Source organism: Trachinotus anak, unplaced genomic scaffold, assembly GCF_046630095.1.
Source record: "Trachinotus anak isolate AG129_WGS33_773 ecotype Australia unplaced genomic scaffold, CSIRO_AGI_Tana_v1 ptg000021l, whole genome shotgun sequence".
Lineage (NCBI taxonomy): Eukaryota > Metazoa > Chordata > Actinopteri > Carangiformes > Carangidae > Trachinotus > Trachinotus anak.
Genome location: NW_027273872.1, coordinates 19,376,985 through 19,665,342, shown reverse-complemented (window position 1 = coordinate 19,665,342; position 288,358 = coordinate 19,376,985). Strand labels below are relative to the sequence as shown.

At 40.7% G+C, this 288,358-nt stretch overlaps 15 protein-coding genes and 1 long non-coding RNA gene across 40 annotated transcripts in view; 8 read left to right on the top strand and 8 right to left on the bottom strand.

The window, feature by feature from the left end:
- The window catches only part of bnip1a (BCL2 interacting protein 1a), a 5,569-nt gene extending 217 nt beyond the window's left edge, over window positions 1-5,352 (top strand). Inside the window, exons 2-6 of the mRNA XM_071457676.1 lie at window positions 868-960; window positions 1,525-1,616; window positions 1,844-1,948; window positions 2,051-2,169; window positions 2,443-5,352. Of these exons, the coding sequence (XP_071313777.1) occupies window positions 868-960; window positions 1,525-1,616; window positions 1,844-1,948; window positions 2,051-2,169; window positions 2,443-2,639 (606 nt within the window). The 3' untranslated portion in view covers window positions 2,640-5,352. The remainder of the gene's footprint in view (window positions 1-867; window positions 961-1,524; window positions 1,617-1,843; window positions 1,949-2,050; window positions 2,170-2,442) is intronic.
- A 509-nt stretch (window positions 5,353-5,861) lies between these two features.
- On the bottom strand, window positions 5,862-8,905 carry nkx2.5 (NK2 homeobox 5). The gene is made up of 2 exons (XM_071457675.1): window positions 8,392-8,905; window positions 5,862-7,721 (listed from the first exon to the last, which is right to left on the bottom strand). The coding sequence occupies exons 1-2, from the start codon at window positions 8,744-8,746 to the stop codon at window positions 7,108-7,110; spliced, it is 969 nt and encodes a 322-aa protein (XP_071313776.1). The 5' UTR covers window positions 8,747-8,905; the 3' UTR covers window positions 5,862-7,107.
- Window positions 8,906-48,051: 39,146 nt separating this feature from the next.
- On the top strand, window positions 48,052-53,497 carry stc2a (stanniocalcin 2a). Of its 2 annotated transcripts, XM_071458241.1 has the most exons (5): window positions 48,052-48,150; window positions 48,268-48,437; window positions 50,600-50,742; window positions 51,415-51,626; window positions 51,865-53,497. In XM_071458241.1, exons 2-5 carry the CDS (start codon window positions 48,299-48,301, stop codon window positions 52,226-52,228), a joined length of 858 nt encoding a protein of 285 aa, XP_071314342.1. In that variant the 5' UTR covers window positions 48,052-48,150; window positions 48,268-48,298; the 3' UTR covers window positions 52,229-53,497. The 2 variants fall into 2 exon arrangements, with proteins under 2 accessions (XP_071314342.1, XP_071314343.1); XM_071458242.1 differs by lacking the exon at window positions 48,052-48,150 and having other exon boundaries at window positions 48,161-48,437.
- Window positions 53,498-58,775: 5,278 nt separating this feature from the next.
- On the top strand, window positions 58,776-69,557 carry LOC139605646 (cytoplasmic polyadenylation element-binding protein 4-like). 7 transcript variants are annotated; one of them, XM_071457300.1, is made up of 13 exons: window positions 58,776-58,925; window positions 59,864-60,983; window positions 61,107-61,205; window positions 62,073-62,166; window positions 63,664-63,714; window positions 64,389-64,412; window positions 64,826-65,002; window positions 65,244-65,333; window positions 65,439-65,557; window positions 66,061-66,175; window positions 66,266-66,447; window positions 66,597-66,858; window positions 67,240-69,557. In XM_071457300.1, the coding sequence occupies exons 2-12, from the start codon at window positions 59,919-59,921 to the stop codon at window positions 66,822-66,824; spliced, it is 2,244 nt and encodes a 747-aa protein (XP_071313401.1). In that variant the 5' UTR covers window positions 58,776-58,925; window positions 59,864-59,918; the 3' UTR covers window positions 66,825-66,858; window positions 67,240-69,557. The 7 variants fall into 7 exon arrangements, with proteins under 7 accessions (XP_071313401.1, XP_071313402.1, XP_071313400.1 ...); XM_071457301.1 differs by having other exon boundaries at window positions 62,076-62,166; window positions 66,597-69,557; XM_071457299.1 differs by having other exon boundaries at window positions 66,597-69,557.
- Window positions 69,558-70,361: 804 nt separating this feature from the next.
- LOC139605648 (uncharacterized) lies at window positions 70,362-72,971 on the top strand. The gene is made up of 3 exons (XM_071457309.1): window positions 70,362-70,881; window positions 71,610-71,683; window positions 72,606-72,971. Exons 1-3 carry the CDS (start codon window positions 70,593-70,595, stop codon window positions 72,696-72,698), a joined length of 456 nt encoding a protein of 151 aa, XP_071313410.1. The 5' UTR covers window positions 70,362-70,592; the 3' UTR covers window positions 72,699-72,971.
- Window positions 72,972-81,710: 8,739 nt separating this feature from the next.
- On the top strand, window positions 81,711-83,880 carry LOC139605647 (homeobox protein MSX-2-like). Its single transcript, XM_071457308.1, has 2 exons — window positions 81,711-82,189; window positions 82,807-83,880. Exons 1-2 carry the CDS (start codon window positions 81,889-81,891, stop codon window positions 83,253-83,255), a joined length of 750 nt encoding a protein of 249 aa, XP_071313409.1. The 5' UTR covers window positions 81,711-81,888; the 3' UTR covers window positions 83,256-83,880.
- A 12,853-nt stretch (window positions 83,881-96,733) lies between these two features.
- On the bottom strand, window positions 96,734-101,090 carry drd1a (dopamine receptor D1a). Its single transcript, XM_071458278.1, has 3 exons — window positions 100,865-101,090; window positions 100,087-100,726; window positions 96,734-99,761 (listed from the first exon to the last, which is right to left on the bottom strand). Exon 3 carries the CDS (start codon window positions 99,393-99,395, stop codon window positions 98,277-98,279), a length of 1,119 nt encoding a protein of 372 aa, XP_071314379.1. The 5' UTR covers window positions 99,396-99,761; window positions 100,087-100,726; window positions 100,865-101,090; the 3' UTR covers window positions 96,734-98,276.
- A 2,117-nt stretch (window positions 101,091-103,207) lies between these two features.
- On the bottom strand, window positions 103,208-110,647 carry LOC139606268 (uncharacterized). The gene is made up of 4 exons (XR_011684589.1): window positions 104,156-110,647; window positions 103,998-104,042; window positions 103,728-103,856; window positions 103,208-103,587 (listed from the first exon to the last, which is right to left on the bottom strand). It is a non-coding gene; the product is annotated as an uncharacterized lncRNA (long non-coding RNA).
- A 324-nt stretch (window positions 110,648-110,971) lies between these two features.
- On the bottom strand, window positions 110,972-115,143 carry nek12 (NIMA-related kinase 12). The gene is made up of 2 exons (XM_071506677.1): window positions 113,854-115,143; window positions 110,972-112,078 (listed from the first exon to the last, which is right to left on the bottom strand). Exons 1-2 carry the CDS (start codon window positions 114,989-114,991, stop codon window positions 111,864-111,866), a joined length of 1,353 nt encoding a protein of 450 aa, XP_071362778.1. The 5' UTR covers window positions 114,992-115,143; the 3' UTR covers window positions 110,972-111,863.
- A 2,458-nt stretch (window positions 115,144-117,601) lies between these two features.
- On the top strand, window positions 117,602-120,665 carry pin4 (protein (peptidylprolyl cis/trans isomerase) NIMA-interacting, 4 (parvulin)). Its single transcript, XM_071506684.1, has 4 exons — window positions 117,602-117,753; window positions 117,970-118,037; window positions 119,399-119,518; window positions 120,198-120,665. Exons 1-4 carry the CDS (start codon window positions 117,717-117,719, stop codon window positions 120,354-120,356), a joined length of 384 nt encoding a protein of 127 aa, XP_071362785.1. The 5' UTR covers window positions 117,602-117,716; the 3' UTR covers window positions 120,357-120,665.
- Window positions 120,666-121,703: 1,038 nt separating this feature from the next.
- Window positions 121,704-127,238, top strand: faf2 (Fas associated factor family member 2). The gene is made up of 11 exons (XM_071506678.1): window positions 121,704-121,849; window positions 122,777-122,845; window positions 122,993-123,127; window positions 123,507-123,583; window positions 123,665-123,803; window positions 123,929-124,014; window positions 124,295-124,386; window positions 124,669-124,846; window positions 125,086-125,257; window positions 125,394-125,537; window positions 125,957-127,238. Exons 1-11 carry the CDS (start codon window positions 121,787-121,789, stop codon window positions 126,137-126,139), a joined length of 1,338 nt encoding a protein of 445 aa, XP_071362779.1. The 5' UTR covers window positions 121,704-121,786; the 3' UTR covers window positions 126,140-127,238.
- Window positions 127,239-127,496: 258 nt separating this feature from the next.
- On the bottom strand, window positions 127,497-140,241 carry rnf44 (ring finger protein 44). Of its 17 annotated transcripts, none has more exons than XR_011694688.1 (13): window positions 137,882-138,690; window positions 135,975-136,167; window positions 134,983-135,205; window positions 134,589-134,756; window positions 133,953-134,126; window positions 133,662-133,823; window positions 132,647-132,762; window positions 132,247-132,334; window positions 131,782-131,903; window positions 131,584-131,683; window positions 131,309-131,461; window positions 131,001-131,068; window positions 127,497-130,728 (listed from the first exon to the last, which is right to left on the bottom strand). XR_011694688.1 is itself a non-coding variant. In XM_071506680.1 (11 exons), the coding sequence occupies exons 2-11, from the start codon at window positions 136,079-136,081 to the stop codon at window positions 131,399-131,401; spliced, it is 1,323 nt and encodes a 440-aa protein (XP_071362781.1). In that variant the 5' UTR covers window positions 136,082-136,167; window positions 139,929-140,241; the 3' UTR covers window positions 127,497-131,398. The 17 variants fall into 17 exon arrangements, 4 of the variants coding, with proteins under 4 accessions (XP_071362781.1, XP_071362784.1, XP_071362780.1 ...); XR_011694689.1 differs by having other exon boundaries at window positions 127,497-130,672; XR_011694692.1 differs by having other exon boundaries at window positions 127,497-127,918; window positions 130,199-130,324; window positions 130,542-131,461; window positions 137,882-138,689.
- A 2,392-nt stretch (window positions 140,242-142,633) lies between these two features.
- cdhr2 (cadherin related family member 2) lies at window positions 142,634-158,338 on the top strand. The gene is made up of 32 exons (XM_071457688.1): window positions 142,634-142,678; window positions 142,855-142,921; window positions 145,671-145,727; window positions 145,809-145,868; window positions 145,959-146,098; window positions 146,184-146,234; window positions 146,323-146,412; window positions 146,655-146,744; window positions 146,848-146,970; window positions 147,879-148,025; window positions 148,302-148,377; window positions 148,478-148,587; window positions 149,957-150,178; window positions 150,292-150,441; window positions 150,571-150,732; window positions 150,823-150,884; window positions 150,984-151,227; window positions 151,717-151,956; window positions 152,039-152,108; window positions 152,192-152,776; window positions 152,914-152,985; window positions 153,632-153,681; window positions 153,775-153,926; window positions 154,336-154,432; window positions 154,522-154,610; window positions 154,741-154,812; window positions 155,108-155,243; window positions 155,984-156,105; window positions 156,264-156,377; window positions 156,486-156,569; window positions 156,915-156,978; window positions 157,068-158,338. The coding sequence occupies exons 2-32, from the start codon at window positions 142,912-142,914 to the stop codon at window positions 157,218-157,220; spliced, it is 3,894 nt and encodes a 1,297-aa protein (XP_071313789.1). The 5' UTR covers window positions 142,634-142,678; window positions 142,855-142,911; the 3' UTR covers window positions 157,221-158,338.
- LOC139605845 (G protein-regulated inducer of neurite outgrowth 1) lies at window positions 157,923-162,197 on the bottom strand. Its single transcript, XM_071457689.1, has 2 exons — window positions 162,023-162,197; window positions 157,923-161,557 (listed from the first exon to the last, which is right to left on the bottom strand). The coding sequence occupies exon 2, from the start codon at window positions 161,525-161,527 to the stop codon at window positions 159,311-159,313; it is 2,217 nt and encodes a 738-aa protein (XP_071313790.1). The 5' UTR covers window positions 161,528-161,557; window positions 162,023-162,197; the 3' UTR covers window positions 157,923-159,310.
- Window positions 162,198-163,451: 1,254 nt separating this feature from the next.
- On the bottom strand, window positions 163,452-164,576 carry adirf (adipogenesis regulatory factor). Its single transcript, XM_071457693.1, has 3 exons — window positions 164,352-164,576; window positions 164,070-164,132; window positions 163,452-163,694 (listed from the first exon to the last, which is right to left on the bottom strand). Exons 1-3 carry the CDS (start codon window positions 164,428-164,430, stop codon window positions 163,591-163,593), a joined length of 246 nt encoding a protein of 81 aa, XP_071313794.1. The 5' UTR covers window positions 164,431-164,576; the 3' UTR covers window positions 163,452-163,590.
- A 257-nt stretch (window positions 164,577-164,833) lies between these two features.
- On the bottom strand, window positions 164,834-177,733 carry sncb (synuclein, beta). 2 transcript variants are annotated; one of them, XM_071457690.1, is made up of 6 exons: window positions 177,591-177,733; window positions 176,369-176,502; window positions 172,319-172,348; window positions 171,940-172,025; window positions 167,176-167,262; window positions 164,834-165,628 (listed from the first exon to the last, which is right to left on the bottom strand). In XM_071457690.1, exons 2-6 carry the CDS (start codon window positions 176,487-176,489, stop codon window positions 165,599-165,601), a joined length of 354 nt encoding a protein of 117 aa, XP_071313791.1. In that variant the 5' UTR covers window positions 176,490-176,502; window positions 177,591-177,733; the 3' UTR covers window positions 164,834-165,598. The 2 variants fall into 2 exon arrangements, with proteins under 2 accessions (XP_071313791.1, XP_071313793.1); XM_071457692.1 differs by having other exon boundaries at window positions 176,369-176,499; window positions 177,591-177,728.
- Window positions 177,734-288,358: the final 110,625 nt, after the last annotated feature.

The window sequence follows — 288,358 nt, the reverse complement described above, 5'->3', positions numbered from 1 at the left end:
TGTGAGCGTTTGGTCTTGTCAACACGGAGAACCGTGTTTCAGTCCGACAGCATCCAGTGTTTGCAGCCGCTGCGCCGGTCTGAGCCGCTGCGCCACCACGGTCGCTTTAATGTGTCTCTTCAAGTCGAAATAGCTTGTTAAATCTGTTTGGTAAATGTGCTTACATGTACCTAACTAAGGCAAATGTATGAAGTGGGAAATAAATGACCAGTATAACAAATTGGCTTTAAAGCTCATTCTGTTAGGGAGAGGGAAAGCGAAACTAATTTCCAGTTTTAAATGTCTAAATGTGGTTTAGCTAAAACTACCGAGATCTATTAGCTCACTAATTATACAGTTTCTATCTGTGTGGACCTTGTTCTGTCATATTATATTTCAGTTTTGAGAGTTTCTCTTCTATAGACAGAACAAGCTACTTGGCACTGAAGTAAATCAGTGATCAGAAAATGAATTAACAACAACAAACAAGAAGTCTTGTTTCAAGCAGAAGTTCAAAACACTGCTTTCAGTTTCTCAGACCAGACAACTGGACATTTTTCTTTATTGTCTAAAAATGTAAAACTAAACAATTATACAAAAAAATAGCATACAAATGCATCAGTAAGGAAAATTAACATTAGTAGCTTTTTTTTTTTTTTTTTTTTGGCTTAATAATCTATTACTATATTTTGAAGCGCTGAAAAAAAAAACCAGTGACATGGGTGGTAATTCAGAAGTCTAAAACCAGAACAGGCTCATTTTAAAGCACTTGAATTCCACTCATTCACTCAGTTCTCCTGCAACATGTTGATACCAGTAACTTCACCGAACACTGATGCAGGAGACATGTGCTTTATATCTCTCATTCTTGTGTCACTGTGTCACCAGGATATTAACGAGTGCACAGGTCCTCAAAGCAAGCTGACAGAACTGAACGCAGATGTGAAAACGAGTTTCCACAACCTCAGGCTGAGGATTCAGGTAAGAAACACTGCAAACGTGACATGTGCGTGATAATGACACGGTGTGCAGCATAAACAAGTACACCCCTCTGAAACCGAATAAGTTCAGCTATCTCTCCATACACCGCTTTTATATGGTGTAATGTTCCAGCAACACTGATGTATCCATCACCAATGAAACGTGTCAATGCAAAACATGATCTTCTTATCAAAGTGGTACATGTTCCTGAGAGTTACAAGATAAGACGTAATAAAAATGTTTTCTGGTGTTAGTTAAGGGCAGTGGATCAGCAAATGAGTTTGTTGAACGTGACAAATGTAACTGGTCGATAATTAAAAATGTCACAAAACCTATTGAATTAGTCTCAGACTTAATGCTGACAACAGTGGCTGGGTACAAGAGTATTACTGACTGATGGCAAAGCCGTCAATGTTGTTATGAAATATAAGTGTGATAAATTTCAATTTTGTCATCTTTTCATGAATTGTAATGGTGATCATTTAGAAATAGACATATATCTTAATAATAATAATAATAATAATAATAATAATAAACGTCTGTGCTATTTTGTTCCTTTGACAGGATTTAGAGCAGATGGCGATGGAGCAAGACAAAGAGTCAGACAAGCAAACGTTGATCAGTCAGGTAGAAGGACACAGGAAACAGATGCTGAGGTAAAGTCTTTTAGTTTGAAATATCCTCTCATTTCCTGAGTTGTCTCCGTCAGTGAAATGTAAACTGTTTTGTATATTGTCACATTTCTGTGGTGATAATCCTAACAAACTGGTGGGGGACGAGCATGTAACATTCCCTGCTTAAACTTTATGAATGCTTACTTTTTAAAAATGTGTTTTGTTTTTTTTTTTTGTTTTGTATTTGACCATTTCTGTATAATTTGCAGTAACCAGACAGGCTGGAGGAAAGCCAACCTTGCCAGCAAACTGTCCATAGACAATATGGAAAAGCAGGCACTTCTTAATGGAGAAGATAGTACTGTGAGACAGAGGTGAGCTGCTCATGTGTCTAATGGTTGTCATTGTTTGTCACATCTGGGATTCTTTTAATTAGCTGGAGGACAATAATATCTATTTTTTAAAATCTTTATCAGGAAGATGACCAAAGAGGGCCTGGCCCAGACAACCAGTGACATCACAGAAAATCTTATGAGCATCAGTCGGATGATGGCCCAACAGGTTCAGCAGAGCGAGGAGACCATGACATCACTAGGTTAGTAGTGAAGGAAACACCTAAAGTGGGGAGCGCGTTAACAAAAGTCATGATTATCCTGTTTCTACCATATACCAAATATTTCAAAATTGATTGTTCTCTTGATTTTATTTAACTTAAACTTCAACCAGTTTACAGTATTTGAGGTTAACCTGGTTTGATTCACACCATTTGACATGAATGAATATCCACTGATATTGATTATGTGTGCAACACCAGCCTCATTTCAATAAAATGCTTTGTGCTCAAACCAGTTCTCTCTTCTGTTTGAAGCAACCTCCTCAAGAACAATCCAAGAGACCAATGAGGAGTTTAAAACTATGACGGGGACCATCCAGCTCGGGAGAAAACTCATCACCAAGTACAACCGCAGGGAGCTGACTGATAAACTGCTCATCTTCCTGGCGTTGGCTCTCTTCCTCGCCACGGTTCTCTACATCCTTAAGAAGAGACTATTCCCCTTCCTGTAGACCAGGTATCTCTGAGGAGCTCTCCCGTAACCACATACATTACTTTCCATAGTCAACACAAACAATATAACAGTTCTGAATGCTGTGTGCCATATTACACACACTCGCTATATATTAGTGTCTGCTCAGTGGAATGTGGTCTGCTCAGTCGGCTGAACTGCGACATTTCTGAGGGTGAAATATTGTCCACAAAGAGGAAGATAAGCCTCCGCACCTATAGCTCCATGCAGTGTTTTATTTATTGAAAAGATTTTGGTCGTCAAACAAAGGGAATCAGTGATTCAAGAAGATGTACTTGTTGAGGCACACATTGTGTCAGGAGTCCGTTTTTAGTTAGTGAGACAGTAATGCTGTGCATTGCTTTCAATCAAGTCAGACATGGAAGGACCCACAGAAATCTTTTTACACATTCCTGTGAAGCATCCAGCACAGTTTTTCTTTTCATATTTACCAATGATGCGAATGGTCTCCAAAAACTGTACTTTGTGGATCTGTTTACTTCAGATTTAGTTAAGAATGCTGATAATGTGCCGAGAGTTGTAAAACTCATGTCTAAGTATGAAACACAGTGAGTTCTCATGTTGAAGGAGTCAGTTTAAGATAAAATAAAAACTCTCCAGGGAGAAAATTTCAGTAAAAATCTTATCTGATTATCACAAAACAAGTTCCACTGTAGACATCAGTTCAACATGCTTTTACTGGCATGAATGTTTTGGAAATAATATTGTTGAGTAAAAAAAAAAAAAAAAGGTGTGTTAGGATTGGGAGACTGTGCAACATGAAATGAACTTTTTTCCTATGTTCATCAGTAACTTGTGTTTTTAAAGGTACTATATGTAACATTCAGGAAATCCTTGTTGTTGATGACACCATTAAGTGAACCGTAGTCGTCATGTTGCTCACGCTTGCATGCATGCTGCACCGCGTAGGTGGGCGTGAGCGAACATCCTGGGTATCTGCCAAAACAATGCCGTGACATTGTGACAGCATCGTGTTGCTAGACGAGGTAACTAAAGTTATACTGTTATTATAGTTTGACTATAAACTGTATTTATAGCACTGAAAGTGTGAAGATAGGTCTGGCTATGCAAGACAATAGTTTGATTAACATTATGTTGTTTTTTTTTTAAATAGGATTTATAAAGCATTATATTGTTATCAGCTTGCTAGCTAGCACAATAGTTAGCTAGTGATGTTGAACTGGTCCATTCTTGTTGCACGATACATTGACTGTATTGTGTTATACGGTGGCGTTAGCTAGCTAGCCAGCTTTGTCAGTCTGTTTGTCTAGTTCTCACCAAGTGGCTCACAAATGTCAGCATAGCTGAATTTGTTGGATGATAATCGTTAGTGAACTAGACAGAATATTATAGATAAAGTGTTGTCATGCTTCCTTAGCAACGTGATAGTTGCCATCACACCTCTCATTTCGCTAAATCGATGCGCTCATGTTTCAGTATGATAGAATAGACCTTTTACATTGTCAAGTAATGTTACTGTACTGCATGGGTCAGGCAGTGGGTTGAGACAGCAGTAATCTTTCACTAACATCAGTCAGAAACAGATGATGGGAGTGGAAGAAGTAACGTTAGACTGGAGATAATGTAAATAAAATCTACAAAGTAAATTGTATTTGTTTTGTGCTGGGGGAACTGGTTGTTGTTGAGATTAAAAGACTCCGTTTTTAAGCTAACATTAGCTAGTGTTTCACATTGTTGGCACTGTTGGGCAGTGGAAAAGAGGCATTGAGGGAAGGTACTCAGGAGCCAGCATAAACATCACATCCTTTGGATTTTCCCTGAAAGTTTGGCCTGAATCCGTGACACGGATTCAATTCACAGGCTGTTACTGGCAACCGAGAAAGTCAGGGAAGGTCTCTATTTAAGTTGCATTACAATCCATTCACACATTAGCAATAAAAAAGTCATTAATGCGTTTAAATTGCTTCACATTATTACATATAGTACCTTTAATCATTATGACCATTCGGACAGGTTTTTTCATCTGATGTCTGAAAGTTGCTGCACAAGTCATGTACAAGTCTTTTGGGTAATTGTTATTTATAATGAAATACTGATATACTATATAATTACTCTCAGTATAATAATTATTATTACATTATAATGAGCCAATGCTATTCTTTAGAATAGAAAAAATGTTTTTTTTAAACTTAATTATGATTCAAGCCTATCTGCACTCACTCACTGTTTGTGTTTCACTGGCTCAGAAATCAGAATGGGTCTGTATGTTCACTTCAAACTGTGCCTATGTTGTATTCAGTTAGCATACAAACCAAAAAAACTTTATTCAGTGTAAGAGGGGAAACACTCCTCCATCTCTGCCATGTCAGCCTGTCTCGCTCTGCAGCGCAGCAGGAAAGCTCAGAAAAGCAGTGAGCAGTCATCACACTGGCAGAGATAGAGCAGCATGCATCCCTGCCTTTCTTCAGATAAGACCCGGAAAAGCAGATTATTCCGACCCGTTTCCCTCTCCCATTCCAGTGTGGGTGGAGGTTGAGGGGGGTATTTTTAGGTTTGTGTGGCGCTGTTATCTGACATTGCCTTTTCAGCACCTCAGAGGAGAGGGTGACCAGAGGAGCTACATGACCTTGCTACCCTTAATGCAATTGCCTGGCATCGCCTTTATGTTAAATATATGTAAATGCTGTCAGTATTGATGATCAATAAACACACAGTCTTCTGGCTTGATGTTCGATGTGTGTCACGTGTGTGTTTGTGTGTGTATATCGCTTGAAATGAGATATAAGAACACAGCGTATGTGTGGAGAGTCCTGAGAGACGCCTAAGCATCTCTCACTGGGGTAAAGTGGTTGCAGTTGGGCAGAGCCAGTTCTGAGCCTGTTCATATAACTGCACACTTAGCTGAGGCCTCAGGCCCTCTGTCAAGCAAATTGGGCTATTCTTGCATTTAGCACCGCGATAGTGTCAATCAAGTGTTTGGGTTCATATCTGGACAAGTGTGTTGGGATCTCAGGGGAGCGTACACGGCACCAAACAGATGGTGCAAACGCAGGGAGCAAACACCTAGCAGGAATCTCAGCGACGCCATATTTATGTGGTAAATTTTACAGTTGGGCACAGCTTTGTTCAGTTAGTATTTGACGTTTACTTGACATTATCTGTGCAGCTTCACCGTTGAGTCTGAGAAGAAACCGAGTCAACTTAAATTTCTCAAATGAAACACAGTATTGACTCACCAAGGTGTCAAAAAGGTAACATTTAATAATCAACTGTACTGTCCAAAAATAGATAAATATCTTTGATCAGGTAACGTCTTGAGTGTCCTGATATTTACAAGTACAGAGTCAAAGGCGGTGACTTTCAGGATGGCTTTTGAAAGATTATATCTGTGTTGAAAATTACATACACACATTTCAATTCGTGTAAATGAGAATTGTTTAAAAAAAAACCCATAGAATTAGTGACAGTATTTCCTTATTAGCTACAATATTTCCTTACTTATCGTTATTTACCTGATTTTAAAGATTTAATACAAGTCAAGGTCATGGCTCACAGCCATCTCTGTCCCTGAAACTTCCCTGAAAAGTGTGTACATGTGCTTGACAGCGGGTTGTAAAAAGTCTAAACTTTAAACAACCTTTTAACCCTGTTCGAGCATATTGAAGGAAGCTTCCTAACAGCCACTTGAACATTTAAACCAGACACAAACCATATCAAGGTCGTTCAGATGTGAGGCTCTTTTATGTGGATCCACCAACTCACCTATTAGGAGACCCTGAAGCATGCATTATATAGGGTCATAGTTATAGGTCACATTTACATCCTATTCATGTACTGTAGGCTTAATGTTTTTCTAATATCATAGTTTTTCTGAAGGTATTCTTTAATGATTAAGCAATTAACAGCCGGAGCCAATTTCAACTTCAAGTAATAAGAATTAAATATTTGCAAGGCAGAAATAATAATAATAATAATAATGATAATAATAATAATAATAATTGAATTAACAATTTCCCATAGCCTAAATTGCGACAATTGCTATTGCATATGGTCCACCGCCGAAAACACGGTCAGATTTTTTAAAGAAATAAAACTTATAAGACAAAAAAAAACCAAAAAAAAGGTGTGACAAATTTAAACTTAACCAAACATATTTCAAGAGCTGTTGTTTTGTTTTGTTTTGTTTTTTTTATTTTGTTTGTTTGTTTGTTTTTTGCTTTGTTTTGTTTGTTTTTGTTTGTAATTTTCGCTCAAATCACAAAAAATGTCTGTGCGCTAATGTCACAAAAACAAATGAAAACGTAGCTCTTCAGACAAAAGCTGGTGCTGAAAACAAAAACGGAAAACTACCAAAAAAAATAAGTCATTAAATATAAGAGATAAAATCCGCAATATCACGTTTACAAATGCATGCAGTCGAAAATAATCCCGTTAAATGGAGCAGGCAACACGAGTATGTGACAGGCCTACGGGCTGTTGTCCGCTCTTCACCATGTCCTGATGCCATGTAAGGAGGAGACCCCGTTACTGGAGGAAAATGTGTTCTGCACATTATTCAGGTCTCCGACCCCAAAGTTCATGTAATTCCCGTTGTTGGAGGATCCTTGCATAGTTTGCATTGTGGCTGCAGGATAATTACACGCATAGTTTGTGTTGCAGCCGGGGCTGGTGTAGTTACTGAAAGCTGGATAGTTGTTGTAACTGAAATGGTTGATGTGACCCATACTGTAGGAGGGGTTGTAGTTGGCAGCGTCCGCCGCCAGGCAGGGCTTCCCATCCCGCACCAGCACCGGCACCGACACCCTCCTGGGCGGCGGCAGAGACACCATCTCCAGGCTCTGGTCCTGCCTCTGCCGCTTGCACTTGTACCTCCTGTTCTGGAACCAGATCTTCACCTGGGTCGGGGTGAGTTTGAGCACCCCGGCCAGGTGGTCTCTCTCCGGGGCGGACAGGTACCTCTGCTGCTTGAAGCGGCGCTCCAGCTCGTACACCTGCGCCTGAGAGAAGAGGACCCGCGGCTTCCTGCGTCTCCGGGGCTTAGGTCGGTCCGGATCCTCGGTTTTTATATCCCCCACAGGCTCGACAGGAGGACTGAACTCCTCTGACGAAACCAGACAGAGAGAAAACCATGAGAAAAAAAACTACAACTGTGACTTGTTAACAGAAGGCCACATGGATATTTTATTTTTAGAGCTGCTTTTTAGAGCCATTTTTTGCTGCCACTACTTTTACGCTGCAAAAAAAAAAAAAAACCACCAATAATAATAATGGTAACGACAACCACAACAACACTAAAAGTATTACCAGCATTATATACTATCTATTATATTTTCTCATATTAAGTAGCATGGCTAGGCTTCTTAATATGAGAGTGCCAATTCTGCCAAGTTTGGTGGTTCAAGTCCCTTGACCACCGATGGTGCATTCAGAAAAAATAATTTACACACATGAAACACATGTGACATGTAATTATGAGGCTAACTTAATGCAAATCAAATATGCCAATGCAAATTTAGTGGCACTGTTATTGATTTCTCACTGATAAATCGTAAATAGTAGCAGGCCTGCAAGAAAATGCTGAATATCACCTCAACTTTTACTCTTGATATTTTTGTTTACGATACAGTCTAAAAGCCTGTACCCAGGAAAAGAAACAGTGTTCAAGGGGTATTAGTTGCGTTTTGCACACGTCAAATAACACGAGTGTGTATAGGCCTAATCACAGGCCTGCAAAATCATTAAAAAAAAAAGTTGTCCTCTCGTCAGCTCACCTTTTCTGCGTTTCCCCTCAAACGCGTCTGCTTTCCCATCTTTAATTAGATCCATCTCTAAGAAGGATTTCCCATAAAAGGTGGTCGCAAAGCTGAGCGTGTTGCCTCTGCCCGCCCTGGACTCCTCTCCGAACAGCGAGGCGGCGGCGGATGACATGTCCCGGAGAGGCTCCTGCTTCAGGCGGGCCAACATGCAGGAGGAAGAGGAGGAGGCGGAGGAAGAGGTCGGTACGGTGCCGCAGCAGTCCATACGTGAAGAAACGTCCAAAGGAGACACCATAACGTCATGACTCTGCTCCAGGTTTAATATATCCTTTACAGAGAAGGGAGTGGACGTGCTGGGGCTGGGAAACATTGCCAAGGACTCAAAAAGAAAACCTATTAACCTGTCATATGGAAGCACCAAAAAGACGTCAACAAACCTCCTCTCCTTCCTGGTAATATTTACTGGGTTTAAGTATTAGTTTGGTATACCAGAGTGATCTTGAGTGAAGTGTGCATTTTGAATGTCAACCCTGTCTCCAGACTTTTTTCTGGGCCTCCCTCTCTTGCCGGTGACGCAGGGAGGGAGGGGGGGGGGAGCCAGTGAGTCCCTCTGTTTGGAGCCATTGGTGCTCCCATTTCATGACGTGAGGTGATGTCTGGTACATGTTAGGCCTGATGTTACTTAAAGGCCCGTATGTGTATCTGCAAAAACACCCAACCAGTCCACCTCTTTTTATTCGTCTTGCAAAGGAAAATAAATTCTTCTGAATATTTTTCATAAATCAGTAATTTTCTTTAGTCTAACGGAGAGATCTGCATTGCTTTTGAATGGCCACGATTAATAAAATTCTTAAACTAAATTTTAATTATAAATATAGATATTTTTCAGCTTTACGCGCAATGCAAACGCGTTTCCTGCTAACTTGACTGGGGTCCGCACACCCAGTGGATTATCTGGGCGAATGTTTACACACATCTCCAAGTGCCAAGAGAAATAATTTATCCAACTTAGTGAGCATCAAACTGCTATGATAACAAACTAAGGAGCTAAACTTGCATCATTTAGGTTACTGGAAGAAATGAACAGGGGTGTTAATGTGTCTCCTGAGCCTGGTCGTGCGTGTGCGTGTGTGTTTTGGGTGTCGATCTGCGCCTCATCCGACGGGAAACTGAGCAGACGAGCGTCAAAAAAAAAAAAAAAAAAAAAAAAAAGAGCCGAGCAGACAACAGGTTGGGTCCCTGGACACAGAATGTGAAACCAGGAGCGACACACTCTGCTGTCTGCCTCCAAGAGATTCTGGAGCCACTGTCTGCCTTATCAGGACGTGATAACAGATGACAACAAACCTGCTTCTCTCTCTCTCTCTCTCTCACACACACACACACACACACACACACACACACACACATACCTTCCCACCCACGCTGCAGGCCAGGTTATCCTGAAGAAGTGTCATATATGACACCTAAGTTTTAACCAATGAAACAGCCCCATTTTATTGCCTTTAAGCTTTTTAATTTCACCATTTTGATGCTTTTTTTTTTTTTTTTTTTTTTTGTTCATTTCCCAGACAAGCAGTCAACTTATAGTTCCAGGGAGCAAGACACGTCACTTCCAGGTGTGCTTTCATCAGCGTGTAGTCCAATGAGAGGATGTCAGTTAAGCATCCAAACAGCATACACTTAATAGATCACAATAACAATGTACAAATCATTTCACCGTGCAGCATTAAAATGGAGACAACTGTGCGTAATGACGCATAGCCTCCATGTGTTTCCCCGGCACGGTTGGCACTAAACCTGCTATTAATGCCTGTGGAGACGGTCACAGGAGACAGACAGTATTATCGTTTGTTTTATCTACAGCGTTTAGCACAGCCACGGGGTAAATGGGTCCCCCTGTCTCCGACCCAGCGATGGTGTTTATAGTTTTAAAGACTATTTGTGCGCGTCGCCAGCTGATGAATGGCCGTAAAATCTTTCTCAGGCGCACTGAGAGTCAACACTGGCCCAGCTCTTGCTGTAATAATTGGTGAAATAAAGTAAACGCACAGGGGGGGGAAACACAAGACATGGGAAAATGTTTTCATCATGATTGATTTCCACTCGCCCTGCGCAGTTTGAGTGCAGTGTTTCGGTGAAATAGCCGTTTCTCCCAGTTTCTGTCAATTTGAGACAGAAACTGGGAGAAACGGCTATTTCACCGAAACACTGCACTCAAACTGCGCAGGGCGAGTGGAAATCAATCATCAAAAAAAAAAAAAATAGAAAACTGGAGCGATTTATCCGGCGGGCGACCTCATAAATTATCCAGCAAATTAAATACATCCTCACTTCTACTGGATAGGAAACTATTCTGTCAACTGTAAATTGAACATGACAGGTCTGGCATGTGTTTCATATCCCTAATGCTTCGTCCCGCAGCAGCCCGCGGTCCCCTTTGACCCGTCTTTCTGCAGCACATCTCCAACTCAGATAAAGCTTCAGATAAGGTTGCTTAAAAACTTCCGCTGCACGAACGAGTGGGTATTTTGAGGGTTGCGTGTCCGAGTGGGGAGCCTCTCCGCGTGTGTGTGTGTGCGTGTGTGTGTGGAAGAGAGACAGAGAGAGAGAGAGAGAAAGAGAGAGAGAGCAAAATTAACATTTTTGTGTCTTGCCTAAACGTTCCTAGACACTTTAGGATGGGTCGGTTTTCTCTGCCCTGGATGCCTTTGGGCGATTTGCACCATTAACTGTTTGGTAATTAGACTAATTAGGATTCAACAGGTTCATTAAGATATAATCCGGTTAAGAATGACATAGCAAGCGCTTTACACTTTCTCCACAAAAACTGGTTAGCCTTAATACCTGGTCAAAAATGTCAGTGCGTTGCAGCCGTGGACAAAGCAGACCGATCTGAAACTCTGTGACAGTGTCACAACTCCAGCAGTCAAGACTTTATATGTAAAATATAAATTGTAAAAGGTAAAAAAAAAAAAAAAAGTTAAAAATACTCATTCTGAGGAATTGCAACTTGTTGAATTATCGATGCATTATTACCATGGCATAACCATTATAAAAGGATAATTACTTGACAGTATTTGGTAACGTTTTCAGCTGGCCCTAGTTTTAATTTTTGGCTTATTTGAACTGTTTCACCTCACATTCTATACATTACATATACATGTAATCCTAAATTGCAAAGTAACTCATTTCAGATGTGAGATTAATTTAGTGAGTAAATGTAGAGGAGTAAATGTAGAAAGAATAACCCTCAAAATGTTACTTAAGTGTAATACATGAATAAATGTGCAGGAGCCTACTTACTTTCAAACCCTGGAAACTAAAAACTAAATGGAATTATAAATATTAGCACATGAATCCCACAATAAAATAAAAACAAAAATGTTAAAGACACTGCAAAATGTTCAAATATATATATATAAAGAAAAAAGGAAATAGTGTGTAAAGTAACAACATAAAATATTAGTAGAGAATTAGTATTCACACAGCGTATTTGTCTGACCACACAAAAGTCTCACGCCTCGAAAATAAAAAGCACATTCCTAATGCCAGAGGGGCCTATTCGACTTACAACACACCCTGGTTCATGGCCCACGGAGTTACAAGGACTGTTATGTTGAAATCTGCAAAAACTCTGAACATCATTGGCAACACCCAAAAGCAGCGATGTGCTCTGTTTGGACATACCAAGATCCTTCTGATGAGAGGTTTTCTTGCAGGGAAAAGTAAATGGAGTTACAATAATCTAGACAAGAGAAAAAAAACAGTTTTTAGGCCACCGAAGTCTACGCCACTCTGGTAGCAGTTGTACTTTATTCTATTCTGAAATTGACACTGTATTTTCTAGACATTAAAAGTTTTAGTCAAATAAAAACTTTTTTAATAGTATAATGAGCCAAAATGAAGAATATCAATAACAATGTAACACAACACTGTTACACTGTCATACAGAACCACAGACAAACAATCCAGCATTTCAAACTGTCCAGAGGGAACACTTTCTATGTCTCAGAGTCAAAGTGAGAACTACGGTGAAATGCAGCATTCATATGAAAGAAAATATCCTAGTTAAACTTTGAAATTAGATTTATTCAAAACTGAAAATTATCTGAATATATTATAATAATATTTTGATACTGGACATTTCTATGAAGAATCTGGTGAATCATGGAAAACCCGACACCACTCTCTCACCTCATCATTTTATCATTAATGTCAAAGTTAAAACTTCTAACAAAATAAAACTTTTCCCACTTTCAGCAGGTGAACTTACCATAATAATGACTGGACTTGAAATTTAATCATGAGAGTTTAATCTCATTAAAATTCAAATGGAGATACAGATAAACCTTGAACTGATTCCCATCAAAACATCAGACCTCACAGCTCTCGTGTGACCCAGCAGATCTGTAGCCTGATACGGTGGAAATTCATATCACCACCTGTTTTTCCGTCTTTCTTTTCAAGAGGCCTTTATATAATTCATTTCCCAGTGTACTTCCTTATCCCCACGTGTATCAGTTAATGGGCGATACGGTCAAATTTGCTTCTAGTCCAAGGTCAGGTCTTGGCAACTGGACTCTCACGCTGCGTCTCCATCTCTGCTGCACCCTGGATGTTTCGCATAATATCACTGGATTGCGACTGATGTGGTTTACTGGCTGATGAGTTAAATCTTTGGCCCCTTGCCTCCGCATCCTCTCCACCACGCTGCTCTGAGTTACACCACCACCATGTGGCTGCTGCGGGAACACATCGTAACTTTGGTTTTCTCTGTTCACTCTGTTCCTGAATCTTTAATGACAAAGTGTTGTTTGTTTATGAAAACAATGATAGTGGCGGTTCTGTTGTTGCAGGGATCACTGTATCTGTGACTGTGTGACATGCAGTCACAAGCATCCACTGATCCGGAGTCAGGTTTATTGCAACTGGAAACTAACTGAGTATGGCAGCAATGTCAAGTGCCATCTGTCTGTGCATCATTTGTCTTGTCTGTGATGGCGGGAGCAGCATCCCCTTCATCTACCCTCTCTCCTCTCCCTCCTCCCACAACCCTCACACACACCCCCCAGGTCATGTTCATAGGCTTGGCAAGGCTTCACACAGTCCTCTGCTGAGTTCAAGGTGATGTTAGGGCCCCCAGGGGACATAAGAGGATGGATCTTACTCTGTCTTGATTTCGTTTTGTCTACGGCCCCTTTACAGCTGATGTATGAGGTCAGTAGTAGGATGTTGTTGTGTTGTAGCTCATGAGCTGATGAATGGATTTTATGGGGCAGGTTGTGCTATATTGACACGTGGGACTTACAAAAGATATATTACAATTTTAATGGTCAAAATTGAAGCAGCAGAGGCCCTAGCATTAATCAAGCTCCAAAAGCACTGGATCCTGCAATTCCCATAATGCAACTCAGCAGCATCTTTTATTAGACTTCAGCTGCCTGGCAAATGCCTCATCTTTAAAAAGCTGCTGCCCTGTTTGTAACACAGGGTTGTAACATAGGAATACTGGCTTTGCGATTTAAAGGCGACTGCCATTAACTGCAAGATCCCACATTCGAGTCCAGTCGGTTGTTGCACGTTGCTTCTCTTATCTCTCTCATGTCCTGTGCGGACAGTAGCAAACTGCAGTGCCCACTCTGCAGGACTTATGCTTCAGAAGGTGCAGAACCAGAGCTGGCTTATGAAGGTTTCTCACCACTCCAGCAAAAGACTGTTACCCTTCATACTATTAGACTATTAGTCTCTGACAAATGCATCTGTAGCCTAGTCCAACACATCCATCCATCCATCCATCCATTATCCTTACTGCTTATCCTTATAGGGTTGCGACGGCTGGAGCCAGTCCCAGCTGAAAGTAGGCGAGGGCAGGGTACCACCTGGATAGGTCGCCAGTCTATCAAAGGGCTATGTCCAACACAGAGACACTAAATACAAGCTTCTTTCTTCAGGACATCAGGGTGGTGAACTCTGTCCTATCTCCTATCTATATCCTCAGCCTTGTCTAGCATGTTGTCTTCAGTTAATCCTTTGGATCCCCCTGAACATCACATATTTGCACTTGTGGAATATGTGAATGTACTCCTCATTTTTTTTTTTTTTTTTGTATCCTTTAAACATCTTTTTTCTATTCCTCACATCAGTCTTTTAGCACAACCTTAGCAGCCAGGGCAGCAGGTTACCCATGATGTGCTAGCCATGATGAGTAGCTGATCCTTATGTGAAGAATTTATGGAATACCCCTTTAAATTACAGGAACCAGTTGTGAAACCTTTTGATTGGATTAAAAAGTAGTTTTAACTACATTTTGTTTGCACAACACACACAAGGCTCCTCTCAACAGGTTGCTGTTACATCTGACTGATGTACATTTTGGGCTGTTGTACAATAGGGGTGCAGATAGAAACCTTCGTCCCCCTTGAGAGAATATTTCTTTAGACCTACTGGATTTGTTGTGGGCCTTCTCCGGCTGTGAACTCCAAGGTGGCCTTGTATAGTTACACTTCTCACCCATCTAGCAACACATGAATCAGTCTGCATATCGCTTTTGCTGTGTTGGCGTGCAAATCAGCCACAGGAGGGCAGCATCACACAGTACTTTTCTAACTCTCCCACAGTAATGGCTCAAAGTCATCATGTCTTATTGGATAAAAGAAACACCACTGAATATTTTGTTACATCATTAATCATAATCAGATTGTAGATTTTTTTTTCTTTTTTTCTATTTCTTCTCCTCCATACCATGATGTGTTGAATGCTGTGTACAGGTGAGACCAACTTACACATATACAAATGATTGTGTCTCAAAAGTGTGTTTATTTCATCTGTTCAACTCTAAATTATACTTGACTGTTGTACCAGGAGCTAGGTAATTTCCCTAATGCTTGGCCTATTTGTAAATATACAGTCTAACTGTGTGTCCTGCTTTGTCCCCTCTTTGAATATTAGTTTTCATGATCATGAGCTCATCATACCAGAGTCCTCCAGTGACCCAGCACCGACTATGTGCCCTGAGGTTTACAGCGTCTCTCCGCGAGCCTGCTTGTGCTGTATCAGCTGCCGTCGCTTTATGGCCCTTAATTCACCCGGCCTTCCCAGAGCCCATTTAACATGCTGACTGCTCTGTTTTCCATGCAATTGGAGTTGACCAAGAAATTAGGTAAGAGCATTGCTAATAGGCTAAATGACCAACATTGTTATAAGGGTTGCCGGAGCAGCTTGATTACCACACTTGGCCCAGTGGATAATTTATGTGGAGACAAAGAGCGCTGGTCTCTGGGCATGTCTTTGGTCAAGGATGAGCCCTCTGCCACCCATCAGGTTCTGACACACACACATAAAGAGACACACGCAGTCAGCTGTGACGTCCATATATTGCCAGGGAGGCCACCGCGTCCTTGGCATCATCATGACTGCTTCTTGTGCAAAAACCCTGGCGGTACACACACATAAACACATCATTCAGTTACTCTGACTCAATGTTCAGCACCGCAAATTGTGTGGCAGCTTCTGCAGCATTTAAAGCATCGATCACTGTGTCGTCATCTTGGCACAGCGATCCTGGTTTGACTTGACAGATTGGACACTGTTGCATCCAACTCCAGCCCATTATTCACAGTTTTTGACAGTGGACTTGAAGGACACCAACATGGCCGCTTGACACATGTCTTGGGCCCTCACTAAGAAGTCTGTTGAGCAGGTTAGAGCACAGCTGAGGAATAAAAAAGAAATAGGCTAATTATAACGCTCTGAGCTGTGAGTGCTTCTCTGTGCACTGAGCTGAGCCACCAAGTCACCTCAGCAAGCGCAAGGCTGCGTAAGGTTACTGTACGGCCAAGGTGTGTGTGTGTCTGTGTGTCAGAGAGAGAGAGAGAGAGAGAGAGAGAGAGAGAGTGTTAATGTGTGTCCTCTTCCTGTCTCTCCTCACTGCCTGTCTCTCCCCCTCTAATGGGGACAGTATGAGAAGAGAGCTTGTGCTCCGTCTGGACCTTTCTAATTGCCCCTGCCACAGAGGCCTGATACAGCAAGACCCTGTGTTCCCAGCAGGTCAGGCGTGTGTGTGTGTGTGTGTGTGTGTATGTGTGTCTGTGTGTGTGTGTCTGTGAGAGAGAGAGAGAGAGAGAGAGACTTGGGCAGACAGAATCATCACTCAGGTGGTGCTCCCTTGGCTCCACCACACAAATTCAGGCCCCACATAGAGAACACCATTCATTATAAATATCAGAGCTACAGGAGCAGAGCGCAGGAGTTGTGGGAAGAGATATGAGAGGGGGAGGAGAAGACGAAGTAGGAGAGGGCAGGACAGAGAGATGAGCAGAGAGAAAGAGTGGAGGAGTGCAGCACAGGTAGATTTGTTAGATGATGTTTCAATAAATTCGACAGACGCGAACATTTTAGCGTCTTGATCAACCCACTTTGTTTTGAGAAAACTTTATAGGATGCACACACATGTACACCTCACAGCTATGCAGCTCTGTGTTATCCTAGCACATAATCTTCCTACAGCCCTAAGGCCCTCTGCTATACTGCCAGGCCAGGTTATGAAATCCACCCAGGGCCAGGTTACAAAAATCCTCTCTGTGACATCTGCCAGAGAAGGCAGCTTCGTGTTGACAGATGGGCACAGCATTCCTGGGCCCCGGGCCTCGCCAGTGCACTGCCAGGAGCTGGACTGAAGGAGCCATGGAGAGGCTGACTGGCATTTCTTTACACCTATGTGCTTAATTTCTGTGGCAACCTCGAGGCACGTACAACATGAGTTACATTCCCTGAATGCTGCTCCTTCAAACTGACACGTAGGGGCAGTGATGGGTGTTACTGGGGAATGAATAGGGTAGTGATGGGTGTGGATTAAGGCATGTGTCTGACTTAATTAAAATGGGATGGGAGCTATGAGGGTCATCTTGGTTTGGTCATTTCTCCTTCTTAATTTCCTGTTAAAGTCATTTCTCCCTCTGTTGTTTTCATCGCTCGCAGCATCAAGCATACACCGATCTGAATGTTTAAGAGAAGCTTTTTCTAGCGGTTTACCTTCACAGCTGAGGCAGGCTCAGTCCCTTGCTGGCCCGGTTATGTGATCTATGTCCAGGCAGGGAAGAAAAGTTCGACCCCTTCCCCCAGCCTCATGCTGCTTCCACAGGATAGTGTTTTACATGCTCAAGGTGAGTGGAATACCAGTGCAGCTCCTGTTAGCCCCACGCTTTACTCGCTTGGGGTCCCCGTGTCTCTGCCCTATCTACCACTGACCACCTGCTCCAACACTGTCCCCCTAACCAGGTCACACTAATGAAACCTGCATGTGGCCACTTAGCAGCCACTCAGACTGTGCAAAGAAATAAAACCCAGATGATTATGAGGCCAAGATATAGGTTGTCTGAATTCTTTTCTTGCATTTTCACATTTGAAAAAAAATGTACAGTACATTTTACTTTGCAATTCAGCAGAACATTTGGAACACAAATATAGCTTTGGCATGGCTGAACTTAATAGGCTGGCATTCTGCAAAACCATGCCACATTCTCCGCAATCACCACTCTTTAACATCTAGCACTGCATGGACACAGTGTTCCAAGACGCGGTGCATGGAGGGTGCCCTGCCAACTCCTCCGACAGTGAGAGATTACAGTGATTACTCCTAAAGCAATCTCACTATGGACTGATGTATGCACTGGGGTCAGAGAAGGGGGTGGTGGGGGTGGGGGTGGGCAGGAACATTGGCAAGTTTCACAGCCGAAAACAAAAAAGACCAACAAACGTGAGCGAGTCGTTGACCTCAAAATCACTGTTAAAACACGGTGTCCCCATTTGGTAATTATCCTCCTCCAGAGATGAGGTCAGGCTGAAAATCAGCTGAAAACAAAGTGGGATGATAATGGCAGTGGTGGCGACGGGAGCAAGAGAATGAAAAGGAGAGGAGAAGAAGACATGACAGGGTGAAAATGAGAGAGAGAGAGAGAGAGAGAGAGAGGAGCGAGAGAGTGTGGTGGAACTCGCTGCTTGGTGTGAGTGAGCATGGGAAATGCGTGGGACTTCTGGACCATCACTGGCTCCAAGGGGATCTGTTTGGTGACTGACGCACATGGACGGACGTACATATGTGCATGGATACACACACACTTATTCACACACACACAACCAACTAAGTGTAGAGCCATTCATTCACTTTGGCTCGGTCCTCTCTACAGCACACTTATGAGTGTGGATAAACTGCAACACTACATTTTATGTTTGGCTGCAGCAGACGTTCATCTGAGCAACTTACCTGCACTTTTTTGCAAAATGCATCTGTGAAATCTGCAGATTTAAGCTGTAAAAATGTGCGCAAAAGTTTTCAATTGTTGCACATTTCTTCATTCAAACTGTAAAAACTCATCATTCATCTGTGGTCTGCAGCTGTTGGTGATGCTTTTCACTTGTCCAGGGGGTGATGCAAAACGAGTGCTGCCTAAATTGCACCAGCAGAGGGCAAAATCTGGTCAGAAACTATAATGGAGAGTCTCTCAAGCTCACGTGCATGTACACACAGACACACACACACACACACACACACACACACACACACACACACACACACACACAAATACACACACATATTCATGTGCCTACATGCACAGATGCACGCCCCACTGTTCAACACACACACACAGGCCTTACTATGTCAGCATCTGCATTCTTCCACTTGTGGTAACATCTAGTATATACAGTTCACAGCGTGAAAGGTTTATATTACACGTTCTGTTGAGTGTATAGATCTAGATGTATAGCAGGCTTACTGAGCACAGAATTACCTTCTTCATCCGAAAGGCAATGATTGGCCCTTAAGAGCCCAATCAGATTTTAAATAAAGTATCACATTAACGGAGGAAAATGTGATGAACATGTGAGTTCATTTTAGTGCACAAGGATTAAACTTCCACACAGGTAGCTGTCCTCTGTGAGCTGTGAGGTCTTCATGCTGACTCCCCTATGAGCTCACCTCATGGTAGATTATGAGCCACTGGAGTGTGTCATGGTTCAGGCCAAACTCTGGCAGGATTCAGCATGATGCGGTCTTTTCTCATGTCTTGGTTATTTTTATGGCTGGGGTGGTGGTAGAGCCTCTGGGAGGTCTGATTACCCTTTGAGAATAAATCGGTACAATCACGGCTCCCTGCAGTGGCTGATACAGAGCGCTACTCTGTGAATCCAGCTTTGATGAAGCAAGACTGCAAAGGGCGGTTGTGAGCAGCAGCATGTTATTAGGCAGCATTTACTGTATGCGGCACATTCAGCTCCATCGAAGCGAGCCATGTGGCCCACGGCTGTGCAATTTTTTTTTATGCTACGTTTTTTATGTTGCATATATGTCTGTACAGAGAAGTTAGCCATAGGTGGTTTGGGTCAGCTGTTGTCAAGCCCATGCTGAGGGCTGAGGGAAACAAGGCCGCTCAGGGCCATGACGTGTGCTGTTACTGCATGCGTGTGCACTTTTATACAGCTTTAATTACAGACTGTGAACACAGACAGACTTGTTTATTCTGCTGCATAGTATACACTGAGGCCTGGTTGGCACCACAAACACGTGTGCCACACACACACACACACACACACACTGCTTTGTAGTAGTAAAAGTATCTATCCTGGACAGCACAGCAGGTTGTACCTGCCAGTTGAGTGAGTCACTTGTATTTTATGTCCATTAGTTCAGTCATTTATGGATATCTGAGAGGAGGGCATCACCACAAACAGGCAAGGTCGTCTGACATTAAAAAGTTCTTCTTTTCATCATTTTGTGATAAATAGCTCACATCTTTTTCTACTTTGCAGGCATTAAGCAATTCAGAGTTTTCCAGGATTATTGTAAGCTATCACCACCATAAAATTGTATTCTAATTCCCTCAGCTTAAACAAACTATCTAAAGCTATTTAAAGAGCATCAGCCTAACATAGGCTGCTTTATTTTGAGTAGACGAAGAAGGTATAAATAGACTTTGAGGAGCGCAACAAGCGAATGCTTCATGTGAAATGGCTGGCGTTACATCATTGCCTGTGAGAGTGAAGTTCTGGAGAGGCGCTGAGCTCTCTGGGCCAGCCATTATGGTTTGTACTAATGTTCTGGTTTCACAATCCAAACATTCTAAGAGCTGTCATTTGCTCTCTTTTTCCCTTTTACTCAGTAATTCTGCTTCTTTTTTTCAGCCGAGCAAAGCTGTCAACAGAGAGGAGAAGCAGCTTTAAGTGGGAGACAGAAAAGAGATGGAGGAGGAGGAGGAGGAGGAGGGAGATGAGAAGAAGAGGAGTTGGATGGAGAGAAAAAAGTAAAACAACACAAACAGCGAATTTCAGGTTTGTAAACTGCATCACCTGTGAGGAAAAATTATCACGTGCCGCATGTCCGTATATATCTCTGCTTATATGCATGTTGTGTGTATTTAATGTGCAGAAAGTAAGTCAGTCTGATTAAGGGATGAAAATGATTGGGTGCTTCCCCCCATCTTCTTCTCCCAACCACTCACACAGCAAGGTGTATATCTATACAGATAGTCTGAGGAGTGCTGCTAGTGAGGCAGCATCCACCAACGGTGGCTGGCATACTGCAACTCATCATTACTGTTGGCCTCGGCTGGCGCTACTGAAATGACTTGTATAAGTGAATCAGTGCTGCTGTGTGAAGTTCCAACTGGTAGCTAAATCATAAAACAATCCAGCATCCCCCATCATGCACCTCTCCTGCATTTATCCCCTGTCAGTAACAGAGCCTGCTCCTTTTCAAAGACAGTATAATGAAGTATCGCTGAGTCAGCATATTCTTACACCAGACTTGTGTCTCAAAGTTGGCTCATAGGTATATCATTCTGTTCGAGGTCTGGTTCTTGAAAAGAGAAAAAAAAAACTTTTAAATTTGAAGAGCTGAGATAATGAGACGAGACCATAATTTGTGGTGGGAACTTTCAGGATGGCTGCGACACGACTGGGATGTATTCCAGTGTCAGTCTATATTCTGTTTTTCTGTATGACTGTGTGGTGCATTCACACTGGAGAGATTACAAAATAAATGCACTACACTTGTGAGTGTAGATAGCCCACAATGCAATGCACAACTGAAATTAAAAAAAAAAGGCAACTCAGAAAAACCATTAAATAAAGGAATAAATTACTGCAGACATATTTTTAATGTTATTTATTTTCATTTTGAAATTTGAAAATGGCCTTCAAAGGTCATCATACATATACATATACCATGTTCCTGTTAAATGTATTACACTAATAATAAAGCACATTCATTTCTTGCATACTGTCCACCCAAACAGTGCACAGTTACCCCGACTGCATTAAGTGCTTGAAAATCTAATCAGTAAGTATGAAACTGGTACACAGTTGACACAGTTAGCACAATATTTTGGCAAGGACACTTCCTTGCCAAGAGTCAGATGAGAAGATCAATATGACTCTCATCTCTACGCTAAGTATGAATCTACAATCTACATCTATGCTAAGCAAAGCTTCCATTTGTTTAATCTGTGTAAAAACAACAAGAAAATAAATAATTTTAATCATTAAATTTAATAATGAAATCAGCCTGCTCCAGCTACATATTAAACATGAATGAAAACGGCATGGATCTTTTCATCTAAAGCTGGAGATATATTTGCTTCTCAACCACGCGTTCAACCGCACAATCTGCTGCGCTGTGAATGTAATCGTTCACATACTTGCCCAAATACAACACGTGTTACTGGAGACTACCTCTAGAGGGCACACTGGAGCGCCAGGCTGTATAGAAATACAACATGTAAACAATCAACTCAAAGAGGTTACTATTTTGTTAAATTCTGAGATCACGGCAGAAAGAATGACACAGAGCCACTGTAGATGGTGCGTGGCAATGGAGAGTTTGTTTCTCTTGTTTTGCCAATATGACGAAATTGACAACAAGAAACATCACCAATATCTTCAAATATCCACCAGGCATTTGATGATTCACTCCATTGCATCAGCCCGCTCATCACTCAGACACGCACACACACACACATACACACTGAGCCTTTCATTTCCGCAGAGCTGCCCCTAGCATTCATCTTCATATTGCATCTTACGTTTGCCTGGTGTTAATTCTGAGGACGTACGATGCTCCAAATGGACGCAGGATATGCGAGGCAGCCATCATTCACACGCAAACCTGTAGTGAATACATATCCACCTTAACTATCAGCAAAAAAGAAAAATGACTCCCAGAAAGTCAAATTATTGCTCCGAGACTTTGTGCTGGTGACGGTCCATCCCACCTGTGCAGTAACCACAGAGTTTTACTACTGTTGTGTTTGTGCCCGTTTTCACAGTGCGTATGAGCAGAAATCAAAAACCACAGGTGATGGCCTCTTATTAAGTTGTGGCCATCAGTCAAGTCAACAAATCTGCTGAACACTCAGGGACTGTGCCTACAGTCCTTACAAAAGAAACAGAAATGTGATATTTTGAGTAATGGTGTGTGAGTTGAAGGAAAGTCAAATCACCTCTGGGTCAATGAAAAAGTTATTGGAACACAATGTGTTTAAGTTTTGTACAAATGGCAGGTCCCCATCCCAAAGAGAAATTTTGGTTCATTACAAAGACAAATGTTGGAAAATAGGAACCTGGTGTGCCCACTGTGTTCTTTTCAAGCTGGCATGCTGTTAGACCTAACAATTGGGCTTTCACCAGGTGTTGGGCTGCTAAAGGCGTATTTGTCAATGGGCTGCCATTATTTCATTGACACAAGTCTTGTTTTCTTAATCTATAATTACTCTGCAATTGCAAACCAGCTGTAAAATCACAAGGATGGCTGTTCTTTACATGCTATTGGTCTGAGCTGCTAAACTGTCTCAGCATTTTCTTTTTTTATACATAATTGAAGTGAAACTGCTGGAGGTCACTGAGAGCATTCTCCATGCAGATCCAATGGACAAGTCCTGCTATAATGAATAAAAAGCCTTGCACCCAACCTTATATAACATTTCGAATGGAATCCACGCCTAACCGAAGAACCCGCTTGAAAACAATGAACACATAAAATGTCTCAATAGAAAATAGTAAAGCTTTGGCTAAAAGCTTGATTATGGATGGCTGAGTCTTCCAGATGCCTGACTGGACTGCCAGTGAAAGCAGTAATTGTCCTGCCATCTTAATACCTCCCCAATGATCCATTTCATGAGAGAGATGCAGACGGGATAGCGAAGAGCGTTGCCCGGAAAAAAATCGGGTGCGTTGGACCGTCTTCATCCATGAACTTCAAATTCATGAATGAAACAGATACTGATAGAAAATAAGAGTGGAGGGCTTATTGTTTCACTGTTATCATTCCTCAGGCAAGGCACTATGGTCTAGCACATCCAACACAGGGCGCATGCTGCAAGAGGCACCAAGGGAGTGCCTGGCATGGTTGGCATGGAGCCGCGGCCTGTGCTGCCTAGTGCATGCCACTCATTTCTGTGTGAAGTTGAAGCTGTCGCCACATGGACAGCTGGTTGCGAGCTGCGGAGCCCTGCGAGAGCGCAAACCACCACATCCTTTTACGCTGTCAATAAGTTGCTGCATAATGTCCGCAGATCCGCATCAGTTTACCCTTTTTAAATCACTACCAAAGAAATTTGTCTGGAGACCGTGACACTGACCTTAGGCCAGTGCCTGGAAACAAAATGACACCCTCCGGCATTCCACAGCAGTGCAACAGGACCCTGTCCTGAGTTAGATGAACCTGCTTTCAATCAGCACACATCAGACTGCATATCAGGTCTAATTAGTGTACATGGGCCTGCAGCACAGAGCTTGGTGTGAGACATGAGCTTTCCGTGCACTGAGAGCTGTCCCCCGCACGGCACAGCCAGACCTCGTGCCTATACGGCTTGCATTGCGTGGGATGTGACGCACAACTTTTATGGGCTCGCTCTTTCTCATCTTAACTGCACATGTGTCACAATCTGAATAAGATTCCACAACAACTGGATCAAAAACACGCAACACAGACATCCATATCCGTGCCGCCTTCGCACACACGGCGTGGTGCTCACCAAGGCCAAATGTCTCATGAGTGTTACAAGAGTGGATGGATTTAGGCCTTTCAAAGATAACAGAGGGAAGGGGAGTTGTGGGTAAATGTTCAAATGATGCAGTATGATAAGAAGCTTATAATATTTAGGTGCATGAAGAGTGACAAAACAATGAGCTCATAGAAATAAAGGAAAATTACAAAAGGTGGGATGAAGATCTGCAAGGTGCACTGTAAACTTTTGTTTTTACTGTTTTTGTTTACACCAAAACACATCGTTAAAGCTACACAAATCAATATTTTTACTTCTACAATGGCTGAAACGACTGTGTGTGTGTGTGATGTGAAATGGGCTGCTCATACTGAGAATCACAGAAAACTACTGCCCGACTCTGCACTTCCCCTCAGCTCTAGGGAGCTGTTTAGCATCTTGCAGCTCAATGTTTTGGTTTTATGGTCCAAGACTTCACTGTTTTGGTTCACTCTCACACCGCTGTCATGATCTTGTTAGCAGCTGTGGCAGGCAGATGTTTTCAGCACAAAAGCTCTGATAAACCATACTGTACACTACCTGCCCAGCACCAAACCAAAGACAGATGCAGTTAGGAACTAGCTGGAGAACACAGTGAAGTATTTAGCAGCTAAAGAGCCAGAAAGGTTTTGGTTTTTTTTCCGGGGTTGATAAAGACCAAAACAGAGTTGAGGGGAGAGTAATTCCTAAACTTAAATTCATCAGGTGGACACAAACACAACTCCATAACAGCATCTGCTGGATGTGTAAACAAGCAACTTTTTGCTCACATAGTTACCATGAAAACCTAATAACATTATAATGACATTATATAATAGTTAACAGGTTACTCTGCTGCCCCCAAATGGCCAAAAAATCAAATAAAGTTGTTTTGTGATGAATGCATTTTATACCTTATTAAACATTTGCAAAGCAAATAGGAAAGCAAATTTTTAAAACTATCTTAATCTTTCTTAAGATATAAGATAAAAGATAAGATACCTTTCTATAGAAGCACTGACTTGACATCAGCTAATGCCATCTCCTTCTCTTCTATTCTATTACTGCTACCAATATGTCAGTGTGTAGAACAGGTATAAGCATGAAACCTGGGAATTAATTGGTTAATAAGTGAGCCCCAGCTCCTTTCATCTGTTTACACCCAAAAATGTCCTAAAAGATCAGAAAGTACTTTTTTTTGTCAGCCTCTTGCTTGTGGTGTGCATGTGAACATGTCATACTGGAGCATGAGACAGAAACAATACTGGGACAAAAAAAATAAAAAATTGCTCTCCAGTGCCTATAGTGGTCAGTGTGACAGAGGTGTCATTTGTGGGACACTATTCATGACGAGCCAACCTCAGGATGAGGCGCTGTGACAGCACAATGGGGGAGTGTGTATCATGGTCTGTTTTTGAACCAAGCCCCTGCCCCTCAGAGTGTTTGTGTATACATCGGCGGCTAGATGCTGGCCTGAGGGCAGATATTGGCTGAGCTGTGGCTGTATTGGGAAAATTAGGGTAAGTGTTGTGGTGGGGAGCATGTGGGCGGAGGAGGGGGTGGAGGGCTGTTCGTAACCGGGGTGGGTTACTGACAGGGGAATTTACTTACTGGCCCTCAGGAGACGTTCCTTAGTTACGTTGTGGCTGTTGAAAAACTAATCCTTGCCGTAAATCATGACATTATACATCCACGCAGCTAAAATTATCCTGTGAAGGTCAGGCAGAAATTGTGACCAGGGTTTGGCTGCATTCTGACAAAGTGCTAGCAATCCAGAAGCAGACAAACATCCAGACAAACATAGTTCTATCACTCTGGCAGCTTCACACAGCTCCCTGACAATGTCCAAACATTGCAATTTCAATTTGCACGCCCTGAATCATTACACAAAATGCAGGTATTTTAGGTAGGCCGAAATTGTTTTATTATTTTTAACACAGTAATTGCAAGGCAAATGGTCTTAATTGTAACCCCAGCCTCTGAAATAAACAAGGCTGAAAAATGAAAGTGGTGATTATGGTTTCCTTGGGCCTGATGTGGGATTTGTGAAGCTGCTGCCAACTGCGTTTTCATGTCACTGTTTCGAGTTCCTGCCCAATATAGACGCACTGAATCACTCATCAGAACACATGCCTTAATGGAGGACAGTTCGAAGGCTCTGTCCAGCACAGGAGAGATGCTGAATCTATCCACCCCCGTCATTCCTCCCTCAATGGAATGTTCCATATGCTGTACCCTCCACAATTACCCCTACCCCTGTGATGAATGGTGGAAAAACTGGATTTGACCAATAATATCTACCAGTGCTTCTTTTTCCCAGAAAACAATTAAATAGTTCTGGTGCAGCCAGAAGACATGTATAAATGTCACTATAGCATACAGGAAGGATTTCAGTGCTTCTATTTGAATAATGTTAAATGCCTGCAGTCTGGGACTGCTGCTTCTCCTCCTCCTCAAAGATTAGACTATATTGGATAATATGAGCATTAACCCGGTGTCACTGAATACACCAGTTGCTACAGAGGTGTGTAAATGGCGACTACGCTGAGATGCTAATATGTCAATCAGGCCTGTGTAGTGGCAGCGTGGATTGTAGGGCAGAGGTGATGGTGTGACCTTTTTCTGCATAGACTTGATTCTTGCTGCTTCAGCTTGGCATTTCTCTTGTTGGATGCCCCTGCCAGGCGCCCGCTATGGCCATTTTGCTACCATGCCAGTGTTGTGCTTGGCCAGACGCAAGAAGAACTGAGGTGTTGGCAGCATGCAAACCTTCAAATTCACACACACAAACACACACTCGCACACACAATACCCTGAGAAGCCCAGACCTGTCACACACAGGTGCAATGATTTAAGACCAAAATTAGGTTTTAATTTGGCTTCTGTCTGTTTTAGCTTGTTTATGGATGATTTGCTGAATGACGTGGTGGCCCATGTTGAGATCCAGGCTGGTACAAACACACACACATACACACACAGCCATGTACAGACATACAAAAAAAATGTGCACTCATAAAGCCTCATGGTTTCTAAAAAGGCATACTTTTGATCGGTTACATGGCTTTAGTAACTGTTAAATCATAGATTAAAGAAGTAGTATGACAATTTGGAAAATATCATTACTTTTTTGCCCAGAGTTAGTCAGAGATTAAAACTACTCTCATATCTATACACTCACTGTGCAACTGGAGCCAGGAGGCAGTTATCTTAGTTGTAAAGCCCAACTAGGGAGAAGAGTTGAAAATTAGCAATAGCTATAAACTCTCTGTGCAACACATCAGTATCATGCTCTGAACTGGAACTATGTTAAATTGCATTGTCCCTATTAAATACACTAAACTAAACTATCTTAGCATAGAGATTAGAAAGAGAGGGAAACAGCTAACATGTTTCTGTCAAAAAATTTAAGCAATCTATCTACCAGTGCCTCTAAAGCTCACTAATTAACCAAATAATAGCTTTCATAACCACACCAATGACTGTTTATTAACCTTTATTAATGACTTACTCCCTAAAATCTGCAGGTAATAAGTCCCTAACAAAGGGTTATTCTACCACAAAGTGGAAGTGTAAATGTTGACGATTTGTTATTGAATGGATTTTGGTCTGATTTCTTTACAGCTGCTCTGAAGCTCTTCTCCAGGTGGCAAGATGAGCTGGAGGTGAAATTGTCCACTTGATGAATTAATTGATGTAGTTTCATTTAGTTTAGTCATTACCATGTTGGAGGAGGATAAACACCAGCCAAGGGGGATTTGTCACAACCATGGCTTATTACTCAGCTATATAACCTCACGAAGATATTACTTTTAAAGCAATTATTTAGAACTTATAAGACTTTATAGTGATTGAACATTCACAAAATGATCAATGAGACCAAGATCAGAAAGTGTCAGTCTGCATTTCACCTGCACCAACCTTCCTAATCCAATATTTGTCTCCCTAGGAGTAATTAACTGTAACTCTGATAATGAAAAATGGCATCTTGGCAAATCCCTGAATAGCCAGTGGCGGCTTATCTGCCACAACAGGAGCTACCTTGAGTAACCCTCTCTCAGCTTGTGTCTCTCTTACACGGGCACATTTTCACACATGTATCCCTGCAGCTGCAAAAACACACACTCACGCATGCATGCACACACATTATTAAGCTAATTTGAAGCTGATATCAAGCCTTTAAAGAGATTGCTGTTGCTCCCCAAGCTGAGGACGAGGTTCATCCTGTGGAGATATTTTAATGAGGGAACACTGATCTGCATAAGCCAGTAAGCAGGAGGGCATTAGAGGTTACCTCAGTTCATGCCTCACACTTTCTCAAACCATGTATCTCTCATTGCTCATTGTCTGTGCTGTGAAAACTGGGCAGTATTTTAGCTTTACTTCACAATCAATTCCTCTTACTTTTCATCTCTATCTTCAACCTTTACTCCATCTTTAAAGTAAAGGGGCATCAATGCTGAAGACAAAATGAAGGATGAACAGTGTCTTGGCTTACCCATGTAAGAAAATAAATAAATACCCTCTGTAGTTACTTCTCAGACCATATAAAAGTAGCCTAATGACAGTTCTGGAGTCAGCTCAAGTATCAACATCAGTCTTAAAGTTAATGGGTTGTGAGCGGTAACCTTATTTTCACCACCAACGTACAGCGGGAGTCTCTTTAAAGCAATTCACTTCCCTCTTCTGGTGCTGACGTTTGTAGTGATGTATGATATATGTTATCATAGTGAAATGTGTGTGTGTGTCTGTGTGTGAATATGCATTTCTATCTGTGTGTGCAGAAGAGCGAGAGAGCTTGCAACATGAAGACTACACTTGGCACCGCATCCATATATGCCATTCAAACAAAAATGTTTTGACAGCAGACATGAAGATTCGGCAAGACTTTGGTTTCTCTGACTGTCTGTTGTCACTTGAGGTTTTTAAACACGGTTTCAGCGCCCAGGATGGTTGGAATCCATTCCAAGCTCGAACACAGAAGGCTTTTGACCGGGTCTTACGTTTTACAGACCGCTCCTGTATTAGTGCTGTAAAATAGTTTGGAGTTAGAAGAAATTAGGATAGAGTTTTACACTTCAGATTTGCTCTGCAGAACATAGGCCGGGCTTTGCTTTTGTAATCCTATTGTAATCTCTATACAGTCACTACATGATGGGGCAATATTGCATAAATTTAAACTGGGGAAATGTTATTTTAAACGTAGGCATTTGTTACTTTGTGCTACTTTACCAAGAGTTAGACGAAAGGGTTTCTATTAATTTTGTGTCCATTTGTTCATCAAAAAGACTGGTCCAGTGCATGTTTCTCCAAAAGAAGAGAGCTGCTACTCTAAGTAATACTCAAGTTACCTCAGCATAATGTTCCTTTTTAGCTGCTAGCCATTAGTGGCTTTGCCTGTAATTCAGAAATCAGTGGAGTTTTGTTGTTTTGAATTGCAGTAGACTGCTGGAGTGTGGTGTGCAGTCACTGAGGCTGTCATCTTTTTATTCATGAAACAAAATAGTTTGAACCATTTGGGAAATTATTTGCTTTCTTTTCAAGAATTTGGTGGGAAGATTGATACCAGTCTCACACCTGCACATTGGGAAGGAAGCTTAGCATACAGGCTGGAAACAGGGAAGCAGCTGGTCTAGCTCTGTCTGAAGGCAACAAAATCCACCCACTGGCATCTCTAAAGCTCATTCCTATATTATATCTTGTTTGTCTGATTAAAACGTAGCACAAAAAACGTAGTCTAAATGTAAAAAAGGCTAGTTGCAATTTTATGGAAGCTTATATGCGAGGTATGCTAGGAAAGCTAACCCTCTGCTGGCTTTAGCTTTGTATTTTCTTATCTACAGACATGACATTCATCTTATGATCTAACTCTAGGCATGACAGGCAAATAAGTGTAGGCCTATTTCTCAAAAATATCACACTGTTTCTTAAATATCTGTGGAAATGTTTCATCTGCATTCATTCATTCATTCAGAACTGGCGCTAACAGTCTGGTCTCTGTGCCCATATTGAGCCTAGCTGAACAAAGAAAAGGCAACAGAAAGAGACAAAGGGAGCTGTCACTACTATCAATGTGACTGGAGAGCTCAGATTCAGGTATGAAGCGGCGAATGGAGTGAGGTAATCTTGGACCTCAGTGAGTAACTGAAAGGGGGTGAGTGCATTCAAGGACTGTCCCCGAACTGAACTTTAGTTGATCAATTAACTCCATTATGTTAATCTGGGATGCACTCCATGTTCCCTGTGGCTCTCAGTCTACCCAGGAACCCGGGGATGAGCCAAGACACAGAGGACGGGGAGACGAGGTCATTTCCCGCCGAACGGTGAATGAGGTCATCAAATGAGGAGCCCGGGGGCCATCCGTCCTCCTGTGAGGTCACCTCCATGTCTGCCGCAGCCTGGAAACACAACACATGTCCTATGAGTGACCACTTTGATGTCTTTCAAGACAAGACACGCTCAAGTGAAGATTTATCAGACGGTCCGGTCTATTTTTATTTGTGTTTTCATTTGCCAAAGATTTAATGGGGCCCAGATTCTTTTGTGCAAGATACTTAAACCTGATGCACTGAGGGCCAGAGTCAAACACGCACATACTCTTACATGTAAACGTACACCCAAACAGTCACATGAAAGAGTGAAAAAAACACAGATCCATTCCTGGTCCCTCCCCATCCAGGTGACTGGTAACATCTGCAGCTTTTAAGAGGAACAAAGCAACACAAAGCATTTTTTGTGTTGTTCTGAGAGGTTGTGACTGCGATGAAACATGCATCCCAAAGGTGATTCATGACAGTTTAGGACCCAGGGCCCTTTCGTTTGAGCTGACACACCACATCAAAACCACTTCAATGACCTAGAGAAGCAGCCGTGACTAAAAATAAAGAGGCAGAAAAGCCAAGAATAGCCTCAGCATGAGAGGAAGGAGTGAATTACTGCCGCGATAAGCCATGATTCCTACACATGCAGTTGGATCACGATGTGGCAGGGGCACGCAAATTGGTACCAGCTGTGTGGCCTTGGAGTATGCCGCTGCGGACAGGAGGCAGGGTCCAACTATGTGGATTAATCATTTACTCATATAACACAGCCATGTTGGAAACCTCAGGCACTCACTGCATTTATCTCCATTCATGTGTGGTGGCACTCATGCTTGGCTTTGTGCTGTAGTATGTGCATGCATGTGACTCAGAAAACAATGCTGGCCTCAGTGCCCACCATCTAGTAAATTAAGGTTGCAATGGAAGATTGCTTGCTTTGGGGATCAATGCTCTCAGTGCTATAAACCATGAGCAACATGATCATTATAAGACACCCCCTCCCCCTCCTCCTCCTCCTCCTCCTCCTCCCCTTGGGCAACTCCCCATCCCATCTCCCACTTTAATGCTGTCTATTGATAGTCCAAAAAGTCATGGTGTCACTGTGTTTCCAAGTTTGGCTTTCGTAGAAACCATTTGGCCCACATTTTGGTTTCAGATGCATTCCTGAGATTTAGCACCCAGTTTTCTAGGAACAACATATTCTGGGAAGGCTCCGCCATACAGTATTTCAGAGAACTATATTTCACTGGAATTTTTGATTTAGGAAAGTGTGATTTTGCAAGTGAAGCCAGTGGGAGATGCAGCCAACAAATAAAGTTTATTGCCATGAGAAACACAGACCTTCAAGGAAAAGCTGAGATGTCAGTAAAGTAGTGGCTGACACAGTGCTAAGGAGACTACATCCACACTGAACACCATGGATGTGCAACACCTACTGCCAGGTCTTATAAACTGCTGAGTTCACATACGTAGAATCACACACCTAATTTTACAGATGCAGGTTAAACACTCAGCGTCATAACGGCTGCACACACATGCACACAAATCATTGCCTCTTTGAGTTGCAGGTTTACAGGACAAGACCCCCATGTGTTTCTCAGTGAAGCCTCTGTTTATGGTGCTGTTTTTATAGGTCTATAAAATATTAGTCTGAACCACTCTGCTCTTGTGTGTGTGGAAAAGCCACATCTGAGGCGTGCTGGTTTGTCATGAGTGGCTGTGGGGAATAAGACCTAATGCCGTGGCTTGGGACCCTTCCTATAACAACACAGACTCCTTCGAGGGTCCCACCATGACAGCCAAGACCACTGCTCGGGCCCTGCCTGCTGTATATACTTCAAACATCAAACACGCTGCAGGGGACCTGTGCTGTGTTTACTGACCGACCTGTCTGGCTGTTTGCCAAGAGCAGCTCTCAGACATAAGTTGTTCCTCTGACATCACTGCACGTCCCTGTGTGTGAGGAGACGGTAGGTAGACCTATGTGGAGCTGTAAGAAACCATCATCAGACCAAAGCAGCTGTGCATGCATGTGCATTTCTAGTATCTAGAGAGACAGAACTAGAGAGAGGTTTGGTGAAAGTTGTCTCATGTCTGCCTGTCTTACACGACCTTCAGCCTGCCCCTGTCTGTCTTTCCATCTGTCCCATATGTCTCTCTTGTGCATAATTTCCGTTTGCATCGTAACCGTTTTACAGGCTTCCTCAGCTCTCGGTAAAAGAATATCTTTGTTAGCTGACTGGATTATAATAATCCCCCAAATCAGCTCTGGCTCCACAGGCGATGCCACTAAAGCTACTCCCCTCTGAGACCAGGACCACTGTTCATTTATCAGACAGAGTGATAGAGCCAGAAAGTGACAGAGAAGGAGGCAAGCACAAGACTATATTTCTCTGTATTCATTTATTCATCACTCCATGCAAAGTCAAATCAGTTCAAACTCAAACTTTTAATCGATTTCTACCCACTATTGAGAACAAACTGAAAACTCAAATGCCCATGTATAAGCTCTTGATAGATTTCCATTTGCAAAGCCAAGAGTTCTGCTCAGATTGTATCAGTGGAGGTGAAGCCAGCTCATACCATGACAGGTACACTTAAAATAAACAGTGAAGACAAACCCAACCGAGCAGATTTTCTTATTTGTTTTTCTTGGACAGACTGCACGTACTATACAAACCAAAAACGCAAAAAGGATTTTGTTTTTCTAATGAAAAGCGTTCACCCCCTCTGTCCACAGACAGGCACAACTAATGCACCTAATGCCTTGCACATCATTACAAGGAGAATATTTGGAATCTAACATACACACAACACATAAACAGACTGAGTTATATTTGTATATTCAATGGATAACTGCGTCTCTGAAAAATGTAAATAACTCCAAAAGACAAACTGAATTTGTAGAGGGGATATAAACCATGAGAAAATAAGACAGCAAGACAGAGAGAGACCAAGAATTGGACAATGAGGTATTATGATGGAAGATGGCCCGGGGCATTGAATCTGGTGTACACACCATATGCACTATTTTGTGTACTGCATGTGTGCATTTAACACACATACACACACACTGAACAAAGTGCATCCCATCCACTAACCCAGGAGGAATGCGGGTTCAGTAAATATCTAGAAGGGGAGAGTTGACAGATGGCAGTCCTGAACACAATAATTACCACATACTTCCCACCACTGTGCATGTCTGCTACATCCTCAGCTCCTCAGGCCAACTCCCTCTAACCCAAACCAACGGCGCACATTAAACCAGCAAAGAGCCCACACAGCAACTTCATCCCGCTGAGGTCTCACAAAGAAGCCTGGCTTTGGGTTAGCAGCTATATCCCACCCACAACACATATAGGCTGGCTAGCTGTTAACCAGAAGCATTAGCCCACAGACATATACGTTTAAGCTAACTCAAATCATGTGACACCGCAGTCGGGATCAGCTCCAACCACAGAAGCTTATAACCACAGAGGCACCGGAGGAGCCATTGTCTGCCTCGCTCACCAAACCTACCGTGACAGACTCCACTAAGACCAACATCTAGACCCCAGAGCTGCTTCTCACACCATAAACACTCAACTTCAATTCACTAGCTGTCTGCAGCTCCCATCCAACCCACAGGTATGACTACGCACGCTGGAATGGCTAAGACAGCGTAATCATCAGATTGGGGGTTGGAATCCGCAACCATGAAGATGAGTGGCGCCCACCATCGCAATGTCATTAAAAAACTAAGCTGCACCTCGCTGCGCTGAGGCTCCCTGGACCTTAAAAATGTCTCGCTCTGCCATGCGGTCTCCCCTGATAGAGAGTTCAGTGCCAAACAAGAGGTTCACACTGGAGGAAGACATCAACATTGCAACAAGTACTTACAGGTCCAATTTATTTCAACTTGTTGCACAAGAGGAGCAGAGCTTCCAATGTTTACAGCAGAGTTCTCAACCTTGGGGTCGAGATGCTATTTGTGGTTGCTTAATATGCAAACAAGGTCACAGAAGATTTGTCAAACTGATACATGAATGTCTGATATATTTAGATGGAAAACCATCTTGCACTTGGATCACACCAGGCGCGATGCACGTCGCACGCTCAGACCCACGAGGACTCAGTGTTCATGGGTCTGACCACATTCATATTTGAACTCAGCCTTCATTTTGATCTCAACTACACCTGTTTCATGACAGTGTATTTTATAGTTATGATGTTATCAGGCTGACATGATCTGTCCACAGACATATACCATAAACACCTGCCGAAGTACTCAAAACCCCCTCTGTAGCAGTTTCCACTACAGTAGGTGTCTCCAGGACACACACACAGACTCACAAGGTGAAAACAATACCCTTATAATAACTATAATAACAATGCAATACCCTTGAATATGCCAAAATGTCCATGGGATTTATTTGGACCTTCCTCTATGCTCAGACTTGTGTAACATACCGAATTTGAGGACCTAAAAACGAGGTCAGAGAGGTTGAGAAACCCTGGTTCAGACATAAGAAAAAATAACTTGTCTTCAAATCCAACCAACCACATAAAGAACAGATTTATTATATGACTCAATAAAAGCTGCTCAGAGGCAATGGATAAGTAAGGGTTTAAGGGATAGATAAGGGATTGTGAGCTGGATAAAAGTGTGTTCTGTGTGCACACAAACAACTGAAGGCAGTCTGCGGCCTCTTCCCTACAGTGATCTTTCAGCACAAGGTAATGATGAAGGATGAACCGGCCTTCCAGAGTTCACTGAGTTGATCTAGAAGCTCTCCACTGACCCCCCTCTGTGCACTCAGCTCTGATGCTTGGTCATGCAAGGAATGTTCACACATACAGTTACAAACACAAACACTAAGGCATGGCCTGAAAAGTGGTAGCAGGTTATCTAACATTCCTGACCTGGAAGACATTGGCTAAATTTGGAGTCTGTTCCTTACCTGAAAAATCACAGCGCTGGTTGTTTGTTCAAATGCCTTAAATGACCCATGTTTATGATTTTCTGACAAGGACCTCGTGTGGCCATGTGAATTATGACTGTTGTTTGTCAGAAGCGAAGGTGGAAGCAGAGTGATGTTAAAGTACCGTAAAATGTCCAAGAGAAGAGGTCTGGGTGGATGTTTGGGTAACTTTGACAGCAGTGACTGCTGTTTGCATCCCGTTTACTACCAGCTGTGAACTTTGTTTTATTTAACCATGACCATAATCTTCCCCTAAACTTAACCACGTGGGTTTTTTTTAACTCAAACCACAATCTTTTTCTAACCTAAACCAACATGTTTTTAGCCGTGCTAGTGGCAGGGCTCTAGACATGGCAATGTCAGTCCATTGGTCAGTTGGTCCATCACTTTAGTCCAGAATGAATTATCTCCACAGATACTGGATGGGTTGGCAAGCAACAGTCTGTAGGTTAGGGTTAAGGAATGATTAAAGGTGCAGGTTCACTATGTTACTTCTCTGTATCTTTTACTGTATTAGTCAATAGTTTCGTATCTTATGTAATGTATCTTGTATTATTGAGGTTGTTTGTTGATGCACACTTGCAATCCTTCTGGAATTTCTTTTTAAAATTTGTCACAAAAAAAAAAAAATGGTACAAACATTTGTGGTTCCCATAGAACGGATCCTAATGACTTAGAGATCTCCAGTTGCTTCAATTAGTTTCACACTTTTGGTTTCATGTGAAATACCTTCACTACTAAAGGATGGATGCCTATTAAAGTTAGACCTTCATGTCCCCCTCAGGATGAATTGTAATAAATATTTCTATCCCCTGACTTTTCATCTAGCACCGTCATTTTTGATTTGTACATTACTTTGATTATTGACCGACTCACACCAGCCTCAGCTGTACTTTGTATTTTGTGCTAATTGACATGGTACACATTATATGTGCTAAACATCAGCATATTACATTTTTCATTGTGAGCATTTTACCACTTTGAGGTTAGCACTTAGCTCAAAGCACCACTGTGACAAAGTACAGCCAAGAGCTGCTTGCATGTCTTTAGACGTTTAGCCATATTTAAAGTTTGTTGATGCCTAAACCTAATCCAATCTTAACCAAAGAGATGTCAGGTCAGAAAAAAGGGACATGAATCATTTTTGCAATGGTCATATGCACTGACAAAGATGCCATGCTATCAAAAAGAGCAGAGGACCAGAAAACTCCCATGTGAGCCATTTTAGAGTTGCTTTATGTAACAACGGATAAAGTCAGCCAACACCTCTAATGCAGACTAATATAATATTGGCTAACAATGATTATTTTTTGGCCAAAACTGCCTCAGAGCTTTCATCTAAAGTTCATGGTGTTTATGCAACTGCTTCTGTGTGTTTTTGGTCCAGCATCACAAGGTTTTGCCTTCCCCTTTCTCTTTCTTCTGGTTCTATGTTTATCCCGTCTGTTTCTTTCTCCCTTTTTCTTTCTCTTGGTTGAAGGGCAGTGGAGATGGGAGAGAAAGTGAGTAAGAGTGTGCCTTCCAACCCCAAAGGACTGGACTCCATCAGCCACGCAGGGTCAGTAGTGGAACCACAAGCATTGGTAACCACACTCACAAATGCTTATGTCAGATGTTATAAAGTGCCCATGTGGGCCTTATGAAGGACCCCTGTGTGCCATCTTTAATAAAGGGCCCTTTTATCCCCATGGCGACTCAGAGTGGTCTGGCAAGGGGCACAATCCTAAAAATAAAGAACCATGCATATACATTTTAGGTATTGGTATATTTGTGTCACAGACAATCACTGATACTACACGATGGATTTATTTAAAAGATAAAAAAGAAAAACAAGGGGGCACTTCATGGGTTTTAATTAAAATGATTCATTACAGTTTTACAGTCTGTGACAGCAGCACTAAAATAGGCAGTCTTTTGACCCCCCTTTTTTTCAGACGGCATTGGGATGAGGTTGGGAACATGTTGGTCAGCAATGCTGTTTACAGAACTGCCAAGTACATAAATTCATCTTCACTCCCTGTGAGTTGACATATTGTCAAAATAGTAGCACTTAATCAGTGAGATTTCCCCAAGGAACAAAATGTACAGAGCAAACAGAAACACCCGTCCTCAGTTCGTACCTCCCACAACTCACGCCACAGAATTTGTGTCCCAAAGCATTTATGGTACATGAAATGAAGAGGCTGTATATTAAGCCAGGCTGACAACACAGTTGACCAGCACTAAACTGCTGGATGTGAATCGGAAATGTGGGTGCAAGAGGATTGATAATTAGAAAATAAATCTTATGAGGAGTTTGAATATTTTTCCTAGCACTGGTGTGTGAAAGGAGTTGCTCTAAATAAAACTTCTGGCCTAACATATGCCTGGGTCTGCTTTAGCCCAGGTTTGGCCCAAACACTCTCACATCTGGGCAGATTCTGGCTGTTATCCTCCAGTGTTTGCTGACAGCTGGAAGTTTTTCTGTGTGCGCCTGAATTGGTCCAGATGTGGAAGTAACATCTGACAATCGTGCTGTATATGAGTCAGAAGTGGGATGTGGAACCAGGCGTATTCTGGGCCAGAAGAAACACAAGCATGTGGCCTGAGTATGGGCTGGATTTAATCTGCTACCTAGGTAGCCTCTTTCAGCTCTTTTTTTTTGGTTTTCTGGCCACAACTTAACTTTTTTGGCTTCCGAAGGCAGCAGTTTTTAGCAGTGAAGCTCTGAAAATTGACTGTCCAGCACCAAACAGCAGACTTAACTTAGCAGGTAGCAGGTGAACGCAGTGACAATACAGCAGCAGCCAGATATTTCATGCAAGATTTGGTGGAGACCAAAAACAGAAGTCAAAAGAGAGTGAATATTAAAGTTAATCGTTAAGGTGACCAGTAACATGATTCCAAATGAATTCTAATGTTGGTCCGTATCAGCTAGGTGTGCAATTAGGCAACTCTTTGTTCACCATGTCAATTAAAAGTAGGCTATGTCTCTGTGTTGTGGCTAGATCTTATTTCAGCTCCACCAGTGACCAAAAAGAAAAGTTATTATCGGTTTAACCGAAGAAAAAGAATCATGGATGTCTTTTTAACTATTCTGTGTGCAGCATGCTTTGTATTGACCTCTAACATTAGCCCAGCTTAGCTCAATTTAGATCAACTAGCAGCTCCACTCAGGTAGAGCGACTCAGTTACATTCACCTAATTCCAGGGTGGATGAATGCAATTATATATATTTAGGGGGAAAAAAGCTCCCAGCGCTCATACATTATAATTTTGTGAAGTACAAACTTTATAAAGAAAAGCCGCTAAGCTAACGTGCAAAATTAAACCCTTAAATGTGGAGATCGTTTTTTGCCTTACCTCTAAGATCTGTACCTTGATTCCAAAGATCTCCAGGAACAGGGTCAAGCTCGCCAAACCTTCAAAATGCCTGCAGAGACAGAAAGGCAAATAGCAATGATTGAACAACCAACTTTAAGTCATTCTCTGGCATACATACTACTCCCTCTTCCTCCATCTCTTCCTCTTTGTGCTCTGAGGCTCTCCATCCTCTCCCTCCATTTCTCCGTCACTTTGGGTCTCTCGTCTGGGATGATGCTAGTAGTGGGTTAATTGCAATGTGTGCATGTGTTTGTGTGCATGCATGTGTTTGTGCGCGTGCATATGTTCACGCAAGTGTGTGTGTGTTTGTAATGGGTGTTGGGGGTGGTGGAGGGGAGCTGTTGGGCCTCTGCTCCGCGGATGTCATAATTAGGAACTGGAATTCTGGAAATTCCTGGGAAGGTTGGACGGTCCTAGAGGGCTTTTCATCTGCTGCTGCGGCCCAGCCCCCTCTCAGCCGCTGGCCTTACGGAAAAATACAACATGTTCCAACACACACCATCACAGCAATCAATTACCGCTAACTGTAGAACACACATCGTTAACAACAAATATCCCAAAACATCCTACAATTGTAACCTCATGGCACTGAGGTTCACAAGCATCTGTGACATGTTGGTTTGATCTGGACCCAACCACTAATTCATGAGCTGGCTAATTAACCTCAACAATTCTAAATATATCATGTGCTTTATTTATACCACAATCAGAAAATAGTTCCTTTTTCTTCCAAACAAAAAAAAAAACAAAAAAAAAAAAGGCGAAATGCATATGGTTTTTCTCAACAGCGCAGTAAAATGCTTTGTTCTTTACAGACAGGTAGTCTTATATAAGGCTGGTATAATATCACCATAACAGTCCAATGTTGTTTTCTGTAAACACAGGCGCCAGTATAGAAACAATGCTCCCCAATCAAGTCATGTCAAACAACACTTTTCTAATGAGCTACCTCACAGGGTTATTATTGCTCACCAGCAAAGTCATGCAGGGTCCAAGATGCATCTGAGGAGCGCTGGCTAATCACAGATGCAAAAAAAGAGTTTGGATTCTTCTCCTTCAGAGTATGACTGCTTATATATCCCCAAAACTGCTAAAAACCACATGAAACCAAGTTGACAAGTTGATGAAATGGAAATTAAATATTGTTATTTTGAGGTTTTGGCGCTAAAACCCAGCAATGAGTGAACTTTGTTTTTGCCATTTGTAGCAGCTGATTTATAATTTAAAAGGGGTTTTGGTTAAAAGTCTGAAATTATGTGTGTCACACAAGTTTAAATCCATTTCTTCCTTTATTGTGAAGGGAAATAGTCTATCAAGTTTTGTGCAACTAAATGAAAATGGGTTTGTTTTAGAATCATTATATTATTCTTACCTCAATGTATGTATGCACCATAAATGGTGTTTTTTTCAGTGAAAATCATAATTTTTGAAAATTGGATGTAGCCTAATATAGCATCAATGCAAAGTTGACTAAGCTCTATGCTGGCAGTAACTTAAACAAAACCAAATCAAAATCAATCAAAATTTGGAGTCTTTGGCAAAAGTGCAGGCCTGCAACAAAAAACAAGACTTACATTTGGATACGATCACCCAAACTTAGCTGACCATCCTATGACAGGCCCTCACCTGCAATTGGTCACATTCAGTCCTTTGAGCCTTGTGTTTTGGGCTCCATCAAGTTTTTTTTTCTTGTTTTGAGGAGTTGTGTTTATTCCTAACTCACAAGGTCTACCTTCCTGTGCGGACGCCTTTAAACAAACAGACCTGGATTAACACCCAGTAGCCTAGACTTCACAGGGCTATGTGCGACAGAAATTTGAGAGCACTGCCAAACTCAATTTTGTTTGCCAGCCTTAGTGATGCTGGAGGCATGCAACCTATTAGTTTTTCACAGGTTGGCCTAACATTAGTTTTTATTGGCTGCGTTTAGGCCAGTGTTGCTTTGTGGAGATAATCACATAATAAACACACTGAACAGAATAAACAGATTTTCAGCATTAATGCAAAACCATAGTCATAAACTCATTAAAGTGAAGCTACCACCAAAGAAGTGGGGGGGGCTAACTTCTGGGATAATGACAGAAATCATAACTGGACTACTGTAATGTATGGCAAAGGATTCAAGATGGGCCAGAGGTTGTGTGTGTGTGTGTGTGTGTGTGTTTGTGTGTGTGTGTGTGTGTGTGTGTGTGTTTGTGTCTGTTTTCTGTCATGGTAGGAGTGCTGCCAGGAGAAGTGGTGTACTCACTTGGACAGGTGAAACGGGTGGAGTTGAAGAGCCAGGCCGTCCAAAAATGCTTCTGAAGCTATATTCGGTCAAAATGAGCTCACCTCAAACACATATACATTACACAGTCAGTTTATTCATTTATTTTCCATATTACCAGTGAGTGAATAAATGAAAGCAAAAATGAATAAATGAGGCTGCCATATGCCCTCTCAAATAAATTTACACACCAGAGCCCACAGTTTAGTCTTACAGTGGAAAGAGGTATTGTTCCACTGCAGGAATACTGTGAGCCAGCTTGTCTTCTAACACAGTCTAATGAGGCAGGAACAAATGACTATCCACTCTTAACACTCTTTCTCTACGTGCACTTCTCTGAATATTGTCAATTATCCCCCATGTCTTGGCTGACCTGACTCTGAATGTGGGTCACAGGCTACACAATCACCTGGTAATTACCAGAGAGTAAACAAGCCAAGCCAGGGGAGAAGTTTTAATGATTGTCAGGCTGCCACAAAGGGCCCTTCATCTCTAATGAGGGGTAAGTGTGTCATATTATGTTGCACAATTGTTGGACCTGACCATCATGATAAATATAGCATCCCTGGATCCAATATTATGGGATCAAGGCAAATTTAGGGGATCAGTGTGATCAAATAGAAGTGTAACCCAGAAAGTCTCCCTTTGTCTCAATGATGTTGTCTAAACTGACCTTACATAATAAGCCCTTTGCCCAGTTCTTGAATCGGATGATTAATTGCTCACCGGTCTTTTCAGCAGCTATGACACTATGTGCCACCCACGGAGTCTGCTCTGGCCTCATGTCTCGCTCTCATTAAATGGGGCCTTTGTGTCCCAGCTGCTCTCTTTTGTCCCAGCATGCCCACCTATCAGAGGGGTCGACCCCTGTGTCTCTAGCCATGATGACATCACCTCTGCCCTCATCTAGGCTGGAGCAGCCAAGGTGAGGGCTCTCATGGGCAGCTACGGCCCATCTCTTTCCCCATATCACTCAATCACTCCTTTGTGCTGGCGAGGCCTGTGGGCTTATATGGACAGTAATGAGACGGAGCACTTTGTAATCTGCCAGCACTGTAGCAATATAACCCATACAGAGCGAACTCTATAATAGCACATTGTTTGAGGCAAGTTAAGTGAGGGTCTGAGATGTGGCGCTTTCACACTGGTTGGAATCAGAGCCCAGAGCTGGCCTGCTGAGCCGGGCTAGTAAAACCTCTCTTTTCACGAGTCAGGTGAGTTAACACACCAAAGAGTGCATTAATGGGGAAGAGAGAGAAATGGTTTGCAGCTCAGTGTCACAAAATCACACGTTTTTCTGTTTCAGCACGCACACACTCGCAGTGAAGTTTACATCCTCCTTAATGAGATGAGACCATTTTTCAACTCCTAGACACATAAAACTCTCTCGGATGAAGCCAGAAATGCTCTGTCATCCTGCTAAGACAGGAATGTTTTTCCTAAACACGGTTCCCAAGAGGTCAGCATTCAGGAGATACATGATTTTCACCTGACACCACTGAGGTGCACACAAATACACACACATGAACTGAGCCAAATTTAGAAAGTAAGGTATCATCTTCAGGTTCCTCGAAGACTTTGGTATTTGGTATTTCATGGCTTCATCTCCTCACAGTCCAACACTGCTACCCTCTCCTACACTTTCTCCTCACAGGGCTTTTATGAGTTATGTTTACACTGCGAGACTTAATGCTCAGGTTTGATTTACTGCTCAGGTTTTTTTTTTTTTTTTTTCCAAAGACAGTTCACATTACAATACCCAAAACCAGTCTGATCCTCTAAAGCCAAATAACAGTATTACCGTAAAGAATAAGCTCCTGCCATGTGTGAGTAGAAATAGACCCAGGTTGTGGCTAGGCTTATTGCATAAAACAGAGTTTAGTATAGTGTAAAACTGACACATATATTTTATTTACAGATATTTTAGTTTTAAAGAAAGAGTTTGACAGTTTTGAAAATGTACTTATTCTCTCTCATTTCAGCTCAATGAATATGAAGCTAGAGCTAACAGCCAGTTTTCCCAAAATGTCAAACTATTCCTTTCAGGCTCTTTACTTTTCTTTTTAGTCGATTCGGTGGAAATTTGAGCAAACTATCTTGCTCACAGTTTCCCTAAATATCCCTCCTGGAGAACAATATAGGGTTTTCTTGCTACTTATCTCTTTTTATGTGCTTTTCTGACAAGCTCTGCTTAAATCGCTGGCAGATTTATCTCCTGTGCTGGAGTGACATAAAGGTCACAGGAATTCTCACTTGACTGTTCAGACTCTGGTCACATTTCCACATTTGAAATATATTAAGATTAAGGATTACAAAGTGACCCAGGCCATATTTGAAAATGTCATATTTTTCCAGTCACATATGAAGGAAGAATATCACACTGGAGCTGCTTTCGCCTGCAGAGCCATGTCGTCATTCATTTGACAACAAGATGTCAGTGTGCGTGTGAGTGCAGAGGATACTTTTCAGGGTCTTGATTAAGGCTTCTGTGGGGTCACTCGAGAGTTACTGTCCAGCAGCTTTCCACTATGCAATCTGAACTTGAAGTCGAACTGCACACACATGCTTCCCGTAAAGTACTATAAGAAGTCTGTAAACTGGTAGCATTAATTGCTGTTACAGGAGCCTCTCTGCCAGTGAAGCACCCCTCCACACACACAAACACACACACACACACACCCATTCACACACAATACACACACACTCACACACACACCCCAGCCTGGCCTCTCTGTTGTGGTTTCATTGGTTGATCACTTGCCAGGGCCCCAGGGGTCCCAACTCAGAACACATGTCTGCTTTCTGTATGTTTATAGTATAGCAGTCAAAGTGAATGAATGTTACTGCTGTCAAAGCGTACTTGTCTGTTTTCTGGACAGTGTCACCAAAAGGAGACAATGTCGTTACGCAATGTAAACATGAAATGGATTCTTAATACCACTGAAACAATATAAATTGAATATATACATTAAAGAAAATATCACTGTGGCTGTCACGCAACAAACTGTAGCAACCAGACTGCGTGACAACTGTGTGGAGGCTGAACGAGGATGAGGAGTTCTTCAGTTGCTCCGACGATGAGAAAATGAAATGTGAACAGCCACAAATCTATTGCAACTAATCAAACTCCAGCTGCTAGTGACAATCATGAGATGTTATCCAAAGCTCAGGAATAGCCACTAAATGGAGGTTTGAGGTGAGACTGCTGGGTCAAATTTAGTTTATAGATACTATATGTCACACAATATGCAGTAATTGGCCACTGCCTGTTCTGTCATCACAAGCTGCTCTGGAAAACCTGAATGCAAAGATTATTTTAAACCTCATGAATTAAGTTTTAAATCATGATGTTCATTCATTTGGTCAGTGGAACCGCTGAATGTTCTTGTTGTCAGTGCCAATGCCTGGTGTTTTGTGTGGCATTCAAGTGAAGTAGTAAATACGCACAGCACTTTAGAGTACCACTTTTCTCCACCTTTCAGCTACTGATCACTTCAGTTTTACTGTGGTAAATGATTTTAAAAGTATTTCACCTGCTTGTTAAACTCACCAGGCAGTTTGGAGTTTGGATTCGTACCCATATTTCCCAACCTCAACTGCATTTGAAAAGTTGTAAACAAAGTGAAATACACCAACTGTAAAGCATGGCTGTTCATTCTTCTTCCTGGAAACAGTCATTATAAAAGAAATTAACTCAAGGTCTATTTACTTAGCTAGGTCCTCCTCGGTGGATGGAGATTGCTTCGTCGTCATGGAGGCAGCTAATATAAATTATACAAAGATATGTCACTGAGTCAAGTGTGACTTGAATGTTTGTTTTCACTGAATAACCGTAGTTTGTACAGAATAAGGATCCATTTCTTAGTTTTGAATCCTATTAATTGATTTACTGTAAATTGACTAATGTCTGTTAAGCGTGTTCAAATGCTAATAAAAGCAATAATAATAATTATTATTTTATGATAATTGATCATTTTAACAATAAAACACCAGGGATGTATAAGTCTCTAAGTTGCTACAATCATTGGTCTTGGTTTGATGAGCCCCCTGCAGTTTTTCCCATATGACTTGAATGCAGCACCAGTAGGCAGCCGTGACACACATACTATTACAAGCCTGTGGTCCACTGCAGCACATTGATTGGGCCAAATCGAGGGTGTGTTCACAGCATGGGTAGTGTTTAACAGACGTGAATTGAGCAGGAGATTCCACTTTGTGGTATAGGTACAACTGGAAACACACCAAGCCCATCTCCAGACGCGTGCGCTACACCCTCCTGTGTGAGCCGGCTGTAAATCCAGTGGACTTTGAGAATACTGCTGCATTGCAATTTCCGCTCCGTGCTCCTCAAACATAAGCCAGTTTGTGGCATACAGACTGGAACAACTTTTTTTTATCATTATTATTGAGGAGAACAAGGTCTGAGTGATGGCATATTAAATTTAGATTACACCAGACTAATATCAAATCAAAACTTTGTATTAGAGTAATATCATAGGCACAAAAGTAGGACAAGATCATAAATTCATGGAAGAAAAAGTCGACCACATCCACCATGAGAATATAATGGGAATATTGAAATGTTGAGGTTTTCTACGCTGCACCATCTCCTGGCCAAAATACCATTTCTCAGCTGTGGTAACTTCTCCAAAATTCATTCCACTGAGTGAAAACCTCAATTAAAACGATAGATACAGGCAGTCTCAAGATAATAATTATCTATATTTAGAGCTATAAGTGATCGTCATTTTGGTTAGGTTAGAGTGGGAGTCCAATTCCTGCTCTGGGCTAATTTCATTGATGGTCTAAATATAGCCTGGGTTTGAAAAGTTTTTCCAGCAGACAGTGCCAGAGCTTCCCATGAAAAGGATTTTATGAAAATAAATGAAATGTTATGATAAACAGATTTCAAAGTCACAGACCTATGAAATTTGGCTGGCCACAATGAGATGCCTGTTTGTCTGTCTCTTCCTCTGTCTGTCTTTCACACACACACGCAGACACACACACAGACACACAGACACACACGCACACACACACAAACACACACACACACACACACGACCACCAATCGTTTCCCCATGTTCGTTTATGGGGTGCCTGAGCAGTGGCGTAATGTATTTGTCTCAGGGTCTTGGTTTCAGTTGGGCCCTCACCCCTCACACACAGACACTAAACCACCTCCTTGTTCCTCATTATGCTGCCACCCAACCTGAGAATTTTAACAGTAAACCACCAGTGATAAGAAAGCTGCTGGTTGTGGTTGTGGGAGTTTGCATGTCATCTCTATGTCACCCTGGGCTTCCTCCAGGTGCTCCCACAATCCTCAGACATGCAGGTTAGGTGAAGAGGGGAAAAAATGCCTGTAGTCTAGAATGTGAATGTATTTGTCTGTATGTGTTGGGCCTACAGAGGTTTACACAGTTGATCTTGGGTTCATTATGATGAGGTTGCTCTATTGCTATGTTGTAATTAAGAAAATGCAGACACAATTAGTATCAGTGGGCCCCCTAGAGGCTTGGCACCCAAGTGCAGTTGCCTACCCTGCACCCTGACAGTCATTTCCTGCCATCAGTACCATCCCCTGTCCACCAGCAGCCCTCTGGTGTGAAGATGGACACGGCGACGCGCCGGCTTGCCTCGCAGCACAAGCTCCTATAGACACCTTTATCTGAACGTAGTAACACCATTAGGTCACTGGAAACATTTCGAAGACAGAGACTTTATGTTCCTTCTGCAGACTCAGTCTGCTTGCAGTTATTCCACATGGCATCCTCAAGTGTTGCTCTTGAAAAAGATTCCTCTAACGTCTCCAAATGTGCAGCCCTGCCAATGTTGGTCCTCTATTCTTAGATCACTCCCTGTAGTAGTGGTTAGCAGACCTCATTGTCACAGACTAAACTGGGCAATGCGTAACAGACCTCTTCATATTCACTTCCCCATAAAAAACGTTAAATGCATTCTATTTATAGGAACCTTCAGTTGTAAGGACATGGTTATTATGGCATAATTTCAAGATCAATATCATATCATTAGACTATTATATAAAGTTCTGTATGTATCATTATTTTTAGAACAATTTCAACATTATACTGTTCATTTTCATTGACTCTTTCTGTTATAACTTTTCACCCACTTTCTGTGAAAGCAAAGACTTCAGACATCTTGGAAGCTGTAGTTAATTTAATTACTACCTTGCATTAATGACTTAGTAGGTAGAAGATCCACAGGCTAAGCCTATTTTATGTAGAGTACTTGGACATCATATGCCTCAATTTTCTCCAGTCTGTTGGCAAGCTTGGTATTTCTTGTTCCTCCCACTGCTCTCATACATAGACTTGTAGCCTAAATGAGTGCTCCAGTTTTATGGCAAAAACAGACTTTCTGTTGACTTTTCCCTACTGCAAGTGCAACAACAAGCAGCTTATCCTGCAATATACGTAAATCTGACATGTTGAAATATTATTATAATGCCTGTGTGGGTTAGTGGACGTCTGTGGGTTACACGGGATATTATAGCTGATTGTCTTTCACAGATTTGATTTGTGAAACTCTTGCTTGATCATCCAAGAGCTGTCACGGTCAACTCACTCATGAATATTGCTTTCTAGCGCCAGTTTTATGGCAAAAAGGGGACTTTCACAGGACACTCCCCTAAAACCTTGGACGTGGATGTCTGCGTCTCTGATTGGTTGTGAAGCCCCGACCGACAACACCTGCTTAACTCCTTCATCCAAATTGACACCCGGGGCTCTGAGAAATATAGGCAGCATCCCTTCCAGCTCATGCATTCAGTCCCACAGCTGCCCCATAAGACACCAAGCTGCAGCTGCGCCGATCACTGATCCAAGGTGAACCCTCATACACACACACACACACACTCATACACACACACACACACACACATACACACACACACACACACACACACACACACGCACTCACACACGCTGCCGGATCTTTGCTAGGGGGAATCGAGGCGCGCTGTTCGGAGACGCAATGTTGGTCAAACTGGCCGTGGCTCTGCTGGTGTTGTCAGTGCTGGAGCGAGTAGTGGGATCGGATAATACTGAGATTCATGACAGCCCCCCGGAGAAGCCTGCGAGCCAGAAAGGACGTCTCTCCCTGCAGAATACAGGTAAGGAATAAGTGTCAGCGGAGGTGAGATTGTGGAGATTGTTGGTTGGCGCAACTGCTCACACATCTACGTGGGGTCTGTCCGGGCACGTGTTTCCGTGGCTGCGAATTAAACCACGCAGGAGACACGTCCGGGTGGTTTGAGCAAGCCGCTGTTTTTTCACTTAAACCCCGGCGCTGCGCTGAAAGACGATATCCTGTAAATACTCCCAGACGGAAATTCAATATGTTAGTAAACTATTAATAGAATGGCACAAGGTAATAGGTAATGTATACGGCAGCGCATCTAGGTGTGCGTGCGTGCGTGTGTGTGTGTGTGTGTGTGTGTGTGTGTGTGCGCGCTGGTGTGGACTGCGTGTGTGCGCACGGCAGAGGTAACAATTTCAGCGGTTTGTTCCTGGGAGAGAAAGATCGGGCTTTTTGCGAGTGTTGTGCAGGCAGATGAATGCTGGGTGATGTGGTCAAGCAGGTTAGTGGAGCAGTAATGACTGTAGTAGTGTGGTGGTTGGTCGAGCGCTGGAGGGGAGCTGGAGTTCATTTATTGAACCGATCCTTTGGGGGGGGGGGGGATCAGCATTTCTCCACCAGAATTATATCCTCGAAAAGACCGGAGTGTGATTTTGAGTGGACAGAAAGCACTAACGCCACACTGGGCTGCTGCATCTTCCCTGAAACTTGCCGTTTATATTGGCCGATCCCCCCCCCCCCCCCCCCCCCCCCCCCCCCCCCCCCGTACGCAGCATGACTTGCGACCCGCCATGTGAATTTGTGTCACAATATCAGAGCATAATTGTTATCTTGCCTCCACGCTGAAAAACAGGGACAAACTCCGATGCAGGCTTTCACAGCAGAGACCCTGGTAACACCACTGTGTAATTCAATGCACGTTGCGGCCGAGCTCGTACGATCCAAGCACATTCCCGTGATGCCAAAACAAGCACTGCTGACAGCGGCTCACTTTTCCTGCGCACTAAAGTTCAACTCAGTGCCTACAAACCCCCGCAGCAGCTCTGCCCCTTCCCCCTTCTGCTGCTGCCCCCCACCCTCCCCCTCAAAACAGAGGCTCTTTGTTGACAAGCGTGATTTCTAATAAGTCTCATTTAATCCTTTATTTGCTGTGGTCAAGACAAAGTCTTTTTTTTTTTTTTCTTTTTTACGCAGCTGGTGCGCACCTCCAACTGAAGTACGAAACCTTCTCACGCCCATCAGTTATCAGCTCCAAGACAAATCACGCGTGTAATTATGTTTTACTTAGGTCAACAGTTGGGGTTTTCATAGCCAAACTGAAACTGCGGATCGGCCTGTTGGCTCCAAAGCTAACCTGCAAGTTGCCATATTAACTTAGAAATGAAACACTCCCGACAATGTCACATGGGGGCAAGCAGCAGTTTATGTGACCTGCCCTGCCGGTGGTGAGATGTCCCATAATGCATTCTGTCAGACAGTAATTTGGGCTTAAAAGAGAAACCTTCACTTTCTCTTGGTAATTTCTCTCCTGTTTGATTCCTGTCCGTAAAGAGAAATGGCACTTGAGAGCCTGCCAGTAGTGTGCAGGAGCTGATTTGATATATAACATATAACATTTTCACATAACAAGTGTTGCCTGCATTGTAGCTGTTGTGTCCCCTCTTGTTGCTAATGATGCACCCTTAATATTATTTCGGTCTGTCTACTAATGCATTAATGAGAGACTTGTTGATGCACATTTCATTAACAGACAATAGAAATGACTGCGTTTGTGTTTCCTCCCCAAGTAGTCAAGGCTGTATCTGCAATGCACCATCCCATCTCAATGCTAGGCAGTGCAGATGGACTGTGGTGCAGAATGACACAGTAATATCTCTGTCACCAAGTGTTCCTCTGCAGGAACCCCTCAGCTTGGGAAATTAGACTTCTTCCCCCCTGCCCCGCATCCCTTTTCTCTCTCATGCGAAGGGTATCTGAAACAGACTCTAGGCCGTGAGCACACGAGCGACCGCCTGTGTCTGTGGAAATAGTTATACGCCACATCAGCTTTGTGATTCGTGCAGCAATCAGTGCGAGAGTGGAGTTGTGCCTTCAAGCCGTATGGTCTTCATTGCCAACACGCCTGTAACAATCTGCTGCTGTCTCTGCTGTGAACAGATGATAAGGTCCCTCCCCTAACCTGTTCTCTCTTTCCAGCTGAGATCCAACACTGCCTGGTGAGTGCAGGGGATGTCGGCTGTGGTGTGTTTGAGTGCTTTGAGAATAACTCCTGCGAGATACGAGGGCTACAGGAAATCTGCATGACGTTCCTGCACAACGCTGGCAAATTTGACTCTCAGGTACTAAACTAGTCAGTCTGTCTGTTTGCAAAAACGGTATAACCGGAGGCAACATTCCTTCTCCTTTTCACTGGTTCACTGCTCCACACTCGTCATCCATGAACAGATTTGTTTACTTGTGCTTTTTTATCTACATACCTTAAATCATATCAGTTTTTTTCTAGAAGCAATCAAACACACACTCGTCTGGTAATCTGTTTTCCTCTCTTGGGAAGTTCACTTCCCTCTCAGTGGACTGATGCATGTACAGTTAGGACCAAGGGTCATGAGCCAGCTGGCTGTAAGCCCAGTTAGCTCCCTTTTCATACATAGTGGAGGCTGAATCCCTGCCAAGCCAGGCCTGACTGGGGTCTTAATATGTCTATAGGGTCACATACAAGGATTTTACATCTTTGGCAGACTAATCCAGAAGATTTCAGCAGGAGAATAAAAAGAGCTACTGCCATTCATGCAGAATTTCATCTCCCAATTGAAAGTCAGGGCAAAGTTTCCTCTCACCCAGTCACCCAGACACTTACACTCCAACGCTGCTGAAATAGGTGCATGACATTTACCAAAACTATTATGTGTAAGCAGCCCTTATGTATAAAGCAGCCCTCAAATTTCAACAGCATCAACAAGTGTGTTTGTCTTGAGAGTTCACTCAACAGGTGTGTCTCTGTGTGTGCATAGGGGAAGTCCTTCATCAAGGATGCTCTGAAATGTATGGCCCACGGGCTACGGCACAAGTTCAGCTGTATCAGCAGGAAGTGTGTGTCCATTAAGGAGATGGTGTTCCAGCTCCAGAGGGAGTGCTATATCAAACACAACCTGTGCTCTGCTGCTAAGGAGAATGTGGCCGTCATGGTGGAGATGATCCATTTCCAAGATCTCTTCCCTAAAGGGTGAGTGGCTGGTTCAACTTTGGACAGCATGTTTGAGTATGTTTTCTCCAGGCTCGTTCTCTTTTTTCTCTTCCGGTTGTTTACCCTCCCTGGACTCTTCGGCCAGTTTGTTCTGTTTTTCCATGTATAGTCATAGTACAATTCCATTTATTGCTGTCATTTGTTAGACTTTGATGTATTGTGCTTCCAAACATTAAATCACAGGCGTCATGTGAGTAATGTGCCTCTCTCTGCCCAGCCCATATGTGGAGCTGGTGAATATTCTCCTGAGCTGCGGAGAGGAGGTGAAGGAGGCACTAACGAGGAGTGTCCGGCTACAGTGCGAGCAGAACTGGGGGGCTCTGTGCGACAGCCTGAGCCTCTGCTCCTCCCTCACCCCATCTCCTGCCGGGACCGCTGCTGAACACCACCGTCGGCCTTTGCCCTCCCACGCAGAGCCGGAGCTCCCTCGCCCCCCACGGCAAGGCGACAAGGACAAAGCCGGTAAGGCAGGTTTCAACGCTCACCCACGTAATCGCAGTCAGGGAGCGCGCCGCCAGAGTCCAGAAGCTGGAGTGGTGGCTGAGCAGGAAGACCCCGAGGCCACCGACATCCGGAGGTGAAAGTGCAGGAGACTGTCCGGATTTTGACCCAGTACACCATTTAAAAACCACACTTGCAGACTTATGCACACCTCCACACACACTTCTACACACACACACACACACACACACACACACATACACACACACACACACACACACACTTCTGCACACACACACAAATTCCCAGACAGACTGAGCAGAAGGAAACAAGCCCTGACCTTTCCTGTCCTTATTCCGCCCTCTCCAGTCATTCCAGCAGTCCCACATGGTAAACTTGCAGGGTAATTGTGGTGTAGCTTGTAATGTTATGCCAGACTGTAGGCCACAATTTTTTAAAATTGAATAATAATTGTTATTATCATGATTATTTCAACTGTTAGAACTATTTTGGCTCTAATATAGCATTTCTCAAATCATACTTACTGTAAGATTTGATTATATTTGTATTATTTATTTTATTCTTTATGCAATGTTGAAATATCAAAATGTACATAGAAATATACTTATCTATATTTATATAAACATGTATAAATATAGTTACAATATGCAATACTGATATACTATAGATGACATAGTATATGGTGTGCTGTCTGTTGTTCTCTTCACAGTATTGCACCCATCACACATTGGTCTGTAGATATGTAACATACACCATTTGTTGTTTCAAGGTGGGAATGTGTATTATAATTATAGATACTTGATAATTAAATACAAATTGTACAGGTTTCAAGTCCAGTTCTGGCACATATGAATTGTAGTGCATGATGGCCACGAAGCCAACAAACTTGTGCATTCTTAAAGTGAAAATCCACTCTAAAGAGGATGCAAATGTAATACTATGAATATGGACAGTTATTTCACCCTTTGTATGTATTGATCATCGAGCTAAAAATAAGAGAGCCAAGATAGATTTCTGATGTCAACAAGCATGGCTGTCTGGGCAGCAATGAGTGGGAGACTAACATAGCACACACCGTTTTATGGACTCTTTTCTCTTTCATATGTATTAGTGCTACTCTGACATGTGTCTCATTTGGATGCGAAAAGTGTCACATTCATTGTAGATAGAGCTTCAGAAACTGTGTCTCAGTGACATTACAGACTAATGTCTTCAGGAGACATCATTGTTCTTGTTCACAAATAATACCTGAACTGTCAGACGTTATGTATTCTCTTTGAGTTGGTTTTTCTGTTGAACTGTTGGCCATCAGTGAACTGCAGCAAAGAGAGAATGTCCAATCGAGTTTTCATGCGAAGTCCTTTTAAATGTATAAAAAAAAAAAAAAATCACACACATCAAGGTGCCTAAACTTGTTATTGTCCACAGTGACCGCTTCTCTGTGATTTAAGTGAATGGATGACACTGTGTCATGGGGAGATTTAATGTTGAGCTATTTTACGATGATGTTGAGCCACAAAAGTCTTAGATATTGCACTTTGGAGGGTTTCCAGTTTGTGTTGGACTGCTGCAGGTTGAGAAATGAGACCAGGTTACCACAGCAGTTGCCCTCTAATCAGCCTGCTTTTGCTTATCAACTACAGCACCAAGCCCTGTATCTCCACATGCTCCTTAGGACCAGATTGAGCCTCTTCTTTAGAAGAGCCATGTTACCTTTTCCCAGTGTCCCAGTGGCCAGGAAAGAGGTTTGACAGAACCCTCCAGATCTCTGGCCCCTCTAAATTAGCCCTTATTCCTCTCTGGTCCCTTACCTAGGTCAGGAGAGACATGAAGGCCTGTTCTACCCGTTAGAGCCGCAGGCAACGCAGCGAGGACCCAGGAACTGGGTTAAGTCCACACACGGGGGCTCTGGCGCTGTTATTCTAAATGTTATATTTACCGAGGCCACCAGAGAATTCCTCTGGGCCATAGCCAAGAGCCAGCAACACAGCGAGGCAGAGGGGAGTGGAGCAAGAAGGAGAGAGACATACTCAACTTTTTTTTCTTTCTTTTTTTTTTTTTTTCTTAATGTGATGAGTGACTCTGAGTCTTTACTTCTCCCAGAGCTCTTCTTCTCTTCCTCCTTTAGGTCACAGACAGAGCCTTTTTGACCATTTCAGGCCAGTCACTCGCTTTAGCTGTGGAAGTGCAGTTTGTGAGCACATCACACCACATGCTGGGGAGCGCTTGGTGCAAAAAGAAAGTAAAACATGCTCAGATTTTGTGGCTCAGTTTAGGATAATTCACTTTGTTTTTCCTCATGTAGTTACAATAAGGTAATGTTTTCACTCCCAATCATTTAGATCATAAGCTCCAGGGGTTTGAATCATCAGTGAGGCTTCAAGCTTTTTTTTTTTTTTTTTTTTTTTTAAATTCTGTTGTGGAAGTTGGGATTCCTGTGACATCCCAGCACAAGACATAAGCTAATCCTATTGAGAATGTACTGTATGTGTGTAAAGTGACAATCTGTTCAGCTCTCTGTCATTAGGTTTGATATGGCTTTTTGTAATAATGTAGTGGCTTGAATGGCTTTTCTTTGTCTGTTCAGAGGAAAATAAAACTAACCATGTTTCCTGTATTGTTAATGCTCTGTCGCCACATTACGTGTTTTCTGTTAAGCACTTTGCTTTCACTGTTGAAAATACAGAACATGGCATAGAAGTTCATAATTCACCTGTTACACATTGGGCATATGATCCTATGAATATCTTTGGACCCATGAAATCAAATGTATCTTGTTATCATTAAAATATTTTTGTCTGTATTTTGAACATCTTGTGTCTTTCAATATAAATTTTATATAGAAGTAGCTTAAAATCATGAACGGATACAACCTTATTTTTCACAAGAAGTGAAACATTCAACCAGTTCTAAGCGGGTTAGCAGAGAGGGCCCTGTCGTCTCAGGTATACACACAGGTTAAAAGACACCCCATTCTCGTTTGACCTGCTGCCTCTTTCTGACAGTGAAATACGGGCTGTGTTTAAAGTTTCAAGGACTGGAAATATCCTCCCTATTGAAAGGCCTAAACATTTACATCAGTGGCTCTGGATTGTATGCAATGCTTGGGGTGGGTTCAGGGTGTCAGTTTTTATGAGTTGTCCCAGCAGCGTACATTGCCTCACTAAACATTTAGACAGTGCTCTGATTTGAAAGGTAGACTTTTGTTGTTTTGGTGCTTTAAGTTATTCTAGAGTCAAGTTAAGTGCACTGAGGTGCATTTGCAGTGACCATATATGGGAGTTTGACACACAGATCCTGTCCTCTATTTTTACCTATTTGTCTCCAGTGTGACAGGGATGAAGGAAAGCTACATTCCATGTCATAACACATACATGTAATATATGTAATATCAGCACCTCTGCACAGCCTGTTAACAAATCATCCATGAGCATGTAGTGACACTAAATGACCACTGGGTGGTGACATCTCTCTTCTTAAAGCAGATGATGGAAGCAGGTGCAAGTGTCTGATTTTTAATAGGGGTGGGTCCATTTGCTTACCTGAAACTGCAGATTATTTTAAATGAATGAATTTTAAATGAACAATTAGGCAAAGTGTTTAATGTCTTAGATTTTAATTTGACATGAGAACCTAAAGTGTCTTCATTTCCTTTTGTCTGCCTGTCTCTTGGATTACAGGAGACACACGAGAACAAGGTTTGTTCACAGGGAGAGCTACTCAGCCTGTGAAAACTGAGGTATTATCTTTATCTGTCTTATATATAATCAGGCTCACAGGGAACTTTCCAAACTTTAAAACATATGCCCCCACCATGTCATCTGGGTTATCTCAGTTTGGGGTTGAGTATTGCACCTGTGTTACAAACTGGAGGTGTGGGGTGTGAAAGAAGTGGGTAATTAGGAAGCAGGGAGGGTCTAATGAAAGGCGCTATCAAATTGCATCATGGGAAATAGAGCACTTTGGAGCTTGACCCAGATTAGGGACTAAAAGTTAGGATATGTCATCTTATCTTTGCTCCTTCTGTTTTGCTGGAGGATCTCTTTAAAGCTGGGTTCCCTAATGTGTACTTGATATATATATATATATATATATATATAAACGTCTAAAAAAACACTCCACAATGTTGCTTGTATAGACAGAAAAGACAGACTGTGATGACTATATCTCACCTCTTTTAAATGCATGCTAACAGTCAAAACACATTTCTACATATGTTATCATTGTTGTCACACATAAGTTAAAATTACTGCTCTACCCACAGAGGAATTGGCAGCGTGAGCTATATACCAAAACTATGCTAACACCATTGCCTGCACACTGTTAGTGTCACACCGCAGTCAGGGAGCCGATGAGCAAGGCCACAGAGCATGAGGTGATGCATTCTCTGACACTACAGCGTGTGGGAGAAATTATGCTGTGTCACACTCATCTTGTTGTAACAATACAATGAGTCGGAGATGGATGACCTCCTGGCCAAACAATGGGCTGCTGGCTGGACCAGAAATCTCCCAGCTTGCATGGTTGGTATGGCAACAGAGCTCTATCGATATGGAGGTGGCAGAGATCACATCTGAGAAGAGGCTTAGCCACAGAGACTGTGCCTCTGAGCAGAGAAACCTGAGATAGTCAGCCCTGGGTGCTTTGTGAACGTCTGCTCTGTGCTCCAGTGTGAACTAATGAATTAATGACTGGGTGCCTAAGTTCCATGGATAAATCATTTAAGAACCATCCGAGGGTTGATGGATGCACCCCACTCCTGTCAGCTATTGGCTGCAGAGCAATGGATCTCTCATATTTACCTGAAGTTGGCCCATCAAAAATCGTATTTATTCTGTAATGAATAATGTCCTGTTGACCTGTTCAGCAGCATAAAATAAGTGGAACCTCTGCAGCACAGCTCGGTTTCACTGGGGAATACAGAGTGAGTTGCTCCCAGGGAAGAAAACGCTGACACAACTCACTGTGCTCGAGTTAAAGCCAGGCTCAAAAGGCCTACAGTAGACAGCAGCATATATAAGATGGTGGAACACACATTCAAATGCATACATACCCATGCTGTAGCTGCCTCACTCAGCTGGTAGATACTGACCTGAGCGTATCAAACCAGTAACACCTGGACCAGCAGTCTGTTATTTTTAACAAGAAACCAGAAGCTCAAGACAAACAGTGCTGTGTTGTTCAACCACCCTGACAGGCCCTGCAGCACATGGGAGTGGGGTGGGGTGATGTGTGTTGCTGCCACTACAGGATACAAATGCAGGGTGGGTCTGCCTTGGGGGAGTGGAACACTGTGTTAACAAGACTAACTCAACAAGCAAGCAGTAAATAATACTCTAGACCGGGGCAAAAAGTAACTGATATTAAGTAGCCTTTTCAGGTTCTTCTGCTTTTGATGTTCTAAAACCACTAAGTCTAAGTCTTTTATTTAATTTAACTTCAGTGATGGGCTGTAGTCATATTGCTTTTAGAAAAAAAAAATCACCCAGCAGCACACAGTTGTGACGTTATTGCACAATCATGAAGATATTTCATTTGAGTTTACTTAGTCTCTTTTTCCTTACTAAGGCAAACTTTGCTACCGCTTTCTGAGACACGATGTTCAACAGTCACAACAGCATTGCTGAATTGCACAGGAATTTGTTGTTGGAGTATTCATATTAGTACAGATTTGGTCAGAATACCTAATATGCCCTTTCATAGTGACTACAATTAGCAGGGTGGAGTTTACTGCAGCAGTTTAAAACAGTTGCTTTTGCTTGATTGGGTTGAACACAAGTAATTTTACTCCCACTTGAGTAATGTATACTGCAGGAGTACTTCTTTTGAACAGGATACTCTTTCCTCTCCTGGTGAATGATCATTAAGTTTTTAAGGAGTCAGCTTCAGCAAAGAGAAATGCACCAACATGTGAGGCTCTGGCCTGCAACTTGACATCAGATGAGGGAGACACATTGCCATGTAAATAATATTATCTGTACTCTAGTAAGTGTGGTATGATGGTATCATCAGTGCACAGCACGGATCTGACCAAAGTAAAATTAATCAAGCTCTCAAGGTCGATTAAGTGCTGAAAATAGCAGCAGCTTATTTTAATGAGATTGCTATGCCATAATTTGCTGTGGGCTTAGGTTATAACAATCCAACAAAATCCAACTACCAACCATCTATCTATCTATCTATCTATCTATCTATCTATCTATCTATCTATCTCTGCTGGAAAATACACTGCTTTCCAGGGCCTGAACAACTGCCACAAGCTGTGGTGAGAGGAAAAACACATTTGTTTAGCCAAATTAACTCATCTGCATTTGGAGGAAATGGTTGTCAATACTTCACCTTGGATTTTAACCCTTTGTATTCCATTGGCTTACAGCACTCCTACATTACAATATCTTTTTTGACTTGGTTAGGGAATTAAATAGAAATTTCCCTGGATCATGAATGTATTTTCTTTTCCTTACAACAACTCCTCCCATTGATTTGAAAGCATCCTTATTTGGGGGGCGAACGTCTTGAGTGCATGTGCCATTCATTGAAAAGGCGTGCTGTGGGCGTGGCCTCGCAGCAGTCATCCAATCAAGTGTTAGATTTTAGCCAAAATGGGTGGGGCTTCTAAGGGGACTCCTGACGCCCAGTGGCTGCTGGCTGATGGATAGGGCGGGGCTTGTAGACGGAAGTGTCTCCCGACTGGCCCAGCTGTCATCTAGAAGAGAGAGGAGACCATTTACACCGGCTGCCAAGGAAATGCAGAAAGAGGAAAAACGCTAAAATATGGCAACATCAAAGCGATAAGGTCATGACGCCGAACTGAAGGTAGCTATACCCGACATGTCACCAAATACTCATGCTTCTCGATACCTGCGAGCAGCGGTCGAGGTTTCGTTAGGTGGTTATTTCGAGATGTAAAAACGATGACAGGCATTTGTAGGCTGTGTGACATTGAACATACAGGACACGAAACAGACGAGGTCGTTTAAAGAGCCATACACCGTTTCCAACTTGTCATGTACTGGAAAATTTCCGCCGTGCTGTCGTAGATAACGCTCCCACCAACGTTAACGGAAATTCGAGGGACGTTGTAGCCGTTGAATGCGTTTATCGCTCCCCGGCCGGTTTGCAAATATGCTACAACGTCGCTGCGGTTATCGGCTATTATCCTAGCCTAGCGGCTCGGTGTAGGGAACTACCCCAGATTCAGAGCAGACAGGAGACGTCATCAACATTTTCCTGTATTTAAATGGTTGTGTACGAGGAGGTCATTGCTGGAAAAGGAAGATTGTTCGGTAGGTGTCCATGCCGTGAGCCTCCTCTGCGCTTAAAGCGTTCACAGATGCGCTGAAATGCATAAACGTACTTGGAAATTGACTGCTAGGACCTGCATGATTAATAGGGCACATGGAAGGTGGCGGAGCAGCTGTTAGCTTGCTGCTAGCTGCGTAACGACCTTTGGAGACGTCAGCTTCACCAGCTCAGGCTGTTAGCTGCCTGCGCTGGTGAGGCTGGGTGTATGCCGTGGTCGCCTGCCTGTTATCCGAGGGTTATATTTCATCTAGGCCTTACCATGGCCAAGCGAGTCAATGATTTAATCTCATTGATTGCATCACAAGACCAGGCAGGGTGCAGCCCAAGCACGTTCACTGCGTTTGGCGAGGCTTGTCCTTTTTTTTTTTTTTTTTTTTTTTAAGGTGTAACAGACTTATGCTTATTTTGTCACTCCTTCCTCCCCCACACCTCCTCAACCAACATTTTAGGATAAAGAAGAAGGTGAAAGCCAAAAGTCAACTGAAGATTTACTGTGTGTCCTAAATGGGGGACTACGGGTTTGGAGTTCTGGTGAAGAACAGCAGCGGTAACAAATCTGCTTTCCCTGTAAGGATCCCTCCTCACCTCCAACCCCAGCACCCTCACCACCCGTCAAACCCCCCCAGCCCCCCTTCCTTCGTAAACAACACCTGCTCCACCAATGGGGGCAGTGCTTGGCTGTTCCCTGCTGTAGCCCAACACACTAACATGCAAGATGAGATTCTGGAGTCAGACAAGTCCAAGGCCTTGGACCTCCAGGACATGCAGGAGAAGTCTCAGGTCCAGGCCCAGCCTCAGGCCCTGTCTCCGGGCCAGCAGGAGGCTGGGGGAGGCCTAGGAGAGCTTGAGGGAGCTCTTCCTGAAGATGGTTCACTGGAGAAGGGTTCTTTGGAGAGTAGCGGTGGGAAGGAGAAACTGAGAATGGAGTCCCCAGTGCTAAGCGGGTTTGACTACCAGGATAGCCTGGGAATGGGTACGAGCTGTGCACAGTCCAACTCCTCCTCATCTTCACTGACCAGCTTTAACAACTGGTCGCCTGCGGTCCCATCCACCCAGTCTCCAGTGGTTGGGGAAGACGTCGGAGGGTTCTTTGGCCCAGCTGGCTCCAACGCCAACGGACCTCCCCTATTGTTCCAGAACTTCTCCCACCATGCCGGCCCAGGCTTTGGAGCGGGGGGCAGTTTCTCCCCACAGATTGGACCAGTCTCCCAGCACCATGCACCGACACCTCATCCCCAGCACTACCACCCCCATGGTCAGGGGGTCCCACAGCAGCACCGGCGCTCCCCAGCAAGCCCTCATCCACCCCAGCCTTCCTTTCCTCCGCATCCACATCGCACTGGACCGTTCACCCAGCTGCCCCACCTCACTCCTGCTCAGAACAAACCCCCTTCACCTTGGGGAAGCTACCAGAGTCCCTCTACTCCCACATCCACTTCCTGGAGTCCCGGTGGGTATGGTGGCTGGGGAGGCACGCAGGGGGTGCGAGAGTATCGGCGGGGAGTAGGTGGAGGCATGACGGGCCTTAACTCCATCTCCCCGCTAAAGAAATCCTTTCCCAACAACCAGGTAGATGAGATTGTCATGTCTTGTCTCAAACACTGATAAATCTCAGCAGATCTTTGCATTGATAGATATGATCACATACAACATATTTGATCAGGAGATAAAACTCATCTGTGTATTCTACAGATTCCCTCTCAGAAGTTCCCCAGAAATAGCTCTGGTTTCAATCACAAGGGCTGGGTGGAGGACAGTATGAGCCGCAGTGACAGCATCTACCCTTTCCAGGTGAGCATATCCCATAGGTAATACTCAGGCTAATGTTTAGGGAATTACTAGGTGTGTCGGCTACAAGAAAGAAGTTGCTATTCACTTTAAAACAGCAACAGACTTGGACTGTGGGCTTATGCGGCTTTGAAATGTAAATATGTCTCTTTCCCCTCCAGGGGCCATTGATGCTAATCCTGTTTAACATGCTCATCTGTATGAAATTCAACAAATAAGCCATTGAGAAAAAAATAGGATACGTGACAGTTAAGCCAACTAAGTGGATGAATCGAAACTTATTGTGTGTGCTTGTGTCTGAGATCTTATCTAGATCATTTGGATGAAGGAGAGCACTCTTATCATCTGCTCTGATCACATGGCCTTCCTCTTGTCCTGATTTGAGAAGTCTTGTGCTCTACTGCAGCTTCGCATGTTCTCAGCCCAATTAGATACAAAGTGAAGCACTCACTGTGTTATGTATTACTCTTCACAGCTTTTCTTTGTTTGTGGAATTGTTTCAAAATTACATTTTCACCTTAGGCTACTTAATTAGAATTTGTATTGATTTGAAATTCGCCAAGTGGAAGGATCAATTTTTCCAGCTCTTTAAGTAGCACATCTTTTTATCTCATGCTTTCAGAAACTGCCAGAAACTAGAGATATATGATTTGATAGCAGAGATATGCAGGTGATTTTGTGTAACACACTCTGGGATCCATTTTCCGTTTACAGCGCTTTCCTCTGAAGGTCTCTACTGGGATATTCTCTGCAGTTTTTTTTATTAGCTTTTAGCATCATAGCAAACTATATCAGGGCTCTTGCAGCTTGTGCTGCTTTAGATGTGATGTGGGAAGCAAGGAGGCTAATTGTTGTCTTCCTCTCTTTCAGCAGGAGAGAACACGGTCCTTTGATGGTTTCAGTATGCACTCTCTGGAGAACTCATTGATTGACATTATGAGGGCTGAGCAGGATTCCTTGAAAGGTTGGTTCCCACACTAACAATGATGAGGAATGGATAGGTTTTCTCACAGCTGGCTGTAGATAAATAGCCGTTTGTTGCATGTATTTGACAGCAAATAGAAATTGGGTATTATTTCACAATGCTGGCAATTGATTGTGTTGACAGCAGGATCCCAAAAATTAGAAGCCTGTGGACCAAATAACAAATGTGTTGAATTCCAATACATGAATTGGGACACTTAATTAGCTTGATGGCAACTTCTGATTCTGTAGTATGAAGTTTAAAGTTTTGTCAGCATTTCATACTAATGGCACCAACAAAAACCAAATATTAATGAGCTTTGCCGATTAATATTTAGTGCTATTTTGGTCTATGTACGGCTGTATGTCACTCAGAATTTTTCTATACAAGTGACAATGTGATACCTGAGTTATGGTTATGACACTAAAAGGATTCCACAGGCAGAAAATGTCTAACCCCTTTAGGATACTTTGTAGAATTGGCCATACTAGGGCTGAGCTACCCAAAATTTATGATTTAGTTCTAATCTTTTTTATGATTTAGTTCGAATCTAATTATGAATATTCAACCATATATCCCTATATCTTTTTTCCTCTTTCTTTTTTCAGTAGAATGTGATTTAAATCAAACTTCAGTATTTCTTTAGTACCTACCAAAAATACCAAAAGCTGGGACTACTTGTCTATTTTCATTCTTTGATCATGTAAGTTCTTGATCCAATTTCCAATTTTCAAAGTCAAATATCAAAAGTAGTGTTTTAGTGTCAATCCAAAAACTCAACATATATGTTGCAATCTTCACATTGCATGAATGAGATCCATTCAGATTGATTACTGTTCATTCGTACGTGACCATACATTTCTGTCTCCTCCTCTGTAACTCATGAAAACCATCACCTGCAGCATTTTTGCAGTGGAGACTGTTTGATCTCTCTCATTAATAAAACATTATACTTTAGTTTTGTTGCAGTCAATCTTAAAATAACCCCTTTTCCCATCACAGCCAGCTCCACTGATGCTAATTCTGGCCAGCTGATGCATGTACTTTCTGGTTTGAAACTTCTCCTTGATCATTTATGCAGTCTTCCTGCCATTTGTCATGAGTGTGTTTTCCATCACTTAATTTACAAGTCAGCTTCCTCAATCTAAGAATAACTTGCATAGTTTTCAAGGCTAACTCACTTTCTTGGGCCTATTCCAGTATTTCTCTTGCATATGATATTACATTAACATGGACATTTGTTTACATGGAAGAATAAGCTGAACTAGATTTGCCGCACAGTTTGATTTATCTACCAAATAACTTTCCTCAAATGTGTGCCATCACAATCCTCTTTCTGACAGACACAGAAGAGAATACATCACCCCAAACCATTGCAATATATCAGCAGTGGGTTTGGAAGTCATGTATATGCAAGAGAAAAATTTAACTATTACTCCACCTGGGAATCATTTCATGACATGGTGTTCTGAGGCCTCTTCTATTTTTGTCACATAGGACGTTACAGCTTCTCTCACCAGGGTGGAGACGGGCCTCTACCTATGAATGGTATGTAAATAACATGCATACAAATATGCAGTGCTGTAGCAGAGGTCAGGTCTTGAAATAAATGCCTACCAAATGCAGATAAGAAATAATGCTGGCTATTTTAATGCAAGTCAGTACTTCATTGCCATTTAAAAGTATCAATTGTAATTCTTTTTTATGGTGAGCTCACATAAAATAAATGAGTGAAACCTTTGAATATCATAAACACACTGAGATGTATAACAAGTGGTAAAAACATAAAATGATTAGAGTCACATTACTTGTTTTATAGCTTTCTAAACTACTGTGCTACTCAACTGTGTGTGCAACCAACATGGCTCACCCAAAGAGGTTCAAGTAGAAAAATAATAATGTGGTCAGGGAGGTTCAGAGACAGGAGCGAGCAAATCTAGTCACTGGTTGTTTTTTTTTTGTTCGTTTTTTTTTATTTTGGGCGATGTCAGTTGCAGCCTCTACTGCCCACCCCCACTGCTCCACCACTAAATATTACATTTTGACGAAAAACATTTTGGCTAGTGGAAAATTCAGAATGGCTGTTACTTAAAAAGACAGCAGTCATTTTGTCTGGTAATCCAATAAATTAATGTCCAGCCCTCACAGTTTTGTCACATTTTTTTATGATATGCCTTTTTCAAAAAGCCATTCAAAAGTGTTTTGTGTTGTTTTACATGCAGCGAGAAGTTATGGCAGAAGACGAGGTAAAGTTTATGAACGTGTCTTTAATTGCTCATTGTTATATAGAAAGCAGTAATGACCCCTGAAATGATCACCTCTTTGTTGTTTTGCTTCTGTGTTTGTCTGCTTGATTTTGTCATTGTCATTGATTGTTTCTGCCTTGAATGTTGTCAGGGTTTGAGCCCCTGTAGAGTGTAAAAGCCTTTAAAGGTTGCCAGCTAAGACCTTATAGTAATAATACTGATGCTTTTAGTGTGTCAATCAAATGGTTATCATGGCTGCTTTTGTATGTGTTTCTTAACAGAATGTAATTTATCTATATCCAATTAAATTCCCTGCTTATTGTATTAATCACCTTCAAAAAACAGTAAAAATTGTGGTTCAGCCTCGCTAGTGGTGAGCCACTGTGTGTAATCCAGATCATTCTCTCCACTAGGTCATTCCTCTCTGTTCCCCATGGAGGACGAACGCTCTTTTGGAGAGGATGAGTCAGGTGACCAGGGGCTTCCTGGCCTTGGTTCAGCCCATTGTTTCCCCCACCTCAATGGTGAACGTGTGGAACGATATTCTCGCAAGGTGTTTGTCGGTGGGCTGCCCCCAGACATAGACGAAGGTAAAGGCATGTTCTTGATACAGTGAATGCTTCACTAAGATCAATATTTTCTAATCTACATTGTTGTAGATCACAAGCTATAAGATGTAAGCTATATGTGAGAATTGTTTGCATTTACTACCACAAATTTTGCTAAGTGTGTTTAGTACATTAGTTCAGCTCTATTCTGTTTCTGTAACATTAGTTAGTTTTGATGATGGTACTCGGTCTTGTTACTGATTGATATACTCTTGTTTTTCAGATGAAATCACTGCCAGTTTCCGTCGATTTGGTCATTTGTTTGTTGACTGGCCTCACAAGGCAGAGAGCAAGTCCTACTTTCCACCAAAAGGTGAGTCAAACAAGTTTAACACTGTATTTGTGCCAGCGTGTTGACATTGTGATCAGTATTTCCTTGTTGTGTGTACTCATTGTTCTGTTTGTCATACCATTCCAGGATATGCATTCTTGCTGTTTCAAGATGAGAGCTCTGTTCAGGCTCTGATCGACGCCTGCATTCAAGAGGATGGCAAGCTTTACCTGTGTGTCTCCAGCCCCACCATCAAAGACAAGCCTGTGAGTGTGTTATTCTGTTGAGCTGCCTGTTATCCACCCTGCCCAACAAGTACAAAACTAACACGAATGTTAGAAGAAGTTGTTTGTTTAGAGTATAATAATAATCCAGCAATAATCATTTTTCTTACAAAACCTGACTGAAAAATGGACTGATAACCAACGTTTCTAGTAAACAAGAAGGCTAATTGCAATGGTATATGATATCTGGCTATACTTATTTCATTATATTTGCGCACTCTCATTTGGATGTTACAATAAGCGTGCCCAAAAGGTGACAAATATGAAAATAGTGACCTCAGTAGTTGGTGCATCAACACTATATCAGCAGCACCACCACCAACATCCTGCACATCAGGAAATTGAACCAAAGAAATGTGTTAATCCAAAGTGGATAAGCAATAAACCGCCTTCATTTTCACAATCTAAAATGTATCTTGCTCATAAAGGAGTGGAGCCTGACTGAGAGGAAATTAATGAATTTTTTTTCATCTTGGTTTTTGTAGGTCCAGATTCGGCCCTGGAACCTAAATGACAGTGACTTTGTAATGGATGGCTCTCAACCATTGGACCCAAGGAAGACTATCTTTGTAGGAGGTGTCCCTCGTCCGCTACGTGCAGGTACGTGTGTGGTGACCTCTAAACGCATTACATTCCTCAGACCGGAACTGTTGAGATTCCACTAATTTGCATTCTGTATTGCTATTCCAGTTGAGCTTGCCATGATCATGGACCGTCTGTATGGGGGAGTGTGTTATGCCGGGATTGACACAGACCCTGAGCTCAAGTATCCAAAAGGGGCTGGGCGAGTGGCCTTCTCCAATCAGCAAAGCTACATTGCAGCCATTAGTGCCCGATTTGTTCAACTGCAGCATGGGGAGATTGATAAACGGGTGAGCAGCTTCCTTTTCCTCAAAGATGAAGAGTGGATGCTGTTAAATATTAATTTCCACCTAGCCAACGTGCTGCTGTGCATGCATTCAATTTTTTCTCGACCTCAATTCTAACACATTTTTCTTGTCACCCATCCTCTCCCTCTCAGGTGGAAGTGAAGCCATATGTCCTGGATGACCAGCTGTGTGATGAGTGCCAGGGCACCCGCTGTGGGGGGAAGTTTGCTCCTTTCTTTTGCGCTAACGTGACCTGTCTGCAGTACTACTGTGAGTACTGCTGGGCAGCCATCCACTCCCGGGCTGGCCGTGAGTTCCACAAGCCGCTGGTGAAGGAGGGAGGGGACCGACCACGACACATCTCCTTCCGCTGGAACTGAGGCGAGAGGGCAAGGGAGGGAGACTGAGAAAGGGGTAATTAGGGAAGGGGTACGGGCTATGATATGAAAAATAAATGCACTTTTCTTTTAAGTTAAAAAAAAAAAAACAACATAATTTATTTTTTTTTAATTTTTCTTTTAATTGGGCCTTCTAAAAGAAGTAAATGCTAAGAAGAGAGTGAAATCCCATTTATGTTTTGACTTTGAGTGTGCATGAGCATATGGATGCATTAGATTTGGATTTAGACTTTTTCTGACTTGACTGTACTTTCTTTTCATGTTAGCTGGCAAAGCTGCTTACATTTGTTGTCAAGAGTAACATAAAATTTAAGTGAGGTTCATCATACCTAAATCAGTATACTAACTATGGAAGTTGAGTTTAAGAAGGGTGCATTTTCTTACTTTTTGCTTGCAGGATTAGAGAACAACTGTACCATTTACCAAAGGTTGAGTGCAAATGGTTGGGTTGAACAGAGGAGGAACACAGTTTCAGATGGTTGGATGACTGAGTTTTTCAAACAGCTCAGTGTAAAGCATCTGGCCATGTCAAAAAAACAAAATCTCCCCTCAGTCTGGCACACGTGTTTAGACTGCTGGCATGAGTTTTTAGGTCTTGGTTTAAAAGTCGACACTTTGTAACCAGAAAGGGCAAACCAAAGATTGGCCTAAAATGCATCATCAAAAGCAGACATTGAACTGAGGGTTTTCAGGATTATGTTGTGTCCTCTTGTCATATGACAGATGAAAGGCTGGAGTTGTCTGGAGTTTCAGTTTGTGGGTTTCAGCTAATAAAGACACAGCCCTCAGGGCTCAGGTATTGGCAGTAGTATTTGCTCACTTTATATTGTCAGGGATATTAGCACTGGAAGCTAACATGCTAATGTAGTACAAACTAATGGGAATGCACAGTCCAGTCTCCCTGAGCTGTCCTCATGGTGTACCACTGCACGCTCTACCATGACTGGAGCTTCTATCACAAGTGTTGTGGTTGGATATGGTAGTAGCTAGAATTTGCTGTCACAGAGATAAAGATATTATTTTATACATGGCCTGCTGATTTTTGTACAGTGTTTTATAGCTGATTATTTTGTCATGAACATATATACATTTATTATGCACTACTTTTCTAAATATTTTTTTCAATAGTCATTTTAGGCACATTTTTCACAGATGGGAGAACTCCTTTTGCAATACCTCATTTTTTTCACTTGGTGAAAAATAATTTTGTACCTTTGTTACTAAGAGATCTGCATTTATGGTAAACTTAATTTAAAAAGAAAAAGAATGATATTAATATAATTTTCAATTAGCTTTTATATATTTAAGTGCTGGTAAATCTGAAAATTGTCTGGTGCATTGGTGTGATTCTGTAGATAAAAAAGAAAAAAAAATAAGGCTATCATTAGCCAGTCATATATGGATTCTCCTCTGTCCTAATAAACATAATTACAGGCATGACAAGACCTTTCTAAACGGATTTTGATAGTCTTGAAAATATATTCTGATATTTCGCTCCTAGGTGTAGTCAATAAGATTATCATTAGGGTAAATGTTTTGGCTTTGGTCAATGTGAAATCTTCCCTTCTAACACCGGAGTGGATATCAGCTGTTTGAATATTTAGATCATCTTTCTGGGACTGCCTGTAAGTTCTACTTATTCTTGGCATGCATAATGTAATACAGAAATAAAATGGCTAGTGTTAATGCAGGACCTAATGTGATGCACTAGATCTCCTTTTTCCTTTGTGAATTTCTTTTCCTTATCTCTTTGAGATCACCTCTCTTGTAGCCTCTCTTAATATGATGGAGTCTGCCTTCCTTACACAGACATGATGTTTATGCAATCTACACAGTGACAACACTTTGGATGCGTTTTGTAATGTAGAGGACACTCAGTAGGACATAGGTGAGGAGACTTGATCACTTGACCCCCCTTTGTGATGTGGCATGCTTTGGGACATAACCTGAATGTGATTTAATGTTGCAAGTTAACTTTGAGCCATTATGTGCAATACTTATTCTTTCCAGAAACAAATCTCCGCAGTGTAAGTCATTTAATCCATATAAATCATGCAGTCATTTACACATTATTTGTTTCCTATTGTTCATGCTGATGTCTGCAAGAAAAAAAATAATTTATACCTGAATTTATTTTTAAACATTAGTTTTTTGCTTATTTACTTATTTTGCTACTACCATGCTACTGTGATTGAAAACATTGTATATACTAGGTCGATAATGTATTTAGCATTTGCTATATTTTCAATTGAAATGTATAACTATCATTTTGATCAGATTTTTGTTATATTTTTTGGGTGATGTGTTAAACTCGTTGATGTGTCTAGTTTTTCTAATTGCTGTATTGTGCTCCACATTTTCAGATGAAAAGAATATTATGTCTGTTAGTATTACTTGATTGCAAAATTTCAATAGTTTTTAATTGTATGCTGGGAAGGTTATATTTATTAACTCTTTTTTTTTTTTTACCTGATATTTTGATTTTTATTAAGTCATTTGACATTTATACGTAAGTTCCAATTTTTATATTTTCTTCCTGATTAATTTACGCTACAATACAGACGTCAGTTTTTATAGTTGGTTTGTAGTATTGAAGTAAAACAAAGATCTAATGTCATATATTCATTTGCTGCCAACTGTTTGTAACTGTATGCATACATTTGAAGTATTTGTAATGTGAGATGTTGAACGAATAAAACAGCTGTGAGGAAGAATTATATGCCTAATGTTGATTCACAACAATAAAGGCTCTGCCCTTTATTCAAGTATTCCCTGTGAGGCCTATGTTAATTGACTTGCCTCCTAAAGGTTTCTTAGTAAATGGGAGCTTCATACCTGACGCCAGTGTTGTGAGAGAGCACTTTTTTTTTTTTTTTTGGCACATCTGGTTAGTTGAGTTGAATCAGGTCAGAGGTATTTATAGGCTGAGGCTTATTTCAGGCCTTAGTGGGTGCTATTTTAGCTCACCTAAACCTCCTGTCTTTTGTCTCAGCAAACCATTTCTGGTCTACTGAAAGCATATATTTTGTCTGAGTGAAAAGAATACAAAAAGGCAACAAAATACCATAAATGAGGTCATAATGAGATCATGCAGCCCTGATGCAAAAGAACACATATTCCTCTTAGGGCTGAATTTTCCGAATAGATAGTTGTTCAATCAGAACAAACATAAATTTTTATTTTTTATTTTTTCAAGTAGTGAATTGACTTAGTTCTTAGTACTGTACAATTTTGACTATAAATAGGATGGAAATGTTTTTACTCCACGACATTTACTTATAATTACTAGTTACGTTACAAATCATGATTTGACATGCAAAACTTATAATGGGTCTATAAAATGTGATGCATTGTATATAGAGTGTATACGATTATTAAAATTAGCTCCTCTTCCAGTGACCTGTTTTCTGTATTTTACTTTGAAGACACTTTTGCAATAACATGACACTTTTACTTTATTAAAGGCTCTATGAATAGCTTACTTCCTCCACGACTAGTTCCTGGAAATATGATGTAGTTTGTCAGGCCAAAAGCTGAAAACCTGAACCTGAAGCTTATCTTGATAGAGTTATGGGTTATAATTACACAATGAAATAATTATTTGAGTTTTATTTTGGCTCTTTGAGGCGGTCACATCCGGGTAACACTGCCACCTGCTGGCTAAAGGCGCTACAAAGAAAAACTTGTCCACCCAGGTGACTATAGAGATATATATATATATACATATATATATATTTGAGAGGGAGAGAAATGTCGCCAGTTCGGACTGTGTATGTGCCCCGGTTTGACTCACAGCAGGGCTCCAGTCACCGAGATGAGCCACCGCCCCCCTCTCAAAGTCCGAGGGAAAAGCGCGGCAACAAGCGGGCTAGAGGTGAAAAAAGTCGGCTAGTTTTAAAAATCAAATTACCAAAGCTCGGCGCAAGCACTTTGTCCAAGAAGAGGGCGACGAAGGAGGACGAAACACCGGGAAGATGGACGTTGGAGCCCGCCCTAAACAAACCCAAGACAGCTGTGATCGGAACAGGAGAACTGCAGGGTGAGGTAGCTGCTAATGCTAGCTCAGAGGGTAGCTAGCTGCTAGCTGCTGCTAGCTGCTGCTAGCTGCTGCTAGCTGCTGCTAGCTGCTGCTAGCTGCTGCTAGCTGCTGCTAGCTGCTGCTAGCTGCTGCTAGCTGCTGCTAGCTGCTGCTAGCTGCTGCTAGCTGCTGCTAGCTGCTGCTAGCTGCTGCTAGCTGCTGCTAGCTGCTGCTAGCTGCTGTTTTGGATCAGTGGTTTATATTGGGAGCGCACAGAAAACGTGGCCAACTATGGTTGTCTTTTTTTGTTTTTTTTTTTGTTTTCTTGTGAAATACTGACTATTTTCACCCCACTTGGCCACTAAAAGTCAAAAGATAAACCGAACTAATAAGAAAAAATCTCTCTGGTAAAATCAGTCATAACTCATGTTTAAACAAGGGTCATGACCTGTATTGTGGGGTCAGAAACTAGAAAGGACAGGAACTACTGTCCTAATAGTATTCCTGGAGCATTACATCAATCAAGTTTTTTTGAGATTTTGTTTCAAATAAACTAAAGGCTTTTGAGGAGAGTGTTCGTGGTGTTGTGCACAGGCCTGCATTGAATTGTATTCATTAGCTAACATCGACCAGCTTTTACAAAGCTGGCAATACGAAGCTTAAAAAGCTATGAACCAACACACTGTAGTGTTTGTAGACACTGCCAGGAGGAGAAATCTCATATTCACATTAAGTTTTTTTGTTATCAGGTCCCGGCACAGATTCTGATGCTTTCTTTTTCTCCCAGAGACCAACTCTCAAAGCAACAGATGAGAAGAAAAAGGTAGGCCCTATGCGTATTATACAGCGGCATATTATAAAGAGTAACAGGAGAAAACACTGAACAATGGAAAAACTTTTGATGTCCAGTTGTGTTGAACTCCAAATGATTTTGGGTTCCATGTAAAAAAAAAAAAAAAAAAAAAATCATGTCAGTTCCTTTAGACCCGCTGAATATCAAATCTCCTAGTCATCACTATATGACTTATTTCCCCTTGAGCTTATTGGAGATTATATTTAAGTGTGTAGATGACAAGAAGCGGAAGGGTGGGCTGTGACTCCCACTCTTCAAAATAAAAATAAAATAAAAGCATTTCTGTGGGCACTCAGCCGAACTGCATATTGCATCGTCTTGCAGCATCTTTGATGTAAACATTAACCATTCGTGCCACAGTTGCTTCAAGGTTAAGTACCAGTCACAGTCAAAAACTATTTAGAGCCCACTCATTGGCTCTGATGGATGGCATATATACAGTATGTGATATTTATCTGTTTATTTTAACATTTTAATAACATGTCGGTATGTAAATATGAATTTAATTTAGACTTCAGTATTGTATTTTAGTACTAACCAGTACAAGTCAAAATGAGTTCGTGTTCTGTGAAATCCAGTGAAAAGTCTGGCGATAGTGACATATTGACAAGTCGCAGTAGGAAAAACACCGGTGTGAATAATAATAACAATTGATGATGGCTGACTTCTATGTAGCACACTGCCATCGCTAATATCAGTCACACCTGTGCTCTTCCTACTACTATGACAAGTCAAATTGTTGGCCTTTTGATAAAACCACAGTCTGCTCCCCCTCATCCACCATACAGGCACAACATGTGCATTGTATCTGCTGTACCCATGAACTAGACTACCAAGCTGTTTTATTCCTCCCTCTTTCTTTTCCTGGGGATGTAACACCTGTCCTGGATAGGCCAAGCTGACAGTTCTTAGGACCATCTCCAAGATGCTGGAGGAGAACCGGCTTATCAGACAGAGACTCATCGCCCTCAGCCAGACCAAATGATGCTGCACTAACTGAAATAACTGGTCCCTGTTCAGTAGTCTATCTAAAAGACATAATTGTTTCTCCACATCAGTGTTTGGATTAGTGGATATATTTAGTTTCTTAAGCATGCAGTGTTAAAAATCAGCTTTACCACAAAGCACAGTTTGGTGGTTCATCTGTATTTGTGCGCACTGGTAATGTGTTGTGAGACCATAAAGCAATTGGAAGAAGAGTATTTCACACTAAGTTCAATGGACAATGTTATTTTATTAAAAGAGTCAATTTTCAAAACCTTGTGCTAATTTATTTGAACTATTCTGGTATTACTTTGCATCTACAAAGGAAGCAGCTTTGAGCGTAGGTGGAGACTGTCGGAGCAGTATGGTACATAATGTTGTAGTGTGTACTGTAATGTTTTCCCCTCTCACAACAACAGTTGCTAACCAAAATAATATGTACACACGAACCATATGATAACACCACAAACAACTTCCTCAAAAGATACAAACTTGTGTTGCATGAGATTTAATGGTTTATTTGTGACATTGAGTGGATCTGCAGTACAGCATGTTGCAGGAATTACCATTTGATTATCTCAGAGAAAACTCTCTTAATTATCCACCAGAGGTCACCACTTACTCTGGTATCAATGTCTGCTGTGGTAGTTTTCATTTACTGATCACACAACACTGTACACTGTTGGCCTATAGAAATGTCACAAGCCAATTTATGGTAGCATAAGGAAATAAATAAAGGTGTCTGTCTGTGGTATAAAGTGTGGTAGTACTGTATTTTTCACAATCAAAAAGTGGCCCATGATGTGCCTTTATCAACTAAAGAATATTTCCCTCTGATTAAGTAGTTGAGTGCAGTTTGTCTTGAAAGCTAAAATAATTTAGCATCTTTTATGCTTACAAAAGCTGCTACTTTGTGAGCCACTGTTACCAAAATGAGTAAGAGTGTAGAAGATTATGAGGTTGACAAGCAGCAACCGTTATTTGGGTAAATTTAAGACTCTGAAAAGTAAAGAATATAATGATTTATTTATTAACATAATATTTCATAGCATGTTGTCATTGTTCAGTTTCAGAATTTTTCATTAATAAAAAAAAAGCGTTGAATAATATAAAATAATGGCATTGACCTTAAGTTGTTCACTAAAGGTTTCAGTGATGAATGTGCCACCAGAGGTTTCAGGTTTCCTCCTTTTATCAGGATTTATATTAGTAAATCAACTTGAGAGCAGCATATGGCTGTGATTATTTTAACTGTAAAATAATTGTTGTTAAACCATGGACAATTTACTTTAAATTGTTCTGCAGTTTCTTAATGTTTTGATTGATGAGCCTCATTGCCTCTGTGTTTGGAGACCAGTTGCTTTACCCTTTTCTTCCCTGAATCACAACATGAGAGCCTTATCAGACTTCTCACCAAAGTTCACAGAAGTGTTGCCTCTGTAGGTTCAGTATGTGCTATAATATAGAGCGCTTGATGTTGTTAGATAATGTACCACCCATATTTACTGCAGCTGCAAGTATTTTAACACTTTAAAAAAACATCTGTTGCAGCTTTTGAATTTTTATAGGATTATCAGATTGCTACATTTAAGATAGTGTGATAGCGTTTTCCTGGTATAGCTATATGATCTTAAACCACTATACCATAGAATAGATATAATCAATGTTAACATGTTTCATCTGAAACTGCAGCTTATCTTGTGAAAAGTTGACAAATTACACCCTCAAACTACTTGCTTTTTTAAAAGTTCCTGCAGCAAAAACTGCAAAAACCGAGCTGCTTTGAACAACATATTGTTTAAAATATGATTTGGAACATTATCTGTTCCCTTTATGTAAAGCAACTACAAGCAGCTTGGACGTACTTAGCTTTGCTACATTTAACTTGTGTGAACATAGAAAATTAAAGATGCTTTAGCTCTGTTTCAGAAACAAGTCCTCAAGTTTGTGGGCTGATTTGCTCTGCAGCAAGTAGAGCTGGTGGTTCTGAACAAGTAAACAGGCGGTTTATTGCGAGTATTTCTGCAGCATTGAAAATAAATTAATGTTGGGATGGTGATTAGCACTTAAACAGGCCTTTTAATCAGAACTGCGGTCTGCAAGGAGACTGGCAGACTGTGGCAGCTGTTCATCTGCATTGTTTACATGGACAGAGGCCCCAGGATGTTGAGCAGTTTGAAAGAAGCTGGTGTTGTTCAGGACCTGTTCAGAAAATAAGGAATTTAGCAGAATCAGGAGATGTGGTGGAGAGATCAATAAAAGGCACTGAGCTCCGTGCACAATATGCTGTGTATTACGTATTGTTTAGATTTAGCTGTGAATTCATGTTTACATAAAGTTGCCTTCTGTTGTTGCAACTCTGAAATGCAAAGCCTCTGTTTGGACTCTAAGCAACTGTCTGAACTTAGTTTGTATTTTGGGTTTATTCAAATTTTGGCAACCTAGATGGTGCTTCTCATGCATTAACACATTCTCTACCACATCCTGACTGATAAGGCTGAGTGTGAGAAACAGGACTTGATAATGTCAGAAGAGTTGAGGGCTGTGTTGTTAGACAAAAACTGTTTTAAGTAGAATGCCAACCACCTGTCAGCTGAGAGCAAAATAACTAGCAGGTTAGGTAGTGATAACGTTTCACCTTCGGTACTCTGTCAGCAAGATTTAATGTGCTGTGTAATTTTGATGAACCTTTTTCAGTTTAGTTCACAGTCACATCCAGAATCTCCACCAGCAGCCAGTTGCATCTTTTTTTGTCTCTTTCATAACTGCAACCTCTAAACAACCTCTAAACCCAGAACCTTCTCGCTGTGAGGCGAGAAGGTTTCGAACCCAGGACCTGGGGCCTCTCTGTGTGGCGTTTGGATGTTCTCCACATGTCTGTGTGGGCTCCCTTTTTCCCACAATCCTAAGAAATGCACATTAGATTAATTGGAGATTCTAATTAACCTAACCATAGGTGTGAATGTGAGTGTAACTGGTTGTTTGTCTCTAAATATCAGCCCTGTGATAGACTGGAGACTTGAGACCCTATAGGATAAGAGGTGTAGCTAATGGATGGATGGATGATTATACATGTGTACAGTTGTAAATGTGTAAATTTTTATATCTAGTGTATGATTTATCATCATAGAATTAATGGTGAACTTACCTTACATTTTTTGGCCACTATGAAGCAGTGCAACAATCTATTAACACAACATTGACATACTATCACCATATAAAGTTGTTATGGAATAACTTAAGTCCAGATTTTATTTAAGCTCTGTTTTGGTCTCTACAAACTCCTGAGTGAAATATCTGCTGCTAAATGCTCCACTATGTTCACCAGCTAGTTGCTAACTCTGTCTGTTCTTTGGTTCTGGGCTGGTAGTGTACAGTACATTTGTTTTGGCCTGGAAAAAACTGATGAGAGCAATAACAGCAAACAAAAACAGTAAAGCTGGTGATTGTAACACAAAACAATAAATTATAAGACCCCACAATGATGCAGAAAGTGGTACTAGAAAGTGCCATAATAATTATCTGTGGGTTTGACATGGAGTTACCGCCTTTACATTTCATCCATTGTTAGTATAACAAGACTAACAGTCTAAAGCCATGCTAGCCGCTCCTTAAGACTCTATATTGGCATGTTGGTGCATTGAGGTAAATGCTAACAATATTTAGTAGTTAGACTCTAATAATAGAATGATTATAGACTCACCAATGTCATTAGGATTCATACTCTGGGAATGTCTATACAAAATGTCATGACAATCTAAATAGACGTCGAGATATGTCAGTCTGGACCAAAGTGGTCGACCAACTGACAGGCCGAGATTGCCATCGCTAGCAGCATGGCTAAAATATTGAAATCTGAAATCTAATCATTCAAAATCCCCTTGGCTTTTCGGTCAGCATGGTGAATGGAAATGCCTAGAATATAAACCTTTTTTATTAAATGTTCCACTTAAGATTTAGTTGTAATTTATTCACTTTTTCCCTCTTCTAATGTTACTGTTTGTCAGAAGAAGCAACCACATCATTTTTTTAATGTATCTGGTTTTACAGCATGTAACACTTTACTTTCTTTTATCACTGTAAAGAATTTAATTAGCATCATGATATTAGGTAAACCACAATGTGATTATTGTGTCTCCTGTGTTTTATATAGATAGCAGCTCCTTAAGAGCATTGAATTATATTCACTGACAGCAGAGTTCAGGGTGTCGAAATCTTCAGGAAAAACAAACCCTGTCACAGAGTTTCATCAGCCTTAATTGAGTAAACAGGCAGCATCCCTTTCCAAGCCAAGAGCAAACTGCTGCAAAGTGTTAAAATAATTTGTCTCTTTCAGTGTTGGTGACATCTACAGCATACATAACAACAACAACAACAACAACAACAACATAAGATATAGTCACAAACTGAACTGTCCTACAGACTTGAAAATGCAAACCATGCTATATAAAAATTACAGTCACTTATCAATTTTGCATCTCTTCAGAATGACGCAGATGTAATTTTCTTTTCAGTCTCAAACTGACTTTGTTAATTGAATAAGTGATAAGAATGTGTAGTTCCACAACTCCCACGTTATATTTGTCATTGGGAGCATGTCAGCATGCTGACACTCGAAGTACAGCCTTTGCAATGAAGTTCTCTTTTTATGCATCAACATGTTTAATGTGGTTTATCAACTAATACGTTTACATATACAACCTCTATTTTAATCCTCGGGCAGCATCAAGTTGTAAATCATGAAATACTATATTCTGCACTATATTCCAAGCAGCCAGTACTCACGCTACCCTGGAGGAGCTGCTGAGCCATGTGGAAGGACTCAGTGTCACTTCCTGAGCGATGGTGATGATGATAACTAACTTTTGCAGTTGTTGTTGTTGCAAGATCACATTACGGAGTGTTTTTGTGGTTTGCTTTTTATTGTAAATGTGGTTCAGAATTAAAAAGTTTAATTGGGCTACCAGACTATCAGGTTATACCAGACAATCAACAGAGAGATACTGTATAACATGCAAATTTCACATTAGCATAACTGTGATTTGTTGTAGTGAGACTGGGATTTAATGTAGCTCCAGTGCTTTCATGAGTCAGGGGATTAGTCTAATTTGTTGTGGCTTTTTTAATATTATGAGGAGACATGCAACAAATGACAGTGTGTGGAAACACAATGAAGCCAATGAAAGATCCATCACCTAACCATGAAGTAATAATTGCATTGACTGAAGGGCCTGAAGTAGCAATGATAAGAAAACTACCTCCAGCATCCCAGGACGTAATTACCCTTTCAGATTGACGCTGGTTTCCCTTTGGTCCTCACAAATAGCAAGACATAATGTTTGATGCATTCATTATACTTGCACTGAATAACCATGTTATGCTGAATTACTTGAAAACTAAAAAAAAACTGCATAGTAAGGCTACTTGTGCTGTGCATACTTTTATTACCTCAGTTTCATTGTGATAGTGCTACCACCCTGTAGCTCAGTTTTCATTTTCTTGGCAGTCTGGAAAAATTTGTAAATATAATTTTATAAAAGCCTAATCAGTGCCCACATGAATGCAAAGTGTCACACTGATTAAACCTCAAGTGAAATCAATGGTGTTTTATGGGGCTGATATTCTGACTTTTTTTTTTTTTTTTTTTTTTTTTTTTTTTTTTTTTTGGGTGTGTTTTCGATGGTCGTACACGTTAATACATAGAGCAGGACTGCAGTTTCAGAAAGCACACTCTAACCACTGTGCAGAGTGCACAGTAAACAAACAGTTTTGGGAGTGGTGGGTGTCAGCTTTATAACACAGGGCTCATTTGAAGGCATGCAGGCCAAAATGCACCCCAAATAAACTGTTCTCCTTAGATTTGGGAAAAACATCGTAAGAGCTCATTTTACTTTTCACTGTAATCCATCCTGCCCTATACTTACAACGACATTAAACATCAGTTATCTTGAAGTTGTCCGTGGTTGTGCCTTTCTTTTTTTTATGGGTAGTTTATTTTGACTGTCTCCAGATGAAATATTGATTTGGTCTTGATTGGCCTGTGATGGCTACAGTGAAAAAAGCTTGTGGGTTGTTGTGTGTACTAGTGTGTTTTGAACATGATGCTGTATGTCATGGAGACAATGGCTAAAGTAGGAGCAAACTAAAATTGTTATTTTAAATTAATTGCCTCATATGACATTCCTATATAAGACACCAAGTTGTGGAGACCATGATTTTCTACGCAGGAATATTCAGCACAACTGTGGTTTTTTATTTTCTGCACCCTGTGAAGAGAACAGTGTGTGGCTGATGATGATTCAAGACAAGTGATGGACTTTAAAATGTTTGTGGGCTTTGTTTTGATTTTGAGAACAACAACAATTTTAAGCATGTTTTTGAATATGTGTGTGTGTATAATGTAATACTCCACACTGTTGCCAGCACAGCTAATGTAGGTGAAGCGAGGCGGAAGAGAAGGCAGTGCTAATTGGTGTTTGGAGCTGAGGATAATGGCTCTCTGGTCCACTGCTGCTCTGCCCCATACAGAGACACTGACTTTGTAACCTTTGGTTGGATGGTCAGGTTGCACCAGCTCTGCGTGTCTTTCCCCCCAGTGGACAGCAGGGAGCTCATTGGTGTGGTTGCTGGAGGAATTATGACAAAGACAGATTACACTGGTGGCAGATTTTAGGGAGCTTGTTGTGCACTGCTGGATCGCCCTCAAATTATTTAAAAAACAGGCTACCTTTAGTTATTTTCAACTAACTAGAAAAAGCTAATGCTCCAACATGTCAATACTCATATTCTATGGATGATACTGCAACAATAATACTCTAATAATGATGGTACTCTACTGCTGAGACCAAGTTTGAATTATATTTGTTCATTCAAGCAAAACAATATTATTCAATTTAGTTTTTCTCAGTATTTTCCCATAGCCTGTCCCAGTATTGAGTGGGAAACTGCAATGATACAATATGTTTTATTTTAGGATAAGAAATCATTGCATTTTTGCTAATTACTCAACAATGTATGCATATACAATTAGAAAGTTAACTAAATAAACCAAAAATATTCACAAACATAATCTGCAACACGATGACATGGTCTTAAATCCCAATTAAAAAGGATGAATTATTATCAAAATAGCAATATGGCCAAGTACAATATCCAACCCTAACCCCAAATTTTTTTGATAAAGGTCAAATATGTCTCAACATACCATTTAAAAAAAAGCATTGTGGTGCTACAAAAATGCTCCAGTCTTCAAATCATTTTCTCCAGATGTAAAGGAACATGCAGAAAAAAATCACATCATCATTTAAAAAAAAAAAAAAAATCATTCTATTTTTTATTAAAAATTAAAACACAAAATGACCGACATGACAATTACAATCTGCTAAAATAATGGCAATATGTGTCATCATTTTTTCACCATTGTCTACCTACTACCTCTGAGTTTATGCAGCAAAATGGATTCTACAGTAATGTAGTTGTTTTCATCTTGTGCCAATAAGTCTTTATCTTGTAAACTCTGCACTTTTGTTTAAATGTCAAAGATGTACACGCTCACACTCACACACGCCATGTGTCTGTGCACTCCATAAACCTCTGTAGGGAGCAGAGTGAAATGTCAGAGAGGCCCCTTAATTGATTTGCATGTGTTTACATGAAAGTGAGCTCATGGTGTGCGAGCACTTTGGTTCATATGGAGACTAATGATGTTGAGGCGCTGGGGAGTCGAGCCCCTGCTGCCACTGTAATCCTGCTGATTACAGAGAGCGCGCAGTGTCTCTGAGGGCTGATCACAGAGCTCTGGACAGCACTCTCCACTCACTTCACAGGTGGCCTTTGTGTGTGTGGGCATCTGTACATGAGAGAGACGCACAGACAGGAGATTATATGAGCAGACTATAGGACACAACATGCAACGAGCACATTAATTTTGCATCAGCAGCTCTTCATGTCTCTCTTTGCCTCAGTGAACTCTGAATCTCTCTCTGAATGCTATTCTATTCATCTAACATCCAAGCACCTCTTGTCTGATGCTCAGGAGGCTGCATTTCTTTCAGTGATGACTCCCATCAGTGAGCAGTTAGAGGCAGTGTTTAGGAAGGGCAGAGCTGCTGTTCCACTTCTCATGATGTTTCCTAATACTCCAGAGCCCTACAGGTATGAGCTTCAAACAGGCACGAGACACCCCTGTCTCCACCGACAGAGCAGAGACTGGGACTAATCGCAGCGGGCGCCATACACCTCAGGAAGGTAGCAATTTTCCGTCATTACCGTTAAATCCTGGTTAAAAGAACCGGATTCCACAGACCTAATTACAAGGTGTTAATAATAACAATGTAATGACAGTCATCTTAAGGCCTGCCCAAAACCCTAATCCATCTCCCAACTGACTCTCTCACATTTAAGTGTGTGCTTGCTGTACGGTGATGTCTGAAATTTAAAAGCACCATGATGCTTATTGATTGCCATTGTAATTATGACCACAATTGGTCCTGCGAGTTAGGGCTTGAATTAGGAGCTCTGTCAGCCTTTTGTTAAGAGCAAATACAGCTCTTCAGATGCCACACTGATGCTTTTCATCCCGCTGCTGCCGATGCTCTGAGGCACAGCCAGGCCAATCCACCAGCCTAATTGTAGGATGGGAGAGAGTTTAGCAGACAGCGGATTGATTTGCATTTATTAGTAGGTTGTCCCACAAAATACCCAGCCTCAGTCTGATCTCAAATTTTTATCCATTTTTTCCTGTGCTTTCAACGTCAAACACTGAGTTTGCTTTTTTTTGCAGAGGAAATAAAATAGCGTGTTGCTGTCAGTAATTATGATAAAACCTAGTGAGCTGTTTTCAAGAAACAATCTTCTCCCTGTGTAATTACTGCTAAACGAGGCTGATGTGTAGCTGATGTGTAGCTGACCTGCTGTCTTGTTGGGGGAGTGGCACCGCAGGCATCCCGTCCAGAGCACCCCAAACACACCGTCCAATCACAAGTCCTCCCCCAACCCCGGGATCAGGACGCATCATTCCCTGAAAGTCCCGGGTGCCTCCCCAAAGTTTTCCCAGCTCCAACTTTGTCAACTTTGCGACAACAAGTTGCTCCGAATTTCTCTCCGTGTGGACTCTGTATGTTTGCACTCCGTGACAGAAAGTTATGTGCTTTCCGGACTGGAGTTAGATATCGATCCCCAGAAAAGAGAGCATGCATTCCCCCGGAGACTGGAGAGATGAGTTTTCCGCGGACGAGGATGTACGACCGGCGCGGCCGCGGAGGCGCACGGCGCAGGTGTCCCGCCTGCCCTTCAGCGTGGAGGCGCTCATGTCGGACAGGACACCGCTGAATGCGCTGGACGGGGAAAAGGGAAACGACGCTTTGAATGATGAGCAGGCGAAAAGGCCGGACGAGTTTCCTCAACAGTTACTATCTATCAAATCTGAACCATCGGAACAAGGGGACGGTGTGTCTTGGATAACCCGCCCCATAATGCTGTCCACACCACCCCGTAAGTGTCCCGGGGTTTGTCTTGAATTATTTATCATAACGGATTTTGATACGTGTTTAGATAATGGATTTCCGTCTTTGACTCCTTGGTTAATCTGAGGCCCCAATCTCACACGTTTCGGATGTGAATAGTTCGCATCTGGCTTTAAGTTCATTCCTGATCATTTTAAAGAAATAGGCATAATTCTAATAAACGTGGAGATCAGTATGCATTTCAGTAAAATATACATATGACAGGCCAAAGAATAATAGTTAATGTTTTAAATAGGTTTTGCTATCTTTTTTGTTTCTTCATTTGTTTTGTTTTTTCTATTTTCGTTTTATTTTATAATTAATCGATTATCATTTAGTCTGTCTATTAGTCTATAAGTTTACATTGATATAAAATGGAGAACAGCAATAAACAAGCACTTTGAGAAGCAGCAAACAGGGAAGGTTTAGTGTTTTTCCTTGATAATTAAATCAAATTGTCATCAGTTTTTGTTTTTTTTTTTTTGTTAGCTGATTAACTGAATAATCAACTAACTGTCTCAGTCCTTATTTAGTTATCCTTATATTAAACCAGTTAAATAATGTATTACGGTTTAAGTGGACACACATTTTCCTCATGTCCTCCAGGGCAGCTCAGTCCAGCAGTCTGCTCCCTGAGGAAGCACAAAACCAACCGCAAGCCTCGCACTCCCTTCACCACCACACAGCTCCTGGCCTTGGAGAGGAAGTTTCGTCAGAAGCAGTACCTGTCCATCGCCGAGCGGGCCGAGTTCTCCTCCTCCCTGTCACTGTCTGAGACTCAGGTCAAGATCTGGTTCCAAAACCGACGAGCTAAGGCCAAGAGGCTCCAGGAGGCTGAGGTGGAGAAACTCAAAATAGCAGCTGTTGTTGGACCCAAGACTGTATTGCACCCAGGCTTCTCGTCCTTGAGTTTCCCCCTCAGTGTTAACCTGCAGGCTGGTTCAGCAGCACTCTATGGACTGGGCTGCTCCTACGGCCGCAGCCCCATTGTCCCTGCTGCACATCTGGCCATGTACGCCTCACAGGTCGGCTACAGCCTGTTCCACCTCTCCTGAGAGGAAGCAGCATTATACAAACAAAGTGCTGTGGATCTGGGTGGGTGTGTAAAGGAATGACGCGGGCAGATCATTGAGTTATGCACCTTATGAGAGACTTGTCTACAAAGGATCTGAGCTTGAGCAGAAGCTTCTTGATCAAGGAGAATTTATAAATGTCCTTTGACTTTTTTGAAAGAGACTCGAGGGAGGGACAAGGATGCAGCACCCAGTGGTCCTCCTTTGATGTTTGTAAATGCTGACTCAGCACAGATAATGAATGGAATATTGATTAGGCCACGTGTGTCTGTTTATTGTCCTGAATACCAGATTACAAATAGTGTAACATTTTGATTTGTCTTTTCTGCTCTTTTTGTATTTCCTGGATGATTATTTTTCACTTGTTAGCCTTGAATATAAAGGGTTTTTTTTTTACTCCTTTGAGAAAAATAACAGGCTACAGTTGGAGAATGACTTTTTGGTCAGGTGAAGTGCATGCTTGCATGAAAGCCAAAGTATTCCCAAGTGACACATATTTATTTATGATAGCCCTTGGATTCATATATTTCATGATGCTTATCTACATTTTTAAAAGTTAATATTCTTTGTGTTTGACATTAAATTAAAGCTTTTCGTTAACCCTCTATTTTGTTCTCTTTGCTTGTTTGTGGCATACATACACAGTGGTGATCTCAGTCACTTGGTGAGCTAACGCCAGCTTGCCTCAAATGCATTTGTCTCATGACACACAACATTAAATATGTGTTTCAGCTCTGCTTCTGACATCCAGCTGCTTCGTCTTGTGTACTCCTCATCCACCAGAAGGCTCTCCATGGTTCTCACCCCATTCTGTGTCTTTTCCACAAATGCTCAGGGTGGTTAGAAATTACAACACTAATGTTCCCAGGAAAACAAGCATTTTGAGATCTCTTGTCTCTGCTGTCGTCAAGTAAAGGCTGATGTTACTTTCCTTCCTCTCACTGCACTGTAAACCCAACTGGATTGTTCTCTGTTGACATTTAGTGTTATGGATTCCCTTTTGAAATGCAGCTTCTCTCAACATAAACCATAATTTCCCATGATCTTTCTGTTTGCAATTGGCCCTTTTCACAACATTAAAGAAAGCACAGATGTTACTAATAACACTTTCTGTCCCAGTAAGACCTGACAGACTATGATTAATTTTATTCATTTCTCTTGTTCCTTTTCTTACAGTTACATATCATAATGCCGTCTGTGAAAAAGACCAGTGTAGCTGGATTTCTAACTCTTGATCATAAATGGTTTAGTTCCATCTTGGAACATCAACTTTTCTGGCCCTCCTGCTCCCGTGTGGATTTATTGCTCAACAAAGTACGCAAAACTTTCCATTTATTGAGATTAGAGCTTTAGTTGAGTCATAATAATTTATGAAAAACCCATTTGTATTTTACATTATGTAAGCTGATTAGTTGGCCACACTACAACAGTAAATCATTCAGGCTTAACAACAGAGTAGCAATCTTAAATGCTTAACATGGAGTTGCTCTGTGATCGTGCACTCAACTGCTCCAAGCCAGCTTTGTCTTTATAAAACAATACACCATCATTTGCTTTGAGGAGAATGACTGTAACACTATGGCTCAATCATCATGTTTCATCTGGGTGCTAAAGTCGGTTTCCTGTTGAAACTTTACATTGGGTTTCTGTATTCATTAATCAAGGAAGCTTTGAAGTAAGGAAGTTGTGCATGGCGAACCAAAACATATTAGTCGAACCGCTGAACTATATAGTTTACTAATCTGCTTTAGAGCTTTACACGAGAGACTGTAAACATGGTAAATACTGTGTGCACCTCACATGTGCAATAGGTTAGGCTCCCCTGTATGTGTACCATATGGGTGGATGTTCATCAGAATGGCCCGAATTAGGAGTTTTTTTGCACTCTTAGAGCCAAATTTCCTCTAAAGATGTCAAAATATGTTTTTAAAAATGGATGTTTTCTGCAAATAGCACATCTCACATTGTCTTAACTGCAAACGTGTTTTCATTTTGCTCTTTGACAGCACAGAGGTAGAGATTTGTTCATTTGATGTAAGCTGTATTTTTAAACTGTATACTTTGAGTGAACTTAGTCTCTCTGTGAACTTTGTAACACAGCATTATACCAGGCTGTCCCTTTGCAGTCAGCGGTTTAATTGTCCTTGTCTCTGAATTCTGACTCCACAACACTGTGAAATTATATGTGTAGACTCTGTGATAACAGAACAGGGCATTATATGGTCTCTCTCTCTTCCTCTCTCCCTGTCTCCTTCTGTAAACGTAGAGAAAGCTTGTTTCCATTAGCACATATTTCACAGTCCATTTGCTCCCCTCCATTTTGAAATTAAACCCAGCATTAAGCTGATAGTGAGGTATTTAATAGCGTTGATTGCCCCATAGTCCCAGCCTCCAGTTTCAGATATTTTCATTGTGAAACCTTAGTAGAGGAAATCATCACAGCCAAAAATGGAGCAGCTGACCCCTGATAAACAAAGAGAAGTTGGTTTTTACAGTGATTAAATGCATAAATATAAAAACCATCACCACCATCAAAAATGCACAAAATAGATGTTCAGATCTGACAAAGAATGACATCATTTTATGGAAATGTACTTTTAGAAGTTACTTAAATACTGAACCAGCTAATCTGAGTTTCTCAGGCAGAAAAGTCAACGAGGGTTGTAATCATGCAAGCTTTATGATATCCTCTTCAAAGAGAGCTCACAGAGGCAAAAAGGATAAGTTCACATTTTTTCCCAAGTCTATTTTAATATAATACCCACATGCCCATATGGACATTAAAACAGTTTTTTTGGTTTCAGCAATCATCAGACAAAATCCACAGTTCTCGTTCTCTGCAAAAATGCTAGAATACATTTTTGCCAGTAACAAAAACAGTGGATTTTGTTCCCTATTCTTTACTTTCTCTTCACAGCCAGTAAGGATAAGAGCAACAACTGACAACTCTGATCTACATATGAGCATTATTAGTGGAAAAAATGTAAACCTGTCCTGAAAGGGTCTGCTTTTTTGCATTGATTTTCCCCATTATGTTTTGTGAGCTTTATTATTACTGGTCTGCCTCTAAGTAAGAAATCCTACATGTTCAGATCATTGAACAGACTTCAAAGAGATATCATCAGCATATCAGCAGACAAGACTTTTCTAACCTTAAGGTCTTGCAGTTCTCTCATAAATCCACAGGGTGTAGCAGCTTCCCAATTGTTGCCGTTCACTGATTTCAAAAAGGGCCATTCAGTCCTCACTACTCTCATATTAATAGACTTATTCTTGGCATTTAGAAGACAGTTCAGCACAGTTTAGGCTACAGAAAATCATCTTAGATGGAGATTTACATCTTATCTAGCTTGTAACTTACAGACTCTTAGATAATGTCTGTTTAATTCATTATGAGTGCCCTGGTGAATAAAAGATGAAATTCTTATGCATTGTTCCATTGTGCCGGTGGTAAATGGCACGAGTTTGGGGATTGGGGATTTCTAGAGTTCAGTGTTGCGGGGACAGAAGCATTTAGGTCCTTATACATGCATCATTGCAATGCAGTGTTGCATCATTCCTGTACAGATTGAGAATAAGACTGAGTCTGATTGAGAATCTCTCTCATTGTGAGAAATGCAGATATACATGATATTCACAATAAGCGGCCGTCTAATTAATTCTATCAGACTGGAATTTCATTAAACATGACTGTACGAGATTTATGAATCAATTTAACCGTTGAAAATGCATTTAAGGCTAAACAAAGCAGCTGGAGCCACTGAGTTAAAAGAAAGGAAGGGCCCGTTTGGGATTTCTCGCTGCCCCTCTCCCCTCCTGTCCCAGCCTGTTAGGCTAAACTGAGATTCATTTCACCATCGAACTGCACACAGGAGCAAATTTGAGATACAGTACGTGCTTCATTGCACAGCACAAAAACACACAGATTTGCGGATCACTTCTCACAAGTGTGGCAGTAATGTGAGATATGACAAACAAAAGAGGGGTGGGGTTGTACGAGAGTGAGAGGGGATTTCTATTTTTTTACCCCACACACCTCGCAGGCCAGAGGAGTAAGGCATTGACATTTGTGTTGTTTCGAAGTGCTGTAATTAGAAGCCCTGCTTTCATCTTGTCTTCAAAGCTGTGGAGCAGGTGTGTTTCCCTGAACAATCCCTGCTCTGTCCTCCATCGTGGCTGTGGATTTTCAAGCTCTGCATCTCAGAACGCCTCTTTTCTCCTCTGCTTTTCTGTCTCATTGTCATTCTGTCTCCTTATATTTCCTGTTAAATGAAAAGTAGAAAGCTAATAATAATCGTAATGCAATTAGGCACACAGTCATCCCTCACCACTTTGCTGTGAATTCAGTTTGTGTGCTGATCTTAATGGCAAAAGAGCGGCCTGCAGAAACTGTGGAGCAAGGCTTAGCCGTAGTAACAAGTTGACAGATTCCTTACTGGGAGAACTTGATCTTAACTGAAACACGCATGCTCAAACATACACACACACACACACAGGCAGTCCTCATCCTCAGAGTAATCCCACCTCTAGCAGTTTCTGTCTTTTGTTTAGTTCTTTCAACTGGTTTTCAAGAGATGTTTCCCTCAATCAAAAAACGTGACCTATTTAAACATAAAGACACACCTAAAAGCTTTGGCTTTGAGGTTATGAGAGAGAAAGCTTCCTCTGGGGTTATGTGTGTTTTTTTGTAGATCTGGGACACTGATGGCAACAAAGGGAAGAAGTCATCACAGAAATGAGAACAACACACTCCAGGATATTATTCTTTTTTTTAATATTTGTTCTAATATTTAAGGCCTTGAAACACACATACATTTTTTCACTCTCTTTGTCTCTCAACCTGTGTGTTTTTCTGTCTGCTTCTCCAACTCTCAACCCCTGTGGAGTTTTCTTTTTTTATTTCCAAGGGTGTTATTGTAGGAATGTGTTCTCACCCCCTACAAAGCACCGAGCCAGTGTTGAGTGCACTGATATGATTGTATGTGTGTCTTCTCTTGTGGAGCTTTAGAAGAACACATCTGGGCTGAACATTGGTGATGACCTCTGAGACTAAAGAACAACATGAAGTTGCATGCTAGTTACTGTTTATAGTTCTATACATTCAGTACATACTGTATTCTTTTTTCCAGATTAGTAAGACTGTAAAGTACCATCATTTTAAGAAGAGTTCTTTTTTATTTTGGTCTAAAGTGCCTCTTCCAGGTAGGATGCACCAAAGTCAACTGAATTAGCATCTCGCAGTGACATCCATACATTGCCCCGTGGGAGGTTTATACTCCCTGTCCGAGCCTTTTCAGAGCAGTGCCATCTGTAGCCTTCACTATTGTCTCCTCACAGATCTGTGTGTCCGCTCTCTCTCCTGAGATCCTATGAGTCATCAATCTCCCCCATGGCCTCTATTGTACTGAAGGAGACCTAGCCCTCCAACGCTCTCTGGTAACTTAAGAACACACTCACTGACATGAGATATGCAGCCAGATATTCAGAAATATGAAGACTGATCCACACAGACACTCGCCACTGAGATTATATACTCCAGATGTTCTGAACAGTGAAATCTGAGTTATGGCAAATATGGGAAAGAGCAGAGGTTATGACCACATTTCCATTTTTGTTGAGAAACAGTTTCTGCACACTGCATCATCCATTTCAAGGTCATCAACAGAGATGTTTATCTTTCTCATAGACAAACTAAATTTAGGCTGCAAGCTCCGTCTATATGTTGTGGTTTTATTTGAAGTTAGCAGACAGTAAAACAGCAGTTTGTGCTTAATTTTCTTTTCCATTCTCATTAAACATATACACATTTACCAGATTTAATAAGGCTAAATAAATATGCACCTTGTAAGGCATAGTTCAGCAAAGCAGGCTTAGCCCCTTGTCTGGTCACATATTGAACTATTGATAAACAGAAGGGGGGCTAAGCAGGGGAGCAGACTTCCAGATGGGACAATTAAAGAAGATAAACATAGCCCTCAGAAAAACCATCTCCACTTCCTGTCCTGCACTCTGTCTCCCCAGTGTTGATGTAAGTCCTTTGAATATAAATCCTTTTTAAACAGAGGGTGACAGCTGAACGTGTTTGTTTTGACCCCTTGTTAGCAGAGTGGCTCTTACGTATTGGTTGTTTTGTTGCTCTGTTGATCTGTCTGCCATTTTGGTCCAGACTGATTTATCTCAACAACTGTTGGATGGATTTCCATAAAAAATTTAGCAAATGCGTTCTTTTTCCCCAGGACATGAATCTTACGGACTTCTGCAATCCCCTGACTTTTAATACAGCGCCACCAACATGTCAAGCTTTTCACTTACCTTGCAAAGTTCCTCAACATCTGCCACAGTGAATGGATTGGCACCTTCCCTCCATCTCTACCACATAGATTGCCATGAGATTTGGTTCAGGTATTCACTGTGTCCCAGAGGAGGAATGGTTACATCTTTTTTGAACCCATAACTTTTCACCTAACAACATCAAAAAGCTCATCCGTCCCATAAATTTAAAATTATGACATTGCTATCAGCTTCATCTCTACTTTGTGTTTTGTACTAATTAGCCAATATTAACAAGCTAAACTAAGATGGTGAACATGGTATGCATCAAACTTGGTAAACAGCAGCATGTTAACATCATTGTGAGTGTGTGTCATGGCTGAGTGTCTTTACCATCACATCAAATTTAGGGTCCTCACAGTTGGACTCTGCTAATAAATGAGTTTTCCTAGAAAGCTCTTCTTATCATGCACTGGAGCGGTCACACAGGGGTAACTAGTGTAATGAATAGGAAGAGCTGGGTTCAAGCCCCCAAGCATCCACCCCGCTGTCATGTCCTTGAGCAACACACTGGATCTCTACCGGCCGCGGGGAGGCTGTTCTGCAGACAACCCCGACCTTTGACCTCAGTGTGGAGGAACAGCAGGGAAAAGAGGTTTGTCCTATGGGAGTCATATTACATTGTTACATGCACAGTAAGCCCTAAAGTGGCTTACAGCAGGTTACACGGGTTACAGCAGCATTTGGTCAGCTGGAGAAATGTGAGATTTTTTTTTTCAGCTCATTGCTTTATTTCCTGTCATGTAGCTGCTATATGAAAGTGAGAACAGATGGCTGCACGGGCTCCTCTCCTGGTCTGTTGTCGGTCATTCGACAGCGTTTAACTATGATAAGATTAAACTGTCAGGTAAAGGAGTCAGCTGTCCTCTCTTGTTTTACATCATCTCTCATTGATGATAAAAGTGAGGGAAAAGGCCTGATTTCTCCGATGGCTGGAGTGGGACACTGAATTACACAGTTCTGTGGCAGAGACAAGAAGTGACTAAATGTTTTTTGTTTTGACTCCGACCAAACGAAGGATCCAAAATTCTTGTTCCCACAGTCCTGCAGCTGTGTCTCATATGTGTGCGTGTGAGCATGTTTGCGTCTGCTCGTGCTCGTCTGGTCCCATCTGAACTTTCCAGAGGGTAAAAGAGGCTCCTGCTGTGCTCCTGTTTGACAAGTCCCTTCCAAAAATAGACCAGATTGTGTCTGCTGTCTGCTTCCCTCCTATGGAATTGAGACACGACACAGATGCACAGCCACAGCACCAACCTGCTGCAGTAATGAATGTTTGAGGTGTTTCTATTCCTGGAGTGTCAGAGTGAAGCCGTGCTGTCCTGACTCTTCTTTCTGGTCATGTCTTTTCCCCTGTTTATTATTATTACTAGTGTAATGACTCATTCATTGCATGACATGTCAGTCCTGCCTGCATTTATGTGGTAAACTAACTAACAGATTGAGACACTTATGTTTCTGCAGTTTAAAAGGGCTTTGAGACAAATTACTTGTGATTCTTCTTCTTAAAATAAAAACAACTCATAAAGATAGGTGATATATTTTTGTAAAATAACGCTGTCTACACCAACTTTGTTCTCCTCTATAGGGAAGATATTTATAATAGAATAAGAACCTCTTGGTCAGCACACTGAAAAGTACAAATGCGTTTCACAAGTTCACACAGGACAGACGAGGAAAGCAAACTGGAGATTTGGTCTCAGTGTTTTTTGGCTTCTAAGAAACACTCAACTCTGTTAAACTGCTTAACTTAAGTATTGTTTTTTTCACCCTCTGGTAATTTCACTACTCTACATTCTTGCCAAAAGAAAATTTATTTTTCAAACTCCAATCGAATGGTAAAAAATGAGTCAGTAATGTAATGTCATTCATTTTATTTGGATTTCAGCCTTAAGCCAGACTGACCCTCTGGTTAAAGCTAAAGAACAGCAGAAATTTAACATGATCTCCCCCCTCTAGCTACCTCTCATACTTCTCTCATATTTACAGAAACGATCATGTCAGGCTTGTAGTCTCCCTATGGCCTCTAAATATGTAAATTAAATCACCCAAATTCACCCTGAACAACAAAAAGTAATGGTTTCTGTGTCTGTCTAAGATTCAGCAGTTGTTCCCTCAAGGAGAGAGTGGCCTACAACTGCTTTAATGCTATTTTCTTATCATCCATTATGTCACAGTCTGCTCCCAGTTTCCTCCTAAATTCTCAAGCAGCCTTTTCACCCCGCCACCCTTATCTCCTCCTCTCTCCTCCCCTCTCCTCCTTCCTGCTCTTTCTGTCTCTCTGTTGGAGATGTTTGTTCAGCTTGTCACCGTGCCATCGCTTGAGTGGGATGTCTGTTGCTGAGTGGTCGTCTATACTATCCTCCCACTCTGTTAATCCCCCTTTCGGATGCACAGAGCAGAACCTGAAAAAATATGCCAGGCTTTTATATTCTCCTGGGAGTTGCCAGCAGTGGTTGTAGTTAGTGTTTACTCTTTGCTCTTCTGCTCCTGCCAGATACATTTTAATTAGTGGTTTACTGTATTTCATATTTACCGGAATTACAGCATTTAAAAAAAAAAAAAAAAATCTATTTAAAAAAATTGAGGTTTGAAATCATTCACATTATGTTACTCTCATAGTGTACAGCACACATTGATAGAGCACATTGACCTGTTTGAGTTTATGTAAAGGGTTCTCCAGTGATTCATTACTGTGAACTGAAACTATATAAAAGCTGTCTGTGTGATGATGCAACGTGTTTCCCTACCAATCTTTGGCAAACGATGTCACATGCTTTGTTTGTGATTTTCATTTGAAAATAGGAAATGATTCAGTTGCCCTTTAGAATATGTTGAAAATGGGGGGAAAAAAGAGTTTTGTTTTTGATTTAAACATGGCCTGGCAGACATGGACGTGAGCTCCTGTCCTCTCACGGTCAGTTTCCCAACACTGAGGCCAGACAGACGTATCTTCAGCGCAGGTGGAAAGAAACAACTATTTCACAGTTTCCCTGCACGGTTTCAGTAATCACTCTGCTCCTCTCTCCGTCTCTGTCAGTTCCTGCTGCTGATGTTTTGCTCTTAAAGAGATAAGACACATCTGCACTCCCCCCATAAGCTAGCTGATTAGCATTAGCATCATTGCAATTCACCCATGGGGCATCCTACCAGCATGAGCATTAACACTGGCATCATAAACAGCATGATCTCCGCTCAGAGCCGTCTCTGCCAGACAGCACCTCTCTCCAGCTAAGCTGCGGAGCGTGGCTCGAGTGGACATCACCCCTGTTGAAAATACCATTCATCCGCCAGCCTCATCCGCACCCAGCTCATTATTCATTGTATAATTTAATCTGCATTCACTGACTTGGCTTTGTACTCATTTAACATGCTTCACTGATGTTTTCAAGTGTGCCTCACTGACAGTCTGTTATCGGCCAGAGATGATGTTGATATGAGCAATTATGCAGTCAATACATCAAATCTGTCATTATTTCTCTGGAGGATTTGATCAGGACAAATTTCGCAAAGACACAGGTCAACTCATTTCCATTTTCGGCCCATCTCCAGTAGAGGTCAGCCCATGACACAGTATGACACTGCAAACTGAGCACATTCTGTAATATTTAGTTTAGATAATTTATGCAACAACATGGTCACTCTGAGTAGAACAGCCACAGATTAAAAAAAAAAAAAAAAAACAGAAGAAGGGGCAGTGGCTTGTGCATATAAAAGAGAGAGTGCAGTGACATGTGAAAGTGGATTAATGGGGATGTTGCTGTGTTCTTCTCATAATGAAGCCTGTTGCTTCTGCTCTACCTTTATGTGCAACAGTTTCTTGCTTTCACTCACTCTCACTTCCTGCCAATTACAGATAGCTGACAACTGAAAGGCCTTGACAAATGAAAGGAGCTCTCCAACTGGCTCCATTGGAGAGACGAATGGCAGCACAGCACAGCCAGCGGCCCGCAGCACATACAGTAAATAGAGCAAGGGTGGAGGAAGAGAGCGGAGGGGTGTGATAACAAAGAGGAATGAAGAGCAAGAGCAAACGAGGAGGAGGAATGCAGGGAATTGCCGCAAAGGACGAACACTAAAGGTCAGAAGATGTGTAAGGCGGTCTCCAGCAGAGGCTTATGTCGATATTTTTGAAGCTCTGGATGAAAAAGCCTCTTGGTAAAATCAGATATGTGCTCACATACTTTTTGAATTTCTTCTGGATTGCAAAGATAGCCTCCTCTGGCCCTCACATGAACAAATTTCCCCAGGACGAGTAAGTGTGTGTTGCATTAGTGCCCCGATGTGAGCTTGTCTTGTTGATCTCTCCCTTGTCTGTCAGTTAAAAATGAATATAGAGCATCTGTTTACCTCGCCAAGAAGACCAGACAGGGTCAAACTGAGCGACAGCATTTTTCAACATTCATGTCTGTCAGCATGTGACTGTACTGACGTACTTTGGAGTCACCAACACACTCACTCTCTGTTATGCGTGTGTCATGTGAGGTATTAAAAATGCATTAGGCTCTGGTGCAATTATGATAGCTCTCCCAGTTGTGAATAATACATATTTAATGGAGAGTAATACAGATTATTGCAAACAGTTTTTGTGATTGCCTTTTTAATTCCCCATGGTCCCGCCTGAAGAGACGGGGTGACAAGGAAAACATTAACTACATTAAAAATCCACTTTCACATGACCAGGTGTGCCTGTTTATAAGCAGCATGTGGCCACAGAGGAAGCTTCATTATAGATGTGACAGCAGTCTGACTTTGGTGATACTCATGGACTCTGTGATATTTACAGAGCATCCTTCGAGTCTCTTTCTTAAGTTGCCATTGCTTGATACTTACATAAGACTCTGTCTCTCTCCTTGCCCCTTTCTCTCTCTCTCTGTCTCAGCAAATCATTTCCCCAGGGCCAGTCATTAGCATCATCTGAAGTTGCCAAGTTGAATATCATTTCTTCGATGTGCCAATCTAAAAAGACAATATCGCTTTGAGAATCTCACAAGCTCCACTGGAAAAAGTAAAACAAGAAAAAAAAAAAAGGTAACAAATTCTCTGTGTCTACAGAGTGCAGTTGACATTGCAGGGACTCTGGGTTGGGCGCTGGAGCAGGTGATAGTTGTGCTGCACAACACACACACATCCACCCACACATGCACACGCACCCTGTCTTGTCGCCACCTCAGCCATCACTCTGAATGATGTCAGTCAAATTAATTGCTGTTCCCTTCCCGTGGCACGCTTGAGGAGGTTTCACAGAGGCAAGGACAGTGCAGGGCCCAGAGAAAGTGGGCTTTAAAGGACAACTGTGTGTGTGTTTGTGCAATAGAGAGAGAGAGACTCATCACAGTATTTACAGTTTTTCATATTTCTAATGAGCATGAAGTTAATTTGATTCATCCGTCCTCTAAATCTTGCTGTTTAATGAGAGTCGTTTATGACTGTAATCATTTTAAAATGTTCATCTGACAAGACTGAAGCAACTGTTTTACACCAAAATTCATCAAATTCAGATTTATATGATTGTGGAACATCAGGCACATCTACAGTTATTAATTTTTTTCAAAGTAAAAGCCATCACGTCCTTGTCGCTGCTCTGCTTTCCCTTCACACAACTACCCCAATCTCTCCCTCTCTCTCCCCCTTTCAAGTATCTAAGTAGATAAGGCGATGTAAGGTCTCGTGACAGGTGCACAAAAAGTTACTGAACCACTGAAACTGGTGTCTGCTTGTTTCAGGTACAACCCAAAGTTCATGTTTAGTTGTCAGGTTTTGTTTCAAGAGTCCAGTCAATCATTTGAGGGTGAAACACAACTTTAATGCAACAAATGACAGAAACAAAATCAACAGTAGGGATGATACTTTGTCATACCAGGCTATTCACGACTCCAGTTTGGCCCTTTCACTTTGCTAATGACGTCACCAGACTGAACACACACATGAACACCAGAGTTATGTGAGAGTGAAATTTAGGATGTGCGACACAGCTGGTCCCATCAGGTTTTACCCTTTCTGGTGTGAAATGCGCTTCAGGAAGTTTTTTGTTTGGAGGTCAGAGCTGTACAGCCAATCACACACACACACACACACACACACACACACACACACACACACACACACACACACACATACACACACACAGTGGATTTCATAAAAATGGACAAATACACTTTTATTAAGCTGAGCACTGAGATATTTCCACATGGCTGAAACACTGTTTCTTCTGATGGGTTACACTGTTATGAATGCGACATAACAACATGTATGCAATGGTCACACCTCTATAACAACTGCATATTCTAGAGAGAGGTTGTTTATAGCCAAGAACACACCTACAGCTTTTGTTTGTGTCACGAACTCTCACTGTAGATACCTGATACAGTAAGTTAGCATTTCAAAATAAATACTATACACCGAAGCAGAGATAACTGTTGTTGATGATGGCAGTGCATCCTGTTGTTATTTATAGGATCATTCCTGGGTCTTATTTCCATGGTTTTGGCTATAAATTGATGATCTTGCCAGGAGTTGAATTAGAAGATTGATACCGCTCTCAAAGAGATGGCTATCTTATCCTTTCATTAAGATTGGAAGCAGGGGAAACGGTCTTAAGTGTACCAGCAGCTCTAACGCTCAGTAATAACCAAATGATATCTCTGCTGGTTGTTGCTGACTTATGCTTGGGACTATTTCTTGCCTGTGAATAGTGATATCCTGGAGTCTCATCACTGTGAGGTTGCCATGCATTCCAGGAAAATAGCTAGCAGGCGGATTTTCCAAAAGGTTTGGACTATTTCTTTAAATTATGAGACATCTCTGTGAATACACGTGATGGGACAAAGAAGTACAAGCAGTCAGATAATCAGATCGCAGGTTTCAAACAAACCAATGTAAACAGGCATCACAGTTTACTGACTGACTAACTTGTTCAATTTTGACAGACACACTTACCTTAGTTGTACTGGGGCTTTTATTCTTTATTTGAAATTCAAACTGCCATCTAAAAATTTAAATTATTAAAAATTCTCTCAGTAATTAAGTATTTGCAGTAAGCTCAACATAAAAATGCACTGTCCATCCACTCCATTGCACGTCCTGTTTCCCTCAGTAAACTGGGCTATTTTTGTTCTTTTTCCTAATGCAAAATTTAGAAAAGTAAAAAGCACAAATATGAGAAAGCATTTTGGATTTGGAATATCACAGATAAAGGTAAGACTGTTTCCTGACTTTGTAAAATACACCTGCATTAAAGCAACATTATTCTGTCACTCAAATGAGGCACTGAATAAACACAATGTTTATTCTACATCATACTTTAGGTATAGATTAGGGTTTTTTTTATTAATTCAAACACATTATGTCTCATTTCTCTCTTTTTCTCTTATGGTGTCAAAGATTATTAGTAACATTTTATGTGTGCTCGTTTTCGTGTTTGCCTCAAAATAAAGTGGCTTCAGTAAACTGAGTGCTGGTTTACTTCTTGCCTGATCGTCTGGCTGCTCGTGTTTCTTGCCCTGTCGGATTTCATTGTGGTGATGTTAGCGTTCCCCACATTTCCTCAGCGATTACTTTGGGGAGTACAATGTTATTATGACCAATAGGAATCATAACTAAACCTGTAAAGATAAGATCCAAGTCGTAGTAAACCAACATCATCCTTTAATAATTAACTATGACGGGCCAATTTAAACTGATTTACTCAAACATGACTCAATTCTGTTTCAGCCCCAAAACAAGCAGAAGAATCAAAGACACCACAAATCAAGCAAAACCTTTGTTAAGGTCTTTGCCTTTTTCATGAAAGAGGTGCTGTTGTTTATGAAAAATACAGGACACACAAAGTAATATGAGACACTCATTCATAAAACACTTTGAAGCAGTGAAACAAATAATTTATGAGGTGTCTGTTGAGTGAGTTTGGTTTAAAGTTGTAATGGTTTGACATTTCAGCCAAGCTGCATTTTCCATGTCTGTATACCTCTACTTCCAAATGAAAGTCAGATAATTTTTTTTAAACATCAAATCAAATATGTTCCAATTTTAGCTTTAATATCATGTTGCTTGTGGATGGACTTTATCTACATGTTCATCTATGTAGAAACATGATTTGGTTTGACGCATTATTGCAGGAATCCTCACAGAGCCCGGGATGTTCACGTAACGGTATTTCTGTGTGCTGTCGTGTAATTTGTTGTAGTGTGCACGCTGAGTGCTGCAACTATGCTGTATTTAAGACGGGCATGTTTTGACAGTGTTTGTGTTTGTGTACGTGTGTGTGTGTGATGGTATTGAAGAGAGCAGTGTCTGACAGCATTAGGGGGTGTGCTGCCCAGTCATGGGATTATCTATCCCAGAGGCGTGTCAGCACCACTGCACTCCCAGCTCCCTGGCACAACAGCGGAGAGTCTTAATCTCAATCCCCAATATCCCCTCCCTTCTCTCAGGAGCTTCTTCCATCTGAAGACAGTGTAGTGACCATGGTGAACACGACAAGCTCACTCTGACAGTCTTGCACACGGGCTCGCCCAGTGCAAACACGGGTACATATAGGGTCACCGTATCCTTCAGTCACACTAAGAGTTAGCACAGAGAGCAGTGTCCTTGTTTGAAGTCGATCAGACTGGCCTCAACAGGAACGCTTGTACTCTTAGCATTAAGGATGAGTCAGTGCTGTGAGAGAGTCGTGAGTCATTTCTTGTTTAGACTGACCGTCTCTATGTTGTGGCCTCCTGGATACAGTCTGTGGCAGCCCAGCAGGATGGAGAAGGCCTTGCGGAAATCTGCATTGAAGGCATAGATGATGGGGTTGAGGGAGGAATTAGCCCAGCCGAACCACACAAACACGTCAAACGTGGTGGGACTGATGCAGGGGAAAGCCTCCCTTTCGCTCGACTGCTCGCAGAAGGGCACCATGCAGTTGAGGATGAAGAATGGGAGCCAGCAGCACACAAACACCCCCATGATGACGGACAGCGTCTTCAGTACCTTAGTCTCCCTCTTGAACGTCATTTTGAAAGAGCTCTCGGACTCTGCAATGCTGGACCCTCCGCTCATGCTGTCGTGTCTGTTTTTGGCACTTTCGGCTGCTCGCTCCAGGGCAGAGATCCTCCTGATCTGTCTGTGGGCAATGCGGTAGATCTGGGTGTAGGTGGCCACCATGATGGCCACAGGGATGTAAAAGCTTATCAGAGATGTTGAGATGGCGTAGGTCCTGTTCAGGCTGGAGTCACAGTTCTCTGGGCTATGGTAAGATGTAGCGTTAAAACCTGAAGAGCCAGACGACGCAGTGAGAGGGGTGTAAGGTTTAGTTTGGGCCTTGTGCCAGTTGAGCTGCACCGGGATGAAGGAAATGAGGACAGACAGTGTCCAGGCTACACTGATCATCACAAAGGCCACTCTGGGAGTCATCTTCCTCTCATAGCGAAAGGGGCTGGAGATGGCCCAGTACCGGTCCAGGCTTATCACACAAAGGTTCAAAATGGACGCTGTGGAGCACATTATGTCAAAAGCCACCCAGGTGTCACAAAAGGAGCCAAATGGCCAGAACCCGGCGATCTCTGTCACTGCCTTCCACGGCATCACCAAGATGGCGACCAAGAGGTCTGACACGGCCAAGGAGATGACAAAAAAGTTGGTCACTTTAGAGCGAAGATGTCGAAATTTGGTGACAGCCGCACACACTAAAGTGTTTCCCAGCAAGGTGGTGAGGATGAGCAGCGAGAGGAAACAGCCGGTTAGGACACGGCTCGATGGCGCCTCGTCCAAAAACCCACTGTCGATAACAGTTGTATAGTTCTTGAGATCCATCCCTGAACATGTACAGGCTGGAGAGTGTTCATTTATGTCATACTGAAGAGTCGCACTACATTATATCCACTGGATTAGAAGCGCGGAGGCTCCTGTGCTGCAGCCAGGCAAGATAAATCTCTGTCATTGTGTCTTCTGATGAATGATGAAGGATTAGATGTTTGAGGCAAACCGTCTCTGGGCTGGACATTTGGCCCCTGACTTTTAAAATTAGATTCGACATCGTTTGAGCTGCAGTGCTGAGGAGTTAGTGGTAACTTAATTCCTCAACATAATGAGTGGAGCTCTTCTGTCTGCCCTGTTTGTGGGTCCAAACAGCTGTAATTTTAGGAATGCTCTGTCTGGTTACTAAAGTCACAAGCAGCCCTGTGGATTAAAGAAATGAATTATATAACACAGGATACAGGCTTATCTGTATTCATAGTTGTTATAAAATGCAACACTGTTATTATTATTATATATATATATATTTCAATTTCATTTTGAATTCTTGCTTATGTAAGCCTAATATATTGTGTATTGACCATGATCTGATTTAAAATACCCTATTGGCTGTAACTGTCAGAGCAGGATTTTCCCATTAGCGCATTGTAATTACTAAGGCATGCCTCTACTCAAGAGTCACACCTACTTACTTACATTACATATCTTAAATGATGTTTTCCTTTTCAATCTGTATCATTCTACTCACCTCCTACTCAGGGAGACGCGGTCAGCTGAAGTCCGGTTTTGTTTTTAATTTCAAAATAAATGTCCTATCGCGTCCATAACAACTTCACAGCACAAACTCATCCAGAGGGCATTCCAGTCTCCACGTCCGACACACGCAAGCCAAAGAACAGTCCCATTATATCCCCGGTGGACTCCTCATCGCGGGCTGTTGTGCACCAATACATACTACACACAGCAGGATTCAAATGTCACTCAGCCATCACCGCTCCTGCTGAGCTCTGACTCCTGCCGCCTCCCAGTGCGCGTCTGCGGCCGGAGACCGTGCGCCCCCGTGGCTCAGCCTCACACCGGCGCTCTGACGTTGTCCCATTCAAGAGAAACAGAGGAAGGGATGAAAGCATGTGAATGTGACCCTTTGGTGACCGGTCCTCCTCATACCACCAATTATACAGCATAATACAGAGGGTAACTGTTGACCTGACACGAGTGGCCTCCTCTCCAGAGATTAGAGGTTAAAGAAAGATCACAGTGGCGATTGAACCTTAATTTGACCCACTTAAATCAGCACTGTGGTGTAGTTTAGTGAAATCAAGATGCTGATTACAAAACTGAATCAGGGCAAGGGCCAAACACGTAGGGCAGTGTGTTACTGAGGCCACCTAATGGAGAAAGAGAATAAATGCATCAGTGGAGGGAAGTAAATCTGGAGGGACGTTAAGAGTTTAATGAATAAAATAGAGATTTTTTTTCTGAAAGACAGGTTTATGCCCAGACAGGAGATTAGATCAGAAACTCACATTCTTCATCCACCCGTGACAGAGTTTTCATGTGCAGACCAGTGTCACATCATCATTTCTGTCTTCTGGGACTGATAAATTGTGCACTGCTTGAAAAAACCCTGGCAGTCTCCGTCAGCATGTAGCCCTGGTTGTATTATTCAGCTGAAGCCCGTATCTTGCATGCAGAGCATCATGGGATGCAGAAACAATCGTGACATGCCAGCTGTCACCTTACAGTGATGTAAGTGCTTCTGACAGGAAGAAAAAAAGCAACTTTCACCATTTTCCTTCACAAACATCCACTGAATGAGACATTTCAAAGATCTGTTAAAGCCATACTATTGTTATTATATTATTACATCTTGTTTTAAATTATGAAAATAAGTTATGCTTTCGTATCTTTTGCTACAAAGAAATAGAGGACACTAGAGCTCAAACAAGAAACAGGAAAAATTATTTCCTGTTATTTTCTTGAGTTTTATAGATAAAACAGTGTATTAAAAGAAAATGATCTGCAAATTAGTATAAATATAAGTATTATTTGCAGCCCTAAACTACATACTTTTATTGCAAATGTCACATTAACCAGCAGTACACACAAAAAAACAACTACTGTATATTCAGGAAACAGATGGGGATGTTACAGTCTGCTGAGAGAGGTCAGTGATTATGCACAGGAGTCCTTGAAAACAATAGGTCCATATTTTGGGAAATATTTTGATTACTCGCTGAGTTTCCCACTTTCATATTGGTCCTGGAACAAGGAGGAAACAGGTAGTTTGGTTCTGTCCTAAGGTGACAACGTCTGTTTACCACCACCTGTAAAGATCACAGATTAACATGTGTCACATCTCATCCTAGCTCCCAGTGAGCATATTTCCCAAATGTCAAACTAATCCTCTTCCTCCTCCATGTAATCAAATGCTTAATATGTCAGTACTCTGCTCACCACTTCCCTCTGAAAATCCTCAAAAACATGCAAGTTAGTCAAATATCAGCGTTCTTTTCTGCATGTTTCATTGTGATTGTGTTTCCATTGTTGTTATTCCATTTGTGCTTCATTTTTCATTGAAAGACAGTATGTTCTTCCCTTTTCCTTGGTTTTTTTATGTGCCTCAAACTCTGAGTCCTGCCTTGCTTAGAGGACATCAAAGACCTGGCAGCCAGTCAGGGTTCAGAGTTTAAAGGTCATGGGTGAGACCAGGGATAGAGGGGAGAGCTGCAGTGCATTGTGGACCTACCTTAGAGCGTCTCTCTACACCTGCCTCCAGCTCGGCTAGTTTTCTATGTTCAAAGATGCAGCTGCTGCTCCTCGAGTTCAGGTTTCACAAACATACTGATTGTCAGATCCTGTGATGCTTCCTTTTCTGACAATGTAATGAATCACTGAGTCACTTGCTCTACTCAAGACAGTGAGGTGTGACTAAGATGATACATGAGAACAGATATGGCAAGCCTGAACTTCATACATTTTGTTTTACATAATCCATCAGTCATCACCTGCTGTCACGGAGCCTCTGACTGAGTAGGGGTTTAAATTTGTTTGAATATCCTGTGTAGATGTTCAAGTCATGACAAAACTCTTGAGTGTTTGTCATCTAATGCTGAATAATACGCGCACAACAGCATGCAAACACTCACAACTGCTAAAAGCAAGACAGGTGGGTTTAGGAGTGGGGCTGCTCATCGTGACTGATATTGCAATCATAACATCTGCCAAAATAATCACAATATGATTTTTTTGCATATGCGCAGACCTATTAAGGAGCCAGAATACTAGAAAGACTCAGTCCTCTCACAGTGCTGCAGCATGTTTGCGTGAGTGCATATCAGTGCAGGTTCATATGAGTTTGTTTTCTGACATGCAAACATGTCAACTCTTCTCCAGATGGGTAGAATAGATAAAAGGGAAGATGATTCTCACTGACGCTGATTTAGCTCACTATGTCTGCCTGTTTCTTTTTTTTCCCTTGCTTGTGAAGCCACTTCTCTTATACTTTCACACTGCGCCTCACACTTTTGGGTCACACAGGAGGTGGGGAACTTTGAGCTGCTGCTAAATGTTACCTCTATACTTCCTCCTCCACCTCTTCACCTACCATGGCATTACAGTATGTAAGTATCTATAGACTTTTTTGACGATTTCAATACTGAATTTAGTTAACGTATAAAGAAAATTTGGCTTTGGAGCTTTATTTTAACAGGTCTTTCACACCATTTGTAGATTTCTACATCGTATAGAGTGAATTAATTCTTACTTGCTGGGCCTTTTTTTTTTTTTTTGGCATCCCAATAAAGCGTAGTAGCAGTTCAATAGCATTTCAAATTCAAAAGGACTTACGAACACTCAGAGAGAACAAATTAATAAGATAATTAATTTATTTAAAAACACAGTATCACAATATGAACTGTAAAACATTTTCACACTGTGAATAGTTATGTGTCCCATCCAGTTTGCTGAATAAATCATATGAAATGGAAATCAACAGTTGCAAATAAATAAATAAATAAATAATGAAATAAATATACATAAATAACGCTAATAAATACAAATGTAATTTTTGAAAAAAAATCTGAATTTAAAACTTGGTCATACTGATGGTTCATATTATGTGAAAACAACAGAAAGTAAGTGAGACTCTTCATCTTTTCTTTGAGCTGTTTAGTTTCTTGAGGAAATGAATGTAATGACTGAAAACCAAACTGTTATTGGTCTGTCTCATTAGGCAAGTGCGGCCATTCTGGAAAAAAAGAAAAAAAAGGTTATATGTCTCATCTGGATACCCACTACTGATGCAACAGCCATAAAGTAGACAGTCAGTGTATTTTTAGTAGAGCTCAGTGTATTTTTAGAAACACAGTCATATTTTAGTTGGCTAACCTGTGGATGTGGTTCCAGCGCATCCAAGTTTGCCTGAAGTCCTTTCAGAAGATTATTGTTGCTTTCATCCACAGTCACTCTGTCAAGCAGGTGCTTCAGCTCCTTGGTAAAGACACCTACACAGTAATTCTGCAGCGGACAAACGAAAGGGAATTGTCAGGCTATTGCATCGAACAACATGCATACTATCACAAATGAAGCTCAACATATCAAGAAGAAACTAAGCTTGGATGACATTCAGAGGGCAGATGGTGATAATATAATACTTACTGCATGTCTGGACATATTTGGGGTTGGCTCTTGAATGTCGTCTGGCTGTGGGAACAGAATATTATTTTCATTTAATACTGGCATATTATGACATTACGAATCATTGAGAGTAAAGCAGACACAATGAAATAAAGTGTGATAATATACTATATACTTACAGATGTGATATTGGCTTTGTTCTCTTTGTAGAGGTTGCCAATCTTCTTCAGCATTGTTATAATCTCATTGTTCAAGTTCATGTTTACCTTCATACTGTAGCAGAGATGCAACATGAAAACTAGGGCAAATGCACACTTCATTATGTTGCAACGTTGTTTTGCTCTCTCTTCCTTTACAGCTGCTTTTCGTTGTCTCAAGTGTGACCACTGATGTGATCACTAGCTTTATATACACCAAGAAAAAGGAAGTCACTGTTACCATCACACCTACACCTATCGCACATTTTTTTTTAATGCAGTGTCATCAACAGTTATTGCATATTAAAAGTAAATTAAGCTAATTTAACATTTTTTTAAATGCCTCATTTTAGAAACCACTGCTGACTGTCTTCCAATAGTAGGAGAAAAGTTTTTTCATCACCTCTTTTACGAGTGACTACTAACAATCTCGTTTTATAACAAGACAATCTTGACCAGACAATAGAGTGTTATATACAGGTTGTTTGTTACCTTAAAATCTCTTTAGAACATAATGTATGTATAGAAAGCATACTATTTAGGAGCTGTGTGCACAAATACAAGAGGCCTCCAACATTCTATTATGAGATATTAAACCTGTAAATTAAAATTAATACAGCAGTCACAAACACACAATGTAAAACACCTTTGCTGTAGAATTTGTGCTATTTTTGTGTAAATGACTCAGCTTTTGTTCTGAGGAAGGAATTGGTCATGATTATGTATCATACTACACCATTGTTAACTGTGACTTCATAGTTTCTGTTTGGTCTCCTGCGCAAACTGTAGCCATGGACCACACGTACCATATAATTAATTACTGTTGGCAAAGTCTAAAACTGGGTGAATGTCTCAGTCTCAGGTCATCAAGTAACATGTTTCAGACAATATCAGACGAAACTGAAGAGTGTAAAGGGGACTTCCACAATCCCACCTACACTTACCTTAACCTAGATAGAGCATCGACCTCCACATCAGTTTTGCCTGAAATGTTTTTGACCTCAGTGGCATAAGGCTGCCACACCAGGCCCCACATCATCATGCACACTGGAACATGTCCAGAAAGGTTAAAGGTTTAACACCAACAAAGCCTCTTTCCCACTAGCAGAACATGCTTGTCAATATTTTCTTAACCTCTTGGAGGAGTATGCCACTGATCTTTGATAACCATCCTCTCATACTGGAGGACAGCTCCGACATACACGACACACATCTACAGCGAGAGACAATAGCAAGCGCAAGTCTGGAGTGTTACTTAAGGCAGAGGTATGCTCAAAGTGAACTTGTCTGAAGGTAAAAGTTTTTATAGCCACACTCAAAGGCGAGGTGAAAATCCTGCCGTCATATAGTGGGGCGAGATGCGATAATTGCTCAGATCTGGATAACAGTGCACACTTTCGTACAGTTATTCCTCATTTTGCAATGTGCGTACAAAAAAGAACAGAATTGGGGCTGCGCCAAATACCATTTTTTATGTGCGACTGCTAACTATCAAGTTTCACTGCATTCTATAACAAGAAAACCTTGATCATATTTTAACAGATATTACGATTACAATGATCATTTTTGCATTCGGTTTCGCACAAAAAAAAAAACACAAAAATGATGACGATGATGTAATCTTTGCTGAAGTCTGTACCAAACAAGCATGTATCTCCTACGTCCGATTTCGATTTTGTTTAGATTATTGTTCAGCACTAACATGTAAGTAGTTTTTTGCCATAAATGCTCTCTACAAGATAGTTCTCAGACATAAAAACCAAACATTATCATCATCACAGCACCCCTGTAGCTTATTGCACTTGGTCTAAATTTGGTGCTGTTAATCTATAAATACTCAGGGACAGTGTCCAGTCAACAATCCTCCCAAGTTAGATCTTAGCAACAAGATCAGTTTGCTGTGCTTTTAATCATAGATTGCGATAAGAAAGTGAGTGCTCTCTCTGCTGACATTATACCAAGAAATGGTCATTGACCACATATGAGATGTGCAGATATTCTCTTATTTACCAGGTTTCACATTAATTATTAATACTACCTGATGTTAGAAATGACATCCACACAGGAAACAATAAACTGAATGCAAAAGATACTTGGACTTTACTACAACTGTTAGACATGAACTTGGGTAAAATGGTGTGCCCGTGTACCAGGGGAAGCACGATCGAGAGCAAAATACAGCATCGTCTTAAAATAAAAGGAAGTATTGAGATATGCTCTCTACCCTTTTGCCTTTTTTCCCCTGTCTCTATGACTCAGTTTCTGTGGTAAATTAGACCACAAAGTAATTATTTGTGGGGGGTTATAGTTTCTGTCTGAGAGTTTCACAGTATATACCAGCTATAATTTGTTGGAAGGCATATAGGGAGACTCCCTGCATAGCCTGCAGTCAGTGAAGGCCTGTACAGTTGATGTTGGCAAAGTTTTACTGAGTGAGCCCTTCGAAACTGGGAGAGTGAGTAAAATAAAATCTGTTTAGCTTGAAAACCAGCTGTCACTTACAAGCCTTTGTAAGTCACCATACTTACAAAGTAAATGAGCTGTAACAGCTGTTTGCCTACCAATGTAGAAGAAACGCAGTAAGTTTAGTATCAAAGTTCATTCATTCACCACCAAGATCTGTCTCCAGTGGCGGAAAGCAACGCTGATGTTGGCTCTTGTCCATCACATCTTTTCTTCTACTGAAGTTAGCACACTAACAAGCCAGCCCCTAACTGTCTGGTGACTTTCCGATGGCAACTCCAATGTAAACTCCAATCTGCCCTGAGGACGGAGCGCTGCTCAGAGGATGTGTCAGCATGGGCAGACCTCACTCTCACAGGGCAGCACTGAGGATTTGTCCAAAATGAAGCTAGATTTGTCACTAGTCGCTTATTTGCCGGAAAGAGTCTTTAACGGGGTCTGAGAAGTTAACTGCACACAGCTACAAGTGTGTTTATAGCCTCACTCGAAGGCAAGGTCAAAATCTAGGGGCTTCAAAGCTTCCTTGAGAATTACCCCAAAATATTCAAGGATCAAATTTGGAAGTTATTCCAGGTGCTTGACATTTTCGACTGTCAGTGCTGGTAATGTTAGCTAAGAGATGTGACACACAAAACTTAAAACGCACGAACATGAAATGTTTTGTCTGAGCATAACTACTAATAATTAATGTTGATGCGTGATGAATACTGTTGGATTAGTATTTCTTATTTTATGCCCTATTTGGGAATTTTGTGGTAATGCGTGTATAGTAATAATAAAAAACATTTGATTACTGATTCTGATGTTGATTACCATGGCAACAGTATAAGATTTAAAGTAAGGTATTGACGATAACGATGATGTTTTTAAAAAAGTATTACAAAGTAAAGTAAGAGTATTGTTATCATGTTAATAATACACATAGAATATCGTGATGGCAGATGTTCAGCCTTGTGGATCTTTTGTTTATCAGTTTATCTGGTTGCCACAATCCATTATGTGTTCTTTTTCTATGCTTTTGTACAGTTATGGTAACAGACTCTTAATTTGCCACAAGAGAGACAAGTCATACAATAAACAATGTAAAGATGAATGTGACTGATAGCATCATCACTTTTCATCTTCTCCTTCTTCTTCTTCTTCTTCTTATTATTATTTAACATTTCACACGTAAATTTCATGAAATCGACATTGTGAATAATTTTGTCCTTAGTTATCTTGTAATGAAAATCTGATATTGTGACTGCCCTCCTTTGAAGATTCACGGTACTCAGGTCAGCCCTATGTAACTGTGTGGGGACTGAAAGAGAAAAAGAAAGCTTGAGAGAGAACTTAAAATCCTGCCTACTTTCTCATCTCCAGACCAGACACCTGGCCAAATGCTGCCTGAAGTGGGCGTGCTTGCCGAATTGTCGGGTTCACATAGGTACAGCAATTGTTGCAGCCTCCACAAATTTTACGGTGGAAAAGTGTGGTGGGAGGGGGTTTTAGAGACTGTTGCAACACACTCACTCAACACCCCCACCAGGTACTGTACCAACCCTCCCAGATATCAGGCGAGCTGTGTTTGGATACGTGGAGCATGAAAGTCGACATTAGCTCAATCAACCAATATAGATGTTGTTTTACGGTAGCCATCAAGGAACATCCTGAAACAATATCAGGTAGACATTAATCAAACTGCATATATCCTACATTTGGCCTTTCTTCAAATAACCAAGGTTGGCCCCTCTTGCTTGAGTTCTGTGCAGCTCGATGACCATTACACTTACAGAAACCTGCTAAACATCAGTGTGTTTACATTTTCACTGTGAGCATGTTAGCATGCTGTGGCTAAGTACAACCTCACAGAGCTGCAAGCATAGTAGACTGTAGATTGTTTATCCTGTTTAAAATTTCCCTGACAGATTTTCACTACTCTCTGTCATCTATTGTAGAACTTGTTGGACTCTCCCATTTTTATGAATAACTATTTTATTGTTTTTTCTTCTCTCTCTTGCTGTTTGTTGTTGCCACCATCTCAATGCTTTCACTTAGGTATCACAGTGTTGCACAAGATCCCAATTACTGTACATAGTTGGGAGCCATGCTAAACAAGTTAATCTTATAAATTGACGCAACCCAGATGTTGGCAGGTTGTGACAGACCAATTAATGTATTCACCAGGATAATTTGTCACTGACAGAAGAGCCCCAGTTTTAGCAATTTTAACACATATAATACTGTTCATTTCTTAAAAAATAAAGTTGTCCCACATTTATGTCCAGACCCAATCCAGTGGCTAATTGTTTAAATATGCATTTATTTACTCCTTGGATGTAGAGCAAAATAGATGAGGATGACTAAAATGTAAGAAATCTTATTTAAAGTTAAGAAACTCCAGAGGCAGTCAGTCCACTTTCCTTGTGCAATTTTGGGAACCACACAGAGTCATGCAGAAAGTGCACTGTCATCAAAATTAATTTCCAAACTTACAAAAAAATTTGGCCACACCGTACTGCAGATGAGTTCAAGTTAGTGCTGCTTTCATGTTAATAAAAGGCATAATCACAAATGGGAACCACAGTGCAATTTGAATATCACACAATTTCTAAAAAGTTCATTTCTTCTAAAGGTTGCCTAGAGTACGTCTGTCGGTCTTTGAGGAGCTGCAACTTCATGATTCATACTAGTGTGGTTACAATACTTGTCATCATGGAAGTTACTGGGGTGCTTTTGTCTGTAACACCATCAGTGGATAAAGAAGCCGAGAAGATGAGTGTGCAGGTGTGAATTTGTGGATGATTGAGAGGAACATCAGCGTGTGCACTGCAGGGGAATCTTTGCACAGCAGGAAAGTCGCAGAATGGCAGATAAACCTGTTGGTCTGCTGTCACAATTCCAAGACCTAGTTCCACAGCGTACTCTTAACCCAACTATGTGGTTTTCTTTAGTTGTGCTGACGTTACAAGTGTTGATCGGAGAGCTGACTCGGCTTGGAGTCTGCTGCTCAGGAGCATCAGCATTTCATTATTGTGAACGTTATGAACAGAATATGAGATGACGGACCCCTGGGCACTGATGCCTCAAACAGCCCCTGTCCTACATAGCATAGCCACAGACAGACACAATTTATGAAGGTGTCACAGTGGTTTCTTTGTTTTGACGTCTTCAAAAATGACCGTCAACTCTAGGCGCCCCATGACCTCTTGGGCTTGTTCAACAATGCTTTAACGATGATGGCTGTGGACAACCACAAATACATCTACAGTGCCTGTTAACACTGATCAGTGACATCACCATCCAAAACTGATCGCTGATGTTTCATGTGGTTGGACTTTCTGCTCATATGGGGAACACATGACCCTTCACCCATTCACAAAGGAAAAGAACCTTTGCAATGATGTGTGCAGTATTGGCTCATGGAAATGTGTTGTGTCTCTCTGATGTCTGATTGCTCAGCATGGAGCCTGTTGTATTGCTTGTAAATGTAATGTGGGTGAACCTGAGACTGCTGACTGCTGAGTGTGGAAAATCTTAGGTCAACTCATCAGAGATCGTGTGTTGATAAAACCTGAATCTTACATTTCCGTTGAGAACACTTTGAACCATGAGCTTGGCACATTCAAAACTTAACTTGTCCACATCATTACTGGATTTTAAAGCTATATACCCAGAAAGTGCACAACTGTAAATATGTTAATGGAAGAAAATGATTCCTGTAAAGTCTTCTTCACGCCTTACCTGTCATGACAAAGTAATAATCTGAGTGTGTGTGAGCTTTAAAGACAAACCTTTTCTATTCACCATAATGTCATTACAAGGTTACAGCTTCGAATGAATAGTTTCCTAAAAAGGAGAATTAAAACTTAAGTTATATTACATAAGTGATAACACACAACACAGCAGAAGCAGCAGGTTCAGTTTGTTAAAAGGACACCTGAGTGTATCATTGTGCTGATATTTTTGCTCCCTGACAGAGACAAAAAGTATCTTCAAGTTGTCACTCGTTTGTATTTCCACTTCACTGGACTGTGGTATTCACTTAATTGCAGGGAGAAACAGAAGTGTCAGGCTTACAGCTGTAAGGTTCCCGGTTTGATCCCCAGACCAGCAGGCTGAATCTATAAGAGGAATGTAACTCCAACTGAGGTGCCCTTGAGCAAGGCTGCTGCTCAGTAGCCTGCAGGTTAGGATGTGCTTAGTTATAATTATGTGATTGTGATTAAAGCAAAATCTTTTTAATATTCTCACTTTTCTGATTTGAGTTTTTCTAGCTATTACTCATCATCGCATTTTTAATAATCTGTGCAACATACAGAGAGATAGAGGGAGAAACAACAGGGCTAAGCAGGTCTGCAATAACAAAACCTTTATTGAGTGTGTTGTGCCAGTGTGAAGGTGGTGTTCCTTCTGGGATAACTCGTGGAGGAAAAAGTACAGATTCCCATAAAAACTGTAGTTGTACTCGCAGTTTAGATCATGCTCTTTTTGTGTATTTGTGGCAAATACAAACTCCACGAAAATGTAGAATCTCAGGCCAAAACAAGTTTGTTAAATTTATTCTATTTTGTTGCTTTTCGGCATTCCCGTTTTACTGATGTGACTATATGACTATATATCTATTTTAGTTTCAGTGTGTAGTTTTAAGTGTGCTTCTTACTTTAGATTTTTATCTTTCTTCTGTTATTATGTGTTATCATATCTTTGCGGAAAGCTGCATACACCACATACTTCCTTTAGATGGATAACTGCATGCAGATTTTACCTTTATCTCCTTTTTAGCCAGAGATAAAAAATGTAATTTTAAATGTTTGACAGCAGTGTCATGTAACACAGAGAAAAAAATTGGGAGAATACATAGAGTATGAAGCGTTGATATATGTAATATCAATAAAGTTGTGAATTCAATTTAAACATTTGGACACCTGGTAGCGCTTTTATATCATTTTTGAAAGTCATGATGTTTTATTTTATGTGTTGTTTTTTTTTTTACTAATCTTTGCAGGTCCTATTTATACTATAATATTATCCCAACAATGTCTCATGGTGTGTGGTAAATGCACAGTGAGACAGGAGGCTCCCAAATAATCTGCTTCCAGTTTTGGCTCTAATTGTGGCAGCAGGCTCAAACATAGAAGGTAATGTCAAATGCACACAAACACTTAATGAACAGGCACTTAACTTTTACTTAAGATCCCATCTCGGTCCACTGCGATGTACAGTGTTTGTGGCTGTAAAGGTGTTTTTAGCCCTTTTCTTTCAGTGCTTTCAGCGTAACAGTCAATCCCCCAGCATCACAGAGCTGAAACTCCTCCTCCAGTCCATCATTATCATGTGGCTGCTGAAGAGCAGGGGTGTGGACTAAGTCTGCTTTATCCTCATCATCGTCCCTCTCCTCATCTTCCTCAAAGTCATCTGGATAGTCAACTTGTTCTGAAATGTCAGGAGTCTCTGGAAATACTGTAAGAGAGAAAGAATTTACTGAGTAATTTGCCACTGATGTACCTAAGAAAAGTTTATATTGGGATTAAGGGCTTTTGTTTTGATCATAAAACAACCTCTACATTTTGAAGCTCATATTGCCATATTAAACTACCAAATGCTCATCAAAAAACACAAAGGTCAATAAAATAAGCTACTAACAAAACATGAGGGAAAAAAACAAACAAAAAAAAAATTTTCTTGTGGCCTGTTTAAGGATATTTAGTAAAATTCATTATATATTTTGCATCAATTAATATAAGTGTAATTTCTTGTTTTGTAGAAATTATGAATAAAGATCAGACTAAGAGGACAGAATAAGGACATTTTAAATAAAACCTTATTAGACCAGAGAACTGGTGTCCCAATAAGTCAGACAACAGAACTTCAAATTGCTTGTTTTGTCAGACCTATAGTCCCTACAGTGAAAAGCAAGAAATCCTCTCATTTCAGAAGCTGAAACTAGTGAATGACAGCTTTTCTTGATAAATGACGCTCAATAGATTTTTAAATATTTTTGTTCATCACTTTTCTTGAAAGGTTATTTCAGCTCTAATCTACAGAAATGTTTTGCTGACATAAATGTTTCAATGTTAAGTGCCTTTTAACAGTTTCCTGACAACATCCACAACATTCAACTTTTCATGTGAATCAGTTTTGGTGCTTGTGGGAAACTTTCAGTCTCAAAATGTGAGCACAATGTTGAACAAGTCTCAAAAGCAAAAAAGTTTTGCTTTTTAATCAAATCATATGATTGCTAAGTCATAGAAATGTTGAGGCACCTAAGATTTAAGTTCTCCAATGCCACAGCAAGCTGTTCATCGGCCATTCATACGTCATATAACCTATGGAACCAATCAGGGCAGGGGCAGGGCAAAATAAACTTGAAGCCTGGTCAGGACAGAGAGCAAGAGTATGCATTAGCACAACCACTAACACTGTGTCAGCCACTGCCAGTTGCGAGCTAAAAAACAGCATAAACAAATAAAAGATGCTAACTATGCTAACTGTTTGGTCTGCTAGTCATTGATTTTGGTTCACAACACATCCCACTCCTCCTGCTGTTTCAGTATCAAAACAGAGCAAGCAGCGGTGAGGAAGTAAGCGTAGATCTGCTTACAGTCCCATTTTATGATTTTTTTTCTTTACTTTTTATGTGGGAAAACCACGTTAAGCAAAATATTAATCATAGCAAAGTACTTTACATAGTTTAAAACATGTCCGGAGAGGAACTTAAAATTTGTGGTTCCCAACTTTTTCGGCTTGTTGTCCCTTTCAAAAAAGCATTGTCTTGCAGCTAACCTTAACCATTGAAACTTCTCTCACGGCTTCATTTCATATGTCCAATATGTCACAAATAAGAGAAGATCGGGGGGGAAATCCTAAAAGTGACTGACTGACAGATTTCCACACAAGAACTTTGTTTTTCTTCTTTTCTACAATGTCAATCGTCTCACGACCCCCCAGGTTATCTTGTGACCCTTTGGAGGGGGCCAACCACGGCTTTGGAAACACTGAACTGAAAACCACTGTGTAGAATGGGTACTTTTACTTTTGATGCTTTTTTTTTTTTTTACCTTTTTTTTCACAACACTTATTATACTTATAGTACTTGCTTATAATATCTATATATTTTACTGAAGCTGAATTTAGACTGCAGGACCTTTAGTTGATGGCACTGTAAAGTAATGGATCTGAGTGCCTCGTCAACCGCTTTCATGGTGTTTTGTTTTATGTTTCCAGCTCTACATTACCAGTGATCTCAGCAGAATCGGGCCTCGTTGCAGACTCAGAGTGCTCACTGTGTTCTTCTGGAGAGGACACACTTCCATCTTCATCAAAGTCCTCAGGATAGCAGCAGTCACAGTGGGTGTGTCCTCCAACACAAAGAGCATCACAGTCTCCCTCCTCCTCATCACTGAGGCTGCCCTCCGCAGTGTGTTTTTTCTCTTCCCCTAAGTGGGATTGACTGAGACTGTGTGGCCCCAGGTTGGTGTCAGTGTCTGTGTGTTTTCCTTCTTTGTTAATGTCACAGCTCTCTCCTTCAGATTCGGTCACAAGAGAACAGTCATTCTGTGTGTGTGTGACGTTGTGTAGATGGCCCTGCACATCGGCACTGCTCAGTATACAGGCGGCACTTGGCCTGTTTTCTGGGTTGAGGCAGAGCATCCTCTTTATCAAAGAGGAGATGCTGTCCGAGTAGACATCAGGCACGGGATCGTACTCCCCTTTGGTGATTTTGCACAACAGACTGAGGAGGTTTGTGGCAGCAAAGGGAGGTCTGAGGGCACAGATCTCATAAAGCAGACAGCCAAGAGCCCAGATGTCAGACTTGGAGCTGTATGGGACATCCTGGCAAAGCTCAGGGCTGAGGTAGCTGGGTGTCCCAACACATGTGGAGGCCATATCAGCCGTGTTGGTCATTACTCTGGATATCCCAAAGTCCCCTAACTTTACCAAACCTTGCTTTGTTAGCAGCACATTTGAGGTTTTGATGTCCCTGTGTAGTATTTTAGCAGTGTGTATATAATCCACAGCCATAGTCACCTGCACAAACCACCCCATCACAGTATCCTCTGCGAAAAACTCCCCCAGTTTCCTCTGTTTTACTTTGTCATCCAGTGTCCCACCTTCACAGTAGTTCATCACAATGTAAATAAATCCGTCGTCGGGGTTCACGAAGGCATCGCTGCACGTCACTACGTGAGGGTGCTCCAGCCTCCTGATGATCTCAGCCTCTTGGAGAACAGCTCTGTGTGTTTTTGCAGCCCGGGTGTCCTCCACTTTCACCCTCTTCACGGCATGCAGGCTCTTCCGCTCCGCATGCCTCATCAGGAACACGTCCGCGGCTCCGCCCCGGCCCAGGCACAGCACCTTCTCGTACTTCTCCATGTTTTGTCCGGAGCCGATGAGCGAGGTCGTTTTCAACAAGTAAAAAAAAAAAACAAAAACAAAAACAAAAAAACAGCGTGTGGTCGGGAGGGGCGCAGTTCACGACACAGGTCAGCTCCGTTTGTGTGCAGCGTCGTCGCCATGGAAACCGCCTGGCTCTGACGCCGTGAAATTAGATATTTGATCTGATTTATTTTATTTATTGGTTCCACGTGTTTCAAAGTTATACACAGCCATACATGTAAATGAGTGTATTTTTTTGTTTTGTGTTAAAAAAAAAAAAAATCAGTGTTCTTATATGCCCTTCGTTGTTACACACGTGTGTGTATTTTTTTTTTTTAATTTTTTTAATTTTTTTTTTTTTTTTTTTATTCCTTATTATTTTCACCACAAAAGTTACTACACCGGTCTGCAGCCAATTAGGTGGAGGGACATGGACCAGGGGTGAACACATTCAAATTTGGTGTAGATCCTGATGATTAACTGTAAATTTTTATTTTATTTTTATTTTTTTTTCCAGACAGCCAGAATATTAAAAGTGAAAACTCAGGAGTTAGCCTATTAAACTTTTCAGAGGCAGCTTGTAATGTACAATAAAATTGAATATTTGATGGTACTATTGCAAATCTCCTTTTAGTGTTAGACTGCTGAAATAATGATTGTTTGAAAGGACTCTTAGTGACACATTTCTGGACGAGCCTGCAGCTGACTCACTTTCTATGGGTGTTTCTCAAAGTGAAGATAATTTATTAGCAAGCTACATGTACATATTATAATATCATTATCATTTGAGCGCCTTGTCCTGTCCCACCTCAAATCCATCACTGACCCACTCCTGGACCCCCTGCAGTTCGCCTACAGAGCCAACAGGTCTGTAGATGACGCCGTCAACATGGCTCTCCACTTCATCCTCCAGCACCTGGACTCCTCAGGGACCTATGCCAGGATCCTGTTTGTGGACTTCAGCTCTGCCTTCAACACCATCATCCCGGCTCTGCTGCAGGACAAGCTCTCCCAGCTGAGCGTGCCTGACTCCACCTGCAGGTGGATCACCGACTTCCTGTCTGACAGGAGGCAGCACGTGAAGCTAGGAAAGCACGTGTCTGACTCCCAGACCATCAGCACTGGATCCCCACAAGGCTGCGTTCTTTCTCCTCTGCTCTTCTCCCTGTACACCAACACCTGCACCTCCAGCCATCAGTCTGTCAAGCTCCTGAAGTTTGCAGACGACACCACTCTCATTGGACTCATCTCTGATGGCGATGAGTCTGCCTACAGGTGGGAGACTGAGCGTCTGGTGACCTGGTGCAGGCAGAACAACCTAGAGCTAAACGCTCTGAAGACAGTGGAAATGATAGTGGACTTCAGGAAGAGCCCAGCCCCACCCACCCCCATCTCCCTGTGCGACTCCCCCGTGGCTACCGTGGAGCATTTTCGCTTCTTGGGAACCACCATCACAGAGGATCTCAAATGGGAGCTGAACATCAGCTCCCTCATCAAAAAAGCTCAGCAGAGGATGTACTTCTTGAGGCAGCTGAAGAAGTTCAACCTGCCAAGGACTATGATGGTGAACTTCTACACCTCCATCATTGAGTCCATCCTCACCTCCTCCATCACCATCTGGTACGCTGCTGCCACGGAGAGGGACAATAACAGACTGCAGCGTATCATCCACTCTGCTGAGAAGGTGATTGGCTGCAATCTTCCATCCCTCCAGGACCTGTACGCCTCAAGGACCCTGAGGCGTGCAGGGAAGATTGTAGCTGACTCCTCCCACCCTGGACACAAACTTTTTGTGACACTCCCCTCTGGCAGGAGGCTGCGGTCCTTCAGGACCAAAACCTCTCGCCACAAAAATAGCTTCTTCTCTATTTATTCAACCAACAATAAGCTCATAGTTTGTTAATCATGCAAATAATAATAATAATTTTTAAAAAATCATAAAAAAGTTTAATTTTTTGTGAGGGCTTTTTGCTTGTTGGGGCCCAGGTAATTTAGTTCCACTAGTCCCCCCACTACAACACTCCTTCTGTTTCAGAAACAGTTTTTAAGGGTCACAGGAACTACTACAGAGACCACCAATGAAAAAAAGCTCTTTTTAATGCTTTTCACATATGAACAAAGGATTGAACAACAATGTTTAACAATATGCATGTTGGTGCCTGCTGATAAAAAATAATAAAGAAATATGTAAATTAGTAGCCTAATGACATGAAAAAGCTAGTAAAGACAAGGAATATTTGAAGGGAGTGTTATAGGCCATGGTAACCTTGGATTGAATTTAAGCTTATCTGTCAAAGGAATAAAAGGAAATTTGCTTTATATGTTTCTGTATATCTATATAGCCTACTTCTCTCAATTAAAAATTTAACCCATTTAACTAGAAGGGCACTCAGAGAGCAACAAACAACATACACCAGACTTCAGGAAAAAAACTGTAATTCATGGTAAATGGTCCGGATCTGCTCCTCAGGTTACTGTGTTCCTCCCTGGGACATGCCCCATCCCTGACGGCGGAGGAAACTATCAGGTGTCGTTCCTGGTCCACCACACCGGGCGGCGGTATGCATCTTCACTCGCTGCAACCTGCCAATAACTGGCTAAAGAAGAAGAGAGCGGTCCCGGCGCAGTTGACTGCGCATGTTAATCACAACAGAGCATGCGCGTATGCTACTAGTCTTCCTGTTTTCATTATTCCCCACATTTCGCTGTGCTTGAGTCTAAGATGCCACCAAAGGGTAAAGGTGGCAAGGGTGGTAAAGGTCAGTGGTCGTTATCTATGAACTGTTTATTTATTTATGAACTTAGCTTAAATGCAGCCACATTTCCTCACCTGTAGCATACAACTACAGTCGCCTGCATGTTTCTGAATGGTGCATGTAATGATAACCGCGAAGCCGCGCAGCGCTGCTTGTTTTAACGCTGTCGTTTGCTGCTGCTGTTGTGTTGCCACGGTGCTGAACCTCTGTACTGTGTAGGAGCTGCTTCAGGAAGTGCAGACGCCGATAAGAAAGAAAAAGCACCTAAGGGAGGCACCGCTGTGAAGGTAATATTTACATTTGCATTTTTATCCACAGCCGCACTGCAGAGGACAAGTGTGATATAACGGAAACTTTAACCAAAAGATGACATCCCTCCTCCTCTCCTCCCACCACAGAGTGACTTCTGAATAAAATGACTGGCAGAGGATGAGAGTGTTGACTTGGTGTCTGTTGTCACCTTTGAAAGAAAAATGTCCCATCCATCACTAGATGAGAGGAGGGGGAATAAAGCATGAAATTTGAACTGGTCAATGCTGGAAACATTCTTTTGAGATTCAGGTCCATGTTGACATGTTCGCATCACATGGATTGTGCAGATTTGTCAGCTGGACATTCATGCTGCCAGTGTCCTGCTCTACCACATTACAGAGGCGTTCTACTGGATTCAGGATCCATTAAAGTACGCCGAACTCATTATCACGGTCATGATAAATTGACACTTTTGCTTTGTGACATGGTGCATTGTTGTGCTGAAAATAGCCATTAGAAGATGGTAAACTGTGGCCGTACGGGGATGCACATGGTCAGCAACAGCACTCAGGTGGGACGTGACATTCAAACGATGATTGATCGAAGAGTCCAAAGTGTGCCAAGAAAACATTCTCCACATCTTTACACCACCACTACCGATTTGGACTGTTGACACAAGACAGGCTGGGTCCATGCGTGCCTCAGCAGAAGTCCAGATTCATCAGACCAGGCTTAGTTTTTCCAGTCTTCAACTGTCCAGTTCTGGTCGAGCCTGTGCCCACTGCAGCCTCACATTTCTGCTCATGGCTGACAGGTTGACGTGGTCTGCTGCTGTTGTAGCCCATCAATGTCAAGGTTCGACATATGTGCATTCTGAGATGCTTCTCTGCTCACCACAGTTGTAAAGAGTGGGTAGGTGAGTTACTGTAGTCTTTCTGTCAGCTCCAAACATTCTGGTCGTTTTTCCTCTGACGCCGTCTCATCAGCAAGGTTTTTTCCATCTACAGAACTGCCACACACTGGATATTTTTTTTGTTTGTCACACCATTCTGAGTAAACGAGGGACTGTTGCGAAAATCCCAGGCGACCACCAATTTTAGAAGTACTCAAACCAACCTGACTGGCAGCAACAATCATGCCACTTTCAACATCAATGAGATCATGTTTTTCCCCCATCCCGATACTTGATGCAAACATTGACTGAAGCTTCTGACCTGTATCTCTGTGTTTTTATGGATTATACTGCTGTTACATAATTGCATGATTTGATCATTACATGAATAAGCAGGGTCCTAATAAAGTGAGTGTATAATTGCTAAGCTTATTATCTACAGTGATGTTATCCGTTGTTTATTCCTGGAGGTCCAACTGTGCTTCTATGGTCTGTGTTCCCCAGGTTCGGCATATCCTCTGCGAAAAACATGGAAAATGCATGGAGGCAATGGAGAAACTAAAGGCTGGAGTCCGTTTCAGTGAAGTAGCATCACAATACAGTGAAGACAAAGCAAGACAAGGAGTAAGAACATGCTCTCATATTGTGTGGTTTTGGTCAGGCTCAGCCCCATTATTGTGCCCATTATTGCTCTTGTCTTGCTTAATTCAAATTATAACACAGTATTAACTGTAAAACTTACAGTGATGCTCTTCTTTATTTTGCCTCTAGTAATGTAATGTAGAAATTGAACATTTGGGTTACTGGGTGACCATTTGCCATATTCCATGGTATGTATTCAGCCTCATTAGGATACCAAGATGCCTAAGGTTTGGTTCAGGTCAATTTTAGAAGGAAGACGTATCCATTAAAATGATCAGTAGGGTCTGTTGATGGCAGACACTTTGATTGCATCGTACATCTTAGTTGGTGATAGATATGGGAGATGCCACATATGATACACAGGACTAAACGTCATAATGAGTCCTTAAATTGATGAATTCCAGACTGAATAATATTTGTTTACTCACAGACATGTGTGTTCTTGCTCCTACTTATTCACACCTGCACCCCATGACAACACCTACACTGGTATATACTCAGCCACTTGGAAACTTATATGGCGACTCAGGGTATTTTTTTCAGTACAGTGGAGCCTATGTTGCTCATGTTGAGTCACGTTTTTTCTGGTTTGGTACATATGTTATTACCATATTAGGTTCATACTGTGAGTTTTTCTTCATGACTGTTATGTTCATGACAGGGTGATCTGGGGTGGATGACTCGGGGATCAATGGTTGGACCTTTCCAGGATGCAGCATTTGCCCTACCTGTCAGTTCCATGGATAAACCTGTCTACACGGACCCTCCTGTCAAGACTAAGTTTGGGTACCACATCATTATGGTAGAAGGAAAAAAGTGACGTGGGATGGCTCAACATTTGAAATCAGGACATACAAATTACAGTTTGCTATTTTGTGAAACTGATGATTTCCTGATTTTGCCTCTTTTATGTTTTGCTAAATGTTGAAAAACAAGACGAGGAAATTATCCTGGTGTGAAATACTGTCTTTTCTGTCTTTGTTAAACATACTCTACCACAGTGACAGTTCAACCTGATGCAATATTTCTACAAGCTTAACATGTACATTTACATAATCAACTGGGATTTCCTTTTCAGTTTGATACTCGAAACACAAATGACTAAATAAATGCATTTCACTCTGAACAACTTCTGCTCTGATGTTTTTTTTTTTTACAAAGGAGGAAGTTTGGCATTAAAGTGTTATCTCATTATTCTGACAGTTGAAAGACAAAGTAAGTGAACACTTACATTTATATGTATACATTTGTCCTCAATATGGTCAGATCTTCATCCAAGTTACAATTATGAACAAACACAATCTATTTTGACTAATAACACATAAGTCATTAAATTGTCGTTGTCCGTATTGATAACATTCAAATATTGACAGTGAAAGCTTGAAAAAGTATGTGAACCCGTCTGCAATTGGCATTAACAAAAGCTGAAGAGTCAGGAGTTACTAAACCTGGTGTCCACTCAATGAAAACAGATAAGAGGTGTGGGTCAGAGGCACTTCGACATGTACAAAAACACTTAAACATATGAGTTTGCTGTTCACAAGAAACATTTGCTGTTGTGAAATGTGCCTCACAAAAATATCTGAGAGGACTTGGGGTCAAGAATTGTGGATTTGCATGAAGCTGAAAGGATAAAGTAAAAACATGAAGTTTAGATATTCACCAGTCCACATTCAAACTGACTATAAATGGAGACAATTCAGTTCTGTGGCTACTCTCCTTAGAAGCAAGCATCCAGCTAAGATGACTCTAAAAGCAAAATGCCAAATGATCAGTAATATAACAAAGAATCTCAGAGTTACAGCCTCAGGTGTCAAGGAATCACTGGAGCTGGTTTACATCTCTGTTCATGAGTCTACCATACACACATCATGGTGCATGGTTACATGGAGCAGATGGACAACACTACTGGGAAAATGTTTTGTGGACTGATGAAACTAAGGTTGCATTGTTTGAGATGAGCATGCAGCACTATGTATGGTGTAAAAAGTGAACTGCACACCAACGCATCATCCCAGAGGTCAAGTTTGGCGGAGGGAGCATCATGATGTGGGACAGCTTTATCAAGGTATCTTACAAGACGATGTCAGGGTTGCTGTCCACCTGCTGAAGCTCAGGCGAATCTGAGTGATGCAGCAGGACATCCAGACCGCTAGGCGGCGGTAGCTGGCTGAGGCCGGGGCAGCACGGCCCGCACCGGGAAAAGGCAGTGGACGTTGTTACGCCTTGCTAGATGATTGGCGAGGTAAGATGGCGGCGCCAGAGGAGCCAGAATTGTCCCAGGCGCAGACCGAAAAACTCCTCCAGTTTCAGGTCAGGGGACAGCCTTCATACAACACGAACATGTGTCAGTTTTTAACCTCATATGCTTTTACGTTCTCGTTGATAGTGAATCAGTGTAAACAGGACAAATGGTGCGTGTTGAAGCGCTTTTTGCACAGTCAACTTCGGTATCGTTTCCCCCAGCCCCCTAATGTTACCCGTCAACTGGAGTCACAGCTAACGTTAGCAGAGCTAGCTAACATTAGCTAAGCTAGCTAACAGGTTAGCTCACTTTAAGGGCCATGGGTGTACTTACATAGCATAACGATTGTTATATCTTACTCACAGATATATACCCAGTCCAACTTTGTTCACCAATGTCACTGGTGCTGTGTTTTCGATGTAATCTTTGACTTTACGACAACTTGGCTAACGGTGGTTTCCACTGACGCTCCCTTAAACACTTGCTGAGTTAACATTAGCAGTCATGATCGAGCTGTCACTGAAGTTTCTCAGCGACACAACTGTTTGCTGCTATGCTAAATTAAATTGTCAGTTGTGTGACTATACCACTGATGCAACTTTCCTGGCCCTTTGATTTATAGCCCGTTGTAGCGCTTGGTTTACAATTGTAAGGCTAGCCGTTACAATCACCTGATATTTTGGAGAGCTAGCTATCCTCTAACGTCAGCCTGCTTGGGGTAAACGATTTTCCCCTGTTTATGTTGACGTTAGGTAGCTGTATAATTACACAATTAATAGTTTATCATCCATACTAATAATTTCATTCTAACTCTGTTGACAGCCACGTCGATTTAGGTTTGTATGATTCTTGCTAACTTTTTTCATGAGGAACTTAACACAGCAAAGCAGTAGCATATGAGCTACTGGAGGGAGCCATGGTTGCACACGTACAAACGTACTTTTCTGTATTTCTGATCAACTTGAGGCCTTCAGACTGACTTTATTTTTTAACAGGACCTGACTGGGTTGGAGTCTATGGACCAATGTCGTCGAACATTAGAGCAGCATAATTGGAACATAGAGGTAAGGATTTACAGCAGGCTCTGTTTATATTTTTATTCCTTTACAGATTGTGTGAATAGAGCTGGTTTTCTCTGATTCATCTGCCATTTTTTCAATTTACTGAAGGACTTGACTTCAGTATGATGGGCTTAACTCTGTGTGTTTTAGGCTGCAGTACAAGACAGACTTAATGAGCAGGAAGGAGTGCCCAGTGTGTTTAACCCTCCACCATCCAGACCATTACAGGTCAATACAGCAGACCATAGAGTATATAGTTACATCGTGTCAAGGCCACAACCCAGGGTAGGTCTGCAGGCTCTCATGTCTGTACTTTTGAATGATGTCTCTGCATGGCTGTAGAATATTTTCACCACAACAAATAATATAATTGATTCCTGTTCATTTCTAATGTTTTGTAAAACTGTTGTTAATGCTTGACACATTCTACCTGGACTTTCTTAGTCTATATATGTGTTTGTTATAGCATCTCTCAGATACTGTTATGACAAAATGAGTTAGATTACTATGTGTTGATTTTAAGGTTGAAGGACTTTTCAGTCTAAGTGTGTTCTTTTTCTTCTAAGTGATATCCAAATTTGTAGTTGCATTTTATTGCACAAAACAGAATTTCCCTCATATCTTGGATTTTTTTTAAATAAACTGTATTGGTTCTTCCTTTCAGGGATTACTAGGATGGAGTTACTACTTGATAATGCTACCATTCAGATTTACATATTACACACTCCTGGACATATTCAGGTAATTCGAGGTCATTGATTTAAAATTGTAGCTGCTGTTTAAAGGAATGTAATTGATCGTCACAGTATCTTTTTCTTCAAGGTTTGCCCTGCGGTTCATCAGGCCAGATCCTCGTGGTCGTGTGACAGACCCTGTCGGAGATGTTGTGTCCTTCATTCATAGTTTTGAGGAGAAGTATGGTCAGGCACACCCTGTATTTTACCAGGGAACATACAGCCAGGTAGGTGCAGAGACATGGTGTGCAAATGTCCAATTAAAAACACAGATTTTTTTTTTCTGAATAAAGTTTAGTCATTCAACAAGGTCATAATGCTGTATTGCTTTTGTTTACTGTGACACATGTAGGCGCTGAATGATGCCAAACGTGAGCTCCGCTACCTATTAGTGTACCTTCATGGGGATGATCATCAAGACACTGACGAGTTTTGCCGGTAACATACTTGATTTTTATACCTACTTCACCTGAGTGCTAGCCATCAGAATATGTTACGTACCACCTGTTGTCTGTGTATTACAGTTGCTAGAGTTTGTTTTTACTCAAGGTGCAGTCTGCTTGGTTTTTGCTTCATGTTTTTGAAACACATAAACTCTATAGTACACTTATTTTTTTCATCTAACCTTGCTGTTTGTTAACCATGTGCACATGAAAAAGATGTTCTCTGTTAAATTGTTTTTTTGTTTTTTTTATGCTACTGATCTGTTACCCTATAGCTCCACGTTATGTACAGAAGAGGTCATAACCTTCCTCAACACACGAATGCTTTTTTGGGCATGCTCAACCAGCAAACCTGAGGGCTACAGAGGTATGCAAATTTATTGTTTAACTCACCTTTTCTTGTGAATCAGCTGTTAGTGTAACATGGGTTACTATGATCATGATCATATGTTAAGCAGCTATCGCTCATGTATAAAACAGAAACTTTTTTCATGATAGCACAAGGGCTAACTGGGATATGGTGTGTTCTGTGTGTGTGTGTGTGTGTGTGTGTGTTTGGGTGAACTGACCCTCTAGAGTAATAAAATGTGCAGTAGCAGCACTATTTAAACATTGATGTTTGACTGTATAATATTTGGGTGTGTTTCAGTGTCTCAGGCTCTGCGGGAGAACACCTATCCATTCCTGGCCATGATAATGCTGAAGGACCGCAAGATGACGGTGGTGGGAAGGCTCGAGGGCCTGATTCAGCCAGAGGACCTCATCAATCAGCTTACCTTCATCATGGATGCCAACCAAACATATCTGATGTCAGAGCGCCTTGAACGGTATGGGAAATCAATGAATTCATGAAAGATTGCTTTCCTTGCAGACATGTCTGAAAACTGCAAGTTATATGTTATCATGGTTTTGATTGAAGTTCAAGTTATGACTGTTTGGAGCAAGTCGTTTTCTTTTCAGTCCCAGGTTTACAATTGAAAAATGGTCCTGTGTTTAATGCTGCACTCTGTTAGTGTACCAGAGTACGTTAATAGTGCGCAGGTAAAGAATAATGTTTTTGTGTCAGGGAGGAGAGGAACCAGACCCAAGTGCTAAGGCAGCAGCAGGATGAGGCCTATCTGGCCTCCCTCCGTGCCGACCAGGAGAAGGACAGAAAGAAACGGGAGGAGCAGGAGCAGCGCAGGCAAGAGGAGGAGAAGGTCCGACAGAGTGCTCTCGCTGAGGAGAGGAGACGAAGAGTGAGTCTCATTTTCCATTTTCCATTTATGTTGCAGGTGCCAATTAATGAACTGAGATCTTAACTAATATTTTTTCTAATACATAGAAGTTCTTCTTTTCTGATTTGTGTCGTCATTTTTTGCTGTTTGACTCCAGACCCTCGAGGAGGAGAAAGAGAGGAAGTCAGAATGTCTTCCTCCAGAGCCGCCTGCAGATGATCCAGAGAGTGTCAAAATAGTGTTTAAGCTGCCCAATGATACACGAGTAGAGAGACGATTCCTCTTTGGGCAGTCACTGACGGTGAGTACCAAACTTACCAAGACTGTTTATCTGGTTGACTCTGGGTGAATTATTTTATCCAGTGGTTTTCAGTAGGTTTGACAATGAAATCAGATTTTGTCAAAGCTAGAATCAGTTTTAATCACTGGGTGTCAAACCATGTATAGCAAAGCAGCAACAGATTTTCATTCCAGCCAAACACCACCACATATAATAATGTTAATTGTGGGCTGGAACAAATCCCTGTACTGTCGAAATGTGCTGTCCATAGCACACATTTAGAAGTATGTTCATCTTATACAGACTTAGTCCATGTGTGAATTAAATCTTTTTTTTTTTCTTCAAATACTGTCATTTGTCAGATACTGTCTTTTTGTTGACTGAATATTGTTGCTTTTTATAATTAATTGCCTATTCACTTGCTGTTTTTTCTTCCACAGGTAATATACGACTTCCTTTTCTCTTTGAAAGAATCCCCAGAGAAGTTTCAGATAGTCACAAACTTCCCTCGCCGAGTCTTGCCCTGCCTCCCGACCGAAGAGCAGCCCAACCCACCCACACTGAAAGAGGCAGGACTCAGCCGCTCCGAGGTCCTTTTTGTTCAGGACCTTACGGACGATTAATAGATGACATACCTCCTCTACATGGAAACAAATTTTCCCTCGATGCCCCCACGCCCCTCCCTTTTTTTTGTCTACTTTCTTCTTTTGTTAAATGGCCATTATGCACAAGGGGATCATTGAGATAAAATCCTGACCTGGAAAAAATTAAAACCATCTTGCATCCAGTCCTTGTTCAGTTGTGTTTACAGGGTTCCCAGTAGCCTGGAAAGTCTTGAATTTTATCAAATAAATATTTCTTGAAGTCCTTCCTTGAACTCATCTTTGTATCAGTGTGGAGAAAGACATTTGTTTTCCATTGTCTGTACTAGTTACCAGTTAATTCTTGTCCTTCCTCACCAGTAATTGTTGCAGCAAAGGATTAATCATCTACTGAAATATATACTGAAACAGTAGCATAGCTTTGTGCAGAACCAGAACCATATCCCAAATTATTTCATGACAACTGGGCAACTGAGGAAGGCAGGTTGTATTAATACCTACTGATACACACAGGATGCAGCATGGATGAATATGGATTTTGATGTTGGTATGAATGCCTTGCCTATTTTTTTGTCAGACTTGATGTTTGCTCCATTTGTCCTAATTCAACACCCTTTTTGCCTTAAGTTTACACATGCCTCCTCCACAGTGAGAGACACGCACAGAAGTGGTCTAAGTTTGGGTTGGTGCTGCTGTTATTGTTCGTCCATGTGGTGTGGAGAGCACATGTACTACTTCAGGGAGCAGGTTGGTGGATTTGGACAAAAAGGAAATATGGGAACCCTGTTATAAATGAGCCATGACCTGTACATAAGTTAGATATTTAAAACCCTCAAATTTACCTGACTTTTTTTTTTTGTTTTTTGACTCATCTGTGTCATAAAATGACCAAATGCAGGTTGGTTACTATGTAAAGCAGACTGCCTCAAGCTCATGAAGTTTAAAAAGACAATATTTAACAGAGGCCACAGCTTTTACATGTGGCTTTATCTAGTATAGTACAAGTCTGCCCATAGTGTGCCTGTGGTTACTCATAGATGCCTGTTTTGCCTGTAACATCTAAATGGGCTCATGTAAAGATGTAATTTTCCAACTATAAATTAAAAACATTTTAAAAACGCGGGTTTATCGAGAATGTACGACTTGCTTGTTTTAACATGATGCATTAGATAATCAGCTTTTTTTTGTCTGTGCTATGATTTGAGTGGACATCACCCTGAGGAGAAACTGTAATTTTGATGGGTGTGATACTTTAGGTAGTTTTGAGACTGAACTGTTTTCACTATAAAGACATTTAAAGTACACTGAGGTATTAGTGTCAAAATTACTTTAAGTATTAAATATTTCAATAGCTTAAAGTCAAATGCAACAAGTGTGGTATTGGTATACATCATACATTTATTAGTGAACAACCCTCTCAGATCAGCCACAACAATTAAAAAAAAATATGATTGCACTACTTGGTAAAGCATAACTAGCAACTTTCATTTAAAAAAAGTACAAATCTTAAAAATTTCAAACAGTATACAGATGTATATATAATACACTAACTAGTTATGTTAAATGCTACAAACAATATGATTCCAATGGAATGAAAAATTATAACATTAATAAGAACCATTTCCTATATATAATATATATTAGTCGTTTTCTCCCCACCCCCCACCCCCCCAATACAAACATGGAAAAAATGAGGTAACTGTAAATGTGCAAGTACCAAAGCAAAATATCTGCCTAACACAGAACACATGCCCCTGGCTCTGTTGGCGGGTGGGTAGTCTGGTGTTCAGGCAAGGACCCCTAGAGGCCAGGGAGAGTAAGAACAGTAAACCACTATCCCACCACAGCAAAAATCATTGGTAAACAATAAATGGCATCTACGGAGCAATCAATCACAAATCCTAAATAAATTTTAGCTGCTTATTGGAACACATTTTTGCACCACACAAGCTGTGAGATTATTCAATAACTCTTAACAGAAAGACTACAAGACTCTATTCTCAGTTGTTGTTAAAAATTACCTCATTACCTAGGCCTTAATGGGAGATTCTCTTTTTATGTAACAGGGTAGCTGGATATTGTCAATTAAATATTTATCCAAAAATAATAGTGCTAACATCAACATGAATTAAGGTATCTATATGTGAACAATACATTTTAAGATATTGATACACTGAGAGAAAGAGCCTGATAGGCAGGTACAGTACTACACTGAAATAAGTATGACAACACTTTATTCTTTTTTTTTTAATAATCCCTTAAACTATATTGATTTTCACTGACATTGTTTTAGGGGTATTAGTATAACATGCTTTAAGAATACATGGGCTCCATGACAAACTATTGCATTCACGCAAGTGAGTTTTCATACCTAAAAGCAGAACATCTAGCACCTTTTCACTATGGCTTTTGATAAACTACAGTAGTTTCAGAGCATGTTATTTTCAGTCGTTAGGGCAATAACAGTAACACAATGTATGTAAGAATTTCTGGATTCAAGACCAGTTTTTTTTCTATAAAATGAAGTTAGCGCAATAAAATCTTGTAGTCATTCAGTTCTATTACAAATGTGTGCAGTACAATGCATGGCAGTTATCAGCTGAGCGTTAAGATCCAAACCCCCCAGAACCCAAAGCCAACTAGAGCTAAAAATCAGTTGGGATCTGGTTGACAAGCATGCATATTGTGCACCATTAAATAGGTCCCCACCAGATTTTGAGATATCCTCCACTATAACACACTTGTTAAACTTTTTTTTTTTTTTAAAGTCATGCAAAACACCTCTGAAGTAGATTTGGGAGTGAATTAGGTAGGATAGTGTGCACTGCCGCACGTTTAGAAATGGGATCACAACCGCTATGTCTCAACATATGGTTTGAGTACAAGAACAAAAACCAAACAGGTTTGAATAATACACTTGTAATGAGTTGCAGTGTACATTGCCTCTTTTCAGTGAATATTAATAACATATTTACTGATCTTTTTTTCTTGCATGCCTGTCTTTAAATGATGTAATATCTACTATTTCAGACAAAACAGAATATTATAATTGATTACATTAAATTATTTATGGTCTGAGGAAAACGACCAAACTAAATTCAGATATACCCTTTTCATGGCATCCTTTCCATTTGAAATGGACTGTTCTCCTTTATTTTTTTATATACCGAGAGGCCCTGAGTGATTTTTTTTAACTTACAATATATGCCAGCGAATAGATATGTACACATAGGTTAATTCTCAGAGCTGTGGGTTTAACTCATTAAATGGCTTCTTTTTTTTATCTTGAAGGTGGCACACACATCAAAGACTCACATTCACTTAAGAAACAAAAGTAAAGTAAAAGGCAAGATCCCTTTACACATAAAAGCAAAGGTTACAACTGCCTGTTAGTGCTTAATGGGGCAGTTAAGAGACGAGAGTGAATCCAAAGCAAAAGTTCATTTGTTGCTCTTCTCCCTCCCACCCCAAATATATCCTGTTTTTTTTAGTGTGAACACAAGCAGGGAACTAGAAGTCTAACAGTGTTTCTACACTACTGAACACTCCAGCTCCGTGTCATTTGAAGGCCGTCTTGATCACTGTGGGATACAGACAGCTGGCCTAACATGGAGTGTTACCAGTGACTTCTACAAGGGTTTTCAACATTCTTCTGTCTTCAAACGTTTATCTAAAAGCATTCACACTGAAGCTATACATACAGTTGCTCTTTTACAACACCATTACCATGGCCTAAGACAATGACCTGACCAAGTTACCAGAATATAACACATACCATACACAAACATTGTTAGTGCTCCAACTGTTTCCTTCAATGTGTTTTCTCTAGAAGATAAAACCAATAAATAAACCTTTTTTTTTGTTTTTTTAAAAACGGCATACTTTTAAAACAACTGGAAATGACAAAGTATTTTCAGGATTAGTAATAGGTTTGTGCTTGTCAAGGTCATAAGAAGGCAGATCTGAAATCTTGAACAGTAGGCTATATCTGTATATTGGATTTGGCTCACAAACAAAGAAATAAAACGCCCAGTCTTCCTAAAAGGGCAAGAAAATGTTCATTTAAAACTCGCCACTCACTGCACATATTGCTTTCTGCACAGGCCTCCAGAGGTCTATGGCATCAGCATAGCCTTCAGACGAGGACTCCCATCCTTACACGCAGTCAGGGTGGAACCACATGCTAGTCTTCCCTCATGGCGCTTTCTGAATAAGCAAGCAGTTCTTTTAGTATGCTTCTTTGCCTCTTCTTTTTCTTAAAATTTGATAATTTTGGTGGCAATGCTTGATTAAAATATTGCTAGTCTGAATCAACAGTTCATGCAAATCCTAGCATGCTGCCCTGTATCCAGTGGTTACACAATGCATTGGGTCTGTGAACAGGACAAACATACACACACAATATGCACACACGCGTACACACTTGCCAGAGGAACAATGCTGACGTGGAGGGTGGATGTAGCACTTGTGCAGTTATGCCAGATGACCTCGAAAAGACGCAGTCCATTAATCCATGACTTCTTTTGTACAGATCTGTGTTCCAGAGTGGATTATCTGGGGTAGAAGATACCCCACAGTTGCATGTCCCATAACCTCAGGCTTAACAGAATCTGCATTTAACCACAGCAAGTCACACTTTCACAATAGCATTGGCAAAATCTAAAACAAAGAAGGGGTAAAACTGTTGAAATTATCAATACATTATTGCAGAACATACATTATTAACAAGTCACTTTGCCCAACACCTACACAAACATGCATCTGCATCTATGATGGTCAGGCGTCGCCTCCAAACACAGATACCCATGTTGAAGTATTCCTATTATTTTTCTGCTAATTGCACAAGGTGTCCAGCCTATAATCTTCCAGGCTCCCAACTCACCTCTTCCAATGCAGGACGCGCACTATTCATGAACACCACAACCAAATCCATTAAAGAAAAATGAAACCCTGTAAACAAAAGCAGCAAATAATGCATTGTAGGGAAAATCTTTGGAATCTGCAACAAGGGGGCAGAGAAAGAACTGGCTGGCGATCCCAGAACTGTGGCTATAGGCTGCAATAGGCAGTGGGTTTCATGAGACTCAGACCATGAAGCACAGCAGAGGTACAACAGGCTCCAGAAACAATCCTGGATTGCTTATTATTTAGGAAGGGGGCAGAAGTAGTGGGTTGGTAAGCTATATTTACTGGAGGACGCAGGTTAGGTGGCAGGTGTCCCCAGCTTTGGGACAGACTCTGGTGTGTACAGCTTTCCAGTTCAGCACTCAGAGACAGTTCTCACTCTACCTCCCGGTGTACGTCCGAGGCATCGGCTCGGCAGATGGGACAAGTGCGATTGGTCTGGAAGTAGAGCGTAAACAACATTAAGCATAAGAACACCAACCACTACATATGGCAGCACTCACATAAAACAATGAGAAAACATTCAAATGGTCTACGTGTTCAAACTGGAATCAACTTACCTTTAACCATTTATCCACACACTTGGCATGGAATTCGTGGTTACAAGGTAATACCCGAAGTAGCTGCCTACACTCGAAGTCACTAAAGCACACAACACACCTGAAGCACAAAAGAGAAAAATTAGCAGGATGAAGATGCATCTGTGTGGACTGAATGTTAGTGGACTGTCTTATTCAGAAGGTGAGGAACAGGCTTACAGCGTTTGCTCAGATAGATGATTCTCTGAGTTGAATCTGTAGGACGGAAGTTGCTCTATATCTGCTTTTGTGAGTCCACGTGGTTTCGCTTCACCCAACCTCTCTGCCAGATTCAGTAATGCCTAATGAGAGAGAGAGGAAAGATAATGTCACACCTTTAACCTGAGATATAAAACAAGGAAAACAGGAAAGAGACAGCCTTCCCTTAAAAGATGTCTGGTGTTCTAGTTTTTACAATTTCTGACCAGATATAAAAATAAGAACTTTATGGGACTTCCTACACTTTTCTGCAAAGTCAGGTTATGTTCAATTAGCAATGTAGTATATCTTATACCCTTAACAATTCTAAACACTCAAAACCCAGTTTATGTTTATGCTAAACTAATGAACACTTAGTCCTTCTCAGTGAAAAGAGCTCCAACCCTTTGATGTACATTTAAGCTATCGTCTCAGCACCACACTAACCTCATAGTTCTCCATCTCCACATCATCCACGTCCAGGTCTAGACTGATGGCTGGACCCACTGCTGTTGGAGGCACAGGAAGCATTGACCTGAGCAGGGGAAGAGAGACACAAGCTGCTGAGCAAACTTTCACTGTGATCATAAGCAGCATCTGTTCTGCATATACCATCAATGGTAACTACTACTGTTCCTGTCACTTTGTTATTCTTGAGTAGCAGAGATGAAAGGCCTAAATGCAGCACACTGTTAACACTGACTCAACTGCAGCAGACTGACACAAAGAGTAGACCAGTCAATCACTGAGGCCAGTAACTTATCTGGCATTTTACACTCAATTAAATAACCACATAACTAACACTTGTTCACTTAATAAACAGGATGCTTCTATTGCAGGTACTCACAGGAAGTAAGGGAGGAAGCCTGGGTAGTAAGATGGAGGTGGTGGAGGAGGGGGGAGAGGCTGCTGCAAGCGGTATCTCTGTCCGCTCACTCGCCGGGGCAACATGTGGGGGTATGGCTGCGGAGAAATACACAGATGAATTGAATGATGTAAATTCAAGTATGTTATTAAAGTGAACTATCTGTATCTAGGTACTATGTACAGTAAGTATCCATAGTCTGACTGCAAAGTGAGTAAAAAAACCCTCAACAACAAAAGCTGTTTTACAGTAAAGTGACGCTATTTTGTTAGCAAGTTGTATATGGGATTACAATTTCAAAATTAGTAAATATACAGATCCAAGTGTAAAGTGTTAAATGAAGTTAGTTAGGCTCAGACTGCAATTTAATACTTGTTTCACTGTTATATCAGCCAAAGTATAAAAGTATGAATGCAATTGTTTCAATTAATGGAACTTGGACCTGGATAAGCAAAATAAAAACTGGATGGATCGAATAACCAGTTCGAAATTATAAATAAATTTAAGTTTGTTTAAGTGTTTTTCAAAAAGTGACATTTGCCCATTATGATATGATGAGTTTCCTAGCTATTGTTGCTAGCAGTTGTGACATTGTTTGCTATTGGTCTGATGGTGCTGACTGAAACTCCACAAAAAAAGATTGAGCGGGCTCCGGTGGGCAAAATCCACTGCTGAAACAATCCTACTATTAGTTATTAAGTGTGTAACCTCTCACGACAGTCCAGTATCTGATGTAGGCAGATACGTCACTGCCTACGGCGGGCAAGACAAACCGTTTAAGACTTCCGTAAATATAATTTCAAACTTTTTAATACTTCAATCCAACACTTTTTAAGACTTGTTGAGGCCTGCAGATACCCTGTGCACTGGACAGCCTCCATCTGTGAATGTGTTGATATGAACAGGTATAAGGTAGGTCATGCTAAAAAGAGTTGTAAATGCACTGTCAATTTCCCTGCAAAATAAGGGTCGAGATATGTTGGAGAGGCTGAATTACCACTCCGAAGGGAAGCTCCTGATGCAGAGGCTCTTGTGGAAGATACTGCAGGGGCAGAGAAGGAGGCAGCGCTGGTGGGTGATGAGAGGGAGGGTAGGAGAAGGTCCCTAATGGGTGCTGGTCCCCTCTTAGGTCAACTTCATTCTCTACCCTCTGTAGAGGCTGAGAGGAGAGAGAAAGCATTGCTATCAGACTGGAAAACATGTATGCAAATTACCGAACTAGTGATTTCATTCTATATCCACCGTACTGTGTTTTCACGGATAAATGTGGACAATGTCAACTACTCACCATGCGTGGGTGCTGAGGCTGTAAAGGGACAAATTGGCTCAAAGGAGTAAGGTGCGGCGGCTGGTGGGGGGGTACAGATGGGGTTGGGTGCAATACAAAATGTTCGCTGGAGATCAGGGGTGGAAAGGCTTGATAAGACACTGGCATATGCTGCATGGTACATGCCTGTATGAGCTGAAGAGAGAGAGGAAAAAAAACACAAGAAGGGACATACATTTATTCGAGTCCATTTTTTTGGATTTTTGTTTATATCAAGAACCAAACTTTACACTTTGAAGCAGCCTCCACCTAACCAAAGTAAATGAACACCTTATATTCACAGTAAGGCAGTTGTAATGAAAGCATGTTGTAAGCATGTAGTGAGCAGAGGTGATGCATTACAAACCAGAGCACTGAGTCTAGGTCAAAGACTATTTCTTTCCGCAAATAACTAAATGAACAACAGATTCTGATTTTTTTTTTTTGTGGCTTAACTGTTGCTTTTAATAATTGTACCAACATCAAGACTATGTTACAAATCCTGCATTGTAAAAGCAGCAGCTTATTTGCTAGTCATGAACAGTGACAGATTGCATGGCTGGTATGGTGTGCTACATGGATGCCACTGACATTTGGGCTCTTCCTTTTCAAACTCACAGGAGGAGGAAGGCAGCAGAGCAGAGAGAGCTGTCCGCTGAACATTACCGAGCATGCTGGGAGCTGCTGAGTGTTGCACCCTGGAAGGGGCTGCCCGGTGTGGATGGGAAATCCATGGGTCGTCACCGTCGTAACAGTGTATGATATTGGAACTGATCCCTGGTGCATCTTTTAAGAAAAAAAAAGTGGGGAAGGAGAAATGGGGTAACTCCAAAATCTGCTTTAAACAGAAGCCTGTCTGCTAAAGAGAACACATTATATACAGCTTCACCACACCCTGCATGTTTCATATTCAATCAGGACACTACCACTTCATCTGGTCAGACAAGACAGCAAATCATACTGAATAAATGTTATAACTGCTTGATGCACAAGGTTGTTCTGGTTCTCTTACCTGGTCATGTAGATCCACCATGATGGGGCTCTGCTGGGGGAGGTGAGCAGCAGGGTGAAGCATGCGTGGTGGTGTGCTGGTGTGGCTGTATTGTCTGGACTCATCTAAAGGAACCTGTTGGTGATGCTGGGAGAAAAGCAGATGGTGGAAGTTCTCATCCTGGACCAGGGAAGTGTGCAGTACAGGTCTGTCTCGTCTCCCCCACTGGCGTCTCACTGGTGGGCTGTAACATGATGTAGAAAAAAATGTTAATTATTAATATTATTATTATTATAAATATAATAATAATAATAATTATTGTCCACAGATGTGGAAATTTGCTTTTGCCATCCAAATAATCCTTCTAAACTCATCAGGTAAATGGATAGTATGTTGTTTCCTTAAAATGAGCTCTCACTTGCCTCAGTCTGGGCACACAGCTGCTTTTCCACATAGATCATTTAAATGTAAACATTTTTGTTTTTTATGGAAGCGTAATGCATCCACTTGAGAAAAAAATGTCCTGCTCTGTTTTTCTGAATTAAAGAGATCATTATCTCAGAATTTTGAGAAAGTCTTTCATGAAAAAAGAAATCTGCTGTTTTTCAGAATTAACAAGATTATCTCAGAATTCTGGTTTTGTTTTTGTTAAAATGAATAAAATGTATTGATATGAGTACATGCTACTGATTAATATCATACTATTGATAGACACAATGTAGCAATATTTTTCCTTTGAAATTTTAGGTATCTTGTGGGGAAAATAAACATATTTCTGAGTGTTCAGGACATCAACATGTCTTTCATGGGGTCTTATGGTGCTTGACAAACTTTTATTTAAATGATAAAAGGTGCATAATGCTTATCCTTTCTGCATATGGGTAAGGCAACATGAGTCCCACACAGCTGTGTTGAAAGTATCCAAATCTCAATCATTAGATACAACAAAATAAAATAAAAACCCATCTTTAAAAATAGAAATGTCTTAAGGAAGGACAGAGCAGAGATTTTACCTTCTCCTGAGATGCACTGGCGCGTTGCAGGGCTCTCCAAGAAACCTCCTCGGGTTTAAGGGGGCTGTTGGTGGCAGCCTACTTACTGCTATTTCCCATGGTCGCATTGGTGACGTCGTGCAGACGAGTCACACTCTGGGAAAGGAAACGGTACAGTGGAGGCACTTGTATGTTGCCTCTGATTGTCTTAACCCTGCAAAAAAAAAAAAAAAAAAAAAACACAACAAATTGACAAATTAACAAATAATTAAAAATAATAATAATAATAATAATATATATATATATATATATATATATATATATATATATATATATATATATATATATATATATATATATATATATATATCATGGCTTTCCAACAATAATATGCCAGATAACAAGTGAAATGTGTACAGTGCCAGTCACATTTTAGCAGCTTGTGTCAAAAATTCAGATATGTTATACCACACATCCCAGTGGGATTACATATGATGTTGTAAAATATATTCATATAATTATATGCTAATGAGTAGGGGTTGAAAAAAATAGTTCCGATCAGCACCTGATTTGGTGGTAACGGCTCTACTTTAAAGTCTAGGTTAAATCTCCAGCAATCCAACATTAAATCAGCTGTGCCCTAAATCCCCTAAAATTCAGAATATAAGGGATAGAGAAATGTTTGATACCTCATATTTCACTTGTGCAAAAATGAAGCAAATGGACACGTGTTTTTGTTCAGGTTATTTTATATTTACATTTCAGTTTCACTGACCTTATTCAGGCTTCTTATATTCTACTGGAAATGGCCTACATTACAAACACTGTATTTAGGCACATGCATCAACCCACTTCTCCATATTTTCATGGTAACAGTTAATAGCATTCTCTACACGCATTAGCATACAGTGGGTCTGCAAGACCAGTTTGCTCCCATTTCTAGATGCCTTTTGACAATGAAGGCTGCATCTCTAAAGATACTCCAAGTCCTGTGGTATTTTTTCTGTGAGATGACATTTGCCTCCTATGATATTATATTACATACTTTACTTTAATTCCAGACATATAGGTCCATATTATTGGACTATTGGATTGCTAAAATATTTGTCTTGTGAATTTGTGCTTTGTTAATGGAAAAAACAACGCTCATACATGTTTAAAACACACAAGACAGTGTAATCACCAATTATAAGACAAATAACGGCATGCTGTCTGCTACAGGTGCGAAATTAGGATCAAAATCTGGGCCAATTATAACTAAATTTATGCCATGTCTAACGAAGAGAAGTCATAAACAAATCTCTTTTCAGTTACACATATTCAGTGATAAAAATTTAATTTTATGGTATTACAAACACTACGCCGTTATATGTGTTGATCTTAACCAAAAGACTAAAAAAAATATAGTGTATTCGGAAGTGTTAAAGTGGCAGTTTAATTAATAGGGCATAGTCGGGGACAGAATAAATAGGGGTCGCTGTAGCCTGCCTGAACAAAAACATGGAAAGCCATGTGCTCAAAAGACAAAGCAACAACAAAAGATGCAGTAGGCAAGCGGACCACTCGCTACCATGCCGTTTAGGAGGCCACTGTACTGTTACACCCTTTCTTGCGAGCATCATGCAAAGCCCCGCATACATCGCAGCGGAAACGAGAAACATTATCGTTGTCGGCTGGTTCCTCTCTGCTAGGGCAAATTCCACGTCCCCTGTTGAAGGGGAGCTGCTAACTTTAGCCAGGCTAGGCTAACGCTTTGTCCAGCGGGGGGCTCAGCTTCAGATGAGTACAGGGCTACTTAGACAACATGCTAGGTATGGCTAGGAAGTCTGCTCATCCATCAGTGTGTATTCTCCCCGTGTCGCCAACATGTTACACCAGCACTGTGCGGACACGTTTAGCTACGGCCAGCAACACAGCCCACATCTTACTTTCTTAGCTAGTTCGCTTGCTCGGCGAGAAGGGAAGATGGCAGGTGTTTTGAGTCTCCGAAACGTCGTCTCCCATGAAGTTATCCTCGCCTCTAAGCGACCACCGTCACCCGGTAGAAACTGCCGTCAACCGACTGTTGATCGACTGCCGTTTCCTCCGAGAGCAAAATGTAGCCAACGTCCCCGAAGGAGCTGCTATTAGCTTGCTAACGCTAACCAGCTAACACAACACTTCCAACTGCTGCATAGGGAATCCGTTTCCTCCAAAACAAAAAACAAAAAAACAAACAAAAAAAAAACAACCCGCACAACGTCCTCCCGTTAACGGCGGCGGTCACCGCAGGAGCCAGATGCCGTTAAACGCGTTAAACGTGCGGTTCACGACGCGGCGACGGGACACATTCCTTGGCGCGTGTGTGTTCCTTGAAAAGCATTGTTGTGACGAGGCCACGCCCTCTCGCCCAGCGGCCAATCAGAGCGCAGCAAACACAGACAGCAGACATCCAGACGGTCCTGGCTACAATGTATCTAAACAAGCAGTTCCTCTTGTTTGTTTTTGTTGGTCGTTCATAAACAATAAGCCCCCGAGAGGTTACATGGTAACCGAAAACTAGTTTAAGACATCGTTTAATTAAATATTCACCTCGTCCGAATGAAAGAATGAATAAGAATAATCTTGTCACGCCTTGCAGTGCTTTTTTGAGGAACTCAAGTATTGTATTTAAGTGCAATTCCGAAGTACTTCGCTTGAGTCTTCGCATTGATGCTGCTCCTACTTCTCTGAGTACCACATTCCCCTGTACTTGTTGTCATTCCACTACATTCATTAAAGCAGGAAGTTACCTTTCAAGTTTATTTTCATTTTATATACTACATCATTTTATAAAATGATATGCATTGTGATGGATGGAACTAACAGTTCCAGCAGTTTACAAAGCAAATAAACTTAGCTCCACCTCAAAATATATACATTAGTAATAATAACAGTAATAATAATCAAAATTATCCAGTAATATTAAGGAACACTGCAGGATACATTTTTTTTTACAATGAGTGACTTTTGAAACTTCAAGTGCATTTTGTTGATAACATTTCTGTACTTTTATTCAAGTAAAATTTGGAAGGTAGGACTTTTACTTGGGATATCATTTAGTAGTGTGGTATTCTTACTTTTACTTAAGTAAATGGTTTGGACAGTTGTTCCATCACTGACTGTCACTACAAGCACAAATGTTGGTCAAACTGTTTACAAATAAAGAAGCTGGTCTAATATTTAGCTATCTGAGCATCACTGATCTGAAAAGTTTGGTAATCTGCCAACTAAAGCATCTCCCTTGTGGCAACATTTCAAAAATAAAAACATTAGTGATCAATTTAAACCAAAAGTAAAATTGCATTTTAACTCATTAGATTCAGCCCATATAACCCACATGTTCATTTGTGGAATATATTTCTTCACTGTAGGTCTGTAACTCAACTGTGGCCTACAGTCTGTTTTGACTCCCACTGGAGGCCACAGTGTCCTACTGTAGACTACCCAGTCAGTTATGTAATATTGCACTTGCATGATCAAGGGAGAAACATCCTCCATCAGCTGTTAGACGAAAATCTTCATTTATGTCTTTGCAGGACAACGAATGCAGCTGCAAGAGATTAGCTGTAAGGCTGCACTTGAGAATCACCCAGCTTTATCAGGCCTTGTAGGCTACCCATCAGGCCCAGTTTGTCCAGTAAGAGTTAATAAATAATGCCTTCGTCTGTTTTGACTGCTTGACTGCAAAGCAATTGGAGCATATCTAGTCTTTTGAACGGATCCAAAAGTAAGCACCGAATGAAAAGCTGACTAAGGAGAGGAGCGGGGGTATGCAACACAGACTAAATGTAAACATTACAACATCGCACTCGGTAGCAGCAAAACAAGGAGGGGCTGGAGGTTGAGCAGGATGACAGCCCTAATAACCCGTCTAACCATCTCCCGTAAACACGCACCGTAAATCTCCAAAATGCAACCGAGACGAAGCAATAGCAAGAGGAGCAGTGTAGTTACCTGATTGTTAGTATGCAAGCATCCGATCACTGATATTTCCCCTGTAATGTTCACATCTCGTTAGTCTAAGTGCGGCATCCTATGGTCAGCTGTTCCCGTGTGGAACATTCCGTGGATTTCACCACTGCTGCAGAAAAGGTGCTAAACATCGGACCCTCGCATTATCACTACACGCTGTCTGAATGCTGCGCGGGCTTGTGGCTTTGCAACCCCCGAGATTACTTCCGCAATCGCCGCTTTTTGGTTTTGAAAATGGTAATCCTGCCCCACGGTTGTTTTGGTTTTCTGCAGTTCCCTGTTACACCCCCATTTCTGCGTATTTCCAGAGCGGAGAGCATCCGCTGTGCAGCCATTTTTACCGTAATGGACAGAAAAAAGTGCGTCAGTCTGACTCGAAAGTTCATTTTCGCCTTTGGAAAGCGTTCGTTCGTATTCTGGGAGGAATCACTCACTTCAGCTTTAACTAAAAGTGGTTGTACCCAATATACCACAGTGTAAAATGCTCCAAATCATGCACTGAAATTTTTATAATTTAAAAAAAAAAGTAAAAGTACAGAACCTGTCACCAGCAACATTTACTTAAAGTATCTAAGGAAAAAATTACACATAGGTAGGGCCTGTACATTTTGTAAAAAAAATAAAAATAAATATAAAAATAAATTTAAAAAAGAGAGGAAAAAGTATTACAATGTTGTAGATAGTTGAGGTACAGCCAGTTTTACCTACTTTATTGGGCATACATCATGTTTTGCTGATCACATGTTTTGTATGTAGAGTTGTCAGAGTAACTATTAAGTACAGCCTGGCCATCAGATAAATGTAGTGTGTTAAAAGTACAGTGTTCCCCAAAAGAGTTAGTGGTGTTGAAGTATAAAATAGCAGGATATGTAACTAAAGTACCTCAGTACAGACTTAAATAAATGTGGGCTAAGAACACAGAGATACAACTATTTACCCTTAAAAAGCTAAAAAAAAAAAAAAAAAAAAAACTATAAAAAACAAACTAAGTAATAAGGAAGTGAATAAAACAATATATTACTGGCATAATATAGTTCCTCCACACAAACAAGGATTATGCCTTTGTGTACTGAAAGGAAAAAAGAAAGAGTCCAAAAGAAAGGGGAAAATAGCAAAAATGAAGAGAAAATAATGTGTGCATCATTACTTATCAGGACTTATTTTATCATGTAGTCTATGTGGAAAGACAACACCCAGGATCCAGTCATTTTATCTAAGTTTTTAAACTTAGATTCTGTTTATTGCATGTTTTGTTAGTCTTTTATTATGTTCCCACCCTTTTCCATTGCCCGGTCAGCAGTGGCAGTGTTGCCTCCAATACACTAAATCATAAACCAAAGTCTAATTGGATAAGACCAGGTTTCTGTAATTTGTGTCATCAATACCCAGAGTGGATAAGCTTTGAATGATAATAATCCTCTGGTTCTCAGTACATTACTTTAGATTGTTTACCACTTCAAAATTTGTTCAACTACCAAAATGATTTCCAGTCACCCGCACAAATCATAATCTCTAGAAGTGATTAAAAATGCCTTTTTTTTTTTTTTTTTTACCAATCTGACATACTTTGATACTTTTTCTGACCTTTGACACATTTAGGTTAATTAAACAAATCAGCATCATTACCCTGTTACATGCACAAAAGGGACACCGCTTTTTTTTGATAGTCTTATTCCAAACCTAGTAGCCTGGAAACCAGACCAATCATCCAGGCGACCATGTTGTTTCGAGTTACATATATTGGCAACTATTGGATGAATTTCTATAAAAGTTGGCTCAGACATTCATGTCCACCTCTGGATGAACTGCAGTAAGTGAAACTTAAGGACAAAAATATCAGCATAAGTTCTAAAAATGTGATTTTAAAAAGTGTAAAATCTGTAAAACTCATTACATTCCTCAGTCATACTTTGTGTTTAGAGCTAATTGGCACAGGTTAGTATGCTAACACACTAAAATAGGATGGTAACCGTGGTAAAGATTATACCATCAGCATGTTAGCTAAGTAGCCTACGGATTCACAGAGCCTCTAGCGTGACTAAGACAAAACATGTGTCTCCTCTCTCTATTGAAATGCCAATTATCTCGAATATTTCACAATGAATAGCAGAAGCTATATTTTTTTAGCAGAAAAAGTCGTCTATTGTATATGTACATGTTAGGCTTTCCAAGTGCGTTTTCATGTGTATCTATAAAACCCGTTTAAAACATCAGAAATGACTAAATACACTGGGCAGAGTAAATAGGTTTAGTGTTGTGCTTTTGTTTTGAGGCAAATGTCTGATTATGAATGAAGCCAGTGGGTACAAGAGAAGATAATCCTTTGTGTGATGTCCTTTAATTAGGAGGGCAGGCCGGGGCTTTATTGGGAAGAGCTCATTAGGGAGGTTCATAAATCTGCTTTCTGAAATAAGGCATCAGTCCAATGACTGCTTCTGAGGAGACATGGTTTAGAAAGGCCCCTGGGCACATCGGGTTTTCTCAATGGAAGCAATGAGACTGTTGTTGTTGCCATGACAACAGAAGCACCCATTCAGACAAAAGAGTGGTTCACATGCCTCTGGGGTTCGGGTATGGACACTGGTGACCCAGCATGGCACGATGGCATGTAATGGACAGGGCTGGTCCGCCAATGATGGGGTGAGGAGTTCGCTGCGTGGGACCTGTCTCTCATTACCACCCAGGCTTATTGTAACAGCCATATTGTAGCCATGTGTGAAGGCAAACAACAGGTGGATATTTTGCAAAGTTGATCTATTTAACTCTTTTTAGTCAGTCAAGATGCTTTTGGATGTTTTGTTTAACAAACAGACAAAAGAAGGAAGTTAAGTGCTATGATACTGGCTTTCGTTTGTGTATGTGTGTGTTAATCATTCATATTTACAACCCTGTGACGGTAATCGCTAAGCGGAATAAGAGTCAAAGGTCTCATCTAGACGTCAGTTTAGGAGAAGCTTCCCACTGAATGTCATCTGGTAAGTCTGACTGCTGCATTTTAAATTACATTTATGCTTTAAAAGTGTTTAAAGTGAATTGCTTTCAGTGACTTGTGAAGATCACAAAATGAACAAAATTCTTCTTAGTATGTGTATTCAATATATTGAAGTTGAAAAGATTGGGAATATAGTGTCTTTTCAATCCAATGTGGTAAAAACTGTGTAACTTAAAGCTTAAAAAGGTCTTAGTCACTCATTCAGACTCCTTCATATAAGCTTAGGGGGTCCTTAAGACCTTAAAGGACAATTCCCAAAATAAAATGCAAATTAAAATGTTAAAACTGATTCATGAATGCAAAATTAAACAAATTAGCAATTTGATTGTGGTCTGTTAAAGATAAGCTACAGCCGAAATGTATTTCATACACGTTAACCTTACTTTTAATATGAGAAGGTATTCACAAAGTATGGAATTAAAAAGTTCTGTTTGCAAGTGAATGTAAGACAAAACTGCAAAAACGTCCTCAGAAGTTCTTTGACTTGTTGCTCATGTTTTATCAAAATATTTAATTGTCTGCTGTTCAGGTTCTTGCTTACTTTGGAAAACACAGTGTAACCATATTTTCTGTTTAAATATAATTTCAAACAAACGTCTCAAATAGCTGTTTGTGCTTCTCTTATAATGTACCTCTAACCTTATCAATAATAAAGAGGAGATCACACAGGGCAGACAGCTAATCTGCTTTCTCTGTAAATGAAACTTTCCAACATGTTATGGTGCTTGACGTTGCAGCACAGCAGGCGATGTTACTAATCTGGGTGTGGCCATAAGTGCAATATGCTGATATATTCCAACCCACTTAAATCAGGCCAAGAACAGTTTTCTGACCTGTGTGTGATTCCCAGTTAACTTCAGTGTGTTATTGGTGTGTTTTATCCATTGGAATAAAATTAGAAATTAACTAAGATCAGAGAAAACATTTGAGAAGTTGGAATCTAAAATGTTGGCAGTGTTTGGTCCAGACTGAAATATCTCAAATACCTTTTGGATAGATGGATTTTTACAGGCATTCATGGTTCCCAGAGCATAAATCCTCCTGACTATGGTGATCCTCTGACCTTTCATCTAACACCACAAGCAGGGTGATATGTTTGTTTATAGATGCATATGTTGACATCTACTGAATAGATTGCTGTGAAATTTGGTTGTAATAACTTTGATCCCCTGATCTTTCACCTTTCATGACCACAACTCGTTTTTAGTTTAGTGGCTCTAGGCATGGGCACAGAGGAAGCAATGCCCCACCAAATGCTAGGACCACCCCACCAAATGTTCTGCTTCATCCAAAAAAAACCCAAAAAACTAAAAAATATTTTATTTTATCCTTGTCATAAACATGCCACATTCAAATAATCCACGTTCATTTCTATCTGATTGTATGGTCTGGCCATATAAAAAATGGATACAGTGAGGAGAACAGGTATTACGCTATCATTTCACTTCATCACTACTCTTGCTTATACGGTATCCAGTTACCAGCCTATTTTGTTCACATTGAGTAACTTGACTCTGATGAGGATAGCCTGGTTTTAGTTTTAGTTAATCCTTTGACCTCTACATCTGATACTTGCAAATTGCGTTTTTTAGGGTTATTTATTGTCAATCATTTGTTATCACCTTCTAAACATGACGGTTAGCTAGTTAGCTGCATGTGTGTTACCGTGGTGTAACTTCAGTTTTATGCTGCATACTAGCAGCACAGTTCTCTCTCTCTGTCACCATGCACTGATTTCTGGTTGGTTAACCTTGCAACACCACTGTTACGGGGCTGCAGTCAACAGAGGCAGGCTCTGGGGTGTCGTCTTGTGGCACTCAGTTGCACAAGCAGTGCACCCCCAGTTTTAAGATTTAAAACTGACATTGCCAATTACACCGTAGCATCCCGTTTTAATAGAAAATACATTAGTAGACTAGAAAAATATACTGGATTACAGCAAATATCTTATTTTGATATACCAGTCCATGTAAAAATATCTATGAAGTTGTCCTCCTATGGGGGGGTGGAGGTGGGTTTGGAACTAAATACATAATGGGCTTATGTATTTTTAGATTCTACAGCTTTAGTTTTAGATAACATAAAACAGTGTATGTTATGGCTTACAGTCCTGAAGAACACTCATAGTAACTAGTCCTGTTAGTGACCATCAACATCAACATCTCTTAATGCCCTCCCAGTCAAAGCAGTTTAGAACCGGACCTGCTTTCCTTTAAGAGCAAATGCGTTCAAGGGATGACATTCCCATCAGCCTTAGCTGTACTTAAAGTGGATCTATTAGGGCGGCCCGGTAGTCAAGAGGTTAGGGCGCGTACCATGTTGAGCGCAAGACGCTCTTAGCAGACAGTCACTGGTTCAACTCCCGACTGGTCCAACTCTTTCCTGCATGTCATTCCCCTCTCTCTACCCCCTTTCCTGTCAGTCTCCACTTATCTATAATAAAGGCATAAAAAGCCCCAAAAAATAATAATAATAATAAAAAAAAGTGGACCTATTATTCTCATATCCAGCTCTCTCTATATATATTTATGTATTTATTAGTGCTAATTAGCAAATGTTAGCATGCTAAAATGCTAAACTAAGATGGTGAACATGGGGAACATGATCAACATTATACTGACTAAAGAGCAGGATGTTAGCATTGCTATTGTGTCCACCTTCATGTGGCTCAAACCCCCACTGGCTCTACGAACTATTTTGCTTACTAGATTTCTCTTTCTTCTCATTTGCAGACATGGAGGGGATCACAAGAAGTATTCTAGTGTTGTGCCTTATCGGCTTAACTTATGGTGAGCAAATTTTATTTGCCTACAATTTTGAATATGTCTTTACTTAACAACCTAACACTCATATTTTGTGTGTTTCTACAGCAAATACCAGCCCTATAATCCAGAGTGTTGTTTACAATGTGTGTGAAGACACCCCCATAGGTATACATGTGTATGAAATATTTTTACTTCACTTTTGTGATATTATGCCTGCACGCCTTTTTATTGAATGTTGCACTAATGTTTTCACAGATGCAGTTGCGTTTACTATAGATGCAACAGATCCAGAAGGTGACTCACTGACTTATTCACTCACTGGGACCAATGCTGTTTACTTCAATGTGAACAGAAACACTGGGGTTGTAACAGTCAAGATGAATCTCGATAGAGAGGTATGATGGGGTAGAAGTGGAGTCCCTTCAGTCATCAACTTTTTGTCACTTTATTTATCTATTTTCATTTATTTTCTCATTTCAGAGTAATCAGGTGGTGAGGCTTGGCGTTGTTGTCTCTGATGGTCCCAATGCTGTAAGTGACATGTAATTTAGTGTTAAACATCCATTTCGTGTCAGTTTGTTCATTAAATTCATAGTGTGCATCATACTATGTCTTTCAGACACCGGGAACATTAAATATAATATTATTAGACGCCAATGACAACAAACCCATATTTCAGGAGTCTTCATATGATGTTCAGATCCCAGAAGTAAGTCAGACGTATTTGAGTTAATAGTTCTCTTAACCTTTTCGTTAATCAGTTTTTCTACTCCAGCATGTTATGTTGTTAATGTCTGTTTTACTATGTGCACCAAGCATCTGTGAGGAAAAAAGCATCAATTTGGCAACCCATAATGATGTCAGAATTAGATTACACAGTTGTTAATGCTGAAAGACATTAATATGTTTGATTTTTTTTTCTTTTGTTTTTATCCCCACCCAATTCATCAGAGTACCCCTGTAGGTACACCTCTGTTCAGGGTGCAGGCCTCTGATGCTGACACTGGAAGTGCCGGTGTCGTTCGGTACAGCATTGATGAAGTAAGCATCCTCAATAAATCAGTTAATTAACACTCTTCTTATAATCTTATAATTCTGATAGTTCACGAAAGTTATTAAAGCTTCAACTGCAACTGTTTTCTAGGTTACTCCAAGTGTTGGATCCAGTTTGTTCAGCATCGTAAGCACAACTGGTGAAGTCAAATTAAACGGATCTCTGAATTATACTGCACTGAGCACTTTCTATCGGCTTAAGATAAGTGCAACTGTGAGTATTAAGCTTTTAGTTGAGTTGGGGTTATATATATATATATATATATATATATATATATATATATATGCCCTTAAGGATACTAATCATGATTGAGGAAAAGTGAAACTAGTGGAAGAGCATCACTTAAAACTAATATATACTTATAACTAAAACATGTCTTTATATGATCTCATGGTTCATTTAGTCTTCAAAGAAATTTGATATAATAATGATATTTGCTTTCTTGCTGAGACCTAGATGAGAAGATATGAAGTTACTGCTCACAGTTGATTATCTTAGCATAAAGACTGGACTTGTACCTTTACTCAAACAACAAAATGATCATACATAATTCACTGGCATATTTGATAAGATAAGCAGAACATTCAGGAGTAATAAAAAAAACACACCACATATGACAGTGGCATCAATCTTCTCATCTAAATCTGAAATTGAAATAACACATTTCACAAAATATTGATATATTCCTTTATATGTATTAGTTCTCTTGAATTAACTAACGTTCATGATTAAGTATTAATAATTTCATAGAAAAGCAGACTGAGGAGTAAAGTGCTTATTATATGTACATGTACTGTACCATTAATATGAAAAACTGATCTGTTCTCTGAAGTGATTAATTTGATATTCATTATGCAGTTAATGCAGAACCAATAATTTTCAAATACTGTTTGACTTTTATATATTATTTTTTGTTGTTGTTTATTGCTGTTAGGTTTGCACATTTATCATGTGTATCATGTAATGTTTATTAGTAATGTTGTCTATTATCCTTTAATTGATCTTTTAATTAATCAATGATAATCACTTTATGAGTCTATTATTATTATCATAGCAAACAAACTCTTCTACTAGAAGCTGCCTCACAGTTTTGAAGTTCAACTTTGTGTGTTTCATAACAGGACGGTGGAGGCAAGTGTTATTATAATGAAACTAAGTCCCTCTCAAGCATTGCATTTTCCTTCATTACGGTTGAGGACGTCCCAGACCTGGACCCACAGTTCATCGGTCTTCCCTACATAGCGAAAGTTGAGGAGAATTCTCCCGTGGTGAGTGCTGATGGGTTTCATTCAGGATCCTGCATCAGAAAATGCACTTAACTGTCAATTTTCAAAGAATGAATGGAGAGTAAATAAAGATTTTGCTATCAATATAACATCCAGTGTATTCCAGCATTCAGTTAAAAAAGTACATTACACACTTTCACATTTCTTTGTGTGATATCTAATGTACATATAGCTATGTGGCCTTGTGTGTTTTAATGTGATGTAATGAGGAAACTTTCAGCTACTTCAGGTTTCAGAAAATCTTTTTTTCTTTGCCAGGACTCGTCTGTGTTTAAAGTGACCGCCTTAGACCAAGACACAGGCGTCAACGATGTCATCATCTATAGCATTGAAGGTCAGCCTCAGCAACTTGAAGATTCATATGTTTGGACACTTTGATGTTTGCAGTTTGTGAGGAAGTGAGAAATGCTGTTTTTTTCCACATTGTTTGACAGACTCAACACCAGATAACCTGTTCAAAATCTCGGGGGATAGTGGTGTCATATCTGTGTCATCAGGAATTGACAGAGAAGTTATTGGTGATACTGTCGCCCTGACTGTAAAGGTATAGTTGTCTTTCCTCTATTTCTAAAAATGTGAATATGTCTTAGTAGTAAGTACTGCGGTTTTTATTTGACCTTTTTCTGTCCCTCTAGTTTGAAGTTTAAACATTTATGTACCAGGATTTATAGGAATAGTCCAACATACATTTATTTGGTTTCTAGCGTGTGTGTATACACACACACACACACACACACACACACACACACAAACAAAAAAAAAAAACACTGTCAGCAGAGCCTTGTGATAGGTTGATTTTTAAAACTTTGGACAGAGCCAGGCTAGCTGTTTTCCCATGCTTCCAGTGTTTATGATAAGCTAAGCTAATTGCCTGCTCACTTCTGTTAGACCACTGTTTGACATGACAAGACATGACGTGTGTATATATATACATATATATATATAGATATATATATAGATATATATAGATATATCTATATATATATACACACACACACACACACATACACACACACAGAGGTAGAAGTGGTGGCAGAGCTTCTCATCTAAGTCCTGGTAAGGAAGTAACTTAGCTATTTCCCAAAAACATTTTTTAAGATGGTAAAAATCTGGTTTTACCCAACGGTTTCGTATTAAGATGATGCTGGAAAGGATTTCAGTCAGATCATGTTTAGGAGACAGGAGGGACACTTGAAGGAGATGATCACATGGTCAAATTGGGACTAATACTGGACACACAGCAGAAAGTGCAGAGCTGTGGTTCACGCAGGGAGTCAAGCGTCTTGATGAGGCTTCATAGCTTCATTTGTCCCCTCAGCTTGGTCCCTGTAATCAGAGATAAGGAGATGAGGAAGCAGAAAAGAGTTTTTTGAGAGAGGGCACCTGTAAAAGTACATAGACATAGGACATTGGATCAGAAGGAAGTGTGATATTTGCTCCTCAACCTAAGTTAAAATAATTTATGGCAGAACCAGCCTTCACTTAGTCACAAACCATCTCAAACAAAAGAGGGATTCCTGCTGCAGAAAATAAGATGTTATGTTATACAATTGTTTGTTTTCATTCAAAGAGGAATATTATGAAATATGTCATAATGTGATACAAGAAGTGACAAAAGTGATGTGTAGGAGAACATGTGAGATAAGCAAAAACTCCAGTCACATTGTTACAAATATAACAGACAGTCTGCTAATGATCAGTTACAATGATGATGAATGATGAATGATGTGTTACAATGCTTTGGCTTGATGTGTTATGTTGTGTGAAGGGTGTAATCCACAGTGAATATGACAAAAATTCTGCACTAAGCTGATAATACATCAAAGCTGAATTTTGAGAACCTATTTAATTGACAACATTTACTTTTGTAAAATATTGAGACGGTTGAATGATTCTACTCTGTTGTATCTTAGGCCACAGAGTCTAAACCAAACATCCACGGGGTACAAGCCAGTGCCACAGCACTTGTACAGATTAACATTATTGATGTCAATGATGAAACACCAGAGTTTTACAAATGCGAAGGCTCAGGAGAGGAGCCCGTCTGTGTGAAGGAGACTCACTTCACAGGAGAGGTCTTGGAGCACTCGCTGGGGTCTGTTCCCATCGACATGACGGTCAAAGATCTTGATAAGGTAAGACGAAATTACATTTATCAACTAAAAACATGGTTCTCCTGTAACGGAAGTGACAAGCTTCGAGTGACACTAATGATCGAGCATGAATCATCTTTGCTGGATTTTCACAGATTTCCAACACTAAACTAATCCTGGAGGGAGCTGACAAGGACGTGTTTTCTGTGGAACCTCAATTTGCCGCATCAGATAGTGTTGTTCAACTTCTGGTCAAGAGGCCCCAAAAGCTGGATTTTGAAAAAACACAGCAAATGGTTCTACAGGTAAGAAAAGATAAGAACATGTTACTAGTTGGGGATGATAATATTAGTGACATCTTGGTTATCATATTTTTGATTTTTCTAAGTGCTCTACCAGTCTGAGGTGTTTCCTGTCCTTGTGTCATGGCGCAGGTGATTGCTGAAGACCAAGAAAATCCCAGCTTCCGCTCCACTGCTACAGTTACTATCAACATCAAGGACGCTAATGACAACAGCCCCACGTTCCCACAGGACACATATAAGCTGGAGGTGGCTGAGCACTCTCCTGTTGGATTCACCGTGGCTGAGATTACTGTGAGTCCTTAACTATCTTTTTTTATTGCTCAGTTTGAGTTTACATGAGAGAAACCTATTGAACGTTCATGTTATTCTTATTTTCCCCAGGCAGAGGATCCTGACACGATGGATCAAGGCAACATCACCTACAAACTTCTTCCAGAGAGCATGTATGTCTACACTCACACCAAACTGCAGTTATTACAGTGCTTTGTGCTTTCATGCTAACTGAGACAACACCACTGAACAGTCCATACCTGTGTTTCCAGACTACCCTATTTTGACGTGGAGCCACATACGGGCATTATTTATGTGAAAAACGAAACTCTGTTGGATCGCGAGGTCAGATCTCTGTATTCAGCGACTCTGCAGGCCAGAGACACAGACGGCAAACCCGGCACCACGGTGCTGGAGATCACTGTGACTGACATCAATGACCAGCCTCCAGTCATCAGCAGAGACTCTTACCTGGTGTTTGTGGAAGAGGGTGGAGAGTTTGAAGTTAAGATAGAGGTAACTGTGAGATACAATGGGGCAGTGGTGTATTTGAAAGGATTTCTGATTTATCATGAGGATGTGTTTCATGTTTTCAGCTATAGGGCCCTATTTACACCTTAGCAAAGTCTTCAAAGAGCACTGCACATATTTAGCATAGCACTCTTATAACACTGTTGGACTCATGAGGGACAGTTTATAAAAAATGATCGGTACTGATGCATCAATACCATTGATATCGTGTCTTTTTATTCCATGCACTATTCCTCCTTGCAAAGCTGTGGTGACAGTGCGAGGAGGTCCAGTTCCTGTTTCAACATGACAGTGATGACAATGCCCCTGAGCATTCGTCATATCAGTGCCCATAGTTTTGGAATTAAGTGTTTACCAGTCATTTAGGGTGTCCACATGCACATGTCAAAGTAGTGTATTTGTATGTTGTACTTGTACTTGAATGGTGACACATTATTTCTTAAACATTTCATCTAATGCTTCTCATCTGGACAGGCTACTGACGCAGATGACCCCAATACAAAGAACAGCCAAATCGTGTATGGAATCGAGCCGAGCAGATACAGCGATTACTTCACCATCGACCCAAACACTGGTGTGTTGACAAACAGTCGCGAGCTGGATCGTGAGACCCTGGACCCAAAGCTGAATGGGATCATAAGACTCAACGTAACTGCTACTGACAAGGGAACTCCTCCATTGACCACTGTGGTCACAGTTGTCATCACTGTTGAGGTGAGACTTCAGTAGTTTGTAGTAAGTCATCAGTGCTGTCTCTCCTGGTGAGGATAACTGTCAATGTTTTCTTTTGATGCAGGATATCAATGACAACACGCCTCAGTTTGGAGCCTCGTCTTACGAGTTTTCTGTTAGGGAAGGAGAAAAAGGTCAGCGTTTAACCTTGCAAATAGTTGTCAACTGTTCACAACTGTGTGGCTGGATTTTAATTTTATTTTTCCATCAAAATCAGGTGCATTTGTGGGTTCTGTTTTCGCTGAGGATTTGGACCAAACAACAGACTTCAATCGCATTTCTTTCAGCATCATTGATGGAAGCTTTGGCAGCTTCATCATTCGCACCTTTGCAGAGGACCGGGGTTACAGGGGAAACATCTCCGTGGACCCGGACATTGAGTTGGACTATGAGAGTGCTCGCAAGCAGTACAAACTGCGGGTAGAGGCGGTAGATCTGGGGCAGAAGAAAGCTGTAGTGATGGTGGACGTGAATGTAATAGACGTGAACGACGAGAGGCCAGAGTTCCAGCCCACGGGGCCTGTGACGGTGAAGGAGAACACCACGAGCAGTGAGCCTGTTGGGAGTTTCACAGGGCAGGACAAAGACGGAAACCACTCACTGGTGTATGAGCTGGAATCCATGAAGTGCAGATGCAACGGCTCCCTGACAACCTGCGACTGGTTTATCCTCGATCCATCAGGGGAGGTCAGATTGAACCCGGAGGAAACGGTGGACTACGAACGATGTGATCAGGTGGTGTTGGAGGCTCAGGTGGTGGACGAGAACACAGAGAAGGGAGAGAACAACAGTGTTACAACAGGTCCGAACTGGGTGGTTTACAGAAAACAAAAGTATAAGAGCATCAAATAAAAGCATCATCAAATACACACCTACACACACACACACACACATTTCACACACAAGTCAGTTCATTGTGTTTTCTCTGATCTATTTCAGGACAAATGGTAATTAACATAGAAGACATCAACGACAATGCTCCAGAATTCATTCCCTCAGATTCTGTATTTGGTGAGTGTGTGTCTGTGTGTCTGAGGGATTTTTTTTTTGCTTCTTTTTTTTTTAAGTGTGACTTAAGCTTAAGGTTGTCTACTCATGGTCCATTGTCACAGCTTGAAAACATCTGATCAGGTCAAAGACTACTTCTTTTTTCACGCTCCATTTGAATAATGTCAGTAAAAATGTGCAAGAATTTACAGGAAACACAAAATGACTCAACTCAGGGTCCACAGTCAAGTTTGTTTTATCCTGAGCTTTAAACTGTATCACATGGTCTTCATTAGTAGACTGAGTTTGCTCTGTTGTTCTAGAGAAGGATGTGTTGATATGCGAGTTCAGTCAGAGAAAATAATATATTATTATCACGATCATTAATATGATTATTAGTAGTAGGAACAGATATAAATTTGTTTTGATTTCTTTTTCTGTTGTCCTCTTACATCTGTCAGGAACCACAAATTTAAAGGGACATTGTCCTATTCAGCAAAAACATACTCACCTGAACAAGTCATTTATACCAATATACTTTTTCTCCTAGTATAAAAAGTTGCAAATATACAACGTTGGGGTTAAATTGGCCTGTTTTTTCAACGTCATAAATCAAAGGTTTCATGTCATTCTGTGAGTTTAATACTGATTTCTCTTCTCTGTTCTCTAGTTGTGGTGTCAGAAAGTGCAAGTAAGGGGACATCAGTTGCAGGAGTCACAGTGAGTATGAAAGAAAACAAACAAATAACTGACACAATTTCAGCTTGTTAACAAGATAGTTGATGTTCAGACGTTCTTGCTTACATCTCTCAGGCTATTGATCGTGACAGTGGAATAAACAGCCAGATTGTCTTTCAAGTGACGACAGTCCAATTTCAAGACACCAACAATCAGACCACTGAGATGAGGATGATGTTTGAGGCCATCACCACACAGCAAAAGGACATTTATGTTGGGATTATTCAGTGAGTACAAAGTCATCCATCAGCACCATACTAGTGTACCTCATTCTGCTCTAAATGTGTGTTTGGCTGTTTGGAAAGAGACACAGATCGACAACAGAGAAATATAACAGCTACAAGAGACACACAAAGACTGTAGAGACATGCAAAACAACCAAGACACACGGAAGAGATACAACATTTTGTAGCTGAAAAAGCCACAAACATCACAAAGTGACACAAATGACAAATGAAACAAAAGAAAAAAAACAAAAAAACCCCACAAAAGTGACAACAAACAGATGGAAAACAATAATAAAGACACGCCAAACCCTCACAAAGAGACACAAAATGACCACAAAGATCTGTGATGAGTGTCTGTACCTGTTGTCTCTTAACGTGTCCATGGCCGCTCTCGTTATTTCTTCAACAGAACCACTGAAGGGCTTGAAATGTCACTGAAGGGGAAGTATTTGGTAACGGTGACTGCAACTGACACTGGCAAACTCTCCAGCAGCACTGTACTGGAGGTGAGTGACTGAGAGTGCCTTTCTAAACATCAGAGGGACAATAAAAAACTGCAGCCTGGGTTAACTCTTCTGCTCTTTTTATGTTGCAGATTTTCACAGTTGACGAATCGTTCAAAGTTGAACTTCAGTTCACAAAAAGCATTTCTGAAGTTGAACAAAATCGTGATAAAATCATCAGGTATGCATTTCTCCAGGCTACACAGTGATTTAGTAAAGTTTGAATCTGTTGACAGAGCACTGAAGCATTTTTCTATCAAGCTCTTTTCTCATTGAGGTCTTAGTATTTCCTCTGATCTCGACGTTTCCAGGTCGCTTACTGCTGCCACCAAGGCTGCTGTTGAAGTAGTTGCAATCAGGGCTGGCGCTGCTGAAGCATCAAGGCAAGTCCCTTTTAAATCAGCTTACATCAAAGTATATTACACAGATCATAAATCATTGACTGCTGTTTGCAGAAACTCCAAAATAATCTTGAGCTTTTCCCTTGTATACATCCTGGTTTTGCCCACAAGGTGGTGCAAGTGCACCAGTGAGCGAACATATTGATGAGGACAACTTGATGATAATGGTTGATGATAACTGAAGCAACACAGGATTTCTATTTTAGATGTAAAAGCTAAATGTGTTGATTTGGCTACATTATATGAAGTGTTTGAGTGCTTTGCATTCTCCTCTCAGGGCTGCAGACGTCACTGTCATGGTGGCATATTTTGTCTACTCCAATGGGACAGCTCTGACCCCCAGTGAAGTGGAGAAGATGGTCTCTGATCCTGAGCATTATCCTATACTGGCAGACACCGGCCTCATGTACATTGTAAGTACAAGCAGGTTTAAAGCTGAATTTTCTGTTAGCTTTTCTGTCATGTTATACTTTCTTTATGTTACATCATCATCTTAATTACAGCAGCTTTACGTTCCTAATGTGAATTATTGGAGCAGTTTTCCAACACGTCTTTTCCCACTGCACTGGGAGAGAGTTTTTTGTCCATGGGACAGTGAGCCCTGGAAAAGGAGTTTAGATGAACTAAATCAGAGCAAGAAGCACATCAGTAACAGTACAGTACTGTTAACTGCAGCAGTTTCCTGATCTAAGTGAACTGGAAAAAACAATGAAAAAAGCACTGACCCATTAGAAATATTTGTTGTAGGACACAAATGAGGAAAATCTGTTTCTTTGAGGAACAATGTGCTTTAAATTAACAAAATCCACAAAACTACGGAATCATTTTTACTTGCCTGAAGTAACCATAACTTATTGTGCATAATTAATACAAATGAATAATTAATTATTATTATTTACTCTATTTTATCACATATTAGAAACAATCATCAGGATTTAGTGATGGTGAAGTCAGATAACTCTTTATTTTTCAATAAAATGAATAAAAGTTGATCATTTACAAATAAAGATAAACAAATAATGATTATTAAAGATTTTTTATGTTACTTATACTTTAGTGTAATTTATGAATGATACTTGCAAAGGTGTGAATGAGTCCTTGTAGGTCTATAGACAACATTATACTAAAGAGAGGTTTCTTGCCTATGTTCCAGGGGAAGGCTCCTGTGATCGAACCAGTCGTAGATCCTCTAAAGTTCATCCTGCTGGGGATGGTGGGAGGCCTTATCATCGTGCTGGCTGTCCTCACCACCTCTCTGTTGTGCACTCGCAGAAAGTAAGAAAAGGGATTTGGAATAAAATAAGGGACAGGACAAAAACATACTGCCTATCCCAGTAAAGACATACCCCGCCGTTTCAAAAGTACCATTGATCTAAAAAACACCTGTGAGTGGTGCTGTGTCTGTGTACTCATCAACTCACTTCATATTACAGCTACCGGAGGAAGCTGAAGGCAGCTAAAGCCATGAACTCTGCTTCCATGGAGAATTCTGACAACCAGAAAAGTGGTCCTGTGGTACCTGGAACCAACAAGTACACCATGGAGGGGTGAGGAGACGTCTGCATCTGCTTTAAGAAGGGAATCAAAGGTAATGAATGAACAATAGGAGAGATGGCTTATTTTTTGACTCTGTGTATGTCGTTACTCTCTAACAGGGCCAATCCTGTTCTCAACCTCAACATTGACACAGCCATGGCCCTGGACTTGGACGAGGAGAGCTCAGATGTGGACAAAGTCAGGTAAAGAACAAACCTCATTGACTGTCGCGACTCTCTCCACCATCTGCTGACAGCAGTTATTTGCTCAGTCACCACTGTTTGACAAGGTGGTGGCTTGCTCACACTCCACTCTGTAGCAGTGCTGGTTAATAAGCTGGGATGGTTTCCAGGTGGACATTTTGTCACAGTGTGCTCACTACAGCATGTTGTGACAGAGAGCTGGCTTTCAGCTCCCATCGGCGCCATATAACCTTTATTTGAATCAAAAACCTAAACTCTGCTTTGAGAAACAACATTGTCTTTCTGGGATGATTGACTCTGACTCTAACTGATTATTTTGAACCCATTTTTTCTTTTTCACTAAAGCCTCAACTCCCTGGACTACAGTGACGAAATGACCAGTACTGGAAAGGACCCGAACTCTATCATGGTGAGTTTTCACCTTAAAATTCATCCACTTTTAATCTAAACTTTTTATTAGAATATGGACTAATTTAAAACTTGCCTGGTCCTGATTAGCACATGATCCGGGAGGAGGAGGAGGAGGACGACGACAGCGGACCACCAGAGTACATTGAGCCTCTGGGTGCAGCTCTGGCCCAGCGAGGACAGAAGAAAGACAACCCACTCATGGGTTTTGATAACCCGGCATTCAGTACTACAGACCTGTGATGGAAAGACTGAAGAAAGAGGGCCAGAGCTCAGGCCTCAGATGAACACATGTTGCTTCTCTGTAATCAGGCCGACCAAATCACAAATCAAACATAATTATTCATTGTCTTCAAAAAGCCAATAGAAAAGCATTTTTGAGATTCTAGTATGAGGAAAACCAAAATAGGAAAACAATATAATCATATGATTATGATGATTATACTGTTACGTTGGTTGCTGAATACTATTTATCTCTTTGTTGCAAGAGTCATAAAAGTAGATTAATACCACTTTTATACCAGTTCATACAGGGCTTAGCTTAGGTAGCCTGGTTCTGTCCAAAATTTAAAAAAAAAAAAAAATCAGCCTACCACCACTCGACAGCTCACTAAGAAACACATAAAAACAGATTATAGCTTGTTATGTTTAATTCACTCAAAAACAGATTTTTTTTTAAACTTTGGAAAGACTCCAGTTGGCTGTTTCCCCTGCTTCCAGTCTCTATACTAAGCTAAGCTATGTGCAAAGTTAAGATCAGGTAATTGTGGCTTCACCTTTACTGTACAGAGATGAGAGTGATCCTCTCATTTAACTCTCAGCAAGAAAGCCAAGAGCAAACTTCCCAAAATGCTAAACTCTTCCTTGAAAACTGTCTTTACATAAACACCATCTGAACAATGAGAAACTGGACAAAATCTATGGAAAAAGCAAACAAAACAATTGTTAGTTGCACATGTAAATCACTTTATTTTGTTAATATCTTAAGCAATGATTTAAAAACTGTTTGGTTCGCTTTGAAATAAACTGTATTATAAGTTATGCAAACACACAATGCAAATTTTTGTTGCAGCTGATGCTACTAGAAAATCAAAAAGAGGAGAACATTGCATAATGTCAGTGTATGAAGGAAATCCTTATTTATGACTGAAAGCCTGAAAGTTAATCTTATGCATGTTTCATTTGTCAGTGTTTGCTTGGGGGTTTGAGATACTTGTTGCTGAAATAAAACCTCATGCAGTGTGACTTTGTGACATGGTACAAGCAGCAGATTTAAAAAAAAACAATTTCACTGTTTACTGACATCTAAATGAATGTATTACAAGTGCAATCTGTGAATAAAATAACTGTCTGCAAATGTGGATCTTATCCCACTTTTATGAACAAAAACATCACTGACACTGCAACAACCTCGGAATTAAAACATTTAAAGTAAGTTTCATCACATAACTTACAACTGAATCACTTGTCATGGCATTAAAATACAAATACATTAAAACAGTAATGAAAGGAGTCATTACGTTTCTAAAATAATCATGATTGTGCTTCTCATCAGTACATTTTTTATAGTTTTCACAATACAAACAAGTCATTGTGCCAAATCTAAAAGCAGAATATAAGACATACAAAAAGCCTGCACTAATGGTAGAGACTCCTCTCACACACAAATCAAGGCAACATTTAGATCAATTCAAATTTCCATACATTCAGAACAAAATGACCTCCAGATTGTACTGACAGACCACGAGGTCATAAATCATAATCAAAAACTGTCATCTCTCTCGGTCGAAGCTGTTAAGAGTTAAGCTTGTTTGAAACAAGGAGAAGGAAAGCTGGTTGCCATGGCTTCATATTGTCTGAGGTGAATATAAAATAAAAGGATCAACAGCTAGAACGATTCAATGGACAGTTGAATGGTTCGGGTGAAAAACATTAAAAGAGAAGAGCTAAAAATGACTTTGACATATTACCCTCATTTTTCCAAACACAGAGTCCATTAATCTGTCAGTCTGTGCAGCGAGAAGTCCCAGGAGATGAAGAGTGAAAGAGTGAAAAACAGAAATCCAAGAAAAAAGAAATGAAAAACATCGTATATGGCTGATTCTCAGTGACAAATGCTCCACCATAGAAACTGTGTATTAAATGCTTTTGTGCTTTTTTTTTTTTGCCTTGTGCGAGGGCGTGATTTGCTCACACTTTCTAGACAATGTCACATTGACATGAATCAGTGAGCATCACAGCCACATACGTCAGATGTGATGTGACTTTCCACAACTTTCACTGATGTGGTTTTTTTTTTTTAACCTCCAGCCAACTATTGCTTCATTCTTGTGTCACTCGGTGGTATGAGCTCTGGAGCAACAATGCGGCTGCTGCATGTTCTCCATCAGCAGGCGGAAGGGGTTTCTTCTGCGTCGGCTCACCTTCCCATCCTGCTCCCCTCTCTTCCTGGCCCGGCCTTTACCTGACCCTGAACCCCCCTGGGTGGACTCTGAGGTGAGGGGTGTGGCTGAGGGGTTGAGCGGAGGAGGGGGAGGCATGGAGGGCTGCCTCTTCTGCTTCTTCACCTGTTTCTCCAGATGTTTCTGGATGGCTGAGCCCAGCACGGCCACTTCCACCACCGCCCCGTACACCTCCCACGTCATCCCTTTCTCGTCCCAGCTCACCTCCTGCACTGGCTCCTCACATTTCTCCTCACCTTTCTCATTACAGTGCATTGCCTCTTTATCGTCCTCTTCAGCTGCTTCCACTTTTTTCTCTTCTGTTACTCTCTCTTTAAGCACCTCCTCTTTGTCCTCCTCGGCCTCCTCCTTTTTATCCTCTTCCTCCTCCACTATCTTCTCTTCTACACTAGCCTCCTTCCTGATCTCAGGAAAAGTCGTAGTGGTGGGCGTTCTCGGGGTCATGGGCGCTGTAGCAACAGAACGAAACTCCACCTGTTGACCCACCTGTAGCTCAGCGTCTTTAGTCTCCGCACCCACACCCCCACATCTCCCAAAGGAGCTTGGGAAGTAGAAGGCTTGGTCCCCCTCTGGAGGGGTCATGGGGCTGGTGGCTGCAGACTGACACTGCACCACCTCCAGGCTCACCTGTGTGCGGATGTTGTGGCAGCCAAAGGGAGCTGGAGATTCAGGGACAGGAGGTTTTGTCACATCTTTCACCTCTTTACATGCATCTTTGTTTTCTTTGACTTCTGAACTGTCAGATTTTATCGCAGTTTTTGGTGGATCACTAGCGGGAACAGATGATTCTTGAGTTTTGTTTTGCGGAGGGTTTGCGTTCGAGGTGTCCTGTGCCTGATCAGGAGCAGCAGTTTCTGTGCAGATCTTTTCCTCTTCGTCACTCTTGTTTTCACTGAGTTCCTCATATTCATCAATCTTGACCATCTCTGGCTCAATGGAATAAAAAGATAACTTCTCTTCTTCTTCCTCCTCACCGTTGCCATGGTGGGTCACCAGGATTGTAATGTCCTGGTCCAAACTTCCCATCCTCTGCTGCTTACACTGCTGATTACTATCCTGCACAGTTACTTGTGACTTTGTTAACCCAGCAGCTGGGCAGCTGGCCGAGCTCTCTGGAGATGCATTTGAGCTGACAGCTTCAGTCAGCTCCTTTGAAGTGGTAAATTTCATAGCTCCAGTTATCTCTGACTCAGCTTCTGCCGGACTCTTTGTTGCAGGGAAACTCTCTTTCTGGTCATTCTCTCTCTGATCCTCAATCTTTTTCACTTTCTCCTCCTTCTGCACCGTCTCCCTCTCGATAAGCTCTGGGAAAGCAGTGGTTGATGGCGTCTTTGGGGTCATGGGGGAGGTGGCAACAGAGCAGAACTCCACCTGCTGACCCACCTGTAGCTCAGCGTCTTGAGTGTCAGTGCCCACACCTCTTCCAAAAGAGCTTGGGAAGAAGAAGGAATGGCCGCCCGTGGGAGGAGTCATGGGGCTGGTGGCTGCAGATCGACACTGGACCACCTCCAGGCTCACCTGTGTGCGCATGTGGTGCTGACCCTGAGGAGCTGGGGAACGTGGGTCGGGAGAAAGTGGATCAGAGGGGTTTGGAGTTGATGGCACAGGCACCAAGATGCTCTCAAATTCTGCCTCTTTTTCTCTGTCCAGACCCATGCTTTTATCCTTAGACTCTTCCCTCTGAATTTCAGCATCTCCTTCACCATCATTCGGGAACTTATTAGAGATTGTCATGTTGTTGTGTGTAGCTGTTGTTGTTTTATCAGCTTCAGGTTGTTGTGTCAGAGGGATGGCATCAGGCTGCATACGGTCTTTAACTTCTATAGAGTCAGAGTTGTCGCTACCCCCTCCTGAAAACACTGGATCTTTGGATATTGGATTATTGCCTCCCTCCTCAGCGTGGCTGGTATTCATGAGTAGTTTTGGCTTACAGTCGCCTTGAGTTGTTGACTCTTGACTCGTGTTTATCTGAGGTCCCACAGGCACAATGCTGCCATCTGAGCCTCCTGGATGCTCTCCATCATCTGTCTTCTCACGAGGCTGGTGGTCCTCTCTGAGACCTCTCATCTCGTCCTTAATACTTCCCATTTTTTCTCTGCATTAATGTGGTACAAGTACCTGCAGGGCATAACACAGTGGTGACACACTGTTTGTGCAATTTGTAATCAGTAACTATAACAACAAGCCCCAGAATGAGCCGAGAATAAAACGACAATTTGTTTTTGTGATAAAAATACGACACTGATGTCAAGTATCCAGACGCTGCCATATTACACAAGTTACATCACTGCTACTACTTGATGGAAATTACATGTATTTTAGCAGCCCATCCCACTGTAATCTGGGATATTTACTATTATCAAACACTTCATTAAACTGCATTTTAAACATGACATTTTACAGAATAGAAAAGATTCAGATCTTTCAGCCTTAAAAACATACATTCACATAGCTCCCATTTAGATTCTGTTTTAGTTCACAAATCAAAACCAAAAGCATGCACAGGAATCCAGCAGAGTTGTTTTAACCATGAAAACAAACGTGATAAAACAAGCTGCAGGAAATCACGAGTCAAAGCCATACCTCAGCAGGTCAAACATCGCAAATCTCAGTGACGATCGAGACCCACATCTGTCCGTACATCTCCCCTGTTGATTGATAGTGATTGCAGAGGCTACAGGTTTGTCTCTAGAAGAATCTATCTTAGGCAATCCTCGCTCTTTAAGCTGTGGCTGTGTCTGTTGAAAAGCTTCACATTCACAGTTTCCCTGGAAACCACGGTCGGGTTCTGGCAGTGAGTGGTATAATGTAATGACAAAATCTCTGTTCAGCTCTCTAATCATCAGTAAATCATAGTAATTAACTCCAGGTTCTCATAGCAACATGAAGGCAACTATGCGCAGAGAGATAAACCTGTGAATTGGCTTTACTGTAGAAATTTTTAGAAGAGGCATAAACAGGTGATGAAAGCTTTCATGTGAGTACAGGTGGTCAGTGTGAGGGCTTCTGAAGGGAGGGTGAAGTGTGCAGAAGAGGGATTTCTCTTAAGACACAAATGTGTGTGTCTATGAAGGCCACATTTGTGTTACACTAAAGAAATCAGTGATCAACTGTAGTACAAAACTGTTAAGATAAAAAAAAGACACTTCCTCTAATCCACAGTTTATTTTGTGGAGGCTGATCATCACCAGCTCATTACAGGACCAGATAGTGATGCAAACTCAGGTCTTGTGGAAGAAATTGGTGAAATATTTAGCACTGCTGCAACTGTGTGAGAACATGAAGGACAACAGTGGTTAACAGCTGAAGAAGCCTGGAGGAAGCAGAGCTGCGCCTCCCACACAAATAAACACTTGTAAACTGCCGCGTCTTTCACTGTCCTCCCTCCAATCTCTCCACTGTGATACATGCATTTCTCTAGAGCCTCAGTAATTCTGCTCGTCTCCAGTAAACGTGTGGGACCGAAGATGTTTATTTTACTTCTCTCATTTTTGAGAGTCTTCCCTGTCTTGGTTCTACTGTAGCGGTGGGCTGCAGCTTGGCCAGAACACCGTGTACTGACAGAAGTATTCTCACCATTAATTCAGAGGCCTCCACCAATCCCTGGCTGCCACTGAGTTCTGTTGCCTAGCAACCACGTAGTGGTGATGGAGGGAGGTGTGCTGCTGAGGGCATAAGGTAGACAGCACTGATCGCGTTCTCATCAGAAACTATCGGCCTGCCAAAGGCCATCTTCTCAGCAATGTGTTGGTAATAATGACCGTGGTGATTCATTGATGAGCGCTCTCCACAACAGGATGCATCACAGACACTGTGCCTCTACAGCTACTAACAGTGTCATTCTTACTGTGTGAGGCGGGATATCACATTTTATGAACCTGAGAAACATGTTGGTATCTGTTTTTATTGCCCAAAATGGTCACATATAATGAAAAAGAAACACATATGGAAAAAGGTGAGAGGAAAAATTAAAAAAAGACAATTTGGAATGTTAGCTGTGTGGAGATATAAACTCTATACAACTTTTTTTTTTTCCTGGTTTTCTGATGCCAACATAACTTCCATTCCAACATTACTACTTGTCTATAACCTATGGATGATTAGACAAGTTGGCTCCACTGTTTCAGCAAGAATTGTTCATATTTTAGGAATCATTTGGTCTCCAATTTCTGTCCAAACTCCTTGATGGTGTCCGTGGCCTTGTCCGCAGCTTTTCCTATGGCTGCATGAGTCTGTCTGCTGGCTTCTTGAGCAGCTTTAAAGAGTCAGAGTGAAGCAGAAGAGAAATATTCAGGGACTAAAAGCAACAAATAATTGCTGTTAGGCTGCAGAAAGTTGTTTAGAAAAGTATATGTATCTGTAAAAATCTCATATCCAACATATTCAATTTAGACTGGAATTAACAGTTTGAAGATCTCTAAATTTCAACCAAGCAAATTTTAAGAGAATGTTTATTTCTGTTTTACTACACAGTTTTGTAGTTTATGTAATTCCAACTGCACTTGCACTTCTTCCCACATTTCCAGCTCTGAGAGATGACTGGAGTTTTTGGATCATCTTTCATCGACCATTTAACATTAATTTGGGAGCAAAGTTTTTTTTATCCTCCGACAGACCACTCACACGTTACCTGTGTTGGCTGTTTCTTTGGAGGAGTCTGCCACCTGCTGCACAGCCTCTTGAGCTGCCTGCACTGAGAACACATCACAGGGACTTACAGTGACTGACCTCAGGAACAGATGACACATTTGCTTTTTAAGATTTCAACTCTAACATTTTCAACAGTTTTAAAAAGATGAAAGTAACATGATATATTAACAAGAATACAAATCACTTGGACATTGTTAAGGTTTTTCTCTGTCTACCCGACCTTACGTACATCCTGTGTCATCTTATAGCTGGAGCTCTGTACCTGCGGTGTCTGTGACTCCTTTCGTAGCCGATTGGCTTGTGCTTTTTAGGCTGTCAAGGGACTTCTTGAATGAGGCCATGGCTCTTGTCTCTGTCCCTGCAGTGTCCACACGTCCATCTGAGCCGGCAGCGGTGGGAGCAGCTGTTTAATACCCTCTGTTTGAGCCCGACACCACCGAGCCTGCACGTTCCAGCCGGATTAACCCAAACAAAACCCGCCCAAAAAGGCCCGATCAGACTGGCATCCCAAGTATGGCAGCATCCTGCCAGGGGCCAGAGCCCGCTCAGCAGATTCTACACAGCCTGGAATCAAACCCCCAGACAACAGTGAGCAAAAAGGGAAGCATGCGAGGACGATGCATAATAAGTCCTCATTTAGATCAACAGGCAGAACAACAGAACTGGTTACAAGAGGTTTAAAATCTAATGAGTGATCAATGCCAAAACTGAGTTTTAACATTATCAAACAACACTAGTAAATGGTTTCTTTTTTACTTTTTATTTACAGAGGATTTGTATGTCTGGCTTAACACATAAACCTTAATATTGACAAGTCCTGCAATTTAAAGCACATATTGATATGACAACCATTATGATTTCAAGACATAATATATTGATTTGTTAAAATCTTCAGTACACACAAACACACGCACACACAAACATGTATACTCTGTCCATTTCTAACAGATAGTTTACTGGAATGATTTCACAAGCAACTATAAAGATACAATGTAAAAAACTCTTACTTCAAAAATGTTCAAATAAATTTCCAAAGAAATGCAAAACGAAAAAAAAAAAACCACAAACAGGCATTGTCGACACTTAAGGGAATATTATTGTATTCATATCTGCTTGCAACCGGACATGATTTTTTTTTCAACTCCCAATGTCTCATTGGAAGATGATGAACATCTATTGCACATTTACAGATACACACAAATACAAAGTCACAAGCCCCGGCTCTGGTCTCATTTCATTGGGAGGGAATCAAGGAAATGAGACTGAGAGGACAAATCCTACATCTCAATAAATACCTACACCCAACACATTACATTAATAACATGACATTTACAATATATAATAATAAAAGATTTGTCTTGAAGGAAGAACATTTTTCAGTGGGAATGCTTGTCTTTTTTGTTGTTTTTTTGCAACGGGGGTATAATTGTAATAGTTTCAGCATTTGTCCTTTTTATTATTAGAAATATTATTGTGCTGCTGGTTGGATGGTGGCTTGGAATGATGCTTTTACGCTTCTGGCTCGTAATCCTGGCTCTCCTGGGAAAAGAAGAACAGATTTTTAGTGACAGGAAGGTCACATGTGCTCCAGATTAAATTCATCGCTAAGACTTTAATTGAAACTTTATCACATGCAATTCAACTAAAATCAATTTAAGAAGAATGTATAGGACACAGAGCTTATGGTAACACATGATAGCTCTCTGCTGAAGAGAATGATGTCACTCCATCGCAGCTGAGCGCCTCTGCTGGTTCAGTGACTCTCTGCAGCCTGCAGAGGGCAGCACAAGCCTGCACCAGCTTCAAGGGCGAGTCGTGAGCACATTCCCATCAGCCTTGTAACCCTGCACACGCCTCCTCCACGCACATGATCATAAAAAATAAATAAATAAATAAAATCACACAGCCTCCAGGAGTGTGCAATAGTCTTAGGTCATCTGATGCAATCACAAAACCAAGTGTGATACTGGCTGGGAAGGATTTTTATCTCCAGATCCTCCCTGAGAAAGCTCGGTTCACTATGCAGCACTCAGACTCCATATTTACAGCAATGCAGGGAGACCCTGACATTACCCACAATGCAAGGAGGCAGAGAGCGTCACCACCACACCCATTCAGACAGAGCTCGCACATCGCTGGTGTAGCAAAGGATGGGGGAGGGGAAAGAGATGCGAAGGAGTAGGAGAGAGATGGAGGAGGACATGGATGATACAAGCTACTGCCTCTGAGAAATTCACTTTTAATTTGCATCTCATGAAATATCTCAATTTTTATTCCTTTAACTGATTAATGCGATAATCCGCTGATGGGGGCTTTGAGTGGGAATGAAGAGAAAATCCGAGCAAATGCACTGGATAAATTTAACATTACCACAGATCATGTACAATCCCATCATAAATCTTCCTCCAACTGAGGCTGATTCCGAATATTTTAATATGAACCATGAATATAATAAGTTTCTGGCTAAAATCATTACGGTGTAATGCTTTAAATCACTATATATACACAAGTATAATGATCCTCTTCAACATTATGTGCATTCAGGGATATTTTTACATACTATTAGAGTTATTTAAAATCTCTTTTCAAAGCAATAGGTTCTGCACAGTTTGTCTCGCCCCTGACAGCCAAATTCCAAAAATAACTATCTGTGTCAGACTCACATCCCTTCTCCACGCACACACCGACACACACCCAACACTCTGTGTAGGTAGGTGGTGCTATATTCACTGTACTCGCTGTGTGGCAATTGGCTTGTTAAACCCCTCTGTTTTCGTTTCCAGAGACAAGAAGAATTACCTCAGCGTGAGCTGTAGTGTTTGTGCAGGGCAGAAGTGGAGGGCAAGTGTGGAGTGCTATTGAAATGCAATAGCATTTTACTGAAAATGTGTATCCATGCAGAGCTGGTGAATACCGATGAGTCTCCATCTACTGTGAGTGATTTGACTCATGCCTGCCTGTAGTCTGTGGGTCTGCAGTTTTCACATGACATACAAATCACTGTTTACAATATGATCACATAGTTCAATTCAAGCACTGAGACATGAGAGCAGGCGTATGTGCTTCGTGTCGTGTAGGCTGATTACCTGCTGGGTCTCATCATATGTCTCCCCTTCTGGCTCCAGCATTGCCTCTCCCTGGCCCTCCATGGCCTCCTGCCCATACTCCTCAGGCTGCAGAGAGAGAGAGAGAGACAAGGAGATGAAGAAAGGAAATGTCCACAGTAACAGAAGCACCTCGACATATTTCTGGTTAATTGTAGATTTTTAACCTGTTTCTCAAATTGTGACTACATTTCCTATCCAGGAAGCACCAGACATGACATATGTCTTTTGTACAACGCAAGAAAAATATTCAAGTGTTATTATGTTTCAAAATATTACATAATAGAAAGTAACATCAATACAGACAAATATTTTGGTTTATGACCTGAAAAACTAATGATATTCCCATCAGCATCAGCTATGCTTTGTGTTTAATGCTACACACCAAATGTTTGCACATTAACATGCGAAACTAAGATGATGAACATGGAAAACATTAAACCTGCTGCATGTTAGCATGGTAGCCTTGCCATCACAAGCATGTCAGCATATAGCAACAAGCTTTACTGTGCTGAAGTACAGCCACACCAGAGCTGCCTGCATGTCTGTAGACTCTGAGTCTAGTTCAAAGATTGTCGGGTATTTCAGAATATCAGATGCTTCGCTCTTTAACTTGAATGTCATGGTAACCGATAAGAGGAAAAACTGGGGCTAGAAGAGATGAAAACTCTCACCTTTCCTGGCACATGGGTTTTAACTGACGAATATACAGTTTTCTTTTCAACAAAAGGATCAATCATCTCTTAAACCTGCTGGACACTGTAGTTACGAAAACAGAAGTACTGTATGCAGCGCATTTGTTACTGTGGCTGGTATCGTTTCCACTTTGTGAGTCTGTGTGCGACATCGACTGTAGGGGGAACTACCACAGACGTAACTTTGACTACTCTTGCAGGTGTTTATGTGTCTGTGGACAGATTTTGTCAATGCGATAGCGTCACAACTTTTCAAGAGAGTCAAGAAACATTACAGGTGTGTAGCTGAAATCAAAATTAAGGTCAAGTTCAAAGATGGAAAGTCAAAATGTTGATGGGATTGACTCAAAATAAACTACAGTGTGTCTTCCTGGTAATAGAATAACACTGTTGCACTGCAGTGATGTGTTTTCAATAGTTTCTGGACAGTGATGGAGCCTTATGGACAAACTAATTAGTGTCATCAGGCTTTGGAGACACACACAATAATTCTTAGCAGATCAATTCATGGTTGGTTTTTGTCTCTTTACGGCTTTTTTGACAATAAATAAAATATAGAATATCACCAGCCTTTAATATCTAATGTAACACAGAAAATGCAACAGCTTGATATGTTGACAACGTGAACCTTAACCATACTGTATCTCCTTCTGAGAGCTGTCCGAGGCTGACAGCTCTCCATCATAGCTGCACCTGCTACTATGAGCCCTGAAAACAAAGCTAGTGGGTCACCACACATTTATTTTTAAACCCAGGACTAATCAAGTCAATTAGGTCAGAGAGGAACAGACCATAATCCTGTGTGCTGTATCAAAGCTGGTGTTATTGCTGTAAGCCCACCAACACGATTAGCATAGCCTTAAATGCTACACAGTGGGAAACTGCCACAGAGACGCCTAATCAGACTGATCATTGCCTGAGAAAACATGCGCATGGAAAAGGCCGTTTATGTGATCATCACTGGGGGGGGGGGGGGGGGGGCACAGAAGTTGTGTGTCTGATTGGTCACATATTTTAATTCAGCCGAGATTCAAAAGAGAAACCTACACAGCTCAGACTGTGGAGCACAAATCTCTCTAAAGCAATATTTTAAATTCTGTTTTTAAAATAGTTTAAGTTAAATATCTTATTGTATGAATGGATGTGTGAGCACAATTATAAAGCGCAAAGTACTTTTTCTTAAAAATACCTGCAGGATAGCTGCTATCATGGTCTGGTCTCTTATAAAAGATAATAAAGGTGTTTGTTTTTTTTAAAGGACAGAATTAAACAGAGTGGATGAACGGCCCAGCACAAACTAAAACTGAACCAAAAAGTAGCTCTGCACATATATGTCAGCAGTTCAAGAATCTGCGGTGAGGGTGTTGAAATGAGTAGTTTTATCACTCAGACAGAGCCTTCCCGAAGCCTATTAGAGCAGGCTGTCAGATTTTCTAGATTAGCGAGTCAGTGGAGAGGGTCCAGCTCTGAAGGATGAAAGCTTAGGACAGCACGAGGACCTCCCTGTTTCACTGACAGTCTGACAGACATAGATGAATGCTGACAGCACAGGTCAAGAATGGGTCATTTACAGTGGAGAACACAGTCGAATCTGTTCCACCATCTTTTCTTGCATCTCCAGGATCGTGGCGGGTATGAACTGACGTAAGCAGTGACATTAGCAGAGGTCAACAGGGGGGCAGGGAACAGCAAAGCAGTGCGTCGAAGACAGTTGATAGTCCCACAGAGAGATTGTTCAGGCACCTGAGCGATAAAACTGGCTGAAGCTTTATTACAGAGTGAAGGCAGCCATGTGTATATTGCAGAGTCTGCAGTACAACTATTCATCCTCAAGAACACTTAGCTTACTCAAAAAAACAAGTGTAAAACAAGGCCTTAATATATTTTCATTAAATGTAAAAAAAAGGATTTATTTTATCAAATTTCCACGGTATAAAAGCTGTCAATCAGAAGTCCATTTAATTCCGTGCTTCCTCAGGTAAGAGGAATTCAGCTACAGTAAATGAGTGTGCTGACAGCTGAGGAATAAAATAGATGAAATGCAGACTAGTAAATCTGTTTTGGAGCGTCCTGCTGATTTATCAGCCGTATAAGTCTGGCTCTGCTGCAACCACCATCCTGTCCAGACTTTAATGAGCAGAGCTTACAAGAAGTTGCCAACTGTAAGTGAGTCTTGGATCTGAAACACAGGTTTCTTTCTCTCTTCCACTTGTTCTCAGGCGTGGATGCACGAACATAAATAGCAGTGTTACTATGCATGTACTGGGCAGTTTTTCTAGTTATTTCATTGCAGGCACATAATTACAAGGGCACTCCACTGATTTTACACTTGAAGTTTTATCTGCTTGTCATAAGGAAAACCACTGTTTCCTCTGTGGCTCTGGGTTTTTAAAAAGCACCCCTGATGATGTCATCAATAACCCTGATGATGTCAAGAGCACGTCAACTCAGCCTCTGGGAAGCACAGATTTTAACTATTCTTTTTTCAGTCTGAATCCCCTTACTTTATTTCATTTTACCCTTTGAAGAAACACCTCTACGACATTTTCATCTACAACATTATTAAACAAGACAAGGTCAAAACTTATTAAGTATATGGCAGGACTGCCTACCATCTAATCCCGATTTTATAACCGTGACAGCGTCTGACAAAATCACCAATAAATTAAAGACAAAGACTGAGCTGTGATTTCTGCTATATTTACTTTAAAATGATCACTTAGAGAGAAAGTTAGAAGAGACAGAATATCTTTCTTACTTTGTTTCTCACACAGTGCACAGCCTCTGTCTGTGTAATTGGTCATAGCTGTATTTTAGTTGCTCCAGTTCACCGTGTTTAAGTTACTGCAATACCTGTTAATACAAACTTAATACTTTCTGTAATTGTTTCAAATTAAAAGCCCTCCTGCATTTCAGTGGACAGAAACCCTTTATTTTTTATAACAGGGCTTTTATTGCTTTGCTGCAGGAAGTTTATTGTCGCATTTCCGTTTGCTGGCGTTTGCTGTTTACATGACTTTCAGATCTGCTAGTTTCTTTAGCAGTTACAGATGGCCTCTCTCTCCCTCCCTCTCTCCTGCACTCTCTGTTTGGTGTGTCCAATGTTTAGTTATTCCTCTGCCTCCTTCAGTAATAATGATACATGTAATGAAAGTAGTTCATTTGCTGTAATGGAGGCAAGGCTCAGTGTATTGGAAGTGCTCCTTGTCTTCTCTGCAGTTCTTGAGCAGCCAAGAAACCAGAGAGACTCATTGGACTACCCGCACCAAGAGGTGTAGCCCTAGGCCCCCATCGGTATCCATACATGGTCCAGTCATGTCCCACGTTTATACCCAGTCTTGTTTGGAAAAAAAGTCTCTAAATCTAGAGACAATGTGCTAAATTGGCAACACTGCAGTCAGTCAGTCAGTCAGTCAGTCAGCCAAATTATAGGGTTGGCCCCGCTACTGCGGTCCAGCCAAAAATGAGTTATGGATTACGGAAGCTGGAAAACCATTATTGTGCTGTACATTGCAGAATCCTACATTCTTACAGGGTCAAACATAACAGAATTGCTTAGAACAGTTACTAATTAATTAGCTGATCACCAAAACATTATACAATTTGTGTCAGTTATCAAGAAAAACTGCCCAAAAAAATATTTTTTAGGCCGCGCAATCAGAAAAATACTTGATAGATTAATCAATGATAAAAAAGAATAAGTTGTTGCAGCTCTGGTTGTATATACTCACCTACAACATCAAAGAATGCTATACATTAAAAAGTATACTAAAAGCACACTTTTATGAAAGTATACTGACCAGAGAGGTACTTTTAAATACTTCATTTATACCAGTCTCTGTTTTTCACAGACTGTGTTTTTCACAGACCGGTATAAATGCAACATATAAAACATCAACATGGTTTCACAGTTCAGACCCACAGCAGGTGTGCTGTGCGTGAACACATTGCAAAACTTCCTCTGAAACAGGAAATTAAATAGTGTGTAAGAGTACAGAGTTGATTGTGTGTGCTCGCAGGGTGTTGTTGATGATTGTAATGTTGTACATACGTTCATGTCAGAGGGGAACTCGTCCTTCTTCACCAGGCCAGTGGCAGCAGCGATGTTACCCATAGCCCCAGTGGTCTTCTCAGCCACTGCAGAGTCACACACAAACATCACACACACACACACACACACACACACACACACACACACACACACACACAATGTAACACTATCTCAACAGATTAAAAGCATGCACATGATCTCAGCTCCATTTTGTTTCCCAATTGATTACTGTACATAATGACCACTTACACATTGCCCCTTGCACTATACCCCCACCCCATCACTTTCCAGTTAGAAGTTTCTTGTCAGTGTAATGAAATAAGCTTCTTACTGCAGCAGTACTGATGTTGCAGTTTGGCATACAGAGGTAAAAACTCACCTGTGCCCACGCTGTCTTTGGCCTTGCTACCTGAATTAACAAAAAAGATATAAGTTAGAAAAGGTTTGTGTTATTTTGCAAAGTAACATTTTGCATGTCAAGACTAGACTAGACTTTCCTGCGTGTGTGTGTAGGTGTGTGTGTGTTTGTGTGTTTGTGTGTGTGTTTGGATAAAGTAATCATCAAAGCACTAATACCATTCATTCAGAGTAAAATAAACAAAAACGCCATGATTTAAGCAACTTTCACCACCCTGACAAGTCAGTCGTCATCTTCCGGACACTGTGATACATGACACATTGATACTACAGTAGGCCAACATGATTGAGAGCAGTATTAACTCAACGTTACAGAACTGCAGCCTCCTGTTCATAACTGTCATTATAATCTGGGAAATGAAACTGAAACATAATTAACTTTAAACTCTTTTTTAAAAGTCCAGAAAAAATGTCACAACTTGTGGAACGCTTGACCACTCTACACGACCACAATGTAAGCTGCAGCCTCTCATTTTGAGTTCACAGCTTGCCACAGCTTTGCTGGCACAACAGAGCAGTCATAGCTTCTGGACTTTGCTTTCTTGGTGCTTTTATTGAGAGGAGTTATTAAACTTTGTAGCTCATTAAAACCACAACCATGGCAGCGTTCAGTTGTCTGACTTTTGGCAGATCTCATCCATCTACACTGAACTCCATCAAGCTATCTGGGCAATCTGTGTGCCCACTGGTCCTGATCACTCAGGCCTTGTCATCCTCCCTACTGTGCAGCAGTCACATGCCTTATTGGTCCCTGAGGGCCTTTAAAAGCCAACCGAGGAGAGATGAAATGATGATGAAGTACAGAACCTTCTCTACAAACGGCAAGCCTCAAAGTAAAACACACATCTAAGAGATCCATCCATTTAAACATCAGCTGTGGTGAAGTGCTGAGACACGAATGGATGGTAGCTGTACCTGTTATAGCTGAAAGACATGAGTAGTACAACTATTGCAAATGACTACTGATCTTTTCATGAGTCTCCAAAAAAAAAAGACTTGTGTCAAAATGTTGTTTAACTTCTTCCTTTAATGAACAAAAACAATAGATTTACTGATCATTTTTGAGAATTGTGGTTCAAACTCATGTAAGAGAAAAACTGGAAACATTTCATTCATAGTCTTTTGTAAGAGAAAAAAAAAGTTGCAATGCTATTCATCACTTTCAGTGCTAATGACTTTTAAATGAGATAAGGGACTTGATTCACCAACACAAAAAATAAAACTAATTTAACAAGTAAATTCACCTTTAAATATATTCAATTATTTTCACTTAAACATGATAATAAACAGTCACCTCAATGTAATGATAAATGTTAAAGAGATTACTGATTGCCAGTATTTTCTGATGCAATTTGAGGCTGTTGCTATTGTTTAGATTATATTAGTAACAGCGATCATTGCCCGAATTCAACTGCAGACATGAGCTGCCATGCACTGACACTGATATGGAGTGACTGCGAGGTTTCACAAAACTAATTACATTGATTTTAAAATAGCAGTGTATAAATACTCCATCGTGTCATAGCAGGGTACGTACATGCTCTATGAATGAGACTGCTGAGTGACATTAAATGGCATCTAGTACAGCAGGGTTTTCTCATTTCCATCTCGCCTTCTTCACTTACTCAGGCTGGCTGCTCAGCTCAGCTGGGTAGGCGGTCTGCAGTAGCAGCAGCTGTCAAAAGGTGGGCCACAGACCTATCAGATCACTCTTACCCCTCCTCCAAGAGGGGCCTTCAAGCAAATCATACGCAGCTTTCTAGGGCACCACCATGCTCAACAAGCGGCACGCAGAAGCACACAGATGCCACAGAAATGCTCCTCTCTCTTTCTGTGTACAACGGGCAAAAGTCTAAAGAATGAGTAACAAGATGAAAACAAGTCTACACATGTTGTGACATGTTCAGCTGATGAGTGACAAAGACATGGTGCTAAATATCCAGGGTAATTGGATTCCATCTCATTACAGACACATTTGACAACTTCCCCTGGAAAACTCTACGTGCAGTCACCGAATCAATGGCACAAACTGGTGACTGTGGAGCTACCAGCGAGGGGGTGTCACTGGAAATCTGGGCCCTCTGACAACAGCTCAACGACTGAGAATATAAATATCTGTAATGCCTGGTAGGTTCCAAGCCCTCTGTCCAGCTCTGGGTCCCCTGAGTCACCCAGCCCCCCTCCCACTCACCCCTAACAGACCTACTGAAGGGTAACAAGCAGAGCCAGCCAGTATAAAGGAAAATATTTATCATAAACAATGTGTTGACATTTGTCAGTGTGAATATATAGTTATTGAAATATATAACACCACATTAAATAAAACAAGTAATGTTCATTACACCCCTCTGTGTGCTACAGGACATATTTAGACCTGGAACAATTAGACCATTCATGGTTTAGGTATTTTTATTAATATTTGACGGCCATTTTTCAAGAAAAAATGCCAAACTCCGTCGTGAGGATTTTCTGCTTTTCTTTATCTTATGTAGCTTTCAATCTTTGCATTGTGAAGTGTCTGTCAGACAAAACAAGAAATCTGAACATGTGTAACTCTCAGACACCTCTCTCACAATGTTCTGACATTTTATAAATCAAACGATTATTGAACAATCAAGAAAATAATATTCAGATTAATACATAATCAAAAGCTTCCTTACTTGCAGCCCTAAACATATTAAAACCAAAATTATATGACTCAAATCAGGTTCCCTTAATTATGGTTGAAATCATTTTGTTTAACCCAGCTTGGCATTAATTATTTAGACAACAGAACTGGTTAGCGTTGGTTATCATGACATTAAAATTTCATAATTTCATAATGATTTGACGCCATTAAAGAATAATCCTGAATTATTTCCCAGCAACACAGCTAATTAAATTATGCATAGCACTGCCTTTACAAGTGAAGCATAATACAAACTGGAATATGACGACTGTGAAAGTTGGTCCCCTGTCATGTTATCAACACACATGTTTTTGTCAGTTTCTATTTCACCTTTACCCAGCTGCTTTTTTATGTTTGTCTAATAGTGATTTAAAGCAAGTGATACAGTTTGGGGCAATAACCTAAGCAACATACTTGGCAACTTTGGATCATGGGACAGAGGCACTAATCTGTGTGGGATATGTGGAATAGTATTCAATACAAATTTAGGTGGCACTGAAAAGGACGAAAGCAGAGGCCCTTTAGCCGGTGCCTTCAGGAGGCGATGGTGGGTTTAGACTGTTTTACAATCTGCTGCCATCCAATGCACGGACATCTAGCAAGAGCTGCTCCCAACATCCTGCTGCCCCACCCCCACCCCTGTTCCCATCTCCTGCCTGTAGCCCAGTCAAGTCCGGCGAGAGGGCATAAGGACATTCAGAGCCTCGTGTCACATCATCTACAACAAAATAACTACTTAATCCAGTGCATCCTTTTTAAAACTTCCAACATTTACAGGAAATACTTGGTAACTGATTTTCATATGATGAGGAAAATAGCTGACTATTTACACAACTTCATCAGCCTGCATTAGTAAAGCACGATATTGATCAGCTGACAGGGTGACTGATTCATCAAATTACTGCTGCTATAATAAACTGCACTCAATTTGCATTCAGCTGTACTTCACCATGCCCTATACTGTGAAACATATGTCATTTTAACCAACACCACACATTTAGTCCAATGTATTAAATGTAGTTATACAGAGGAAACCATGATGGTGTAGTATTGTCATCTAACTCTATCATGATGTTAGACAAAGAGGTTTAAAATCTAAGCAATACACGCAGCCTGCTGGTTTCCTCTATGTATGGCAGAAGCAGGACTCTAAAGGAAGCTATCGTATAATTTAACCATTTGTTTCAGGACATATTTGTTGCTGTTCCTGCATGAAGCAGGAATATAAGCAGTCTCTGGCCTGTGTGTGTGTGTGTAGGTGTGTGTGTGTGTGGGGGTGTGGGTGTGGGTGTGTGTTAATTTGACTGTAAATAACCTGAAAAGAAAGATTTGTGATAGTCTTACCTACAAACATAACTCCTTCTTTAGTCTTTTCAGCTGCAACTGCAACTCCTTCCTTGGTCTTCTCTGCAGCCACAGCCATCCCCTCTTTTGCTTTAGACAAACCCTTCATAAACACATCCATCTTGGCCGAGCTACTGTGGAGAGATGGACCATAAGTGCTGTCAGTCACTGTGTACACCTGGTTTTTAGATCATTTGCATGGATGAATGACATGCAATGGCTCACACTATTCAAAAAAGCAACTTCCAGCTGATCATTTCAATCTATTTCTACAAGCTTCTGTGGGTTTCAGTTTAACATAAGAACATACATTATGGTGAAAGAAAGCAGCAGCGCCTCCTGTGGCGGATCCTGAGAGCTGCAGTCCAGCCATCAGGCTGTTAGTAAAAACCCTCTGTTCACTCATGCATTCAACCCCCTTTTCACATCCCCGTCAATGCATGAAATATTCAGAGGCGAAAAGATTTCAATGAAATGGTTAATTGTGGAGGCGCTCATTAATTATTGCTCGCCTGTAATGCTACTCTCGGTGGCAGCGAGATGGCAGGACTGCGCCTGGGAAAAAGCGCAGGCCTCATCAAGAGACTGTACAGCATATTACACTGGAAGGTGGCATTTATTGCATGAGCCGCACAGCGTTGCTGGGGGAAGGGAAGCACGATGTCCACTATGATATCTGCACGCATCACGGTTTGAACGTGGATTTCTGCGGGTGTAAATCTGAGCTCGTCCGAACACACGCAGGGAAACATTTCTGATAAAACACAGCAGGCTGCAGACTGGAACAGCTCGAATTATATCCGTGCACCAGGCGCCGGTCCCGCAGAGTCCCATCCTGGATGCTGCGGGTCAAGCCTCCGTTTACTACATGCACCAATTTACCGTTTCCACCATTTCTCACGTTTGCATACGTGCCTGGCTAAATATCTTTGCCTTTGCATTATCTTCCATGTCGGTTTCACAGTATCAAGTAATATCAAGTAATATGAAACCGGGACAAAAAAAACAAAAAAAAAAACAAGAACATTCATATTTCATGCATATGTGTGTGTGTGTGTATAGGGATGTTGGTTAAGAGCTTTAAGTTATTTTAGGCACAGTGCAAACCAGTGCCTTCCCATGACGACGCGTACATGCATGGTCCTCAAATGGTGGTGACCTCTATATGCTTAAAAAAAAGACAAGAATAATGGATTACAAGTGGAAACAAATGAGTGCTTACCTATTTGCAAATAGCCTTCGACTTGTCCCCTTATGATTCTGTCGCACAGTCGAGTCAAACTATCGTCTAAATGGGAGATATCTTCATGTGATCACTAGGTGGGCCTTCCTCGGGCTGATCTCCACCAACAGGGACGGCCCCCTTCACAGTGCGGCTGAGACTATCACGTCCCCCCCCCCCCCCCCTTCATCCTCCTCCTCCTCCTCCCCTCCCCTTTCTCGCTCCACCATCACTGGCTCCCTCCACTATTGATCACCCTCAGATGTCAACTGGTAAGGCGAAGAAAATAAGCTGAACAGAGGCACAGAAGGGCAGCGCATCATCTAGTCCCTTTTCTGCTGCAGCACTCCAGTGTCCATATTGGAGGATCGTGTGATGTGGCTGCAATGTGACTACACAGGGGTATTATACTTCACTATAGAGATCCAATTGAGTACAAGGATGTGGGCTCTGGACAGACACAGCCCCAATATGAACACTAGATATTGTTAGGCAGTGTGGGTGAAATTATTGCTCCTATTTACTTTAAGTGTTATTAAATGAAAATGATGCTGAAAATAAACCTTTACTCAGCCTGCTTGGCTGATGGGTTCCATTTTGGATTTAACTTTGCTCCCAACACGCCTTATTACAGAGAAAACTGGTATTGCTTTTTTTTTTTTTTTTTTTTTGGCTATCATTAAGATATATAACCAACACCCTATGTAAGTGAGACGTCTTATAGTTTCTTCATCTTTTCATTTGTGGTGGAGGACCTTTAAAACCAGTCTTTTCAGGTGGCCTATGTGTAATGTGCCAACACTGACATGCTCAGAACTGCATTGAGCAAACATGAGTGTGATCAGAGGATGATACCATTTTGTGAGAGAGACTGGGGTGGGTCCATCCAGCATGACGCCACATATGAGGCTGTGCTGCACATTGATTTTTTTTTTTGACCAGCAGGTGAAGTTGATTGATGGTATGAAAGGAAAGTCACTCTAAATAATGATCAGTTAAAAAAAAAACTTACTAGAATACTAGAAGGGTTATTTAATGTTCCACGCTAAGTATTAGCCCTGGAGGCGTCACCAGGCGGTTTCTCCTGTGCGTATTTAATCGCAGTACAACACTGTGCGGTCACCCTTCGTGCGTTTGTCGTGTATTATTTTACGACTGCATCGAACGCCCCTCAGCCAATCAGAGCGGAGGAGGAGCTGAGATCGAACCGCGGCGTCCCCCGGGTAGAATATCGAACGTTCCATTAGGTCGTGTTGCTTTCATGAACCCGAAACTAAAACAGGACACGACGAAAACATACACGGTACAGCCGTAATTCTGCTGTCGCTGGATACTGCACGTTTTCCCGCGTTTCCCTGATCTCATTTGCAGCCTAGACGAAGGGTTAAGTACCGCCCCCTCCCTTTTACCCCCCTGTCTGACGTATGTGCAGTGACGCCATTCTCGTTGTAGTGGGCGAGCGATTGCGAAATCCTCCTTCTTCCCCCATATTCCCCACCCTCCCCCAGCTTGAGGAAATCCCAGAAAGCTACATCTCCTTGAATTGTCCTGTCCTGTCTCATCAGGTCCGGGAGGATGAGTGGGCGGGCTGTGGCCGTGGCTCGGCGTGGATCTGGTCATTATGTGTCATGTGCTGACAAGGTAAAAGTATGACCACCATGATGGTGGCTCACTTTATGGGTTTGTGGGGCAGCAAAGAGTACACAACCACAATGACCTCACTTTTCACCTTTCATCAATTAAATGCTACTTAGTGTGATTTGTGGTCCACCCTCTCAGCCCTGGACAGTGACTAAGCTTCATCCTCCACTGAGTCCCAGCCAGGAGCTGTCCAGGGTGCTGAACTCAAGTGTGTGTGTGTGTGTGTGTGTGTGTGTGTGTGTGTGTGTCTGCTCCAGCCAGGCTCCCAGCTCCACAGCCCTCCAGGAAAAGGTGCAAGACAAAGGGGGTATTAATATCTTCCATTAACACACTGCAAGATAACTTAACATACTGTAAATCCAGTTGTCTTGTAAAACCTGTTGTCAGCTCAGGGGCACAGTAGATGAATTCACAACCTTGGTTTCCTCCCTGCCTGCTTGCACTTGTAAGACACATCTGCCCTCTTGTGGTGTTTTGTGGACACGGCATGCTAATCACTATGCAGTTACAGCATCCTCCGCTGAAATTGCATATGAATATTAAATGTAAGAGCTGTTTATAAGACCGCATCATTATGTTCTTATAATAACAGAAGCACTCTTTAGGCTAATTGGTTGTGAGCAAACATGGAGCCTAGTACTTCATCTGAGCATCTTTAGTTAAAATGTTGTGAATATCCACAGCAGCATTTCCAAATTCATCTCATTAATACAAACAACAACACCAGCAGTATCAATTTCAATTAAACCCAATTCAGTTAAGGCCCAGTTGGGTGGAGAAATGTTTGTACATTTAATTTAATGTAAAGCACATTGAGTGTACTTTTAATGAATAGTGCTGTATAAATAAAATTGCCTTGCCAAGACCTGAGGAACTGTGCCATGCACTTGATTTTTCCAAGATAAGCTGAGTGGCAATGAAATAGAAACGAAATAGAGTTGGTCATCATTTTTGAAAGAATGTCATTAACATTACACATATTGGTACCTACAAAACATCCTGGTTAAGTACGCATTCAGTGTGGAAAAAAGACAGAAAAACATTCAGTTCTTTCAGTTAAAAACAAAACTAGACAAGTCTAGGCAAGTTTTTTTTTTCTTTGTTTGGTCTGAGAGATCAGAACAAGTGAAAAATTCCTTCTATATACACACCATTGATGCAGTGCAGTTAGATCTGTTCCAGACAGGATGCTGTGAAGTTGACGTCACACAGAGCTTTTTCAGCTGAACCTCAAACAGGAGGACTGAAGATTCATCGAGCAGTAGGCTGCTTTCCTCATGTATATATTGTACAGCCAAAAAGTTGGTACACTTTTCACCCTTTTTTTTTCTTTTTGAAGTACCTAAAGGGATCTTAAAAGTTGCAAAATTTTGTGACACAGTTACTAAAATGTAAAAGTAGAGACAGTTTCAAGTCAGCCCCACTGGGTGGTGCATGTTCCCCTTCAAGAAGCAGTCAGATTTATTTGTTACTTCCATAATATACACTTTGCCTAATGGGAGCAAGAAATCATTCTCCACCGGTCAGGGAGATATGACAGAAAACATTAAAAAAGAAACATATTAGAAAAAAAAACAAACAAACAAACAAACAAAAAACCCCCCAAACAAAACAAAACAAAACAAAACAAGATGTAGATTAAAGACAGACTTTGTCCTGTGTGCAATGTACAGTACAGAAGCTTAGGTACTGGTATATTCAAAGAGCCAAGTGTATTTTAGTGCTGGTGCAGTCATGCCGCACTCATCCGTTCTGTCCTCACCGTGTCAGAGGGAGGAGAGGGGTAGCATCCGAAGGGTGTTTAGGGTCCCGATGTCTTGGGGGAAGAAGCTGTTGCTCAGTCTGGCAGACTTTGCATGGATGCTCTGGGGCTTCCTTCTGGAAGGCAAAAGTGCGAAGAGATGGTGAGAGGGGTGGGAGGGATCACGTTTGTGGCCTTCCTGACACAAACATGATGGTCTGTATATATTTCGGTTGTGCTGGGGAGAGACACACCTATGATTTTTTCTGCTGGTCTTGTGATTGAGATTCTTGTGAACTGAAGAAAAAACGATGACCAGGAGTTCAGATGTCTCAGGCAGAAGTATTTACAACTCAAGGTCTTTTCAGGTCTCACACAGCTGCACCATTTTACCACACCTTATTCCAGATAAGGTTAAACCCAATTCTAAACATTTGTGTGTAAATTTGTGTGAATTGTCACGTGTTCTTAACTCATTAATATTACAAGAGTCTTGTCCTTTTCCCTACTTAGCTGATTCTTGACCATGACAAGATTTGAGCAATATTAAGCAATATTAAGTTTGTGCTTTCCTTCACTTTTCTCAGCCTCTGAGGCGTTGCTGGGCTTTCTTGGTGAGAGCTTTGGTGTTGGTGGACTAGTTGAGGTCATCTGTAATGTGCACCCCCAGGAACTTTGTTTGTGACTCTCTCCACAGTAGTGCCGTGAATGGTCAGCGGAGGGTGTGCACTGCAACCTCTTCTGAAATCAACAACCTCCTCCTTAGTCTTCTCCACGTTTTAGGAGAGGTTGCTGTCACTGTGCCATGCAGCCAGTTGCTCCACCTCCTCTATCATGCCTTTCATCAACAATGTCTGTCAGTCAGTTAGAAAAGGCCATTTACTCTCCTACACTTAAAAAATGACTCACTGAGTCAATTTAACAGGTTCAATGCACTTAGCGGGTATTAGCTTCAGTCAGCAATGATTATATCATACTGACTTCTCAGATTTGGTTTCCAGTAACAAAACCATCATGTTACACAAGTCTTAATCAGTGCAGCTTTTACCGCAACATTCAGCCCACTATTAATAAATGAGATTTCCCATCTGCGGTTGAGGGGACTAATGATTGTGGGAATACATGTTTTAATGGAATCTGAAATTTAAAACCAGAGAAACATAAAGTACACACACAAGTCCCCTTCATGTACCTTTATTTAAAACTAGAAGCAACTTAGGATTCTGTTGTGATAACCCAAATACAATGCATGCTGGGAAGTAAGTCACAATGGTCAAAATAATGTGTCAAATGAATGTAATGTCATGTGAAGTATGCTAATAAATGTAAAAAATGTTTGTGAAATTACAGCCAGGTAATAAGCTGATTAAAGGTCAAACTGATCATTCATTAAATCACAATCATTTTATCATTTTAGTTCAACTGAGATACTTTGTTAAGTTGGTCATTTTCATTTTGGAGACTTTGTACTGATCACAATAATAATACATTTCTGAACTTATCGGCACTGGTTCAAAGCTTGTGAATGAAGGAATAAGTTTAATAAATGCTTGACTGATCTGTCACTAAAAACACATTAAAGTATGAGTTCAGAATGATCTTTTATGGCTCTTTAATGATAATGTTTATAGATATTTCCAGAAGAAATTAAAATTAATTTTGGCTTCGGTTGTTAAAATTTCTGTAAATCAAAAAATGTTCAGGTTTATGTGACTCATTGGGAATGGGCATAATTTCAGTAAACACATCACAGTTGGACTTGGTCCTGATTGGCTCCCTTTGGTGAAAAAATCTAAAACCTCTTCAGTTAACAGCATTTTAATGCACTGCACCTTGTGCAGCCTCCTCTCAGCAGGTTTACCTTATTTGAATTAGGAGCTTGCTGTTTGATGCTAATAAGGGTCCAGCGTTCAGCCTCTGAGAACTTGGTTTTCCAATCCATTTAACAAATACCCTTTTACTACACTACATTAGCTTGCACAACACTTCGAAGGAAACAACTTTCATCGTGAGCAGCAGCATATTCATGAAAATTGAATAATATCTCCTTCTTAACCTCCAGTGTTTGTGTGCTCAGTGGTCCACATCAGAAGATTATGATTGCACAGTTTGCTGCCCACTAGTTTAAGTGTGAATGAGTAGCAAGGCACTTCTGAAGGAGACTGCACAAGCTCCACGGGCCCAGCAGGCCACAAATAAAGGTGATTCGACACACATTATACTCTGGAAAATAAATTGTAAAATAAATGTTCCCTGTGTGCAGTTCCAAAATCACCAGCACATTCAGATTTCTCAGAAAGCGGTCCTTTCAGTCCCCAGTGAACTTGCCTTTATCTATTATGGCTTCTTTACAACTTGAGCTGCAGCATGAGGCTTTGCCTTTTCACAGATCCATTGAGTGGAGTCAGTCGGTAACTATTATATAATTCCAATCAATCTGAGTTATAAAATCTTGATATAGACCGAGGCCGCGCTACAGCTGATATTTACAGCTGTTTAGATTGCAAGTCACTTCCCCGTGGCATGTGCATACACACTGCATATGCCTGGTGGAGCCGAGTGAAAATAAAAACCTGCCTGTGAGAGACTTCAAATCAGAGTTTTACTCCCTCTTTGAAGCAATTGTGAATGATTGGGTGCATTCACTGCTTCAGATGGTTTTAATATTCTTTAGTCTGCCATAAACCGTTGCCGCAGGTCTTTGAGTAGAAAACATTCGTGACGTTTTTAAGAATGATGAATAAACCAGCAAACTGAAACAGCCCTCGACACCTCTAGGTGGCAGCAGAGACTGTTTATCTTCTCAAGGGTTGTGATTGCTATTCACAGCACCAGCCAGGGAACATATCAGCCCAGGACATACATGAATCGATTCAGTTTAATGTATACCCACAGAATGAAATATTTACTTGTATATGACACTTCTCCGGAGCTCGAGTGCGGCTGTTATTAGACGCAGCAGGACGCTGCTGTCATCACCTTGAACAGTCTCAGCTCTGTGCGTCTCTGTGCATGTGTTCGACCAGCCAGTTTAGTATCCACATCCAAAATGGCTCAAGAAGAACTGCTGTCTCACTATCACGATGCTGAGAGAAAAGCAAAATCTGTGTGTGTGTTTTCATTACAAACACACACACACACACACACACAACGCTGCAGCCTAGTCTCACTCTGACTGCCATAATGTGCCCTGTTCACAGCTCAGGGAGGATTTGTGCTGTATTTGTTTTTGTTTATTACACTTGTCTGGATTTGTCATAAAGGGGACACTGTGACCTCTCCATATCTATTAAGAATACGCCCACGCTTTTGATAATGTGTGTTAATTTAAATAGCATTTGTTGTTAACATATTTGTTTTAGTGATCCTTTATCCACTGTATACATTATACTCAGAGTGGGCATGTCTACAGTCGGCTGATGGAACTATCCTTTGGGTACAATAACGGATGTACTAAAATGAAATGCTTTATGCAAGTTGTACATACAAAGTGCTCGAAGCTATTCTCCATCTTCTTTATGCATGCAGGCTTAATTCAATGAATCTGTGTGAGAGCACTTTCACCAATGATTGAGCTCGATATACAGCACCTGAACGTAAGCCAAGCTATACAGATTAACAATGTGACATACTGGAAGCAATATTACAATTATGTCATAGCAATTTGTTAAACTGTCTCAAGTGGGGGGGGGGGGGGGGGTTGCATGAACAGAAAGATAACTTATGGTTTATGTATGTCTGCGTATGTATGTGTGTGTGTGTGTCTGAATTTGCTCCTGACAGGAAAAGGTTGCCCATTTCTCTTTTATTTGTTAATTTTTGGCAGTTATATAAACCCATCCCAGCTGGCTGGTTGCCTGCACAATTGACTGCTATTAATGTTGATGCATAATTGCATTACATAATGTGTTGTGCTGTCTTTTAGAGGAGTCAAACAGCTGTGGTTATGGGCTGTCTCTGCTGTGCACAGAGTCAAGCACTCTCCTCTAGTACTCCTGCCAGACAACAGCCTAATCATAAATGGGAGCTGTCACAGCACTCTGTCAGTTTTAAGCTATATCAGTGTGGCTTTTGTAACTGCTACAGTACTTCAATATATTGTAAGATTTTAAGTTCAGGGATATTTGATTCATTTATATTCTTTTATCAGGCCGACGCTAATTTAAACACAGCAGTCGTACAATGTCATCAGTGACAGACAAGAGAAATCAATCTCTGTTATAGAGAGAGAGAGGGAGGGAGGGAGAGAGAGAGAGAGAGAGAGAGGTGGAAGGAGAGGTGAACATTTACTTGGACTGACTCTGCCTGTAGGTTCCCCAGCAGATGGTAGTGCAGCATCGCCGAGGAGCTTCTCTCAGAGCAGGATGAAAATGGTGCAGGAGACGAGCTGTCTGAAAATGAACGCTGCAGATTCTGAGGTACGAACCTTAATGGGATAATAGGGTAATATCTTACCTACACCATCATTGTGCAAGGCAGCACATTTAATAAAAAAAAAAGACAGAACCTCGAATGACAGCAGTATATCTTTCAACATCTCCCATATGGTATACCCAGGGGGATGATTAAAAGTGGAGCACATTGATAGCCGGGGTGCAATGAATGTATATGCGTATGGCTGCAGTTTTGAATCCAGTCACTTACGTAAATGAATCCAGGATTGAGTGCAATCATAATATTCAAACTGCAGATTAAACACTCGATACGGCAGGAGCAAAGACATCCAGTTGGCTCTACAGACAGCAAACAAGGACGACAGCAAATATCAAATGTGCTCACACACGATGAGTCAAAAGTGTCTACAAGGGCTTCATTTGCATCACAAAGAGAATATTTAAAGGAGGATTTGTGATTTTTTTGGTCAGCAGACATTGCTTTGTTGTGCATAGTGGTGGCATGTTAAATACAGATATTCTCATGTCAAATATAAAGCACCCTCTACCTGTTACAAGGCTGAAACTATTCAGATTACTATTTCAGATCTGGCCTTTTCAAATTTGCCACACAGTGAGTGCATGTTGAAGAGAGATCAAATTGGCAGACTCATGTGTTTCCATTTGCCTTTGCCCCTAAACACAAAGTCAAGGATTGTTTCTGTGCTGTATTGCTTGCCATTTGGGAAATAACTTGGCTGTCTTTTAGCTCTATATTGGATGGGCACAGATAGATTCACATTCTCAAAAGTACTTGAAGAAAGTGTGGTGAAGGAAGTTTGTCACATGGAGAAAAAAAAGCACAAAATAGGCTCAGAGCAGCGAGTGGCCATACGTAACAATACAGCATTTTCTGTGCTCACCAAGTAGAAGGCCGGATGTCATGTTCTGGCGACGGGAGTTCGGGGCAAAATTCATTAACGAGAAGAGAGGAGTTTTTAAGGTGAAACATATCTCGTCATATACATATGTTCTGACAAAATATATCAGTGCGGGAAACATCAGCCACAACTTCTGAGGCTGGGCTGTATCCTTTGAAGTTGTGCAAAATGGCTCTCATCAGATAAGAGCTCTGTAGACTGAGACATCCAGCATAAAAAAAAAAAAAAAAAAAATGCTGTGATTGGAAACCTGGTAAGCTAATGAGTTTGCACTTCTATCTTCTCAATTTGTACAGGCTTTTGTGCCAAGGCCTTTGAGGCTTTTCTGTGCCAAGTCTTGTAATAGTGTTCTCATTGTTCGCCTAAGAATCTGACACTTTTTCATGAAACTTAGGGGGAATCCATTGCTAAACTTTTTTCACATGGGAAAGACAAAGAGGCCGGGCAAATCACTGTGAATTATGGATATTGCTGCAGTGAAATTAAGATGACAAAGAAATGGCAGGAAAAAAAGAATCCTGTCTTAATAGGCTCCAAAGGGTGGATATTTCACAACTGCTTCTGAGCTGCAATGCGGCGTAACAAGTCATAAGTAGTTCTTGTTAAAGACTTATGAAACCATATTGCTCATTTCTCCTTCTCCCTCTCCTTGTGTCAGCCTGAGAGACTGAACTCCCGCAATCTTATAGGCAATAACCATCTGTAGCTATTAGCTATCGGCTCCTCAAATAATGTGTATATTAGAGTCTCATTTTTCCTGTCAGAGTTGTTGCTATAGATGTGAAATTCTTTAAGGCTGCTTGTGTGGTAGTCATCTCCCTCTCTCCCTGTCTACCTCTCCCTCTCTTTTTGGTTTGTCTATGCCTTAGCATAACTATCTGATAAATGAGCGACAAATGAGAGAGGGGTTTTTTTACACTTGGGAGTTGTTCAAATTATTGGGAGGGCAGTGACCATAGTGCTTATTTGAACTTAAGATGCAGGCTGTTGAGATTTGCTAGGAGGGAATCTCGAGGCTGGTTGAGTCTTCAGGCATGTCCAATCCTATCCATTCAACCATTAATGCCTGAGAGTAGACCGGAGGAAACGTTGCAGCCCTCAGATCAACTCTGAGGCAGCGGGTACAAGGTCCCTTTCCTCCTCAAACTCACTGCCTCCTTTGCCCAGCCTTGGTAAAAATTCAATAATTCTTACACATGACAAGACAGTACAGAGCGCTCTCCGTATCCTCCTCCTCCTCCACCACACTATTTTAAACTACTGTACGCTCAGCACTTTCTTTTTTTTTTTAAATCATCTATGTAATAATCAGCTGTCGGGGGAGTTTGGGAGACACATACAGAACTGAATAGACAGTGCACATTATGCACCTTATTGTGTATGTAAACTGATTTACTCACAAATATTCTATAGGTCAAACATCCTCAAAGTGGTTTAGTGAGATATCAAAGAGAAAATCAGTATAAAAGTTTGACTTTTTTCTGTACAGTTTGGGAGTACAGTACAAACATACCCCCCACCTCTCTCTGTAATTCACAGGCACACACACACAAACACGCATGCAGTAATTCTATGAGGCTCAAGGTTGTCGTGCTTATTGAATATATCAACTTAACCACTGATGTCATTGATCAAAAAGCCAATTCCAGTTCTATTATTGTGTTAGAGGGTAAAACAATTGCCAAATGACTTTGTAAGGTGCACTCACTTGGTAAACAGATCTGAGATCCATTAAAGCCTTGGAGATTATCAAGCCTCAGTCCAACAATTTGCGGAGATTGCTCTAAACACCTTGCTGGTGACCTTCCTCGTCCAGTTGAAAGTCAATGGGAAACGTGGCAAGGAGCCCGCCAGCGCCACAAGCGCCCCCTGCACTTTAATTACACCACACCTCAACGGCCGGCTATTTCCTCGTCCCCTCGCCTCCCTTATACAACCATGTGTCCCTATCAATACCTCGGACCCTCTTATATAGTCCAGATGTGCCGTAGGCTTAATAGCCCCCACGATACTGCCGACCACACTTAATCAGGGTATCTTTGCTCCATGATAGATATGGCGTAGCATGAACTCCATCTCATTAATATTAATGTCAGGACTTTGCTCCATGCTGTGCTTTGTGGTTTACTGTAGCTGCCTCTCTCTGACCTCGCAGTGAGGAACGTGGAAGTTTTCCATGTGCTTAATCATAATGCACAGTGCCTACTGCACTGATAGGTTAATGTACCCGAGAGGATCAATGCAGTCTCGAGGACGTCTAGTACAACAGGCATTTAAAGGTTCGGGAAACGCTTTAACAATGAGTGCAGTCTGTCTATGTTAGGATCTCGATCCAGCTTAATTAAATAGGGTTGTGTAAGGTCTGGTGACTGGTGTGATGAGTTACTGTAGATAATTGGCAAAAGCAACTGTTCTAAAGAATGCAAATTTAACCAAGAGCTCATTAAAAGCACATAAACAACATTTTCTACAGATTTTTGAGAATTCATTCCTAAAGATCAGTGTCAGTTTGATACTTTCAGAGAGAGTATCAAACAATAATGAATTTTTATAACCTATAGGGTCCTAAATCAGATCAAACTCAAAGCTGTCTTGAAGTGGTTTCCATCACAGTTATATAACACTGTAGTGATATTTAGAATATTTGAAGATATCTGAGCCCAAGCCCTGAATAACATTGACTGGCAAGGGATCAACAGTCGAAGCATTTTTGTGCTGATAATCTCCATAAAACTTTATGCAAATCTGCTTGGAAAAAAAAAGATAGACTTTTTGCCTGACACAGAAAACTCAGCAATAATTGAAAAACAAGTCAGAAACTATTTTTATCCCTCTGTGTCAAGATAATGTTTTCAATCTGATATTTGTTGTGAGTATATAAGGACTGCAAACGTGAAAAAGTGTTTCTTTTTCATTTTGTTAAATAACACTGGATAACTGTATCTTTGTCCTCTGAAGGAGAAAAAGCCTCTGCATGGATACAGAGAAAAACATTTGCTCCCAATGAATAAATAATGAAAGGAAACGAGGTGCTTGCATTAATTTGCAAAGCATAAAACACAGAAATGCTCAGAGTTTTAAGCCAAGGTTTTCTGGGGGATCATTTACCTCACGGCGTGGTGTTACAATATGCAGCCAAATATAGCAGCACTTTGGTGAGGAAACTTTAAAAATGCAGTGTACTTGACAGTAAATGAAATGGAAAACATTCAACAACCTTTTTATTTTTTAAAGAAGACTGATGCTGAATTCAAATGTAAACTAAGAGAAATGGCTGAGTGTGTTTTTAGACTTAAAGATATAGAAAAGGGTGACATAAAATCATATGTATAAATATAATCTGTACATCTTTTCTTTTATACATGCCCATGTTTGTAAGCGTGTGTCATATTTATACATTCACTACTATAATGACACTTTAGTTCCTCTCCTGCTGCACAGCTGATGAAGACAGTACTCAATTTACAGAGGACCATTGAGCATCTGCGGGCCAATTGTCTCTTTTATTTCCCAGTGTCTGGCAAGCCATAGCAGGGCTTTACGGTCCAAGAGCTGGAAAGCTTCAGTCTTTTCTTGCTGGGGACCTGAAAGCAAACACAGTCGTGTGCCAGTGACTGGTTAGTGCGACATGGTCATTTATCTTTAGAGGACAAGCCATATTGTGAATGTGACTATAAAGATGTTGAATTAGATTTCTCACTCAAACAGCTCTGCAGAAAATTAATTAATATGTAGCCCAGAGCTTGTGTCTTAGCAGGGGTCCCTGCCTATGGTAATAGAGCAGAAATACCCCCAACAGACTCGAGTTCATTTACCTTCAATATTACATTATCTGACTCTGAACAACCAGCTTTGTTCCTGCTGAGGAATATCTTTCTTAGTGCAATCTGGAGAACAAATCCTGATAATGCAGGTAAACATTTTAACATCCTTTTCTTGGCAAGGATTTGAGTGAGCAGAATAAATAATAAGAGCAATGATCTGTCCCACGTGGAAAATTATTTGTGACTATGAAGTATTACATCACTTAACGGTAAGACTTGGGGAAAAAAAAAAAAAAAAAAAAACTTAATTAGTGCCTCCGGAGAGCAGAAACAGATCCAAGATTTCAAGGGTAACACTCAGCCAAAATCTCAGCCAATACATTATCTCTCACATTAGCTGGTGCTCCGCTGCAAGAGAGCACTCTTTTCATTTAGAGATATACAATATGGCAGGCGCTGATGAATAAATGTGAGTCCTGGTCCTAAGCCCAAATATTTTCCATGTTTAATTAACCAAGCTGCCATCAAGCTACTCATACTCTACTTTTACCCGAGTCAGGCTTGTATCATACCACCATTATGTGGAGAATGGCTGCATTTTATATCCGAAAGAAGAGGAAGATAAGATCTTTGTTTTCCGTTTCTATTATTTCTAAAGGGGAAGACATGCTACGGTGCGTGTCGACCTTTACAAATAGGGGCTTCCAAGGCTTCGACGTGTTTCAAACTTGTGAAATAAGATTGAGCCATACAGCTCCTGGTTGGAGCCGAAGGTCTTAATTGGCATGTGATTGCCTGTCATGAGTCATCAGAGAAATGCTGGGGTGTTTTTCAATGTCGCTCGCTGTGTGCAAACACACGGGCCCAACAGATGGCAACATTGTTCCTTCTTCACCAGAACAGGTTACTTGGCGATCTGCCAGTGAGGTACGGGTGCATCGACAAACCCTCCAAAATAAAAACAGCCATCAAATACAAGTGTGGGCGATGACGATGTGACTAATTGTTGCCATGGTGATCTGGTCTTTGAGATAACGTCTAACGGTAAGGGAAGAGGAGCCTGCCGTACAGAGAGCAGAGGAGAAAATGAGAGAGGAAAAGGGGGAGAGGAGAGGAGGACATGAAGAGGGTGGAAGAAAAGGAGCACTAATGTTCCACGTGGGAGACGAGAGAGGAGAGAAGTCACCCTATAATGTAAGGTCAATTCAATGTTCCCCAGTCAATTCAGCGATGTAAATACCTTTCGATTCATTTATTCAAGAACTGGCCTTCATCCTTTGAGACTATCACTTCTCATTTCACAATTACTAGTGTTCAAAATGGATTTTAACTGAACCCCGGTCAACCATCACCAAGGTTATTGCTAGTAGAAAGGGTTGGTCTGTTTCACATAGAAGCTCTGTGATATCTGGGCAGTATCACACGTATTGCACGGATAAAAAGAGCCAAGGGGTGCTTTTACCTAAGTTTAATTATGTTTATCAAATTCCTACAACAGCAGGGAAATGTAGGCCTATCCAAAATGATTACAGCCCTGGACAAAAAGCCTTCTCCCACTAGTCTTCTAAAAAGTCAAAAATTACATGCTCATGTTTTCCTTTCAGAGAAAAAAGGGGATTTATACCTGCCATGAGCTGCAGGCTGTGGGATACACTTATCCCTTCAATCACCTTTCGTCAGTCTTTGTCTATGACTGAGGTAGCATGGCTGGCGTGCGTGTGTGTGTGTGTGTGTGCGCGCTGTTTATTCAAGCAGTGTTATCCAACAGCGAGTGCCGAGTCAGTGTCTGCTGTGTTTATGTTGTGCCAGGGAGAGACGCCTGGCCACAGACTGTTGCATCAGCCCTTCTCTTTGTTTAACAGGACAATAAACACTGGATGCTAGTAAAATGCAAGACAGAGAAAGTGAAGGCAGGAGGGGGAGAGTGGAGGGGGGAATAGAGAGCATGAAAAGGAAGAGGCTCTTCATTTCAACAGCATAACATCATCCCGCCTCTTTGTTAAAAAAAAATCAGACTAATCCAGTTTTCCCCATGGTCAAGGTCAGCTCTTTAATAAGGCAGATATAAATCACCACCGGGTTCACATTTCCCCTCGGTGCTATCGGAGATCCTGCAGTGCTGTTGTGTTATGTATTATCACAAGGGAACTGCCAGTGGTGTGGCAAACTATGCTGAGCCGCGGCTTGTCACTGCACTGTGTCATATGACAGCCTGCTACCTGGCAATAGTTTCCACTGGGGCTGAGCGATAAGAGGGGTGCTGCAGATAAGACGTCTCCTATTCTGGATGTGCCAGGGGCCCATGCCATTTACAAGGGAGGAACTGATCATTTTTAAAGCAGCATTAGGACTGCCAGGACTCTGTTTCCCCACACAAGCTGGATTTGTTTTTCCACAGCATGAAACAACCTTTATTATGTGTTTGATGTCACTTGCTAAAAAAAAAAAAAGTCATCAAGGGCAAGAATTTCAAGTTGCCATTACTGACATCCTCTTCATGATGACTGGTGAATAGCAGCCACCACTGTACGTGACTAATTATTACTCACGCCTCTGACTGCAGTGTGCCTGATAGCGAGGCAGGAATGTGGATTTGTCTTCACTCCCACACAAGCTGTTGCTGAATGACAGTGAAGTGACGAGTCCTGACGATTTTGACGTGATACATGTCGTCTTTCGACGGGCAAAAATTCGTCAGTAACACTCGTGACCGTGCCACTTGTCACGCTGCTCCTGCTGCTCATTGCTGTGCCTGTCGCTGCGATGCTACAACACAAAAGGCGACCCTGTTCCCTGTTCCCCTAAATCTTTCTAACTGGGACTCCTCATGCCCCATATCAAATAGAAAGCCTCTGTTTTGTACATTTACTAATGCAGGAAAATTGTTGCAAATAGTTTATTTTTTTTCTTTTTCTGGGCCACATCATGCTGAGGGAGGATGGTGTTTTTGTCGTGTACTGCACCCCTGGCTGTGCTCTCTGCTCCTCTCCCTATGTTTACAGGACAGTTTGTTTCTGCAACAACCTCTCAGCAGAAGTGTGTTAAATTAGCAAAGCGTGTGTGTGTGGGTGTGTGTGTGTGTGTGTTGTGTGTGTGTGTGCAGGCCTGCGTGGGCAAATGTGCATCAGGCTGTTTTTCTGTGTATGTGTCTGTGTGTATATATGCTTCTTTGTGTTACTTGACGTAAGCTCAAACTAGGCGGGTTGTGCGGAACGCCAAGTAATAGCAATCAGCTAAAGCTTCATTAAAATGTAAATTCTACCCGAGCCTCTTGTGAGTCTTTACAGTGCTTCCAAAATAACAGGCAAAGGCCTTCTGGGGACTTAACTTATGATCTAATCTGTGCGTCTTATTCGAAACCTCCCTCCCTTTCTCTGTGCAAGCAGAATTGGAGAGGCCTGTCTGATTTCGGGGGAACAGAACACTTAGAACCGATGCCTGGCCGGCTTTCAGACTGTCCCGCTTTCACTGTTTGTTTGCTTTTCAAGAGCAGCACAAAGCTAATTAGACAGCTGGTGTTGAGCCAATTTGTGTCCCTCAGTCTGTTGTTTACCCACTTTTTGCATAATGCAGACGTGATTGTTGACATTGTATGATGCCACTACATGGTCACAAGTGGCCATTTGGTTTATTTAACTTGGGGTAGCCTGAGTGGCAGGGAGCAGGGCTTTCTTGGTTTGGGGAGGAACATGTGAGTGTCCTTCCATTTGCAATTAAGACCCATACACACTAACTGTCACACAAAAACACAGAGCATATAGTATATGGTGTGCCTCTTAAATGATCGTCCACCTACGTGCCCGTGAAAATTAGATTTCACCCAAATTTTTATGAAACTGAATTCCATCATTAAATTGCTTCTCACAGGTCAACACATCAATCTAACACTTTAAAAGTGGTCTCTCTGTCAAATACTAGAATTTATTTTAGTTTTGATAATTATTTTGTGGCCAATATTTTAGTGCAGCACACTAGTAACATTCTGAATATATTTACTTATCATGAATTTTGACTGTATATAGTTACCTCTGCCAAGGAAGGTATGTTTCCACCTGTGGCTGTTTGTTTGTTTGTCAGCAGGATTATTCAAAAAGTGCTGAACTGATTTGCACTATACTTTGTGGAGGGATGGGGCAGGAGCCAGGGAAGAGGCCAATACATTTTGGTGCATATGCAACTAAAGGGGCGAATCCAGGAAATATTTGATCACTTTCCTTAACCTTATTTTTCAATACTGTTGTGAATTTCTCAGAAAATAATTTCAGGAAATAAGGAAAATAACTGGCTTGACTTAAAGGGAAAAAATGCTTGTGTGACTCTTGAGCTCCGAACAACATCTCACTGATACATATTAAATCAATAATTATTGACAAGTAACATCCATCCATCCAGTCTCTGCAGCCTCTTATCTAGCTTACAGTCTCTGGGGGCTGCAGCCTATAGGTGTTATACACTCTGCACAGGTCACCAATTTATCACAGGGCTAACACATATAGACAAACACATTCACACTCACATTCACACCCACTCCATGCTATTAAAGGCCATCAATTCACAAGACCTGCAGGTTTTTAGACTGCGAGAGGAAAGAGGAGCGACAGGATAAAGCCCACGCAGATACAAGAAGAACATACAAACTCCTCTCAGAAAGGCCCCAGCTGGTCGGGTCGGGTTCTTGCTGTGAGGCGACAGCACCAACCACTGAGCCACTGCTTCACACTCATGCATCAACCAACACAGGGCAAACAAGTTTTTCTAAACATTTTGTATTTATACACTTTTACAGACTCAGGTGGAGGCTGAATGATAAATGTACTTTGCTGAGTCAGATATGGGTAAAAATGCATGATACAAAATGCTAAATGTATCAAAATGAGCTACAGAATACTGCAATCTGATCCATCAGAATAGAATTATTCTTCTTGGTTGTTATCTCCTCGGTGTTGCGTTGCTGTTTTCTAATATCATTTGCAGGAGAGTTCTTACCATGAAAAAGCACAGTATGTCATAATTTGAGTTACATGAGTTTAAAAAAACATCGCCTATCATGTGATATCATTTAAACTGCACACAAAATAAAATAATAATTTCATTCCAATTTCTACTTTTTCCACCTCCTCAGTGACAAACTGGGCAGAGTCCTGAGTGTCTCCGATTAGAGGATGACACCACTCGGGAGTGATTAAAGTTTGATGAAGCAAGCATCTGCTCACAGATAGAAATGTTGTTTTGGGGTTGTTGCACTGGTTACTCTGCCCAAGTGACACAAAAAGTATTTTTAGTGGTTTCAAAATACAAAAATATAGAACAGTTGTTTGGAGCACATTGCTCTTAGATTATCCCATGCATTCACCATGATGCAAATGATGGCATGTTATGTCGTATAACAAATGCGCATTTTAAAGACATGCAGCTGACATACATTTTTTCAAGTGATTTAATATCATACAGTGATCTCCAGGGAAGAAATGCAGAAGGGCTTTGAGTAAGACGCAGGTTTATTATAGGTGATCTGAGAATCAGGTTAACAGCTTTCAATCATTTTATGCTTCAGGTGAAGATCTCTGAAGAATACTTCAGAAAAGAGGTGTATGTATGACCAAGAGCTAACGAATGATAAAGCCGTGAATGTGTGAATGAGAGGACTCTACAAGTTGAATCACATTAAGACAGCCTGTTTACATATAAGAAGAGCCACAGTGTTTTTGGCAACAGATGTTCGTAATATGACAATATAACTTCTACCATCAGAGAGTGTCCAGTCTTAGGCCATAGTGGACAACGTGATAGCCTGTGCTGTTTTATGGCAAGACTGGACTTTTTTTTTGTATCAATGGGAAAAAGTACTTTGGTTTTCAGGTTTTCAATTTCAACTTTTTTCAATCCATTAAAAAATTTTCAACTGATTTTCCAGACAATGTATTATATCACAATCTAAATTAATATTGTGATATGAAGCCCATCCCTATTTAAGGCCCACTTGAGAATATAAAAAACACAGGGTTCAAAAAGCACCGACCCAACAATGGGCTAACTTTACTTCGTACCAGTGGGTTGTTTTAACTTTACGTTAGTGTTTTCTTTTTCTCTATCACTGTAAAGTTACTGGATCAAAACAGCCCCTTGTGTTGGGTGGTTTTCTAACCAATGGGAAGGAGTCTGTGCTACATCGACCCAAATTGGGTCGATTTCGACCCAGTAATTTTGAGTGTGTATTCACTTGTCTTAAAAAAGCAATTATGTCAAGCTGCCTCCAAAAGATTCATAATAGCAGCAAAAATAAAACTCTTTTAAACATCTCTTTAAAAAAAATAAAAATGTGTAAGCTATAAAGATGGAATATTATAATCATCCTCACACACCCACTGAGACCGTCCTGCCAGACACCATGCTGCTGGCTGCTCCAACATTGTGAAATTTGTGACAAGCAAAGCTAAATATGCGTACAGGGTTTTCCCCCAGTGAGAAGCTCAGTTGCATGAAGGCAAATCAAGAGGACTCTTTTTTCTCAAAGGGTGTCATGCTGCAGACCACGAGAAGCTAGTGAAGGCAACAAAAGTTAGTATAGTATTCTTTTTGTAAGATGCAGCTGTGTATTTGCTGTAGACCTACTAGTGTTATTGTATTTTTCATTCCAACCGACAGGACCAAGTCTCATTCTCTGTATTGACTGAATTTGGTGTAACTGATTAATGAAGCGCGGCCGTACGGACTCACCGTTATGTAACGTGCTGCAATGGATACACATGGCGTGAGGGTTTACTGGACGCAGGATGATACACTGTAGGTGCTCTCCTGTCTGCTGTATGTGATGGCAGCCCCGCTGAGCCAAGTGAACCACTTATGTTACTATGTTAGTCATTTGTTTTTGCATCAATGTACCAAACACAAATTCACATTATTTTCACATTGCTGCACTTGACAAACCCTCTCAGTCTTTTCTAATTGCCTATTATTTTCATAAATTCGACTGCGCTAGAAAGGATTTTACATGTCTGCACATAAGTAAAAATAAAAGCAAGCAACATTTTGCTATGTATGAGCCACCCAACGCGTAAGATTAAAGAAGAAATATGAGAAATGAGTAGAGAATAACGACTGCCCTGGACCAAAGCCTGCTTGGATGAAAGTTGGCATATCGAGCTGTGGAAAAAGCCTCAGACAAGGGAGTAATTGGTTTCTTTGGGACATGTGGCAGGGTGTCAGCGGAAAGGTCACAAGAGGCCAGCAGACATGCAGCTCCCTGGACCACGACACAAGTGACACTTTTTAAGAATGCCTCATCATCTCCCATTCACATCATGTTTATCTTTTCATCAATACCAGAAAAGCTACTAGGAAGCTTGGAAGAAATTAATGCCCGTGGATATAACGTCGTCTCAAACTTCCCTTTGCGACAGTAACTTTTCCTTTTAGCTTTTACATCTTATATAACTACATGTACCAAGATGAAAAGGAAACATAATAAAAGCTCCGTGCAGAGGGGGGTCAGAGGCCAGCCAAGAAAAGAAAAAGTAATAATCCAAAAGTAATAAAGGTAGCACCACTCTAAAACTCGTTGTTTGCTGATTTGTTTCCTTGAGTCTTTGGTGTGTGTGTGTGTGTGTGTGTGTGTGTGTGTGTTTTTATGCTTCTCATAGTCAGCCTGAATGAGATGAAAGCTGCGTTTGAATGGCGAGCTCTTTGTTTAAATGTGACTCTTTATTTCCTTTGTCAGAGGAAAGTCAGATCGCGACCCCGTGCTTCTGTCAGTCATCCCCTCAGCCCAGAGGGGAGCAGTCTGTCTTCATCACGCAGGGCTTCCATCCGCTGCTGTCCTTTTGTTTCAGACTCTATTCATAGATCATGAAAAGAGAGACGTCTTTCACATTTCTCTCTCCGTCTTTAATCCTATTTTTGTCCTTGTGCGGCTTGATTAAGTTGTCATGTGCAAGGCTGTATCCTCTCGCTGCCTATTCATCCTTGCAGTACAATAATTATCACAATGGATGCAGCTCACACACACACACACACACACACACACACACACGTACACATAATGCACCCCAGGGGAGGCTGCAGGTAGGGTGCTCATGTCTCTTATCATCAACAAACACAATCAATCAGTGATAATGTTCCCGGTTAGCATCCTCTTATCAAAGTGGAGTAAACTGGGCTTTGTGTGACACAGAATCAAGCTAAAAATATATCTATGTGTATATACTTGCATGTGTGCTCATGTGTGTGTGTGTGTGCGCGTCTGCCCGGGTGCGCTACGTGCCCGTGTGAGCCATGTTACAGTATCTGCTCCCAGAGTACTTAGCCAGAGGAGCTGTCTGCTGTTTGAATAAGGGCAGTCAGTCACCGGCACTAAAGAGAACATTCATCAAGCACTTTCACAGCTTACACCTGTTTCTGCTGGCTAAGACAGACAAGCTGGGACGGTCGTGATGCCACATCACTCTCCGCGCTCTCTCAAGTGTTCCTGAGGGGGCTACGCACGCATACTGTTCCTGATGTTTCTCGCATTAGCTCCCAGCAATGACCATCACCATTGATAGGTAAATAAAGCTAACCTGCCCCAGCGTGACAAGAGGCTAACAAGGGAACGGTTGTTATTAACACCCCTAAATCACAAATTCACCTGCATCACGGTGGTAGTGATGCATTTCAAACAACATTACAGCATCGTCATCCCTCACAATTGACTTATACTTGACTTCACTGTGGGGGATCTGACCTCACAAGCTGCCAGCGGTTTGATACAGTTGTTGCCAGTAACAACAGGCGTCCATGCCTGCTGCTAAGCTAAACGCTACAACTATAGCACTGCTTAATTTCCTACTAATAGGACAGCTGTGTTCTAATCATGATAAAGGGCCGCCTGTAATGCACAAGGACCCAGTGGCTTCACCTTGGTGCTCAAAGTGTTGCACCCTTTCACTACTGTGCCACACCACACATAATTGCCTAACTCTATTCTCACATGACCACTCAGTGGAATTGGGCCTTTCTAGCCTCGCACATCACACTCCTCTCTTTGGTGAGGTGTGTGTGTGAGTGTTGGTGTGTGTGTGTGTGTGAGTGTTGGTATGTGTGTCTGTGTCTGTCATGAATTCTTGGTGCTCACTTCAGTGTGCATTTCCTTATATGGACAGGATATGGACATTATTAGTGTGATCCATCAGAGGATATGCGTCACTCCTTCATATTTTCTTTCCTCCCGCCTCTGGTTTTGATATTACTCTCTTATCTCCTTGGCACCCCTGTTTTCTGCCGTTGTGCAGCGGGAAAAAAAAAGATACTCCACTCCACTCACATGCAGTACACATTCACGGCTTTATCGATTTCCTTTAAAATTGTATTTGCAGAAAACAGGAAGACTGTGGGCTTTAATATTTCCTACTCTCTGCAACACCTGGTCTGAGGTTGCTAGGTAACACATTGCACGGCAGCGTTTGATGTGTGTGTGCTCTTTGCAAATGGCTTTGATCCTTAGCACACTGACAGACTCTCCATAGAGTTGCCTTCCCCTGGTACTTTTGGCACGTCATCACACCATAGAGACTAAAATGAATCTGAAAGCTCCCAAGTGAAATAGAATACCTTCCTTGTTAGGCAAAGTAGGAAAGGGAAGCTGTCCAGAAAAGTTTAAGCTTTAAACTCTTTTCATTAACAACGCCACTGGACAGGCCAGGCAGTGCCTCCAAGTCATAAAGTCACCGTGACAAAAGACACTGCAGTTCTCTGAGAGCAGCAGACTGCATCATGTTATGCGCTTTTCAAGATTTACAAAGATACTGTTTCATATTATCAACACCTGAAGGAATCCCTCTGTGAAATACTTATAATTAATATAGACTGCAGCTGCATTCAAGCAACACAAAGGTCAACTAAGCTAATGACAGCATCCTTTAAATGTAATGAGATGTGGGATCCTCAAAGTGAGACCACACTATGTTGCACGTAAATCATAATTAGATAAACACCTTCCAAACCATTCCCAGCACGTCATTTCACTTCTGCAATGTCTGCAAGACATTTTGTTCCTTCAGTGTAGTAAACTCTCATTCTCAACACACAAAAAAAAACCTTTTTAAATCTCACTTCACTGACAGAGCAACAAGTCAAATTTATTGCTTGAGTAAACACGCATTATAGCATCTGATGAGTCAAGTTTTACTAGAAACTCATTCTGAAGATAATCAAATCTTTTTAATGCATGATTTACAAATTTTATTTTCAGGAGAGGCACATTAATCACTATGTACTGGTGTTATTAAAGAAATTCCACTCTTGACGATCCACGTTAATGTTACATTTTGTGTGAAATCATTTATTTATTGTCCACCAAAGCGAGTGAGCTAAAGGGTAACTTCTGACCTTTGATGGAACAAAAATTCAAGATAAAGCAAGGGTGGAAATTAGAGGAAATCTGATCTCCATTTTATGTTAGCTTAGTTTTAACAAAATGGAAATACACTTTACTGCAGTGTCAAGCCATGTGAACTAACTTGAAAAATGTAGTTTCAGGTCGGCATATTCTGAGGTCAAATAACTGAATCTGAAATTAATCATCCTCGTTTGCCATTTCCACGCAGACCTGCACAACATTTGGATTTGGGCCAAAGAAGAGACACAGAGAGAGCGAGAGAGAAATGTGTAGAGGCCTGCATTCAGAGTGGTGTGAGGTTATTACAGGTTTGATTATTTAGTTCCACAGGGCAATTGGCTCAAATGAGGGCTGACAGCTTTGCAGGGCAGCAAACAGCTGGAGAGCTCCTCTCTGCCAGCAGCCATATTAAGACCATTTCATTCCCAGGTGCATCAGCTGCTATGATCTGTGATTAAGGCATAACTAATGAAGAGTTGATGAAAGTAATCAGGTGCCACTGCATCTGCAGACGCTTTCAAGATGCTGGAACCCAATCCTCACAGCTTTGGAGAAAAAAACAAACATAAAAGCCTAAACAGGAAGAATTTTAATAATGACACTGAATTAAGAATTTAAGTTGGAAATCCATAATTCAATCAATTCTTTACAAGCTCATCTTTTTGTCACTGTTCCGTTAAAGACTAATAACAGCAGTGAGCTCATCTGTCACAGCCATTTGAATAGGTGCTAATACCTGTCAATACAGTGTCACTCCACCTTATTTACCAATCCATATCTGTAACCTAGCAACCAATTAACAGCTGGCAGCTAGGCAACGCAAGCGAACCAGCTTCAATGCTTTGCGCCTCTGTGTGAAAACATTATGTATGGCACTCCTTATCATGTTATATTGCTTGGTTGTTAACTTGAACTTAAGGGAAATCCTGAACTGCAGAGCCAGAATGAAATTATCTGTTGAATTTGTTATCTGAGGGTGGGGCTGGAGTTTGGCTGAAGTCCAGGTGCATCAATTTTTGAGAGTTAACACTTACTGCAAAATGATGTCAAGGCCTGGTGGAAATGAATTGACATAATCTCTCCTTAGTGCAATATGTATGAGCAACCACTCACCGTGGCAAAAGAAAATTTGGCCCAATGTAACGTGCAACGTGGGCGTTCGGACCCCTGAGCAACTTGTAATTGCATTTCATAATGGTTGTTTCTTCCTCCCTACTCTTTTCTCTTGCAATACGGAAGATAATGAAGACTAAACAGAAAGGGAATGATAAGGTATTTACTAGGTTCAGAAGATTTGTGTGATTTCACCTGAAACCAGCATTGTGACTTTGATGTGACCGAATATACAGATATCCTGCCATTTGGCAGGCAGGGAGCCCACAACACAAGCTGACAGTAGCAGTAGGTTTCATTCATCATTTAATTCTTCGGAGATGTCTCATCAGCCTGTCACCTGTTGTGCTGGCGGTAAAAGACAATGAATGATGAATTACAGAATTCAATTAGGTGACAGCAGCTGTCACCCAGGCTAGTTAAACTATTTGCTGTGCTAATCCGGAGAAAGTCTGCAGAGTCTCTGCCTCTTCCAGTTCTGCTTGTGGTCTCGGCTCCTGTTGACAAATGCTGCATCATTGTAGAGGACAGGAAGCTGAATTGCATCTCAAGGCTGTTTCCATGTAATATTCATTGTCATCTGAGAACACAGCGGCCTCGAGTTTGAGATCAAAAGCATTTCTATTCAGCAACAAGGGAAAGCACTTGAGTGTGGAGGAGGAATTCACAAAACGCCTTGGTCTGTTTTTGATATTTTAGTTTTCTATCGGACCTTTGCCAGTGAAGGAGCACAGTCCACGGACTTTCTCGCTAATGACAAAGAAATGTATGTTTGGAGAGTTACAGAATTAAGTGGCATGAAGTTGTATGATTCATCAATCAGGCTTAGTGTTACTTAAAGCAGTTAGAATATTTTGTTTCATGTTCTGCACTGAACGAAATGTACATTATATGTACATGGTGCAGAGGCATTAATCTTCTTTCCTGGCATAGTGTTGCTTGTTTGATGCCATTTCTCCACACATCCTTGCTTTCAACATTCCTAATGCTGCCATACATTCAGCCACAGTAATGCAGCTCAACACATACAGGAGCTTTGCTAAAGCGAAAATGTGTTATAATTGTGATCTCAGACAAATAATCAATGTTTATGAACAGGAGCAATTTAATTTATTTAGTCTCTAGAGACTAAAACCTTGTGGCACAGCACTGTGAGATAAAACTGGAGCACCAACTAGTGAAATGAAGATTTATGGTGATGAATCATAGTTTTTTTTTTTTTTTTTTTCTGAGGTCTTCATTCCATTTCGCATCATAAAAATATATGATACTGGCATTTTTTGCACAATGTCAGCCACCCTTTCATTGTCAGCTGTCACTGTTGCTACCATCCCTCAGAGTCGTCTTGCTGACATTTTCAACTCCTTTGCCTCAAGCTACGACTAGCAATATCTAAAATTAGGCTACAATATGTGAAAAATTATGGGTTGTTTTCATGCTCCGTATCTAATGGACAACCTTATCTCTGTATCTGCGTCCATACAATACCAATGCATTAACTTCACCCTCCATAGTAACGCTTGATAATGTGTAAGATGTGAAGTACTTTGCCTTTGCATTATCGTTCGTAGGAGTTGACATTATAGACTTGATATGGACTTGATGGTCTAATTTAAGACTCTGACGATGAGATAAAGGACATTCATTTCTTAACCAACAGGATTTGCCTTCTACACCCATTTCTTCCTCCCACATATGTGCACACGCTGAAGTGATATATTGAAGTCCAACCAGTTCATTAAATATCCATTCTTAATTTCCTGAGCATGTACAGATAGCCAGCCTATTACATATTTAGTTGACTCGGCTGCTGCACAGCACATCTGCTGCACAGCACAGAAATCAATCTGCACAGATTCAAAGTACAGTAGCCAATGTGAGGGCACCCCGCCCCTCCGTCCCGTCCTTACCACATTTATACATGTTTTATTACTTTTCTCTCACAATTGATCAGGAGCTCTTCTGATTAACACTCAGAGGACGTCTTTTATGATACTCAAAAAGGCATCAGAAACTGCTGGCACCGAAGATGAATAGGTTCTGAAGTGTCATTGTACAAAGAGATACCAGCTCAAAGCCCAGATGGAAGATCAAAAGTCTCAATAACCTGATTAATCTATGTGTTTGCATTTGTTTACTGTACCACTGAGCATAATTTATTCATTATTTAAACTTGCAATAATGATGCAAATGCTGTTTTTTGAGGTAGTGGTCAGAAATAAATGTGTGAAATCAGGAGATACTTGTTCAGATTGTATTTCCCCGCAGAAAACAGCCTGACATCGTAGCAAATGATGACAGCATCTTCACAAACCAATATTTAAGCTCAGGGTACACAGTCTGTGCTCCTGAGCAAGAGGAGAGCAGCAGAAAACACAGCTATCCACATTTTGTTTTCACTTCTGTGCATGCCATGATTTGCATTTGAAAGGAAATATTTATTTTGAGATAAACAGATTCTACAGCAGTAAACACAAGTGTTATGCTTCTCTGAATACCAGCCAGATATCACGTATCATAAATGAAGACATTAAGCGAGTCATGGCATTGATGTCAAATTACATGGCTTAATCAGGAGTGGCTTTACTGGAGTAGATGAACATATGAAAAAGCAGCAGATTACATGTAGAGAAATACAATTAACCGATGGTGAACTAATGAGGAACAAGGAGAATTATTATGATTTACCTTGTGGAAAAGACAGTCGATTCTTTCGAGCTGCTGAGCACGCCAAGGTCTGAAGTACCGATGATACTCTAAAGTGTTAGATTGATAGGATACTTAGTCCCTGAGTGAAACACACCATTTGTAACAGCCTGAGTACAGCACATCCCTGACAGCACAAACTCACCTAATAATCCTTGAAACCTGGGACAACCTGACAACTGCACTTCAATGCCAAATAAATACTCTGGATTGGGCCAAAACTACATTAAGTTTTTTTTATTTCATTTTATGAGGTAAGTTTTAAACAATGCATTTATCTTCTTACATTTTGGCTTGTACAAGACGTTTTTCTTTTCCTTTAGCTAATACCTTGAGGTTATTTACAGTAGCTCGCTGAGGAACAGGTAGAAGGTGCAAGTTAAACCATCCAGGATTTTTGTGTCTCAGATGATTAAAATTCAGAGTGAATGAAGGAGCATCCTTAGGATTGATGAGTACGTGTGTGTCAGGGGAAGATCCTGTCTCTTTGTGGTGTATGTAACATGCTTACTGGTGGAGTTTAATTCTGCACTTCACCATGTCCAGAGGGATAATGGAAGGCCAAGTGTTGGTGTATCTCGCTTCTTTCTCTGTGGGGAGAGAGGGGTTATGTAGATAAGCTTGCGTTCCACTTTGGTCTGTTCATCCAGTGTAAGACCAACTGTGTGGAGGATATAAACCCTGGCAGTTCAGCTTAGACAAGAAAAGAGGTTAATGGGATCCCCTCACATTCATATGCTAGTGTCTAATGACGGTATTGAGGTGAAACACAGTTATCGTCAATGGCATCTCTCAATGAAAGTCATTTGAATAATTCCAAGATGCAGTTTTACTCCTGTGACAGTGAATGTGAGTGTTGCCAGGCAATCAGCCCTTCTAGCAGTGAAGGCTGTGGTAATAATATGCACGATCCAAAGGGACAAAGGCTGTTTCAACAGAGCCTGCACTGAGCTGGATTTACAGAGCAAGCAAACAGCTGATTGCATGAGTCAAGAGCCAGGTATGTGCCTTAAATATGTAATGAATCCAGAGGGCAGTCAGTCTCTCTTGTGCCTTAGAAGCACAAGAGAGGAATAAAGTCTATGTTAAAAGCAACAGCTTTTTAAGACAGGCTACGAGCCTTACGAGTACACACAAAATTAGGATATAATACAACATTTACACTGGCTGGCAACTGGTGCAGAAGGTATGAGCCGGCAGCGCGTGAAAGTCAAATATTATCTTGGCAAAGCAGAGTGCCAAGAACAGGGCAGTTTTAAGACTACCACTAGAAGACCTGCTGAATCCAGCAGTTCAAAAGGGGACTCATATCATATATCTACCAACAAGGACAGACCCCAGGAGAGTGTGATGACAGTGAACCCGTGTCGACCAACGTGTGCCCTCTGTCAATACCAATGAAGTAAGCACAGATAGCTGCCGAATAAACTGTGATGGCAGATAGGAAAAGGCTGGTAAACTGTAATTTGAGATAGAATATTGCCTAATACAAAGATGCTAATAGCAATGTTAATATGTGGGGAAATTATAACCCTGTTAAGTGGAATTTAACAGGCAGGACGTGAGTGCTGACATTAAAGATTATAATAATGGATGATAACAAATGAGATCTGCTCTGACTTATCTGACCCTCACAAAGCTTCCTGTTTCTATAAATGGTTCCTCCTGAATTCCTCGCCCAGTTTTGAAATTATTTCTATATAATGTGAAATCTTGCTTTTTATGTGTAAAATGAATTCCTAAGATAAATATACATACATTTGTCTAGCCAATAAAATATATGCATGTTCGTATGGTTACATTCTACATGCTGTAATTTCCTGTAAATGTATTATCAGATAATTATATAATAAGCAGTGGTGAAAGGTAATTAACTATATTTACTCAACCACTTTGCTCAACTACAGCTCTGAGGTACTTGGACTTTACTTGAGTATTTCTATTTTATGCTACTTTAAGCTACTTGGTATGTCTACTATTTCTATTTCTCTATTCCAGTCTTTACTCTATTACAATTATTTTAGCTGTATTTTCAAATTGCTTTTCAGATTAAGCTGTTACATAAGCAGCAAATGATAAACTTAAAATATACAATGCATTCTCAGAGATTTAACCAATTGTTCCCCACCCCTTTTGGCTTGTGACCTCTTACAAAAAAGTGGTGAATAGTTGAGGCCCTTTGTCATTTTCAGTTGTTAGCAGCTGAAACATGAAATAACTTTTTGAGGTAAAATTATCAGAATAATCATCTTGTTATCGCTTGGATTTTGTCCAATCATTAGGTTCCCACTGAACTGAATTACCTAACTATATATAAAACAGTTAAAACTAACTACACCGCAACCAGCTACAGCTGTGAAATGGTGCTTACACATCTGTGAATCAGTATTAATATCTGATCATCTAATAATAATGACCTATTATTGCACATAGTTCTACCAACACTGCAAACATTTCCTCCCTGGTGTTCTGAGCAGGTATCTTGACTGTCAATATGTAAATGTAGTCCAGTTCTGCCAGTCTGTGCCTGGATAAAGATAGTCGTGCTGATGCCAGACTGAGGGAATGACTACATGAGCATGGTGGGTCTTTAGCTGTGATGTTGACAGGTGCACAGATGCTGTAAGAGCTGACAGGTTTGTCAAATGACTATCCAATAAATCCAACTCTGTGAACTAGGCCAAGAAATATAGCAGGAAGTCAGGGCAACTCAACAGCAGCTTCTGCTTATCAGTAAAAGTTGAAATTTCCCAGAGTTCAACAAAGAGTGAAGTCATGAGGGGAGAGGAAGTTAGCACAAGCCATGTTTGCTGCTGCTCTGGACGGGGCAGCAGGCCAAGCTGCCCTGAAGGAATTCACACCTCTGTGGCACCGTGAGAAAGATGAAGGGCTGCGCTGCCATCTGCAACTTGTCTGCAGTCCTGCGTTTCTTTGAGCAAGGTAAACTAAAGCTGTCTTGTCAAAGGGATCACAACCTGATACAGGCAGTCCGTCAGCTGAATTTCGATGGGACCTAGCTGTCACATTGGAAGAAGGCTGAGGACTGCACAGAGGCTAGTGTGGTCAAAAGAGGCAAATCTAACTTGTCCAGCATTTCACTACAAGGGGAGCTAGCTCTTTGTGCATCGCCACACTCACACCCCTCATCCAGGGAAAGCCAGCTGTGGTGTTCAGTGCTTTAGAAAGAATATCAAAGCACTGCTGTAGGTATTTCTTTCCCATGTGGATGCAGTGGCAGTGAAAGGAGGGGTTACCCACAGCTTGTTGGACATTTGCCGAGCTGACACAGACCAGGCAGATGGAGAGTGTGCCCATTGAGGAGAGGTTGAAGTAACAACCTGAACACAAGCTGCCTAAACTTACTTACGTGCTGCCTGCCTGGCAAGTCATACAAAATGACATCGCTGGCTTGCAGCAAACATCTAAGCAAGGCAGAGCACCTGCAGCAACAAAAGCTCAGTAACAAAAACCAAAGTCACTCTCTAGTAATACTCCTGCATGGGAACACATTCATCACAGCTCAAAATAATACTGCAGACATCAGAGCTGCTGCTAACAATTATTTACATTAGTGATTTATCTGCCAGTTCTTTTCTTCGTGTATGTGACTCATTGTTTGGTCATTAAAATATCAGAAAATTCAAAATAAGCTGCCCACAGCCAAAGTTCATCTCTTCATATGCCTTGTTTTGTCTGACAAACAGTCCAAAAATCTTCAGTTTGTAATGATATGACAGAGAAAAGCAGACAATCCTCACACTGGCGTTTTTGCTTAAAAACAACAAAAGCACGTACAAAATTTTCCAAATAGTTATTCATTGATTTTCTGTCGATCAACAAAGAGATTGACTAATAACTGCGGCTCTACTTTATATGGTATTCTTTTTCATCTGCTGCAGCATGTATTTTCTGGGTGAGGGGATATATTCCCTGTATGTATCTCTTTAAGTATAATTTGCAGCTCAATCTACTCAGTTATTTGCTTGAGAGGAAACTCCTTTTTATCTTTTTCTAATATGTGCACACAACGTGCACATGCATGTATGTATGATGCTCCTGTGGGTTAGAAAGCTCTCTATATATGACCTGGATTATGAGGATGCTACTTCTTGCCTGAGAACAGGTTCTGCTTCAACTGAGCGATTTAGCCCTTGGTAGTTGTCAACTGTGCTTCTAAAAAGCTTAATATACATTTACGACAACCTTCTCGTTTTATATACTCCGCAGGCTGTGTATTGGAGTGAAAGTATGATTTTGACAGATGGAGGAGGAAAAAAAAAATCTGCAGAACTTCCCTTGGGGACATCTTAAGGGGATTCATTTCATTCTTTGACTGCATTTCTAAACAGAGAGAAATGCAATGAGCTGACACATCAAACATTATCATGGCAAGTTAAAAGTAGATTTAAGCTCTTTATGTCTACCTCTGTGATTTAAAGTTTTGTTGAAATCCTTCCAGTGAACTCATTCATGCTACATTTTGATGTGACTGCTCTCTATCAAATGAGCATTGTCTTTCTTCCTTCTTCAGATCTCATGTTTCACTTTAACAAGTATATTAAATCACCATTATCACACATCTGAGAAAGCTCTCTACTTTCCTTCCTCCTGAAAATACCTCTATTTATTAGACTGGTAACCTTGAGTTGCAACAGGAAGCAAAGAGTTGCATTTAAGGGCCTCCATAGAGGATATCAATCAGCCATAGTCGAATAATAACTTGTGCAGCATTTATCTCCTTGTCAGAAAAGGGAGGGGGGAGGAATGATGAAGGGAGACAACCTCTAGTGCTGTTCACATTACAACATGGATTTCCGCAGCCCTCAGGCTAAAGGGGGAATGTCAAGGGGGGAATTTGAAAGGAGCGGAGAGTGGAAAGAATAAAGGCAGGGTCTTGAGACAGCATGCCAAACAGTGAATAGAGCTGAGACCTTTTGAAAAGTCAGACAGTTAACTTCTGACTGATTCACTTCATCTCCATCGCCATTGTTTATTTATGTGGCAGATGGGTTGCATAAATTTCATTGTGGACCTCACCGTTATAAACCTAACTCAATTAGCCAGCCGGGGTGTTAGCAGACACTTAGCTGGATCCATCGCAGCAAATCACAATGGGCAGATGGGTGATATTTTTCATTTTTGGTGGCTAAGGCTCAAACCCATTATTTTTCCTTGTTTGTGTGAGTGCCTGACTCATTGACTAATCAGTTTGATTAATAAAACCAGTCTCCCCAGGCATAATGTTTTTGGCTCACATTGCAATGTGGAACCTAGTGTCTCTGTATAAAGAGTCAGCCTCCCTAGTTCACCGTGTGTTCCTGTGCTGGGTGAATTCTTATTGTTTTTATCCCCTGACATTGTTACGAATAATGTGACAAATTTATCATTAACTGAAATTAACTCAGCTCATCACATCATGTTTTCTCCACCTGTCGCCTTTGGTCTTCCACTTCTAACCCCTCATTAGTCTTTCACTCCCGCTTCCATATTTCCCCTCCCATCGTCCACTTACCTGTACCCTCTTTAATCGATCTCTCCTTCACTTTCCATCATTTCTCTCTCTCATTTTAAATACTTCTCACGTCCCCACCTCATCTACATACCAGCCTCCTCTCCCCGCCTCCTCATCCATCGCTCACTTCATATCTCCCTCTTTCTCTCCCTGCCAGTGAGCCCACCCTTGCAGCCTTGGCCCCCTTAAATGCATCATTTCTTCCAAGAGATATCCTTCTGCACTGACCTCTGTGCTAGCTGGCTGCCTGCCATCTCCACTCAATGGACTCATCAATCCATCTTGGTTCTTGGATGGCCTTGATTTTATTGTCTCACACAGCCCTCTGTCATCCTGTTCATCTCTCATCCTTAATGTCATCCTTTCAGATTTTAACATGTCTGCATTTTCTGAGCACACAGTGTTTGATTACATTGAGCTGGACTGGCAGAGTCCAGGTGGGCTATTGTTGTCAAGTCCTTGCCGGGGCAACGGATGTGCAGGCATGGATGTGCCATTTTCGCAGAGTTAATCACTAGGTTGTAGAGCAGTGGCTACTTGGAAACTCCATTTATTTTTGTTCTCATTATTACTGATGATTGATGGGACATTTTAATGCATTGATGCTTTACGTTAAACGATGCTTGCACATATTTATCAATCATGTTACGCTGCCAAACTCATTATTATAGAAAAACAATAATGTTGTTGAGCTGGTGCCCTACACTTGCTCCTCAATAACAGGCCTAATGTTGAAAATTGCAGAGACTTTACGACCTGCAGGGTGGAGGTCATGTGACAGACAGACACAGACGAAGGTATGAAGTGGTAACTATAAGAAGGTGAAAAAGAAGCTCAGCTCTCAACGCAACTCTTTTTTTGTATAGCAAAGAGAGAAACTTTGTAAAGCTTGTTAATCAGCCTGTTGTATATTTTATTCACTCATCTCTAGGTTTTGACAAGCTGTGATCTGCACTATTTTAAAACACAAAAATAATCACTATAGAAACTGACAAGGTAAGCTTACCTCCCTCCCTATCATATGAAATTACATCCATTATGAACATTTGCACAAACATAACATTAAGTTAATGACTCTTGGCAAGATCAGAATAAGAAAAAATCTTCAGCTCTATTACCACTTGATTTTCTTCCATTTCTTGAGTCTGTTGCTCATGTAAATACTGAAATATCAGATAACACCTTAATGCCATTAAAATCACCAGACAACAATAATCTAATAAAGAATTCCTATTAAAATATGCTCACAAAAGAACATAGTCGAACCCACAGCCACTGTGGTCTGTGAGGTAACACTAAAACAGCTCACACAGCAGATAGTGGTCAGCCAGCAGTAAACAGGTTAGCAGAGCTTGCTATCAGTAGTGCTAGCTCAGCTATCTCGTTCTTGACTCAAGAGCATGGGTCACTTGCAAATGAGGCTTGCTACCTTCTAGAAAATGTTGCAGCATTACTTAAGATCAACACTCATGTACTGAGTATACATTATGAATTTATATCTACCTTCTTTCTCAGTGTTTGTTAACATGGCCTCTTTTTTCTCCTCTCTGGGTGAGTGGGGTCATGAGCAGAATGAATAAATGCATGGCCATTTACGCCTTGTCCTTATTTGCTGAGAAATGCCTTTATGAGGCAATTGCAGATCAATAAGTACCCTGCCTCGGTACCTACAGGACAACTTACGGGCAGGTCTGGGAGTTTTCTGTTATATATGGACATGCTAAATGTCAGTCATGCTTCTCCCGCTCTCCAAGGCCATTATGAGCATTTGCTCGGCACTATTTATAGAGAGCCTCAGCATGTTTAGTCATGAAACACCTGACCCTTCAAATCAGAGCTCACTGAGCTGAGCGTCGGAAACTTGCTTGTACCATAATTTTTTTGACCTCCACAGCGGCGGCATCAAGGCAAGTGGAATTTAAAAAATGAGCTGAGAAAAATGTAAATGTTAAAATGGCGAATGTGTCCTTGTAACCTTCACCTTTACCTCTCATCAGCCTTTCATCACATTCCTCACCTGTCCCTCTTTCAAATACGCCTCGCCTTTTTTTCCCTGAAGGTCCCAAAGCTCCTGGCACCACTGCTTCAGTTACAAGTTGAAAACGCAGCACACACACGGGCTTGTGTTTGTGTTTCTGCCTCCAACTGAACCCTTGGGTTTAGACCTTACTATCCATATATGCAGTTTTTCCAGCAACTCCCGCTGTGCTGAGCAAACTTCACAGACAAGGAACAGAGACAGAGGGCACTTACTGCTTACACACTCCAAAGACAGCCTCCTTTGCTTTTAGCTTGATTCAAATCAGGTTCACTCATAAAATTATTTAAATGTGCTCTTGGCATTTTAACACCGACTTTCAATTTGAGTTTGACTACACATTTCGGTGGAAATGAATGGAAATTATAAAACTTGCATATTATCACAACAACTCAAATGTGTTTTTTTAGAGTTGCATGAAAAATCTATGAAAAACAGTGCTACTTAAAATAAAATCACAATTAGCTGTCGATGTATTGGAATGGTTTTGTAATCACCCTGTCACTGTTTTTTTTTTCCTGTCTACAGAGGCAAAATGGTATTTAATTGCTATATTGCAAGTGTACATCTGTGTGCCTGTGAATATAAATGAGACTGCTAGGCCCCTTGTTCTCATGGTAACACAAGTAGGATGTGATGTGCTGATTGACCTTGGGGGTGTGGTGTTTCCTCTTCCACGTGAATTTTAGCAGCAAGGTGAGTCTCTGGGTGTCTGCACGACAACAGCTTTGCTATTTGTGATGCCAAACTGTCAAATGTTGCTGTTTGTGTTGGCTGATTTTCTCTGGCTACATATAAATTTGAAGAAGTCTAAATAGTTTATGTCATGAGAAAACAAGTCTGTCAGAAAAAGATATTGCATTCATTTCATTCACTGCACTTATCTTATTAGGAAATGACTGCAACCATTCAGGTGATCCTCGTGTAATGTTTCAATTTACACAGGCAATGCATTACAGTGATACATGGATCAGTGTGTGTTGCTATGGTGGTGCGTCAGCAGGCCTGTGGGGGGCACTCCAGCACTTTCCCCCTTCATCTGTTGCTCTCTTCCCCCCATCTCCACTTTTTCTCAGCTCTCCCTCTCCATTTTCTGTCTTCCTCCTTTTGTTCTGTGACTCTATCACTCCTCACTCTTCCTCTCTCTCTTCCTTGTACTAATGCGCTCTCTCATCACTGCTCTCTCCCTCTCTCTCACACCCTCTTCTCAAGTTCTTCCTCCTCTTGCTCCACTATTTCACTTTCGGTAGACACCCATTTTCTCCCCTTCACCCGCTCTTCCTTCTCTGTCCCTCGCGCTCATTTCTGTTGTATGTCTGCCACTTTTCGTTCTGGATTTTTTAAACGACGCTGAACCCTCAGCTCCCTCTTCCTCCTTCATATCTTCACGAAACAAAATGTACACAAGAGTAAACTTGACCTTCCATTGCACCTATTTTTCATGCGTTGCATTTCCATATTGCAGCAGGGTATAATTAGTACGGCTGACCATACAGGAGCATTATCAGGTTGCTGCTAGATGGGAAAAAAATAATAATGGGAGCCTGATGACACAGGACATTCTTTTTTTTCCTGTGATTTTCCAGCGAACGATAGTGAGTTTGACATCAGCTCATCAGTCATTCCATAGATTCTCGTTCATTCAACATGTTTAATCCTTGGGCAGCTCTGAAAAGATAACTGGCCATCAAATTAGGGGAATATGTTTATATTAAGTTGTCAGAAATGTGCCGAATGTTTTGAGAGATATTAAAGAGGAGCTCCAGGATCCAATCCTCCTTCGAATAAATCCACCTCTCTCTTTGGAAGGACGAGAAGAGGACGGAAATATTTAATCATTTTTGCTTTTGCTTCAAATCATTTGCAGATTCACAAACAATCGCCCAGCCATTTAATCTTGTTGGAGCTCCAGGCTTAAAAGTGTCTTCTCAAGTAGACAGATATTTATCTAAAAAATGTCACCGTGCCAAGTGTATTCATTCATGCCAGGAGTTGTAATCGAGTTGACAACATCTGCACTCCAGGGATTAAGTGAAAGAACAGCAAAATGCTGAGATAGATTGGACGAACCATATTCAGTCACCCTGCCTGTGGATAAACAGAGCCACTTTAAAGTTTGATGTGACTTTCCTTTGTTCAAACCAACTGTCAGCCATATCTACAGCACCCAATTTATTTCATTAAAACGTTATTGATTTCTCCTTTGTCACAAATTATAATAAAAAGCAGCCCATGTCAAGAGATGGTAATTAATGATTAGCCCTTATATGTATTACTTTGTCAGGAAATGACTGATGGCTGCTTGATGGCTGATGGCCATGACCTTGACTTGGGAAACTACCACCGCGGGAGCAGACCAAGGAGATAGGTTGCATGAAGCAGCCATTTCTTAATGACTGAGTTATATCATATCATAGCTTATGGCTTCATGCCCCAAGAACACACAGATAATTCATTTTAAACCACTTCTCCAAGTTTCATTTGACAAGGATCCACAGACCAACGCAAATGATTCAGCGATTCAGTGATGAGTAATTTGACTGGTAAAAATATAGTAACGAACAACATTGTCAGAAAATGAGCTGTGGTTTGGGTGAACAGCGCGGGGCTGCATCACAAAGTGGTTCCTCTGTTGAACAAGGTGGGAGTAGGTAGGTAGGTGTGCGCTAACCACCTGTAACAGCTGCACACATGAACTCGATGAGCGCCCCTCTTGTCCTACCCTTCATAGATGAAAAGTAACTACAGTAAAAAATAAAAATGAAAAAGGAAGAGACAGAAACAATCCCGCCAGCTATCCAGAGACTCATGCTAATGCTACGTTCATGTCATATGGGATGGGTGGCAGAGATGGAAGATTGTCATGTAAACAACCTGAGAGCATTCACATCATCAAGATGGTTGTATTATTAAAGAGGTTGTTAGGAGAGGAGAAAATACTGCATTGCCATATAATGTCATATCCATTAAATTTGGATTTAATTACAATGATTGGCTGATATCAGTGGCATGAGGCATTTGTTTATACAACCCCATTTCCAAAAAGGAGGGACACTGTGTAAAATTTAAATAAAAACAGAATCCAATGATGTGCAAATCAAGTTAACCCATATTTAACTGAAAATTGACACCATATCAAATGTTGAAACTGAGAAATTGTATTCTTTTAAGAAAAATATCTTCTCCATTTGAATTTGATGCCAGGAACATGTTTAAAAAAAGCTGGGACAAGGGCCACTGTGTTGCATCAGCTCTTCTTTTAACAACACTCTGTAAACGTTTGGGAACTGAGGAGATCAGCTGCTGGAGTTTTGACAGTGAAATGTTTCATTCTTGCCTGATATAGGATTTCAACTGCTCAACAGTTTGGGGTCCATTTTTCATTTCATGGTGCGCCAAATGTTTTCAGTGGGTGACAGGTCCGGACTGCAGACGGGTCAGTTTAGCGTCTGGACTCTTCTGCTATGGAGCCATGCTGATGTAATATGTGCAGAATGTGGTTTGGCTTTGTCTTGCTGAAATATGCAAGGCCTTCTCTGAAGAAGACGTTGTCTGGATGGCAGCATATGTTGCTCCAGAACCTGTATATATCGTTCAGCATTAATGGAGCCTTCCCAGTGTGCAAGCTACCCAAGCCATGGGCACTAATGTACCCCTATACCATGCTGGCTTTTGAACTGTGCGCTGATAACAAGCTGGATGGTCCCTCTCCTCTTTAGCCCAGAGGACACAGTGTCCATGATTTCCAAAAAGCATATGAAATGTTAATTCATCAGACCACAGGACAGTTTTCCATTTCGCCTCAGACCATCTTAAATGAGCTCGGGCCCAGAGAAGTCGCCAGTGTTTCTAGATCATGTTTGGATCTGGTTTCTTCTTTGCATGGTAGAGTTTCAACCTGCATCTGTGGACGCAGCGACAAACTGTGTTCACAGACAGTGGTTTTCAGAAGTGTTCCTGAGCCCATGCAGTGATTTCCACTATAGAATCATGTCTGTTGTTAATGCAGTGACACCTGAGGACCTGAAGATCACGACCATCCAGTGTTGGTTTTCAGCCTCGTCCCTTTGCCTACAGAGATTTCTCTGATATTATGAACCGTAGATGCCAAATTCTTTGCAATTTTACTTTGAAGAACATTATTCTTAAATTGTTGCACTATTTGCCCACACAGCCTTTCACAGAGTAGTGAACCCCTCCTCATCTTCTCTGCCTCTCTGAGAAGCTTTTTTTATACCCAATTATCTGCTGACCAGTTGCACATTAATCTAATTGGACGTGAGATATTCAAGATATTCAGTGTTTTTTTTTAGCATTACACAACTTTTTCAGTCTTTTGTTCCCCCTTTCCCAACGTGTTGCTGGCATCAAATTCACATTGAGCAGATGTTTTTCATAAAACAATAAAATTTCAGCATTTCAACATTTGAGAGGTTGTCTTTGGTCTATTTTCAATGAAATATGGGCTTACATGATTTTCACATCATCGCATTCGGTTTTTATTTACATTTTCTCCCAGTTTTTTTTTTAAATGGGGCTGTAGTAAGATAAAATCAGAGCTTTCATAAAAATCTAAGTTTCCCAGTTGTAATTATGACTTGGAAGTTGACATGAAGGCTACAATTACAAGTCGAAACTTTTTTCAAACTGATTTTCAAAAGAACAAGAAAACAGCTGCTCAATCAAGACGTGCTAATGTCACGGCGTCACTAAATGGCTCTTTTGGGCGTGAATCCAGTTTACTAGTGGAGGTGAAATGCTTAAGGATTCCCTGAGCTGGTAAAATAAACACAACAGTATTTGTGTGTCCCCGGGAAATCTGTCCCGTCTGAGCAGGTGTTTTCAGCATCTGGATCAGATACAGGGAACAAACAGCGCTCGACTCACACAAAGCTGTCGTATACTGGTTTTAAATAAAACCGGTAAAACTGAAGTATGTTGCATCGTGTTTACTTTGTAACACTTTGTAAGCTACTTAGAGCTAACAAAATTAGGTTGCACTGTCTATTATAAATTTATTGTAATTGCAACATCTTCCAACATGGTTAGTCTTATCACATTTATGTCCTCCAATGAAGCCTGGAGGAGCAGCATTAGTTGCTATATCTAATTAATCTGTGGTTGTCTGGCAGTTAGCTGAATAATGTTAAAAGTTGGAGAAGCACAATTTAAAGCCTTAGGTGAAGGCATTATTTTGTTTATAAATTAAAATGTGTTTACTTAGTATATTGCACAAATACCTTTTTATTTTTGGACCAGTAGCAATAGTGGGACAAGTGACTAACAACACTTTTATTATGGAAAAATTGTCACTTTGTGTTGCATCACTACTTAAGGACTACTACTAACTACTGATTATTAACACGTCGAATAATGGATTTGGAAATTCACTGAAATTTGCAGCCTTACTTGATATGTTTGAATGAAAAATTTCATCTGAATATCTCACACAGTTTGAGCGCTCTGGAGACAGTTCTGTAATATCAGCAGTTTAGGGTCCAGTTATTAGAATAATTTATAATGTATACAATAATTAATGTAATCAAGAAGTCATTTTCAAACTTTACTCCACCACTAATTTAGACAAACTCACTATGGGGTTGTCACTTAATTAATGGGATGCTTTCACAGATCTGCTACTGGTGATTTGATACACGGTGTCACTCATCAATCTATTTCCACAAGAAAAACAGAGAAGAAAAGGAATATTCATCATTTATATTATGTAAGTAATCATTAACCACATGCAATGCTCAATTATCAAAAGAAAGGTGACCCAGAAAATTCAGCAAGGGGCAAATCCTGCACGGTGGTTAACATGGACGAGTCCCAGAAAGGGGATCAAATGTTGAAAGCATCAGAGGTGGAAAATGTCCACCATGAGGAGAAGGATTACTTTGTAAAAGCATGGATCGCCTGCCAATACACAGGCCTATACCCACATGGTGGCTTAGACATTATTTTCAGGTTATCACTGTGCTTCATTCTGGGCTGAGAGGAGGGAACGTCGGCCTCAATTAGTGGATCACAAAGTGCATTTCAAACAGCCTCCACATTGAGATGTTGGATAAGAGAGAGTGTTCTGTTTGATTTTACACAACTTTTCATCATGAGGAATAATTTCACAAGCGTTTAGCTTCAAGAACAATGGCTACACCACCCACTGTGCAGAGGATGCCGCCTTCAGAAGTAAATTGATGTTTAGGGAACCTTGATGCTGGCAAATTCAATAAACTTGAATTAGTCAGCTTAACATCTGCTTTAGTTTCACTTAAGAACACAATATAACTTTGCTCCATGGTGCGATATGAACAGGTTGGCAATTTATGAAAATATATATTTGAAATATTGATGTCAGCAAATTGTTGTAATTGATTATTCCTGAAGGGCAGCCATATATTTAGCCTAAACTTCACTCATACATGGAGTATTATGCATGCACCTACACGTGTATCTATGAATATATCACACACACACTCATATTTGGAGGGGATGGGTAAGAGGTGGTAGGTACTCTCCAGCAGACAAGTATAATCTCCTTTATAGCAGCACCGCTCTGCTCCGAGCAGCTTATCCTCAGTCCAGCCACATGAGGAGGAGGCTCCTGTACAACAAAAATGCCACAAAGCAAACACTTACTAAAATGCAGTTTTTCCTCGGCTGTAGCTGCAATTATATGCCATTTAAGTTGCAGCACAAATTACAGAGGTCAACAGACCCCCCCCCCCATTAAATGAGTGACAGTTGTGTGAATATAAAAGCTGGGGGGGACCCCTGTTCCTGGGAGACCATTTGTTAAATGGCAAGCATTTTTAATAAATTGTACCACACAGAGGGTAATGGAACAGATACTTAGCCACTGTGTGAATTTAATTTCCAAATCTTTGAAAGCTTGTTTAATTTTAAAAGTTAAACCACATCTGTATATTGCGATTGAACCTTCACCAGCTCTTTCTAATACTCCATTTGTTAAAGGCTCAAATTAGGGTCAAATAGATTTTGAGCTTGTAAAGTGATGTTCCCAAATAATTCCGAAGTTTGTAGTAAATGAACCTTTGTAAAGCTGTGATGTCAATCTGCACGAGAAATTCAAGTTTGTGCATGTCTGGAAAAGATTTGTATTTGAAAGGAGAGACTGTGTGAATAAAATCTGTGGGAAAATGATGAGGTTGTATAAAGCTCTTCTGTGACCCAGGTGGGTCTGCATGCATGCACAGCACATGTACTATCATTTTCTCATCATCAAATGGAATCATAAACCCACCTGGGTCACGGAGGAGCCTGCGTTGTCGCCCATTTTGAAAATCTACAACAGCTTTAAGCAGTTTAGGTCCTTTTAGAACCTGTGGTGGAGATGAAGGTAACAGATCCAGCTGCCCTCTGATTGGACTCTGCTTTGTGACTGGATTGTCATTGTCCAGTCAGATTCAGGTGTAGAAACAGGGTCAACATCACACAATGTGAGTTTTACATGCAGCATCCTGCTCTGTATCTGCACGCAGATGTTCACTTCTCCTGTCACAGTGCCTCTGTGTAACTTCATCACTGATATCATTTGTTCATAGTTTTCATTCACACAGTCTCTTTTTTCTTTTTAGAAATATGAATCGTTTCTCCACATTCACAAATGTGAATTTTTCCCATGTAGATCTATATCACTGCTTTACACGGGTTGATTTACAACCGCAAACTTTGGAATTGTTTGTGAACATTGCTTTTCGAGCTCAAAATCTTTTCGACCCTAATTTGAACACAAACGTGGATCATAAAAGCAGCAACAAGGAGCAAATAATAGATTTATAATTAGAGTCTCCTACAATCACATGTATTCGAATACTATTCCTCCAGAAAACCGTAACAGCTCAACATTTAACTGATTGTTTTCTTCAACACTCCCAGTTTCATCTATTAGCGGTAGATTTTCTCTTCCTGTATGCTTTGTTAAAATAAAATCAATTATCTGTGATTAAAACAATCCCGCAGCCGCCGGTCCCTAAAGCAGGAGGTGATTTAGAATTATCTGTCAGCTACGTTAGAAACGAGATGGCAGAGCGCCATCCTCATGTGGTGATGAATCTGGTGGAATACCAATGGAACAGAAAAAGCTACAGCTCAGATAGAGTGAGAGAGAGAGAGAGCGAGAGAGACAGAGAGAGAGAGAGAAGGGATATTTCTGCAACACAAAAGCTCAGAGCTTCACGTTTTCTCTGCTGCAGTCCTTAAACCATGCAAGACATGCAAACTCTCAACTTCATGATTCTTAGTTTGTATTTTCTCTGCGCTTGTTGTGAAATTACCCTCTCTGAGTTCACCCTATGTCTGTCATAAGAGGTTATGTTCCCTGCTCCCCTATAAAAGGTTGACCAGCCCCCCCCCCCCCCCCCCCCCCCCCATCCTCCCCCTCCCCCTCCTCTTCCTCTCTTCACTGAAATTGCAGCAGCTCTACTATGCTGTCATTTGTAGCTTGCGCTGAGACAAAAAAGCCTTCTGGGTAACATCGTTTGAATGTGCCCAGCTCAAACAGACTCCAAGCACCAACTGAACTGCTCGCACAAATCTCACAGTCAGTCCTTATTATTGTGGAGTGCTCAGCAGCTCCAAATAGTCGACATTCTCTGCAAACCCCTGCAGCACAGTGAATCAATGAGCCAAAAGTACATAAAGATTGTGGCAATGTCTCGCCACAAATCAAAGCTATATGGCTTCATATCAACAAATTTCTCATCTAAATTGGTTGTGGAGCTCTCTAAAACTTGAAGAAGTTCAACGCTTGGGCTTCATTTTTTGTAAAATCTGAAGCAAACAAAGCATTTCATTTGATGCACAACTGATAAAACTGCAGTGATGCTGGCACACAAATAATATTAGCTGTGAATCATTCAAAACACTAGTGCTAAACAAATCAAAGTCCTCAAAGAAGAGTCAAGCCACATTTGTTTTGTCATCAAAACAACAAACCTGTGGTTATTCATGAAATTAACTCAGAACTCAGCCGAGCCATATGAGCAAACAAGGCTGAGTGGAAGGGAGTCAGAGCTTCTTCAAAGTCTAATTGAAAGAAATGCATTTGTGCAGGGCTCTTAGCTGCCCTGCCTTTTAGTTGAAAGTCTGGGCTCTGAAGCCAGCAGGTAGGCTTTTACACTCCTCATGGTTAGCTCATTAGTTAAGCTACCTCTGCCAGACAGAGCTAGAGCTCTGAAAACGTGCCAAAAATCAAAGTCGGGATCAGCCAAAGTGACTTTATTGGCAACCAGCTATACAGTATGTGTGTTCACACCATGATAGTTGGCTTAGATATGGATGTCGCGCTTCTGTTCAACGCCTAGTTGTAAGAGCTTCAGGATAAATTGGCAAGATTCACTGTAGATGTAGAGGATTCGCTCTTGCATGGGTGAACGTACTGATTTCCTGCTAGAACATTTTCCAGCCACAGATTCTTTAGTAAATTTATCTTACATGTCTCTATACCAGCCAGCTCTCTGACTGATGATGGGGTGAATTTATGACCATCCCTGTGACCTCAGGGTCTCTGCTTCAGTTGTGTTTTCTCATTGTGAACTCTGCATGAAGTATTTTATTTTATTTTATTTTTTTGGAGAGGTGGGATTTTGCCAGTAACAACACAAGTCATTATGCATTTATTGTGCCCACTGTAAAATTATGTAAACAGATAATAGTGCTGCTTTCTCAATTAGGGGGAACAGGAGAAGGAATGACTGTTAAATGGATATGACTTTCCTATCTTGTTTTCCCTCAGCACAGATTTGTTACCCAGAATCTAATTTATTCCAAATGTGAACCTTACGATTAATAGACAGCAGCAAAACAATTATATTCCACACAAATGACGTTTTTTCAGCGACTGGCTGTAATGAATATCCAGTGTCAACTATTTAATTTGCTATTTCCGCCAATGAGTGCTAACCCTGCGAGTAGCAGATTACCTTTGGAGGCAAAACGGAGATGAGCATAATGTTTTTATTCAATTAGCAAATGAAAAGAAATTCCATAAGAGACAAACATAAACTGTCTGCTGGCATCAAAGGTAAGCCAATAGTGCTATGGCATGATTTTTAACAAGATATGGTAATTTGTCCAGCTACTGGGAGTCTTGTAAATTGCTGTCTTAACTTAATTTGTCGTGCAATTTAACGAGGTGATGCCTCTGTCTGCAGATTTCGAAGCTGATGAAATATGTGTGAAGTCTCATCACTTGTGCAGACTCTGTGCACTTGATATTCCTGAGACAAATTTCCTTCCATAAAATTTTCAGACAAGGACTGTCTGACCTGTGGCCTGCCCCGGACAATAACAAGGTCTCCTGTGCTGCTGAAGCTGAGTAGCCACAGACAGCCTTTATGCTGTATCTCATTATCAAATTGGCTCTTCTTCCTCTTCTCTCCTGCAATGTAGCATGCAGAGATTTTCTGTGCTCTCTGCATGTGTCCCTGAAATGTCACTGGATCTGAGATATGAGCCTGCCAGTTATGTAGCAGGCTGAGGGATCCCTCTCATTTCCTCTTTTAATAATGGCTACAATGAGCAGCAGTAGCCAAATGCATACAATGAGTAGTTGTGGCCAAAAAGAAAACACTTTCAAGACAAAGCCTTGGAAATGGTGACTCACTCCCAGTCAGCCGTTCAAAGTCCAGACATTATCACTATGCCTACCTCTTTTATTCTGGCAGACGAGGGCACCGCCAGGACCAGAATAGCTAACTGAGAAGTGGCCAAGAGTGAAGGAAAAGTCTCAGTGGCACAGTATGTTTGTATTGTCAAAACAGAAACAAAAATTGATGAAATATAGGTGCAAAAATAACAATAGCCAGTGCTGAAAAGAAGGAACATTATGAGAAGGGAACAGCTCATTAGCTGCAGTGGATTTGGCTGTTCAAAACAATGTGTCAGGACACGTTTCAAAATGACATCCTGCTGAGACAAACAGACAACATTCCTCTCCTATCGCTGCGCTGAAGTCAGGAGAAACATGAAGCCACACAGGCAGCATAATCTTCAAGACTTCAGTATCTCCCTCCCTCTGAAAAGTGTTTCTTCTTTTCCTCTCAAATAATGTAAGCGCTTTATCTATATGTACACGTACAGTCCTTATAGGCTCACGTAAGAAGCTTTAATTCAGCATATATTATTGTGACTGAGGGAATTATCATTTTATCCAAAACAAACAAGGAAATAAATAAATAAATGAATATACCATCGGACGAGTTCAAAGCAGTACTTCCTAACCTTGGCTCACTGATCAAACATGAAAAGGGGCCCCAGGAGATGGTGGGTTTCACATACCAGTGTGATTTATGGTCCACCATAACAAATCAACAAGTTTAACTTTAATTGTTTTCTTTGCGATGGGAGGTGGGGTAGTTAATACAGAGCGATGATTGATGGCACAGGGCACCATGTTTGGCTCGGTACTTTGTCTTTTGCAGTGCAGCTCAGGAATTGAACCAGTTGATAGAAGCAATTAATTTGGGGGAGGGAGTTTTTTTGATTTAGGAAATATACAGGTCCTAAAAATATCCTGCAAATTGTACCATTTGCTGTGTCAAAGGTGGTCCTCTAGTGTTTTTTTTTTCTTGAATTGTTTTAAGCATGAAATATAAGTAAAAAAGAAGTCTTTGATGTCCTACTGTATTTTAAAATGTTTAATTAACATGGGATTACACCTGTATCCCTTTAGATCAGTAAAGGGAACATCTGTTTAAAATCTGAGTGGGTGACATTTCATATGGTTTAATAAAGTTAGCTTGTGTTTAAGCTACATTAGTTTGCTAAGTAATTGAGACAACCATTTAATTAAATGCTTTGCTGATGATGCTTCTCTCGGAATAGTGGCTGTTAACCATTAATCAGTGGTGCACACCTAATTTACAAGGACAACAGTGCAGGGATGGGGCCTGCACGGGAGTGGAAACGGTCACGCCGTTACTCTAAATCACCATTAGTAATTAGCGAAGCTAGTGACACCAGCAGCACTGAGGATATGTTGTGATTACACTAGTTCACAGGGTAAAATAACATCTATAGCTGATATCACAGCTGATCAGCACTGGATAATGTAGATCATAGCACTTTGCTTTAAGCAGTCTCTCTCTGTGATAACTGTAGCCATGTGGTTTAAAGGTGCCTCTGAGTGCTCCACAGAGTAACCTTGCAGCTCCTGCCAGTAACTCAGGGCATGCCAGAGTAGCTCTATTTATTTTTTGCATTTGTTCCAGCCTTCTGGCAACTGATGCAATAGACTGTAGATGATTTACTTCTGCTGATTATTGAATCATAGTGGAAGAAAAAAAAGCCTTGCCCAGAAAACTACGCCTGAGTTTTAATTATGTTTGGACAAAAACTGGTCTTTCCTCAGTCAATTCATAAAAATTACCTTCATTGTGAATTACAGTAATGAAATATGATGAGCACAGCTTGGGAGCGTTGATTCCACACCACACAGAAGGGTTGCAAAAAGACAGAAAGTCTGTGTTGTAACAGTGGCTACACAATGCATACTGAAACTGCATAGACAATAAATCAAACATAACTGATTGCAATACTGTCTTGGAGTGTTTTTGCAAGCATCAATCACATTTACAATGAATTACAAGGACGGTTGCAAATGCTTATGATGCAGAACAAACCGAGATGGACGGACCACAATAAACAAATTATATAGTTGTGTTTGGCTAGGAAGGTGAACAGCACAAGAACAACGGTTCATGGAGTTGAGATTCAAATGAAAGACAATGCAAATGATTAATGCAATCAGTCAAATTATCTGATTAAACAGATCGGTCATTAAATCCCTCATCCTCATTTAGAATCTGTCAACACTTAAATGAACAGCAAAGCAGAAAGAACATTTTCTCATTTTGTTTCCTGAATTAAGTCTGCTATGACTTTTAAAGCTCTTAAAGTGCTGATTAAAAAAACAACTATACTCTTCTCTACCAGTACCAGGTGTCAGGAATAGTTCAACATTTGGCTTTTTGGTGAGAGTTAAGACTCCACGCTTCATAGCTGTACAGTAAATATGCAGCTACACCCAGCATCTGGCTAGCTTAGGCTACATCCACATCTTAAAATGGCCTTTTACAACAAAACTATCTCTGTCCAAACGATTGTTTTTGCTTCATATCAGAAATAATCTCCGGCCAAACTAACACACCAGAAAACACAAATCACATGAATTAATGTGTGCTGGGCATGCATGTGCTGGTGTAAACAGGAAGATTACTCTGCAATCAGTTACTTGCACAAAATACTATAAACAAGCAACAGCAAAGGCAGTTTTAGCATTAAAATGCAGAATTTAACTGCACAACAGCTGCCGGCAAACACAACAACGTCAGCAACGCTTGTCATTGCATTCATCAATGGTAGTCACTACTGATAAGACCTAATCAAGAAGTGAACATGGGTGTTTGCGTCATTGTTTCCAAAGGTCTCCGTTTTGGCCTGTCCACATTACAAACACAACCCTGGAGTTTTCAAACTAAAATGGGGCCAGAAACATTTCCACATTTTAGCCTGAAAACTAAAACTGTTTTAGGAGCCTGAAAACTCTGGAGGCATAAACGTAGCAAAGGTGATGTATTTCCAAACTTAGTCATATTAGTTTGGATGGAAAAAAAGAGACAATTTTTCATTTTAAAGGGGATAAAGTGCTGGACTATTTCTTGGTTTATTTCTTGATAAACACTATGCATCTCTCTCAAGAACAAGAAAACACATAAAACAAGCGACAGTGGATTTGCCATGCCTACTTGCTCTGTAGATTCCAAGAGAATGAAATAAGTGATTGTCTTACACTCAGTACCATTTTGCTCAAAATGTGTAATATTGAACAGGAACAACACATCTAATTACAAAATAAGAGTTCACAATAAACTCTAACAAGATGTGAATCATTTCAGCCTTTTCTTTTCTTCTGGTGAAGACAATCATAGACTTTACACAAAAAATACAATAACAGCCCAAGCCTAAGAAACCACTTTAGTTTGGACACTGGGCGGAACCAACAATGACATAAAACAACAGCAAACCCCAGATTGTACAAGACATTAAATCCCCCATCAATAATAAGTGTAAGTCAATAAGGACTGAGGACAGACAGGAGGTTGACCGACTGGGAGCTGAACTGTAAAATAAAGGAAAGAGCCTGTGAGGAGAATCGTGTGCAAGACAGCACGAGGCGGGGGTGGCATCAGAAAGACTATTAGCTAAAGGCACTGAGGGCCAGCCAGAGGTGGAAATGCACATGGACAGTATTAATGAGCCTCTGCCGTTCTCAGGGAGGTTTGACATAAAAACCTTCAGACGATTTCACTCACTCCAGGTCACCAGGCCAACCTGGTGGAACCTCTATTACCAACATCTCCCACCTCAAAGTCACACTCATCTTGGCTCATCACAGTCCCCCACCATCTGTCCCCCCACCCTGTGCTCCTCACAGGCAGTTCTACTTTGGTCAATTCTACAGTTGTAAATCATTAAATTTTTCCAGTACAAATGTTTTTTTTCTTTTTTTAGGATGCCCCTGTGATTGCCTCAGAACTATGTCTGAACACAAAAACCTCAGTTCAACACACAGTATATCTATAACTTTAAATATGTTACAGATTATTTATATTGTGCAGAAAAGAGATCTTTATTTCTTCAATTAAATATAAATCTTAAATGACCCCTGTCTCACTGAAGACTTTAAAGCTGCACCAATCAATGTCTTTATAAACAATGGATCAAATGTACTGTCAACGTGTTTCTTGTAGTGATGAAACCACAAAGACCCACAAAGATCTATCAACCAACTCTGCAGTTAGCTCATCTTCTTGATTTTATTTCCCATAACTTTACTGTTTTGGTTCACTCTGACAAAAAAATATTTCCAGCACACCAGGCAGCTGTGTTCAGCAAAAAAAAAAAAAAAAAAAGATGACAGACAGGTTAGCGACTAACTAGTGAACATAGTGCAGCATTAACAGCTTTTTATTATATATATATTTCCTGATATTTCCTGGTGGAGATCAAACCAGAACTAGAAGACGATGAATATCAAATGAATATCAAAAGTTGGAGAAAACGTTAATCTGTGTTTTGATTATCACTTTTGTGAACAAAAAAAGATGCAAGCAGAAAGAAATCGCTTTATTCTTTCCTCTCCCAAATGAGCTCTCCTCTGAAGTTGGCCATCCTCTTTTCTCAGCCCTTTCTTCTTTTCCGTTCCCTTTTTAGTCCCGGCCTCGGTACATTCTTCCCTGCTCCACAGACTCACCGAGGCTCCCTTTGTGAATGTTTAATGATGCATGCAAATGCAAATAAACCCACGGACATCTCAGATTATTGGTCCTGAATCCGGAGGGGATGAACAGGGCGGGACAATCAGACTTTTCCTACTTCCGGAGAGAATCATTTTTAACCCTTATCCCCGGGTTGGAAAAAATACATACATAAAATCCGTTCAGCAGCAGAAACCAATTACCCCTCCCTCTCCCATTCCTCTGCACAACAAACTCTTTTATTGATCCGGTGATAATTACCTCAGTCACATCATAAAGCACCTGGAACAGATTGGTGGCTCAAATTATCGATTACCCCTGGGCTACCCTTCGTAGTTCATTGTATTGCTGCTATACATTACTTGATGAGATCTGCTTTGCCAGGCTTTTCCCCTGCATTTCTCACTGGCGCTGTGCAGGGATACATTGACAGAGGGGTTTGGTGGTCAAATGCACCCTTTCAAAGTCATTTCTCATCTTTTCTCAGTCTTTAGGTTGTCCTGTGTGCCACCCCAAACCAAGGTTAACTTACAGTATACCTACAGTTAGCTTGCACCTGCCCCTCCTGCCCAGCACCACAGAACCACTATATTAATCTAAAACAGTTTTGGTCTGAAAATGACCTTTCATTCCTGTTGTTACTTGGGGCCTGCCCTGGCAAGCACCAGCTGTGTCTAATGCTTCATTACACACCTTCCTTCAGGCATGTCAGTGCGTGACCCTGAAACCTCTGCCCACTAGCCACACATACGTCCACCAGCTAAGTCCCCGACCACAGTCACAACAATGGTCTGACCTCCACTGAGGCCAGTGCATTTTGTCGGCAATAAACAATGAAGTTGGAATTTCGGCTCCAGCTCTTTTTTCTCTCATCTCTCAATATTTAACAAAGCTTACTGGAAGGTGCCTGTATTATTTTACAAGCCTTAATTTTTTATAGATAACCGTGGCAGCCTGTCACAAGTCTCCCTCAGCTTGTTTCGATGGAAAAGAGAACAACAAGACAACACACAGGAGATGTTCGGCTTTGTTATGGAGTCGGTCTTAGCTTTGTGCTTGTCTGGTTATCAGAAGAACAATGGCTCCTGGCATTTCCCCGGATTCCTCTCTCTTCAAACACGATGAAAATACATCAGGATCTGAACCAAAAATGGTTGCACAACTTACAAAGTGAAGTCTGTGGCTATAAATGGTTGTTTTTCACATGCTCACCTTTTTCTTTTCTTTTTTTTTTTTTTTTTTTTTGGTAAACTTTGAGAATTGTTGACCTGCAAACCAAATAACTGATTTAAATTTGGAATAAATGGCAAATCTTAATTTCTTTATTAAAATACTAGCTCTATAGTGGTAATGGATTCATTAAATACAGCCAGATTAGGCAGTAGGTCAACCGCAGGGAGCATTTTTTAATTAGTAATTCAACAACATGTCGCATCTCGACACAAGGTCAATAATAGACTATTCCCAGGATATGTAATTATGTATTTTGTAAGTGGGTTGTATAAGACCGCCTGAAAAACAAATTTCTGGTTTAAAAGAATGCTCACTGTGATGTAATCTCTTGCGTACAGTAACAAGCTTATCAGATGAATAGTTTATAATAAATAGCTGCCTATCTGTTTTGTGTATTAATGCCATCCTGACAAGTGCCTTAATTAGAGGAGTGGAAGATACCAAATGATTTTCACAGTGAGAGCATTATTCTTAATACCTATTCAACCACAGACGAAACACTGAGAACTGGAGCATAATCTTACATCCAACACAAAACAGCGTGATTAGCTGCAGAGAGATTGTATGAAACCACAGCACAAAAACCTAATTTCAAATGGAAGTAGGACTCATAATATGTTCCTATAAGACCATGTGTTCCTATACATCATTCTGTAACCAATAATAGGATCATATTACACAACAAATAAGCAATATTGAGCAACATTTTAATAAGATCCAATCCTGTGTTGTATGAAAACATGCACATGATTGTGTTGTTGATTAATCTATCATCCCCCATTCATCAACACTAATTCTATTTTCTCCTCCGACTCTGCAGCTTCCCATATTTGACATTGGAGGAAGTTAATATCAGAGAGCAGGAATTAACCTGATACAGCGCTGACTGCAGAGTGCAGCTCTCTCCGTGCACGAGGGGCCGCCTGCAGGAAAGGTTACTGAGGGTAAAAAGCTCACCTTAGCCATCTGCAGTGAACCAAACTGGCTCTGGGCAGGTGTTCAACAAGGCCAGGTGGAAAGCAGCTGACACAGACATCGCTCGGCCGTGCTATTTTTCACTGTAAATAACAATTGTTTCTCCAATATTAAAATTGGACAGGAGTGAGCACCCAGCCAGTCTTCCTCATTGTCCTCTAATTTAGGCAATTAAAAAAAAAGGTCATGTGTGGAAACAGATGGCTAAACTTTAACTGTGTGTTGAGTCTGGAGGCTGAAAGAGACAATTAGCATTTCACATGCACCATCCACATGCTCAGGATATATGGGAGACAGACAGTAAGTGGCCAAATGACTACCAGTTTTATTTTTCTAGACACACCAAAGTGTATTTTTATGCAAAGATTACGTCACAGAAAATCCCATTTAAGGCTTTCTGGTTTCGAGCCTAGCACATGTTGCTCGTACTTGTTTGCATGTTAAATGTGTTGCACACTGGCAGGTTGCCCTCAGTAAGACTTTACATAGAAGACATTTCCATCCCTCTGGGTATACTGTATTTCATAGCTTTCCATCCTTCGGTAACATACAGCCTCAATAAGGTAAAACAGCTTACTGATACTCTGCGGCTAAAAGACGATGTCTTGTCAAATGGGACATCAAAGTGTATCTCCAATACAGTGTTTTCTTTAATCATTCGCCGCAGAGGGAACTACTGTAGCCTACACAATGAAAAAACAACTAGAAAACCAACTGAGAGCGCATCTGGGAGAAGAAAGGATACATTTTTCTGAGCTCTGGGACAGGACAATTAAAGTAAAATAAAGTCTGCTAAAGTTAAAAGAGCCTGGTGAACCTCCCCAGAGTAACGGAGAAAGCGTGTGTAGGCAGTAAGGTGGGGAGGAACAGCAAACAGAATGTTGTCACACTTTCACTCCCTGTGGAGTCGGGGAAAAGGAGGGGAGACGTTTTCTATTGCAATGTTTGTGAAATTCCTGCTGATGAGGTGATTATACTGGAACATGTGCTGCTTTTAGTCTGACTGAATACTGACAGCGGTTCATGTCTGAGATATTTTGATGTGTGAAAACAGAGAATAGCAGATACAGTAGCTGGCCTGGTAAGGTGTTGTTTCACACTGGGATTCATCTGTTGTTGGTGGAAAATGTGTGTGTACTTTTATTCAAACATCTGACCCCACTGTACATACAAACACATTCTGCAAACAGTATTTGCTCTAGGGATTTTGTTGGGGGGGGGGGTTTAGCCAGCCTCCACTGTCCACTGTTGGTAAGGTTCATTGGGCCTTTTGAAGTGAAAGGAGAGTGCAGAGTGTATGCACTCTGAGAGACAATTTTGTTTCAGCGTGTTCATCATTTCACCTAATAAGACCGCTGCTATTGGATGGATGTGAGATGAAAGTTTTCTCCGTACTTCAAAAACCTACTGAATCAACACTGTGTCTGTATTCAGAATGTTAAGATGCCAGGAAAAGAGTTTTACTGAAGTCTTGTGAAGCTGCTCTGATGTGTCTTTGGGGAATGTTAACTTTTCCAGTTTATGGAGCATTTGACAAGACTTACTGGCAGTGCCAGGCATGTTTTTAATGGAAGGTGCCACTTGGCCGCTTATGCATTGAGCAGGATCGCATCATCTGCTACAACAGAACGTGTGTGTATTTATTAGGGTGTGTGTGTGTTTACACTAATCTCTGTGAAGAAGCCACAGCTTGCCATGAGTGCGACAGTAAATGAACCTCTTCACTCACCAAAACTGACTGTGGCATCGCACTATAGAAAACAGCACACCAATCAACCTATCCTGTCAAAAACCTGCAGTTGGTCGAACTCCAGAACAACACAAATACTCAAGCCCACAGAGAGTGATAACCTGATAACTGCATCTCTAAAGTCAACAGATGGTGAATAGATGGTGAGCAGCCAACAGTCTTTTCAACACTGCAGACAGTAACATTTATCTCCACCACTGGATACTTAACTTGGCGAAGACAAACAAGCGTCTGCTTTGTTCTGTGACTTACAGGAGATGTGATTCTGTGCAAATAAAGTCATGGTTTTGAGTGAGGAATGCTTGAAAGTTGCGAGATGACTTCACAGGTTTCACGGTGACAGTGATACTGTAACTAAGACATTTTCCAATTTTAGCTCATACATGAAAACACTGTGCTTTGCTTGCATTGTGTGTAACACTGTGTGTGATAGTGTGACTGTATGATGCTGATTTTCTTTGGAAATACACTGGTGGCAATTGATGCATATGATCATAAATTCCTTGAAACTTAAAGGTGCTATATGTAAGTATTTTACTTTCAAACATTCACAAATTAGCCTAAATTATCAACAGAGCATGAAGAAAAAAGGCCACTATGCATTGTGTTGCAGAGATACCTACCGAAGTTAGTCCTGTCTTGTAATACCACTCTGTACCTGAAGAGACAGTCGTGAGTCACTGTACCGTCCAGTCTGCTGTCACTCTCTGCTGCCGGACAGTAAAGAGTTAACACTGTCGCTGCCTTCCACCACTGGAGACAGCTCTTACCAAGTAAAGGAACAAAGTTTGATGCGGAACTCACAATGTTTCTTCTAGACTGGTAAGTAAACAGCTGTTAAAGCTATGTAGCGGGAGCAAATCCTTACATATAGCACCTTTAAGGAGCCAATATATAAAATGTCTGTAGTGTTCTATTATAAGAATCTTCCCATGTGTTGGATTTAATTTACTGATAAACATCCCTCTTTGTGCAGAAAAAAAAAAAAAGACGTGTTGGATTCAAGACACTTGTGAAACTGTTTTGTTCTGTTCTTTGCATGTAGTCAGAGTCTTACCAAGTCTTACTGAAATAACTTTGCCATAAAAGTAAAAACACGTTTATCAATATTGAAAGGGAAGTGTTTAATTTAGGATTTGAAGTCAGAAAGGAGTTTTTCCCTTATCTCCCTGGAGTGACTGGTATAAGGAAAAAATAAAAAACACGCTTGGATTGCAATAACAGAGGCAGTGATGCTGTGTCTCTGTCACCATGAAGTGTGCACTTCTGCTGATGTTAATTAACACAGTAGAGTCTGATATGGAAATTAAGGAGCACCCCATTGATGGCTATGAGTGCAAACAAGGCCAACTTTAAAGCTGCACTCACAGATATTTTGTTATGGGATCAACTTTTAATTGTTGTTTTTCTATTCTTAAAACCAACATGGTGAAAGTGCAGAATCGGAGTATCACCATAACACATTTAATTACCAAATACATGGATGGTGCAGAGAGTCGTCTGAATTCACGGAGTCATGTTTTAGTTGTCTGACCTGCACGTAAACAGTCTCATTAACCTTCTCGGATTTGATAGTACGTCAGCTGTTTTCTCAGTAAAGTTGAGTTCGCTACATGTTCAGCATAAAAGGCAGAGAGGCCAAAAAAACAATGTTGAAGAAAGTAGAGCTCTAATTGCTCTGATATGAACCATTTTGTACTGATTATGTTTCTAATGTTCCAATTACATTTAGTCAAACTTTGGCCACATCATGTTCAAACTGGGGGATTTCAGAATATTTGCATATGAGTGGAATGAGGCAGCTCTGGATTTGTTCCCACAGTAAGAACAAATTCAAGTGTGACCAAATTAATGAATCCTATGATTGTCCATAATATGTGTTTAAGCATAGATTTGTGTGTTCATTCTCATAGTGAATGAGACCCTCTGTCGCTCAGATCCTGAGCTCTACACCTGGCCGCAGAAGTAAAAGACAACAGTTGACTGTGTCTCCAGTTTGATGAGAATCACAGTGAATCTTAATTAAAAGAGAAATGAAACACCAGGTGCAGAGACTATAAAAAATGACATCCTTTGATAATATGTGGGCATTACACTTACAGTTAGAGAAAGTAATTTGGGGGAGTAGTTTATTAGCCCTCTGCCCTTTCAGCCAGATATGACCTTGCAAGCCCCTGCACCAGAGGACCAGCTGCAATCCATGATTCATTTAACACCTTCTGGGCCTCGAGAAGCACTCCAAGCACATGCACTGTTGATTAAACTCTTTGTGGGAAAATTCATATTTAAGGCATACGCCACATGAAAATTAATGATAACCAGCCAGGCAGCAGAACACAGTACAGAAGAGCCATAATGGGCAATTTATGAGAGATTCATTCAAATTTACAATTTATTCGGTAATCATCACAATGTTTCTTCCATATACAGCATAATGTAGTGCACATTTGTGAGTGGGTGGAATTATAGGAATCTGGGTAGGCTACTCACAAAATGATATAAATGTCATTACAGTGCATTCAAGCAAAAAATCTAGCACAGGGAACTAGAGATTAGCCGCTGGGTGGGAACGCTCCACATATGCCCATAAGAGGCTAACAGAGTGAGTGAGTGAATGAACGGGTGATTGAGCAAACTCCACTGAAGTTTTTGTATGGCTCTGGATCTAGTATGAAATTTAGCTAAGGGTCTTCATGTCTCTGAACTAGGCCACAGTAAATTTCAAAGGAATCTGCAATGCCCCGCTTACTGTCAGAGCCTCAGGGGGAAAAAGAAAAACAGTACTGTGTAAAGTTAGTACTGTAAAAAGCAATGCTGTAATTTCTATTTATTTGTTGTTTACCCCTTGCTGTTAATGTCTGTCCACTCCTGCTGCTCTGTATGCACAGAAAAATATCTTCCATTTCACCTGCAGCTTGTACTTGCAGGAACACTGCACATGCTGGACTGGACACAATATCAACAGCAGCTTGTTGATGGAAGCAATCCATCTTGTAGAGTTCAAGGGTTATACACCAGGTCCGTGCTTCACGGTCAGGCTCCCAGATCTAACACCCTGCCCCCCATCTGTCCTAGACCTTCTACAAGTGTCATTTTGCATCTGGCTGGCTGACGGCTGTGTTTATTAAACTGCATGACAGTATCTCCATTCCACTTCTTTCAAAGGATAACACTGCCAAAACTGGGGAGTTAAATATATGTTTGTTTATGATACAAGACGGTTCCTCCTGTTATGTGAACACTCACTACCCCGCCCCTCAATGACAAACTTTGACAAAATTAGTGCCAAATAAGCTGCACTGATTCAAGATGTAAAGACTGTAAAAACTCAAAGGTTCTGTGTCCTCTGCTGAGTGAAGCAGCTCCAATTTGGTTCAGGTTCGGTCAGAATTTCTCCCCAGAGGAGAAATTCTTATGACTCTGGTGATCCCATGACCTTTCATCTATTGCTGCTGAGTCCAATTTTTCATTTTCCAGTAATACATTTCCCTATCAATCTCATGTTGAGATTCGCATTTGTGTGTCTGGGTGAAATATCTCAAGAATTATTGCAGCAGATGGATGACTGTAAAAATTTTCACAGGCCTTTGTTGATCCTCTGACTTTTCATCTAGCACCAACACTTAAGTGCAAGCTGATAAAAGGTGTACTTTGTCCTAATTACCAAATAATTACTTGTTAACATGCTAAACTATGATGGTAATAATAGTAGACGTTATACTTGCTCGATATCAGCATGCCAGCATTTTCCCTGTGAGCGTGTTAGCATGCTGACATTAGCATTTAGCTCAGAGCAGTACAGCCTCACACAGCTTCAAGCATGTCTGCAAACAATTTTTTTTTAGGTCTTACATGTAAGTTTTTGTTTTCACAATGAGATTTTGTCTCTTTAACAAGCTTTGTTTGAAGCTGAAATTTAAAGGCCACTGCTCATTATTTACCAAACTGTATTAACACCATATAGGTTTGTGCTCTTATCACTAGAAAGCAGCATCATAACCTTCAGGCACAGTTTGTAACGTTCACATGTTTTTCTGGTTGCATTTATGACTATGGCATTTATTTGTTGAAGACTCCTGAGATTAACAGTTCAACAGAAATAGATCTAAGACGCATTTGTCTCTGTCTGTTGAATTAAATATTCACATGCCGGTATCTTTATAGCTACATACTCTATGTATGAGCTTGTGACTGTGAATTGCAAATCTCCCCAACATAAGAACATTTTGCTGCAATTACACTATGAAATTCAAAACTGAATGAAAAACTAATGAATCACTCTTTGATGTTCTGAGACTGAGTACACACGGGTGTATACAAGCATATATACATGTGCTTGTGTGTAAGTGCTTGAGTTTGCATGTCTGCTAATAGAAAAGTGGTTCAATCTCTCTAAAACTAACTACTACTGCTACTGCAAGAGGTCATAACCTGTGCTGATCATGAGCCAAAACATATCGTATCAGTCTTTTCCATTATATATACAAAGGAAGCGACAGCTGCCTTAGCAAACTGTCATAAATAAAGCATTTTATGATGAGGTTATGTCTTGTTTGGGTAGTTTGTAATTTTTCTAAATAGTACAATTTCTTTTTAAAGGGCAAATCAACAGTGAATCACTTTGGGAGGAAAACTGCTGCTGCATTGCTCTTATCTGTGTTTACATGCACTTGAGTGAGCTGATAATTCCCCGCTTTTGGCAGTGGCTTGATTTCTAAAACATCACATAAATTGAAACTTGCTTTCCCTCATCTGGTCGAAGGATAAAGAGAAACTTGATTAACAGTAGATGCCTAATGATGTTAAACTCGCTTCAAATTGTTAACTAAGTTTATAAATGGTTCTTTTCAGTGTCACATTTTAACAGCCTGGGACCTGCAAGCACTTATCAGCTAATTAACCTGTCATACTGACAACCCATTCAAGCCACTTTCACACCAATTCACACTCCTCACATGACTTTCCTGTGACCTGAACATTTCCCATTTGACGTCAGTGAGCCACACTTGACATAAATGTGTGTATGACTCCAAAGGTTTCTGGGAACTCACCAGCTGTCAGTTGAGCTGATGAAGCCTCATGGTTGAGTGGAGATGAATGTGGTCTCGCCTCAAACTGGAAAACCTGCTACCTATTTCATTTTTTCTGGAAAATCTTACACCAACATGAGCACTTCATATCGTTTTCATTCTGAGGATACATACATGAAGCACGTATTTCCATTTTTCTTATTTTTATCACTTTTAATTCACCGTCTTGCCAATACATAAATATTACTCTGAAAATGACTATTTGATGTTCAGTTATCACCTGCTGATCCTTGATGACTGATATCAATGTCAGTATTGCAGACTGTGCAGAATGCATGGTGGGGAAGTCTGGAGGTACGGAGGCATACCATCTCTCCTGCTGACTTTCTAGAAATTTGTGCGACGATTGCACTCGCCTTTTTTTTTTTCCCCGAGCTGCTGCCTAATGCACCCTAAAGTACAGCAAATGTAACCCATCCAGTCTTAGTTTGCTGTGTGGTCTCATTTCATTTGTCAAGCTGGCGTTGTCCCGCCCAGTCGTTTTCAGTGATGTAATCAACCATTTATGTCCAGTCAGACTAAATGTGGGCGTATTTTGCCTTCAGTCAAAGCGATAAAGAACAAAACAAAGCTAAATGTGAACATTGTGAGAAAACAGCACAGTGGCCCAGCTACTTTTGAATCATTCAGTGTGGTCTGTGGTGAATGCGCAGGCCATCAGGGCAGACTCAGGTCAGCAGTGAGCTGTAAATGTAACAGTAAATGGTCATTTACTGTTAGCAACAGTTTGTCAGAAAATAAATAAATGCTACAGCTCCTTAACAACTCAGCAGAGTCCCTAAGTTTTGTTTACCTGCAACTGAGTATATAACCCTGAAGGCAGCAACAACTTTCGCCCTGGCACTGTGGAGGAGTGTCCCCTGTGCTTTCCAACCACAGTTAGGAGGGTAAAGCAGGCGCAGCAGTCTGCAGTGCTTGTTAAAATAATGTCACTCTATACCGTAAAACATCCCACAGTAATGAGAGACCGGGCCATAAAGAGTTGTTCAGATTCGATACTCGTAAGACTTATTTTAGCAAACAAATGCCTAAAAATGAAATTGTTAAATCTAAATTACACAGTCATGATCCATAATTTTTGGTAAAGATGTATGAGGAAGTCCGTTGTGGGGATAGGGGATCTTGGCAACTTGTGTGTAAAAAGATACAAGTCTCTTTAATCATTCCTGAGGTACGTTTAACCATTAATCATGATGTTGATTTTAAGGTATATCGTGCAACCCTAGCTGACAGGATCCAGTACAGACAGAGAGAGGACTGCAGTAGCTTACATGATGCCTCCTCTATGCAGCCAGTGCACGCCAAGTGTGTTCAGACTGAATGCAAAGCAAATTTCAGAGGTGGCGTGATTGCATAAGTGAGGTCGTGAGCAGATGCCAACAAACACAGGTCTGCCCCTAGCAACATGAACTGAAGTAAAGACACGTCCACGTGAGCTGAAAATGTTTCACCTTGATTGAAAAGGTTGTGCTTATCCCAGAGGCTTTGTGGGTTTAGCTCATGAACGAACAGAGAGTAGAGGAACAACCGAGGGGTGTGGAGGGAAATAAAGAAGCGGAGCTTCTGGAAAGTTTTTAGATCATTCAGTGGCTGAGTCGGGCACAGGTGCACTCATTGTACCTATTCCCTTTTAAAGTGGTAATCAGCGTATTGCACTGCATGTAAATGTGTTAATCGCTTTCTTGCTTGAACCAGCTTTCTCACATTAATGTGTGTGTACATACAAACCACTGAGAGAGAGACACACACAGAAACAGAAACACACTGTCAAACACAATGATTTAACTTAACGAAAGCAATTAGGAGGAGAGAAGTCGCAGAGCAGGCCAAAAACCATCTCACCATGGTAGTTCCAGCTACTTGGCTATTGACAATATTGACCGGAGCTCTGTCAGACACAACGGAGTAGCTGTTTTCAGCCGACTGTATGTGTGCTGCAGTGAGAAATAAGTTGCTTTCTATAAATTACACTGTAATCAGCAGAGTGTTGATCAAAAGCCGTGCATCTTGCTCTGACAGCCTGTATTTGCATCCTCTTATTTAAGCCGTTTCAAATGTCTTAGAGCATGCTATTTGAAATAACTGCAGAGTGACATTCCTGAAGGGCTCAGTGAGTGCGTTTGTGTCTGAGTGTGTATACAAGGCAGTGACAGGGAAAGACACTGAAAGAGGTTTTTGTTTGGTTGTGTGTTTTCACTAAAACATAATGTTGGGAATAACTGGATTGTCTGCACAGTAAATGCACCTGTGTTTGGTGGTTTTTCAGCACTAACGGGTCTGTGCTGCTTGAGCGGACGTTAAATATTCAACCAGTTACTGACAAGAGTATTGCAGGATTGCAGGTTATAATTTAACGTTTGTACATGTAGCAAGACAGAAACTCAAGTAAAACAAGCAATTTGACAAAACACAATCAGATGAAAAAAAACGTCTTCACCACTTTGGTGAGATACATCACAGTGAGGGCAGAAACACAGCAAATAAAAACACATTCACCAGTTTGACGACATTGTTAGCAAAAAGAAATTTCCCCCAAATCAATACAGACAACTAAACTAGACACACTAAACCAATAACTAAAAAATAAATATCATCGCCATTTTCAAACATCTTTGTCAAGTAAACAACATATTCATTTCTCTTTTGGTGTTTAGTGTTGAACATGAAGCGTTTGCTTCCTTTGCTTGTGTTTGATCTGTTTGCGTGTGTTTCTTAATTGGCGGTGTGCTGAGTTCTTTTGGCCTACATAGTTTTGGAATGTCAAACTAAATAAAATAAGTTAGATTGTACATTTAAGTATTTATTTGCGTATTCATATTTTCACAGTATGAAAAACAAAGCTATTATACTGTTCACCTGACATGCTGTAACTAAAATCCCCTTTTTGCCTGAAGCTGGCTGTTTGAGAGCTTCCAGGATGTTTTAGGGTTCGCTGCGGGTTCCTGTCACACGGGGCGAGCCATGGTTTGCCAGTTGTGGTTACCATATTTCCTTATTCTCACATTAACTTCCTGTGTCCAGGTCCTCAGTGCCCATGGCGGCGTTATGTTACCGTCGCCTCAGGCTAAACGTTGTCTCAACAGCCCATCAAATTGAGTGACAAGTGCTGACCTAACCTGCCCACCTGAGGGCAGAAATAAAGGACTCACATTGCACTTTGTAGCCTCAAGGTGAAAAGATGCACACTGACGCCTCAAGGAATTGAATTTTTTTTTTTTTTTTTTCCATGATGACTGATTTTTGAATGACTATAAATGGACTTGTTAGGATGTCACATTATTTTACAGCAGCATTACGCAATCAGTTGTAAGAGTGACATGAGTTACATGACGACTTCAGGCATTTTAAACATGTGCACTTCACCAAGAGCTAAGAAAATAACAAAGGAGACAAGTAAACAAACAAATAGTTATATTCCTGTACAAACCATGGATTGAAAGAGCAGTAGCTTGAGTAGCTGTCTGGTCACTGACCATGACTTGTGTACCATTATTTGTAGTGTTTTTTTGTCATATATTTTCCACGAGATTACACTGTTGTTTGTTCAACTGCGAGAGTAAAAAAGTTGATAGACAAATGTTTGTTTCAAACCATCCATAAACTTAAATTGGATTTTGTATGGTCAACTGTTGATCTGATTAGTGCTTATTTTGTACTTTTCAAAACCACTTTCCGTGTCTGAAATAAAAATCTATGATTAAAATCATAACAGCTATTTTTTAAGCCACTAAAGCTCAAATCCATTTTCTTCCCTTCTGCACCAAATGTTTCTCAGTGAGGAGATTTAGCCATCATTAAATGAGAGTGAATCACTACTGTTACAGTATGTAGACATTTTATTCATTAAAGCCTCTAATCGCTGAGAATAATTAAACTGATAATAATGGCACTTTGTAATCTGCAAAATGAAAAATAAGGGCTTATCTATTAAGGCAGGAAACATTTAAATGAAATTGTGTAGTGGTATTGGATCAATCTAAGTGTGCAGTTTTTAGAAATGCTACTTCAATATCTGTATGTGCCACTTTTGATATGACTAAAAGTATGTCTCTGTTTCAGACGATTATCTTAAGTTTTTGTCATCATGATCACAATCCCCACATTAACCTCAGTCATTATGTGTCAACAACATAATGATAAATCATTTGATTTCTTATAAGCTGTAAAAGACTTTGAGCTAAACTATCAAGAATGCTGTATAATGTTATGTTCAGCAACTTCTCTTGAACCAACACTTCTATTACATTAGATTTATTCATTTGTCAGATGCTTTTATCCAAAGCCACTTACAAGTGAGTTAACTTAACACTTTTCCCATTTATTCATGTTTCAGAGTTGAGAATGAATGTAGTTGTCTATGCCCACATGGGTGGATTATAATCCATGTACAGTGATGTAATGTCTGGTAAACCCTTGTAATTAGGGTGGAAATGAATGAAATTTAGTCATGCATTTTAATTAAGCTCATCTTAAAGAAGGGCCAAACAACCAGTTCATATGGTCAAGATAATTACACACTGTGTTAACATAAGTAGTTTGATGATAGAACTTGGGCAGAACATACAGCTTTTACAGCTATAGTTGATAAAAGAAGTAATTATGCAAAGATTCTGGTGTCAGTTTTTTTTTTTTTTTTTGTGCCTTCATTTTGAATATAGACGACATGGAGCTACAGTTGTTAGAAATCTTGACAGCAGAAAAGTTATCAGGTATTTAAAATGTCACTAGTTTTAGGTTCTGCTCCTAAACAATGACCACGAGTAGCACTATTAAACAATGTTTTGTTTCTTTTTGCGCATCCACGTGAGGAGATACACATTCCTGACAATAGGTTCACACTATTCCACCGATCCACGGGTGGCAGTTATGCGCTGAGAAAGAAAGAAAAAGAAGACTTCTAGCCTGAAAGCAAGGATGCAAACAATGAAGGTTTCAAAATACTCCAGAACATCTGCTTTGCAAAGGGTTCATGAGAGAGAAATGCATTCAACACACGTACAACACATTTTGGAGAGTAACACTGATTGTAAATAGAAACTTTGTTTACAAGAAAACTCCACAGAGCACCTTTAATGCTCAAACTTCTTCATCTGACGACTCCTAAAAATCAAACAAGCAGAGAGGAGAACTTCTCTGCAGCAGTTCAGAGGGTTTCACATCAATGTGAGGCATGTGTGCAGAAACATTAACATTATTTATACTCAGGAAATTATTGGTAAAACCATTAGAGTCCATGAAAAATGTAAGATCTTGCATAACTAACCATCCTCACCGATTGGAGGGATGAAAAAATATTTTCCTTCTATCCTGTGCTGGTATCTTAGCAGCAAAATCAAAATGTAAAAGTCTGCATGGTACAGTACGTACAGTTCAGACTGCATGAATAAGCGCTTTCAGTATGATAAAATTAATGTCCTTGTCTGACCATCGTTAAAAAGGGAATATGGATCATAATATATAAAATGGCCATAAATATTTCCTCTGGCCTTTCAGCCGTCTTCAGTTACAGAACACACTGAGACCTTTTCATACCTTTTCAGAGAAGGATTTACACAGAGCACAGTGAGAAAACATAAACATCACTTCAGTGTCAGCATCAACTCAGTGTGTCTCAATGTGCACAGGCCAAGTCATTGCCTTATCAATTTCATTTTACCATGGCGACTGCCCCTTATTCAGGGGTACTTCGAATACTTTGAATATTGCAATAAAAAAGCGGAGAACAGTCGGACCTCAGATCCTCCCACTTAAGCCTTGAAAGCTTCCTCTAATTAAGACTCTTTTCATGATCAAAGTGAAAGCAGATAGATACAAAGTTTAGCCCGGCTAACAGCACCTGAATCACTGTCTCCTCTGCATGAAATCAACCAGAATGACAGACTGGGGTTCATTTTTCCATTTAGTGCTAGTAAAGAGGGTGATGTGATGGGGAATACACGAACATGACACTGAGCATACCATGCACATACTAGTAATGTTTTGGCATTCAAATAACGCATTTATGCTAACAACATGTATTAATCACTGTTGTTCCAATACATAGATAAACAGTTTAAATTAACACTGTTGCAAAATATCAACAGTGAATACTGAAGCTTCCTATCTACCATTAGTCATACATAATTGCAGGCTGCATCAAATTAGAGGGGATGCAAATGCGTTCACGGTGCCAAGAAAGTCTCAAATATAGATCTGTTTTCTGTTTATTTATTTATTTTTTGGAGGAAAGAACATTGTCTCCTAAAAAAGTGTGCAATTTATTGAATCGTGGCAACAGGAAGCTCTGTCCAATTTTGCTGCTTTTTTTAGATGTACCTCTGACATGTGAAAAATGTCAGCCCCTTGAATTTTTATTAAAAATTGATCTTCGACGGTATGTAGCCAAAGATGCCTCTGTTCATTACCTGAAGTGTTTTTCGGCTAAATGGAACATCGTTCTGGTGCGACGACTCAAAGGATTTCTACCTCCTCACAGCAGACTCCGCCAACAACCTGCGGCGCTCTGTATGCCCTATTCCCACAAACAGTGATCTGAGCGTCGGTCACTACACCAAGATTCAAGTGTGCGCTGGCAAATCTATTCACCTCAGGGAAAGTTGCCTCAGGGAAAATTGCCTCAGGGGGAAGTACATACAGTTGTTATTCCTGTCTGTCTCCATTATGTGAGATTTAAAGCTGCTGTACCTTGTTTACAGCTCTGTCCAGAGTAAAGCTGCTGCACCATTTCTCCTCGGAAAATATTTGTGAAAAGGATCTGAACAGCATTTGTGTTAATCAAAACCGGCAATGCGTTGTGATGATGTGTGTGCATGTCTGAGTAATCAGATGCCAGCACTGGGTGGCTGCAGTGAAATTGAGCCTTTTGTGTCGCTTGGCTTTTAGCAATTAAGTGTCAATTGTTTGTTCCTTTCTATTCTGGAGGAGACTTTACAGTAGAAGATGAATTGTTGCAGACTGGAAGGAAATGCTCAAAAGGCTTCAGTGATATTATGCATACCAGGAGATGATACATGGGTCAGCGAGGCTGTCGCAGGGCCGCCTTGACATTTCATTACTGATATATAGGAGTAACAACCTGGATATTGTCCTAACCTCTATTAACTATTCATAGAGTAAGCAAACTTCTTTATAGGTGGATGAAAGAAGCAGGACTGCCAACTGTAATGCACGCAGTGATCGCATTCCTCTGTCAGCATGCCTCGCTCACATATTGTCTTGGCTTTGAAGGCGAACTGTCATGCATGTTTGATCAAAGAGAGACACTCAGAAGTCCCACAGTCTTGGCAGACGAGAACCATGCATTTTCTGGAGCAGCGAATCACATTTCTGCCTCGTGAAAAAATTTTAATCTCATGCCATTTCTCCACTTGCAAGGAATATTTGCTAATGACCAAACACACCTCCAGAAACAGGCCGAGAATAGAAGAGCTCCTCCTCAACATCTGCTCCCTATGTCTCTCCGAGGGTTCCCAGGAGATCTGAATGACTAGATCCCTTCCTCCTTTCCACCAATCCTCCCCACTATTTACTTAAAGGTTGCACTAAAGGAGCAGGTTGTCCTGGTAACAAATGTGGAGAAATTCAGAAATGATAAACACAAACACTTGAGTTCTATCTACGCCTGAGCCAAACAATGGACGCCTCAGTCAGAGTCAGATCTGTCCGGAAGCCAATCATCTGGAAGCCAATTGTGAAGTCTGCTCCTGAACAGCTTTCAATTAATGAGCTGAAAATCAAACAAACATAGATGCTGTAAACAGGATACTGTGAGTTTGGGAGCTTCTTGTAATATAAACCTAGCTCTCTGTGGGTCTACATGCATATCTTAGAGTTTTCCACCAGCACACGAAGGCATCACATCAAAAAACCTTTCAAACAAAACATAGTAAATGGGAAAGACATAAATAACCACTGCAGTGCACACTCTCCTGTCAAGCTGTTGGAGGAGCTGGAAAAGCTTTACTTTGGGTGTTTCCTCCCCATTTCCTGTCACATCACGTGTTACCTATCATTCTTAGATAATTAGATATGAGATTTCTTTTAAGATTCATGTTCACTTTGAAGTTATTTCCTAGGCTGACTGATTTGGATTTGACCTTATGTATTTGTTTCCCAAAATTAAAAATGCTCTCTGTCATTTTATTAGAACTTGCTTCATTTGACCGAGTCACACCGACAGATGCAGTAGAGCAAGAAGCTTCTGCCAGCAAACACAAATACATATGTTTGGAGCATGCACAGCATATGGCTGCCAGTGGAAAGATGGATAATACTGAGAAAGTGATGAGACGTGTCTATGGACATTTTGATTCTGTATTTTCAGTGTGACCTTTGGAATCCAACTGTTGTGAATCCAAGCTGCCATTCTCCACTAAAAGCACAAACTACAAACTCTTCAGAGCCACATTTCAAAACTACAGGAAAAAAAACAGGTTTTAAAACAGGCTTTTTGATAAAGTATTCTTTATATTAATATTCTGAGATTCAGAAGTCAAGGCAGAACTGGAGTAATACCTTGTCTGTGTGTAATGCAGCTCAGAAGCCTTGGTTCAACTGAACCAGTTGGTAACATGCAGTTGCTGAACCATTCAGACTTGTAAATAGTTGCACTATTCGAGGCAGGGGGAAACGAAGGCGTGGATAATTTGCTCAACTGTAATTCTAGGCAGCATTGTTCTAAATTTAGTGACGTTTCTCGGTTACAGAAACAGCAGGGCTGCACAAAGCTTTTAATGTGCTGACTGAAATTCTGGTATGGATCAAAAATAACTTGCAGATTTCTGGCTAAAAAATTTATACATGCTGTCAAACGTCCAAGACAGAAGTTAATGAATGCCATGCCATTACTGGAACTGAGGCTTGCACTGAGCTCTGGACTCAAAAAATCCAATCACAAGGCTATTCTACATAGGAAGAGGAAAATACAGACTTACAGTATATAATGCCAAACTCACAGAGCTATTACTCTGTACTATGTAATCAGACACATGCTTGAAAGAAAAAAGAAGAATGGCAGAGCAATATGCGCAAACCACTGATACACATCAATGGACCCTTCAGAAATAGGTTGGAGAGACTGAAAAAAAAACCTCTTCAGACACTGCAATGTCACTTGATGTTTTGCATGTGTTAAACTAGATTTAACAGCATATTTCTTCCAGTGGTATATTGCTGTTCACAAACTGAGATGAACAGTGGAGTGTAATGTAATGTTTCCTGACGGACAGCAGTAATGGATAATAAATCCCAGGTTCAGGTGCTGTTTGACCATAAATCACTCTCAGACTGTTGGCCAAAGTCAAATCCATCAGGCTGCAGTGCAACAGGGAGCACTAAGCTCTCATTTTGCTGAATGGTTTGTCTCCTAAACTGTCTCAGTACACAACAGAATGAACAAACATAACTTCCACAGATACTTTGTCTTTATTAGAAAAACCATCATTAGATCGCTGCAAGCTGGAGCTAAAAGTTCTGCGAGTAAACACGAGCTGCACATTGCATACTTTAAAGGGAAAACTTTCACCACATAGACACATACTCGTCTGCCGTAATTTCAATCTTTTTGATATATTTTTTATAACCATCCAGATTCATGAGCCAGGGGGGTCCGGTGAATCAGAATGTATCATCTGCTCTGTGGCAGAAACCCAAGCAGTGGGAAGCAGTTGAAAGGTTCGCTAATATGATGTTTTGCTGCTTGTTTCTTTTACTGCAAGGTCATCATAAAGATAAAAATAATCCCCTGTGACAAATTTGTTTTCAAAAGGTTTCACTCTCCTTCTCTATCATCTCTGAGAAATACTGCCCGATAGTGCTGACTCCAATAGAATGCTTTGATCGGGGCCTGATGTATTACCCTGTCTTTCCTGTAATTCAAAGGCCTCAACCACTTGTTTTGGGGAAGGACATGGGAGTGTGAAATGCCCCTTTGGGAATCCCACTAAAGGGCTTCTTTATTCTCAGACACATGTTGAGGCATGTCAAATTTCTAATCTGATGAGAACGTGCGTGCAAACACTTGCCAAAGAAAGGTAATTGTGCATATGCAAATATGCAGCCCACTGGTAGGAGGGACCATTTATCAATGCAGCTTGATATTGCAGGCGGCAATTTGCTTGTCCTGGCCAGGGTTCAAAATGAGATGAGAATCCTGCAGTTGATGCTTCAAGCATTGTTGATAAATTTGTCCACAATGTGATTGCAGTCAACATGTAAGATATGGGACAGCAGAAATTATCCACTCACCAAGATGTAATGACTTGCTGAACTATGTGCTTTGTGTTCAGAGCGTAATGGAGCTTTTGAACAATGTTTACATTTTTAGCTTAGTCTCCCAGTCTCCATAAATTTGAGCAGGGCAAACTACAGTGTGTAAAGTAGACCCCTGAAGTTGGTCATCATTAATAACACGCGCCTCGTTCCCTGGCAATTTGCTACAAAGATAAACTGGCTGATTTATACCAGAACCAGTTACAGAACAGCCAATTATGCAGCATGTCTGTAAGAAACACTGCCATATGTAATGGGCCACAGTTCAGATAGTAGGCCAAACCTGATTTATACATTATGTGAGCGCTAACAAGCTGTCAGTTTACCTAACATGGACATTATATTCAGGAAACACTTAGCTGGGAGATATTTCTGTGTACGCTATATTTGTGGCTGTTAATTGGCTTTGTTTGGTTATAATTACATTTTGTACATATCTGCTTGAATAAGATTTCACTTTGCCAAGAAAAAATCCTAAGTGAAAACAAAATGCTGCAGACAAAGCTAATTAAAATAGAGGCAGATCCATTCAATGTTTCGACCATGTCTCATCCTTTTTGTGCTAATGGCAACATCGCAGCATTGATACAACCTAATGGCTGCTCAGGCCTGACCCTTTGTGCGTAAGTGCTCCAAAATAAATGAGGTTCCTTTATATACGTCTTAAAGAAAAAGAAGATGGATCTTAAAGGTGCTTTGAAGGTAAGAGCCAGGGACACAAGTGTTTGCTTTTTGTTGATCAATACAATTTCGAAGCCTGGTTGTCCAAGGTCAACAAAAAAATTTACCTTTGCACTGCAGTTCTTGTGAAGCTAAAATGACAAACATACAACTTGAAAAGGTTGTGAGCACGCTGTTAAATGTTCCTTCAATTTAACAGGATCTTTGACACCACTAGTCCAGCAATATGATCAGTGTCGTAAAATGATTGTTGTTTTTGTACACTTCGTATGGACTATGTCCGGATTTTATTTCCAGTTTCACTTTGAAATTACTTCCTATTGTGTGTGTTTGTTATTTTACTTCCTATCTTTGTCTGTGATTGTCTGCCCCACTCTAATGTGTTTCACCTCTGTCCTATCATCTCTGCCTCCCTGGTGTCTTCCCCACTGTCTTTGTCAGTTCGTGTGTTCTGCTTCTACTGTTTTTCTCCGGTTTGTCTTCCTGCTTTTGCTCAGTTGATGTTTCCTTGTGCTTTTTACTTTTTGGATTCATTGCTCCTCCAGTTTGTTTTTTGTTTTTCCTACAAAGTAAGTTTTGTTTTTTGAATAAATCCTTGAACTGCTCAAGTCCAGTCTCAAAGTCTGCATTTGGGTCCTGTAAACCTTCACTCCCTGACAATCAGATTGAGTTATTTCAAGCACAAAGGTCAGTTTAATTTCAGATAATGCTTGGTTTAACATTATTATGCTATGATGCTACGGTTGTTTTTGAACAACTGTTAGCTTGAAACACCTTCCTTTAAAACATTGGTGCCTCATACCTTTTCCTTCTGTCTTTAGAGAAACTCATGTATTGAGTGTTGACACATATGCTGATGTTTTTAAAGTTTTGGAGCACACATGTTTTTTCTTGTCTACTTTTCTTGTTCATGAGCTTAATGGTAGAATTCATAAATCACAGACTCATTCAATGTTCTTTAAAAAAGAGAACAAGGTCTGGCAACAGTGTTTCCGGGGGGGAAACCACTTGAATGCTAAGCATAGGGAGTACTCAACCTCCCATGTCAAAAACATGACCTGACTTGCTGTACTTGAAGATAATGTTCAGAGCCCAGATCACTTGACTGAAGACTAACTGGGACAGACTGCTGGTCTAATGTGCTTCTGTTTGCTGTATATTATTCAACATTGTGGTGTATAGTTACCTCCTTTTTTAAGTTCTCTTTTTTGTCTTTTGATTCTCATATTTCTGTTCTATTTTTCTATATATGGAATAAAACTCAACACAGATATAACAGGGAACAAGTCAACACAATTTTCAATTGTTATCTCCCTTTATCTGTGTTAACCAAGAAAAAGCAGCAGTCATGATCTTGTGTGAAAGGTTTTTTTTTCTTTTCCCAAGGACAGTGTTATCATTCAGGCATATTACCACATTTCCAATAACATCAGCAAAAATAGCACCTGTAGTGTTACAGTGTAGTCAAACAGCACAGTGAGGAGACGCACTTGTACTGTACATGTGTCATGCACACCTCGGAGTAGGAAAGCTGAACCCATAATCCATACTGAGTTTTGCTTAGGTAAGCTTGGCTCCACTTTAGAAAACAAACAACCAGAAACGAGAAAGCTACACTTGTATGGCAGGGAAACATTGATGTCTTGTAGAGTGATGGCAGCTTTGCCATGTAGACATATTGCAACAGCAAGCTTTTTGAGCGGGGCATTGCATGGAAGTCAATGGTTTTCAATCTTCCCTGGCTCTAGACAAACTGGCTCCTTGAAATGTGCCACACTGTGAGAAATGAAACATTGTACTTACATCTTAGGCTGTCTAAGATAACATTCACCTTGAAATAATTTTATGCTGTACTGTACATTTCAGACTTTGAGTGCACATGCACTTAGAGAAAAATACTCAACAGCACAATAAAAGGCTCGCAGCCTCACAGGACCTGCGAGAGAAGCACTGGGTTCATGGCTTTTTCCTGCGCAGCTGCAAATCCACATCAGTCATATTAAGGACATCACAGAAAAACAAGGACACAACAAAGTCCTGAGACAGAAAATGGTTGCGAAACCACAAGAAGTGGCTGTCGTGGAATCATGCAGCAGTAACTTCTTCTGACATATGATTATGGGGAATAGCATTGCATACAAATCCATAATCTATTTAATTAACAAACACCATATGTATTATTTACATTTTTTGGCCGCTGCAACTGTTATATACAGTGACTTCCGCTGAGTGAGCAGGTGAGCATTCAGGCATCCCCAGCACACTTTGACAGCGCACATGCCTACTGATGGATGCATAATGGCTATTGCGAGGACTGACTATATGACCTTTCAGCTACAAGACGATCTCTGTAACCGCTCGGACTCTCCAGTACTGCTACAGCCATAAACCTTGGTTGAGGAATTTCTAGCTCAGTGAACAAGCAACCAAAAGTGTGCAGGATCAAAAGGTTGGCCAAGTAGCAGCATCACAAGACCCCCCCAGAATTTGCAGTGCTGCCAGTGATGTGTTTCAGTCGACCTGACAACATACTTACTGGGTACTTATCTCCGAGAACATCGCAACAGAAGGAGATAAGAGGCTAGAATTCTGTCCTCATTTTCCAGTTCATTTTACATCCCACACCCCCACCCCCTCTCTCCCTTCTTCACTCTCCTTTTCACCAACGCTTTTGTGGTGGCTTCTTGAATTTCCCCTCCTCTAGCTATCATACTCTATGAGTTGGCAGAATTTTTCACACAGCTTTTGGCCTGAGATCAGTGAAACACCTTGGGCACAGAACAAAATATAGAACCGGGATGCGGAGACAGACACAACCTCCCGCAGCAATCTCCTCCCAAGCAATTTCGATAGCGGGGCAGGCAGTGTGGGTTATTCCCTCTGTAATACACTATGAGGCCCGAAGCTTGTTCCCTGCACAGTAGAGAGCACTCTATTCCCTCTGCATGACTCTCTCTTGACAGTCAGACAAACAGACATCCAATCTCCGGTTTGGATGATTACGCTGCTATTGACCATGACCTTATCATTCATGTGTAATTTGTGTGTGAGAATTCACACACTGTTTTAGGGCAGCAAGAAAAGCCAGGCCCCAGCATCTTTTTTTTTTTTCGTGTCTATGAGGATTGGACAGAAACTTTTCATGGCTGGTGGTGATCATTTTGTTTTACAGTTACTTTGAGAGGAAACAATTTGAAAGGAAAGAAAAAACAAAACAAAAAAACAAATCAGTGTGGATCTGGGGACAGTTCCAAGCACTAGGTCTGGTGAATTAGCTGGAAAACTGCTGAAGCAGAGCAACACCTGGTAGCCCATCAAATCAGGGACATGGAGTTAAGTTACTGAAGAAAGCTCTCCAGCGTACTCTTTAAAACAGATTGTGCCCCTGGGTGGACGTTTAGCCTAACATTTGAGCTTGTTTTTGTTTTGTTTTATGGTCCATGAGTTATTCCATTGATCAGGCAACTGTGGCAGCCTTTCAGTGAAATATGAACTGCCAGTGAGAGCAGCTTAGCTTTCTCATTATTAAAATCCTTCAGCATCCATCTATGCCACATTTGATCCCTGTGGTTAGAGCTTGTATTGACAGTTTATGTGCTGGAATCAGGTTTATGTAAAACAGACAGACCTACTTGATGTGTTTTTTAAGCTCCATCATCAGCTGCGCCACAGCCTTCATAACAAACAGAATCTATTCTGCGATGACTGTAGATAAGAGAAGGAATCCATATCACTAATGGGAAAAAGGACGGGTTATAATTTATATTAACACATCTTCTATTGTAAACTAATGCAATTACCAATAACATGTGATACTCTGACAAGAGATTGGTGTTTCTTTGTGGCTGGCTCCAGTGCTAAGAGGGAATGAGTTACACGGAGGAATGTTATTGTTTCGAAAAGAGGCTTTAAATTTGTGCTGCTGAATGCAAATGAAGGCCTTTGAAGTACAGCGATCTTAGAAAATTAAGGATATCTTTTTTTTTTTTTTTTTTTGCACGAATAACACTGTGCGCAGCAGAAGCTGGCACAAAGAGAACCTAGATGAAATAAATAAGGAGGATGTTTTGTCAGCGGTCAAAAAACAAAGAGAGCAACCATTTCATCTTATGCACCTTTTCAGACAAAGCGAAAAAGGAAGAGTTGGTGAGTAGTGTCAGTCTTTTTTGCATTAAAGAGCATATTTTTGTTATTGAAGAGGAACCTCTATCAGGGATGTGCAGGCAATTACACCAAATGCTCCCATGCATGAAATCCCAGCTGGTTGTTATTGATAAATTTCCAAACACCTCCAAAGACTTTTCAAATTACCTCTCACCCTTATTAAAACTTTACTCATGCATTTCATTTTTTCCCCCCATCCTTCTTCTTTTTTTTTTTCCCCAAGGGTATGTGCGAGCAGGAAAATATGCTCGAGAGGGAGTGAGAGAGAGACAGAGAGAGGAGAGATAAAGAAAGAGAGGGGAAGTGAGAAAGAGAAGAAGAGAGAGAGAGAGACTGCATGTAGGATTGGAGTGCTGGACATACGAACAGACAGCATCCATTTATCTCCTCCTGGAGTACCAATGGGCAGGGCTTCATTATTAGTAGGGAAGCCATAAGCCGAACATATTTTGAGAGTCTTCTGTATTCAAGCAGCACACCTCTGCATTAACACAAGCCATTTCTCTTTACATGGCTGGATGAGATTGCCTTTAAAACCATCTGAAGGTCAAATGAATTGCTATACTCCAAGGGTATAAGAAATCTCAAGTTCTCCTCCCTAAATATTCCCTCGCTGCGTTGTCATCTCTCAAGGATAGATCTGCTTATTTGAAATGACATCTTAATTGCGCTGAGTGGAGATGAATGGATTGCATAAATGCAAATGAATAAGTAAGAACAGTAGTTAAGTTATTTATTTCCTCTGGAGCAAAACACCCTTCAACATGTGAGGTGGGTTTAAACCTTTCAAAACAAGAATGCCACTTAGCAAGGCCTGTCTTTTGTGCTCCAAACATATTAAAAACACAATTCAATTAGCAGACAATTGTAAATCCCAGAACCCCCTTCCCCACCGCCCACCCCCCCTCCCTGTGTAATCACACAGCACATTTACTATAAAAGAGGTGACAAGATGCTTTTACTGGCCCTTTCAACTCTTATTTCAATAAACCATTTATCTACACTGCCACGGGACAAATTTGTCTTTCCTCTCACCAAACACTGAAAACCTCTGATTGGATGAGATCTGTGAGTGCAGTTTGTAAACAACTGGCCATTCACGCGGGATTCCCAGTTTGGTTTAACAACCTCCACACAGCACACAGACAGACCACCATATTTGTTGTTTCTATTGAACCCATCCTGCCCTCCAACCTAAGGCCAGCAGATAAGAACATTGCGTCCATGAACACATTTAAATGTAAATGCAGCTCCATGTGGAGGCCTTCATGAATAAAGACACAGTTCTAACTGTGACAAGCCTTTATTACAGTGTAATTAATCATCTCATTGGGCTAGAGATTAATAGCGAGGGAAAATTAAATGCATTTTTGCACACTTTGAGAGATTGATTTTGTAAGCCTCAGAAAAATAATGAAAGGTGGAATATGATTCAAATAAATGGCACTGCATGTTATTTGGCCCTCAAATATTTACAGGGTGTAAATATTTATCAGCAAAGTGTTAAGAGACACAGAATACCAGCCATCAGGGCTACTTTAGAGAGAAGCACATTTCATCCTGATGGATGTGAACCTTTTTTTTTTCCCTGAAAGCATAATAATGACACATGCTTTGATGTCACAGTGCTCCATAGATGCCTGGAAATGCTACATAAAACAGCAGCCTCCCTTTTTAACACTTCCCATATGTGTCACAAAGATGTACTCACAAGGCCCTGCTGGTAATGAATTACGTATTCCTCTCGTGTGCCCTCCATCCAGTCCTTTAAGACACAGACATAAACCCACAGCTATAAAGTAAATGCACAGTAAGACCTCTCACCCCTATAGTGTACAGGCCACTGAGGGCCACAGCAGCTCAGACAGCAGCAGAGGTAAGTAGTACTGGTGCCATGCAGCGACGCAAGGAGGCAGGCTGCCACTTCTGACTGGTCCGTGGGCTGCAGGCGTGGATGGAAGGATGGATTAGTATGCATCGGCTGTCTCGAGTCACGGTGGGGCATGGTGTCTATCCTGACAAAGCACAGGTGGCAAGAGTGAGTGTGCTAACAGAAAGGCAGGTTTCCTTTGATGGTATAACACTCAGTCTGTTATTGGAACAATATGTCACTTGCTCTATTTTTTTTTTTTTTTTTTTTTTGTTCTCGTTGTGGAGGGTGGCAGTAGGAAGTGTAGGTGATTGTTGGGTGAGATGTTAAAAGCAGCATATACATCTGTTGTGTCGAACAACTAACTCTAATAAAATGAACACGATGGATAGGGTTTTCTTTTAACAATCCTTAATTTACTGGCTGAGTTCACTAAGAACATATTCTTATTCACGGTGACAATGCAGAGGATCAGTAACACAGAGAACAGGAGTAATACGCAGCCGCATAGCTGGGAGCAATAATGGATTTTTCTAACCAGAAGCTAAACACCTGTGGCTTTAATCACAGAACTCACAGATTTTTAGCTGTTGATGTTGATGACAAGGATTCATATTGGTTCTTATTATTGCTATTTTGCTGCACATGGTATTGCAGCCGCTGACAGCCAGTAGCTATACTGCAAACCCTGCTCTTGGCATTTGCCCATATCTTTAACTGCCTCTGCTGCTGGCTGCTTTGAGGCAATATTTTTATATTAGAGAGCTGCTCTGATTCATGTTTGACCTCCCTGCCACACCAACCCTTTTGAATGCAGTGATGGCAGAATAATAAATGCTCTTGTTGGTATAAAAATGGAGAAATTTCATGACTGTGAGGATCAGAAAGTAAATTCATAAAATGTTCATATAGATGTAATGTAAAAAGCATGAAGACAGGCTATCACCGGATTGACAGTTAATGCCTCCACATCAGCTGAGGTGCAAGTGAAACTGGAAGACTGAATTTCTTTCCCTGTGAACACACTTCGACTGATTTGCATGGCTCACGGTGTTCGAATCCTATTTTTATACTCGATGGTTTGTGCCTGTGTTGAGGAATATTTCCAGGTTTTAGTAATTCACTGAATACAGTGTATCAGGCATAAATCTATCAGCGTAAATGGGATTAAATATTTCACAATATTTTTCTTCTTCTTGAAGGTCGTTTCTGACATTTGCATGATGTCATCAAATAATGACAGGAACAATATGTTTCACCTTGCTTCCATCGTCCCCAAAATGTATGCAATGTATAAAATCCGTATTAAATGCCATGACTCATAAGTGACTGCTTGCCTCTAACAAAAACAGACACCAGATTGCATGTCTCATCATTGGTGCACTCCATTTAACATGAGCTGACAGACAGATTGCAATTTGTTTTACACACACCCTTTATGACAGCGTCCTTTACCATCCAGCAAACATAATATCACGTAGGTACTTCGTGCAGAGTTTTTACTGAATACATTTCCCTCTTGACCTTGAGACAAGGTGTCATATATTACGCTGTTACCCTCACAAAAATTAAATCCCTGCATGTGTCCTTGTATTAATGATTAAAGTTACAGCTGTTGTTGTTGTGTTGTTTAATTTGCTCGGTTGAAAATAATCACATAGCCCCACTTGTGATTCCATCGCCTGTTAAATTCAAAGGACACAAGTGCAAGCGATGGATGGTGTAGTGCAAGCTGTCCTGTACTTTGTGGTACATGATTGCTCCGCTAGCTGTTTTTATGATAAGGTCTCTGTATCCCGCTGGCGCCACCCACCCCCCCCGCTCTACTGTTGATTCATGTGAAGAGGGTTACATCTTAAGGCACATACCTGCTGGGTGCTGCTCCCTGGATTCAATAGTTTTCCTTCTATATATACAATCCTCAGTTGTCAAGTTACATAAAGCTGCATGACTTCAGACCCATACGCCTGCTGTGCATGGACTCTGGTGTACAACTTATCCTTAACTCATTGCAAAAGCACTGTGTTGCATTGTCAGATCACATTACCGTGGGCATATGCAGTCATACATTAGTTACAAAGGGGGGCTACAGCATATTAGATTCCTGCAGCTGCTCTCAGTTCCCGAGGAGCCCCTTCTGCTCTATAAGCAAGTGTGACCTGCCATCAGTAAACATCAAGGGCAACCGTGGTGATCCGTGAAGTGGTTACTTTTTTTACCGTTTTCAGTTCTCTCTTCTCACCTGGGTTTTGAGGAAAAGCATTTTAAGACTTGCTATTTTATGTGTTGTCATTTAAACGTAAATACAAAAATTGATATAGGCTACAGCTTGTTGCGTCAGATTCTAGCTAAACATGGGCTGTCTGTCTGTCTCTGCAGTAGTCTTTATTTAGAGATCCAGTTGCATTTTGTAAATCTTAAAGCTACGGTAATGAATAATTTATATTACCAATGGATTAAATGACTACGTGTAATGTGACAGATAGTGCTCAATATGATAAACAGAGAAAATTATCATCAGACACCAAACTTCCCTTAAGGTGTACGGCACTTTTTAGAATCTGTAAAGATTGTTTTGGTTTTACAGCCCACAACGTTACTGTTTCGGTTTATTATCCCAGCTCATCAACCTCTTTTCCAACATCAACAAATGCTAATGACAAGACAGTATTGTAATATTTCACTCAGGAGTTAGAAAGACCAAAAATAGAGCAAGAAAGAGATTGAATATTGAACAATCATCAGTTGGTCAGAGACAGAGCTCCAAATAAATGATAAATATAAATGATGTTGATGTTGAATAAATGATGCTTCACTGTGTCTGCTGTACGTCTCCTGTCAGTATTAATGTGTCAATGGCCTGTTTAAAGCTTGTTCCATTGGCCCCAATGGCAAATAAAAAAATCTATTGTGAGACATGATCAGAAAGTACATTCATATTGTTTTATCCCAAATGACCAGAAAACAAGTTTGTTTTCATAATCACCATCAAATTAAACTCCAAATCTATGTATTAAGAGAGTAGTATTTAGCAGTAGATATGACTGGGGCCTATATGCATATCTATACCAGAGGAGGCTGGTCCATAGAGGCAGAGGATGTTTGGTTTTTTTTCATATTAATCAGAACCAATCAGAATACAGCTACAAATAGACTGACCAATCAGAATACAGCTAGAATGCAACCAACCAATCAGAATGCAGCTGCAAACAACCAATCAATCAGTCCAAGTGAATGTTTGTGTCAAATTTGAAGAAATCCCCACATGGCATTACTGTGCTATCCCGTTCAGGAGAATGGGACAGACAGACAGTGGCTATCACCAGCGTGGAGGCATCATAAAATGCAAAACATTTAAATGAAAGAACCTGATTGGTAATTGTTGACAGTCCTCCTCATTGTCTCCATATGTTTTCTCGGGCCAGAGTTGAGGTCAGTGAACTCAGAGCAGCCTCCTCCAGGCTGGTCTCTGAAGTAGCTGTTGCCTGAATGTAACTTGCCCACAAAGAAGCAAACTGTCTCAATTCAGTCACTTGGCGTAAAACAACCAACCATCACAAATTATTTGTCCTTTAACCTCCACAATACCGTCTCATTCCTGGCTTTTCTGTATGTGTGCCATGCATTTATTAATTCTAAATAATTTCATTTTTTATTTTATTGTTTGAAGCAATGATGACATTGTTTTACTGCTTATTTTTTGTGGAACATAAGAAAGTAGAGACAAGTATCTAGTGTCAAACTAGTGTAAAAAAACATTATGCCACGAGTTGGTTTCCCTCCTGTCCTTGGTAAATATTTTGAGTCAGCAGCCACCACTGATCCACCAAATTCAACCCGATTCAACACAACACAACAACACTTCTCAAGCTGAGAAAAGCAAACGAGAAATGAAAATCAATCACTTACAATAAATTCAGACAAGATACTTTAAAGATAACTTTGAAGGTTGGGGAGAGATGCTCCTTGACTGTAAATGGAAGATGCTTCACTTTTGAACTTTGACGGCAGCGTATGCTTTGTTCTGATTGTAGATTCAGTGATGCCCTGGGGACACTGGCCTCCTCTGGATCTGCTTCCATCTGAGAAGTCCTGAGGGAAACCTTGTGCAATGATAAAAGAGAAGCTACCCTAAGGTAGACAGATGTCCCAATCACCTTCAGCTCTGGGAATTGTTAGATAAGTCTTCTCTGCATTAAAGAACATATATGAGGATCAAAAACATGGCAGAATGGCTTGCATTCTTAACATTTGCTTTGATGGTGTGAAGTTTTGAAAGTGTGTAGGAGAGCAAAGCTTAAACAACCATTTATCTTGCTCTTCTGCCCTTCCATGCAGGAAGAATAGCCCAGATTTTTTTTCTTTTTTCTTCTCAATGTTTGATTGGTAATCTTCAATGTGCCAAAAGGAAGGCTAAGCAGGACATGTTTCTGATTTGATGAGCCTTAAATGGCTTACGGAATCTGTTGAAATCGAATCTGGATGTGAATCTTAAGAGAAACTTTAATATCACTGCCAAATGTCAGATCTCAAGATGTTGAACAGGACAAGTAGTGTACTCTCACTTTGTGACACATGTAAAATCTCATCTTTTACCTTCAGTGAGGCTGTGACTGTGGGCAGGCTGATATATCTCACTTTTCTTTTCTGTTCTGGCCTTCTTGAGATAAAGACTCCAAAGTCAATTTGCCTACCACTGATCACTGACTCTAAGCCACTTTTATCCTCACTGAAGTCACCAGGAATCTAAACCAGAAGTCCACTTCCCAACCTCACAAAAGAGAGAACGTGCGCCACAAAGCTAAAAGCTTAACCCCCAGCTCAAGTTGTGCCTTTGAGCTTAACTCTGCAAAGCTGACATATTCACATCAAGGAAAGCTGCAGTGGAAAGAAAAAAAAAACACTCAAGCCTTCGATTTGATATGAATATGAACTGTTTTGGAACATAAAGCATCACTGTGAAAGCTGTACTGCTACCATATTTACCTCTTCTATGTTTGTTTGCTTGCTTGTCTCAAAACAAATGGCAGGTTTGGCATGAAACGCACTGTGCACATTCATGCTTCCAGCAGGGAGAAACCTATCGATTTTTGTGACCCGACTTTCCTTAAAAGCTACCCTGAGGTCGGACTTTGCCTGCTCTGGTGGCACGGTGCCTGGGTGGTTAGCACTGTGACTCACAACAAAGTGTCCTGGGTTTGAGGGATCATTTATGCTCCTTTTACGTACAAAAATAGATACATCCATTTCAAATGATGTTAACGTCACTGCCGACATACTTCCATGCATCATTTACGTTGGCATAGATGTTAAGCAATCCCTCCGCTAGAGGACAGCTCAGGGTCAAAAGTTTCTGACAAAAAACATGGGAACGGAGGAGGAGGTCGTAATACCTGTAAGAGGCAAAACCAGAGGCAGCATTGCAGAAGGCAGTGGGCTGTGAGGCCATTAGATACATCACTCAACCGACGGCCCCGTGTGTATCCGTATACATATCTACTGTTGAGCATAAATGAGCCTTAAGGCTGATTTAAGTATGAGCATATTAGGTCCAGTGTTAGAAATGCTTAGTATTAGTATTCACTTTTACCTAGCCACTAATTTGAAGACAGTAGACTTAAATTAAGCAGCCTTAGAAGGGCTTTTGGCTGCGACGATGGGTTAAATTGTAAAGGATGAATTCTCAAAAGGACTAATTAAGTGCATTCAAAGTAATACTCCTGCTAAAAGCTATCATCAAGTATCAAACACTTAACCTCTGTGGGTTTTAAAAGTGGCTGTATAACATTAGTAGCTTCTCACATCATAAAAAAAAGAAAATACATGAAAGTATAGTCATCTTTCATTCTGCTGGGTTACAGTAACAGTATTCTACTTGTCCCAAGTTTTCATGGCAGAAAAAAATATCAACAGAAACAAACCATGTTTAATCCACTTACTGATGGGACTGAGCACGCGGATAAACAGCAGAGAAATGGATTATGATGCAGAAGTGGTTTGAGAAGTTTTGTAACACTTCGATTCCTTTTTCCCCACTGTGAAATCTTGTCACTTCTGGAATACACAGTTACTGACAAGAATCCAAGATACCACAGATGGAGTTCTTCATAAAAAAAAATAAAAAAATAAAAATTATAAAAACTGAAAAAAATGACTCCTCTCCTGTCAATAAGATTGACAGACTTGGTGAAGATTTCCATTTTACTGAGCACTCTCTTGTTAAAATATATTAAAATGTGAAAACAACATGACTGTTACTGGGTTAATTTCCAATTTTTCTCAATGTATGTTCTCTCAGTGCGGTACGCTGCTGTCAGCTCAGCACAGTTCTGCATTGACCCTCGCCCACTTCATCTGCCCTGTCCATCAAGCTCCATACTGAAGGATTCATTAAAACAATAATAGATTGATCGTCAAACACTGGGTGTCAGTTTGTGGGTTTAATCATAAGGGTTGAAAGTCACGCTCAGTCATAGGCCATTCCTTAACCCCTTGCCTCTGAATTGAGTAGAGGTCTTGTTTTTGCTGACACATCGAAGGTCACGTTGAGAAGAATTGTTGTTAAGTAGAAACGGGTCCATGAACTATGCAACTCTGATACAACTGGGTATGTGTTTCAGCCTTGTAACCTGATGTGAACACACTTCCCAGGAGGAGGCTTGTGCCAAATATTTTGACACAACTTGTTATTAAAATCTTACTCATCTCAGCTACTAAAGACAAACAGTTCAAATGAATTTCCAGAAAATTTAGGAGCGGTGTGATCAATTAGGAAGAAAAGTAAAACTCCTAGCTGCGTGGTGCTGAAAGAAATACATTGTGCAATCTAATAAGCCAGCCCTCTTACAATTATTGACGTGCAATATGATGAACACTTCATTGTGATTGTACAATGAGAGCAAATGGAAAAGTCTGAGTGATTTCTTCAGTGTATTTTTCTTGTAATTAAAGGTGGGAAGCAGGCACAGCAAAGCCATCTGCAATGAGATGAGGTACAGCACATGATCCAGGCTAAGTTACCATCAAGCAGGTTATTACCTCTGTGGTATACGAGGCGCAGTCTTTCCGTGCTTCTGCAGCCACTATCTGACCTTTTAACTTCTCAGCCTCCTTCACTCCCACCTCCATTGAATAAAAGGACCAGACACAGGATGTGAGTGTGATAAAGAACGGAGCAAAAAGGGTAACAAAAATGAGGAAGCCTGATAAGACACACATTCAGGATTAACCCAGAAACTTTGTGAACGCAACAGCACACACCACCGGATCTTCACTTTTCCTTATAGCTTATTGCTTATGATTGTTTTTTGTGTTTTTTTGTGTGTTTTGCATGTTTATATTACTATGTTATTTTCATGACATCTATCTATCTATCTATCTATCTATCTATCTATTTATCTGCTCTAACAAAACAGTCAATTAGTCCGTTAATTTTCTGTCAATCAATTATCTAGATAATCATGAAATCCTTTCTGGTCTACATTTAGTACAACAAAAGTATGCCAGGTTTGATGTCATATGATAGTATAGAATACGGCTTATGTGGTAAATCTACTCTTACATTCAAATTTTGGCAGATACACAAACAATATCTCCTAATCTACTATCTACTATTTCATTTGATCGTCCGATGAGAACAGCACAGTTTTAAAGGCCCCATGCCAAGGATCACTGCTCCTTCCAGCACAAAGTAACTGTTATGGCCTGACAACTGTTCTCAGAGGAGAGAAACATGAGATCTGAGCATTCACAACAGACAAAAGAAAATAAAATTATTCCTGCTTCCCTCTTTCAAGCTTGTACTGTGTCAACAGCCTCTCGGGTACCTCAAAAATCCAGTCATCATCAAACCTACGCACCTGCAGCAGCTCTGGCTGTGAGTCTCTCCTTTCCTGTGACTACATTAACACTTGCAACTGTGTCTTGACTCACCGAGCCCACGTAGTATCTACCTGTGAGAAATGTGTCAGAACTCAGTACGACATCCAACACCAACTCATATACTAGTTATTCTCTCATAACACCATTTTGACAAACATAACAGCTTCAGTTTCAATACGTACTGTATGCTGTCTCGGTAGAGCAAATTAAATTGCATTTGCATAAGATACATTGTTATAACTCTCATGCGCACGTAATTATTTTGATATACAAAGCTTGAAGACTGAGAGCTGGGAGAGCGGTGAATCATTGTCTGGAAATAGATTTCCAACTCTATTTGCAACACCTCTGCTGCTCTATCTCACAGTGTGACAATAAAGTTGATCTCAAGGTGGAGCTTGTGTTTACAGTTTGGGATTGATTTGATCTTATAAAACGAACATCGAAAGACCCCGTTCAATGGCGCTCATATAATGATCCCCAGTGAAAAAAAAAAGCAAAATAAGAAGCCGTACTCAAGCGTTCACTTGCTGCAGTGTGTATAAAAACTTCAGTGGTTGTTCCTTTTTAGGCTCCTCTCTACTCCGAGGTAGCACAGATACAGACTTGGCAACATGTCCTAGATATTTCATTCACTTTTATGTGTTTCATATTGTTTATTTGATTATTTTTTGGTGGATTTTTTTTTTGCCTTTCGTCAATAGCATACAATAAACAGAAAACGAGTGGAGGAGGTGTGTGTTTGGACATCAGCTGGCAGAACTTTTGTTTACCTTTCCGAAAGAGTGTGGTCCAGGTGTAATTTATTAATTACCACCTCATCCTTGGCGAGATCTAACAATATGTGAGAGAGCTGTGGGTGGAAGTGGAAAGTCATTTACAACTCACTATCACTGCATTTGCTGCATTAGCTCATCCTTGCTGGATCTCACCTGCATTTGATTAAACACAGGTGTAGCCTATCAAGGACTCTGATCTAATTCATTCTGAAATGAAATTATGCACAAGTATTCTGTTTCTTATGGAAACATTACAGAATTCAAAGATGCTCCAAATGTTATTTCACTGCGCCTTTAAACCTCTAGGTCACCACGATGCCTCCAGAATTACCTGATGTGTTTTCTGATGTGTGTTTCTGGCGGTGCCTTCAAACCACTGTTAGCAAAATAAAAGACAATCTGAGATCACGCACCACTGTGCTTAAGGGTTTATTAAGTTAAGGCATGAAATTGGATTATATAATAATTATTGTCATTATCAATTAATCTGCTGATTATTTTCTCCATTAATTTATTAATGATTAAGTCCATGAAATGTCTAAGAAAGTGAAAAAATGCCCTTTATAAGTTCCTCAAGCCCAAGATGATATATCTTCAAATATGTCCTATTTGAACAAAAGTCCAAAATATATTTAGTTTAGAATGATATGAAAAAGAAAAGAAAATCCTCTCATATTTGAAGCTAAAACCAGAGAATGTTTGGCTCTTTTCCACTATATTTGCTTTAATATGATAATTCGATTATCAAATCAGTTCATCAATTATTTTTCTGTTGATTGAGTAATTATGATTCATCTGTTCAGCTAAAGTTGCAATTGTTGCAATTGATTAATGTAATGATTAATTTTTCAATTACTTTCTGATTGGTCAATTAATCCTTTGGTTAACTCACCGATAAACAACAACCGTAACTTGCTATAACTACCATCAATCTTTCAACCTGTTGTTCAAGCATTTTCTCAAAAAAATATTTATTTTACAAATAAAACTTGTAAAAAAACAGTGTGACGCATCAATAAATTTGCATCATTCTGGCCCTACTCCAGTTAAAATGAAGACTAGGGTTAAGGTTAGAGAAAGACCATGGTCATGAAACCAGCCTACACTGGAAGTGAACAGCGTCTCAGATGCTTTGTTGCTCCCAACAGACAAGAATCTGAATTCCTATGGTCGCCGATGGGCCACATCGCTTCATTGTAACCACATGTTGCTTTTGGGCATTTGCTGAAACAACTGATGCTGCCGTTTTTCTTGGAAGGATAGTCAATGCCAATCAAACAACATCTTTGCTTTATACTTATTGATATATTTATCATACTGTATCCTCTCTCCTTTCATGTCATTATTTCATGTTATACATGTACTGCAAGCAGTTCCTAAAGAGATCAAAGCACAGGAATGTGAAGAGAGATAGTTCATACAGACGGAGCAGCCAGGCACAAAGCCCAGAGCTGGTGGTACAAATGAGTGCCTAATGCACTTAATTTTGCACCTTTAAGGGAATATGGCAGATGCTGAGGATGCTCCATAACTGCATAAGACCCCCCCCCCAGACTTGGTAACATGGTGGTACAAAGTCTGCAGGTTTGATCTTATGCTCTGCTCTGATATTATCCTCTTATGTTGTTCAGTAGGTACTGTACTGTAACACTGTAACATCGTAGTACACCGTGCACACAAGCCACGAGGTTGTTTCTTTCAGAGAATGACCTCAGCTCCCTCAAAATCAACAGTCCACATTTGCTCTCTTGTGCTTTCAAGGTGATGTTCACCCCCAGCTGCCTGCAGGCCAACGCAATCTGTAGCTCCTCACACCTGGATGGTTGGCAGGTGTCACCAGCTGCTTGATCTTACTGTCAATACGAAGCAGCTGGTTCCTATCAGACCCCCAACTAAGCTTGCCAGTAGACTCTGATTCCCCTTCCCTGACTGATGCATCCCTCTGTAGTTTTTTTTTTTTTTTTATCTTAGAACATAATCCAGAGTTGAGTTTGGAGCCTCAGGTATAGAGAGAGTGAAGTTAACAGTAACAGCAATATTATCAGTCAGAGGTTTGACTGGTATTGAGTAGCTGCTGGGAGCCTGCTTTTTCATGCTCCAACCACAAGTGAATTACACTCACAATTTTCATTTGAAATTAAAATGGAAATATTGAATGAAATGTTTGCCTAAAGCAAGGGGTTCTCAGACTGAAAAAGGAGTGAGCAAAAGCTCTGAAACGCAATGTTTGAGCAACTGAGTATGAAAATCTCTTTGTCATGTCTAATGCAAGTAATATAGGTGCAAGGCCATCACTGGTGAAAGTAAGTGTAGAGAAAATGACACATAATACTGTACTGAGCAAAGAAACAACAGGAACGTTTAAAGAACAAGCTTGTGGGTCAAAATTCAGCCAGAACTACAAATATCTGGGTCAGTTTGTCAAGTGTAAAATTCAAAGAGGGTGAGTGAGCGCATGAATTAATTCACTGATTCTCAAGTGTGAAGCAGACAGTTTCACAGTCTGCACATTCAGATGTTTGACTGGTGCTGTAGGTAACAGTCTCCTGAGGCAGCTGTGTAACTGCTGTGCTGCCTGTCCGACACACTGCTCTCGAGACAAACAAAGCGTGGCCTGTCCTTGTAGTCTGTAATCCAGGAAGCGACACCGCTGACCTCGTGCATCAGCGAGCCTCTCTACGAGCACGAGAGGCTGGATGCTTTCAAACCACTCCATGCTTGCAGTATAGCTTCTTTACATGGGTACAAGCAGTTTAGAACAAGTACAACTAACAGCATATCGGACTTGTCTCACATCAGTACTTGTCTGAGATAGTCTAAGTGCTTCCATCCATCCTTTTCATTAGCACTTTGAAACATGGGCTGCTGTGCTGTTTTGTTATGTTACAGTGCTTCCCTCTTCATTTATTCACTCACATTGAGTGCTGTTACCCAAGATACCCTGATACTGTAGTTGTTTGTGGATAACACTTAACAAAGAGGCTACTAAAATCCAGAGCAGCTCCCAAGGAACAAGTAAGGAACAAATCAGCAACTAACTGCTAACAGAAAGTTTTACTGAATATCAATGAATCATGTTTTAAATTGTAGATGATTATAAATTACAATCACCCATGAGGCACGAGGCACACATGGTCCGTGCTGTACCTCCACAAGCATAGAAGTGGTGTGAAAAACATGCAATACACTCAGTGTAATATACAGAAGAAAGGAGACGCATTGACAGGAGAAAGCAAATATTGGTAAGACTATGGGTCTCGTTGCTTGTTGCAGTGTGATGAGCATGATTGAACAGAATAACTGATATTTTGCACTGCACTCATGTAACATCATCTGCAAGCTTTCTTTTCTTTTTCTTTTTTTTCTTTACATGTTTAATTTGGGTAAGACTTAGAGAAGATTTGTGCACTTATGTGACCACACAAGCAGGGAAGCGCTCTTTAACAGACATTATGATGAGGAAGACATGGAAGGATATTCTTAGGACAGCATGATGGCTCATTGGTAAGCTCTGCTGTGTCACAGCCAGACGCTCCAGACTGTTTCCTTGCCTTCTGCTCGGTGCATGCTAGGACAGCATCACTGTCAGCCTGATCAGGAATAAGTAGGTTTGGTAAAAGGATCAAGGAATGAAACATTTCCGTCAGCAAGAGACTCTAAACTGTTGAGAATTTCACTGTGACCCACACTTCTGTTCAAGGACAACAATATTGTTATTCCTCTGAGTACCACAATATAACAGTGGTAGCCTGCTACAATTAATTATCGATTAAAACATGACAGTAAATAAAATAAGTGCTGTTTAGTGGATTGAATTATACTTAGATTCTTGAATCGTATATTTGGAGTAGAACCTAAAGTTTCAGGGAGAAATCTAAAGTAATATTCTTCATTGAATGCACAGTTGCTGTTACTGAGGTCAAAAGAGACTTGGAGCCTGGTAGTGATGCTAATGCAAAGATCTACATATACATGGACACATTTTAAAGTTATAATAACACTAAAATATTTTAGCTTTACCTTGATGCACTTAAACCTGCATTCATTAATTTCTAGGCCACATGGGGGCAATGCAACAGGCTGTAAACACCAGTGACATATTATCACCTTACAAAGTTGATAAGATAGAAACATTAGCAGTTATTACACATCCTGCAGCCACAGATCTACATTTGCATTCATTAGAAATCATCTTGTGAAGAATGTAAGTCCAGCATTGACTCTTACTTTAGCTCTGTTTGGTGTCCTCCAGCTCCTGAGGAAAATATCTGGTTCTTAAATGCTCAATTATGTTCAACAACTAGTCACTAAATTTGACTGTCAGCTTTTCAGCACTGGATAGGTACCATACAGTGTTTTGTTTTGGGTTTTTTTTTTGCCAATAGCTGTCTGCTGCAGCAGTAAATAAACCTAAAAAAGTTGAGATGTGGACATAAAAGGGAAAACAATTAACTAAAAGACAGTAAAAGGCTCCATAGAGCTGTGGCAAACTTCAGAGTTGACTAATAATTCTCTGTGGGCTTATCACAAGAAGCACACCCTCTCGCATTACACACCATCAATTAATCCAACATCACTATAAAATGTAATATCAGAGCAGCTTTAAACACACTAAAACTTACATCTATTGAACTGTGTACAACATAATGGAAATTAAATAGAAAACCTGAATGAATGAGATACATAATGAATGTAGACACTTCAACACAGGTACACTGCATGGTAGATTTAAGCAATTAACATCCCATCCCGTCCTGTGGTAGATATTAAAATGCTAAGATGGCAAGAGGAAAAAATCTAACTTCCAAAGAGGGTTCATTGTTGCGGCTGCTAAACTGGCTAGGAACAGTGACTGAAGTGACATCTGCATTTAGATCTGTGGGAAAGACGTCAGTAAATAGGGTCAGAAATTGTGGTGGACATGTTTGATGACCGTGCTGCTCGTGTATTACTGAGATATAAGGAAAAACTGAAAACCAGCTCTTTCTCAGGTGACTGCGAATGTCAATGCAGGACACGAACAGACTGCATCAGTAAGAACAGTCCATCGACAGTTACACAGAGAAGGAGAGTATAGTAGGATTGCAGTGCATAAACGCATCATTACAAAGATGAATGCACATCTAACAGTTCATTGGTGCAAAAAACATGGGCACAGGTCTACAGAGATGTGGAAAAAAAGTGATATCGTCAGATGAGACATCCCTCACCATTTTCTCCACTAGTGGGCAAGTGTATGTGGTACACAAAGAAAACCGAACAGGCCTGAATGCTTGACCCCATCCCCCCACCCAATGCCCCCATCCATAGGGCATGAGGAGTCACTGAATGGTTTGATTGGTGTGAAAATGATGTGAATCATATGCTGTGATTTAGACAGTGCTCTCCTCCAACATTATCTAAAATATCTTTTGGAAGAATGGTGCTCATTCCTCAAATGACTTCCTTTAATTTGTCACTCATCTATATATTTGAGATTCCTACAACATATTTTCTGTCAACTATTACAAGTTTCCATAGAAAGTTGTGATACTACAGTGTTTCATCAGGAGGACAACGTTTACATTTTCTATCTACAACTACTCACTGTAAGTGCTTTTACAAATGATGCACGTGCTGTATGTCACAGTTCATGGTTATTTGAAGTTTGTATGTAATGGCACAATAGTAAATCCATCTCAAAATAGAAACTGGAATTTAAACATCTAATTGCTGAGCTGTGAAGAGGTTGGAGAAGGGACTGGTATTACTCTTTGGTAACAATGGTAACAACATGGCTTCATTCCAGCAGAATACACGATGTGATAAGCTAAAAGGGTGCATTGCAGAAAATGGGTGCCTGCAGATGAATTAATGATAAAATGGCAAAGTTAAGTCCACATGATAGTTTCTCTCTGTAGCCCAGAGCACCATCTTCGGTAAAGCAAGTGTGTGCCAACATAAAGGAGAGCGCTGATTAGACTGAATTTTTCAGGATAAAAAGTCAATACTGCACTTTCTTTTAAAGCTATCACTCTCTGTTAAACCTATAGATAATCCTGATTATTTTCAGTGCAATTATTTCAGTATGAACCAGATGCATTTTCTGCTCCTGAAGGCTGAACCGAATGCTTTCCAATGGCAGTATCGAACAAGCCTTTGAGAAACTTGAAGACCTGTAAACCTTCTATGGGAATAAAATTTGTAATATTGGAATACAAATCACCTCTGCTGCTTGGGACATAGTCATTGCCACACAGATTACTGCCTCACTAGATTCATCTAATGTTGTCTCTGCTTACACATGGATCAATACCATAGCCAAGAAGAAGTCCTCTACTGTGCCCTTGATATTCTGCGCTGTAAATGACTTCAAGAAATCTTGGACATTGTCTGCCAATATACAGAGAGTGGACAAAAACAATGTAAAAGACTTCATGATAAAAGGACTTTGAAGTATTTGAGTCACCACTTTAAACACAGAGCAAAGACACGCCAAAGGTTGTTCGCTAATTAGCAACATTTCTGAAACCTATACAGTATGTACAGAATGGGAGTGCACACTGTGACCACTGTGCTCTCTGCGTGTTGCCTTCATTGTTAGTGTTGACTTCTTCATACTAAACCTTTTCTTAACCAATGTTGCAGTGCAGATGATTTGGTCTTATTGGAGTTCTGTTGTCCCATGTGTCTTTACAAGTGCTTCAATGTTACATGAGTGCAATAGCGATGTAATTACTTTAAAGTTGTCAACTGTGTCTAACCTAATAGGTGTTTGTGAGGATATCCTCGACAGCAACAGATGATTAAACTTCTTCAGTTGTGCTCCTGTGCTCTTTGTTGGGTTTTGTATGCGCTCTTCCTTTTATGGGGACACTTTTCTCAGGTGTGTAAATGGATGTCCAGCAGCCAGTCTAAATTGATACTGTCTTGTGAAGGCTGAGTCTAATTTCAAGGAAGCTGTCTCAGTTCAGCCCCTTTTCTTTCCATCCAGCCTGTTAATGTAACTATCATCAGCTGAGGCTATGTGGAGAGGCTAATTGTTGCGTCGCCTCAGTCAGAGTCATTGCGAGGGGGAGAATCCATGGAGAGCCATGGGAGGACTGGCCATCTGGAGTAGTGGGAGTGTTCTTGTGTGACTGGCAGGCATAAGGACACTGCATCTCATGAGTCCATCATTCTCCCTGAGCCTATTTAACTTTATGAACAGAATTTTTTTGTGGGCTGAACTGAAATCATTACAGACTGACTGCGTTTTGCATAAATTTGAACTAACAAATGAGCGTTGTGCTGCCTTCAGGGTGCTGTCAGGAGTGACAGAATTATAAGTTAGGCATGAAGGAAGGTTATAAATGAGGAGGTAAATGACATGGGACAGTCGGTAATTTCTGTATTTCAATACATTTATTGTATGTCGGATATAATTATGCCTTTTCATACACACATGGATACAACCACTGATTGGTGTTTGAGCTGCTGAGTCTGCTCAGGTAAAGCCCTTAAATATCTGATGATTATAAAATATTCTGAAGGTGTAAGTTTGATTTGTAGAATAATGAGACCATCCTGGAGAAAACTGTGGGGGCAGCAGTGGCTGCACAGTACTACTTTGCGCTGCTGTCAAATTCCTTTTTTTTTTTTTTTTTAGATTGTACCACTAGGAGTCGCTTAAGTCAATAATTTTTAAATCCACATTGGGGCTTTAGGTCTTCGGTTTGTTGTATGTTTTTCATGAGCTTGATGAAGTGCTGTGCAAAATGCATTGCTCATGCCAGTGTTAATTAAAGATCCTTGATCATAAATATTTTTATGGGCTGAGTGTGCAGTTACTACCGTAAACATTTTGAGTACATTTACATTTCTTTGCAGTTAGCAGCACCTCTTGCCCAACAGCAAATAGTGTTTGCAAATAAGCTTCTTTATTTTCCAGCATGGCACATGTAGCCTTGTCAAAAACTGACATAAGATTTTTTTTTTCTATTACATCATATCATAAATAGACCATACGACTAATTACCTATGCCTCTATCATTTGTGTGATACTGTCATTAGCCTTCTTTGGGAGTAAACTGGAAATTATGAACAGTTGACATGTTTGTGTTGTATGAGCAGTTATAGTGATATGCTTCACAGAAAACAAGTGACAGGCTTTAAACAAGCACCCAGATTGTTTTCACTCATTTATTTAAAGTCATGTTTTTGGCTGACTGTCCTCCATTATCTGACTGTGCCACAGAAACAAAGCTTTTGTCTGCAGATGTTCTCAGAGGCAGATTATTGGCAAGTATTTAATAACTATGCCTCATTACAGTTGAGCAGTCATCTTTGAGCTCTGTATGAAGCTCAACAGCACCGACTGGGACACGTTCAGTTGTCACAATCTGAGAACAGCTTTGTCCTGATATGACCTGGTGCAGTGCAAATGACTTAGTTCTCTAGTTTGAGGACGTAGCATTAGCAGCTCAGCAGCTGTTAACACATAGCGGTGGTAAAGCTACAAGTGGTGGTAACAGAGTAAAAATGGAGGGCTAATTAAAAATAAGGAGCTGGTTGCCTGAGTACCAATGACATACAGTAATGTACTGATACCATCAACCTTCATCAGTGCTAATCATTATTTCAGCTCAATAGGGTTTCAGTTCACAATTAAAAGTCAGCATTCTTCACACAACATAACCACATTTATCACAGCATAGCCTCTCGGGAAGTGAACTGAGGATTAACACTCGTATAATTATCTTGTGAAAAAAGTAGTCTCTTCTCTACTTTCTAATCGGTTTATTTACAATATTCTGTGTAAAGTCATTTATGTAATCAAGACTATTCCCTGTGCATGAAAAATTATAATTAAGCTTAAAATTTATTATAGATTATATTTCCGTTTTATGAGGGTGTTATGAGAAGATGCTCTTTAATATACGGCAAGAGTGCATAAAAAATTTAATTTTACTTACCACCAGCAAGGATATGAAAAAGAGATTTTAAACAGACACAGAACAAAGGCTCTGAACAGAGGCTCTGTTTGATAAATAAACTATATAGTCTGCTGGTTATGGTGTGTGTTAAGTGTAAGCATTATGCTCGGGACAGAATTAAATAGTCAGATTTTTAAAGCGCTACTTAAGTTCATGTCAAACTCTGTAAAAATATTTCTATAATGTTACTGCAAACAAATGTGGTTGGAGCCTTTATTTTCATATATATTACATAAATATATATATATTTCACAATATGCAAAAAAAGTTACAGTGATGATCATGTGAGATGTCCAGTGGGGCAGTAAACACAAATACAACCCCTAAAGGCCCCTTGGGGACCGCAGTACCAAACCTGTTTATGTTTTTCCACTCATGTCACGCTGTAGTATTAAGTTCACTCAGATAATGACATAAAAATAAGTTTCTTCTTCATGAACCTACAAGATTATCATTATCATTATCTATATAATATTTTATCTATTCGGCTTAAATGTTATAATCAAGCTTTGGTGAAGGAATATGCACAAGTCTTCTATGAACATGTGAGTGTGTTTTTTGGTTGGTAGGTTGGTAACAGGAGGCTGAGTTGCAATCACAGTTTTGTTTTTAGTAGATGAGAAATAAATACATAAACAGCCAAAAGAAACACAAGCCTAAATGTTCACATTTCAGCCACAGTTGTGACAGATAATAACTGATATTATGAGGTTTGGGGATTAATCATTGTCACCTGCTCTTCATGTTGTTTAAAGGGCTATTCAGGGTGAGAGAGCACTAGAGATCATGGCTTGAGGTGACGTGCAGCATAACCAATGCACTGATAACCAAGGTGGTGTTATGTATTTAAAAACCTTTACTTACCTGTTTATAATAATGATGGTGATAAACATTCAGCTACGCTGGCAAAAATTACATTGAAATTGAGAACAATGAGAATTATTCTACAATCATCACTGTATAATCCTTCACACTAAGTTGCACTTTGTTCCCTTCCTAAAAACACACAGACACAAATTTGCAGATTATAGTGCAGTACAATAAATGTAATAACTGTACATACATTGAGCGGACGAGGTCCAATAGATATTTATATACAAGCAAGGAAGTTCCCCTGAATTCACAAATGCTAAATCATAAATACTGATAATGGTCTTTTTTGTTGATTATGAGTTGACAAATGTGAATATTCATCTGAAAATGTGACAGTACTGACTCACAGCTGGTGATGCATGCTCACTAGCCTGACTACATCTCAAACTATGACACCAAGCATTTGCATAATAAAGCCATGATTATATTTTTATTGTTGAATTACACAGCCCCTAATCTTCTGCGTTAAAAAATGAATTCAGTGAGTGAAAGGAGTGAAAGACCAATACAAATGAATGTATTGTTGTTATTCTTCCTATTTTTCTGCAAGGGTAAAAGTGCAGCTGTGTCAATTATTCATAATTACCCACGGTGGCCACATTTGATATTATAGCTACAAATGCAGCAGCTTTGAGTACATTTTCTACTTCATATTTCATCCTGACTGCTAACTTAACACCAGTGTTTAAACATATTTGCTCTCTTTTTTCCCCACAAAGTTACAGCAGGGTTGGAGGGTTAGATATCTTTCATAATAGCTTTTCATGGAATTTTAATGAATGTTAATGAAAGCCACAAAAGGTGCAGGAAATTGCTTAAGGCTGAAAAGCATGACATACATTGTGATGACCACACTCATTATGACTTTTTGATTGACGACGATGTGTCAGGGCATTCCCGGTAGAAACCAGAGTACATATCTATAGTCAATTACAAACTGAGCTTCACAGACAGATCTTCTCTGTCTCAGGGACAAAACTCAAATCCCCAAGTCTATAACATCTGTCCCAGAGAGGTAAAACTCTAAAGGCAATTAGCCTTGGCCTCCCAAAGGACCACCCCTATAGGGATGACATATGTTCATTGTTTGCTATACTCTTAATGTTCACTTAACAGTGACAGTAAATTGCGTGACTCTTTTAGGTAAGAAACCCGAGCACTAATTCATTCTCACATTATCCAACTCATGGTTTAACTCAGCTGTCTCTGTATCAAAGCCTCTGTTGAGATTTTAATGAAAAGTTTTAATTGGCTTCATACTGACATGTTCGCTGTCTCTCGAGTTGTTTCCCAAATCAAAAAGCTGAACTGGATAAATGCCCACGTATTGTTTCTATTTCTTTCCTCCCTAATTCCTGTGATATTACTTTATCTATTTAGTTATTTAACTGTTTAGCTTTCTTGTTGACTACATATACCTTGTGATTTAAAGCAATGCCACTACACTCCAGACCTGGTACTGTTCACTGATCCATCTCTGGTCTTCAAAGGTACTCAAATGTGCAGACGAAATCCCTTTTTAGTGACATCTGTCATATCAGAAATGGTGAACCTAATAACTTGCACCATCCTGAGAATGTCATGAGAAAGTCATACAGTATGTGTGACCATGCTGCAGCAAATGGTTTACTTTTTTCTGATGTTTTGGGCTATAATGTTACATGCATGAGATCTGTTGCTGTGGATCTGCTGTAGGCACAGTGTATCTACACTTCAGTTGTTCTTGACAATTACACAAGGCTTTTATCTTCACATTGTGGCGAGAGACACCGTGTGTGTCACAGAATCAAGTGTTCATGTACAAAAAAATTGGATTTTGCAGTCATGGGGTACAGTAATATGCTTCAGATATAAGTGTCATTGAAATGGCAAAGGTTATGTTTTTCTCCCTCATACTGAGATCCTCCAGAATTTGCCTTAGGATATGAATTTTACCTTGTCTGGATGCAAACAAGACACAATGAATATGTGAGCCATGTGGGAGTCGTGGGAGGAGGAGGAGGAGAGGAAAAGAAGAAGTGTGCAGAGACCTAAATTAAATGCTGTCATGTTTACAGGCCACATGTAGATGCACAGTATTATAGTTGCATAACATCAGGTAGTCTTGATCACTTCTGAAAAGTCAGATCACTGCAGTCTAACTGCATTTCTGCAATAGCACATTTGAGTGAACATCACCATGACGCTACAAGTTTTTTACTCTGCATAGGAAGCAAAGCATCTGAACCACAGCATGTCCTGTGATGGGGATGAGACAGCATCCCATTGATTATTCATGCTAATCAGACCATATTTACAATAGGAAGTGACTGCTGTGTCTTGATGACAATACTAACCAGGAGGAGATAAGATGAGCTGAGAATTATGAAATTTGTCTTTTCTCCACCCTGTAAGTATTATGTATCATGCTTACTTCTTATGTTCAAATGAACTATGAGAAAGGAATCACTGCTGGTTGTAATCATCACAACTTGGCAGCTGATGCCCTCTCATTCCCATTATTTATTCCCTAACACATAATCACAAACTCATTTCATAACACCGCAGTGAGCCGGCCCTTACAGCCACGTTGTCCTCATACGCATTGTCCTCCTGTCCTTTTGTTACCCTGCCTGAATGCTCTTCCACAGAAAGCATGCTCTCTACAATAGCATATTTTTAAAAATAAGCAATTGGAAAATTGATAGAAAGCAAGACTAACCTGGGTAGTATTAAAAATACTTGAAGCAAGAAAAACATTTTTTCTCATGATTTGCTAGTGATGAGAAAACAGTGTTAGGAATCAGTTATTAGAAGCAGCCACTGTGTAAAGGCTGAAGACATGACATATGAGTCATGAGCTCCACATCTTTGATTATTCCACATAAGATATTTAAACGTTCATATTTCTGTCTGTATAAACCACCAGTTTGAGACTGTTAAATCTTAGTGTGAATGCAAATTATGGTTACTGCTGCTATTAAGTTAAAAGTGAAGTTTATACATTAATTAAGGAGTTTTCAAGTGATTCTTATTCAGAAGTGAAAATTACATGTTATGTTAAGTTAAGTCAAAGGCCATTAAGATATAAAAGATGGAATTCAATAAAACTGAAAAATTACTAAATAAATTGCTCTATTAATTGTTATACTTTGGCATCGATTTTTAGCAGACAGTAAACATGGCGAGAGCAAGAGGGGAATCCAAGGATGTTACAATTATATGCTGTATGTCTTAACCACTAGGCTCCCAACACGGACAAATGTTGCTGTTAAACAGAGCAGAAAAATCTGCTTTAAAGTCCAAGTGGATGTTGTCTGTGAGCTGCACCGAAATAAATTCTCCCTGGTACCACCGGTAATTAATTTACTAAGAAATGAGCAATAAATTCCCACTTAAATTCAGTGGTGGAATGTAGCTGGGTAACTTTTTTCAAGTACTGTACTTCTGTACAAATCTGAAGTCATGTACTTTAGGGTTCTTTAAACACAATTTTATACAATACTATAGCAGCAAACAACTATTTTCTAAGTAAAGATATAGTGGAGTAATGGCTTCCTGAGAAGAGAATGAAGTCACACCCCCTCTATATGAGTTGTAATCTGAGCATCTCGCCCACATTACCCACAAATTACTAAATATGTAAATTCCAAAAATTTCCTTACTGTGTTTATGGAAAAGGCAATCTGGTTGCAGTTATGTATTTGCTGTTGCAGTTTAGTTGTATTTTAAACATAATTTCTAGGAGACAGGTTTGCATAATGTTCTGAGTGAAGCTAATTGCCACCACTTTTCCTGAAATGACAATTACACGTTTTAAATTTCTGAAATGTTTAAAAACTTTTTCCTGAAATTTCAAGTTAATCTGTTTGTCCTCAGTGCCTGACATTAAAAGTAGTTCTGTTGAATACAAATACATTGTTTGTAAACTTTCTTTACAGCACTTAAATTTCTCCAGACCAGCATGAGTGCTTTACAACAAAGGAGCTGTGGCTGTGTCAAAACGTCACAGGGACAGCCCACATGTAAGCTGGCACAGTGCAGCACACAGCTCAGGTAAAAGCGAAATTTCAGAAACTCCTCCACTTGAGAAACGTTTTTCATCTTAAAAGGCCTCTGTTAAAGACAAGGATATGACCAGATCACATGTGGACTGGCCATGGGGACCACTGACTCAAATGCCAGTGTGCCATCAAAGCATCCATAAGGTTATATCATAAAGTTCTACATGTTATCACCAGCTCTGTCAGTGTCATTCATGCAGCCAGTGGAAAAGTCTTAGGCTGAATTTCTTTCCCTGTCCAACTGTGGAGCCAAAACTGATCTGGCTTTCACGAGGTGGAGAACCCTATGAGATGTCAAAGGGCTCCAGCTTGACTCAGAATGGTGTGGCCGACAAAGCATTTGACGGTTTGGTGGTGACGATTGTTTACAGAACCTTGAAACTGAGTATTTCCATTTCATGCTAATTGAATCTTCTAAATATTGTACTTTTAACTCCACAACATTTATCAAACAGCTCTAGTTGCTAGTTACTTTAATAAATCATTAATAAAATCCAATAATATCATATATAATAGCAGAACATTCACAGGTAGCTAGAAGAAGACTAAATACATAAATGGTACCTCTGAAACTATTTTTTGTTCAATTGTTATGATTTTATTTGGAACAGTTGTGCTCTCTGTCAAATCCAACACAAATGTTCCTTCTTCTCTCACTCAAGCTGTCAACTATGCAAAAAAGTACTATCATGGGATTAAAAAATGTCACTGAAAAATATCTTTTCAACATTTCATATCTTATTCTGCTATTTAAGTAGCACCCACAGCTTTTGAATGTTGTTTGCCATTAAAAACTGCAGTAATTCTGCCTCCAGCCAACAAAAGCTCATCACAGGGGGAAACTAAGCAGATTCTTTCAGACATTTGAATCATAATGTTGAATATGATGTTCATTTTTGATTGTTCTTTCAGCAAAACTAATTGTGCAGACTCTCACAAACGGGTATAAACTTTCATAAGACAACCCTGTCTCCCAGAAAGTGTAATTTTACACAAAACTGCAACAGCAAATACATTTTGTAAGAAACATAATCTTACAAAGTGCACGACTGTCACACCAGAGACCTGGGTTCACATCCACATTCCTGTCTGTGGTCAGGTTTAGGCAACAGAAGCACTTTGGTAAAGGTGAATGACATTTACAGGTTTCTGTAAATGTATATATGTTGAATCTTAAGTCACTGAACTCTTGCCTGTATAAAACCAGAAAACAATCTTTCCTTAACCTCAAACAAGCACCGTAAGGATCTACACACCACCATAAAAAAGTTTAACAATGGTGCAGTCACTACAAGTCGATTTTACGCTGCAAGATCATATCTGGTAGAAAAGAAAAAAAATCTCTGTGAACATTTTACTGATACATTCAGCATCAATGTATTTGGAAATTGCCAAATATGTAAATTAACAAAATTTCCTGTGTTTAGAGAAAACACAATCTGGTTGTAGTTACATATTTGCTGGTGCACTTTAGTTGTATTTTAAACATAATTTCTAGGAGACAGGTTTGCCTAACATTGAAAATGAAGCTAATATCCACCACTTTTCCTAAAATGACATTTATACATTTTAGGTTTATGAAATGTTTGAAAATCTTTATCCTGAATTTACAGGTTAATCTCTCTGTCCTCTGTGCCTGACGTCAAAAGTAGTTCTGTAATACATTGCTTGGAAACTTTCTTTGAAGCACTCAAATTTCTCCAGACTAGTGTGAGTGCTTTACAACAATGGAGCTGTGGCTGCGTCAAAACAGAGTTAAGTGACAATTTAGTGCAGACCGAATGCAGCTAAGAGCCCAGTGACTGACAAGTCTTGTATAATGACTACTTCTGTCAGTGACTGTTATCATCAAATCTTATCCCAGCCTAAAATGTACTGGACTGTGATAAACCACATACAACAGCATTAAGGCCATTTCCAATATTACAATGGCCAGAATGTTGACTTTCATAATATGCAAATTAAGGACAGACCTTATTTATCATTAATTAAAATTAATTCATCTATGCCAGTGATTATATCGGCAATATTCCAAGCAACCCCCTCTTCTTGAGCAGTAAATTACTGTTTTCTATGCAGGCTTTGTATTTGATTAACACGTTTATCTTGGGAACATGCAATTATGAAGCCTCCATTAGCTCTCCATTGTCTTCCCCTTATTGAAATGGATTTTTCTCCAGACCATTCGTGTGGTGGCCGATGCTTAATTTAATCTGGACGGTGAGGTAGTATGAAAACTTCAAAGGTCTCTGAGGCAGCACCTTGCTCCCAGTCTAAGTAAAGCCTTGCTAACTCTCTTTCTGAAATAAATGCCCCCTCCACATAATTGGCGGCTGAGGCTCCAGCTCATGCACACTCCATTTTTTTTACCAGAGCCTCCCTTGCGAAAACAAATCCTCCATTCCCGCAGCCGCATTACTGCATAGTCACTGCGCCAGAATCCCCATGGCAACAGACATGTGCAACAGCCTGCCCTCTCCTCTCCCTTCCCCTCCACCCGCAGAGCTTTTTTCTCACTAAGAAACTCAGTGAGCTCGAGAGTACAAATGTGCAGCATCTTCCACAATGATCTACAGAGGTAGATGCAGTAGAAGGCAGAAAGGATATCTTTCATAATAATCTGTCAACTGAAGAATCTCTTTTAGTTCAGCTGGTTGCTATTGGAAACAGCGTGAGGACATGCAGTAAGGAAGAAACAAGCATGGCAGACGGGCTGGAAGTAGGTGGTATATATTCACTGTGACAAGGAGAGACAGCCTCTTGTCCTTAGACGTTTCTGGTCCACAGAACACCATCAAAACCAGTTAAAAGAGCGGGGTCTGGATCACTACACTCTTCAATCAGTTTTTGTCACCATAAAATTATCCGAAGACTTGAGTGACACACATACACCCACGTCCTGATATACCTTCTCACTTTGTCTCTCTTTATTTCTGTCATTGTGTGGCTCTTTCATGTGCCCATTGTCTGGCCCTCTCCTCCTTCATTCTGTGTTTCTGCTCAGTCTGACCTTCACTGTAATAATATTGTGAATTGGGGTTACTGCAAGTGAAGAAGTCAGGCTGACCGGCAACCCCTATTTCCTGCTCTCACAGCACCTCATCACAGTAGAAAAGACACATGATTTCTCAATCCACATCTTGCAGTGCCCCACTTACCCTGACGTTCACTTAGGCCCCTGCATTAGAGTTGAGTTTTCTCCCTTTTCCCCCCAAATTAGCTCAATGGGGGAAAAAATGCTGACATTTCATTGTAACTGGACAATAAAAAGATTTAAAGTATTCTGATAATGGTCGCATCAGAGAGAAGGGTATTAATTGAGATACAATCAGCGCTTTGTGTACAATATAAAGTATTACATCAGCAAACAGTTTAATCCCAAGCAAGCCTGCTAAAGATGTTCGTTAAGGCACAAACCAAATACTCTGTAACAACTTCCACAGCTGTGTCGATGTGTGTGTTGCTTGTTGCTCTGCTGTATGTACCCTGTGCATTGGCCAACTTATATTCAATGTAGTTTAAATTTTCAAAATAGAAGCATCCTTCAGAGCTGAAAAAATACGGTTTTGGTCTCCATAGCAAAATTACCTCTTCATGACTGTAGGGGTCTGAATTTTTATATAACTCACCCGTTTAAATTCTATTAAGCCTTAAAGTTAAGTGTAATTTAGGGCGTGTCACTCTGAGAGGCAGGTAAGTGAGAATAATGTTGCCACAAACCGGCATTCACCAAAATCTCAGTTCCACACATGCCCCACGCCTTTGCCCACTTTTGGATTAGCCAGGAGTTAGGCAGAGTCAGGAACTGCCTGCGATGGTGGAGCAACTGACTCTGAGCTTCAAAACCTCTCTTCAGAAAGCATGGGTGACATCACAGAGGCTACGTCCATCTTTATATACAGCCTGTGGTCAGCTGACAGAAAATTTAATGGCCACTCCACAGATTTAGCATTTCCATTGTCCAACTCAATAGCATCTTTTGTCAAAGCTTCTCTGCCTGATAAATACTCCATACCATGTTATAAGCACAGTGAATGACCTCTGTGTATTACCATGTGCTATACAAATAAATCTCCCTTGCCTTTGCCTTATATGCTCTCTGTTAAAACGTTAAAAAAAACATTATCCAATTACTTTCACAGGGTGAGTAGTGATTGTTGTTTGTAGAGTTGCAACACTTTAACTGATCAATTAATCAATCAATTAATCTTACACTTTTGTGAAAATCCATTCATTATTTAGGCAATTTTTTTCCTGATTGCAGCTTCTCAAATGTGAAGATTTGATGGTTTTATTTGTCTTGTGTGAAAGAAAACCGAATATCTCAGTGTTGCGAACTGTTGGTCGTAAAATATAATATTCATTTGAAGTTGTTACCCTGGGCTGTGGAGACTTTTTTTGGACTACTGTTCTGTGACATTTTATTGACAAAACAATTAATCCTTAATGAAACTAAGCAGCCGTAATTGCTTTTCAAGTCAAATTACCAAACATTTGATGCCTGGAGAATTTGCAGCTTTGCTTTGTCTGCTATGAAGTAAATTGTATACATTTAGGCTCGGGACTATTAGTTTGACAAAACACGAAACTTAAAGAAAAAAAAATTGCAATGGACATTTTTCACAGTTTTCTGACATTTATTAAATTAAACTATAATCAACTAATTAAGAAAATAATCAACAGATTAACCATTAATGAAGATAAATGTTATTTGTATCCCTAAGATCATTCCTTATATTTCTGTTAATTTATCCAGATTTTGTTTATATTTCACCACTTCTGTATCTGCCCGCAGGGAACCGCTCTGAATCTACACCTTTTATACTGCAGCAAAAATTTAAGATATATCTCACAGGTGAATATTCCACTGTTCCACTCAGGCTAAAAGTGACTAAAAGCGAAATGCCCTTGAGAGTGGTAGATTGTTCCATTGTATCATGCTGTCTCCAATTTTTTTTCACTTGTGCTGCTTGATTTAAAGGTGCCTGGGTCATCAAGTCCACATGACATCCAGTCCAAGGTGATAAAAGGGTGGACTCTTTAACTGTGATTAGCAGCAGCACTAGATGACTTCAATTAGTGTGTAATCATCTCCGACATTAGAGGTGAACAGCCTGACGCCTGAGCGATTCTCAAACACCATCACTCTCACGCCCAGTGCTACCAATATCAATGACGGCCATGACTCCTTCCATCCGCTCTTCTGCACTTCCTCCCATTTTCCTACACGTGCTCCTTCAGGGCATTTCTGTCCTTTATGGAAGGGGGCTCATATCCATACATGCCACTTACAGCACATCACTGTCTTCACATGTCATTTGCATTTTCCATGTCAATGCTGCCACTTCTGGTTCATCGCAGCAAAATGTCAAACTCTGTGACAACATAAAAGGTCACTAAAGAGCAGTTTAGAGACTGTGTTTTAATATCACTGTGACTGACTGCAATCTGGCATTATCAGTGCAGCCAGAAATGGCACTGGTGGTGGTGTCCAGTGTGAGAGAAAATTTAAAAGTGAATTAGGGATAATGAGGACTTACAAATGAGAGTCGGTATGACTGATGCGTTTCCCATCTTTTGGAAACTGGGATTAGGGTCACTGGCTTTGAGGCAGAAAAGTCAAAGCACAACTGAAGCCTTTTTATTTCCTCTTTCATGTGCTTGATTTTCTTTTTTGTCTCTTTGGACTGTGGATGATTATGACCCACAGCTGTTAATTTCATAGTACACACGTGCAAGCATTTTCAAGTGAGCAAATGTGAGCATGCACACACACACACACACACACACACACACACACACACACGCTGACAGACAGGCATGCATGCACGCACATGCAAGTCTACCTCATTTTTCCTGAAGATTGATTCAGTTGCACAGAAACAGACTAATGGATGAAGAAATATTTTGCGGCATGATTCAACCTCATTAGAGCACATCCATGTGGACTCCAGCTTGATTTTGCAGATGTCCTTCCAATTTGAGAGCAACCAAAAGGATTTCTTTTGGATTTTTTTTATCCCAGACACTATTATAATGTCATGTGGGTCAAGTTTTGAATCACAAAGAGAAAGAGGGAGGGAGGATAAACAGAAAAGCAAACAAGCAGCAAGTTTGATATTCAATTCTCCAATGAAACCTAATCTTCCTCAGCCAGGGACTGTTTTGTGCCAGCAGGGGTCCAGAGCGGCAACATCTATGAACATGTCTTGGACCATCTCCTCCACATTACTTGCAATTTGGAGGAAGGAGAAACCCTGGGCGTCCCAGTAAACTGTCTTTAGAGACTTTCGCTCTGTCTCTGTCTCACTAATTGGTTATCTATCCTCATTTTACCTTTCTCTTTGGTATTCAGAGGATGAGCTCCACTTACTTTGTCCTGGCTAAATAGCTCAGAATCAATCTTGGACAATAAGAACAAAATATCTCTTCATCAATGCCACACTTTCATGATAGAAGTACAGCACTTCACCCCTGTAATCTGCAGAGCAACACTTAAGGATGAAATAATATCTTGGTTTTGTCCCGGTGCTTTCTTTATTAAGTTCTTAAATCACCCCTGCTGTCATTTATAAACACACCAGGTCATTTATTCATTAAAGGCAGTCTTAATTTGCTGCTAGAACAATGTCACCGGTGTCCCTGTAATGACTATCAGAAGAGTTTACAGATTCATTTACCAATATACCAGCTCAGTTAGTCTGGTTTGCAGAAGGTTCCTCTTCGCTCCTTTCTCATTAGTCAGCCTACATGTGAATGTATGACTCAGCCTGTAATAACTATGAGCGTGTTAAAATCATACCCGCCTTATTTCCCTCAGCTTTATTTTCTCTTCTGCTTTCACTGCTCTGTCACCTCTCTCTGCTCAGATGCTTCTTTAACAAGGACTCAGGACTTGTAGTCTACCTTTCATGGTTTATGTATAAATCTATTTGTTATTGCTCTACATTATGCAGATAATGTACTTTTATGTGCGCTGTGCCTCTGGCATAACCACAGAGGTATGTAATCAAAATCACAACAAATAAATAAAAAGGGCCTAAAATCTGATATTTCTTCCTTTTAGGTAATGACCACATTAATGAAAAATGTAAATTAATAATGAGTGTAACTGATGAAAAGCTGAAAGACTGAAACTTAACTAACTTAAAAATGAAATATTAAAGTAAGAAGCGAAAGCAGTAAGTGACTTTACAATGACTTAAAAAACAACACCCTATTCTGTAGTAGATTATAGGAAAATCTTTTATGGACCATCATTAACCAGTTGACCCTGGGCTGAACTCCTAAACCACATTCTATACCCTATATACAGTATTTCATGTTGAATGCAGTGGTTTAGCTTATAGCAGACGTCATGAAAAACACTTGTATGAAATTAAACACTGGGGAAAAACTGCATTCATTTCATACATTAAATATTTATTTCACGTTTTTAATGAGTGTAGATAAGTGAGGCTTTTGTTTAGGCCATTGTCTACAAACTAGACTGCATTGCATGAAGATCTCAAGTGGCTTAACACCTTCAGTAGCCTCTAGAAGAAAGAATGACAAAAATGTTCATTTTTGCAAAAGTATCCTCACTCAAGGTCTCACACTAAAATAGTAAAAATAAATAAATAAGGAAATAAAATATGAGTCATGCAATAACAAACAGACACTGTTGTCGTATGTCTCCCATGGCACAATTTATATTTGTTTTCCCTCCTCTTCTACCTCCACCTCCAATTTCAGTTTCTCTGTTTGTCATCTTGATTATAGACTGGAGGATTATAATTGAATATTTATTGGTCTTTGTCCATGCACAACTCAACATTAATCATTTCTCCTCTAATCCAGCCTGTCTTTTATCTTCCCACATAAAGGAGAGTTAATCCCCAAATCCCTGTTTACAGCACGCAGCCATTTCTCCTGCTCTCTTGATGAAGTGCCATTGGCTAGTTTTGTCAGGTGACGACTGCAAGACAGCAAGGTTTGGCACAAAAGAGAAAGTTTTCTGATTTTTTTCATTAAATGTGTGAGGTTTTTTAATAACTTATAATAAAATAAATTTGAGAAGTGAGCCAGATAGTCTTTTCTTCTCATTCTGAATTTATTCAGTGTGTCCTGAAACAACTGAGTTTCACTGAAGTCTAGTTAATCCTGTACATATAGGCTACTTATCCGTATTTGGGATAATGATGGAACTCCTCAACTCCTTGCCATCATACAGGATAATGTAAGCTCTAGGGATGTATTTATGGAGCATCCAGAAGTAGGATATTAGTCCTAACTGGTCTAATAGTCCAAGAGTGGTGAACTTTTGGTCCCTCTTTTAGGAAAAGAAATAAAGCAGTTTATCAATGTTCTTAACCAGGGAAAGACACCCTGTCCCTCCAGGATTTAGTAGAGCTGCAGAGCTGTCCTCAGAGTTCCCAGAAGGACGATAAAGATAACACAAACATGTACATGTATTCCTGCAGCTGTGGAAGTACAAAATGTAGAAAGACTGATTTAAAATCACAAGCCTTTCCAAAGCTTCTTGTTTGGATTCAAATACAGGGCATATTCAATAATTTCCCCATCAATACATATTGATCAAGGTTGCCTGATCCTTCATATTGTTGCCAAAGATGCATATTGACCATTAGAGTGAACCAACAGCGATGTAAAACACTGATTAAATTATAATTGTAGCCAAGGACACTGACTTTTAACATGACTTCTAATACAGTAAAAACAAAAAGTAAAAAGATGAATTGGCCATAAACAGCTCAAAATGCAGTGATAGACTAAACTTAACTGTTGTAAGGCATTTACAAAAGAATGTATGACACTTGACTATTTCACTCTGCCCTGCCGACCACCTTTATGCTGTACACAAAGTACAGGGAGCAAAAATACCAAACAGACAGAACATACGTCAAGGTCAAAAAGGCCCCAAAGAAACATAGGGTTTCACTTCTCCATAACAAACTCTCATTTCTTTCACGCATAAAGTTGATACAAAGTCCTTGATTGTCCAAATAATAAGATTTTCTTTTCTTTCAACATGCAGTAGCTTTCCCACAGTTTTATGGTTCCAACTACACTGCTTTATTATTGTTGTAAACCAAAAATAGAATGAACTTACAGCATCATCATCAATCAGTGTTGCCATCAGGTCTTATGCCAGCGGTGGCACAGTTTCCAGAGGCGGAGGAAATGGGCTGGCTGGTGCGACCCATTCTGACTGCCCAGGTTCTTTCACCCCCAAGAAGATCACATTTCATTCAGAAGCTTTATGTTGATGTTTCTGTTTTCATGTCACCAAATCTACAATTGCAAGTGTTGGATAATCTCATTGGCTAGGTTTATCAAAACAGTGTGAGGAGACTATTTTGAATAAGCAGAGGCTCTTTAATAAATATCAGTTACCTGAACAGTCAATTAAGTTTAATTCAAATTAAATTCATGCTCATTTTCAGATCTTTTTATAATGGAAGCCCCAGGTACAATAGGGGTTAAAATCCTTCTCAACACTGAAACTAAAACATGCAAAGGATACCACCTTCTTCAAGATTTATATTGACAGATTGTAGGCTGCTGCCATCAATTACATTAGAGGCTAAAAGGCAAACCAGGGTCAAAAAGCAAGCTGATGAGCAAATTACACTCAAACCCAAACTGAAGAGCAGACAACCCTAAAGCACTGACTCATCATGTAATGTGCTTAATTTCAGCCTCTGTAAAAATGGGCTTTCTATAGCTTGGGCCATTCACTACAGGAGACTGATAATTTCACTTGATTAACAAACTCATGAGGATGAACATCTGGTAGCAATTAACCTTCAGACCTTCATTCATGCCCATAGACCAGCATGCATCGGTAGAGCTGGGCTGAGCTCCAGTTCTTTAAAGCCCATTTCTTTCTCCAACAACTGTTACTCTTTATCGCCACACAGAGGAAAGGGTTGAGGTAATGACAGTGTTTGGCTGATTGCAGCACTGGGTGTCAGAGGCCATTTTCACTGAAAGCTGGATAACACTCTTAAAAATCCCTGAATCATTGTCCTGAAGAGAAATTGACTGATTGTTATCTATCAGCCTGTATCTTTAGAAATAAGCAACCCTAAGTCAGTGTAGTGATACAGCGCATCCAGCCTGTGTTGCTCCCCCTTGTTAAGCAGAGACAGGGCCAACAACCACAGTCTGAATTAAAAATGTCCACCAATTAGTCATACTGCTATTCAGATCAAGGTACAGATAAATTCCTCTTCTTTCACCTTGTTGCCATGGAGGATGATTTCGCCAGGCTTGTACAAATCATCCAGGTCTCAGCATTTAATCTTGGCAGTTCAGAAATGCTGTGTGTGCACGGCACTCTGGGAGAAATAAACAACATCATGGAGGCTGCAATCTTTATCCACCTGATCCACTATTTTGCAGTCAAGGTTATAGAGGTAGCACAGTCTTGAAAGAGTTCTGTCTAATATTATATAGATCCTTCTTGTGCAGGATGGGGAATAAATGAATGCAAGCTGGTCTGTGTGGCTCATTCAACTGTTATTGTGAAGCTGTGGACGTTCAAACCTTGTCTGCAGAAAAAAAACCAAGAAAAAACACTTTCATCAGAGATGAAATTCAGAAAACAAACAAGACGTCACTGTGTTTTCTATCAATGAGAATGATGCAGACTTGAATCTTAAATATATATATAAAAAGCTGTGGTTCATCAATAGAAAGGTGGACTCTCCTCATACCACATAAATTCATCACAGCACAACAAGTGTCAGCTTTGCACATAGAGCAGCTTGAAGCAGACTTCTCTGAGCAGCTTGCTAAACCAAATGGTAACAGCATGCAACTGTGGTCTGGTGCTTGCATATTGTCATAAAAGTCAATGAGCGAAGAGGAGAAAAAGAGTGAATTTATCAATGTGATATCACAGGCAGCAGAGTGCAGAAATGCTCTAATGTTTCCCAACCATGTACAGAATTTTTCAACTTGTTTCTGAAAAGTGCAATATAAATATGGTTTATTATTTCTATTATAGTTTATTATCTATGTGACGGATGATCTGTTGTGTCCATGCAGCAGTCCTATCTGGGAAAAAACTGCACCAGCAACTGGATCATTGGGATCTGCTCCAGTGTGGATTGTGCCACCCATCAGGCAGGAGAGAAAAAGGTTCAGTAATTCATAGCTGCAGGCGTAGACATGTAGCCCTCACTGCAGCGAAGTTCCTGAACTTGGTCTATCTACAGTAGCTACAGTGGCTGCCAGAGGGGTGTATTTTTACAGTAGGAGACAGATTTTAAGTGATTGTCGGGTTACAGACACTAGCTTGTTGGGAAAAGTTAAACAATCTCAGACATGAGCAACAAGTTCCATTTAGTTTTTTGGCCAACTCACTGAATTTATGCCGATTGACCACAGTTTTATTTCAGCCAGTGGCCAAAAGCGACTGTCATGTTCCTGTTTGGCATTCAGGATTTCCTGAAGTGCCTCAGGGGCAACTGACGCCATGTGTGTTGGATGCAAAAATGAATTTTTGCATTTGCACAGTGATTTTTTTTTTTAAATTAACAAGAACCAACTGCATCTTTTAATTAAACCTTATTGCTTTTCAATATTCAGTCAATGTTTTTTATATGCATGTCTAAGTCTGCCTTTTGTTATTAGTAGTCATTTGTGTGTGTGTAATATGATTCAAACCAAATATGATTTAACCCAGTGGAGGTTTTGCTGAAAGTGACACATCAGACCAGGACCTTTGGTTGAACCACTAAAAAAACTAGTTATTTTTCAAGCTGCAGACCTGAACGTAATGCTGCAGAATGTGTACTGTATACAAGAACCTTAATGGACTGAAAAAGTAAAGCCTGCTGATGCTGATAATGGCAGACTGCTAATTCCAATGGAACATCCTGAGATGATGCCCAAAGCCAAGTGACAGACGTCAGATCAGTTTTCATTTGGAACAATTTCTACCAGATGCAAAAATAGCCACTATTACTGGATGTCTTGCAAATGTGTTCAAACAACAGTCACACAGCACTGAGTGCTAGCTGGTTTTCTATTGACAATCAACACTTAGGGCCCTATATTACACCCGGCACAGATGTCATTTTGCTGTCCAGTGCCCATGTTGTTTAATTAGGAAATGCACTTGCGCCCATCTGATTGCCCATGGGCGTGTTGGTCTTAAAATGAAGTGTGGTCAGGTGCATTGTTGGCACACTGCTATCTTGAGGCAGCGAAACAAAGACCTGGTCTGAAGTCAATGGCGCAGTATTTCACTGTTATTTTAAGGGCGCATCCAGACATAATTGTACTGCTTTCAGCACTGTGAAGCTGCGCCTGTGCCGTGCCACAGAACAGTGCAGTTACACAGGACCTTTCACTGTCTTTATCTTCATTAAATCTCCTGAAAATGAAACCAAACTACACTATAACCAGACAGATCTCTGCATACATCAGACTGGTCGGTGATAACAACAACTACAGATCTGCTCATGTGCAAATTGAGAACACATAAGCATACCCATTTCCTCTGCAAAGAAGAGTTCTTTCTTATTACCTGACAAATCCGCCATTATAATAGCAATCCACACATGTGCAGGCACACATGGCTTTTAAAGGGAATGGGAGATGGCACTGTGATTGGAGAATAAGTACAACCCTTTTGAACCATGCATCTGGCACTGTGACAATTTTTCCCCTGTTAAGCAAGTATAAGTAGATTTGGACATGCCCTGATTGC

What these genes read in the sequence shown, in the direction of transcription:
- faf2 (XM_071506678.1), top strand. Translation starts at nt 121,787, where the DNA reads ATGGCGGCGCCAGAGGAGCCAGAATTGTCCCAGGCGCAGACCGAAAAA. An exon ending in ACACTCCTGGACATATTCAG is followed by an intron (nt 123,584 to 123,664) that starts GTAATTCGAGGT and finishes TTTTTCTTCAAG; the next exon opens with GTTTGCCCTGCGGTTCATCA. An exon ending in ACCAGGGAACATACAGCCAG is followed by an intron (nt 123,804 to 123,928) that starts GTAGGTGCAGAG and finishes TGACACATGTAG; the next exon opens with GCGCTGAATGATGCCAAACG.
- LOC139605845 (XM_071457689.1), bottom strand. Translation starts at nt 161,527, where the DNA reads ATGGGAAGTATTAAGGACGAGATGAGAGGTCTCAGAGAGGACCACCAG.
- cdhr2 (XM_071457688.1), top strand. An exon ending in GGCTTAAGATAAGTGCAACT is followed by an intron (nt 146,971 to 147,878) that starts GTGAGTATTAAG and finishes GTTTCATAACAG; the next exon opens with GACGGTGGAGGCAAGTGTTA. An exon ending in AGTTTGAAGTTAAGATAGAG is followed by an intron (nt 151,228 to 151,716) that starts GTAACTGTGAGA and finishes TCATCTGGACAG; the next exon opens with GCTACTGACGCAGATGACCC.
- adirf (XM_071457693.1), bottom strand. Translation starts at nt 164,430, where the DNA reads ATGGCCTCATTCAAGAAGTCCCTTGACAGCCTAAAAAGCACAAGCCAA. An exon ending in AGGAGTCACAGACACCGCAG is followed by an intron (nt 164,133 to 164,351) that starts GTACAGAGCTCC and finishes ATGTGTTCTCAG; the next exon opens with TGCAGGCAGCTCAAGAGGCT. An exon ending in CAAAGAAACAGCCAACACAG is followed by an intron (nt 163,695 to 164,069) that starts GTAACGTGTGAG and finishes GACTCTTTAAAG; the next exon opens with CTGCTCAAGAAGCCAGCAGA.
- rnf44 (XM_071506680.1), bottom strand. Translation starts at nt 136,081, where the DNA reads ATGCGACCATGGGAAATAGCAGTAAGTAGGCTGCCACCAACAGCCCCC. An exon ending in TGGAGATGGAGAACTATGAG is followed by an intron (nt 131,904 to 132,246) that starts GTTAGTGTGGTG and finishes CTCTCTCATTAG; the next exon opens with GCATTACTGAATCTGGCAGA. An exon ending in CATCTATCTGAGCAAACGCT is followed by an intron (nt 131,684 to 131,781) that starts GTAAGCCTGTTC and finishes TTTGTGCTTCAG; the next exon opens with GTGTGTTGTGTGCTTTAGTG.
- nkx2.5 (XM_071457675.1), bottom strand. Translation starts at nt 8,746, where the DNA reads ATGTTTCCCAGCCCCAGCACGTCCACTCCCTTCTCTGTAAAGGATATA. An exon ending in TGAGGGGAAACGCAGAAAAG is followed by an intron (nt 7,722 to 8,391) that starts GTGAGCTGACGA and finishes TGGTTTCGTCAG; the next exon opens with AGGAGTTCAGTCCTCCTGTC.
- sncb (XM_071457690.1), bottom strand. Translation starts at nt 176,489, where the DNA reads ATGGATGTGTTTATGAAGGGTTTGTCTAAAGCAAAAGAGGGGATGGCT. An exon ending in AGAAGGAGTTATGTTTGTAG is followed by an intron (nt 172,349 to 176,368) that starts GTAAGACTATCA and finishes TTGTTAATTCAG; the next exon opens with GTAGCAAGGCCAAAGACAGC. An exon ending in CAAAGACAGCGTGGGCACAG is followed by an intron (nt 172,026 to 172,318) that starts GTGAGTTTTTAC and finishes GTGACTCTGCAG; the next exon opens with TGGCTGAGAAGACCACTGGG.
- LOC139605648 (XM_071457309.1), top strand. Translation starts at nt 70,593, where the DNA reads ATGTCGCCAGTTCGGACTGTGTATGTGCCCCGGTTTGACTCACAGCAG. An exon ending in CGGAACAGGAGAACTGCAGG is followed by an intron (nt 70,882 to 71,609) that starts GTGAGGTAGCTG and finishes TTTTGTTATCAG; the next exon opens with GTCCCGGCACAGATTCTGAT. An exon ending in CAACAGATGAGAAGAAAAAG is followed by an intron (nt 71,684 to 72,605) that starts GTAGGCCCTATG and finishes TGTCCTGGATAG; the next exon opens with GCCAAGCTGACAGTTCTTAG.
- LOC139605646 (XM_071457300.1), top strand. Translation starts at nt 59,919, where the DNA reads ATGGGGGACTACGGGTTTGGAGTTCTGGTGAAGAACAGCAGCGGTAAC. An exon ending in GCCCCCAGACATAGACGAAG is followed by an intron (nt 65,003 to 65,243) that starts GTAAAGGCATGT and finishes CTTGTTTTTCAG; the next exon opens with ATGAAATCACTGCCAGTTTC. An exon ending in CCACCATCAAAGACAAGCCT is followed by an intron (nt 65,558 to 66,060) that starts GTGAGTGTGTTA and finishes TGGTTTTTGTAG; the next exon opens with GTCCAGATTCGGCCCTGGAA.
- nek12 (XM_071506677.1), bottom strand. Translation starts at nt 114,991, where the DNA reads ATGGAGAAGTACGAGAAGGTGCTGTGCCTGGGCCGGGGCGGAGCCGCG. An exon ending in CGATTCTGCTGAGATCACTG is followed by an intron (nt 112,079 to 113,853) that starts GTAATGTAGAGC and finishes TCTCTCTTACAG; the next exon opens with TATTTCCAGAGACTCCTGAC.
- pin4 (XM_071506684.1), top strand. Translation starts at nt 117,717, where the DNA reads ATGCCACCAAAGGGTAAAGGTGGCAAGGGTGGTAAAG. An exon ending in AGGTGGCAAGGGTGGTAAAG is followed by an intron (nt 117,754 to 117,969) that starts GTCAGTGGTCGT and finishes TGTACTGTGTAG; the next exon opens with GAGCTGCTTCAGGAAGTGCA. An exon ending in AAGACAAAGCAAGACAAGGA is followed by an intron (nt 119,519 to 120,197) that starts GTAAGAACATGC and finishes TGTTCATGACAG; the next exon opens with GGTGATCTGGGGTGGATGAC.
- stc2a (XM_071458241.1), top strand. Translation starts at nt 48,299, where the DNA reads ATGTTGGTCAAACTGGCCGTGGCTCTGCTGGTGTTGTCAGTGCTGGAG. An exon ending in TCTCTCCCTGCAGAATACAG is followed by an intron (nt 48,438 to 50,599) that starts GTAAGGAATAAG and finishes CTCTCTTTCCAG; the next exon opens with CTGAGATCCAACACTGCCTG. An exon ending in CTGGCAAATTTGACTCTCAG is followed by an intron (nt 50,743 to 51,414) that starts GTACTAAACTAG and finishes GTGTGTGCATAG; the next exon opens with GGGAAGTCCTTCATCAAGGA.
- LOC139605647 (XM_071457308.1), top strand. Translation starts at nt 81,889, where the DNA reads ATGCATTCCCCCGGAGACTGGAGAGATGAGTTTTCCGCGGACGAGGAT. An exon ending in AATGCTGTCCACACCACCCC is followed by an intron (nt 82,190 to 82,806) that starts GTAAGTGTCCCG and finishes CATGTCCTCCAG; the next exon opens with GGCAGCTCAGTCCAGCAGTC.
- drd1a (XM_071458278.1), bottom strand. Translation starts at nt 99,395, where the DNA reads ATGGATCTCAAGAACTATACAACTGTTATCGACAGTGGGTTTTTGGAC.